Genomic DNA, 288,358 nt, shown 5'->3' on the forward strand with positions numbered 1-288,358 from the left:
TCTTAACATATACAGTGTGCAATTATATACATTCTGGGAATCTGCTACTGATAAAACACATACTCTGTCGTGCATAAGTTTGAATTAAAATGGGTAGTTAACTATGTTTTTTAATATAACACCATCAAACACATATAAATGTATGCCATCCAATGTATGAAAATGAGAATTCCCTACTGTACCTGCTGAATAATGTGGTATTCAAAAACAGTGTGAACGTAGCCAAATCAAGATCCTGTAAAATGGAAATATGCTTCAAAATAGTAGAAAACGAGAAGAAAATGTAAAGAAGCAAATCTAAACCCTCACCATATTAGTGCCAGAGAGACTTTTTGTGTGGTATCTTGTGTTCTTGAAGGTGACTTCTTTCTATAGTCTTGAGTTATTATGAGATTTACTGCAGATATTCCATATAATGAATTAGAGGTGAGAGATTTACTATGTGTTATAAAATGTTAAACCTAAAAAGGATTCTGTTGCAAACACTGAGTAATCAAGAAGATTTCACAGGGTGAAAAAGAGCCCACGAATGAGCATTTCCCATAGATGGAACAAATTGCATAATGGCTCGATTTAGCCAAGTATAAACATACAATATATTTAGCTTTGTGCGGTTATCTCAAATGCATAGACTTGGGTAATTGTGGGTGAAATGCTCCTTTAAGAGTAAGGACAATGGTAAAAGAATTCTTGGAAGCCAATATACATTCAGTTCATTTTTGGGTTGCCTTGCAGAGAGCATTCTGGCCACCTCTGGAATGGAAAATGGTTGTGTATCTGTTTGCCAGGCAGCTGATTCCCAGCTGTTGCATCCATATTTCTGCCAGGGCCTGTTGCTGTGTATTAATCTGGGTTTAGCACTAGCAGGACGTTACAAAACAGTTGCTTAGGGGGTGAGTGACATTAAAGCTAAACGTTTCCAAGCGTGGTCATTTTAAAGCTCATTAGCTTTACTACACAGAAACATAGCAGCCTAGCACATTAGGAGAGGGCTGCTTGGCATGGTAGGAAAATATTTTACCCTCTATGACAAAGGTGTCAAAATAGTTTATTTGCCTAAACTGACAGGGACTCATATTGCCCAAGGCCAGGAGCTGACTACTGGTAATATTATTGAGACTGTTCAAAGGCCGGCTAGCTATTTATTCCTACATACTGAGCTTTAGAAGTTGGATCACAGGCTTCAGAATAAAAATAGCAAATAGTGACATGTGAAATGCTAGGAGAACATCTGGAGCTGAATTATTGTCTGATGAAGTAGGTGTTCCTACATAAAGTCATGGCCAAAAGTGTTGGCACTCCTGAAATTTTTCCAGAAAATGAAGCATTTCTCCCAGAAAATTATTGCAATTACACATGTTTTGTTATACACATGTTTATTTCCTTTGTGTGTATTGGAACATGACAAAAAAAAAGAAAAAGAAAAAGCAAATTGGACATAATTTCACACTAAACCCCAAAAGTTGTCTGGACAAAATTTGTTTCAAGCATGTGATGCTCATTGAAACTCCCCTACGGCAAGTAACATGTGTGGGCAATTTGAATATCACACCTGAAACCAGCTCAAAAGGGGAGAAGTTGACTCAATCTTTTGTGTCTGTGTGTGCCACACTAAGCATGGAAAAGAGGAGTAGAGAACTGTCTGTGGACTTGAGAGCCAAAATTTTTGAATAATATCAACAAACTCTAAAGTTACAAGTCCATCACCAGGGATTTTGATGTTCCTTTGTATATGGTGCACAACATAATCAAGAACTTTACAACCCATGACAATGGAACTAATCACCATGGATATGGACAGCAAAGAAAAAATGATGAAAGATTGCAACGCAGGATAGTCCGGATGGTGGATAAGCAGCTCCAATCAAGTTCCAAAGAAATGCAAGCTGTCCTGCAAGCTCAGGGCTCATCAGTGTCAGCGCAAACTATCCGTCAACATTTGAATGAAATGAAACGCTAAGGGAGGAGACCCAGAAAGACCTCGCTACTGACAGAGACAAATGATTTTGGGTAGTCCCCAGTGTCAGAAAGCTGAATTTGCATCCTAGGTCATGGGTCTTCCAGCAGGACAATGTCATCAAACAAACTTCAAGAAGCACCCAGAAATAGATGGAAACAAAGTGCTGGAGAGTTCTGAAGTGGCTAACAAGGAGTAGGAATCTAATTCCCATTGAACGCGTGTGGAGAGATTTTAAAAATTGCTGTTGGGAGAAGGTGCCTTCAAATATGAGAGACCTGGAACAGTATGCAAAAGAAGAGTGGCCCAAAATTCCAGCAGGGAGATGTAAGAAGCTTGTTGATGATTATAGGAATTGTAATTATTTATTTCAAATGGTGTGCAACCAAATATTACGTTGAGGGTGTCAACAATTTTGTCCTGCCCATTTTTGGGGTTTAGTGCTAAATTATGTCCAATTTGCTTTTTTTCTAATTTTTTGTGATATTCCAATACTCACAAAAGAAATAAATACTAGTATAACAGAATGTGTAATTGCAATAATTTTCTGGGAGCAATATTTAATTTTCTAGAACAATTTCAAGCGTGCCAACATATTTTAAATAGTCACTGTATTCTCAGACTACTGGATCCCATTTGGTAGATAATGTACTAATTAGGGAATCGGTTTATTCAGAAATGATGTTCTAACCCACTGAAAACCCACACCAAAGTGACAGCCGCTGTGTTGCTAATGTGCTGCTCACTGTCTAATTCCTCTCTAGCAATAGAGGTACATTAATGGATTACAGAACGTGTGGGAGGGTCTTTGTCTTTTTGGTTCTGATCTCCTTACTGTCAAACTGCATACTGACAGGATACGAAGGCAGGCTTTCCATTTGGGAAAGACAAGCCCCTGTATAATTGCAGTAGCAATATCTGCTTGCAAGTGAGGAAAAGGAAGTTTCAGCTCCTATAGTGCTGGCAGAATGCTGATATAGTTAAAATGCCCATTGTAAAGGAATGGATGGAAAATTACAGAATGTTTCTAGCTATATCATTGATGTCCCATCAAAGGGACATATAACGGCTACATCAAATCTATAGCTTGACAATTTTTTTCATCCCTTCTACAGCATTTTCAGTTCACTTCCCAGACAAACCCTTTAACTAGTTTATGAGGGATGAGGCCAGAAAGACTATGATTTTCTACAGGTTTTGCATAAAAGGACTAGTATTCTGCAAGGTAAGATCTAAAGTGTAATATCTGTAACTACTATAAAAAAAAAAAATAATAGCCAAAATGTATATGCTGTATAAAAAACAAACAAAAACATACTATCTGGCAGATTTAATTTTACACATAGTCACTTGCGTGTAAATGTAAAATCAAATAAAATAAGCAATATTCAATATTCAATAAGATTCTATATATTTGGGAATTAACTTATAAAAAATACTCCCAGATGGCAATTGATTGACTCCATTTTCAGCTCCAGCTGGGGTTGTCTTTATTGATGGATCCTAGGGAAGCATGATTGTGTCAGAGCCTGGGATCTCCAGAAGACCCAAGAAGACCCCATTGACCGTGCACACATGATACCATACTATAAATATCTGACTATAGTAATCAGACATGGCATTTGCATTTATTGGATACCTGAACATTTTGAATGGAGGTGTGATTAAAGGAAATTGTTATTATGCGGTCTTAGAAATATGGTCATATTATAATAGTATTTAAACCACCTAGATTTATTTTTAGAATGTTGCTCACTTAAGAGAAAATGTAGATCCCGGATCCTTGTTGTCTTGTCCTATAGACTCCTGTTCCACAGATATTTTCCCATTAGATATATGTCTCTTTTGTGCTTCATACTTGTTTTTCTTCCTAGCTTCCTATATTTCCTTTGGCAGCATCTGCTTCCTCAAGGGCACCAATTTACTGTACATGTCCACCGTCATCACATCGGGTTAAAATGTATGTGACCTGGTGTTCAGGTGTCCGGAAACATTGTCTTCAGAGCTATTGTGAACTTCCATAACAATAAAACCATTAATGTACAAAGTACAAAGCATAAGATACTAGTGGAAAATCAAACATGCCTGAAATACTGTGACCTGGAAGGTCCCATTTCTTAATCACTTCCTTACGCTTTAAATGTTTGATGGAAAAAATTATTATTAAATGTAATGAGACAAATCTGCTATTAATAATTATTACCCGTTTCAGTCACTAATTTCAGTTCTACAGTTATTAATTTCTTCATTTTTTTTAAATATAGCATGTGTTGGAGGACATTTTTTCTTACATTTGTAATTTCTTTTTAAGGGGCTCTCTTTACCTATGATATAATTATTAACAAAGTTTACAACTGTTTCCTACTAATTCCTGTTCCTCATAAAAATTTTTTTTAGCAGGGTTATCTTGTCTTGTGTTGAAAGTCTGCAGTCACTCTATGTGACTGCAGACTTGTGAATCCTCACAGCACTCACAGTGCATGTTGTCTGATTTTCTCCGGTGTTGGCGTCGAAAGTGGGCAGTCATGAGATCGTGTGTGACTTGCATACTCTCTGCCACAGTTCAACTAGACATGACTGGTCTTCCTCAATTTACTTGTATTGAGCAATGCCTCGTACATCTGGTCGTCACGTGACCTCGTGTGTAAATCGCATAGTTGCAGTCATGCGCCTGCCCTCTCCCACAGAAAGCTGACAGGTCGCATTGTGCGCCCTGTGAGGATTCACAAATCTGCAGTCACATAGAATGTCTGCAGACTTTAACCCTAAGCCTGGACATACCCTTTAGTCAAGGCTATGAAAACTATGAAATCTTTACACAAAGATAAAGATGTGCAGACTAGTAATGAGCGAATCTGCTGAAATTCAAATTCAAATTTGAATTTGGCAAGAAAATTACATTTTTTTCAATATATTCAATATGAATAAATACCGGACATATATAATTGTTTATCTCCTTTTGGGACACTTTACAATTCAGTATAATGGCATTTGCTGAATTCACACAAAGTGAATTGCAAAAAAAATGGATTCAGGAAAACCCAAATTTTTGGTAAAATTCAAAGCAAACTTAATTAGTCTTAAACCGAATAAATCATCTCTAGTGTAGACAAACTTGGGGTTTACTGATGTGATTGTCAAAATGCCTATGTGGCATAACCTATAGTTTAGCCTATGACCCCGATTCATCAAGACTGGTGAGTGGAGTGCAAGGAAAATACCTCTTAATGAATCAGAGCATCTGACGAGTGGTGTGCGCCTTGCCACAAGTTGTACTTCAATACCTGCTCAAGTAACATTTTTGGCATAGTGAATGCAGCCCTCAGCTCCACGCACTTTGATGAAACTGGATGAAGATGGTGTAAGAATGCAAAAAGTTGGTAAATTTTAGCATGACTTCGAGTTGCGACAAAACTTTGTGACTTTTCAAATTTTTTTACCCCAGAATTCTGGCATAAAAACTTTGATGAATCGGGTCATTTATGTTCACTGAGTTTCCCACCTGAGCAAATTACAGCATAATAATAGAAGTCAAAGGTGGGCATATGCGGCGCGCCCCCACACCGCCGCAGGGCCGAGGGGTACCCGGAGCCGGGCCTCTAGTTCTCAGTCTCGGGGTTGTCACGGTGGCTAGGCCCGGTCCGTGGCCCTGTCCGTCAGTGGGGGACGTCCGGTGTAATAGGTGGTAGTAATGGTAGCGATGGAGCGGTGCGGTTGTGGGGTGTAAGTCGCGGTAAATAACGAGGACACCAGGTTGCAGTCTCTTTACCTCTTTACTGGAGATCTCTGAGTCCTCAGTCCAGAACACGGTTCACCAGGCTACGCAAGTCCGGCCGGTCCAATGGCACCTCCAGAGTTCTCCTCTCAGGTGGAAATCTGTGCCTTCCTTCTAGCGCTATGTGTTGTAGTCCTTCCCTGCTGTGCTCACGGAAAGTAACCCCACAACGGTTGTGTCTGTTTCTTAAGTTCCCTCACAACTCGATTTGATGTTCCTCTGTAATCCACCCCTTCCCTGTATTCAGGTTGGAATGGCACCCGTTTGTCAGGTAGGCCTGGAGTTCTTCCGGGACCCTAGAGTCGCCCCTCTCCCGCAATTGCCCCCCAAGACTTCATAGGTGATATGTGGTAGACAGCCCGCCTGAGACCGACTGTCCTGCCGCTGTTTGGAGTATGGCTTGAAGCTGTATTCTAATCCACTCCCTCGGCGTTCCGGCCACCGGTATTGCGCCTCAGCAGGGTGCTGCCTCTTTCAACAAAACCCCTGCTGGTATTCTCCTTCTGCTTGATCTCGTTTCTCACTCAGCACAATCTATCTCGCTTCTAGTCCTTTCTTGAGTCCCGCCGCTTCCAGGAGCCTGCGCGGACCCGTTACGTTCTTTCAATGCCAAGCCTCTGCCAGGATCCCACCCCTGGCAGAGACCCTACAGTCTCTCCCTTCACAACACCCCCTGCCACAGGGTGTTGCTCCGTTCAATCCCGTCAGCGTTCTCTCTAACTTCCTGCCTGACCCCCAGTTTACCCACTATGGTGGGGAGTGGCCTAATGAATAGCACCCTTAGCTCCCCCCGGAGGCCCTGCTGTGAAACATATTGGTGTCTGTGATACCTGATTGGAGGAACTCCTTCGGTGCCATCGAACGTACCATGGCTCCCCTTAGCGGCGAAGCCACAGCACTGCAACGACCAGGACTCTGGGGCGCTGCACTCCCCCCTGGTTAAACACAGTACTCCGGGACTGGGAAGAAAAACAACAATACAGATTAGCAAAAAGACATACAATTTTGTTGAGTGCAAAACGATAAGTATACTTGAACAGGCTTCCCTTTATGGGAGGTGAGGACACTTTTAACGTTACTAACATGGTCAACATTATAAATTACAGGCTATGCATAACTCCTGTTACCCAACCGGGTATTCTACTTAGTGCAAATTCTGGAACAATAAATTAACATTGCCTTTAAGAAACATACACTCTTAGTTTACCAAAGGCCTTCCTATAATCACATTACAGGGTAAGGTAACTTCACATTCTCCTACTTTGAACCTGCAGGACCGCCTGTCCCTATGGCACCAGACCTACTGCCTCTCCTTTCTTTTACAGGACCGCCCCGTTCAGCCAGGGCCTACTGCCTTTCGCTACTATACATAGTATAGACATAACATTCCTTTCGTTTAAAGAACTCTGAGCCCGCTCTACTCGGCTCCTTTAAGGACTCACTCTCTAACCCCTACGGGTTCGCCTTCTGTCCTTAGTAACAAAGTAACTTTCTATGGGGACGCAGGGTTGACCTTCTATCCTCACCTTCATCATTACTTCCTTACTTTCAGCTATGCAGATCTCTATCTCTACCCCTACGGGCTCTCTGCATCTTTTCTTTCTGCAAAACATTATTTAGATTTCACATTTCAACAAATTCAACACATATAACTTAGCATGTAAAACAGTTACATTTCTTTTTCAAGCTTCATTATCACATTACTGTTCTGCAACAGTATCTTTCTCAAGTTCAATTTCACACATCCCCTTTAAGAGGGGACCAAGTCTTTCTGAGGTAGCTCGTCTTCTCAGCCTACCAGCCCACGCAAAGGTTCCGGTATGGTATCTTCGCAAAGTGTCTTTAACTAGAACCGGTAGGAAAGGTATCTTCACAAAGTGTCTTTGGCTCAAACCAATAGGGCAAATATCTTCGCAAAGTGTCTTTGGCTAAAACCAGTAGGGAGCACCTTTAAGAAGGTGCAAACTATTTACAAAAGAAAGTTCGAATCATGCACAGTCCATGATTTCTGCAGTTTGTGTAACTTGGTGCAAAAACTTCAAGAAAAAGAAAAACAAACAAAGGGGATCCCGGGTCAACAAAGGGATCCATTAACCCTGGACAGGTTTAGCAGCAACTTAAAAGAACAAACAGTAACTATTTACATTTTCACAAAGCGAAATCTTACTCTTCTTTCAGAAGTTTCCATGAGGCGCCACCTGGCGGGCGGACCCCTGCAATTCAGGTTTCAGGTCCACTCCCGCTGCCAGATACACCCCATGGGTTCGGGTCTGTTGCACGACCAGGTCGTGCGCGGCGATCAAGGTCTGTGTCCCCACTTCTCTCTGTGCTGGTACATCCGGAACATCGGTCACTCGAAGGGGCACCTCCTTAGGCACGACGGTGGTGGCGGCGATCGGGTGGCAGATCGCAAGTTCTGTGGTCAGGCAGGTGGGGCCGACCAGGGTGGTTACAGATCGGTCACACGGCGGCACTTTGGCCACAGGGGCTGGTTTCTCTTTCTTGTAGACGTTCAGAGCGAACCACCCCTTTTCCCCAAGATGCCGGGTGTAGGTAACACTGTCTCCCGGATAGAGGTCTCGATCGGGGTGACCCTCTCTAAGGTGTGACTCGACATCCCATCGGTTAACAAAGACCTCCGCGTATAGCCCCGGTTCTTTAATGAAGCCCCAGCCTCCTTGGAGTTTAAAGACGGTGATGATGCCCTGCCTGCGCGGGGCCTGGTGAGTGGTGGGGTCCTTACGGGCCCGGTCCTTGACCGCCAAATCTTTTTGATGGTAGGCCTCCCGTTTAGCCTGATGTGTTTCCTCTTCCTCTCGCCACCGCTGTTCTAGCTGGATCTGGTATTCTTCCCAGCTTAGGGCCTGTACCATTTCTCCCTTCTGGGTCTCCACCCCGGGGAACCCCATGAGATTGGATCCAGGGTTCACCCAGCGGCACACCGTGCGCTCCGCGCTGACCTCACACGGCAAGGGAGTAGGGGTGATTGGGGCTCGCATACGGTGTTCCATGCCCGTGGCTTCCTCCCATGGTAACAGGCGCTGAAGTCTATGGGTCCCCGGGAGAGGTGGTGCTGCTACGGGACCCACTAACACACCCTCTGCTGGTGGGGCAGGATCGGCGGACTCACCCACTGGTACGATTCCACTTTCCGCAACAGGTCCCGCTGGTTCTCCCGATGTCCGGGAATCCACTGCCGGTCCCACCTGATGCGGGGCCTGGACTCTTACATGCAGTTGGAGGAGCTGGTTATATAAATCCTCCATCTCGGCTCTCAGGAATTTGGTGTTATCCACGGAGGACAGGCTGCTGGGCTCATCCGGGTAGTCAGGGGAGATTTCCACTTCAACCCCGCTGTCGGGTTCGGAGCTGCTGGCCATAGCGTCCTCCACGTGGGTCGCTTCCTGGTCTTTTTCCCGCTCTCTCCTGCGTGAGCAGTTTCGTTTTCTCTGCCTCCGCCCCCCATTAAGGATTAGGAGGCGGATCTCTGCTGCTGACGGACACGTCCTCACTGCACAGAAATATTTAGACTGGGCGGCCATTATTCTTCGCGCTCTCCAGCTCGTCTACGCCCACTCCACGCCCCTCTTCTCTTCCTGCGCTTTCCTCAGCGCTGCAATGGCGGCGGATTTTGGCGGCAACTGGCGCAGCACAGTCTTTGTAATAAAGTACAGTCCAAGCACAACAAATCACAGTCTCTAGGCACACATGACCTGATTCTTCAGGCTTAAGTAGATCCTGTTCGTGACGCCAAGATCTGCGGCGCGCCCCCACACCGCCGCAGGGCCGAGGGGTACCCGGAGCCGGGCCTCTAGTTCTCAGTCTCGGGGTTGTCACGGTGGCTAGGCCCGGTCCGTGGCCCTGTCCGTCAGTGGGGGACGTCCGGTGTAATAGGTGGTAGTAATGGTAGCGATGGAGCGGTGCGGTTGTGGGGTGTAAGTCGCGGTAAATAACGAGGACACCAGGTTGCAGTCTCTTTACCTCTTTACTGGAGATCTCTGAGTCCTCAGTCCAGAACACGGTTCACCAGGCTACGCAAGTCCGGCCGGTCCAATGGCACCTCCAGAGTTCTCCTCTCAGGTGGAAATCTGTGCCTTCCTTCTAGCGCTATGTGTTGTAGTCCTTCCCTGCTGTGCTCACGGAAAGTAACCCCACAACGGTTGTGTCTGTTTCTTAAGTTCCCTCACAACTCGATTTGATGTTCCTCTGTAATCCACCCCTTCCCTGTATTCAGGTTGGAATGGCACCCGTTTGTCAGGTAGGCCTGGAGTTCTTCCGGGACCCTAGAGTCGCCCCTCTCCCGCAATTGCCCCCCAAGACTTCATAGGTGATATGTGGTAGACAGCCCGCCTGAGACCGACTGTCCTGCCGCTGTTTGGAGTATGGCTTGAAGCTGTATTCTAATCCACTCCCTCGGCGTTCCGGCCACCGGTATTGCGCCTCAGCAGGGTGCTGCCTCTTTCAACAAAACCCCTGCTGGTATTCTCCTTCTGCTTGATCTCGTTTCTCACTCAGCACAATCTATCTCGCTTCTAGTCCTTTCTTGAGTCCCGCCGCTTCCAGGAGCCTGCGCGGACCCGTTACGTTCTTTCAATGCCAAGCCTCTGCCAGGATCCCACCCCTGGCAGAGACCCTACAGTCTCTCCCTTCACAACACCCCCTGCCACAGGGTGTTGCTCCGTTCAATCCCGTCAGCGTTCTCTCTAACTTCCTGCCTGACCCCCAGTTTACCCACTATGGTGGGGAGTGGCCTAATGAATAGCACCCTTAGCTCCCCCCGGAGGCCCTGCTGTGAAACATATTGGTGTCTGTGATACCTGATTGGAGGAACTCCTTCGGTGCCATCGAACGTACCATGGCTCCCCTTAGCGGCGAAGCCACAGCACTGCAACGACCAGGACTCTGGGGCGCTGCACATACACATTGGATCATAGTCATTTTAACACATTAATCTTTGCAGAATTTTTGCATTGTAATCTTTGTTGTTTTCAATGCACACATGGGCCATATAATCAGTATGGTTTAATAGTTTTTTTGTGGATGAATGAATGAAAAATAAACCTCAGCAGCAATTTATTCGCTCCATAGTGAGCTTCAATTGGTGTTATCTTAGACGAATATTTGGGAAGTATTATTGTCTCAGAGCCTGGGCCCACTGAGGGATTCATAATCTGAATATACTATGCAATACAGAGTGTTGGCTAATTGAATGTTTTGGATGGAGGCTCGATTAATGGAAATAATAAATTACCTATCTGTATCAGATGACCTTATGAATATGCTGTTGTGGCCAAGATTATTATGAAGAGTGAATAGATGAATTGCAAAAAATTGCAAAGTCATTCAATGTCATGAAAATGAAATTACCGAAACCACAAAAAATTATTTCCAGTGAATTTTAGTCTTGATGCAAAATGATCTGTTTGCATAATTTCAGAGATTTTCTTGTTAGCTCAGGAGGAAGTGGTAATGAGGACAAGGCAGCTGATATCACTCTGCCATGCTGACTGAATTATAAGAGCAGACTGCTTTGCTGTCAAAGGAGCCTGGTGCTTGAAATAGTTGTCTTCTTCGGTTAATTATGGCTACCTCTAAGGAAACATATGCAGTCACCATTGCTTTACATCAAAGGGCTTTTCAGGCAAGGACATTGCTGCTTGTAACACTGTCCCTAAATAAACCATTTAATTGGATCATCAGGAGCTTCAGGGTGCCCAAGAAAGTCCAGCAAGTGCTATGGCCATCTCTTAAAAAGTATTCAACTACGCGACTTAATACCAGTGCAAAAATTGCTAAGGAATGGCAGTAGGCAGGTGTCAGTGCATGTGAGCGCACAGTGAGGTGAAGGCTTGCTGAAGGTTTAGCCTAGTGTCATAAGGACTGCAAAGAAGCCACTTCTATCCCAGAAAGACATCAATGCCAGACTGACATTCTGCAGGAAGTACAGGGATTGGACTGGAGAGGGCTGGGGTTGCTTTTTATCCAAAGGAGCGGGCTCAAAATTTTGCCATGAATAAAGAATATTATCTAAACATCCTCCCAGAGCAAATTCTCCCAATAATCCAGAAGCAATTTGATGATGAACAATTCTTTATCCAGCATTATGAAGTACCAAGTCACAAGGCATAGTGATAACAAAGAGGATCAGTTAAGAAAACATTGACATTTTTTTGTCCATGTCCAGGAAACTCCCCAGATCTCAATCCCATTGAGAACCTATGGTCAATCCTAAAAAGCGAGTGAACAAAAACGCAGACATTGTGATAAACTCCAACCATTGATTAGGTAAAAATGAGTTGCTATCAGTGAGGATTTGCCTGAGAAGCTGAAATCCAGCATTTTAGGGCACATTGCAGTTAAAGGCACATTCCCTATAATTGTTAATAAATACAAATACAGAATAGTTGTTGGCAACAATATTTCTACATGGATCCCAATCTGGTTTAGTGTATTAAATATGGGAAATCGAGATTTATCAACCTTTATCAGCATGCACAAGAGACAAATCTAGCATGCCAAAAACGCATCGAAAGTGCAGCAAAAAATCAAGGGAAACAAGGGAAACCTGTTTTTTTTTCTGCCAGGAGACCAGGTTTTGCTGCAGAAAAATAACACTGAAAAAATGCCAAGTGTGAACTTATCCTAAATCTCCTGTTTTCTCGCCAACTTAATTCAGACTTTCACTTTTTGTAAGTTAGGGTATGTGCACACGTTCAGGATTTCTTGCAGAAATTTCCTGAAGAAAACCGGAAATTTTCTGCAAGAAATCCGCATTTTTTTTTTTGCGTTTTTTTTCCGTTTTTTTTGCGTTTTTTTAACATTCTGCAAGCGTAATTAGCTTGCAGAATGCTAAAGTTTTCCAAGCGATCTGTAGCATCGCTTGGAAAACTGACTGACAAGTTGGTCACACTTGTCAAACATAGCGTTTGACAAGTGTGACCAACTTGTTACTATAGATGCTGCTTTTGCAGCATCTATAGTAAAAGATAGAACGTTTAAAAATAATAAAAAAAATAAAAAAAATGCTTATACTCACCCGCAGACATCAGATCTCCTCACCGGCGTCCATTCCTATAGCTGATGTGTGCGCGCAGGGCCTTCCATGACGTCACGGTCACGTGAGCGGTCTCGACCAATCACAGGACAGTGACGTCATTCGGCAAGGTCCTTCTCCGCACACCAGCTACAGGAACCAGCCAGCGTGCAGCACAGAGGCGGGAACACTGCGCTGGACATCGAGGGTGAGTATAGGACTGTTTTTTATTTTATTTCTTATTTTTTGACCACTTATATGGTGCCCAGTGCGTGGAGGAGAGTTTCCTCTCCTCCACCCTGGGTACCAACCGCACATAATCTGCTTACTTCCCGCATCGTGGGCACAGCCCCGTGCGGGAAGTAAGCAGATCAATGGACCCCTAGGTGTGCGGAATCCCCGCAATTCCGCATTTTTAATGAACATGTTGCTTTTTTTTCCGCTATGCGATTTTTTCGCGGAAAAAATCGCAACATTTGCACAAAAAATGCGGAATACCTTGTAAATAATAGGAGGCATATGTTAGCGTTTTTTTCGCGTTTTTATCACGTTTTTATAGCGAAAAAACGCGAAAAAAACGCTAAAAATCCTGAACGTGTGCACATGGCCTAAGTGATTTATTTTATATCTAATCTTTAGGCTGTATTCACACACTACATTTGGAAATTGCAATTTAATCACTAAGTCATGAAACTCAAAATTGTGCCAAAATATTTTAAAATATATCTGTTTTCTATTAGAAATGTATTTATGGACCGTGATTAGCAAACTGAGCAATAGCATAGGTTATTAGAACTTTTTAAAGATGAAATAATATGGAACTTTCGCCATAATCATTCTTTCTCTTTTTCCTATATTATAGATCTTTCACTGTTCCAGATGTTTGATCAACGACTGGAATAATAAAACTATGCCAGTATCTCACACTATTTTATAATGCTCTGATTTCCACCACTCTCATTTTATGTATGTGCAGAATAATTGTTATGCCATTCTGCTCAATTTTGATACATTATTATACACTGAACTTATCAGTGCTTTCGTTGGCCATTTGCCATGCTTTCAAATATGATTTTTTTTACTCCTTTGAGGTAATAATTATGATTCAATCATGTCTTCTGCAGATAAGAGCATCTTGTCTACTTGGCAATCATTAAGATGAATAGACTGAGAAGTCATTTTTTTCATTTTTTCATTGCCTCTTCATAGTTTTAGTTAAGGCAGAATTATCTTTATCGCCTCTATAAGGATTCACTTGCTTTTAGGCCACTGTTAATCATTATATGAAAACAGGAAGCATAACAGTGTCCCGAGCCCTTGGACTTGGTTGCACCAAAACCCTTCAATTGCATACAAAATATATATTTTTTTCCTGTCAACTAAACCACTAATATCAATACTACAGGTATGATTTTCAAAGTGGATAAGCCCCCTATATACCTGAATAAATTATTTACTTAGCAATAGGGTGAATCAGTTCCAGTTTTGACATAATTTTTTAGAAAGGTCTCATTCTTTTTGTTTTTACTTATAAATCTAGCATCATTCCTCAGGATTCACACCCTTGATCCTGTGTTCTGTGTCTTTTTCTTCTGAGCCACAGCAGATTCACTTTTTCTTGGGGTGCTTTAGTTCTGTTATCCTTGCTTCTGTCGGTTTTGGGTAACACGTGTGTTTCATTTGCTCTGTTTGTCTGTCCAATCACCTTTCGGGTAAAACTTTAAATACCTTCCCCTACTGGTGTTTCCTGCTGGATATAGACTAAATTGGATTCATTCACTTAGCTGTAGTTTGTGTTGGTTGCAGTTGTTTTGTGTGTGATTTCTCTATTCCTTAGGTAATTGCTATTCTAGCGATCCTAGGAGCTGCTAAGGACATTCAGGGTAAGCCATCATCCAGTGGGGGCGCCATTGCGTTATCTTAGGGCACCAACCTCCGCGGCCAGGCAAGGGCAGACCAGGGTCAGAAAAGAGCTTTTTCCTAGACGAGACAAGGACCTGTCAGGTGGGGAAAATAAGTATTTGATACACTGTCGATTGTGCAAGTTTTCCCACCTACAAAGAACGGAGAGGTCTGTAATTTTTATCGCAGGTACACTTCAACTGTGAGGGTATGTGCACACGTCTGGATTTCTTGCAGAAATTTCCTGAAGAAAACTGGAAATTTTCTGCAAGAAATCCGCATTTTTTTTTTGCGTTTTTTTTCCATTTTTTTCGCGTTTTTTTAGCATTCTGCAAGCGTAATTAGCTTGCAGAATGCTAAAGTTTTCCAAGCGATCTGTAGCATCGCTTGGAAAACTGACTGACAGGTTGGTCACACTTGTCAAACATAGGGTTTGACAAGTGTGACCATCTTTTTACTATAGATGCTGCCTATGCAGCATCTATAGTAAAAGATAGAATGTTTAAAAATAATAAAAAAAATAAAAAAAATGGTTATACTCGCCCTCTGCAGACAGCCAATCTCCTCAGCGGCGTCCGTTCCTATAGATGTCGGTGTGGTTCAGGACCTTCCATGACGTCGCGGTCACGTGAGCGGTCACATGACCGGTCTCGACCAATCACAAGACCGTGACGTCATCGCAGGTCCTTCACCGCACACCAGCTATAGAAACCGAAGCGGCAGCATGCAGCGGAGAGGCGGGAAGACATCGAAGGTGAGTATAGGACTATTTTTTATTTTAATTCTTTTTTTTGGACCAATTATATGGTGCCCAGTCCGTGGAGGAGAGTCTCCTCTCCTCCACCCTGGGTACCAACCGCACATAATCTGCTTACTTCCCGCATGGTGTGCACAGCCCCGTGCGGGAAGTAAGCAGATCAATGCACTCCTAGGTGTGCGGAATCCCCTGCAATTCCGCATTTTAATGAACATGTTGCTTTTTTTTCCGCGATGCGATTTTTTCGCAGAAAAAAAGGCTACATTTGCACAAAAAATGCAGAATACACTAAAAATAATGGGAGGCATATGGTAGCGTTTTTTTCGCGTTTTTATCACGTTTTTATAGCGAAAAAATGCGAAAAAAACGCGAAAGAAACTGAACGTGTGCACATGGCCTAAGCGACAGAATCTAAAAATAAAAACCAGAAAATCACATTGTTTGATTTTTACATAGCTAACTTGCATTTTATTGCATGAAATAAGTATTTGATACAGAAAATAGTATAAAAGAATACACCAGCGCTACCTCCCCAGAGTCACTGAGCCGCAGGAACCGGGACAGAAAGGGGCTTTTGCTGTCAAATAGAAAATGCAATCAATATAAAAACAACTGGATCCGCGCTACAGTGCTAGTGAAACATATAGAAGTGTACACTAAGTGTATACCGAAATGACTTCACAATACTTTGCTCAAATAATGCACAATGTAACAGTCAAAATATATATACAGAGGGATAAATGCTGCGCTGCCCAGCACACCACAGAGCCACCGTATACCGATCACCACTGATCCAGACTTGGACCTAAAACCAGGGATATTAGTGTGCCTAGAAAACCAGTGCCAGTGAATAAATTGCGCACTCACCGTGATGTTGTTGTAGCCCGGTGTATAATGATGGATGTTGGTCCGGTTTAGATGGTGGTATCCGTCGGGTGGGTGTGCAGGCAGACAGGCGGGCGAGCAGAGAAGAACAACCGCAGAGCAGCGTGCAGTGCGGGAGCTGCGTAGAGCCAGGGACAGCTCCGGCCGGTAGCGTCCCTGGATACGAGCGGGAAACAACAGAGGAAGGAGCTCGCTGGCACAGGGCTCAGCGTGTGACGTCACTGAGCTTGTGGAAAGTACGGGGTATCACAGGGACCAAACCAACGCGTTTCGAAGGAGCGGCGTCCTTCTTCATCAGGGTTACCGGTCACTGAAGATGCCCCGATATTTAACCTCCCAAGTTGTCGCTCAAAGTACATGGCCCGCCCATTTAGCCCGCTGCTGGAATGGTAGCTTATGGAAGTGACAAGACGTCCTGGCAATATAGGATGTAGTCAGAGATTATGGAAAGTGTGGCCCACAAAACAACCATGTATTAAGTGAAATGATATATATCATAGAAGTACACAAAGCATGCAAACTATATAGGAAAAACCTAACTGTGTTTAACTTCTTGGTCAAGTTAGTGGGACAGAGCTGCCACAGTGAAATGAGTAAAATTGATAAAAACAAACCTTTAATATATAATTGATTAAAATTAGTAGTCAATGGTTACAATAGGTAAACACCGATTAAAAAACAAATAAAAAAGGGAAAGACAGAGGATATCCATGCCAATCCCCAATAAAAATTAAATAAAACCAATCGGGGACCAAGGTGGTGGACGGGGTGATAATGCACTACCCCAGTGCACCGTGGCCCCAAGGAAAAAAGGAAAAAGGGGAGGGGGGTGGGTATGGGGAAGGAAAGCAATAGCCTAAAAAGCAAATATTTCAAGCCCATGATTAAGGCCTTTGGGTGCAAGACTGTTCAGGGAGAAGATCCACTGAGATTCGGCATTTCAGTGAGAGACATGGCAAATCTACCAGGGGCATCGCATTTTGGGGAATTCAAAAAGTGAAACCAAATTTAAGAGGGGGCAACCTAATAAAAGCCATGTCCAGGGCCGAATGGGCGGGCCATGTACTTTGAGCGACAACTTGGGAGGTTAAATATCGGGGCATCTTCAGTGACCGGTAACCCTGATGAAGAAGGACGCCGCTCCTTCGAAACGCGTCGGTTTGGTCCCTGTGATACCCCGTACTTTCCACAAGCTCAGTGATGTCACACGCTGAGCCCTGTGCCAGCGAGCTCCTTCCTCTGTTGTTTCCCCGCTCGTATCCAGGGACGCTACCGGCCGGAGCTGTCCCTGGCTCTACGCAGCTCCCGCACTGCACGCTGCTCTGCGGTTGTTCTTCTCTGCTCACCCGCCTGTCTGCCTGCACACCCACCCGACGGATACCACCATCTAAACCGGACCAACATCCATCATTATACACCGGGCTACAACAACATCATGGTGAGTGCGCAATTTATTCACTGGCACTGGTTTTCTAGGCACACTAATATCCCTGGTTTTAGGTCCAAGTCTGGATCAGTGGTGATCGGTATACGGTGGTTCTGTGGTGTGCTGGGCAGCGCAGCATTTATCCCTCTGTATATATATTTTGAAGTATTTGATACAATAGAAAAACAGAAATTAATATTTGGTACAGAAACCTTTGTTTGCCATTACAGAGGTCAGACGTTTCCTGCAGTTCTTGACCAAGTTTACTCACACTGCAGCAGGCATTTTGGCCCACTCGTCCATACAGATCCTCTCCAGATCTTTCAGGTTACCGGGCTGTCTCTGGGCAACATTAAGTTTCTGCTCCCTCCAAAGATTTTCTATTGAGTTCAGGTCTGGAAACTGGCTAGACCACTCCAGGACTTTGAAATGCTTCTTACAGAGCCACTCTTTAGTTGTCCTGGCTGTGTGTTTTGGGTCATTGTCATGCTGGAAATCACAGCTACAACCCATCTTCAATGCTGTTATTGAGTGAAGTAGGTTGTTGGCCAAAATGTTGTAATACATAACCTCATCCATCCTCCCTTCAATACGGTGCAGTCGTCCTGTCCCCTTTGTCCAGCACCCTCAAATTATGATGTTTCTCCCGTTATGCTTCACAGTTGGGACAGTGATTTTGTGGTTGTACTCATCCTTCATCCTTCGAAAACGACGAGTGGAGTTGATACCAAATAGTTTTATTTTGATCTCATCTGTCCACATGACCTTCTGCCCTGCCTCCTCTGGATCATCCAGATGGTCACTGTTAAACTTCAGACGGGCCTGGACATGTGCTTGCTTGAGCAGGGGGATCTTGTTTGCCCTGAAGGATTTAGTGTGTTATTAACGATAATGTTTGAGACTGTGATCCCAGCTCTTCTCAGGTAATTGACCAGGTCCTCCCATGTAGTTCTGGGCTGATTCCTCACCTTTCTCAGAATCATCCTTATCCCACGAGGTAAGATATTGCATGGAGCCCCAGACCAAGGAAGATTGACAGTCATCTTGTGTTTCTTCTATTTTCTAATAATTGTGTCAATAGTTGTAACCTTCTCACCAAGCTGCTTTCCTGTTGTCCTGTAGCCCATCCCAGCCTTATGCAGGTCTACAATTTTGTCCTTGATGTCCTTAGACAGCTCTTTGGTCTTGGCCATGATGGAGAGGTTGGAATGTGATTGATTGAGTGTGTGGACAGGTGTCTTTTATACATGTAATGAGTTCAAAAAGGTGATAAGTGTAGAGTAGGAGGGCTTCTTAAAGAAAAACTAATAGGTCTGTGAGAACCAGAATTGTTGCTGGTTGGTAGGTGATCAAATGCTTATTTTATGCAATAAAGTACAATTTAATTATTTAAAAATCATACAATGTGATTTTCTGTTTTTTATTTTTAGAATTTGCCGCTCACAGTTGAAGTATACCTGTGATAAAAATTACAGATTTCTCCATTCTTTGTAAGTAGGAAAACTTGAAATATCGGTAGTGTATCAAATACTTATTTTCTCCACTGTATTTGTCATCCTGGTTTGTACATTATCTGTGTGAATCTGCTCTGGTAATCATAACATTTAGCCATATTTTAAAATAAAAAGTACCAGTAAGTTATTGCACAAAACTGTATTAATGTGCATGAACTCTTCTTTTCGAAAACTAAGATTATTTTCCCTCAATTTATCTTCACACATTTTGAGTAGAGTAATTATCCTCAGAGCTCATACACTATTCAAATTACAAATATAATAAACATATATATACATCTGAATAAAGTGTTTCTTGGTTTTTCTCTCTAAAGGAAACTACAGAAATTAGGCTAAAGTCATCCAAACCCGCCTATATCGGTTGGATTCAATGACAGTCTAAAGGTACCTTCACACTAAACGATATCGCTAGCGATCCGTGACGTTGCAGCGTCCTGGATAGCGATATCGTTGTGTTTGACACGCAGCAGCGATCAGGATCCCGCTGTGAGATCGCTGGTTGTTGCTGAAAGTCCAGAACTTTATTTCGTCGCTGGATCTCCCGCTGACATCGCTGGATCAGTGTGTGTGACACCGATCCAGCGATGTCTTCACTGGTAACCAGGGTAAACATCGGGTTACTAAGCGCAGGGCCGCGCTTAGTAACCCGATGTTTACCCTGGTTACCATTGTAAAAGTAAAAAAAAAACCACATACTCACATTCCGGTGCCCGGCGTCCGCTTCCCTGGACTCCTCCTGCATCCTGTGTAAGTGCCGGCCATAAAGCAGAGCGGTGACGTCACCACTCTGCTCTGTGGGAGATGCCGGAGATGTTCGGCGCTGACACAGGATGCAGGAGGAGTGCAGGGAAGCGGACGCCGGGCACCGGAATGTGAGTATGTGTTTTTTTTTTTTACATTTACAATGGTAACCAGGGTAAACATTGGGTTACTAAGCGCGGCCCTGCGCTTAGTAACCCGATGTTTACCCTGGTTACCAGGGGACTTCGGCATCGTTGGTCGCTGGTGAGCGGTCTGTGTGACAGCTCTCCAGCGACCACACAACGACTAAACAGCGACGCTGCAGCAATCGCCATCGTTGTCTGTATCGCTGCAGCGTCGCTTAGTGTGAAGGTACCTTAAGAGTCGATTTACGTGGACCAACTGGTTGATTGTGTGATCAATATTTACGCAGACTACACTTCAAGATGTGCAGTGAACAAACATTAATAGATTGTTCTTAGCACATATGCTGCCATTTATCTTGTCAGCACTAGTCCTGATAACACAGGACAATTCACTGTCAAAAATGATGATTTTTAAGTAAGCTCAAATCATTTCACCTAACGAACAAGCATTTTGCTCAGATTATTCAGAAATGGAGACCAGGATCAGCACTGTCTTCTGTTGCCACTATTGAATCAAGGACGGCGTCTTTTTGACAAAAATGGTGTCTGAAACGGCCCTCTAAACCGTAGCCCACTGGGTTTCATAACATTCTGCTCCTACCATATTATTATGAAACAAGTGCTAGTCCAGTTTACACAAGACAATGCACTGCCAAGAAACATGATTTTTAAGCAAGTTTAAAAAGTCTTTCACCCACCGAACAAGCATTTTGCTTGTTTAATGGGAGTTCAGTAGCCTGTTTACACTACAATATTATTGTAAAACGAGCATTCCTAGGACTATTCACAATACTCTTTCATTGTAAATGCACCTTAATGTGTAATTTTGGTTTCCCTTGGTGAATGGTGTTTTTTAGTAGTCTTCCTCAATGTTATTTGCTTTCTCAGTTTACCACAGCTGCACCTTAATTGCTGAAAGATGAGGCTCAAATATTTGCAGCTGGGTTCCTTTGGTCATTCTACTAAGGAAAAAGCAGAGGATTGTCTAGTTTCAGAACTAGAAAAATGTAGGTTTAGGAAGGATCACAATAAGGCTACTTTCACATCAGAGTCGTGTGACGCACGTCGCAATGCGTCGTTTTGGTGAAAAAATGCATCCTGCAAAGTTGCCCGCAAGATACATTTTTTCTCCATACACTTGCATTAGCGATGCATTGCGACGGATTGCCACACGTCGCATCCGTCATGCGACGAATGCGTCGTGTTTTGGCGGATCGTCGGCACAAAAAAGTTCCATGTAACTTTTTTTGTGTGTCGTGTCTGCCATTTTCGACTGCGCATGCGCGGCCAAAACTCCGCGCCCTCCTCCCGGAACTTACAATGGGGCAGCAGATGCGTTGTAAAACTGCATCCGCTGCCCCTGTTGTGTTACATTAACACACTGTCCGTCGGTACGTCGGGCCCACGGTTTGCGACGGCCCGTACCGACGGACTAGTGTGAAAGTAGCCTAAGATGGACTAGTGTGAAAGTAGCCTAAGATGATTCATAGGTTGAATTAAGTTGTGTATACTGGAATATCTAATAGATTTAATGACCATTCCAGTTGTGTACAACAAGAGGAAGTATGGTAGTGGTCAATGCTTTGAAAGACAGGTGCAGAACTTTGGGAGAGGGCACTCCAGTTCCCTCTCAACATCCTTTCTGAAAGGAAGAATAATGAACTTCAAAAATACTATTTCAGACATTTTCCCACTAATTACAATAGGAAGGAAAGAGGAAAAAATATATACATATTCCCTTTGCTTCCACTTGTATTAAAGTTTGAACTTCAGGAAGTCTAGGGCAGCCAACAACAATATGACAGAAAGTCAAAATGCTGGATATTCCATTATGAGTCTGGCCTGGACCCAAAGTCCCCCAATTTTGATCACATCACGTCTGACTCCTATTATAAACTTCATCACAAGGCGCCAAAGTCACTATGGCCTCTGTCATCCATGGTGTCTGACAGACATGTAGAGGAGCCCTTGCCCACACAGATTAGTATTGTTGGCAGAGAACTGTTTTGTATTAAAGACACAGTTTTATAACAGAGGTTCTGATAAAGCTGCTAGGTTTGTGACATCATTTATACCACCCGGTATTAAAAACTAATAAACATATCTGCAAAGCTTACACTTTATCCCTAGAAGTTCATTCTCTGCTGGATGCAACAATTTACAATAGGCTTCCTAAACAGCTGCTCCAGTTATATTGAGGAGGCTACAAACTCTACTTCATATTGTAGGTAGTTGTCAGTAACCAGTGTATATTGCAACACGTTAAATGTTCTTGACTTTCATTGAGTTTCCCATGCACAGCTTTCCAAGACACATCCATCTCTTGCCAAGTGACCCTGTCTGATCCAACCATTTAAAAACATCCAGAAAACTGTCTGAGTTTCAGTTTTATTAACTTCAGGGAATTATAAGTAGGGCATGGATTTTGTGCGCCTGCAAGTTCAGACATTGTGAGAACATGTACGCCCTAGTATATCTAAAGTTTGCAAAGGTAACTGTAATGTACTGAACTTCCATCGTATTTACACAAGTTTTGGATTTCCAAGGTCCATAAACTTTTCCCAGGTCATAAAGTTTTTCTTGTTTTTGTAACAAATGTAGTGAGAGAAAAACAAGCCCTGAATTCAGTTATATAGGGAACATGGATAATTTTCAAATCAAACTGTACAGTTTTGAAAAAGTAAAGAGACATGGATAAATCTAATCATTACAAAATTAAAGGTTGTATCAAAAGGGTTTATCTAGGATAGGAGACAACTTAATGATTGCTGAGGGTCCATCCTTTCAGGCCCCCAATATTAGAATAGGGCTTTGAAAGGCTCAATTCATTGTCTATTGGACTGCTGGAGATAGCAGAGCGCTGTACTCAACTATCGTCAGCAGTCCAGCAGTGGATAGGTGATACCTTGCTTAGATGAGAATAACCCTGTAGTCTTGATATATGAGATAGAACTATGAATTACATAATTCATTAATGGAAGCTATTAGTTTTTTGGTTTTACATGATTAAAAGTGTATTTAAAGATATTCTGACTGATGAGAATCGGGGCTCTGAAGAGTGGTGTTTGATCATGTTTACCTCTCCTCCATTCATTCTTTATGGATCCACTGGAGTTAGTTGATCGCAGTGTTTGACTTGTCTTCACCACTTCCATTAAGAATGTATGGAGGTGTGAATGACATCACTCCATTCACATGGGAGGAGCCCTGCTAATAAATTTATATAATTTATACAATGTGATTTTCTGGATTTTAGTTTTGATATTCTATCTCTCAATGTTAAAATTAACCTACCCTTAAAATTATAGACTGTTCATGTCTTTGTCAGTGGGCAAAATTACAAAATCAGCAAGGGATCAAATACTTATTATTTCCTTCACTGTATGTTGAGTAGACATACTGATATTCTGTATCAAGAGTGAAGCTCTACTCCCTATAATGATGCAAAAGCACTGACCTGTCATCTTAATAAAACTTTGATATAGAAGAAATAGAAATAAACAACGTCTGCTTTATCCTTCCATACAAGGTATTGCCAATCAATTATATCTTTGCCCATTCTGAATAAATGTTGTCATATTTAGTGCAGGGGCACAAAAACACTTAGCAGATGCTTTATTGACATGCCATACTCCTTTGAGCGCACTAACACTATGCAAATCTGTGCTGGATATTAAGTTATACATTTAGTAAAGTTGCATTTTTCAGGCTGGAATGTTGATTACAACGTTACTAATGCAAGTGAGTGCTGCACATGATGAAAAAGGTTCTGATTTCATCTTAATGGTGAAAGTGGCGGAGGTTAGCACAGAAAGAAGCCATGCAAATGAGGGAGAAAGATAAATATGCCATTTTCACGCTACTGACCCTTAAAAGAGGGGAGGGAAATTCACAGATCATAAGGAAACCATTCACTGCTGGAAAGATTATTTATGCTGCACATTTTCTTTCCACTTGGTCGAGAAGAGATCTTTTAGGGAGGTGCACAAGCCTGGCCTAGTAGCATATGCCTTTTCCCAGTTTTACATGAGCTACATATTGCTACATTTATTTCCAATTTCTGTCCATAAATTAACACTAATCGACAATATACAAGTCGATCTATGCTGGATTATTGGCTAGGTCACACAGGCCACATTCGGGCAAGCGATACCAAATCAAAGACTATAGCACCTGTGATACTTCTTTTGTGGTGTATTCCATTAAATGCCCCTGTGGCCTTTTATACATTGGCGAGACTTCTCAACCGATACGGGACCGTATCAGCAAACATAAGTCCACAATAAGATGCAAAAACACATTGTTGCCACTACCCCACCATTTCATTGACGCTGGACATTCCATACCTCAGCTCAAGTTCCAGGTAATAGAACATGTCCCAGTACCTCGACGGGGGGACAATCGTATCCAAACCCTCAAAAGAAGAGAGGCCTTTTGGATACATGAACTTGAAACAATAACACCAAGAGGCCTCAACAGGGATTATGATCTCCTGGCCTTCCTATAGACTCTGTTATTAGTTTTGTATGGTACATTTACTATGTATATGCTTGTACTCATCTTTTCAAAACATTGTATTAACATATAGCTTTGTCTTACAGAGTCACCAATATTGAAATTGACGGCACGCAAATGTTCACTTCCCGATCCTCCTTCCCCCTGGGTTCCCATCTTATCTTCATGGTCTCTATTTTGTATTCATCATTACTCAAGATCCCTCCTCTCCCTTCCTTCCAGGTCTTTTTCTACATTTCAGGTGATATGCACAGGATGTAATGCTAATACATTCATATCCACCTTCTCATTTGTTCAATAGCTCCTCCCACACTCGGTTTAGCCCCATTCGCCTGTCCCTGTACTATACAAATGGAGGTGGAACGCACCTCCATGTTTATTCTGCATCACTGACACGCACAGTGTCGCCGGCATACACGGTGCGTCACTTCCGGTGACGCACTTCCGGCCTCACGCTGCCCAGCAGTCCCGCCCTCTAGCCACATATTGGCGCCTTGCGAGCATGGCAGCACATCACAGAACAAGCGGCGGACACCGCGTTCCACACCTGTACCACTGCCTCTCCTGGTAAGACCCACCTTTAATGTCAGTGCTCCATATTAGAGGTGCCGCTTTCATCTAAGCCTAATCCGTCCACCTCCTCTTTCAGACAAGGGAGTTCTTGTTATGGTCCATCCATTGGGTCCTTGTTAGTTTCCATTATACAGGGTACGTACCTTATTACCATCTTGATATACTGCACGCACCCCGATATTAATTTCATGCACAATGTCATATCGTTTACAGTTTCTACCTCTGAAGAGGACATATAGCGTATAACTATTCCTATCAGGTGGTGCATCTGGGTCAGTATCACTATATCTTTGGGACTACTGGTCTGAATAAATGATTCTTTTAACATGTCCTTATATATCATTACTTTTTCCTAGATACACTCCATGTCCTAGACAAACAGGGATACGTCCCCAGGCATTGTCCTTTATAGCTGTATCCTCGGTCATAATAACATATGGGTTAGTCCCATTTTTTAATAATTGGTCACAAATTCGATAACCAGCACCTGTCTAAATGGACACATTTACATTTTAGGGACCACATATAGGACCTGATCTCAAGCCACACATAAATAGTGTTTCTAAGAGACAAGGTATGATTTTTCCCTCATTTCTTTCCTTCCATTCCATTCCCTTATTCCCCTTCCCATCCATCACTATATATGCACAGTATATATGTCTCCTCATGGTTTTTTGCATTTTGTTTTCCTATTTTTCATCTTTACATTTATTTTGTTTTATATTATTGTAAATACTTTATTGTTTTGCACATTATTGCAGTACACTGAAGAAGGTCAATGTGTGTGACCGAAACGTCTGTACAAGTGGCTGCTATTAAAAATTCCACATAATTACAAGTTGAGTGCCAAAGTTTATTTCATATACAGTCTCTGGTTTGGGAACCCTCTTTGTGCACCTTCACAGCTGTGCCACGTTACACTATATCATATGTACTCACCCTTCCGTGTGCACGCTGGTCATTATGTCCTCTCTGGTTTTTTCATATAATCAGGAGGAGACTAATTCTATTCTCTCTAAGTCCAACCTATCTAGTGACTTCCTCAAGGTCCCACCTAGGGAAACCAGGGGAAGGGACCTTGAACGGGAATCTCGACATCTGATTAATTTGGAACTACACTGTGCAACATTGTCCGAATACCTCAGAGTCAATCGCATCCCAAGGGGACTGAGAATACCTCTGCGACCAACATTGTTCAGCGACTCCTCCACCTTCTGCTTAAAGTTTGAACAAATACTCAACAAGTGCTCGTTCGATTTAATGACATTAACTGTTGAACATTTACAAAGTGCCATTGCCCAGTCCAGTGACACCATCAAAAACATCGAGTCCCAACTAGCCTCATCGAGTACCGCTGAAGAATTGGGTACCCTTAAAGCCAAAATACAAACTGTTATTGAACAACATAAGAGGGACACTGAGAATAGAAAGAGAATTAAGTTTCAGAGGGACTTAGAAGATTACGATAACAATCGCGTGTATCATTGGCGTAATAACCTTACTTCCCGCTCTGATCCTCCTAGGTTCAACCAGTATTCGTCAAACGAAGCATCAACATCTGGTTCAGACACAGACAGAAGAGACAATCGTATCAACACGACTCGCCATTTTTTAGATCAACGCAAGCGGTATCCAAGAAGAAAAGGCCCCGTCGGAGCCAACGGAGGAAGAAATCCAGATTTCTACAGAGTAACACGCTCCCAGGTACTAACTCCCTAGTCATCAATATTTCCTCCAGAACACTTAGTATTGCTGAACACAATCTCCTACAGAAAGGACTCTCATTTTGCCCATACTCTAAATTGAGTACGTTTGAACTCGATATGGAGTTACAACGATTCTACCGCCGTATCAGATTACTGACACATTTTTCTAATGCAAATGATACACGCACTGTTTCCCCTCCCACACGACAGGCCCATATCTCTATAGACCAACTTGGTCTCCGCAATAAAAGCACATATCGCCCACCAAGAGGGTCACATGCGGTGGAAACCTTCATTGAATTCATAGACGGAGCATTTAGCAAACTCCGGCGAGATGCCGAAGGGGGCAAGTTACACTATTCCTCCAATCTATCCAATCTGGACTTTCAGGCATCACAGGCCCTATGTAAAGATAAATCCATCATTATCAAACCCGCCGATAAAGGCGGGGCTATAGTGGTCATGAACAGGACAGATTATATTGAAGAGGCCCATCGCCAGCTAGATAATAGCAGAGTCTATATTAAATTGAGTAGAGATCCTACAGGGGAAACACGTGACAGTATATCCGCCATACTCCATACATACCTAGATATGGGAGTGATTGATTCTAAAACCAAAGATTTTCTTATCAAAACAAATCATGTGACGCCCGTACTTTACCTACTTCCCAAAGTACACAAAAGCCTTATCAACCCACCTGGCCGACCTATCATCGCAGCGACGGACTATATCCTGTCCCCTCTCTCCATTTTCTTGGAGAAAGTCCTCACTCCACTGACACAGAAATCCCAGTCATACCTACTTGACACCGGGGCCTTTCTCAGAACACTGCAGACATTGGGCACTGTCCCTATTAACTCCTTTCTGGTGTCCTTTGACGTGAAGGACCTCTACACGTCCATCCCCCATGACCGAGGTATTGACTGTGTCAGACAACTACTGATAACATCTGAACTACATCACAATACGATTGATTTGTGTCTTGAACTACTCACCACTGTTCTCACTAGGAACTATTTTCTATTTGAGGACACCTACTACCTCCAGGCACAGGGGACCGCCATGGGGTCCAACATGGCGCCCCCGTATGCAAACACATATATGGCCGCATTCGAAGAAGGGGTGGTTTACCCCAACATCCTATTTAAGACTCACTGTATCATTTGGAAGAGGTTCATAGACGATATTTTTTGTGTATGGACTGGACCACTTGACACCCTTAATGAATTCTTTGAAACATTAAATGCCTCTTGGCCAGGTCTCTCATTCACCATGACGAAAGACGAACATCAGGTCAGCTTCCTCGACACCCTAGTGTTGAAGGATAGGGATGGCAACATAAGCACAGATTTATACAGAAAGTCCACTGACCGTAATAGCTTGCTTCATTACAGTAGTCTGCACCCCATAACCACCAAAAATGCCATCCCCCGCTCACAATTTCAGAGGGTGGAGCGTATAGTTACCAATCCAACCAAAAAACAAGAAAGGTTGAATGAGATGTACAATAAATTCAGCGAACGGGGATATCCCCCAAAGGTATTACACGATGCCTTACATCCACCACCCTCCAACACCAAACAACCTGTTACAAACCGCTTACCATTTGTACATACCTATCATCCTTACGTTCATATACTCCACCACAGCATTAGGAAACATTGGAGATTACTACAAGAGGCATATCCGGATATACCGGAATTCCGCAATCACTTTCTTCCTTGTTACAAACGGGCACGCAATATCCGTGACACATTGGTCAAAGCCGACATTGGATCGGGCTCACGTTCTTCCACCCAGAGATTTCTCTCCCAACCCAGGACTGGCACACATCCATGCCTTCATTGCAATCAATGCGGAAATGTCTTAAAGGGAGATCACTTCTATCACCCACATTCGGGCAAGCGATACCAAATCAAAGACTATAGCACCTGTGATACTTCTTTTGTGGTGTATTCCATTAAATGCCCCTGTGGCCTTTTATACATTGGCGAGACTTCTCAACCGATACGGGACCGTATCAGCAAACATAAGTCCACAATAAGATGCAAAAACACATTGTTGCCACTACCCCACCATTTAATTGACGCTGGACATTCCATACCTCAGCTCAAGTTCCAGGTAATAGAACATGTCCCAGTACCTCGACGGGGGGGCAATCGTATCCAAACCCTCAAAAGAAGAGAGGCCTTTTGGATACATGAACTTGAAACAATAACACCAAGAGGCCTCAACAGGGATTATGATCTCCTGGCCTTCCTATAGACTCTGTTATTAGTTTTGTATGGTACATTTACTATGTATATGCTTGTACTCATCTGTTCAAAACATTGTATTAACATATAGCTTTGTTTTACAGAGTCACCAATATTGAAATTGACGGCACGCAAATGTTTACTTCCCGATCCTCCTTCCCCCTGGGTTCCCATCTTATCTTCATGGTCTCTATTTTGTATTCATCATTACTCAAGATCCCTCCTCTCCCTTCCTTCCAGGTCTTTTTCTACATTTCAGGTGATATGCACAGGATGTAATGCTAATACATTCATATCCACCTTCTCATTTGTTCAATAGCTCCTCCCACACTCGGTTTAGCCCCATTCGCCTGTCCCTGTACTATACAAATGGAGGTGGAACGCACCTCCATGTTTATTCTGCATCACTGACACGCACAGTGTCGCCGGCATACACGGTGCGTCACTTCCGGTGACGCACTTCCGGCCTCACGCTGCCCAGCAGTCCCGCCCTCTAGCCACATATTGGCGCCTTGCGAGCATGGCAGCACATCACAGAACAAGCGGCGGACACCGCGTTCCACACCTGTACCACTGCCTCTCCTGGTAAGACCCACCTTTAATGTCAGTGCTCCATATTAGAGGTGCCGCTTTCATCTAAGCCTAATCCGTCCACCTCCTCTTTCAGACAAGGGAGTTCTTGTTATGGTCCATCCATTGGGTCCTTGTTAGTTTCCATTATACAGGGTACGTACCTTATTACCATCTTGATATACTGCACGCACCCCGATATTAATTTCATGCACAATGTCATATCGTTTACAGTTTCTACCTCTGAAGAGGACATATAGCGTATAACTATTCCTATCAGGTGGTGCATCTGGGTCAGTATCACTATATCTTTGGGACTACTGGTCTGAATAAATGATTCTTTTAACATGTCCTTATATATCATTACTTTTTCCTAGATACACTCCATGTCCTAGACAAACAGGGATACGTCCCCAGGCATTGTCCTTTATAGCTGTATCCTCGGTCATAATAACATATGGGTTAGTCCCATTTTTTAATAATTGGTCACAAATTCGATAACCAGCACCTGTCTAAATGGACACATTTACATTTTAGGGACCACATATAGGACCTGATCTCAAGCCACACATAAATAGTGTTTCTAAGAGACAAGGTATGATTTTTCCCTCATTTCTTTCCTTCCATTCCATTCCCTTATTCCCCTTCCCATCCATCACTATATATGCACAGTATATATGTCTCCTCATGGTTTTTTGCATTTTGTTTTCCTATTTTTCATCTTTACATTTATTTTGTTTTATATTATTGTAAATACTTTATTGTTTTGCACATTATTGCAGTACACTGAAGAAGGTCAATGTGTGTGACCGAAACGTCTGTACAAGTGGCTGCTATTAAAAATTCCACATAATTACAAGTTGAGTGCCAAAGTTTATTTCATATACAGTCTCTGGTTTGGGAACCCTCTTTGTGCACCTTCACAGCTGTGCCACGTTACACTATATCACAGGTCACACAGGCCGACACAAACCACATGGGCAGAAAGATCATTAATATGACCATTTCTTTCCCATTCCATGTGCATTTTATCAACAGCATATCATATCACCCATTTACCTGGGTAAAGTGCTGTCGAGAACAGTGATTTTTATGGTGGCATAAACAATCCAAGCAGCTGATGAAGGAGCATATTCCTTAACTATCATATATACTCTTGTATAAGCCGATATTTTTAGCACTTTTTTTGTGCTGAAAATGCCCCCCTCAGCTTATACATAAGTCATTGTCCCAGTTTACGGCAGGGGAGGGGGAGGGGCGGAGCAGCGGGTCACAGGAAGCAGGAGCAGGCAGCTGCTGCTAATGCCTGTGCACGTTGCTAAACAGAAATGAATATTCACTGCATTGGCACATTCATTTCTCTGGCTTCCAGCAGCTGCCGAGTTCTCATGGGTGCCTGCTCATTAAAGTAATGAATATTCACCTCTCTCCACTCCCATATGCGTGGAGAGAGGTGAATATTCATTACCTTAATGAGCGGGGACACTTGATCGCCTGGCCACAGGAGCTGCTGGCACCAGAATGTGATGCTATGAGGGCGCGCAGGGAAGGTAAGTAGGATGTTTTTTTATATGCTTTTCTCATGGGGGCCATACATACAAGGATGGGGATGAGGAGCCATGCATACAAGGATGGGAATAAGAAGCCATGCTTACAAGGTTGGGAATAAGGAGCCATGCATACAAGGATGGGAATAAGGAGCCATGCATACAAGGATGGGAATAAGGAGCCATGCAGACAAGGATGGGAATAATTAGTCCATGTATACAAGGATGGGAATAAGGAGCCATGCATACAAGGATGGGGATAAGGAGTCATGCATACAAGTATGGGAAGAAGGATCCATGCATACAAGGATGGGGATAAGGAGCCATGCAGACAAGGATGGGAATAAGGAGCCACGCATACAAGGATGGGGATAAGGAGTCATGCATACAAGGATGGGAACAAGGAGCCATGCATACAAGGATGGGGATAAGGAGCCATGCATACAAGGATGGGGATAAGGAGCCATGGATACAAGGAAGGGAATAAGGAGCCATGCATACAAGGATGGGGATAAGGAGCCATGCATACAAGAATGGGGATTAGAGGACAATGCATACTTATGCTCGAGTCAATACGTTTTCTGTTGTGAATTAGACTTTTTTGGCTCCCTCTTGTGGTCACTAGTGATATGACTCTGGGATTGTCTTTCCTCAGTTTGGCACCCACCTGGGTCGTTAGTCCAGGGGTGTTGCTATATAAACTTCCTGGTTTCTCAGTCCTGTGCCTGGCATCGTTGTAATCAGTTCCTTTCTGTTTGCTCCTGTCTGCTGGTCTTGGATCTTGCAAAATTAAGCTAAGTCCTGCTTCCTTGTTTTTTGGTTATTTGCTTTGCTCTTATTTTTTGTCCAGCTTGTACTAAATGTGATTCCTGATTTTGCTGGAAGCTCTAGGGGGCTGGTGTTCTCCCCCCGGGCCGTTAGACGGTTCGGGGGTTCTTGAATATCCAGCGTGGAAATTTTGATAGGGTTTTTGCTGACCATATAAGTCTTCTTACTATATTCTGCTACTAGTCAGTGGGCCTCTCTTTGCTAAATATCTAGTTCATTCTTACGTTTGTCTTTTCTCCTTACCTCACCGTTATTATTTGTTGGGGGCTTGCATCCAACTTTTGGGGTCTTTTCTCTGGAGGCAAGAAAGGTCTATCTTTTCCCTTCTAGGGTTAGTTAGTTCTCCGGCTGGCGCGAGACGTCTAGAACCAACGTAGGCACGTTTCCCGGCTGCTGCTATTTGTGGTGCTAGGATTAGATATATGGTCAGCCCAGTTACCACTGCCCTATGAGCTGGTTTTTTGTGTTTGCAGACTTGGTATGTACTTTTGAGACCCTCTGCCATTGGGGTCATAACAGTATGCCAGGCCTAGGTTGAATGTTTAATGCATTGCAGAAGTGGGATTACAAGAAAGGAAAGTCTGAGTTTTTTTTTTTTTTTTTTTTCTTTCCTCTCTTTTTTCCTCCCCTTTACCTCTGAGTGGCTTGTGCTTGCTGCAGACATGAATGTCCAGACTTTGATTGCAAGTGTGGATCAGCTTGCTGCTCGTGTGCAGGGCATACAAGATTTTGTTACCAGTAGTCCAATGTCTGAACCTAAAATACCTATTCCTGAACTGTTCTCTGGAGACCGATTTAAGTTTAGGAATTTCAGGAATAATTGTAAATTGTTTCTATCTCTGAGACCCCGTTCATCTGGAGACTCAGCTCAGCAAGTAAAAATTGTTATCTCTTTCTTACGGGGCGACCCTCAGGATTGGGCCTTCTCGCTAGCACCAGGAGATCCGGCATTGGCAAATATTGATGCGTTTTTTCTGGCGCTCGGATTGCTTTACGAGGAACCCAATCTTGAAATTCAGGCAGAAAAAGCCTTGCTGGCTATTTCTCAGGGTCAGGATGAAGCTGAAGTGTATTGCCAAAAATTTCGGAAATGGTCCGTGCTTACTCAGTGGAATGAGTGTGCTCTGGCCGCAAATTTCAGAAATGGCCTTTCTGAAGCCATTAAGAATGTTATGGTGGGTTTCTCCATTCCTACAGGTCTGAATGATTCCATGGCGCTGGCTATTCAAATTGACCGGCGTTTGCGGGAGCGCAAAGCCGCGAATCCTCTGGTGGTGTTGTCTGAACAAACACCTGATTTAATGCAATGTGGTAGAATTCAGACTAGAAATGAACGGAAAAATCATAGACGTCAGAATGGGTTGTGTTTTTACTGTGGTGATTCTACACATGTTATATCAGCATGCTCTAAACGCCTAACTAGGGTTGTTAGTCCTGTCGCCATTGGTAATTTGCAACCTAAGTTTATTTTGTCTGTGACTTTAATTTGCTCATTGTCCTCCTACCCTGTTATGGCGTTTGTGGATTCAGGTGCTGCCCTGAGTCTTATGGATCTGTCGTTTGCCAAGCGCTGTGGTTTTGTTCTTGAGCCGTTGGTAAATCCTATCCCTCTTAGAGGTATTGATGCTACGCCATTGGCGGAAAATAAACCGCAGTTTTGGACACAGGTAACCATGTGCATGACTCCTGAACATCGGGAGGTGATTCGTTTTCTTGTTCTGCATAAAATGCATGATTTGGTCGTTTTGGGTCTGCCATGGTTACAGACCCATAATCCAGTCTTGGATTGGAAGGCAATGTCTGTGTCAAGTTGGGGCTGTCAGGGAATTCATGGTGATTCCCCGCCGGTGTCTATTGCTTCCTCTACTCCTTCGGAAGTTCCTAAGTATTTGTCTGATTACCAGGATGTATTCAGCGAGTCCAGGTCCAGTGCTCTTCCTCCTCATAGGGACTGTGACTGCGCTATAGATTTGATTCCAGGTAGTAAATTTCCTAAGGGAAGATTATTTAATCTGTCTGTACCTGAGCATACCGCAATGCGTTCGTATATCAAGGAATCTCTGGAGAAGGGGCATATCCGTCCATCCTTTTCCCCTCTTGGTGCGGGATTCTTTTTTGTGGCCAAGAAGGACGGATCTTTGAGACCTTGTATTGACTATCGGCTTCTGAATAAAATCACTGTTAAATTTCAGTATCCTTTGCCTCTGTTGTTGGACTTGTTTGCCCGGATTAAAGGTGCCAAGTGGTTCACCAAGATAGATCTTCGTGGTGCGTACAACCTTGTGCGCATTAAGCAAGGAGATGAATGGAAAACTGCATTTAATACGCCCGAAGGTCATTTTGAGTACTTGGTGATGCCTTTCGGGCTCTCTAATGCTCCTTCAGTGTTTCAGTCCTTTATGCATGATATTTTCCGGAAGTATCTGGATAAATTTATGATTGTTTATCTGGATGATATTCTGGTTTTTTCTGATGATTGGGACTCGCATGTAGAGCAGGTCAGGATGGTGTTTCAGGTTTTGCGTGAGAATGCTTTGTTTGTTAAGGGCTCAAAGTGTCTCTTTGGAGTACAGAAGGTTCCCTTTTTGGGTTTTATTTTTTCCCCTTCTGCGGTGGAGATGGACCCAGTCAAGGTCCGAGCTATTCATGATTGGACTCAACCCACGTCAGTTAAGAGTCTTCAGAAGTTCTTGGGTTTTGCTAACTTCTACCGTCGTTTTATCGCTAATTTTTCTAGCGTTGTTAAACCTTTGACGGATATGACCAAGAAAGGTTCTGATGTTGCTAACTGGGCTCCTGCGGCCGTGGAAGCCTTTCAAGAGTTGAAGCGCCGGTTTACTTCGGCGCCTGTTTTGTGCCAGCCTGATGTCTCACTTCCCTTTCAGGTTGAAGTGGATGCTTCTGAGATTGGGGCAGGGGCCGTTTTGTCGCAGAGAGGCCCTGGTTGCTCTGTAATGAGACCATGTGCTTTTTTCTCTAGGAAGTTTTCGCCTGCTGAGCAGAATTATGATGTTGGCAATCGGGAGTTGTTGGCCATGAAGTGGGCATTTGAGGAGTGGCGTCATTGGCTCGAGGGTGCTAAGCATCGTGTGGTGGTCTTGACTGATCACAAAAATCTGATTTATCTCGAGTCTGCTAAACGCCTGAATCCTAGACAGGCCCGCTGGTCATTGTTTTTCTCCCGTTTTGACTTTGTGGTCTCGTATTTACCAGGTTCAAAGAATGTGAAGGCTGATGCTCTTTCAAGGAGCTTTGTGCCTGACTCTCCTGGAGTCGCAGAACCAGTTGGTATTCTCAAAGAGGGAGTTATCCTGTCAGCCATTTCTCCGGATTTGCGACGTGTGTTGCAGAGATTTCAGGCTGGTAGACCTGACTCTTGTCCACCTGACAGACTGTTTGTTCCTGATAAGTGGACCAGCAGAGTCATTTCCGAGGTTCATTCCTCGGTGTTGGCAGGGCATCCGGGAATTTTTGGCACCAGATATCTGGTGGCTAAGTCCTTTTGGTGGCCTTCCTTGTCACGGGATGTGCGGTCATTTGTGCAGTCCTGTGGGACTTGTGCTCGAGCTAAGCCTTGCTGTTCTCGTGCCAGCGGGTTGCTCTTGCCCTTGCCTGTCCCGAAGAGGCCTTGGACACACATTTCCATGGATTTCATTTCAGATCTTCCGGTGTCTCAGGGCATGTCTGTCATCTGGGTGGTATGTGATCGCTTTTCCAAGATGGTCCATTTGGTATCTTTGCCTAAGCTGCCTTCCTCTTCCGATCTGGTTCCTTTGTTCTTTCAGAATGTGGTTCGTTTACATGGCATTCCTGAGAATATTGTGTCTGACAGAGGATCCCAGTTTGTTTCCAGGTTCTGGCGATCCTTTTGTGCTAAGATGGGCATTGATTTGTCGTTTTCGTCTGCCTTTTATCCTCAGACTAATGGACAAACGGAGCGAACTAATCAGACTCTGGAGGCTTATTTGAGGTGTTTTGTTTCTGCAGATCAGGATGATTGGGTGACCTTCTTGCCGTTGGCTGAGTTTGCCCTTAATAATCGGGCTAGTTCCGCTACTTTGGTTTCGCCATTTTTTTGCAACTCTGGTTTCCATCCTCGTTTTTCCTCGGGACATGTGGAGCCTTCTGACTGTCCTGGGGTAGATTCCGTGGTGGATAGGTTGCAGCGGATCTGGAATCATGTGGTGGACAACTTGAAGTTGTCACAGGAGAAGGCTCAGCGTTTTGCCAACCGCCGCCGCGGTGTGGGTCCCCGACTTCGTGTTGGGGATTTGGTATGGCTGTCTTCTCGATTTGTTCCTATGAAGGTCTCCTCTCCTAAATTTAAGCCTCGCTTCATCGGTCCTTACAAGATATTGGAAATCCTTAATCCTGTGTCCTTTCGCTTGGATCTTCCGGTGTCGTTTGCCATTCACAACGTGTTCCATAGGTCTTTGTTGCGGCGGTACGTTGTACCTGTGGTTCCTTCAGTTGAGCCTCCTGCTCCGGTGTTGGTTGAGGGCGAGTTGGAGTACGTGGTGGAGAAGATCTTGGATTCTCGTCTCTCCAGGCGGAGGCTTCAGTATCTGGTCAAGTGGAAGGGCTATGGTCAGGAGGATAATTCCTGGGTGGTTGCCTCTGATGTGCATGCGGCCGATTTAGTTCGTGCCTTTCACGCTGCTCATCCTGATCGCCCTGGTGGTCTTGGTGAGGGTTCGGTGACCCCTCCTTAAAGGGGGGGTACTGTTGTGAATTAGACTTTTTTGGCTCCCTCTTGTGGTCACTAGTGATATGACTCTGGGATTGTCTTTCCTCAGTTTGGCACCCACCTGGGTCGTTAGTCCAGGGGTGTTGCTATATAAACTTCCTGGTTTCTCAGTCCTGTGCCTGGCATCGTTGTAATCAGTTCCTTTCTGTTTGCTCCTGTCTGCTGGTCTTGGATCTTGCAAAATTAAGCTAAGTCCTGCTTCCTTGTTTTTTGGTTATTTGCTTTGCTCTTATTTTTTGTCCAGCTTGTACTAAATGTGATTCCTGATTTTGCTGGAAGCTCTAGGGGGCTGGTGTTCTCCCCCCGGGCCGTTAGACGGTTCGGGGGTTCTTGAATATCCAGCGTGGAAATTTTGATAGGGTTTTTGCTGACCATATAAGTCTTCTTACTATATTCTGCTATTAGTCAGTGGGCCTCTCTTTGCAAAATATCTAGTTCATTCTTACGTTTGTCTTTTCTCCTTACCTCACCGTTATTATTTGTTGGGGGCTTGTATCCAACTTTTGGGGTCTTTTCTCTGGAGGCAAGAAAGGTCTATCTTTTCCCTTCTAGGGTTAGTTAGTTCTCCGGCTGGCGCGAGACGTCTAGAACCAACGTAGGCACGTTCCCCGGCTGCTGCTATTTGTGGTGCTAGGATTAGATATATGGTCAGCCCAGTTACCACTGCCCTATGAGCTGGTTTTTTGTGTTTGCAGACTTGGTATGTACTTTTGAGACCCTCTGCCATTGGGGTCATAACAGTTTTCCTAGTTTTTCGAGTCAAAATTAGGTGCCTCGGCTTATACTCGGGTCGGCTTATACACAAGTATATACAGTAATTACCGTATATACTCGAGTATAAGCCGAGATTTTCAGCCCAAATTTTTGGGCTGAAAGTGCCCCTCTCGGCTTATACTCGAGTCACGGTTGGCGGCAGGGTCGGCGGGTGAGGGGGAGAGAGCGTGTCGCATACTCACCTAGTCCCGGCGCTCCTGGCGCTCCCCCTGCCCGTCCCACGGTCTTCGGTGCCGCAGCTCTTCCCCTGTTCAGCGGTCACATGGTACCGCTCATTAAAGTTATGAATATGGACTCCACTCCCATAGGGGTGGAGCCGCATATTCATTTCTCTAATGAGCGGTAACGGTGACCGCTGACAGAGGAAGAGGCTTGCAGCACCCGGAGACCAGCTGTCCGGGATAAGGAGCCAGGGACGCCAGGAGCAGGTAAGTATCTCATAGTCACCTGTCCACGTTCCACCCGCCGGGCACCGCTCCGTCTTCCCGTCCTCTTGCTCTGACTGTTCAGGTCAGAGGGCGCGATGACGTACTAATGTGCGCGCAGCCCTCCGCCTGAACAGTCAGTGCGGAGAGACGCCGAGACGGGACGCTGAGGAGCTGCAAGCAAGAGAGGTGAGTATGTCATTTTTTTTTTATTGCAGCAGCAGCATTATATATGGCACAGCTTTATATGGAGCATCTATGGGGCAATAATCAACGGTGCAGAGCATTCTATATGGCACAGCATTCTATGGAGCATCTATGGGGCCATAATGAACGGTGCAGAGCATTCTATATGGCACAGCTTTATAAGGAGCATCTATGGGGCCATAATGAACGGTGCAGAGCATTCTATATGGCACAGCTTTATAAGGAGCATCTATGGGGCCATAATGAACGGTGCAGAGCATTATATATGGCACAGCTTTATGTGGGGCATCTATGGGGCCATAATGAACGGTGCAGAGCATTATATGTGGCACAGCTTTATGTGGAGCATCTATGGGGCCATAATGAACGGTGCAGAGCATTCTATATGGCACAGCTTTATGTGGAGCATCAATGGGGCCATAATGAACGGTGCAAAGCATTATATGTGGCATAGCTTTATATGGAGCATCTATGGGGCCATAATGAATGGTATGGAGCATCTATTTTTAATTTTGAAATTCACCGGTAGCTGCTGCATTTTCCACCCTAGGCTTATACTCGAGTCAATACGTTTTCCCAGTTTTTTGTGGCAAAATTAGGGGGGTCGGCTTATACTCGGGTCGGCTTATACTCGAGTATATACGGTAACTTTCAACAAATTAGCTTAATGACACAACAATGCTAGGGAAACTATGGCAGAGAAAGGATCTTTGGCTCTAATATACGAGAGGAGCTCAATTTTTAAAAATTGAACTTACCATTTTTCAATGTAATAATGGTGTGGTGGTGTACTCCTATAATGGTTTCCTTAGTTATGAGTTATGAGATTACAAACTCTCAGGCAATCTTTCATTATGAATGATTAATGGGTTAATTGCAGAACAGTGTGTTTGGTACCATGTAAGGCCTCATTCAGACTTCTGTTTTTATGAATGTGTTCTATCTGTGTTTTTCACGGATAGAACAGGTTCACATTATGGTCTATAGGGCTGTTCACATGTCCACCGTTTTTGCAAGCCCTGCATTTGCAGAAAAGTCACGGAGTCATCTTTTGATGCACGTCATCGATCAAAATGACCCACACAAGTCTAAAAATCATGAACTGCACATGGATGGCATTAACATTGCAATAGGTAGGAGAACCTTTGTAATTTATATTTTTATATGGCAAAATCATTGATGGTAAAAACTGAGGCTGATCAAACACTGGTGAAAATCGGATCAAAAGCACTGATGAAAATCAGAATGTTTTTGCAAGTCTCAATTAGGTCTAATATACTTGATTTGTCAGATTATTGCAGCTATTTTCGAAAATAATTTTTCTGTTACAGTTTTCTGGTACATCACATACAAAAAAACAGAGTTGGCTGGTCTTTTTTTTCTTTACGAGGCAGGGAATGGTATTGTAACAAAACCCCATTTATTTGAATAGAGCTTAGCTACTATACCAGACAGCTCACTGACTTCTGTGATGTGTTTATTGTGAAAATGCCTTTTTATGCCTTATTTCTAGACAAATAGGTGGTTAAAAAATGGTCTTATCAAAGCACGGTATCTTACAGTTATTCCTTTTAAATCTGGCACTTAAGTCTCTAAGTTTGGGATTGTAAACTGTAATAAGGCAGTCTTTAAATAGTTCTCTGGATTTACCTAAACATTTCTAAAATAGCTTCAAGATTTGTTTGGTTGCAATAACATTTTTGATGCAAAAATTGTAAACTTCCCACTGAACAAAGACAATAGATTACATGAGGTAGAAATAGCTTTTATCAAAATATGCACACATCTTCCCTTTATTTAGGATGAACAACAGGTGTTTTATTTGGAAAGGGAAGAAGCAATGGATTTCTTATAACGCTTCCAAAAATTATCTATGGGATCAGGATTTAAGGTATCTGCCAGAGAAAGGACACAGGCTAGGTACAACAAAATCAAGTTGTTCAGGCAGTGAGTCACTGTTTGCTGTCAGCTTCACACAGCGGTTGATAAAACATCTAGTACTTCAAGTCATATGTACAGCAATTGCTGCTATTGTGTCATGGCTCGGTTTAGGGATTCAATCCGGTAATCTGTTGCTGCTTGGTTGGTTCCTCTGTCTGCTGAGCTATTGTCCTTTCTTTCCTGTCCAAATGCTGACGGTTACTATTGTCTTTGTTAACCCTTCTGTGTTTGCTCCTCTCCAGATGTTTCTTATGTTTCCGTTTTGGTTTTCCCTATCACATTCTGGATGGAGTTTTATATGTTCACAATTCACTGCACTTCCTTGCTGGCTATACGTCTGGATGTGTGTGTAGGAGACCCAGCCCTTCAGCTAAGGTGTTTACCTTGATTGGTAAACTCCAGATGTATTCCTGCAGAGAGTCAGTTTAATTTCCTTCCCAGCACCTTTTCCTTTTACCAGTGTTATGTATCTGGGAGGTTACTTGTACTTTTTAATTTGTTTCTCCTTAGTTTTTCCTTGCTGCCCAATATGAACCTGTTTTAGTTTATCACCCTGGGTTTTCATATATTTCTTTACTCCTTCCTCTTTGCTTGCTTGCTACCTTGCTTGCAGTGTATTGCAGCCTCCCCACTGGTTCCTCAGGAGGTATGAGAAACACCCCGACGGTCATTAAGGGACTTAGGTCCAAGTTACTGTTTTTAGTTGTGCGGCTAGGGCCTTTCTCATCTGTATAGGGACCAGATGGGTGTAGGTGTGGCATCTACCTGTGGTTAAAATTCCCTTTTTCTGTTACGCGCATGTAAGGTTATACATGTTCATAACATGTTGCTTCAACCACCTGTTGTAATGTTAGTGCTTGACAGGCAAGGGAGTACAGCTTATCCCAGTAATATGCCAGTTTTCACTCTTAGAAGCTAGACAAATTCCCCCATTTTGCTTTTATAGCAAGGGTTAGAAATCTGATTATCCAATAGTAATCCTTTTGCTTAATGCTAATGATGTGCCTGTCAGGCCATAAGTAATCGAATACACAGCTTGCCATGCCATTGTCATGAATTTTGCATTGACTACTACATTCGTCCCCTGCCTGTCTTTGGAATATAATCTTTCCTTCAAATCCACTTGCTGCTGCTCCTCATCTACATTCTGCCACATGTAAAATTGTCTCTGAGGGTCACAAACAGCTTGAGTGCAGTTTTATGTTGCTGTTCTTCTTCGATTCTTTTGCTTCAGCATTGTGACTGTTTTTTCTAATGAAAATATGTGGGAGATGACATTGTTTATTCCACAATTGTTCATAATGTCAATCTTAGAAGCCTCATCAAAGGGTCTGAGAGGGCAGCACAAACCACTCATCTGCTTCCAATGGCAGGTTTCAATGTAGCCTAAGCTCCAATTTTACCTGCTGCATGTTGTAATCAGCCATCAATTTACGCAACTTGAACACATGCTCCAACATATGCGTTGCTGAATTCCTTCACATCGTAATGTCGGAAATCAGCCAGTGCTCAGAAAGACAGTTCTGTTTTTCAAAGCCTGGAGGGTATGCATTTCCAAATAAAAACATTTGAACTGTCCAGACACTTTCCTTGTCATGGCCATCACCTTCAAGTGGGTATATATTTTTTTTTTTACAGTTTTTGCATGAACAAGTTTAGTTTATGCGCCATGCAGCAAAGTCTTACTTTGCCCAAACTTACGGATGGCAGTGAGTGGATGCAACATTCTGCCCTGTTACAGGTTTGTTATGGGTTGATTGATGTTACATTTAGGAGGATGTGGTGGGGGAGTAGGAGCAGGTGTTGGAATGAGATCTGGCATCAAACCGTGGAGGTTTCACCACAAGACCAAAGTTTTTTTATGCTCTTCTGCCAACACTGATAAAAGGAAAGTTAAATAGATTGTGTCTAGAGTTCCCTATACATATTAGAATAAACATCTGAACCCATGGAAATCGACAGGTTTTGCCAACCATCTAATGTGTATAGGCAGCAGCTCTCTATTAGAGAACATAAGAGTGCTCAGCAGAGAGAACGACCTGTGTATGACAGAGCCAGGAGAGATAGCTGTCGGCCGAACAATGGTTTGGCCAACAGATATTTAAATTGCATGGGGGGCTTAAGGTACCGTTACACTAAACGACTTACCAATGATCACGACCAGCGATACGACCTGGCCGTGATCGTTGGTAAGTCGTTGTGTGGTCGCTGGGGAGCTGTCACACAGACAGCTCTCTCCAGCGACCAACGATCAGGGGAACGACTTCGGCATCGTTGAAACTGTCTTCAACGATGCCGAAGTCCCCCTGCAGCACCCGGGTAACCAGGGTAAACATCGGGTTACTAAGTGCAGGGCCGCGCTTAGTAATCCGATATTTACCCTGGTTACCATTGTAAAAGTAAAAAAAAAAAAACACTACATACTCACATTCTAATGTCTGTCCCGTCCTCCGCCGGCGTCCACCGGCGTGCACTGAATGTGTCAGCGCCGGCAGTAACAGCGGTGACGTCACCGCTGTGCTCTGCTTTACGGCCGGCGCTGACACAGTCAGTGCAGGGAAGCTCTCGGCAGCAGCACGTGCATATTAGCAGCGCTCTTGCCGAAAGCAGTTTTAACCCTGTGGACGCCGGGGACGTGACAGACATCAGAATGTGAGTATGTACTGTTTTTTTTTTAACTTTTACAATGGTAACCAGGGTAAATATCGGGTTACTAAGCGTGGCCCTGTGCTTAGTAACCCGATATTTACCATGGTTACAAGTGAACACATCGCTGGATCGGAGTCACGCACGCCGATCCAGCGATGACAGCGGGTGATCAGCGACCAAAAAAAGGTCCTGATCATTCCCATCGACCAACGATCTCCCAGCAGGGGCCTGATCGTTGGTCGCTGTCACACATAACGGGATCGTTAGCGGGATCGTTGCTACGTCACCATCGTGACGTTGCAACGATATCGTTAACGATATCATTATGTGTGACTCAGCCTTTAGGCTACTTTCACACATCAGGTTTTTGCCGTCATGCTGGATCCATTGACTTTTGAAAAAAAACAGATCCGTTGTAAATTGTGAAAAACTGATGCATCGGATCCATTTTATTTGCCAGATCTGGAGAGAGAGAGACTCCAGAATGGAAAATGCAGCTACGGGGCATGCTCAGTGTAGAAAAAATGGAATTGGTAGCCGGATTCACTCATTTCACCTCACGTTTCATCCGTTTATGTCCGGAACTGTCGCTGTATGTTTTTTCGCAGGACAGAAAAAACGTTCCTCTTGACGTTTTCTCCGGCCGCCGGAAAAGTTTTTTTCGACGGATCCGGCAAAAAACAGATGAAACGTTAAGCCATCCATCGCAATTCGGCGCTAATTCAACTCTATGAGAAAAAAGGATCCGTTTTTTTCAAAAACCGCCGGATTGTGATTGACGGCAAAAACCTGATGTGTGAAAGTAGCCTTAAGGCTTCTATTCTATATCTGCTTGTTATTTCCATATTTCTGTTTACAAATGGAAAAATAAATACAAATATAATGGGGAATATTGGGACTAGAAACAAAGAGTGGCCAATGAAGCCTATTAACTATCAATGGGAATTTCGACCTTCTGCAGACCATCCATCATTTGGTGCATCATGCATGCTGTATTATTTTGTCCAGAATTTTTGGCCAAATCTGTTAGAGTGGCTCTGAATGGCACCCTCAATACATACTGTATGTGATTGAAGTATTTTCAATAATGTGTGACAAAATCAATCATATGCATTAAAATCAGACCATCCTTCTATTATGCCGTTCATGTGCTTTATTTTGCTGTGCGTCTGTCTGAACAGGCCAGTGTCTTCATACATATCTCTGAGTTAACAATTCACCACTCTCAGCAGGGGCCCGAGCAAGTGTTTGATAGCTTGGATTTTCTGATTTCAAGCACTGTCTCTTCTCTCTTGGTGTGTAATGAGAAATGTTGGCTTCACTGCGGGAAGCACATAGTGATGTCTGTATTAACACTTGTTATGAATGGAAACAGAAATAGATATTGATACGCACATAAAAGGCATCCTCTTGGTTCCTCAGGCCTCGCTCACAAAGCTGTACTGAAACTATGGTATATTTACCGCCACATTGTCCTTATACTCCTGTTTCTAAAGCTCTGTGCTAATTAAATGTCTTGCAAAGGCTCTTTAACCCCTTACTGACATATGACGTTGATGTACTGATACGTCATATGCCGGTTCCTCTTTGATGGGGGCTTACACACTGAGACCACACCTTTCTCGGAAGATGATGGCTATACTATTCAACCATCATCTGCTTCTAATAGCTGCGGATGAAGAGGTGATCCAGGCTGTTAACCTGTTAAGTGCTGCTGTCAATCTCGGACAGCTGCATTTAACATGCATAGGAGGGGGGCATGTCATTCCACGCGCCCATCGGTGCACCTGTGACATGATGGTGGGGTGCCGATGAGTTGCCATGACAGTCAGGGGTCTCCTGAAGACTTCTGTGCCTGTCATCACAATACTCTTCTAAAAAGTAGCTCGTGGCTGGCATTCATAAGAGACTGTGATTTTCACTATACAGTTGTATGAAAAAGTGTTTGCCCTCTTTCTGATTTCCTATTCTTTTGCATGTTTGTCACACTTAAATGTTTCAGATCAACAGACAAATTTAAATATTAGACAAAGATAACACAAGTAAACAAAATGCAGTTTTTAAATGAAGGTCCTTAATATTTAGGGAAAAAGAAATCCAAACCTACAGTGTGAAAAAGTGATTGCCCACACTCCCTTAAAATATGAATTAGCTGTGGTTTACCAAATCCTTGGGAAGCTGAGTTCAAATTCCCTAGCCTCACCTAGGCCTGATTACTACCACACCTGTTCTGAATCAACAAATCACTTAAACAGGACCTACCTGACAAAGTGAAGTAGTCCAAAAGATCCTGAAAGATAGATGCAGCGCCCCAGAGTCCTGGTCGTTGCAGTACTGTGGCTCCGCCACTATGGGGAGCTATGGTGCGTCTGATGGCACTGAAAGAGTTCATCCGATCAGGTATCACAGACACCAATACATTTCACAGCCGGGCCTCCGGGGGGAGCTAAGGGTTCTATTCACTAGGCCACTCCCCACCATAGTGGGTAAACTGGGGGTCAGGCAGGAAGTTAGATCAGAAAGCTGACTGGGTTGGAACCAGGCAACACCTTGTGGCAGAGGGTGTTGTGGGGGAAGATACAGTAGGGTCTCTGTCAGGGGTGGGATCCTGACAGAGGCTTGGCAACTTGAACGAACGTAACGGGACCGTGCCTGCTCAGGATGCCCAAGGAAGGACCAGAAGCGAGATAGATTGTGCTGAGTGAGAAACGAGATCAAGGCAATAAGGAGAATACCAGTAGGGGTCGTGCTGTAAGACCGAAGCAACACCCTACTGAGGCGCACTACCGGTGGCTGGAACGCCGAGGGAGTATTACAACATCCAGCTTCAAGCGATACTCCAAACAGCGGCAGGACAGTCAGTCTAAGGCGGGCTGTCTCACTTATATCACCTATGCAGTCTTGGGGGGCAACTTGTGGAGAGGGGCGACTCTAGGGTCCCGGAAGAGCTCCGAGCCTACCCGTCAAACGGGTGCCGTCCCAACCGTAACATCAGGGAGGGACGGAGGATTAGCAGAACATCATCTAATCGAGTTGTGAGGGAACTTAAGAAACAGACACAACAGTTGTGGGGACTTTCTGTAAGCACAGCAGGGAAGGACCGCAACACATAGCGCTAGAAGGAAGGCACAGATTTCCACCTGCTAAGAGAACTCTGGAGGTGCCATTGGACCGGCCGGACTTGCACAGCCTGGTTATCCAGATTCTGGACTGAGGACCCAGAGATCTTCAGTAAAGAGGTAAAGAGACTGCAACCTGGTGTCCTCGTTATTTACTGCACTGCACCACTAACCTCATCTACCCATCACATCTCTACACTGTGCGCCCCTCGGCAGGGTCACGGACCGGGCCTAGCCACCGTGACAACCCCAGAGCAGAGACTCAGAGGCCCGGTACCGGGTACCCCTCGGCCCTGCGGCAGTGGGGGCGCTGCAAATTTTGGCGTCACGAACAGGATCTACTTAAGCCTGAAGAATCAGGTCATGTATGCCTTGGAACTGTGATTTACTATACTTGGACTGTACTTTATTGCAAAGACTGTGTGATGCCATTACTACAAGGATTGCCGCCAAAACCGCCGCCATTGCAGCGCTGAGGAGAAGCGCAGGAGAAGAAGAGGGGCGTGGACTGGGCGTAGACAAGCTGGAGAGCGCGAACGACAATGGCCGCACAGTCTAAATATTTCTGCACCGTGAGGACGTGTCCGTCAGCAGCAGAAATCCGCCTCCTAATCCTCAATGGAGGGCGGAGACAGGGAAAACGAAACCGCCCACGAAGGAGAGAGCGGGAAAAGAACCAGGAAGAAGAAGTCAGTGACATGGAGGACGCCATGGCCAGCCACCAGGAGCCGGAGCATGGGGTAGGAGCCGAGGACTCCCCCAGCTACCCGGAGAGGCACCGCAGCCAGACCTCCACAGTTGACGCCGACCTCCTGCAGACCGGAGCGGACGAACTGATCCACCAACTCCTGCGGACGCGGCTGAGCACTGAGGCCGGGTGGAAGAAGACCATCATCGGGAGCCTCACCAGACGTCTGTCGGCAGCCTCGTCTGGTCCGGAGCAAGAAAGAAGTTCCAGCGCTCCAAAGCCAGAAAGCAAGGCTCTGCCGGAAAGCAAGATGCTGCAAACGGAGATGACGACGCCGCAGTGCAAGGCCCTGCAACTAGCGTTCCAGACACCAGCGGAGACGGAGCAGGCCGGCACCGGAGGGACCGCATCTGAAGCAGGTATGAAGGACGGCCCTGCCCTGACGACTGACACCACTCCAGTGACTGCTAGTGCCACAACTGCTGACTCCATTCCAGTGACTGACCTTGCAGCAGCCGCTACCTCTGCTGCAGCAAATGCCCATACTCAAGCTGCGCAGACCTCCATCGCTGCGCATGATTTCACCGTACATGAAAGACGGATTAACGGCGTTTGTCCAGCACTGGGTGTAACCCTGGACTTCACTTTTCCCAGGCCAAGAAGGGTTAAGTGCCAGGTGCAGCCCTGGAAGCCGTCCAACTAAACCTCGGAAACCTGAACATGTAAATAGTTCCTTAACTGTTTGTTTGATTCCTGATTTTGCTAGACCCGTCCAGGGTTAACTCTTAAAGGGATCCCTTTGTTGACCCGGGATCCCTATTGTTTTGTTTGTTTTTCTAAGTTTTTGCACAAGTTTCCAGAACTGCCGCAATCATGAACAGTGCATGATACAAACTTTTTGTAAATAGTTTGCACCTTATTAAAGGTGCTCCCTACTGGTTTTACTTCAAAAAGGACTCTTTGTGAAGATACCACACTGGAACCTTTGCTGAGTATGGACTGGTAGCTTGAGAAGATATGCTACCTCATAGAGACTTGGTCCCCTCTTAAAGGGGATGTTCATTTGTTGCACTTAAATGGTGATATTGCTTTAAGACAGGTGGCAATAATGTTTTGACGAAAGAAAGTGATGATAATGTTTACATGAGAAAGTCATATGTATCCAACTAGTTAATTGTAAAGAAAATGTTTGATAATGTTGATAGACAACGAGGATAGAAGGTGAACCCTGAGTCCTCCTAGGAGCCATATAGAAATGGCTCAGTGCTCTTAAACTGAAAGTAATGTTATGTTCTATACTGTGTATAGTGGTGGAAGGGCAGTAGGCCCGGGCTGAACAGGGCGGTCCTGCATAGAAAGGAGAGGCAGTAGGTCTGGTGCCGTTGGGACAGGCGGTCCTGCAGATTTAAAGAAGGGGAATGTAAAAGTTAAATTGCCTTATAATGTGATTATAAGAAGGTCTTTAGCGGATTCAGAGTGTACGTCCTTAAAGGCAATGTTAAACTATTGTTCAACAATTTTGCACTTAGTAGAATACCCGGTTGGGTAAAAGAGAGTTATTTATAGCATGTTGCTATGATATTTAACCATGTTTGTAACGTTTAAGCTTCCTCACCTCCCATAAAGGGAAGCTCTGTTTAAATATACTTATTGTTATTGCACTCAACAAAACTGTATGTCTTTTTGCTAACTTGTATTGTTGTTTTCTTCTCAGTCCCGGAGTACTGTGTTTAACCAGGGGGGAGTGCAGCGCCCCAGAGTCCTGGTCGTTGCAGTACTGTGGCTCCGCCACTATGGGGAGCTATGGTGCGTCTGATGGCACTGAAAGAGTTCATCCGATCAGGTATCACAGACACCAATACATTTCACAGTCGGGCCTCCGGGGGGAGCTAAGGGTTCTATTCACTAGGCCACTCCCCACCATAGTGGGTAAACTGGGGGTCAGGCAGGAAGTTAGATCAGAAAGCTGACTGGGTTGGAACCAGGCAACACCTTGTGGCAGAGGGTGTTGTGGGGGAAGATACAGTAGGGTCTCTGTCAGGGGTGGGATCCTGACAGAGGCTTGGCAACTTGAACGAACGTAACGGGACCGTGCCTGCTCAGGATAGCGGCGGTGCCCAAGGAAGGACCAGAAGCGAGATAGATTGTGCTGAGTGAGAAACGAGATCAAGGCAATAAGGAGAATACCAGTAGGGGTCGTGCTGTAAGACCGAAGCAACACCCTACTGAGGCACAAAACCGGTGGCCGGAACGCCGAGGGAGTATTACAACATCCAGCTTCAAGCGATACTCCAAACAGCGGCAGGACAGTCAGTCTAAGGCGGGCTGTCTCACTTATATCACCTATGCAGTCTTGGGGGGCAACTTGTGGAGAGGGGCGACTCTAGGGTCCCGGAAGAGCTCCGAGCCTACCCGTCAAACGGGTGCCGTCCCAACCGTAACATCAGGGAGGGACGGAGGATTAGCAGAACATCATCTAATCGAGTTGTGAGGGAACTTAAGAAACAGACACAACAGTTGTGGGGACTTTCTGTAAGCACAGCAGGGAAGGACCGCAACACATAGCGCTAGAAGGAAGGCACAGATTTCCACCTGCTAAGAGAACTCTGGAGGTGCCATTGGACCGGCCAGACTTGCGCAGCCTGGTTATCCAGATTCTGGACTGAGGACCCAGAGATCTTCAGTAAAGAGGTAAAGAGACTGCAACCTGGTGTCCTCGTTATTTACTGCACTGCACCACTAACCTCATCTACCCATCACATCTCTACACTGTGCGCCCCTCGGCAGGGTCACGGACCGGGCCTAGCCACCGTGACAACCCCAGAGCAGAGACTCAGAGGCCCGGTACCGGGTACCCCTCGGCCCTGCGGCAGTGGGGGCGCTGCATAGACATCTGTTATGGTTCTCAATGGCAAGAGAACATAGCCCAGCATACATAGGAACTAGCTCTTGGAAGGATGGAAACTTAAACTGACCATGAACTAAACCTGCCGCACAACTAACAGTAGCCGGGTAGCGTAGCCTGCGTTTTATCCCTAGACGCCCAGCGCCGGCCGGAGGACTAACTAATCCTGGCAGAGGAAAATATAGTCCTGGCTCACCTCTAGAGAAATTTCCCCGAAAGGCAGACAGAGGCCCCCACATATATTGGCGGTGATTTAAGATGAAAATGACAAACGTAGTATGAAAATAGGTTTAGCAAAATCGAGGTCCGCTTACTAGATAGCAGGAAGACAGAAAGGGTACTTTCATGGTCAGCTGAAAACCCTATCAATACACCATCCTGAAATTACTTTAAGACTCTAGTATTAACTCATAACATCAGAGTGGCAATTTCAGATCACAAGAGCTTTCCAGACACAGAAACGAAACTGCAGCTGTGAACTGGAACAAAATGCAAAAAACAAACAAGGACAAAAGTCCGACTTAGCTGGAAGTTGTCTGGTAGCAGGAACATGCACAGAAAGGCTTCTGATTACAATGTTGACCGGCATGGAAGTGACAGAGGAGCAAGGTTAAATAGCGACTCCCACATCCTGATGGGAACAGGTGAACAGAGGGGATGATGCACACAAGTTCAATTCCACCAGTGGCCACCGGGGGAGCCCAAAATCCAATTTCACAACAGTACCCCCCCCTCAAGGAGGGGGCACCGAACCCTCACCAGAACCACCAGGGCGATCAGGATGAGCCCTATGAAAGGCACGGACCAGATCGGAGGCATGAACATCAGAGGCAGTCACCCAAGAATTATCCTCCTGACCGTATCCCTTCCATTTGACCAGATACTGGAGTTTCCGTCTGGAAACACGGGAGTCCAAGATTTTTTCCACAACGTACTCCAACTCGCCCTCAACCAACACCGGAGCAGGAGGCTCAACGGAAGGCACAACCGGTACCTCATACCTGCGCAACAATGACCGATGAAAAACATTATGAATAGAAAAAGATGCAGGGAGGTCCAAGCGGAAGGACACAGGGTTAAGAATCTCCAATATCTTGTACGGGCCGATGAACCGAGGCTTAAACTTAGGAGAAGAAACCCTCATAGGGACAAAACGAGAAGACAACCACACCAAGTCCCCGACACAAAGCCGAGGACCAACCCGACGCCGGCGGTTGGCAAAAAGCTGAGTCTTCTCCTGGGACAACTTCAAATTGTCCACCACCTGCCCCCAAATCTGATGCAACCTCTCCACCACAGCATCCACTCCAGGACAATCCGAAGATTCCACCTGACCGGAGGAAAATCGAGGATGAAACCCCGAATTACAGAAAAAAGGAGACACCAAGGTGGCAGAGCTGGCCCGATTATTGAGGGCAAACTCCGCTAAAGGCAAAAAAGCAACCCAATCATCCTGATCTGCAGACACAAAACACCTCAAATATGTCTCCAAAGTCTGATTCGTCCGCTCGGTCTGGCCATTAGTCTGAGGATGGAAAGCAGACGAGAAAGACAAATCTATGCCCATCCTAGCACAGAATGCCCGCCAAAATCTAGACACGAATTGGGTTCCTCTGTCAGAAACGATATTCTCCGGAATACCATGCAAACGAACCACATTTTGAAAAAACAGAGGAACCAACTCGGAAGAAGAAGGCAACTTAGGCAGGGGAACCAAATGGACCATCTTAGAGAAACGGTCACACACCACCCAGATGACAGACATCTTCTGAGAAACAGGAAGATCCGAAATAAAATCCATCGAGATGTGCGTCCAAGGCCTCTTCGGGATAGGCAAGGGCAACAACAATCCACTAGCCCGAGAACAACAAGGCTTGGCCCGAGCACAAACGTCACAAGACTGCACAAAGCCTCGTACATCTCGTGACAGGGAAGGCCACCAGAAGGACCTTGCCACCAAATCCCTGGTACCAAAGATTCCAGGATGACCTGCCAACGCAGAAGAATGAACCTCAGAAATGACTTTACTGGTCCAATCATCAGGAACAAACAGTCTACCAGGTGGGCAACGATCAGGTCTATCCGCCTGAAAATCCTGCAAGGCCCGCCGCAGGTCTGGAGAAACGGCAGACAATATCACTCCATCCTTAAGGATACCTGTAGGTTCAGAATTACCAGGGGAGTCAGGCTCAAAACTCCTAGAAAGGGCATCCGCCTTAACATTCTTAGAACCCGGTAGGTATGACACCACAAAATTAAACCGAGAGAAAAACAACGACCAGCGCGCCTGTCTAGGATTCAGGCCTCTGGCGGACTCAAGATAAATTAAATTTTTGTGGTCGGTCAATACCACCACCTGATGTCTAGCCCCCTCAAGCCAATGACGCCACTCCTCAAAAGCCCACTTCATGGCCAAAAGCTCTCGATTCCCAATATCATAATTCCGCTCGGCGGGCGAAAATTTACGAGAAAAAAAAGCACAAGGTTTCATCACGGAGCAGTCGGAACTTCTTTGCGACAAAACCGCCCCAGCTCCGATTTCAGAAGCGTCGACCTCAACCTGAAAAGGAAGAGCAACATCAGGCTGACGCAACACAGGGGCGGAAGAAAAGCGGCGCTTAAGCTCCCGAAAGGCCTCCACAGCAGCAGGGGACCAATCAGCAACATCAGCACCCTTCTTAGTCAAATCAGTCAATGGTTTAACAACATCAGAAAAACCAGCAATAAATCGACGATAAAAGTTAGCAAAGCCCAAAAATTTCTGAAGACTCTTAAGAGAAGAGGGTTGCGTCCAATCACAAATAGCCCGAACCTTGACAGGATCCATCTCGATGGAAGAGGGGGAAAAAATGTATCCCAAGAAGGAAATCTTTTGAACCCCAAAAACGCACTTAGAACCCTTCACACACAAGGAATTAGACCGCAAAACCTGAAAAACCCTCCTGACCTGCTGGACATGAGAGTCCCAGTCATCCGAAAAAATCAGAATATCATCCAGATACACGATCATAAATTTATCCAAATAATCACGGAAAATGTCATGCATAAAGGACTGAAAGACTGAAGGGGCATTTGAAAGGCCAAAAGGCATCACCAAATACTCAAAGTGGCCCTCGGGCGTATTAAATGCGGTTTTCCACTCATCCCCCTGCTTAATTCGCACCAAATTATACGCCCCACGGAGATCTATCTTAGAGAACCACTTGGCCCCCTTTATGCGAGCAAACAAATCAGTCAGCAGTGGCAACGGATATTGATATTTAACCGTGATTTTATTCAAAAGCCGATAATCAATACACGGCCTCAAAGAGCCATCTTTCTTAGACACAAAGAAAAAACCGGCTCCTAAGGGAGATGGCGAAGGACGAATATGTCCCTTTTCCAAGGACTCCTTTATATATTCTCGCATAGCAGCATGTTCAGGCACAGACAGATTAAATAAACGACCCTTAGGGTATTTACTACCCGGAATCAAATCTATGGCACAATCGCACTCCCGGTGCGGAGGTAATGAACCAAGCTTAGGTTCTTCAAAAACGTCACGATAGTCAGACAAGAATTCAGGAATCTCAGAGGGAATAGATGACGAAATGGAAACCAAAGGTACGTCCCCATGCATCCCCTTACATCCCCAGCTTAACACAGACATAGCGTTCCAGTCGAGGACTGGGTTATGAGATTGCAGCCATGGCAATCCAAGCACCAACACATCATGTAGATTATACAGCACAAGAAAGCGAATAATCTCCTGATGATCCGGATTAATTCGCATAGTTACTTGTGTCCAGTATTGTGGTTTATTACTAGCCAATGGGGTGGAGTCAATCCCCTTCAGAGGTATAGGAGTTTCAAGAGGCTCTAAATCATACCCACAGCGTTTGGCAAAGGACCAATCCATAAGACTCAAAGCGGCGCCAGAGTCGACATAGGCATCCGCGGTAATAGATGATAAAGAACAAATCAGGGTCACAGATAGAATAAACTTAGACTGAAAAGTGCCAATTGAAACTGACTTATCAAGCTTCTTAGTACGCTTAGAGCATGCTGATATAACATGAGTTGAATCACCACAATAAAAGCACAACCCATTTTTTCGTCTAAAATTCTGCCGTTCGCTTCTGGACAGAATTCTATCACATTGCATATTCTCTGGCGTCTTCTCAGTAGACACCGCCAAATGGTGCACAGGTTTGCGCTCCCGCAGACGTCTATCGATCTGGATAGCCATTGTCATGGACTCATTCAGACCCGCAGGCACAGGGAACCCCACCATAACATCCTTAACGGCATCAGAGAGACCCTCTCTGAAATTCGCCGCCAGGGCGCACTCATTCCACTGAGTAAGCACAGACCATTTACGGAATTTTTGGCAGTATATTTCAACTTCATCTTGCCCCTGAGATAGGGACATCAAGGCTTTTTCCGCCTGAAGCTCTAAATGAGGTTCCTCATAAAGCAACCCCAAGGCCAGAAAAAACGCATCCACATTGAGCAACGCAGGATCCCCTGGAGCCAATGCAAAAGCCCAATCTTGAGGGTCGCCCCGGAGCAAGGAAATCACAATCCTGACCTGCTGAGCAGGATCTCCAGCAGAGCGAGATTTCAGGGACAAAAACAACTTGCAATTATTTTTGAAATTTTGAAAGCAAGATCTATTCCCCGAGAAAAATTCAGGCAAAGGAATTCTAGGTTCAGATATAGGAACATGAACAACAAAATCTTGTAAATTTTGAACTTTCGTGGTGAGATTATTCAAACCTGCAGCTAAACTCTGAATATCCATTTTAAACAGGTGAACACAGAGCCATTCCAGGATTAGAAGGAGAGAGAGAGAGGAAGGCTGCAATATAGGCAGACTTGCAAGTGATTCAATTGAAAGCACACTCAGAACTGAAGGAAAAAAAAAAAAAAAAAAAAAAATTTCAGCAGACTTCTTTTTTCTCTCCTTTCTCTGCCAATTAATTTAACCCTTTGTGGTCCGGTCAAACTGTTATGGTTCTCAATGGCAAGAGAACATAGCCCAGCATACATAGGAACTAGCTCTTGGAAGGATGGAAACTTAAACTGACCATGAACTAAACCTGCCGCACAACTAACAGTAGCCGGGTAGCGTAGCCTGCGTTTTATCCCTAGACGCCCAGCGCCGGCCGGAGAACTAACTAATCCTGGCAGAGGAAAATATAGTCCTGGCTCACCTCTAGAGAAATTTCCCCGAAAGGCAGACAGAGGCCCCCACATATATTGGCGGTGATTTAAGATGAAAATGACAAACGTAGTATGAAAATAGGTTTAGCAAAATCGAGGTCCGCTTACTAGATAGCAGGAAGACAGAAAGGGTACTTTCATGGTCAGCTGAAAACCCTATCAATACACCATCCTGAAATTACTTTAAGACTCTAGTATTAACTCATAACATCAGAGTGGCAATTTCAGATCACAAGAGCTTTCCAGACACAGAAACGAAACTGCAGCTGTGAACTGGAACAAAATGCAAAATACAAACAAGGACAAAAGTCCGACTTAGCTGGAAGTTGTCTGGTAGCAGGAACATGCACAGAAAGGCTTCTGATTACAATGTTGACCGGCATGGAAGTGACAGAGGAGCAAGGTTAAATAGCGACTCCCACATCCTGATGGGAACAGGTGAACAGAGGGGATGATGCACACAAGTTCAATTCCACCAGTGGCCACCGGGGGAGCCCAAAATCCAATTTCACAACAGACATCATGCAGCGATCCAAAGAAATTCTGGAACAAATGATAAGCAAAGTAATTAAGATCTAACAGTCTGTAAAAGGTTATAAAGCCATTTCTAAAGTTTTGGAACAATATGGAACAGTTTTGAACCTTCCCAGAAGAGGCCGGCCGATCAAAATGACCCCAAGAATGCAGCGATGACTCATCCAAGAGGCCACAAAAGCCCCCCAACAACATCCAAAGAACTGCAAGCCTCGGTTGCCTTAGTTAAGGTCAGTGTTCATGATTCCACCATAAGAAAGAGAGTAGGCAAAAATGGCCTGCATGGTAGAGTTCCAAGATGAAAACCACTGCTGAGCAATAAGGACATAAAGACTTGTCTCACTTTTGCCAGAAAACAAAATGATAATTCCCAAGACTTTTAGGAGAATACTCTGTGGACTGACAAGACAAAAGTTTAACTTTTTAGAAGGTCTATGTCCCATTTCATCTGTTGCAGAAATAACACAGCATTTCAGAAAAGGAACATCATACCAACAGTAAAATATGGTGTTGGTAGCATGATGGTCTGGGGCTGTTTTGCTGCTTTCAGGACCTGGAAGACTTGTTGAGGTAAATAGAACCATGAATTCTGCTGTCTACCAAGAGATCCTGATGGAGAATGTCTAGCCATCTATTCATGACCTCAAGCTGAAGAGCAATTAGGTTATGCAGCAGGACAACGATCCAAAACACATAAGCAAGTCCACCTCTGAATGGCTTAAGAAAAATAAAATTAAGACTTTGGAGTGGCCTAATCAAAGTTCTGACCTAAATCCAATTGAGATGCTGTGACATGACCTTAAAAAGGTGGTTCATGCTCGGAAACCCTGCAATGTGGATGAATTACAACAATTCTGCAAAGATGAGTGGGCTAAAATTCATCCAGAACTTTGTAAAAGACTAATTGACAGTTATTGCAAACGCTTGATTGCAGTTATCATTGCTAAGGGTGGCCAAACCAATTATTAGGCGTAGGAGGTACAGTAATTACTTTCTCACACAGTGCCCTGAAGATTTGGATTTCTTTTTCCCTTGATAATAAAGACGTTCATTTAAAAACTGCATTTTGTGCTTATTTGTGTTATCTTTGTCTAACATTTAAATTTGTTTGCTGATCTGAAACATTTAAGTGTGACAAAAATGCAAAAGAATAGGAAATCAGGAAGGGGCAAACACTTTTTCACACAACTGTACATAACAGTATTGATGTAATGCTGTGAATAGTAGAAGCATTCAGATGATCCCAGCTTCAAATACCCTAAGGGGAATATTAAATACAGTAAAAAGTAAAACAAAGTTGTAAAAAATATATAAAAAACAGTTAAAGTAACCCCACTTCCCCCATTACATAAAAAAATTGAAAATACACAATTTGGTATTGGTGTGTTCATAACAGTCTGATTTAGCAAAATTTAAAATAAATTAATCAAATCGGAATCTACCCCAAAGTGAGATCAATAAAAACATAGAATCGGTGCGCAGCAAACATGCCTTTTTTTTAATACAAATTTCTGAATATTTTTTCCAACTTAAATAAAGTAATACTTATCATACTGACCTGGAGAATCATATTGCAGGTCGTTTCAACTGTAAAATGAATGCTGTAAATAAAAAAACCCCAAAAGAATTCTGAAATTGCATTTTTTTCACTATTTCCCTGCACTTGAAATTTTCTTCCCACTTTCCGCTGCATTATATGATAAAATGAATGGTGTCATTCAAAAGTACAACCAGAAAAAAAACAATCCCTCACATGGTTATGTCGATGGAAAATTAAAAAAAAAGCTATGGTTCAGCTCCACTGGCAACTCCAGTATTAGATCAAATACACAGGGTGGACAGCAGTGTGAGCAGCCTCTTTTTACCTCAGCTCCCCTGATATCTCCATTATTAGATCAGAATACTGGATGAACAGCAGAGTGAGCAGCCACTTCTTACCTGTGTACTGCTGATATCTCCAGTATTTGATCCAAGAGATCACAGCCACAAGTCCTCCTAACATTCTTAAACAGATTTTTGCCAGTGAAGGAGGGCACGGGGCCGGTTTGTTGTGGGCTGGAACTGAGTTGTGGTTGCAATGAACCCATCTTCTAAACTGGAGGCAGTCATGAGTGTGTGATGCGGTGGAGTTGGTTCTTAACTCACTGTTACTTGAGGAGTACCTTCTACGCCCATGGGATCGGGTCCGGCTGTTGCTTCAGACAAGACAGGAGACCTTGGGTCTCGGTTAACAGATTCAGCTTTATTGTGCAATTCGGTTACACACAGCTGCGGCATACAGAATAAGACATAGTCCCATTTTAGTGATGTTTCCTTTGGTCCTGTCCTGTCAGTCTTCGTCTCCTTCCAGCCCAACTTGTCCCTAGCCTAACTTTCCTAGCCGGCCCTAGAGACTGTCCTCCTGGCATAATAGCTTCCCTGAGGACCACCATCCTTTCTCTGCTACACGGCTGACATCTTCCTCACAGGAGAAACAGGGGTATGACACTCAATACCCCTTCTGGACCTCAAGCCCAAGATTGTCCCCGGTCCAGACGAACCTCAGAGTGTGTCCTCATGCTGTGGGGAAACTTGATCTGAGAGCCCCCGTTCAGCTCTGCTACATCTGCCTCTTCTTGCTGCTGCTTTCACTGTCTTTTCCAGCTTTAATCTCCACTCCACTCCCTGACTAGACTCCTCTCTGAACTTGTGCTTGACTGAGTCCTAGACGCTAACTGACTCCCTAAGGCCGGTTTCACATGTCCGTTTATTTCCGGTATCGTAAAAAAACGGTACCGGAGATATCTGTGTCTGTGTGTCTGTGTGTCCGTGTGTGTACTATGTGCGGCACACGTGTGGCAACTGTGTGCCACCCATGTGCCACATCAGTACCACACGGACAGCCACCGGGGAAGAAGCACTACAGTAAGCACTGTTCCCCGGTGGATGGTACTGAAGCCGGCTCTCATCATTCTCCCCTGCTTTGCCGGCGAGCAGATGAGAATGATGAGCATTATATTAAAGTCTGAACGACAGCAGGTGGGGGATTTTGGGACTCTTATCCTATCATCCGACACCTGATGCCGCTAATAACAGTGATAGTAGGTGCGGATGATAGGGGTATTCCACAGCTGCCGCCTGCGATCTAAGGAAATAAATGAATGAAAAAGCCGACGTGGCTTCCCCCCTATTTTCTTGAACCAACCAGACAAAACTCACAGCTGGGGGCTGCAACCCTCGGCTGTCAGCTTCTGCAAGGTTGGTTATCAAGAAAAGAGGGGTCCCCACGCTGTTTATTAATTATTTAAATAAATTCTTTTAAAAGGACACGCCTCTGCATTACTAAGCCACGGGCTTGCTGTCACCTGAAAGGTGACATCAACCCCACAAATATTACCTCACTTGCCACCGCTACAGGGCAAGTGGGAAGAGGCGAGCAAAGCACCATGGACCCGTAGAAGTGCTGATTGCACAAAACGGCTGTCGTCCTCCTGCACTCCCTGCTCCCTCGCTATAACCTGGCTTCTGTCTAAAATGATCCGCTTTTTGGACTGAAGGCACATTAAAGACGTTCATTTCAGCAAACTGGTGAGTGCCGCTGTCTTTAATCTTTTGCGATATGGAAAATGGGAAAGCACCAGAAAAGGTACATGTAATAGATGCACCTTTTCTGGGCAGCTACGTGCTGCTGTTTTTAGGCTGGGGGGGCCTATATTAATGGCCCCTTACCATTCTGAAAATAGCAGCCCCCAACTGTGAGCTTTAGCAAGGTTGGTTATCAAAAATGGGGGGACCCCACACCGTTGTTTTAAATTATTTATTTGAATAATTAAAAAAACAGCATGTGGACCCCTCTATTCTTGATAGCCAACCTTGCAGGAGCTGACAGCTGAGTGTTGCAGCCCCCAGCTGTCAGTTTTGTCTGGTTTGTTAAGAAAATAGGGGGGAACCAACGTCGGGTATTTCATTAATTTATTTTCTTAGATTGCAGCCGGCGGCTGTGGAATACCCCGATCATCCGCACCTACTGTCACTGTCATTAGCAGCAGCAGGTGTCGGATGATGGGGTAAGAAGAGTCCCAAAATCCTCCACCTGCTGTCATTCGGACTTTAATATAATGCTTATCATTCTCTTCTGCTCGCCAGAAGAGCAGGGGAGAATGATGAGAGCCGTCTTCAGCACCAGCTGCCGGGGAACAGCGCTTACTGTAGCACTCCTTCCCCGGTGCCGATGCATGTCACACAGAGGATATCAATGTGTGTTCTCTGTGTGCCCGTGTGCGGGACATTTTGCCGTCCATGCTGACGGTAAAAAACGGACATGTCAGTGTGTTTTGCCCACGGACACACGATCCGTGGAAACACACTGACATGGGCACAGACCCATTCAGTTGAATGGGTCTACATGTGAGCGTGTCTCCGGTATGTGTGAAAACTGTCACCACAAGTACCGGAGACACAGACGTGTGAAAGAGGCCTAACCCAGCAAAACCTTTTTCTATAAAACCTAGTCTAACTTTCCAAACTGTGGGCTAATCCAAACTCTATTAACCATCTAATCTCTAGTGTAGTGCAAACTATATCCCTATACTTAGTTTGGTCCCCCTAGTGGACAGACCTCACGCATTTTGAGGAATGGCCTTAGGCATAGCCTATAGGAGAACCGAACACACATTGGCCTTAGGACTATAATAAAACCTTTTTTTTTATCACACACATAAATATTCACACATCAACATCAGCACATCAAACTACAAACAACATCATAACAACTCCTCTGTGGCCACGATGTCTTCATCACCCAGCCTTCCCCCGACATCAGTGAAACCAGAGAGCAGACACTTATCGAAGAGGGCTCCTGTGCAAAGAGAATATATAGGCCGATTGCAGTCCAATAATTCATTATAATGCATAATTTCACCAACTTTTTAAGGAAGAAGGCTCCCTTTATCTCTTGGGCCCCTGTTCACCCTAGTGTAATCGTATGGCAGCCATTTTAATGAAATATAGTGATTACCTCACTATGCAAAATAGTTTGACATTTCTTGCATTTGTTTATTTTTTTCTATTCTCAGAAGCCCTTCAGGATAGCTATTCTCCCAGGAAGGAGAAGCAAAAAGACATAAAATACTGATGTGATTAAAGATCTACATAAGAAACTGTGTCTAACTTGGGCAATATATAGATCAGAAATACTTATTTTTTATCATTTTGAGACAGTTAACATCAGCACTTAAATGAGTTAATAATCTGGCATGGACCTGAGCACCGCATTCTCCATGGAATGGTTTTGTGGCATCTCGTAGATTTCTCACGCAGATAACCTGTGATTCGTTTTTTCAATACAAAGACTGAAATGTGCGTTACACCCGTCACTTTAACTACTGCAACATAAAAACTCAGTCCCTCTGAACCTCAGCACTTCTGTTTAAATGATTACCAGGAATTAGACACATGTAATTACTGGCAGAAAGCCAAGGAGGCAAAAAATGAAACACCAGGTGGTCTATTTATGAGGGTCTCACGCTGTGATACTTAGTTTTAAAATTTTGTGAAAAACAACCATTTCAAAAGATTTTTGAATCCGAGTACTTTAAGCCTCATTTACCAAAACTGTACCTAGGTGCAAAATTTGCACTGAACCACTACAGCCAATCATTAATTAGCTTTTATTTTTCTAGCACGAGGCTGGCACATTATTAAAAGCAAGAGTCTGATTGGTTGCTGTGGTTCACTGAACATCTTGCACTTAAATACAGTGTTAGAGCAAATGAGCCTTTGTGTTTCAGTGGTCTTCTGACAACTACAGATAGCATGAAGATAATGCTGCTAGACGAACATTAGTTCATCCAGAAAGTATATCGGTTTTGTGAAAAAACACAAAAGACATTAAATAAACTGATGAAAAAAGTTGTAAAAGACAATAATTCAAGTGAACAAGAAAATGGTGCTACTTTCCTATTATCTAGCTGACTGGTGATTTCTAACAGTTGAAACTGTGTAGGAAGCATAATGACAGCGCCAGCACTGAAATTGCCCACTGATAATAAAGGGGTTGTCACGTGACAGTCCACTTGCATCAGGAATACAAGGAAATTGTGACAGTGTCATAGAATAATTGCAGACCTTTATCCCAAGCCTGGACAACTCCTTTAACCCCTTTGCGACATCGGGCGTATATTTACACAGATGTTGGATTCCCTCCCTTTGATGTGGGCTCCAGCGGTGAGCCCACATATTTCCCGGCACATGTCAGCTGTTTTGAACAGCTGACACATGCCTGGAATAGCTGCGGGTGGAATTGCTATCCACCCGCGACTATTAACCCGTTAAATGCCGCTGCATTTAACTCGCGCTTCCGGCCATTGGACAGGAAATCTCGCACACCGGTCACGTGATCGCGGGTAACCAGCTCATTGGCATGACAACCAGATGGCTCCTGGAGACCTCTATGGTTGTCACTGCCGGATTGCTGTGAGTGCCACCCAGTGTTCATAGCAAGCGTGTAATTCTACTACATAGAGGCGATCTGATCATCACCTCTATGTAGCAGAGCCAATTTGGTTGTGGCAGCTTCTAGTCCCCCACGGAGACTATTTAAGCATGCCAAAAGTAAAAAAAAATGTTTTTAAAAATATAAAAAAGTATAAAAGTTTAAAAAGTTTAAATCACCCCCCTTTCTCTCCAGGTAAAACAATAAAAAAGTCAAATATACACATATTTGGTATAGCTATTATTATTATTATTATTATTATTTATTGTTATAGCGCCATTTATTCCATGGCGCTTTACAAGTGAGGAGGGGTATACATAATAAAAACAAGTACAATAGTCTTGAACAATACAAGTCATAACTGGTACAGGAGGAGTGAGGACCCTGCCCGCGAGGGCTCACAATCTACAAGGGATGGGTGAGAATACAGTAGGTGAGGATAGAGCTGATCGTGCAGCGGTTGGTTGATCGGTGGTTACTGCAGGTTGTAGGCTTGTCGGAAGAGGTGGGTCTTCAGATTCTTTTTGAAGGTTTCGATGGTGGGCGAGAGTCTGATGTGTTGTGGTAGAGGGTTCCAGAGTAGGGGTGATACGCGAGAGAAATCTTGTATACGATTGTGGGAAGAGGAGATAAGAGGGGAGTAGAGAAGGAGATCTTGTGAGGATCGGAGGTTGCGTGTAGGAAAGTACCGGGAGATGAGGTCACAGATGTAAGGAGGAGACAGGTTGTGGATGGCTTTGTACGTCATGGTTAGGGTTTTGTACTGGAGTCTCTGGGCAATGGGGAGCCAGTGAAGGGATTGACAGAGGGGAGAGGCCGGAGAATAGCGGGGGGACAGGTGGATTAGTCGGGCAGCAGAGTTTAGAATAGATTGGAGGGGTGCGAGAGTGTTTGAGGGCAGGCCACAGAGCAGGAGGTTGCAGTAGTCAAGACGAGAGATGATGAGGGCATGGACTAGGGTTTTTGCAGATTCTTGGTTGAGGAATGAACGGATTCGTGCAATATTTTTGAGTTGAAGTCGGCAGGAAGTGGAAAGGGCTTGGATATGTGGTTTGAAGGAGAGATCAGCGTCCAGGATAACCCCGAGGCAGCGAGCTTGTGGGACTGGGGAGAGTGGGCAGCCATTTACTGTAATGGATAGGTTCGTTGGGGGGGTCACGTGAGATGGGGGAAAGATGATGAATTCTGTTTTGTCCATGTTAAGTTTCAGAAATTTAGCGGAGAAGAAGGATGAAATAGTGGACAGACATTGAGGGATTCTGGTTAGTAGGGAGGTGATATCTGGTCCAGAGATGTAGATCTGTGTGTCATCAGCATAGAGGTGATACTGAAAGCCATGAGATTCTATGAGCTGTCCCAGGCCAAAGGTGTAAATGGAGAAGAGCAGGGGCCCAAGGACTGAACCTTGTGGGACTCCGACAGAGAGGGGGCGAGGTGAGGAGGTGGTGTGTGAGTGGGAGACGCTGAATGTCCGGTCTGTTAGGTATGATGAGATCCAGGATAGGGCCAAGTCTGTGATGCCAAGGGATGAGAGGGTCTGTAATAATAGGGAATGGTCCACTGTGTCAAAGGCAGCCGACAGGTCGAGGAGGAGGAGAACAGAGTAGTGTCGCTTGCTCTTGGCGGTTAAAAGGTCAGTGGTGACCTTAGTTAGGGCAGTTTCAGTGGAATGGTGTGGCCGGAAGCCAGATTGTAAGCGGTCAAAGAGGGAGCAAGAAGAGAGATGGGAGGACAGTTCAAGGTAGACGTGTTGTTCCAGTAGTTTTGAGGCATAGGGGAGAAGTGATATAGGGCGATAGCTAGATACAGAGGATGGGTCAAGAGAGGGCTTTTTGAGGATAGGTGTGATGGAGGCATGTTTAAAGCTTGAGGGGAAAACACCATTTGTTAGTGATAGGTTGAAGAGATGGGTTAGGGTTGGGATGAAGATTGTGGTGAGGTTTGGGATGAGGTGGGTTGGGAGCGGGTCAAGTGCACAGGTGGTGAGATGCGATCTTGAGAGTAGAGTGGCGAGTTGATCTTCTGTAATGGTGGAGTAGTTGGTTTTGGAGGTGGAGGGTAGGGAAGTTGGGAGGAAGGGCTCTGGGGCTTGTTGACCAAAACTGTCTCTGATGTTATCAATCTTCTGCTTGAAGAATGAGGCAAAGTCTTCAGCAGAGATAAGTGAGGAGGGAGGAGGTGCTGGGGGACGGAGGAGAGAATTGAAGGTGTTGAATAACTGTTTAGGGTTGTGAGACAGGGAGGATATGAGAGATGAGAAGTAGGTTTGTTTAGCTGTGGCGAGTGCGGTCTTGAAAGTAGTGAGGGACTGTTTGAATGCGATTAAGTGGTCGTTGGAGTGGGATCTTTTCCATCTGCGCTCAGCAGCCCTGGAAGCTCGCCTCAGTTCTTTGGTCAGGCTGGTGTGCCAGGGCTGTCTGTTGATTTTGCGAGCTTTGGTATGTGTAAGTGGGGCAGCAGATTCCAAAGCTACAGCTATTGTGGTGTTATATAGAGCGGCAGCGTCATCCGCATTGTGTATGGAAATTATGTCTGTGAGAGGGAGGAGGGATTCAGAGAATGAATGTAGGTCAAGATGTTTAAGATTTCTGCGAGGGTGTGAAAGTTTGTGGGGTGGGGACTCTAGACATGGAGTAGCTGCATTCATAATTGCCTGATCAACCAATAAAAAAAGCATTAACCTGATTGTTAAACGGCGTAGTGAGAAAAAAAGTCAAAACAACAGAATTACATTTTTTGGTCACTGTGACATTGCATTAAAATGCAATAACGGGAGATTAAAAGATCGCATCTGCATCAACATGGTATCATTAAAAACATCAGCTCGGCACACAATAAATAAGACCTCACCTAACCCGAGATCACGAATAATTGAGACGTTACAGGTATCGGAAAATTGCGCATTTTTTTTTCTGTTAACAAAGTTTGGAATCTTTTTTCATCACTTAGATAAAAAATAACCTAGACATGTTTGGTGTCTATGAATTTGTAATGACCAGGAGAATCATAATGGCAGGTCAGTTTTAGCATTTAGTGAACGTAATAAAAAAGCCAAACAAAAAACAAGTGTGGGATTGCACTCTTTTTGCAATATCACCGCACTTGTAATTTTTTTCCTGTTTTCTAGTACACGACATGGTATAACCAATAGTGTTGTTCAAAAGTACAACTTGTCGAGCAAAAAACAAGCCCTCACACAGCCATGTTGACAGAAAAATAAAAAAAGTTATAGCTCTGAGAAGAAGGGGAGCAAAAAACGAAAACGCAAAACTGAAAATACCTCCATGGGTTAAGAGGTTAAATTGTCTGTCATGAACACCACCCACTTTTTACGTATGTGACTTGCATTTGACTGTAAAGGGGACTCTGCTTCTCGCACTCACTTGCCACTCGCCTATTGCAATAGGCTGACAATGAGCTAAGCGCACGCCACAGGCAATTCACATATCTACATCAAATGCTCCCACGACTGGCCATTTTTTAGGCCAGCGAGGAGACGCCTGCCCTGGGTGAAATACTAGTACACACAGACATCCAACTTTCCCAAGTACCTGAAAAGTAGTCTTCATTCTAGCATACACAAGGTAAATCAACCAGGCTACACTTTCCCTCTTCAAAGTTGTAGGTACGTTTGTAGCAGCAAGGAACAAACTTATAACATTTTAGAGTTAATATTCAAAAAAGGAACAGTGCTTAAAAAGTTACAAAGAGACGAAATAACAAAAAGACATATATAGAAAGCAAGAGAAAGCAAGTAAAAACTGTTTAAAGCAAAAAGGGATAAATAAAGAAGTCTCTTATGATTAAATTGGGCAGCGATTCTTTGCAGAGGAGATCATTGCAGGAAATTAATAATTCGGGTTTACCACATTCTGTAATTTCCCAAGCTGAAAATTCTCGCACTTGAAAAAACAGAACTGATTACATCCCCTAGACTGTGGAGACCTATGTGTCGTCAACAGTGCCTTCCCCCCTCCCTCCAATCCCGTAATGAAAACACACACAGGTCTAGGTGGGTTGAACAGGTCGGTCACACTTTATTAGTTACATAAGCAGAGAAAAGGCAATTACATTTCGTAATGGGTTGCTCGCGCCGAGCTCCTGCCCAAGATTGACAGGCGAGTTGGCCAACGAGTGGTTACGAACCTTTGCCCTGCTTCGCTTCTTCCACCATGGAGGATCCTGTGTATGACCTACACGGGCTCCGACCTTCAGGAGACAAAAGTGTCATGGTTCTCAATGGCAAGAGACCGTAGTAAAGCATATAAAAGGACTAGCTCTTGGAAGATGGGAACTCGAGCTGACTGTGAGCTAAACCTACCGCACAACTAACAGTGGCCGGGTAGCGTGCCTACGTTTTATCCCTAGACGCCCAGCGCCAGCCGGAGGACTGCCTGACCCTAGCAGAGGAAAATACAGACCTGGCTTACCTCTAGAGAAATTTTCCCCAAAAGGCAGACAGTAGCCCCCACATATATTGTCGGTGATTTTAGAGGAAATTGACATACGAAGTATGAAGATAGGTTTAGCAAATTGAGGTCCGCTTACTAGATAGTAGGAAGACAGAAAAGGGAACTTCACAGTCAGCTGAAAACCCTTTTCAAAACACCATCCTGAAATTACTTTAAGACTCTAATATCAACTCATGACACTAGAGTGGCAATTTCAGCTCACAAGAGCTTCCAGCCTCAGAAATATTCAAACACAGAGAACTGGAACAAAAATGCAAAACAAACTTAGGACTACAAGTCCAACTTAGCTGATAGTAGTCTAGGAGCAGGAACATGCAACAGAAAGGCTTCTGGTAACATTGTTGGCCGGCATAGAAATGACTGAGGAGCAAGGTTAAATAGAAAACTCCCACAACCTGATGGAAACAGGTGAACAGAGGAGATGAAGCACACAAGTTCAGTACCACCAGTGACCACCGGGGGAGCCCAGAAACCCAATTCACAACAGTACCCCCCCTCAAGGAGGGGGCACCGAACCCTCACCAGAACCACCAGGGCGATCAGGATGAGCCCTATGAAAGGCACGGACCAAATCGGAGGCATGAACATCAGAGGCTGTCACCCAAGAATTATCCTCCTGACCGTAGCCCTTCCACTTGACCAGATACTGAAGTCTCCGTCTGGAAACACGGGAGTCCAAGATCTTCTCGACAACGTACTCCAACTCACCCTCAACCAACACCGGAGCAGGAGGCTCAACGGAAGGCACAACCGGCACCTCATACCTGCGCAACAATGACCGATGGAAGACATTATGAATAGAAAAAGATGCAGGGAGGTCCAAACGAAAGGACACAGGGTTAAGAATCTCCAATATCTTGTACGGGCCGATGAACCGAGGCTTAAACTTAGGAGAAGAAACCTTCATAGGGACAAAACGAGAAGACAACCACACCAAGTCCCCAACACAAAGACGAGGACCAACACGACGACGGCGGTTGGCAAACTGCTGAGTCTTCTCCTGGGACAACTTCAAATTGTCCACCACATGCCCCCAAATCTGATGCAACCTCTCCACCACAGCATCCACTCCAGGACAATCCGAAGACTCCACCTGACCGGAAGAGAAACGAGGATGAAACCCCGAATTACAGAAGAAAGGAGAAACCAAGGTGGCAGAACTAGCCCGATTATTGAGGGCAAACTCCGCCAAGGGCAAAAAGGCAACCCAATCATCCTGATCCGCAGACACAAAACACCTCAAATAAGTCTCCAAGGTCTGATTAGTTCGCTCGGTCTGGCCATTAGTCTGAGGATGGAAAGCAGACGAAAAAGACAAATCAATGCCCATCCTAGCACAGAATGCTCGCCAAAATCTAGACACGAATTGAGTTCCCCTGTCAGAAACGATATTCTCCGGAATACCATGCAAGCGAACCACATTTTGAAAAAACAGAGGAACCAGCTCGGATGAGGAAGGCAATTTAGGCAAGGGGACCAAATGGACCATCTTAGAGAAACGGTCACACACCACCCAGATGACAGACATCTTCTGAGAAACAGGGAGATCAGAAATAAAATCCATGGAGATGTGAGTCCAAGGCCTCTTCGGAATAGGCAAAGATAACAACAATCCACTAGCCCGAGAACAACAAGGCTTGGCCCGAGCACAAACATCACAAGACTGCACAAAACCTCGCACATCTCGCGACAGGGAAGGCCACCAGAAGGACCTAGCCACCAAATCCCTGGTACCAAAGATTCCAGGATGACCAGCTAACGCAGAAGAATGGACCTCCGAGATGACTCTACTGGTCCAATCATCCGGAACAAACAGTCTACCAGGCGGGCAACGATCAGGTCTATCCGCCTGAAACTCCTGCAAGACCCGTCGCAAGTCTGGGGAAACAGCAGATAATATCACCCCATCCTTAAGGATACCTGTAGGTTCAGAATTACCAGGGGAATCAGGCTCAAAACTCCTAGAAAGGGCATCCGCCTTCACATTTTTAGAACCCGGTAGGTAAGAAACCACAAAATTAAACCGAGAGAAAAATAACGACCAGCGCGCCTGTCTAGGATTCAGGCGCCTGGCAGTCTCAAGATAAATCAAATTCTTGTGGTCGGTCAATACCACCACCTGATGTCTAGCCCAATCAAGCCAATGACGCCACTCCTCAAAAGCCCACTTCATAGCCAAGAGCTCCCGATTACCAATATCATAATTTCGCTCAGCGGGCGAAAATTTACGAGAAAAGAACGCGCAAGGTCTCATCACGGAGCAGTCGGAACTTTTCTGCGACAAAACCGCCCCAGCTCCGATTTCTGAAGCGTCGACCTCAACCTGAAAAGGAAGAGTAACATCAGGCTGACGCAATACAGGGGCGGAAGAAAAGCGGCGCTTAAGCTCCCGAAAGGCCTCCACAGCAGCAGGGGACCAATCAGCAACATCAGCACCCTTCTTAGTCAAATCAGTCAACGGCTTAGCAACATCAGAAAAACCAGTTATAAATCGACGATAAAAATTAGCAAAGCCCAAAAACTTCTGAAGGCTCTTAAGAGAAGAGGGTTGCGTCCAATCACAAATAGCCTGAACCTTGACAGGGTCCATCTCAATGGAAGAGGGGGAAAAAATGTACCCCAAAAACGAAATCTTTTGAACCCCAAAAACACACTTAGAACCCTTTACACACAAGGAATTAGAGCGCAAAACCTGAAAAACCCTCCTGACCTGTTGGACATGAGAGTCCCAGTCATCCAAAAAAATCAAAATATCATCCAGATACACAATCATAAATTTATCCAAATATTCACGGAAAATGTCATGCATAAAAGACTGAAAGACTGAAGGGGCATTTGAAAGACCAAAAGGCATTACTAAATACTCAAAATGGCCCTCAGGCGTATTAAATGCGGTTTTCCACTCATCCCCCTGCTTAATTCGCACTAATTTATACGCCCCACGAAGATCAATCTTAGAGAACCACTTGGCCCCCTTTATTCGAGCAAACAAATCAGTAAGCAGTGGCAAAGGATACTGATATTTAACCGTGATTTTATTCAAAAGCCGATAATCAATACACGGCCTCAAAGAGCCATCTTTTTTAGATACAAAGAAAAAACCGGCTCCTAAGGGAGATGACGAAGGACGAATATGTCCCTTTTCCAAGGACTCCTTAATATATTCCCGCATAGCAGCATGTTCAGGCACAGATAGATTAAATAAACGACCCTTTGGAAACTTACTGCCCGGAATCAGATCTATAGTACAATCGCAATCTCTGTGCGGAGGTAGTGAACCAAGTTTAGGCTCCTCAAAAACGTCACGATAATCAGATAAAAATTCCGGAATCTCAGAGGGAATAGATGACGAAATGGAAACCAAAGGTACGTCCCCATGAGTCCCCTGACATCCCCAGCTTAACACAGACATTGCTTTCCAGTCGAGGACTGGGTTATGAGATTGCAGCCATGGCAATCCAAGCACCAACACATCATGTAGATTATACAACACAAGGAAGCGAATAATCTCCTGGTGATCTGGATTAATACGCATAGTTACTTGTGTCCAGTATTGTGGTTTATTACTAGCCAATGGCGTGGAGTCAATACCCTTCAGAGGTATAGGAACTTCCAGAGTCTCTAAATTAAACCCACAGCGTTTGGCAAAGGACCAATCCATAAGACTCAAAGCGGCGCCAGAGTCGACATAGGCGTCCGCGGTAATAGACGATAAAGAGCAAATCAGGGTCACAGACAGAATAAACTTAGACTGTAAAGTGCCAATTGAAACAGACTTATCAACCTTCTTAGTACGTTTAGAGCATGCTGATATAACATGAGTTGAATCACCACAATAGAAGCATAACCCATTTTTTCGCCTAAAATTCTGTCATTCGCTTCTGGACAGAATTCTATCACATTGCATAATCTCTGGCGCCTTCTCAGTAGACACCGCCAAATGGTGCACAGGTTTGCGCTCCCGCAAACGCCGATCAATCTGAATGGCCATTGTCATGGACTCATTCAGACCTGTAGGCACAGGGAACCCCACCATAACATCTTTAATGGCATCAGAGAGACCCTCTCTGAAATTCCCCGCCAGGGCGCACTCATTCCACTGAGTAAGCACAGACCACTTACGAAATTTTTGGCAGTATATTTCAGCCTCATCTTGCCCCTGAGACAGGGCCATCAAGGCTTTTTCAGCCTGAATCTCTAAATGAGGTTCCTCATAAAGCAACCCCAATGCCAGGAAAAACGCATCCACATTGAGCAACGCAGGATCCCCTGGTGCCAAAGCAAATGCCCAATCCTGGGGGTCGCCCCGGAGCAAGGAAATTACAATCCTGACCTGCTGTGCAGGATCTCCAGCGGAGCGAGATCTCAGAGACAAAAATAATTTACAATTATGTTTGAAATTCTGGAAGCGAGATCTATCCCCGGAGAAAAATTCAGGTAAAGGAATTCTAGGTTCAGATATAGGAGCATGAATTACAAAATCCTGTAAACTTTGAACCTTCATAGCGAGATTATTCAAACCTGTAGCTAAACTCTGCTGATCCATTTTTATCAGGTGAAATCAGAACCATTCAAGGATTAGAAGGAGAGAGAGACGAAGGCTGCAGTAAGCAGAGATGCAAGAAATCAACTAATGAGCAAACTCAGGAAAAAAAAAAATAAAAAATTCTCTGCAGACTTCTTTTCTCTCCTTTCTTCTGCCAATTATTTTAACCCTTGGCCGGCCAAACTGTCATGGTTCTCAATGGCAAGAGACCGTAGTAAAGCATACAAAAGGACTAGCTCTTGGAAGATGGGAACTCGAGCTGACTGTGAGCTAAACCTACCGCACAACTAACAGTGGCCGGGTAGCGTGCCTACGTTTTATCCCTAGACGCCCAGCGCCAGCCGGAGGACTGCCTGACCCTAGCAGAGGAAAATACAGACCTGGCTTACCTCTAGAGAAATTTTCCCCAAAAGGCAGACAGTAGCCCCCACATATATTGTCGGTGATTTTAGAGGAAATTGACATACGAAGTATGAAGATAGGTTTAGCAAATTGAGGTCCGCTTACTAGATAGTAGGAAGACAGAAAAGGGAACTTCACAGTCAGCTGAAAACCCTTTTCAAAACACCATCCTGAAATTACTTTAAGACTCTAATATCAACTCATGACACTAGAGTGGCAATTTCAGCTCACAAGAGCTTCCAGCCTCAGAAATATTCAAACACAGAGAACTGGAACAAAAATGCAAAACAAACTTAGGACTACAAGTCCAACTTAGCTGATAGTAGTCTAGGAGCAGGAACATGCAACAGAAAGGCTTCTGGTAACATTGTTGGCCGGCATAGAAATGACTGAGGAGCAAGGTTAAATAGAAAACTCCCACAACCTGATGGAAACAGGTGAACAGAGGAGATGAAGCACACAAGTTCAGTACCACCAGTGACCACCGGGGGAGCCCAGAAACCCAATTCACAACACAAAAGCTTCCAGGTGTCCGCCAGGGGAAAGAGGAAGTTACTGGCCCGGACACCTGGATTTAACCCCTGTAGGTGTGGCCATAGGAACCTTCCCCTTTAAGAACTATTGGCCGGCTGGGCATCCCAATTAGTGCATCACCAAGGGGAGTGATGCGAGGGGGGAACTGGGCACTGACAGTATTTTATTGTTGTTTGTCATATGGGCTCCAAAGTCAGAGGCACGTTCTTTATGCAGCACCGTGCCTGCCAAACACAGATATTTCTATAGGCATGGCTTGGAAATACTGCATTTCCTTTGACATGTGATGTCCCTGGTATGGACTATGGCTAGTTAGCCGTGAATTGCCATGGCAAACATTAGGACCATATGATCATGATCTCAGAATGCCAATGGGGAAAAAGAGGAAGACCCTCACACTCTGTTAATCATTTATATGATGCAGTCACTATTAATAGCAGCTAAGGGGTTAAAAAGCAATGGTTGGTGCCTACACCAATCAAGGCTAATACAGCAAGTTGTCAGCTATAGTGTACAGCCGACTGCTGCTGGATTGTCACTTGTCGGGGGATGCTATTCTCTTATATCTCAGGTCAGTAAAAAGACGTATTGGCGGTCATTAAGGGGTTAATTATGACTCACGGAGGATGCTACCAGGATGCTACCAGGTGTCCAGTGATATTGGATTTTTATCTTTCTGAACCATATCTTCAATCCATAGCATTGCTCATACAAATAAGGGTCTTTTATAATCAAATCAGAGTGGAGACTCACAACAGAAATATATTTTGGGAGTATTTACCACTGTAAAGGTTGGTTTTCACTGCGCAATGTGCAACAATAGATAGTTCCTAGCCAGCAACATGTTTGCCAGTCAGCAAACATTTACTAGCCTCATTAGACAGGCTGACTCCACAGGACCATGCACTGTCGAGAACGATAATCTTTTGTGCAGTCCAAAGGATCATCAGCCAATTTAGACTTCATGATTATCATGAATAAAGGGTTCCTAGGAATGATAGTTCACTATAATCATGAAGGGTAACTGTATAGTGAAAAAATATATTTTCATCTACATTTCACCTTCATTACACTGTGTGCGCAATTAGTCAACTGACTTTTGTGACCATGTATAATTGTTATGCATATTTTCCAACTCCAAGCTGTAGAAACTTGAATGCTTATTGAAATCAAAAACTAAAAAATTTGAGGCAGCGCATATGCTGGTATAAGTGCAATGCATGGGTGTGTGTTCACACTGTGGTCGTTTACCAAGCAGAACCTAAGAAAAAAACAAAATGAGCAAATACCCTGTAGTAAGTAACTAAATAGTGCATGAAAATAACATAGGGTACTTAGTTAAAATTGTATAGATCAAAAAAACATAAAAGTCATCCCACCACGACGAGGTGTACCCCAATCGGGATGGTACTAAATCTTGTAGTTTACCTACTATGTGTCAGTAGACATAAAAATAGATAAGGGCAAAGTAGGACCTGAGTCCCTACTGTTCAGACACCTGCCCATGGAAGGCTATATAAACAAAATGAAAAACTCAAAGAAGGAGCGCAACGCCTTTTCTGCAAAGTACAAAAAACTTTTATTGATTTCAAGCATATCAGGTGATGTGCATTTGTGTAATAAGGGAAGGTTTGGAGTAAGGGTATCAACAACCTTTATCAAGGTGCGCTGAATTATTAGGCATCTTGTTTTTCTGAGATAATTAGGCCATAAAAGATCAACTCTAAAAAGTAAAAAAATGTTTCAAGTCCTTCAGAGGGATACAGCTCTTGAAAGTGCCAAGATGATTACCGAACCATCAAAGAATAACTACTCTGTAGTGACTTGCATCAGATCAGGAAAAACGCAGTCACAGGTGCACTTTGTGCAAGCCACCACTGCTAGGCAAGTCCTTAGGGCTGGCATATTCTTCACCCATTCCCAAAGTGGAGGGGGGCTTCACAGAGCCCCTATCCCAGCTATCGCGGGGTAGCTGGCATCTGGTGATGTCAAGTTCAAGAGTAAATCCAAAGCTAGTAACATAAAACCCAATGAAAACCAAAGAAAAACCTCGGGACAACAGCTAATAACGAATAATCAACAAGACCATTAGCAACTACTGAGGAGCAACCAGAACCCAACCAGGAAGCGGTCACTGTATCACTACGCAAACAAACTGAATAAACACCACTGAACTGTATTAGAATTAAGGTACCGTTACACTAAATGACTTACCAATGATCATTACCAGCGATACAACCTGGCCGTGATCGTTGGTAAGTCGTTGTGTGGTCGCTGGGGAGCTGTCACACAGACAGCTCTCTCCAGTGACCAACGATCAGAGGAACGACTTCGGCATCGTTGAAACTGTCTTCAACGATGCCGAAGTCCCCTTGCAGCACCCGGATAACCAGGGTAAACATCGGGTTACTAAGTGCAGGGCCGTGCTTAGTAACCCGATATTTACCCTGGTTACCATTGTAAAAGTAAAAAAAAAAACAGTACATACTCACATTCTGATGTCTGTCGTCCCCCGGCGTCTACAGGGTTACGCGCTGCTGCTCAGAGCTTCCTGCACTGAATGTGTCAGCGCCGGCAGTAAAGCAGAGCACAGCGGTGACGTCATCGCTGTGCTCTGCTTTACGGCCGGCGCTGACACAGTCAGTGCAGGAAGCTCTGAGCAGCAGCGCATAACCCTGTGGACTCCGGGGGACGTGACAGACATCAGAATGTGAGTATGTACTGTTTTTTTTTTTTAATTTTACAATGGTAACCAGGGTAAATATTGGGTTACTAAGCGCGGCCCTGCGCTTAGTAACCCGATATTTACCCTGGTTACAAGTGAACACATCGCTGGATCGGCATCACACACGCCGATCCAGCGATGACAGCGGGTGATCTAGTGACGAAATAAAGTTCTGGACTTCTAGCTCCGACCAGCGATATCACAGCGGGATCCAGATCGCTGCTGCGTGTCAAACACAACGAGATCGCTATCCAGGACGCTGCAACGTCACGGATCGTTCTCGCTGCAAAGTCGCTTAGTGTGAAGGTACCTTTAGGCCTTAAATTGCCAGCCCAAGTCTAAGGATATCAATCAGGTGATACATTCCTCCCAGTCATGTCCAAGGAGCCACTCCCTGCTCACCTGAACAGCAGGGTACCCAAATTCTCACCATTGGCTAACACCAGACAAGAAGACATATATTTTTTTAAAAATTCTTAAAAATAGGTAAAATGATAAAGAGACCCCACACATACAGGTCATCAATGAGCCAATATTCCAAAGGTCTAAATAATGACAAAGTACAAAAGGCAGGAGGATTGCACCTAGAAAGCAATCATATTACCATGTGGAATATCCTTGTAGATTGATAATATACTCCAGACAAATGCACAATGTTTGGAAGGGTTAACATCCATATGTTATATATACATCTTTTTACGTTGGTGATAAAGGTACTTATCGCTCAAAATAGTGAAATTACTCCTAGGGACCATACATGAAAATCTAGGAGACACCTAAATAGATACAGCCATGTGACCAAGTCAAGATGAGTGATGTTCGCATGTACCATTACACAGAGCTACTAAGGTAGAACACGTAAAAGGAGATTGTTCCTAGGAGAGGTTCAGATTATTGAGGATGTTATTCTTAGATTATTAGCAGAATGGAGGGCACGAGGTGAGTGATAGACAGAGATGAGGGCAGAGATGTAGGATGGTGCTGAACCATGGAGTGCTTTGTGGGTGAGTGATACTGTAACTTTATATTGGACCCTGTAGCGCAAGGGTGGGGAATCTTTTTTCTACCAAGGGCCATTTGGATATTTATACCATCCTTCGGGGGCTGTACAAACTCCACCCACAAAGTACATCCTGACTCTGGCAGTGGTGTCATGACGTAATCTTTCATTGCATGCCCTTCAGTGTTCAGTAGTGAACACTGTGTATGTGTGCTAACAGAGCAAGAAGAAATTAATGAGCTGGTGGCAATCAAAATACAGCTCCCTGCCCAAGAATGCGGTCCCTGAGAATCTGCCCAGGGGCCTGATAAAAGGGCATTGAGGACTGTAAATGGCCCGGGGACCTGAGCTTCCCCACCCCTGCTGTAGCGGATGGCAACAAGTGCAATGACTGGCACAGGGTAGAGGCATTGGTGTAGCGGTTGGAAAGGAATATGATCCTGGCTGCTGCATTAATGATGGATTGGAGAGGGGAGAGATTAGTAAGAGGGAGAGAGATTAGTAGAATGACTAAGAGCAATAGAATGAATGACTAAGAGCAATAGTAAGGCCATGTGCACACGTTCAGGATTGTTAGCGTTTTTTTCGCGTTTTTTCGCTATAAAAACGTGATAAAAACGCGAAAAAAAACGCTTACATAAGCCTCCTATTATTTACAGGGTATTCCGCATTTTTGGTGCAAATGTTGCGATTTTTTCCGCGAAAAAATCGCATAGCGGAAAAAAAAGCAACATGTTCATTAAAAATGCGGAATTGCAGGGATTCCGCACACCTAGGGGTCCATTGATCTGCTTACTTCCCGCACGGGGCTGTGCACACCATGCGGGAAGTAAGCAGATTATATGCGGTTGGTACCCAGGGTGGAGGAGAGGAGACTCTCCTCCACGCACTGGGCACCATATAAGTGGTCAAAAAATAAGAAATAAAATAATAAACAGTCCTATACTCACCCTCGATGTCTTGCCGCCTCCTCGCACGCTGCCGTTCGGTTTCTGTACCTGGTGTGCGCTGAAGGACCTCGCCGAATGACGTCACTGTCCTGTGATTGGTCGTGAGCGGTCATGTGACCGCTCACGTGACCGTGACGTCACGGGAGGTCCTGTGCGCACAGACCAGCTATACGGAACGGACGCCGGTGAGATGTCTGGGTGAGTATAAGCATTTTTTTATTTTTTTTATTATTTTTAAACATTCTATCTTTTACTATAGATGCTGCATAGGCAGCATCTATAGTAAAAAGTTGGTCACACTTGTCAAACGCTATGTTTGACAAGTGTGACCAACCTGTCAGTCAGTTTTCCAAGCGATGCTACAGATCGCAGGGAAAACTTTAGCATTCTGCAAGCTAATTACGCTTGCAGAATGCTAAAAAAACGCGAAAAAAACGGAAAAAAAACGCAAAAAAAAAAATGCGGATTTCTTGCAGAAAATTTCCGGTTTTCTTCAGGAATTTTCTGCAAGAAATCCGCAACGTGTGCACATACCCTTAGAGTTTGTGCAGAGCCAAAAGTAAGAAAAGGTTATATTCTAGAGGTGCTTGAGGTGTAGGTGACATGAGCAAGTGACTGAATGGATGTAGGGGGTAAATGAAAGATCTGAAGAATCAAATATGGCCCCAAGACAGCAGGCATGTTTCTGGGGAGTAATGTTAGAACCACACATGGAAATATTGGGCATAGGTAGGTTAGTAGATAGAGGAAACACAAGGAGTTCAGTTTTTGACAGATTCCATTTTAGAAAAGGGAGGACATAATGTTAGAAACAGCGGAAAGACCATCACTGGTATTTTGTAGTAATACAGAGGTGATGTCAGGAGATGATGTTTATAAATGGGTGTCATCAGCAAACAGATGGCACTGAAACCAAATTTACTGATGGTTTGTCCAATAAGGGCAATATATAAAGAGAAGAGAATGGGGCCTAGAACTAAGTCCTGAGGAACCCCGACAATAAGGGAAAGAGGAGCCAGCAAAAGATACAGTGAAGGAGTGGTCAGAGAGTTAGGAGGATAACCAAGAGAGAGCAACATCCTTGAGGCTGATAGAGTGGAGCACAATGAGGAGGAGTTGGTGATCCACAAAGTCAAATGCTGCAGAGAGATCTGGGATAACCAGGTAGGAGTAGTGACCATTATACATAGCTGTTAGTAGATCGTTAGAGACTTTAGTAAGGGCAGTTTTAGTACAGTGTAAGGAGCTTAAACCAAATTGAAAAGGGTGAATAAGAGCATTAACTGAGAGATAGCTGATTAGACGGGAGTGGACGAAACGTTACAGGAGTTTAGAGATGAAGGGAATAATAGAGACAGGTCTGTAATTAGCTTTAACCCATAAAATTAGTTGATGGTATACACTGGGCATGTGCCAGAGGGTTGACTATGAATAGTGCGCATGTGCCAAAGTGAGTATTAATCACAGAGCTTATCTCGCGCATGCGCTTTGTAAGCTCACAATGGATGGAAGCCGCTACAGCAAACTGACGGAAATTAGTGCGCATGCGCTAAAGTAAATAACAATTACAGAGCTTGTTGCGCATATTAACCACGAGCTTGCACAGCGCATGCGCGCAACAATCTCTGTAATTGTTATTTACTTTAGCTCATTCGCACTAATTTCTGTCAATTCGCTCTAGGGCAAGCACATTGTACGCCATCAACTAATGCGTATTTGATGTACTGCGCATTGATAATATAGCGGCTGCCATCTATTGTGAGCTTACACAGTGCATGCACACGATAAGCTCTGTGACTAATACTCACTTTGGTGCATGCACACTGTGTGTTGTCAACCGTCTAGCGCATTCTCACTGTACACCATCAATTAAGTTTACTGAGTGGCCACCATGTCGCTCCCACCAGCTAATAATTATGTAATGAATTGTTTATGATTTTAATTGTCTTGCACTTCAATCATGTATATATACCCACTACATGCAGTTTGAAGCAGACACTTCCCTTGAAGAAGCCACAGATGTTGGTGGCAATATGTGTGGGGTCTGCTCCTCCATAAGTTTCTTGTTCTCTCAAATGGCCTCAGCTGTAAACCTTTTACTCTAATAGCAGTAGGTTTCAATTCCGACCATTTCCTACAGATGCAATTTACTATAAGAAACGTCTCCCTGCTATTAACATGCTTTATTGTGCATCTGATATCTTTTTATAGGGTTATTTGACTCGGTAATGCCATGTAGCTTATACCAGCTGCACTCATGCACTTTGTTTGTCCCAAATCGCATTTTTTCACTCATCATGGTGTCAGGCTATTGCATGGTGCTGTGAATAGGGGCTTTTATTTCTACAGGTTGGCTGTAAAGTCCTTAAGATATATTTTTTTCTATTCATTGTGCATTAATGGGTTCATTGATACATTGATTTAACAGGGTTGCATTTACATGTTTCTAAACAGTATTTTGTTCAATTTTGTGATGCTTTAACCATTTTATGAGAGCCATGTATTACCAATTTGCCAACTGAAACTAGTGGAGGATTGTTATTGCCACATTATGGGCATAACTTGTTATCTAACCATGTTTTGTTTTTTAAAAGTTTTTATTAGTCTGTCTATTTGCATGTGTTGTTGTTAATAAAATGTATATATTTTTTGCTACATTTTGGGTGTTCCCTATCTTTAAGCATCAGGGGCGGACACTGACTACAGTTTCGGCCCCTGTGCAAGAAATGTGTCTGGGCCCCCTCCTTTCATGGCGATAAAGAGATATATATATACAGTACAGACCAAAAGTGTGGACACACCTTCTCATTCAAAGATTTTTCTGTATTTTCATGACTATGAAAATTGTACATTCACACTGAAGGCATCAAAACTATGAATTAACACATGTGGAATTAAACACTTAACAAAAAAGTATGAAACTACTGAAATTATGTCTTATATTCTAGATTCTTCAAAATAGCCACCTTTTGCTTTGATGACTGCTTTTCACACTCTTGGCGAGCTTCAAGAGGTAGTCACCGGGAATGGTTTTCACTTCACAGGTGTGCCCTGTCAGGTTTAATAAGTGGGATTTCTTGCCTTATAAATGGGGTTGGGACCATCAGTTGTGTTGTGCAGAAGTCTGGTGGATACACAGCTAATAGTCCTACTGAATAGACTGTTAGAATTTGTATTATGGCAAGAAAAAAGCAGCTAAGTAAAGAAAAACGAGTGCCCATCATTACTTTAAGAAATGAAGGTCAGTCAGTCCGAAAAATTGGGCAAACTTTGAAAGTGTCCCCAAGTGCAGTGGCAAAAACCATTAAGCACTACAAAGAAACTGTCTCACATGAGGACCGCCCCAGGAAAGAAAGACCAAGAGTCACCTCTGCTTCTGAGGATAAGTTTATCTGAGTCACCAGCCTCATAAATTGCAGGTTATCAGCAGCTCAGTTTAGAGACCAGGTCAATGCCACACAGAGTTCTAGCAGCAGACACATCTCTACAACAACTGTTAAGAGGAGACTTTGTGCAGCAGGCCTTCATGGTAAAATAGCTGCTAGGAAACCACTGCTAAGGACAGGCAACAAGCAGAAGAGACTTGTTTGGGATAAAGAACACAAGGAAAGGACATTAGACCAGTGGAAATATGTGCTTTGGTTTGATGAGTCCAAATTTGAGATATTTGGTTCCAACCACTGTGTCTTTGTGCAACGCAGAAAAGGAGAACGGATGGACTCTACATGACTGGTTCCCACTGAGAAGCATGGAGGAGGAGGTGTGATGGTGTGGGGGTGCTTTGCTGGTGACACTGTTGGGGATTAATTCAAAATTGAAGGCATACTGAACCAGCATGGCTACCACAGCATCTTGCAGCGGCATGCTATTCCATCCGGTTTGCGTTTAGTTGGACCATCATTTATTTTTCAACAGGACAATGACCCCAAACACACCTCCAGGCTGTGTAAGGGCTATTTGACCAAACCGGAGAGTGATGGGGTGCAGATGACCTGGCCTCCACAGTCACCAGACCTGAACCCAATCGAGATGTTTTGGGGTGAGCTGGACCGCAGAGTGAAGGCAAAAGGGCCAACAAGTGCTAAGCATCTCTGGGAACTCCTTCAAGATTGTTGGAAGACCATTCCTGGTGACTACCTCTTGAAGCTCATCAAGAGAATGCCAAGAGTGTGCAAAGCAGTCATCAAAGCAAAAGGTGGCTACTTTGAAGAACCTAGAATATAAGACATAATTTCAGTTGTTTCACACTTTTTTGTTAAGTATATAATTCCACATGTGGTAATTCATAGTTTTGATGCCTTCAGTGTGAATGAACAATTTTCATAGTCATGAAAATACAGAAAAATCTTTAAATGAGGTGTGTCCAAACTTTTGGTCTGTACTGTATATATATACAGTTCTGGCAAAAATTAAGAAACCACCACATCAAAACCCTGTCATGGGCAGCCCAATCTCCAGACCTGAACCCCATTGAAAACCTCTGGAATGTAATCAAGAGGATGATGGATAGTCACAAGCCATCAAACAAAGAAGAACTGCTTAAAATTTGTGCCAGAAGCAGTGTGAAAGACTGGTGGAAAGCATGCCAAGATGCATGAAAGCTGTGATTACAAATCATGGTTATTCCACAAAATAATGATTTCTGAACTCTTCCTGAGTTAAAACATTAGTATTGTTGTTTCTAAATGATTATGAACTTGCTTTCTTTGCATTAGTTGAGGTCTGAAAGCACTATGTTTTTTTTTTATTTTGACCATTTCTCCTTTTCAGAAAAAAAATACAAAATGTATTGCTTGGAAATTCGGAGACGTGTTGTCAGAAGTTTAAAGAATAAAAGGACAATTTACATTTTGCTCACAAATATACCTATAAAGAGAAAAATCAGACAAACTGAACATTTTGCAGTGGTCTCTTAATTTTTGCCAGAGCTGTATATATATTATTATATTACTCTATAACTTCTGACAACATGTCTCCGAATTTCCAAGCAATAATTTTAGTATTTTTTTTCTGACAAAGAAAAATGGTCAAAATTGAAAAAAAAACCCCAGTGCTTTCAGACCTCAAATAATGCAAAGAAAACAAGTTCCTAATCATTTAGAAACAACAATACTAATGTTTTAACTCAGGAAGAGTTCAGAAATCACTATTTTGTGGAATAACCATGGTTTTTAAACACAACTTTCATGCGTCTTGGCATGCTTTCCACCAGTCTTTCACACTGCTTCTGGCTCAAAAATTTAAGCAGTTCCTCTTTGTTTGATGGCTTGTGACTATCCATCATCCTCCTGATTACATTCCAGATGTTTTCAATGGGGTTCAGGTCTGGAGATTGGGCTGCCCTTTACAGGGTTTTGATGTGGTGGTCTCTTAATTTTTGTCAGAGCTGTATATAGTATGATGGTTCACTTACAGCCCTTTATATATAGTATAATGTGTTGTGAACTCTGTTCTCGAGCTCCCTCCTGTGGTCAGGAATGGTATTTCTGTGAGTTCTGTCCGTGGGTTCCCTCTGGTGGCTGAAAGTGGAGCTGCTGGTCTGGAGGTGGCTTCCTCAGCTGCATCGTTTAAGACTGGGCTGGTTCCTCTATTTAACTCTGCTCAGATCGTTACCTGATGCCAGTTGTCAATGTATCTGTACTGGTTCAGATCTCACTTGGATCTCCTGATGACCTGTCTACTTCAGCAGAAGCTAAGTCCCTGTTAAGCTCATTTGTTGTTCATTTGTGTGCTGAATATATTTCTGAGTACCTGCTAAGTTTTGTCCAGCTGGCTATCATGATATTGTCTCGCTAGCTGGAAGCTCTGGGTTGCAGAGTGGCACCTACCGCGCCGTGAGTCGGCGCGGGGGGTTTCTTGCTCACTCTGCGTGGCTTTTTGTAGTTTTTTGTGCTGACCGCAAAGATCCCTTTATCTATCTTCTGTCTATTTAGTAAGTCGGGCCTCCTTTGCTGAAACCTGTCTCATTCCTGTGTTTGTGCCTTCCTCTTAACTCACAGTCAATATATGTGGGGGGCTGCTCGTTTCCTTTGGGGAATTTCTCTGAGGCAAGGTGAGGCTATATTTCTCTTTAGGTGTAGTTACCTCTCAGGCTGTGTCGAGTCGTCTAGGCAGAGTCAGGTACGATCCATGGCTAATTCTAGTGTGTGTGATAATAGATTAGGGCTGCGGTCAGCAGAGCTCCCACTTCCCAGAGCTTGCTCTATTTTGCAGTTTTGACTATCAGGTCATTCCCGGTGCTCCTAACCACCAGGTCCAGCCATAACAGTACAACTGGCCAAAAGTGTTAATGCATCTCAATAGAGGGATAAGAGAAGTTCTGAGACCATTTTTTTTTCTCTGCAGTGTGTTTAGTCTTTTTTTTCCCCTAAACCTCTGGGTGGTTCAGGACTCAGGTGTAGATATGGACATTCAAGGTCTGTCCTCTTGTGTGGATAATCTCACTGCAAGGGTACAAGGCATTCAGGATTATATAGTTCAGAATCCTATGTTAGAGCCTAGAATCCCAATTCCTGATTTGTTTTCTGGGGATAGATCAAAGTTTCTGAATTTCAAGAATAATTGTAAACTATTTCTTGCCCTGAAACCTCGCTCCTCTGGTGACCCTAGTCAGCAAGTAAAAATCATTATTTCCTTGTTGCGTGGTGACCCTCAAGACTGGGCATTCTCCCTTGCGCCAGGAGATCCTGCATTGCTTAACGTAGATGCGTTTTTTCTGGCGCTTGGATTGCTCTATGACGAACCAAATTCTGTGGATCAGGCAGAGAAAATCTTGCTGGCTCTATGTCAGGGTCAGGATGATGCTGAAATGTATTGTCAGAAGTTTAGAAAGTGGTCTGTGCTTACTCAATGGAATGAGTGTGCTCTGGCAGCGATTTTCAGAAAGGGTCTTTCTGAGGGCCTTAAGGATGTTATGGTGGGGTTCCCCACGCCTGCTGGTCTGAATGAATCAATGTCCTTGGCTATTCAGATCGATCGGCGTTTGCGGGAGCGGAAAGTTGTGCACCATATGACGGTTTCCTCTGAGCAGTGACCTGAGCCTATGCAATGTGATAGGACTTTGACCAGAACTGAACGGCAAGAGCACAGACGTCTGAATGGGCTGTGTTTTTACTGTGGTGACTCCACTCATGCTATCTCTGATTGTCCTAAGCGCACTAAGCGGTCCGCTCGGTCTGTCACCATTGGTACTATACAGCCTAAATTTCTTTTGTCCGTTACTTTGATTTGCTCTTTGTCATCCTACTCTGTTATGGCGTTTGTGGATTCAGGCGCAGCCCTGAATTTGATGGACTTAGAGTATGCCAGGCGCTGTGGTTTTTTCTTGGAGCCCTTGCAGCATCCTATTCCATTAAGGGGAATTGATGCTACGCCTTTGGCCAAGAATAAGCCTCAGTACTGGACCCAGTTGACCATGTGCATGGCTCCTGCACATCGGGAAGATATTCGCTTTTTGGTGTTGCATAATTTGCATGATGTGGTCGTGTTGGGTTTGCCATGGCTACAGGTCCATAATCCAGTATTGGACTGGAAATCTATGTCTGTGTCCAGTTGGGGTTGTCAAGGGGCCCATAGTGATGTTCCAGCATTGTCAATTTCTTCTTCCACTCCTTCTGAAGTACCTGAGTTTTTGTCGGATTACCAGGATGTATTTGATGAGCCCAAGCCCAGTGCCCTGCCTCCTCATAGGGATTGTGATTGTGCTATTAATTTGATTCCTGGTAGTAAGTTTCCTAAAGGCCGACTTTTCAATTTATCTGTGCCAGAACACGCCGCTATGCGGAGCTATATAAAGGAGTCCTTGGAGAAAGGGCATATTCGCCCGTCGTCGTCACCGTTGGGAGCAGGGTTCTTTTTTGTGGCCAAGAAGGATGGTTCTCTGAGACCTTGTATAGATTACCGCCTTCTTAATAAAATCACGGTCAAATTTCAGTACCCTTTGCCTCTATTGTCTGATTTGTTTGCTCGGATTAAGGGGGCTAGTTGGTTTACCAAGATAGATCTTCGAGGAGCATATAATCTTGTGCGTATTAAGCGGGGTGATGAATGGAAAACTGCATTTAATACGCCTGAGGGCCATTTTGAGTATCTGGTGATGCCATTCGGGCTTTCTAATGCGCCATCTGTATTCCAGTCCTTTATGCATGACATCTTCCGAAAGTATCTGGATAGATTCATGATAGTATATTTGGATGATATTTTGGTCTTTTCGGATAATTGGGAGTCTCATGTGAAGCAGGTCAGAATGGTGTTCCAAGTCCTTCGTGCTAATTCCTTGTTTGTGAAGGGGTCTAAGTGTCTCTTCGGAGTTCAGAAGGTTTCCTTTTTGGGCTTCATTTTTTCCCCTTCTACTATCGAGATGGATCCAGATAAAGTCCAGGCCATTTATGATTGGACTCAGCCTACATCTGTAAAGAGCCTTCAGAAATTCCTGGGCTTTGCAAATTTTTACCGTCGCTTTATCGCTAATTTTTCTAGTGTTGTCAAACCACTGACTGATTTGACCAAGAAAGGTGCGGATGTGGTGAATTGGTCCTCTGCGGCCGTTGAGGCATTTCAGAAGCTGAAACGTCGTTTTTCTTCGGCTCCTGTGTTGTGTCAGCCAGATGTTTCGCTCCCTTTTCAGGTCGAGGTTGATGCTTCTGAGATTGGAGCAGGGGCTGTTTTGTCTCAGAGAAGTTCTGATGGCTCTGTGATGAAGCCATGTGCTTTCTTTTCTAGAAAGTTTTCGCCTGCTGAGCGTAATTATGATGTTGGCAATCGGGAGTTGTTGGCCATGAAGTGGGCATTCGAGGAGTGGCGACATTGGCTTGAGGGCGCCAAGCATCGCGTGGTGGTCTTGACGGATCACAAGAATTTGACTTATCTCGAGTCTGCCAAGCGGTTGAACCCTAGACAGGCTCGATGGTCACTGCTTTTCTCCCGTTTCGATTTCGTGGTTTCATACCTTCCGGGTTCTAAGAATGTGAAGGCTGATGCCCTTTCAAGGAGTTTTGTGCCTGATTCTCCAGGAGTTTCTGAGCCGGCTGGTATTCTCAAAGAGGGGGTGATTTTGTCTGCCATCTCCCCTGATTTGCGGCGGGTTCTGCAGGAGTTTCAGGCGGATAGACCTGACCGCTGTCCTGCAGAGAGACTGTTTGTCCCTGATAGATGGACTAGTAGGGTTATCTCAGAGGTTCATTGTTCGGTGTTGGCTGGTCATCCTGGAATTTTTGGTACCAGAGATTTGGTGGCTAGGTCCTTTTGGTGGCCTTCCTTGTCCCGGGATGTGCGTGCTTTTGTGCAGTCCTGTGGGACTTGTGCTCGGGCGAAGCCCTGCTGTTCTCGTGCCAGTGGGTTACTTTTACCCTTGCCGGTCCCGAAGAGGCCCTGGACGCATGTTTCCATGGATTTTATTTCAGATCTCCCTGTCTCTCAAAGGATGTTGGTCATCTGGGTGGTTTGTGATCGCTTCTCTAAGATGGTCCATTTGGTACCCTTGCCTAAGTTGCCTTCATCCTCTGATTTGGTTCCGTTGTTTTTCCAGCATGTGGTTCGTTTGCATGGCATTCCGGAGAACATTGTGTCGGACAGAGGTTCCCAGTTTGTTTCGAGGTTTTGGCGGTCCTTTTGTGCTAAGATGGGCATTGATTTGTCTTTTTCTTCTGCTTTCCTGTTGTGATCCGCTTTTTGGGCTCCCCTAGTGGTGGCTGGTGGTACTGGAGACTTGTGTGTTCTTTTCTGCCTCAGCTCACCTGCTTCCATCAGTTTTGGGAGTTCCCTATTTAGCCTTGCTCTCCTGTCATGATCTCCATGGCCAGAGAACTAGCATAAGCCTCTATAGGAACAAGCTCTTGGAAGATGTAACTATACTGACCATGAACTAAACCTACCGCATCATCTAGAAGTAGCCAGGTAGCATGTCCTACTTTTTATCCCTATATGCCCAGCGCCGGCCGGAGAACTAAATAATGCTAGCAGAGGGAAATATAAGACCTGACTCACCTCTAGAGAAATGCCCAAAAAAAAGGAGACAGAGGCCCCCCACATATATTGGCGGTGATATGAGATGAAACAACAAACGCAGCAGGAAAATAGTTTTAGCAAATTTGAGGTCCGCTTTCTAGATAGCAGAAGACAGAAAGCATACTTTCATGGTCAGTAGAAAACCCTAACAAAACACATCCAGAAATTACTTTAGGACTCTGGCATTAACTCATAATACCAGAGTGGCAATTCCTGATCAACAAGAGCTTTCCAGACACAGTAACGAAACTGCAGCTGTGAACTGGAACCAAAATACAAAAACAAAACATGGACGAATGTCCAACTTATCTAGTAGATGTCTGGGAGCAGGAACAAGCACAGAGAGGCTTCTGATAACATTGTTGACCGGCAAGCATCTAACAGAGAAGCCAGGTTATATAGCGACACCCAGATCTAATCAGAACAGGTGAACAGGGAAGATGATGTCACAAGTTCAATTCCACCAGTAGCCACCGGGGGAGCCCAGAATCCAAATTCACAACAGTACCCCCCCCTCAAGGAGGGGGCACCGAACCCTCACCAGAACCACCAGGGCGATCAGGATGGGCCCTATGAAAGGCACGAACCAGATCAGAGGCATGAACATCAGATGCAGTGACCCAAGAATTATCCTCCTGGCCATATCCCTTCCACTTGACCAGATACTGGAGTCTCCGTCTGGAAACACGGGAGTCTAGGATTTTTTCCACAACGTACTCCAACTCACCCTCAACCAACACCGGAGCAGGAGGCTCAACGGAAGGCACAACCGGTGCCTCATACCTGCGCAATAACGACCGATGAAAAACGTTATGAATAGAAAAGGATGCAGGGAGGTCCAAACGGAAGGAAACAGGGTTAAGAATCTCCAATATTTTATACGGACCGATGAACCGAGGCTTAAACTTAGGAGATGAGACCCTCATAGGGACAAAACGAGAAGACAACCACACCAAATCTCCAACACAAAGCCGAGGACCAACACGACGGTGACGGTTGGCAAAAAGCTGAGTCTTCTCCTGGGACAACTTTAAATTGTCCATCACCTGCCCCCAGATATGATGCAATCTCTCCACCACCGCATCCACTCCAGGACAATCCGAGGATTCCATCTGACCGGAGGAAAATCGAGGATGGAACCCCGAATTACAGAAAAACGGGGAAACCAAGGTGGCAGAGCTGGCCCGATTATTGAGGGCGAACTCCGCCAATGGCAAAAAAGCAACCCAATCATCCTGGTCAGCAGACACAAAACACCTCAGATATGTCTCCAGGGTCTGATTAGTCCGCTCGGTCTGGCCATTAGTCTGAGGGTGAAAAGCAGACGAAAAAGACAAATCTATGCCCATCCTAGCACAAAATGCCCGCCAAAATCTAGACACAAATTGGGTTCCTCTGTCAGAAACGATATTCTCAGGAATACCATGCAAACGAACAACATTTTGAAAAAACAGGGGCACCAACTCGGAAGAAGAAGGCAATTTGGGCAGGGGAACCAAATGAACCATCTTAGAAAAACGGTCACACACCACCCAGATGACAGACATCTTCTGAGAAACAGGCAGATCTGAAATAAAATCCATCGAGATGTGTGTCCAAGGCCTCTTAGGAATAGGCAAGGGCAACAATAATCCACTAGCCCGAGAACAACAAGGCTTGGCCCGAGCACAAACGTCACAAGACTGCACAAAGCCTCGCACATCTCGTGACAGGGAAGGCCACCAGAAGGATCTTGCCACCAAATCCCTGGTACCAAAAATTCCAGGATGACCTGCCAACGCAGAAGAATGCACCTCAGAGATGACTTTACTGGTCCAATCATCAGGAACAAACAGCCTATCAGGCGGACAACGATCCGGTCTATCCGCCTGAAACTCCTGCAAGGCCCGCCGCAGGTCTGGAGAAACGGCTGACAAGATAACTCCCTCCTTAAGAATACCTGTGGGGTCAGAGTTGCCAGGTGAATCAGGCTCAAAACTCCTAGAAAGGGCATCCGCCTTAACATTCTTAGAACCTGGTAGGTACGATACCACAAAATTAAACCGAGAAAAAAATAATGACCAGCGCGCCTGTCTAGGATTCAGGCGCCTGGCGGTCTCAAGATAAATCAAATTTTTGTGGTCAGTCAATACCACCACCTGATGTCTGGCCCCCTCGAGCCAATGGCGCCACTCCTCAAACGCCCACTTCATGGCCAAAAGCTCCCGATTCCCAACATCATAATTCCGCTCAGCGGGCGAAAATTTACGGGAAAAGAAGGCACAAGGCCTCATCACGGCGCAGTCAGAACTTTTCTGCGACAACACTGCCCCAGCTCCGATCTCAGAAGCGTCGACCTCAACCTGAAAAGGAAGAGTCACATCAGGCTGACGCAACACAGGGGCAGAAGAAAAACAGCGCTTAAGCTCCTGAAAGGCCTCCACAGCATCAGGGGACCAATTAGCAACATCAGCACCCTGTCTAGTCAAATCGGTCAATGGCTTAACGACATCCGAAAAACCAGAAATAAATCGACGATAAAAGTTGGCAAAGCCCAAAAATTTCTGAAGACTTTTAAGAGAAGAGGGCTGCGTCCAATCACAAATAGCTTGAACCTTGACAGGATCCATCTCAATGGAAGAGGGAGAAAAAATATATCCCAAAAAGGAAATTCTCTGAACCCCAAAAACGCACTTAGAACCCTTGACACACAGAGAATTAGACCGCAAAACCTGAAAAACCCTCTTAACTTGCCGGACATGAGAGTCCCAGTCATCCGAAAAAATCAGAATATCATCCAGATACACTATCATAAATTTATCCAAAAAATCGCGGAAAATATCATGCATAAAGGACTGGAAGACTGAAGGGGCATTAGAAAGACCAAAAGGCATCACCAAATACTCAAAGTGGCCCTCGGGCGTATTAAATGCGGTTTTCCACTCATCCCCCTGCCTGATCCGCACCAAATTATACGCCCCACGGAGATCAATCTTAGAGAACCACTTGGCCCCCTTTATGCGAGCAAACAAATCAGTCAGCAACGGCAATGGGTATTGATATTTAACCGTGATTTTATTCAAAAGCCGATAATCAATACATGGTCTCAAAGAGCCGTCTTTTTTTGACACAAAGAAAAAACCGGCTCCTAAGGGAGATGACGATGGACGAATATGTCCCTTTTCCAAGGACTCCTTTATATATTCTCGCATAGCAGTATGTTCAGGCACAGACAGATTAAATAAACGACCCTTTGGGTATTTACTACCCGGAATTAAATCTATAGCACAATCGCACTCACGGTGCGGAGGTAGTGAACCCAGCTTGGGTTCTTCAAAGACGTCACGATAATCAGACAGGAACTCAGGGATTTCAGAGGGAATAGATGATGAAATGGACACCAAAGGTACATCCCCATGAGTCCCCTTACATCCCCAGCTCAACACAGACATAGCTCTCCAGTCAAGGACTGGGTTGTGAGACTGCAGCCATGGCAATCCCAGCACCAAATCATCATGAAGATTATACAGCACCAGAAAACGAATAGTCTCCTGGTGATCCGGATTAATACACATAGTCACTTGTGTCCAGTATTGTGGTTTATTATTAGCCAATGGGGTGGAGTCAATCCCCTTCAGAGGAATAAGAGTTTCCAAAGGCTCTAAATCATACCCACAACGATTGGCAAAGGACCAATCCATAAGACTCAAAGCGGCGCCAGAGTCGATATAGGCGTCAGTAGTAATAGATGACAAAGAGCAAATCAGGGTCACAGACAAAATAAATTTAGACTGTAAAGTGCCAATGGAAACGGATTTATCAAGCTTTTTAGTACGCTTAGAGCATGCTGATATAACATGAGTAGAATCCCCACAATAGAAACACAACCCATTTTTCCGTCTAAAATTCTGCCGCTCGCTTCTGGACAGAATTCTATCACACTGCATGCTTTCTGGCGTCTTCTCAGTGGACACCGCCAGATGGTGCACTGGTTTGCGCTCCCGCAGACGCCTATCGATCTGAATGGCCATTGTCATGGACTCATTCAGACCCGCAGGCACAGGGAACCCCACCATAACATCCTTAATGGCATCAGAGAGACCCTCTCTGAAAGTAGCCGCCAAGGCACACTCATTCCACTGAGTAAGCACAGACCATTTACGGAATCTTTGGCAGTAAATTTCAGCTTCATCTTGCCCCTGCGATAGGGACATCAAAGTTTTTTCTGCCTGAAGTTCCAAATGAGGTTCCTCATACAGCAAGCCCAAGGCCAAAAAAAAACGCATCCACATTGCGCAACGCAGGATCCCCTGGTGCCAATGCAAAAGCCCAGTCTTGAGGGTCGCCGCGGAGCAAGGAAATCACAATCCCAACCTGCTGTGCAGGGTCTCCAGCAGAACGAGATTTCAGGGACAAAAATAGCTTACAATTATTTCTAAAATTCTGAAAGCTAGATCTATTCCCTGAGAAGAATTCCGGCAAAGGAATTCTCGGCTCAGATACCGGAGCATGAATAATAAAATCTTGCAAATTTTGTACTTTCGTGGTGAGATTATTCAAACCTGCAGTTACACTCTGAAGATCCATTATTAACAGGTGAACACAAAGCCATTCAAAGATTATAAGGAGAGAGAAAAAAAAGAAAGACTGCAGCATAGACAGACTGGCAAGTGATCCAATTAAGAGCACAGAGAAAAAAAAAAAAAAAAAAAAAACTCTCAGCAGACTTCTTATTTCTCTCCTTTCTCAGCCAAGGATTTTAACCCTTTAGTGGGCCGGTCAAACTGTCATGATCTCCATGGCCAGAGAACTAGCATAAGCCTCTATAGGAACAAGCTCTTGGAAGATGTAACTATACTGACCATGAACTAAACCTACCGCATCATCTAGAAGTAGCCAGGTAGCATGTCCTACTTTTTATCCCTATATGCCCAGCGCCGGCCGGAGAACTAAATAATGCTAGCAGAGGGAAATATAAGACCTGACTCACCTCTAGAGAAATGCCCAAAAAAAAGGAGACAGAGGCCCCCCACATATATTGGCGGTGATATGAGATGAAACAACAAACGCAGCAGGAAAATAGTTTTAGCAAATTTGAGGTCCGCTTTCTAGATAGCAGAAGACAGAAAGCATACTTTCATGGTCAGTAGAAAACCCTAACAAAACACATCCAGAAATTACTTTAGGACTCTGGCATTAACTCATAATACCAGAGTGGCAATTCCTGATCAACAAGAGCTTTCCAGACACAGTAACGAAACTGCAGCTGTGAACTGGAACCAAAATACAAAAACAAAACATGGACGAATGTCCAACTTATCTAGTAGATGTCTGGGAGCAGGAACAAGCACAGAGAGGCTTCTGATAACATTGTTGACCGGCAAGCATCTAACAGAGAAGCCAGGTTATATAGCGACACCCAGATCTAATCAGAACAGGTGAACAGGGAAGATGATGTCACAAGTTCAATTCCACCAGTAGCCACCGGGGGAGCCCAGAATCCAAATTCACAACACTCTCCAGTCACTTCCTTGCCGGTCATCATTGTAACCTGAGTCTTTCAGTTGCATGTTCCTGCTACCAGTCTGCTGATCAGCTAAGTGGACTCTTGTCCTTTTTGTTTTGTATTTTTTGTCCAGTTTACAGTTTGTCATTTCCTGTTACTGGAAGCTCTTGTGGACTGAAATTGCCACTCCTGTGTCATGAGTTGACACAGGAGTCTTAAAGTAATTTCAGGATGGGTTTTTGAAAGGGTTTTTCAGCTGACCGTGAAGTCCTCTTTTGTATCCTTCCTCTATCCAGTAAGTGGACCTCACTTTGCTAAATCTACCTTCATACTGTGTATGTCTTTTCCTCTGAACTCACCGTTAATATATGTGGGGGCTACTATCATCTTTGGGGAATTTCACTAGAGGTAAGCCAGGTCTGTTCCTTCCTCTTCCAGGCGTAGTTAGTTCTCCGGCTGGCGCATGGCATCTAGGCAGCCGTAGGAATGCTTCCTGGCTACTGTTAGTTGTGTGGTAGATTTAGGTCATGGTCAGCTTGAGTTTCCATCACCCGAGGGCTAGTCTGTTATTTTGTGTTTCTGATGTTCCCATGCCATTGGGGAATCATGACACTTTCCATCCTCAGACAAATGGCCAAACTGAGCGAACCAATCAGACTTTGGAGACCTATCTGAGATGCTTTGTTTCTGCTGATCAGGATGATTGGGTGACCTTCTTGCCATTGGCTGAGTTCGCCCTTAATAATCGGGCCAGTTCAGCTACTTTGGTTTCACCTTTTTATTGTAATTCTTGTTTCCATCCTCGTTTCTCTTCAGGGCAGGTTGAGCCTTCGGACTGTCCTGGTGTGGATTCTGTGGTGGACAGGTTGCAGCAAATTTGGACTCATGTAGTGGACAATTTGACATTGTCACAGGAGAAGGCTCAACGTTTCGCTAACCGCCGTCGCCGTGTTGGTCGTCGACTTCGTGTTGGGGATCTGGTTTGGCTGTCATCTCGTTATGTTCCTATGAAGGTTTCTTCTCCTAAGTTTAAGCCTCGTTTTATTGGGCCTTATAAGATTTCTGAAATCCTCAATCCTGTGTCATTTCATTTGGACCTTCCAGCTTCTTTTGCCATCCATAATGTGTTCCATAGGTCGTTGTTGCAGAGATATGTGGCGCCTATGGTTCCTTCCGTTGACCCTCCTGCTCCGGTGTTGGTCGAGGGAGAATTGGAGTATGTGGTGGAGAAGATTTTAGATTCTCGTATCTCGAGACGGAAACTTCAGTATCTGGTCAAATGAAAGGGCTATAGTCAGTGTAGCGCCCCCACTGCCGCAGGGCCGAGGGGTACCCGGTACCGGGCCTGTGAGTCTCTGCTCTGGGGTTGTCACGGTGGCTAGGCCCGGTCCGTGACCCTGCTGAAGGGCGTACAGTGATAGATGTGGGTAGATGATGGTGGTGAGGCTGTAGTGGTGCGGTGCAGTAAATAACGAGGACACCAGGTTGCAGTCTCTTTACCTCTTTACTGAAGATCTCTGGGTCCTCAGTCCGGAATCCGGATAACCAGGCTGCGCAAGTCCGGCCGGCCCAATGGCACCTCCAGAGTTCTCTTAGCAGGTGGAAATCGGTGCCTTCCTTCTAGCGCTATGTGTTGTGGTCCTTCCCTGCTGTGCTTACAGAAAGTCCCCACAACTGTTGTGTCTGTTTCTTAAGTTCCCTCACAACTCGATTAGATGATGTTCTGCTAATCCTCCGTCCCTCCCTGGTGTTCTGGTTGGGACGGCACCCGTTTGACGGGTAGGCTCGGAGCTCTTCCGGGACCCTAGAGTCGCCCCTCTCCACAAGTTGCCCCCCAAGACTGCATAGGTGATTAAAGTTAGACAGCCCGCCTTAGACTGACTGTCCTGCCGCTGTTTGGAGTATTGCTTGAAGCTGAATGTTATGATACTCCCTCGGCGTTCCGGCCACCGGTAGGGCGCCTCAGTAGGATGTTGCTTCGGTCTTACAGCACGACTCCTACTGGTATTTCTCCTTTTGCGTGATCTCGTTTCTCACTCAGCACAATCTATCTCGCTTCTCATCCTTCCTTGGGCACCGCCGCTATCCTGAGCAGGCACGGTCCCGTTACGTTCGTTCAAGTTGCCAAGCCTCTGTCAGGATCCCACCCCTGACAGAGACCCTACTGTATCTTCCCCCACAACACCCTCTGCCACAAGGTGTTGCCTGGTTCCAACCCAGTCAGCTTTCTGATCTAACTTCCTGCCTGACCCCCAGTTTACCCACTATGGTGGGGAGTGGCCTAGTGAATAGAACCCTTAGCTCCCCCCGGAGGCCCGACTGTGAAATGTATTGGTGTCTGTGATACCTGATCCGATGAACTCCTTCAGTGCCATCAGACGCACCATAGCTCCCCATAGTGGCGGAGCCACAGTACTGCAACGACCAGGACTCTGGGGCGCTGCACTCCCCCCTGGTTAAACACAGTACTCCGGGACTGAGAAGAAAACAACAATACAAGTTAGCAAAAAGACATACAGTTTTGTTGAGTGCAATAACAATAAGCATATTTAAACAGAGCTTCCCTTTATGGGAGGTGAGGACACTTGAACGTTACAAACATGGTTAAATATCATAGCAACATGCTATAATTAACTTTCCTTTTACCCAACCGGGTATTCTACTAAGTGCAAAATTGTTGAACAATAATTTAACATTGCCTTTAAGGACATACACTCTGCATCCACTAAAGACCTTCTTATATTCACATTATAAGGCAATTTAACTTTTCCATTCTCCTTCTTAAAATCTGCAGGACCGCCTGTCCTAACGGCACCAGACCTACTGCCTCTCCCTTCTATGCAGGACCGCCCCGTTCAGCCCGGGCCTACTGCCTTTTCAACTACTATACACAGTATAGAACATAACATTACTTTCAGTTTAAGAGCACTGAGCCATTTTTACCTGACTCCTCTGAGGACTCAGGGTTCACCTTCTATCCCCACTATCTATCAACATTATCACAAACAGTTTCTTTTATTGAACATTAATTCTTCTCATTTTCTTCCTCACTAACATGCATGCTGGACACCACGTCTACCCCTACGGGCCCACTGCATCCTTCTTCTAGCTTTCACTTTCTGTCGGAGAACATCATCAGCATTTCTTTACAATTAACTAGTTGGATACATATAACTTTCTCATAAAAACATTATCATCACCATTTATGTGCATCAAATGAACATCCCCTTTAAGAGGGGACCAAGTCTCTATGAGGTAGCATATCTTCTCAAGCTACCAGTCCATACTCAACAAAGGTTCCAGTGTGGTATCTTCACAAAGAGTCCTTTTTTGAAGTAAAACCAGTAGGGAGCACCTTTAATAAGGTGCAAACTATGTACAAAAAGTTTGCATCATGCACTGTTCATGATTGCGGCAGTTCTGGAAACTTTGTGCAAAACTTTAGAAAAATCAAACAAAACAATAGGGATCCCGGGTCAACAAGGAATCCCTTTAAAAGTTAACCCTGGACGGGTTCAGCAGCAAAATCAGGAAACAAACAAGCAGTTAAGAACTATGTACATATTCATAAGAGTAGTATTATCTTACTCATTTGGCGCAGAAGGTGGTTTCCTCCCGGGCCTCACCAGACCAACGGGTCGCGCTGCTGATCCAGGAAGTGGTTCTGGTCCCAGCAACGACAGGATCCCTCGCCGCGATGCTCTTTTCACCGAGGATCCTGCACGCCCCCAAGGCACATGGTGGGTCCGGGTTCTCCGCTGCTCCGCCGGGTCAGGTTCCATTGCCTTTTCGGCGGGAGGCTCATCTTCGGAAGTTGCAGCGGCGGCCTGGAGCGCAACGCACCGCTGGACGCCCCGCGCCATCCATCCAGCGTCGCCTGTTGCCCTCCTCCATCTGGTGTAAGTTACGGCATCACCGGGCTCCAGGTCGCGAGCAAACCTTCCTCCGCAGGGCTCGACCTCCTCCCGATCCACGTGGACTTGTAGCGGCTCCCCGATCTCCTGTATAACCCCTCTTCCATGTCGGGGGTTGAAGGAGACCACTACACCCCAGTGGGACGATGAGACCTCCGCGACGGTGGTCAGATTAACCTGGGTTGCCGGTTGTGGTCGGTTTCACCATGCAGCCACCAAGCGCCGCAGGTGTTCGGCTTCTGGCACAATCTTCAGGCCTGGTGTCTGCAGCGCACCTTCAGCCGCGGCCGGGTTGGAAGGAGCAGGGGACACCGGAGTCAAACGGACCTCCGTGGGCTGGCCCAGCCGAGCGAGCACGCGGGCATCAGCCTCCAAGCGGCGTGCTGTCATGATTCTCAATGGCGAGAGAACATAGCCCAGCATATATGAGAACTAGCTCTTGGAAGATGGAAACTATACTGACCATGAACTAAACCTGCCGCACAACTAGAAGTGGCCGGGTAGCATGCCTACGTTTTTTTATCCCTAGATGCCCAGCGCCAGCCGGAGAACTACCTAATCCTAGCAGAGGAAAAGACAGTCCTGGCTCACCTCTAGAGAAATTTTCCCAAAAGGCAGACAGAGGCCCCCACATATATTGGCGGTGATTTTAGATGAAATGACAAACGTAGTATGAAAATAGGTTTAGCAAAAATCGAGGTCCGCTTACTAGATAGCAAGAAGACAGAAAGGGCACTTTCATGGTCAGCAGAAAACCCTATCAAAACACCATCCAGAAATTACTTTAAGACTCTAGCATTAACTCATAACACCAGAGTGGCAATTTCCGCTCACAAGAGCTTTCCAGACACAGTAACGAAACAGCAGCTGTGAACAGGAACAAAATGCAAAAACACACAAGGACAAAAGTCCAACTTAGCTGGGAGTTGTCTAGTAGCAGGAACATGCACAGAAAGGCTTCTGATTACATTGTTGACCGGCATGAAACTGACAGAGGAGCAAGGTTATATAGCGACTCCCACATCCTGATAGGAGCAGGTGAACAGAGGGGATGATGCACACAAGTACAATTCCACAAGTGGCCACCGGGGGAGCCCAGAATCCAATTTCACAACAGTACCCCCCCCTCAAGGAGGGGGCACCGAACCCTCACCAGAACCACCAGGGCGATCAGGATGAGCCCTATGAAAGGCACGGACAAGATCGGAGGCATGAAGATCAGAGGCAGTGACCCAAGAATTATCCTCCTGACCGTATCCCTTCCATTTGACCAGATACTGGAGTTTCCGTCTGGAAACACGAGAGTCCAAGATCTTTTCCACAACGTACTCCAACTCACCCTCAACCAACACCGGAGCAGGAGGCTCAACGGAAGGCACAGCCGGTACCTCATACCTGCGCAACAATGACCGATGAAAAACATTATGAATCGAAAAGGATGCAGGGAGGTCCAAACGGAAGGACACAGGGTTAAGAATCTCCAATATCTTGTACGGGCCGATGAACCGAGGCTTAAACTTAGGAGAAGAAACCCTCATAGGGACAAAACGAGAAGACAACCACACCAAGTCCCCAACACAAAGCCGAGGACCAACACGACGACGGCGGTTGGCAAAAAGCTGAGTCTTCTCCTGGGACAACTTCAAATTGTCCACCACCTGCCCCCAAATCTGATGCAACCTCTCCACCACAGCATCCACTCCAGGACAATCTGAAGATTCCACTTGACCGGAGGAAAATCGAGGATGAAACCCCGAATTACAGAAAAACGGGGACACCAAGGTGGCAGAGCTGGCCCGATTATTGAGGGCGAACTCCGCCAAAGGCAAAAAAGCAACCCAATCATCCTGATCCGCAGACACAAAACACCTCAAATATGTCTCCAAGGTCTGATTAGTCCGCTCGGTCTGGCCATTAGTCTGAGGATGGAAAGCAGACGAAAAAGACAAATCTATGCCCATCCTAGCACAGAATGCCCGCCAAAATCTAGACACGAATTGGGTCCCTCTGTCAGAAACGATATTCTCCGGAATACCATGCAAACGAACAACATTTTGAAAAAACAGAGGAACCAACTCGGAAGAAGAAGGCAACTTAGGCAAGGGAACCAGATGGACCATCTTAGAGAAACGGTCACACACCACCCAGATGACAGACATCTTATGAGAAACAGGCAGATCCGAAATAAAATCCATCGAGATGTGCGTCCAAGGCCTCTTCGGGATAGGCAAGGGTAACAACAATCCACTAGCCCGAGAACAACAAGGCTTGGCCCGAGCACAAACGTCACAAGACTGCACAAAGCCTCGCACATCTCGTGACAGGGAAGGCCACCAGAAGGACCTTGCCACCAAATCCCTGGTACCAAAGATTCCAGGATGACCTGCCAACGCAGAAGAATGAACCTCAGAGATGACTCTACTGGTCCAATCATCAGGAACAAACAGTCTACCAGGTGGGCAACGATCAGGTCTATCCGCCTGAAACTCCTGCAAGGCCCGCCGCAGGTCTGGAGAAACGGCAGACAATATCACTCCATCTTTAAGGATACCTGTGGGCTCAGAATTACCAGGGGAGTCAGGCTCAAAACTCCTAGAAAGGGCATCCGCCTTAACATTCTTAGAACCCGGTAGGTAAGACACCACAAAATTAAACCGAGAGAAAAACAACGACCAGCGCGCCTGTCTAGGATTCAGGCGCCTGGCAGACTCAAGGTAAATTAAATTTTTGTGGTCAGTCAATACCACCACCTGATGTCTGGCCCCCTCAAGCCAGTGACGCCACTCCTCAAAAGCCCACTTCATGGCCAAAAGCTCCCGATTCCCAATATCATAATTCCGCTCGGCGGGCGAAAATTTACGGGAAAAAAAAGCACAAGGTCTCATCACGGAGCAGTCGGAACTTCTCTGCGACAACACCGCCCCAGCTCCGATTTCAGAAGCGTCGACCTCAACCTGAAAAGGAAGAGCAACATCAGGCTGACGCAACACTGGGGCGGAAGAAAAGCGGCGCTTGAGCTCCCGAAAGGCCTCCACAGCATCAGGGGACCAATCAGCAACATCAGCACCCTTCTTAGTCAAATCAGTCAATGGTTTTACAACATCAGAAAAACCAGCAATAAATCGACGATAAAAGTTAGCAAAGCCCAAAAATTTCTGAAGACTCTTAAGAGAAGAGGGTTGCGTCCAATCACCAATAGCCTGAACCTTGACAGGATCCATCTCGATGGAAGAGGGGGAAAAAATGTATCCCAAGAAGGAAATCTTTTGAACCCCAAAAACACACTTAGAACCCTTCACACACAAGGAATTAGACCGCAAAACCTGAAAAACCCTCCTGACCTGCTGGACATGAGAGTCCCAGTCATCCGAAAAAATCAGAATATCATCCAGATACACAATCATAAATTTATCCAAATAATCGCGGAAAATGTCATGCATAAAGGACTGGAAGACTGAAGGGGCATTTGAAAGACCAAAAGGCATCACCAAATACTCAAAATGGCCCTCGGGCGTATTAAATGCGGTTTTCCACTCATCCCCCTGCTTGATTCGCACCAAATTATACGCCCCACGGAGATCAATCTTAGAGAACCACTTGGCCCCCTTTATACGAGCAAACAAATCAGTAAGCAGTGGTAACGGATATTGATATTTAACCGTGATTTTATTCAAAAGTCGATAATCAATACACGGCCTCAAAGAGCCGTCTTTCTTAGACACAAAGAAAAAACCGGCTCCTAAGGGAGATGACGAAGGACGAATATGTCCCTTTTCCAAGGACTCCTTTATATATTCTCGCATAGCCGCGTGTTCAGGCACAGACAGATTAAATAAACGACCCTTAGGGTATTTACTACCCGGGATCAAGTCTATGGCACAATCGCACTCCCGGTGCGGAGGTAGTGAACCAACCTTGGGTTCTTCAAAAACGTCACGAAAGTCAGACAAGAATTCAGGAATCTCAGAGGGAATAGATGATGAAATGGAAACCAAAGGTACGTCCCCATGAGTTCCTTTACATCCCCAGCTTAACACAGACATAGCTCTCCAGTCGAGGACTGGGTTATGAGATTGCAGCCATGGCAATCCCAGCACCAAAACATCATGTAGATTATACTGCACCAGAAAGCGAATAACCTCCTGGTGATCCGGATTAACACGCATAGTCACTTGTGTCCAGTATTGTGGTTTATTACTAGCCAATGGGGTGGAGTCAATCCCTTTCAGAGGTATCGGAGCCTCCAATGGCTCCAAATCATACCCACAGCGTTTGGCAAAGGACCAATCCATAAGACTCAAAGCAGCGCCAGAGTCGACATAGGCGTCCGCGGTAATAGATGACAAAGAACAAATCAGGGTCACAGATAGAATAAACTTAGACTGTAAAGTGCTAATTGAAACAGACTTGTCAGGCTTCTTAGTACGCTTAAAGCATGCTGATATAACATGAGTTGAATCACCACAATAGAAGCACAACCCATTTTTTCGTCTAAAATTCTGCCGCTCGCTTCTGGACAGAATTCTATCACATTGCATATTTTCTGGCGTTTTCTCAGTAGACACCGCCAAATGGTGCACAGGTTTGCGCTCCCGCAGACGCCTATCGATCTGAATAGCCATCGTCATGGACTCATTCAGACTCGCAGGCACAGGGAACCCCACCATAACATCCTTAATGGCATCAGAGAGACCTTCTCTGAAAATCGCCGCCAGGGCGCACTCATTCCACTGAGTAAGCACAGACCATTTGCGGAATTTTTGGCAGTATATTTCAGCTTCATCTTGCCCCTGAGACAAGGACATCAAGGCCTTTTCCGCCTGAAGCTCTAAATGAGGTTCCTCATAAAGCAACCCCAAGGCCAGAAAAAACGCATCCACATTGAGCAACGCAGGATCCCCTGGTGCCAATGCAAAAGCCCAGTCTTGAGGGTCGCCCCGGAGCAAGGAAATTACAATCCTGACCTGCTGTGCAGGGTCTCCGGCAGAGCGAGACTTCAGGGACAAAAACAATTTGCAATTATTTTTAAAATTTTGAAAGTGAGATCTATTCCCCGAGAAGAATTCAGGCAAAGGAATTCTAGGCTCAGACATAGGTGCATGAACAACAAAATCTTGCAAATTTTGTACCTTTGTGGCGAGATTATTCAAACCTGTAGCTACACTCTGAAGATCCATTTGAAACAGGTGAACACAGAGCCATTCAAGGATTAGAAGGAGAGAAAGAGAGGAAGGCTGCAGTATAGGCAGACTAGCAAGTGATTCAATTAAGAGCACACTCAGAACTAGAGGAAAAAAAAAAAAAAAAAAAAAAAATTGTAGCAGACTTCTTTTTCCTCTCCTTTCTCAGCCAGTAATTTAACCCTTTTTTTTTTTTTGGCCGGTCAAACTGTCATGATTCTCAATGGCGAGAGAACATAGCCCAGCATATATGAGAACTAGCTCTTGGAAGATGGAAACTATACTGACCATGAACTAAACCTGCCGCACAACTAGAAGTGGCCGGGTAGCATGCCTACGTTTTTTTTATCCCTAGATGCCCAGCGCCAGCCGGAGAACTACCTAATCCTAGCAGAGGAAAAGACAGTCCTGGCTCACCTCTAGAGAAATTTTCCCAAAAGGCAGACAGAGGCCCCCACATATATTGGCGGTGATTTTAGATGAAATGACAAACGTAGTATGAAAATAGGTTTAGCAAAAATCGAGGTCCGCTTACTAGATAGCAAGAAGACAGAAAGGGCACTTTCATGGTCAGCAGAAAACCCTATCAAAACACCATCCAGAAATTACTTTAAGACTCTAGCATTAACTCATAACACCAGAGTGGCAATTTCCGCTCACAAGAGCTTTCCAGACACAGTAACGAAACAGCAGCTGTGAACAGGAACAAAATGCAAAAACACACAAGGACAAAAGTCCAACTTAGCTGGGAGTTGTCTAGTAGCAGGAACATGCACAGAAAGGCTTCTGATTACATTGTTGACCGGCATGAAACTGACAGAGGAGCAAGGTTATATAGCGACTCCCACATCCTGATAGGAGCAGGTGAACAGAGGGGATGATGCACACAAGTACAATTCCACAAGTGGCCACCGGGGGAGCCCAGAATCCAATTTCACAACAGCGTGCTATCTGGCGGGCCTCGGCTGCAGCTACACACTCCTCAGACAGTGGCAAGGGGGATCGGCCCATCGGCAGCTCCGTGAGGGTCAGTCCCCGCAACGTTGGTGCATCTGGGGCTGTGTCGGGCGGTGCAGCCTCAGGCTGGATTGGGTCAGTCCCACGCGGTGTTCTCGGTGTCGCCATCTTTTCTCCTTCTCCAGTGTCCTCTTCCCGCGGTCTCTTTCGTGGGCGGCCCCGTCTCCATGGTCTCCACCCTCCAAACAGGATCAGGAGGCGGACCTCGGCTGTTGACGGACACGTCCTCAGGACACAGAAATATTTAGACTGGGCGGCCATGATTTTTCCGCGCTCTTCGGCTGGTCTACGCCTACTCCACGCCCCTCTTCTCTTCCTGCGCTCTCCTCAGCGCTGTAATGGCGGTGGATTTTGGCGGTAAATGGCGCAGCACAGTCCTTGCAATAAAGTACAGTCCAAGCCCAACAAATCACAGTTCCAAGGCACACATGACCTGATTCTTCAGGCTTAAGTAGATCCTGTTCGTGACGCCAAGTTGTAGCGCCCCCACTGCCGCAGGGCCGAGGGGTACCCGGTACCGGGCCTGTGAGTCTCTGCTCTGGGGTTGTCACGGTGGCTAGGCCCGGTCCGTGACCCTGCTGAAGGGCGTACAGTGATAGATGTGGGTAGATGATGGTGGTGAGGCTGTAGTGGTGCGGTGCAGTAAATAACGAGGACACCAGGTTGCAGTCTCTTTACCTCTTTACTGAAGATCTCTGGGTCCTCAGTCCAGAATCCGGATAACCAGGCTGCGCAAGTCCGGCCGGCCCAATGGCACCTCCAGAGTTCTCTTAGCAGGTGGAAATCGGTGCCTTCCTTCTAGCGCTATGTGTTGTGGTCCTTCCCTGCTGTGCTTACAGAAAGTCCCCACAACTGTTGTGTCTGTTTCTTAAGTTCCCTCACAACTCGATTAGATGATGTTCTGCTAATCCTCTGTCCCTCCCTGGTGTTCTGGTTGGGACGGCACCCGTTTGACGGGTAGGCTCGGAGCTCTTCCGGGACCCTAGAGTCGCCCCTCTCCACAAGTTGCCCCCCAAGACTGCATAGGTGATTAAAGTTAGACAGCCCGCCTTAGACTGACTGTCCTGCCGCTGTTTGGAGTATTGCTTGAAGCTGAATGTTATGATACTCCCTCGGCGTTCCGGCCACCGGTAGTGCGCCTCAGTAGGATGTTGCTTCGGTCTTACAGCACGACTCCTACTGGTATTTCTCCTTTTGCGTGATCTCGTTTCTCACTCAGCACAATCTATCTCGCTTCTCGTCCTTCCTTGGGCACCGCCGCTATCCTGAGCAGGCACAGTCCCGTTACGTTCGTTCAAGTTGCCAAGCCTCTGTCAGGATCCCACCCCCGACAGAGACCCTACTGTATCTTCCCCCACAACACCCTCTGCCACAAGGTGTTGCCTGGTTCCAACCCAGTCAGCTTTCTGATCTAACTTCCTGCCTGACCCCCAGTTTACCCACTATGGTGGGGAGTGGCCTAGTGAATAGAACCCTTAGCTCCCCCCGGAGGCCCGACTGTGAAATGTATTGGTGTCTGTGATACCTGATCCGATGAACTCCTTCAGTGCCATCAGACGCACCATAGCTCCCCATAGTGGCGGAGCCACAGTACTGCAACGACCAGGACTCTGGGGCGCTGCAGTCAGGAGGATAATTCCTGGGTTCTTGCCTCCGATGTCCATGCTGCCGATTTGGTTCGTGCCTTTCATTTGGCTCATCCTAATCGGCCGGGGGGTTCTGGTGAGGGTTCGGTGACCCCTCCTCAAGGGGGGGGTACTGTTGTGAACTCTGTTCTCGAGCTCCCTCCTGTGGTCAGGAATGGTATTTCTGTGAGTTCTGTCCGTGGGTTCCCTCTGGTGGCTGAAAGTGGAGCTGCTGGTCTGGAGGTGGCTTCCTCAGCTACATCGTTTAAGACTGGGCTGGTTCCTCTATTTAACTCTGCTCAGATCGTTACCTGATGCCAGTTGTCAATGTATCTGTATTGGTTCAGATCTCACTTGGATCTCCTGATGACCTGTCTACTTCAGCAGAAGCTAAGTCCCTGTTACGCTCATTTGTTGTTCATTTGTGTGCTGAATATATTTCTGAGTACCTGCTAAGTTTTGTCCAGCTGGCTATCATGATATTGTCTCGCTAGCTGGAAGTTCTGGGTTGCAGAGTGGCACCTACCGCGCCGTGAGTCGGCGCGGGGGGTTTCTTGCTCACTCTGCGTGGCTTTTTGTAGTTTTTTGTGCTGACCGCAAAGATCCCTTTATCTATCTTCTGTCTATTTAGTAAGTCGGGCCTCCTTTGCTGAAACCTGTCTCATTCCTGTGTTTGTGCCTTCCTCTTAACTCACAGTCAATATATGTGGGGGCTGCTCGTTTCCTTTGGGGAATTTCTCTGAGGCAAGGTGAGGCTATATTTCTCTTTAGGTGTAGTTACCTCTGAGGCTGTGTCGAGTCGTCTAGGCAGAGTCAGGTACGATCCACGGCTAATTCTAGTGTGTGTGATAATAGATTAGGGCTGCGGTCAGCAGAGCTCCCACTTCCCAGAGCTCGCTCTATTTTGCAGTTTTGACTATCAGGTCATTCCCGGTGCTCCTAACCACCAGGTCCAGCCATAACAATAATGGTCCCCCCAACAGCCCCTTAAATGGAATGATGGTCCACCCCACAGCCCCCTATATAGTATGATGGTACTCTCAACAGCCCCCTATATAGTATGATTGTTCAGAACAACACCGATATAGTATGATGGTCCCCCAACAGCTTTCTATATAGTATGATGATCTACCCCACAGCTTCCTATATAGTATAATGGTCCACCCCACAGCACCCTATATAGTATTATGATCCCCCCAAACCCCAAAAATAGCATGATGATATACCCCACAGACCCCTATAAAGTATGATGGTCTACCCAACAGGCCCCCCAAAATAAGAAAACCTTATACTCACTTAATCCAGATACCTCATCCTCCAAATCCTCCGTCTACTTTCTATCCAGTCTTGCAGTGAACGCTATGCTGCGATGCAGTGACAACATCGCATCACTGATATCCCTTGTGTGACACTGGAGTCCAGCAGGTCGAGGTCTAAAAGGAAGCCTGCTGGGATAAGTGACGGAGTCAGTGGCTCTGTGCTCCATCACAACTGTTAACAGTATCAGCATCCAGAGGATGCCAATTCTGTCAGCAATGTAGCATAGAATGCAGCCCAAGGTTGGACAGGCCCTTCTGGCTTTTGACAGAATTACCAGATAGCCAGTCCAGCCCTGATGACAGCCTAAGCTTTTCCATTGAAATTATACCAAGGCAGTATGCCAAGCTCCAGGGTTTCCTATCTTACCTCCATTCAGATCTGCTCTTCTGTGCAGGGATGCACACAAAAATCACCATCCAGAGATTTGCTCTTAATACCTGTTTGCTATACCAGGTATAAATGCACCGAGTTGGCAGACAGCCGCTAGCCACACATTATGGGCTCATGAACCACATGTAACTCTCCAGCTACAGGTTGGGGACCCCTGGTGTATATAATAGTGAGCGGCTTCCAAACGGAAGCTACCTGAAGAACAGTCAGGGCATTTCTTTTAAGTACTTCACACCTTTTGAATCTTTAAGCTGTTAAAGGGGTATCTCCAAGATCCTATCCCAATTAGTGACATGTGTAATACTACTACTAGTGTTGAGCATTCCGATGCTGCAAGTATCAGGTATCGGCCGATACTTGCTGTATCGGAATTCCGATACCGGGATTCCGATACTCTTGTGGTATCGGATATCGGGTATCGCAACAACATTAATGTTAAAATGTGTAAAAGAGAGAATTAAAATAAAAAATATCGCTATACTCACCTGTCCGACGCAGCCGGGACTTCAGCGAGGGAACCGGCAGCGTTGTTTGTTTAAAATTCGCGCTATTACTTGGTTACGTGAATTCCCGGCTTGTGATTGGTCAGGTCGGCCATGTTGCCGGGACGCGGACCAATCACAGCAAGCCGTGACGAAATTACGTCACGGCTTGCTGTGATTGGTCCGCGTCCCGGCAATATGGCCGCCCTGACCAATCACAAGCCGTGACGTCACGGGAGGCTGGACACGCGCCCATTTTAAAATGAGCGCGTCCAGCCTCCCGGCTTGTGATTGGTTGACCGCGGCGCAACCAATCACAAGCCGTGACGTCACGGGAGGCTGGACACGCGCCCATTTTAAAATGAGCGCGTGTCCAGCCTCCCGTGACGTCACGGCTTGTGATTGGTCAGGGCGGCCATATTGCCGGGACGCGGACCAATCACAGCAAGCCGTGACGTAATTTCGTCACGGCTTGCTGTGATTGGTCCGCGTCCCGGCAACATGGCCGACCTGACCAATCACAAGCCGGGAATTCACGTAACCAAGTAATAGCGCGAATTTTAAACAAACAACGCTGCCGGTTCCCTCGCTGAGGTCCCGGCTGCGTCGGACAGGTGAGTATAGCGATATTTTTTATTTTAATTCTTTCTTTTACACATTTATATGGTTCCCAGGGCCTGAAGGAGAGTTTCCTCTCCTTCAGACCCTGGGAACCATCAGGAATACCGTCCGATACTTGAGTCCCATTGACTTGTATTGGTATCGGGTATCGGTATCGGATTGGATCCGATACTTTGCCGGTATCGGCCGATACTTTCCGATACCGATACTTTCAAGTATCGGACGGTATCGCTCAACACTAACTACTACCAATAATAATATTAGCAAATACCTCCAAATAGAAATGTAGGGTAATTTCTCTGATTTGCTATGTTTCTTTCTCTATGTGCAGGCATTGCAGGACCTTAGGTATCCATTAACAGTATAGTGGTCCCCCACATAATATGATGGACCCCACAGCCTTATTCAGTATGATGGGCCCCCAATACTGTATAGTGTGCCTGCACACTCCTAATACAGTATAATGAGCCCCCTATATATTATGGTCCACTCACAGCCCCAATACAGTGTGATGATCCCCCCACAGCTCCAATATAGTATGATGGTCACCCTCAGCCCCAAAACAACGTATTTAAAAATAAGTACCATAAATAAATGTCAGACTTTACCTAATGGCAGAATGCAGTACCAATCTTGGTTATTGACAATTACTGTTTATAGCTATCAAACCCAATTTTCTAAAAAATAAGCTATTTTGGATTTACCATTTATTTATTTTACTCACTTATATAGCGCCATTAATTCCACGGCGCTTTACAGACATTATCGGCATTGTCCCCATAAGAGCTCATAATCTAAGTTCCCTATCAGTTTGTCTTTGGAATGTGGGAGGTGTGAAGGATAGCACCAGAGAGATCACACAGAATACCACTGCTGCCACCATTTGTGTAGGATGACACCGGAGAGATCAAGCAGAATCCCACCACTGCCACCAAATGTGAAGAACCCACACCTCACTGTTATGGTTTCCAATGGCAAGAAAACATCAGAAGCATAGAATAAACGGACAAGCTCTCGGGTGATGGAAACTAGAGCTTCCAGCTGCAGAGATTAACATAAGTGCAAACTGGACAAAACATACAAAAATAGACTTAAGGACTAAAGTGTCCAACTTAGCTGAGCAGAAAACTGGGAGCAGGAACATGCAACAGAATCACTCTGGATACATTGATGGCCAGCATTAGAATGACTGAGGAGCAAGGTTAAATAGGCTACTCCCACATCCTGATAGGAACAGGTGAACTGAGAAGGCAAAGCTTGCAGGACACCAGTACCACAAGAGACCACCGGGGGAGCCCACGAACCGAATCACAACACCTCACCTCACGTCACTATTACGTTCCGCACCCTCTGGGGACATGTCAGATCAGCTTGGTAGAGTTTTACACAGACGCCCCCTGTACATATGGGTCCAGGGAGGCACGGGGAGTGAGAGGATGTGGCCCATGCAGTCACTGATATGGGACCACACTTGTTCACAACCCTGACAGGCAGAGAGGCCCCTTTCAATAGCACCAGTGACACAATGTGCTGCAAGCCCACTGGAACTGCCACCAGTTCCTAGTTAGATATAAACCCGGTCCATTAACGTGGGCCAGAAAGCAGCCTCGGTAGCATGTAAAGTTAAACTAAGAATCAGCATGCGGATTCGTGGATCGAGATAAAAAAGCAGCTCAAGGTTAAATTATATATTTTATCGCCTTAAGGGCACACTACTACTACTTGCACAGGCTTTCCAATACATACTGCAGCGGTTGTGCTGCCTAGCAAATAAATACACACAGTATCGCCTGTTGCGCAAGCGCAGTAGTGAGCCCCATGCCCCTGACATCACTGCAGCATCCATGTCTCCCAGCAACCAGGCCCACACAAAATCGCTGGCCGCGCATGCGCAGAAGCTTTCCCATACCGCCGACATCATTTTCGGCACCGCAGGCCGCACTTCCGGTGCGCGTATTTAAGCCACAACGCCGCCGGTCACGCTACACTCTGGCAGCAGGGCGCGGGAGCGCCGCTCATTAATCTGACAACTAAGGTAACCCCTCCTCTTTATCCGCACACCGGGCCTTCTCCACCATTGCACAATAGTGCAAGTATGCTGGTTTTATGTCCCTTACTTACCCATACTTATATTCATCTACAGACCTCACAGCAGGGTTACCTCTGCAACCCTATACCCACAGCATCTAGGCATTAAGGTACACTACTTACAGATCTGCTATGACCACTATATCCTCAATGTACCTTTTCTTACTCATATACTTTTACTGTTCCCTTTCACAGTGTATGCCTTCATCCTCAAGGATCTCATATCCTCTCCCCTTTTGCTTAACCAAGGTAAATGATGCCTTATCTGGTTTTCTCAATCTGCTTAGTCATATGTTCTGGCTTCCTTAGCCTTCTACCCTTGGTTATGCAATATTACTAACGCCCCCTTCTGGGCGTTTATACGTGGTGTTCTGTATATAACATGTACCATGATTTTATGAAGTTACTATGTCCGTTTTTCTTTATTATTTGTTTATGTTTTCATTTCCTCCATCCAGGTCGGGATCCTTATATTTATTTTTATGTTTGTTTTCATTTTCCAATTTTGATTATTATGTACTGTACATACTTACGTATTTTGTTTCTGTTTTTTCCTAGCGACTATATGATTAAGGCTCTGGTAGGGCCGAAACGTCATAACTACCTCTGGTCGCTTTCATATCACATAGTCATTTTGTAAATAAACCTTCACCTTTGCAATATATATACAGAGTGTGCGGTGTACTATATTTTCTATGTACGTGGGGCTTACATAGCCCACTACACCTGCACCTCGCTCCCTAATTTACCCTGAGTGCGCGCCAATTTTCTTTACTTATCTAGCCATTTTCTTGGCCGCTGCACCGGGTTGCCCTAATGTCCACTACCACCTTTGCCTATGATACAGCCACTAGTGCTAATATTATTTCAGCAGTAACTGGCTCTACTGAGTTTCTTAAAACACCCGTAGTCGACCTCAGAACCAGGGACTACGAAAAGACTAAGCGTAAGCTGGTCTCATATGACCTACATTGTACTACACTGGCCGAATATTATCGCCAGAGCAAAATCCCTAGAGGATTGAGATGTAATTTGCGACCTACACTGTTCGCAGACAATCCTGAATTTTGTGAAAAATACAAACAAATCCTCAATAAATGCTCATTAGACATCATTGTCCTCACAATTGAACACCTCCAGAGGGAGATTATTGACGTTAAAAAAAACATTGTGGCCATTGAGACCCAGTTAACTACCACTCTCTCATCCACCGATTGGACTGCTCTCAAGAACAAGACGGACAAAGCCATCACGGAATTCGAAAAAAACCTGCAGGAACGCAAAAGACTCAAGTTCCAGAGGGACAGCGAGGACTACTCCAACGACCAGGTGTATAGATGGAGCGATTACACCAATACTTCAAACTGGCGTCGTCGCAACAACTACAGAAGACCAGGGTCATACAGCTCCGGCAGCGACTCCTCTACCGGTTCCAGGCAACATTTTTTAGCCACAGGCCGCAGAGGGGGACGACACCAAACAGACCAACCCGAAGAGCGCGGCGAAAGGATGGTGACCCGAAGTCAGGTAAGCCAGCCAATCAGGTTATTAACATCTCCAGCTATTCCTTGTCACCAGCAGAACTGACAGTTCTTCAGAAAGGATTATCCTTCTGTCCAACACCCCACTGGGATCCACTTCAATTGGAGAAAGACTTGCATCATTTTTACAGGACTATAAGACTTAAGACTCATTTCGGCACTATGCCTGTATTGGACCCAGTTGTGGGATCTTCCAGATCCATGAACATTATGTCAGAATTGTCCATTTCTTCTCTGGGACTCCGCAATGTCAGCACTTTCTCACCTCCTCACTCTCACCATGCTATTGAGACCTTCATCTCTCTCGTGGATCGCGACATTAAATCTTTGTCGCACCAACAGAGATTGGGCTTTTTTCCAACACACACGAACATGACACTTGAGGAGAAACAGGCACTTTCTTCCCTACGGTCCAATAATACCATCACTATAAAACCTGCTGACAAAGGGGGCGCGACTGTTGTCATGGATCGGTCACAATACCGAGGCGAGATCCTTAGACAACTTTCTGACACGAATACCTATAGGTCCATACCTAGGGACCCCACTGCATCTATTACCACCAAAATTAAGGATCTTATTGGAACATACCTTGACAAGAAAACTATTGATAGCAAGACAGCTACTTTTTTACAGAACCCCCATCCCATTATCCCAGTTTTTTACGTCCTTCCCAAAATACACAAATCCCTCCATAATCCACCAGGTAGGCCAATTGTGGCCTCCACGGATTCAGTGCTTTCACCGCTCTCCATATTTCTGGAAAAGATTTTGACCCCCTTAACGAAAAACACCAGATCCTATATATTAGATACAAGCCAGTTTCTTGAAAAAATAAAACAGATGCACCAAGTACCTTCCCACAGCCTCCTTGTCACTATGGACGTCAATAGTTTATACACATCTATAACCCATGAGAAGGGCTTGCTTGCTACCAGAGACCTCCTAGAACAGACTAATATGTCCCAGAATGCTATTTCCTTCTGTCTTGACCTCCTGAAAACAGTCCTTTTTGAAAACTATTTCTTATACGAGGACACCTACTATGTCCAAGTATGCGGGACCGCTATGGGCTCAAATGTAGCTCCGGCCTACGCTAACGCATACATGCATCACTTTGAGTCACATCACGTCTACAATAATGAGCTTTTTTCACAATATGTCTTGAATTACTGTAGGTACATAGATGATATCTTCCTGGTCTGGACTGGGACATCTGACACCCTGGATTTTTTCTTCTCTACCCTCAACGCCATTTCTCAGGAACTCCAATTCACCATTCATTCTCACGAAACACAAATAGCCTTTCTGGACACCCTGGTACTGAAGGATGCCAATGGATTTCTTAAAACGGACCTATATACAAAACCTACGGACTGTAACAACCTACTACTTTATTCAAGCTGCCATCCAATCACCACCAAAAACAGTCTACCTCGTTCCCAATTTAAAAGAGTTTCCCGCATCGTCACGGACCCTGAAACACGACAAATCAGACTGGCATCCATGGCGCAAAAGTTCAGCGATAGGGATTACCCCTCTACTCTCTTGACACAGGAACTCGCTTGGTCCTCGGGTCCACCCATGAGTCCAGCACCACGTCAATCCCAAGATAGGATTCCGTTCGTGCACACTCACCATCCATTTATGACAAAAGTTTATTCTGTCATCAAGAAGCACTGGCCCCTTCTTGGTAGAGCCCACCCTGAGATCGCATCCTTTAGGGTGCCCGCTCTCATGAGCACCAGGAGACCCCCCAACATCCGTGACCAAATAGTCAGGGCTGATATGGGTAGTATACTCCGAGTTCCAACTCAACAGTTCTTGGGAACACGCCGCAATGGCACTTTCCCTTGCTTGAACTGTGCCACCTGCTCGAACGTGATCAAGGCCGACAATGTGACCCACCCAAGAACCGGGAAATCTTACCCTATTCGCGGATTTTATACGTGTGACTCAAATTTTGTGGTTTACGTCATCAAATGCCCTTGCGGCCTGCTCTATGTGGGTGAAACCACCCAGCACGTACGTGATAGGATCGCAAGCCACAAGTCCACAATTAGGTGTAACAAAACTTGGCTTCCCCTTCCTGACCACTTTACCAGGGCCCGACATTCAGTAGCCCAACTGAAATACCAAGTCCTGGAACAGGTACCCCGTCCTAGACGGGGTGGCAACCATGTTAAACTGCTGAGGTCCAGGGAAACGTACTGGATATATACACTAGACACCCTTGCACCTAGGGGCCTCAATAGGGAAATCGACTGGCTACTTTAAAATTGTCCTTCCAGCTTACTAACTCTTTCCTCTTCCCTTACAGATTCGTTGAACACTATGGTGAGTTCCTTCCGCCATTAAATAACGTCAAAATCCCAGCCATTACTTTTATAGTCCCTAAGCTAGACCACTGTATATGAGCATTCTATGCCTAGTATCGTAGGTGGTTCCATTGAACATTGCGCTTGACGGCGTCACACATTAAGCTCCATTACCCAGTTGCTAGAATTGCACTCAGGCTGGGCACTCACTACTTGCACAGGCTTTCCAATACATACTGCAGCGGTTGTGCTGCCTAGCAAATAAATACACACAGTATCGCCTGTTGCGCAAGCGCAGTAGTGAGCCCCATGCCCCTGACATCACTGCAGCATCCATGTCTCCCAGCAACCAGGCCCACACAAAATCGCTGGCCGCGCATGCGCAGAAGCTTTCCCATACCGCCGACATCATTTTCGGCACCGCAGGCCGCACTTCCGGTGCGCGTATTTAAGCCACAACGCCGCCGGTCACGCTACACTCTGGCAGCAGGGCGCGGGAGCGCCGCTCATTAATCTGACAACTAAGGTAACCCCTCCTCTTTATCCGCACACCGGGCCTTCTCCACCATTGCACAATAGTGCAAGTATGCTGGTTTTATGTCCCTTACTTACCCATACTTATATTCATCTACAGACCTCACAGCAGGGTTACCTCTGCAACCCTATACCCACAGCATCTAGGCATTAAGGTACACTACTTACAGATCTGCTATGACCACTATATCCTCAATGTACCTTTTCTTACTCATATACTTTTACTGTTCCCTTTCACAGTGTATGCCTTCATCCTCAAGGATCTCATATCCTCTCCCCTTTTGCTTAACCAAGGTAAATGATGCCTTATCTGGTTTTCTCAATCTGCTTAGTCATATGTTCTGGCTTCCTTAGCCTTCTACCCTTGGTTATGCAATATTACTAACGCCCCCTTCTGGGCGTTTATACGTGGTGTTCTGTATATAACATGTACCATGATTTTATGAAGTTACTATGTCCGTTTTTCTTTATTATTTGTTTATGTTTTCATTTCCTCCATCCAGGTCGGGATCCTTATATTTATTTTTATGTTTGTTTTCATTTTCCAATTTTGATTATTATGTACTGTACATACTTACGTATTTTGTTTCTGTTTTTTCCTAGCGACTATATGATTAAGGCTCTGGTAGGGCCGAAACGTCATAACTACCTCTGGTCGCTTTCATATCACATAGTCATTTTGTAAATAAACCTTCACCTTTGCAATATATATACAGAGTGTGCGGTGTACTATATTTTCTATTTAAGGGCACACTAGACAGTACATTACATACATGATGGTTACACATATACAGTGGTTATATATGCAAATACAGATACTGGTAGGGCAAAAGATCTAAGCAGAATACATGTCAATTACCGGGTTGATGTTCGACCGTGTGTGCGCTGGGCCGCAGGGGGCATAGGCTGCCAGCTGTCTCCTTGGTCCCTTCTTAGCATGTTACTCTACGTGGCCCCCACTTTCAAAGTGACCAGCAAGCATACCAGAGAGTGAGACCACATGGTCCTACACTAGCTTTTATTCCCCTTTGGGTCACTACCCTCCTGCCCTCTTGGCTGAACCTAAATGCTGTCCCCTTGCCTCTGCAGCTAAAAACTCCAAAACCTAAGATGAGTCATTGTTCCATAATAGATGGCCCTAGGGAGATGGTTTTGATGCCATCGGTTCTAGCAAGGTCCCTGCCATGTGTTAAGACCAAACACAGCTTTTTCTATCTGATTTCTACTAGCTGTTCTATGTATCCTCATACTCCTGGGTGCTAGAACGGGTCGAGACCCAGGCGGGCATTCACCATGTTCTGGGGATCTCAGAAATATATACAGTGTACGGCTAGGAGGTATGGAATTATGTTTCTGGAATGTTCTACAAGGTGTCTGCAGCTTCAGCAGGACTCTATGTTGCAAGCAAGCATTTGTTCTGCAATGAGCTGGTCAATGTGTGAGATCTGTCACTTACAACCTTTGAGGCTTGGTGTTGTGAAATTGGATTCTGGGCTCCCCCGGTGGCCACTTGTGGAATTGTACTTGTGTGCATCATCCCCTCTGTTCACCTGCTCCTATCAGGATGTGGGAGTCGCTATATAACCTTGCTCCTCTGTCAGTTTCATGCCGGTCAACAATGTAATCAGAAGCCTTTCTGTGCATGTTCCTGCTACTAGACAACTCCCAGCTAAGTTGGACTTTTGTCCTTGTGTGTTTTTGCATTTTGTTCCTGTTCACAGCTGCTGTTTCGTTACTGTGTCTGGAAAGCTCTTGTGAGCGGAAATTGCCACTCTGGTGTTATGAGTTAATGCTAGAGTCTTAAAGTAATTTCTGGATGGTGTTTTGACCATGAAAGTGCCCTTTCTGTCTTCTTTCTATCTAGTAAGCGGACCTCGATTTTTGCTAAACCTATTTTCATACTACGTTTGTCATTTCATCTAAAATCACCGCCAATATATGTGGGGGCCTCTGTCTGCCTTTTGGGAAAATTTCTCTAGAGGTGAGCCAGGACTGTCTTTTCCTCTGCTAGGATTAGGTAGTTCTCCGGCTGGCGCTGGGCATCTAGGGATAAAAAAACGTAGGCATGCTACCCGGCCACTTCTAGTTGTGCGGCAGGTTTAGTTCATGGTCAGTATAGTTTCCATCTTCCAAGAGCTAGTTCTCATATATGCTGGGCTATGTTCTCTCGCCATTGAGAATCATGACAGTTTGACCGGCCCAAAAAAAAGGGTTAAATTACTGGCTGAGAAAGGAGAGAAAAAAGAAGTCTGCTACAATTTTTTTTTTTTTCCTCTAGTTCTGAGTGTGCTCTTAATTGAATCACTTGCTAGTCTGCCTATACTGCAGCCTTCCTCTCTTTCTCTCCTTCTTATCCTTGAATGGCTCTGTGTTCACCTGTTTCAAATGGATCTTCAGAGTGTAGCTACAGGTTTGAATAATCTCGCCACAAAGGTACAAAATTTGCAAGATTTCGTTGTTCATGCACCTATGTCTGAGCCTAGAATTCCTTTGCCTGAATTCTTCTCGGGGAATAGATCTCACTTTCAAAATTTTAAAAATAATTGCAAATTGTTTTTGTCCCTGAAGTCTCGCTCTGCCGGAGACCCTGCACAGCAGGTCAGGATTGTAATTTCCTTGCTCCGGGGCGACCCTCAAGACTGGGCTTTTGCATTGGCACCAGGGGATCCTGCGTTGCTCAATGTGGATGCGTTTTTTCTGGCCTTGGGGTTGCTTTATGAGGAACCTCATTTAGAGCTTCAGGCGGAAAAGGCCTTGATGTCCTTGTCTCAGGGGCAAGATGAAGCTGAAATATACTGCCAAAAATTCCGCAAATGGTCTGTGCTTACTCAGTGGAATGAGTGCGCCCTGGCGGCGATTTTCAGAGAAGGTCTCTCTGATGCCATTAAGGATGTTATGGTGGGGTTCCCTGTGCCTGCGAGTCTGAATGAGTCCATGACGATGGCTATTCAGATCGATAGGCGTCTGCGGGAGCGCAAACCTGTGCACCATTTGGCGGTGTCTACTGAGAAAACGCCAGAAAATATGCAATGTGATAGAATTCTGTCCAGAAGCGAGCGGCAGAATTTTAGACGAAAAAATGGGTTGTGCTTCTATTGTGGTGATTCAACTCATGTTATATCAGCATGCTTTAAGCGTACTAAGAAGCCTGACAAGTCTGTTTCAATTAGCACTTTACAGTCTAAGTTTATTCTATCTGTGACCCTGATTTGTTCTTTGTCATCTATTACCGCGGACGCCTATGTCGACTCTGGCGCTGCTTTGAGTCTTATGGATTGGTCCTTTGCCAAACGCTGTGGGTATGATTTGGAGCCATTGGAGGCTCCGATACCTCTGAAAGGGATTGACTCCACCCCATTGGCTAGTAATAAACCACAATACTGGACACAAGTGACTATGCGTGTTAATCCGGATCACCAGGAGGTTATTCGCTTTCTGGTGCTGTATAATCTACATGATGTTTTGGTGCTGGGATTGCCATGGCTGCAATCTCATAACCCAGTCCTCGACTGGAGAGCTATGTCTGTGTTAAGCTGGGGATGTAAAGGAACTCATGGGGACGTACCTTTGGTTTCCATTTCATCATCTATTCCCTCTGAGATTCCTGAATTCTTGTCTGACTTTCGTGACGTTTTTGAAGAACCCAAGGTTGGTTCACTACCTCCGCACCGGGAGTGCGATTGTGCCATAGACTTGATCCCGGGTAGTAAATACCCTAAGGGTCGTTTATTTAATCTGTCTGTGCCTGAACACGCGGCTATGCGAGAATATATAAAGGAGTCCTTGGAAAAGGGACATATTCGTCCTTCGTCATCTCCCTTAGGAGCCGGTTTTTTCTTTGTGTCTAAGAAAGACGGCTCTTTGAGGCCGTGTATTGATTATCGACTTTTGAATAAAATCACGGTTAAATATCAATATCCGTTACCACTGCTTACTGATTTGTTTGCTCGTATAAAGGGGGCCAAGTGGTTCTCTAAGATTGATCTCCGTGGGGCGTATAATTTGGTGCGAATCAAGCAGGGGGATGAGTGGAAAACCGCATTTAATACGCCCGAGGGCCATTTTGAGTATTTGGTGATGCCTTTTGGTCTTTCAAATGCCCCTTCAGTCTTCCAGTCCTTTATGCATGACATTTTCCGCGATTATTTGGACAAATTTATGATTGTGTATCTGGATGATATTCTGATTTTTTCGGATGACTGGGACTCTCATGTCCAGCAGGTCAGGAGGGTTTTTCAGGTTTTGCGGTCTAATTCCTTGTGTGTGAAGGGTTCTAAGTGTGTTTTTGGGGTTCAAAAGATTTCCTTCTTGGGATACATTTTTTCCCCCTCTTCCATCGAGATGGATCCTGTCAAGGTTCAGGCTATTGGTGATTGGACGCAACCCTCTTCTCTTAAGAGTCTTCAGAAATTTTTGGGCTTTGCTAACTTTTATCGTCGATTTATTGCTGGTTTTTCTGATGTTGTAAAACCATTGACTGATTTGACTAAGAAGGGTGCTGATGTTGCTGATTGGTCCCCTGATGCTGTGGAGGCCTTTCGGGAGCTCAAGCGCCGCTTTTCTTCCGCCCCAGTGTTGCGTCAGCCTGATGTTGCTCTTCCTTTTCAGGTTGAGGTCGACGCTTCTGAAATCGGAGCTGGGGCGGTGTTGTCGCAGAGAAGTTCCGACTGCTCCGTGATGAGACCTTGTGCTTTTTTTTCCCGTAAATTTTCGCCCGCCGAGCGGAATTATGATATTGGGAATCGGGAGCTTTTGGCCATGAAGTGGGCTTTTGAGGAGTGGCGTCACTGGCTTGAGGGGGCCAGACATCAGGTGGTGGTATTGACTGACCACAAAAATTTAATTTACCTTGAGTCTGCCAGGCGCCTGAATCCTAGACAGGCGCGCTGGTCGTTGTTTTTCTCTCGGTTTAATTTTGTGGTGTCTTACCTACCGGGTTCTAAGAATGTTAAGGCGGATGCCCTTTCTAGGAGTTTTGAGCCTGACTCCCCTGGTAATTCTGAGCCCACAGGTATCCTTAAAGATGGAGTGATATTGTCTGCCGTTTCTCCAGACCTGCGGCGGGCCTTGCAGGAGTTTCAGGCGGATAGACCTGATCGTTGCCCACCTGGTAGACTGTTTGTTCCTGATGATTGGACCAGTAGAGTCATCTCTGAGGTTCATTCTTCTGCGTTGGCAGGTCATCCTGGAATCTTTGGTACCAGGGATTTGGTGGCAAGGTCCTTCTGGTGGCCTTCCCTGTCACGAGATGTGCGAGGCTTTGTGCAGTCTTGTGACGTTTGTGCTCGGGCCAAGCCTTGTTGTTCTCGGGCTAGTGGATTGTTGTTACCCTTGCCTATCCCGAAGAGGCCTTGGACGCACATCTCGATGGATTTTATTTCGGATCTGCCTGTTTCTCATAAGATGTCTGTCATCTGGGTGGTGTGTGACCGTTTCTCTAAGATGGTCCATCTGGTTCCCTTGCCTAAGTTGCCTTCTTCTTCCGAGTTGGTTCCTCTGTTTTTTCAAAATGTTGTTCGTTTGCATGGTATTCCGGAGAATATCGTTTCTGACAGAGGGACCCAATTCGTGTCTAGATTTTGGCGGGCATTCTGTGCTAGGATGGGCATAGATTTGTCTTTTTCGTCTGCTTTCCATCCTCAGACTAATGGCCAGACCGAGCGGACTAATCAGACCTTGGAGACATATTTGAGGTGTTTTGTGTCTGCGGATCAGGATGATTGGGTTGCTTTTTTGCCTTTGGCGGAGTTCGCCCTCAATAATCGGGCCAGCTCTGCCACCTTGGTGTCCCCGTTTTTCTGTAATTCGGGGTTTCATCCTCGATTTTCCTCCGGTCAAGTGGAATCTTCGGATTGTCCTGGAGTGGATGCTGTGGTGGAGAGGTTGCATCAGATTTGGGGGCAGGTGGTGGACAATTTGAAGTTGTCCCAGGAGAAGACTCAGCTTTTTGCCAACCGCCGTCGTCGTGTTGGTCCTCGGCTTTGTGTTGGGGACTTGGTGTGGTTGTCTTCTCGTTTTGTCCCTATGAGGGTTTCTTCTCCTAAGTTTAAGCCTCGGTTCATCGGCCCGTACAAGATATTGGAGATTCTTAACCCTGTGTCCTTCCGTTTGGACCTCCCTGCATCCTTTTCGATTCATAATGTTTTTCATCGGTCATTGTTGCGCAGGTATGAGGTACCGGCTGTGCCTTCCGTTGAGCCTCCTGCTCCGGTGTTGGTTGAGGGTGAGTTGGAGTACGTTGTGGAAAAGATCTTGGACTCTCATGTTTCCAGACGGAAACTCCAGTATCTGGTCAAATGGAAGGGATACGGTCAGGAGGATAATTCTTGGGTCACTGCCTCTGATGTTCATGCTTCCGATCTTGTCCGTGCCTTTCATAGGGCTCATCCTGATCGCCCTGGTGGTTCTGGTGAGGGTTCGGTGCCCCCTCCTTGAGGGGGGGGTACTGTTGTGAAATTGGATTCTGGGCTCCCCCGGTGGCCACTTGTGGAATTGTACTTGTGTGCATCATCCCCTCTGTTCACCTGCTCCTATCAGGATGTGGGAGTCGCTATATAACCTTGCTCCTCTGTCAGTTTCATGCCGGTCAACAATGTAATCAGAAGCCTTTCTGTGCATGTTCCTGCTACTAGACAACTCCCAGCTAAGTTGGACTTTTGTCCTTGTGTGTTTTTGCATTTTGTTCCTGTTCACAGCTGCTGTTTCGTTACTGTGTCTGGAAAGCTCTTGTGAGCGGAAATTGCCACTCTGGTGTTATGAGTTAATGCTAGAGTCTTAAAGTAATTTCTGGATGGTGTTTTGATAGGGTTTTCTGCTGACCATGAAAGTGCCCTTTCTGTCTTCTTTCAATCTAGTAAGCGGACCTCGATTTTTGCTAAACCTATTTTCATACTACGTTTGTCATTTCATCTAAAATCACCGCCAATATATGTGGGGGCCTCTGTCTGCCTTTTGGGAAAATTTCTCTAGAGGTGAGCCAGGACTGTCTTTTCCTCTGCTAGGATTAGGTAGTTCTCCGGCTGGCGCTGGGCATCTAGGGATAAAAAAACGTAGGCATGCTACCCGGCCACTTCTAGTTGTGCGGCAGGTTTAGTTCATGGTCAGTATAGTTTCCATCTTCCAAGAGCTAGTTCTCATATATGCTGGGCTATGTTCTCTCGCCATTGAGAATCATGACACTTGGTCTCCCTGCTGAGATACTGTAGCTGCACACTGAAAGGAGTTTTATTATCCCATGCCACATACAAATAACTGACATGAAATTATATCTCCAATTATTCACTGGAGGAAGCTGGAGACCCCGGAGGGGACCCACTCAAACATGGGGAGAACATTCAAACTCCTTGCAGATATTGTCCTTGGTAGGATTTGAACCCTGGACCCCAGTGCTTCAAGACCGCAGTGCTAACCACTAAACCATATATGTTTTCTTTTAGTTGGGAAAGGAGATAAGCAATTACCAGACTTTATGGAGATCACTTATATCAATAAAGACATTAGCAGCTATCAAGCCTTGTCTATAGACATACACAGATTGTTGGCTGTAAGATATGTTTATAGTAAATTATTTAAATGATTAGAGTATAATAATTAATGCTGCTTCTTCATTCAGAGCACAGTAAAAGTTAAGAATCCCACTAAGCCTGATCATAACCCACCTCTTTACATACACCACACACAGACATACGCCAGGCAGCACACATACATGTCCAGTCACATCCAACCCAAACATCTGTATCAGATGTCTAATTCTCTGTTCTCTCTTCAATCTGGGAGTACAAGGTTGCTCCTCCTTTGAAGATGGTAAAAGGAGGCTGGAGGTGATATGCTTACTACTTGGGTGGCAGGTTTGCAATTCTGCACATATACTCAATTGCCATGACAGTGCATATATGACCTCAGCACATTCCCGTTGACACCACCACAAGGTAGAAGGGAGTGGCACAACCTTTCAATCAGTCCATTTTATTCTGTACTGTCATCACAAACTGTGTTATTCACTGAATGACGCAAGATTTCGGGAATGTTTTATTATTCAGATCATTAAGACTCTTTTACGGAAAGACAGAATATCTTCCTAGCTCACCAAATTGAAATGTATTATTAAATTAATTTCTATTCTAATTGCTTACATCAGGTAAAATATTCCAATTTTTCTCTCCTCTTCAGTTGCAGCAGAAGGAATCTTATTGAAATGCTGCCAAGTCCTCTTTCGTGTGCTTTGTAGACACAGCGGGTATCTATGTTTAACCATATCTGGGACCATTACAAGTCTAAGGTAAGCCTGGTATACCCAGCATTACACAGATCTTCATCCTCCTTAATCCAGACATGACCTGCAGCTTTTAAAGGATTTAGTTCTGCTCTAGTTTAATTCTTGCAAAACCAACAGGTTACAAGTCACAAAGTTCAACTAAACAATTCCTGTTTTGTGAAATTTATTAATTTTATGAGATTCATGCCTTATGAGGGTTCAGGAGGCTGGAAGTTCTCCCAGCTGCTATAGTTAAGCGTAAAGGTTAAGCTTGCTACAAATTCCAAGCGGGTAATGTCTACAATATATTCTCTAAATACAAAGGAAAGGCGTTGTACCACAGAGTGCTCTCTTAGTGCTTGTCTTGCTAAATCATAGAACTAGTTTAAGGTCAACTGAGACTAGTGTTTGATATATGATGATGACACTACCTCTAAATACCTAAGTGTCACTCATAGTGAATGACACTTTGGCTGCTATTTTAATGACAGCTATTGTACGTCTCATCTTTATGGCTTTTCTAAACTTCTTAGCCATCAGCCATGGCTTTACACAGCATTGTCAGCAATCATTCTGCAGTAGTGGTAGGGCTCGGAGAGGATAATAGTCTCATTACAATGCTTCTGCATAACAATCTTAGAACATAACTAGTAGCCTAATCCAATCCTCATACATGTTTACCTTAGGGACATAGCTGAAGGGTGTGACTACAGTACAGGTAGGAATACAACTGGCATCCTTTTATTTAGCTACTGGGTGCATTTTACCCTATAGCTAATAGCTTTTGGCTGTCCTTGATGTTTAGGATTTATAAGTTTCTTTACAATTATTTCAACAGACATTCAGATTTGTAGTATCTACTTCGATGTAGAAAATGAGCATGGATGTAAAATGCACTCTTTCTTTAAGTCAATGAACTCTATGCTTATGTATACTTATAGGGTATATGAAACTATTCAACACTGGCGGACACAGACAGAAGAGGTTCGGTTTTACAGTTACATTAGGCTGTGGCATACAGTATAGGGCAGAGCGCCCTCCGGTTGATTTTCCCATAAAACAGTACGCTTCCAGGTCTGCCCGAACTGTCCCTACCTCAACAGCTCATGTTGGAACTAGGGACTCCCCGTCCTGCAACCCAGTTTTCCTGAGGCCCGCCACCATTTCCTCTTGCTCTTCCCCTACTGGCCTCTTCCTCTTAGGAGAGAATAAGACACAGACTCTTCCAGGCCATAGGCCAAAATGTAGGAATCTACATTAAACTTTTGGTGCACTGTCTTGCTGTTTGTAAGCTTGCACTACTAGGGCCCATAGCAGCTTGTACTTGACACTGACACTAATTCTATCTGAGACTCTCTTCATCAGGAAGTGCTTCTGCTTTTTGTATCTTCTAACGCCTTCCCAGTATGTGGGCTATTCCCAAACATTTATCTGTTTCTTAACTCCATACGTACTAAACACAATTGGGGAAATAAGTATTTGATCCCTTGCTGAGTTTGTAAGTTTACCCACTGAAAAAGACATGAACAGTCTAGGTTAATTTTAACATTGAGAGATAGAATATCAAAAATAAAATCCAGAAAATCACATTGTATAAAAGATTATTTGCCTTTTGCAGTGAGAAATAAGTATTTGATCCCTCTGGCAAACAAGACTTTTTTTTGTAGTTGATGATGAGGTTTGCACACATGTCAGGAGGAATTGTGATCCACTCATCTTTGCAGATCATCTCTAAATCATGAAGATTTTGAGGCTGTCATTTGGCAACTCGGAGCTTCAACTCCCTCCATAAGTTTTCTATGGGATTATAGTGGCTATGCCACTCCATGACCTTAATGTGCTTCTTATTGAGCCACTCCTTTATTACCTTGGCTGTGTTTTGGGTCATTGTCTTGCTGGAACACCCAGCCACGACCCATTTTTAATGTCCTGGAAGAGGGAAGGAGGTTGTCACTCAGGATTTTACGGTACATGGCTCCATCCATTCTCCCATTGATGCAGTGAAGTAGTCCTGTGCCCTTAGCAGAGAAACACCCGCAAAACATAATTTTTCCACCTCCATGCTTGACAGTGGGGATGGTGTTTTTTGGGTCATAGGCAGCATTTCTCTTCCTCCCTACATGGGGAGTTGAGTTAATGCCAAAGAGCTCAATTTTTGGCTCATCTGACCACAGCACCTTCTTCCACTCACTCACAGAATCATCCAGGTGTTCATGTGCCTTCTTGAGCAGGGGGACCTTGCGGGCACTGCAGGATTTTAAACCTTTACGGCACAATGTTTTACCAATGGCTTTCTTATTGACTGTGGTCCCAGCTGCCTTGAGATCATTAACAAGTTTCCCCTATGTAGTTTTAGGCTGATCTCTCACCTTCCTCATGATCAAAGATACCCCACGAGGTGAAATTTTGCATGGTGCCCCAGATCGATGTCGATTGACATCTCTGAATGTTAAAATTAACCTACCCTTAAAATTATAAACTGTTCATGTCCTTGTCATTGAACAAACTTACAAAATCAGCAATGGAATAAGTACTTATTTTCCCCCACTGTAAATCCCTACAGCCTTCCACTGTTTACCCTATTGACATTCCTCCCCAATCCCCGCGGTCAGCCTTGAGGTTAAACTTCCGGGAAACCGAATACAAACCGGCCATAAGGATAAAATGCACATTTTTATATATAAAACATGTAACTATAATATACTTATATACAATATAACTCTCTCGTGCCACAGCATCTTCTTGAGCACTGCTCACCCTCTTACAGTCCGTTTAACCCTTAATGCAAATTGATGTATGTATACATCTTCACTCCCTCCACGGGCGGTACGGTATATGCCGGTTTTGTTACACAGAAGGCATCTTTCTCTAATAGTAGGAAGTGGAGCTAAACACTGAAGGCTGCTGTTAACCATTTAGATTTAGTTATCAATATCTCTATGAACCATTTTCTATCAGCCCCCTGTGATTGCGGGGCCCTGGTGTGTTACCATGGCAGCTGAAGGCCCCCATCGCTGCCATCATGGTGCTGCAGTGAAACTTAGTCATAACCATGATTTTCACTACTTACTGCAATAGAAAAAGAAGTAATTTTTTTTAAGTATTTTCAATTTTTTATTTAAATTGATATCAATAAACCTATAAACTTGCCTTGCAGATTACAAGCCCTCACACTTCTCCATATGCCACTTAAATAAAGAAAAAAAATAACGATGCAAGTTTGGTATCGCTGTAATTGTACTTACCTGAAGAATCATGTTTCCAAGTAATTTTTACTATTCATTGAATATCTTGAAAATAAAACCAAAATAGCAATGCCAGAATTGCATTTTTTTAACATTTCATCCCGCTTAGAATTTTTATTTTCCATTTTCAGCACATCGTATTGCAAAATGAATGGTGTCATTCAAAATTACAACGAGTGATGCAAAAATCAAGCCCTCATACAGCTTTGTCAACTGAAAAATTATAAAAGTTATTGCTCTTGGAACAAAGGGAGGGAAAAATGCAAACGTAAAAATGAAAATTGGTGGCGGAGGCAAAGGGTTAAAGAAGATATCATAACATCTATTCAGTTGTCAGTAAAGTTGTTAGAACAGCCTTTATGCATGAGGGCTTCACAGCTATGTTTATATCTAAGCACAATACTACTGTCCCAATGCCACTTTCACCTCCCCACCCCCCACCAATGATATTTGACATATTTGCTTGTGTCACCTGATGGAGAAATATGTTCATGGGCTAGCACACCTGCTGGTTTTGAGCTGTTTAACAAAAATACAATTGAGCTGAAAGAAGACAACAGCTATGCTACTTATGCAACCAGATAAAACACCGGCTAACCAGCCAGCATGGCGGTGTCATTTTGCATATCCTACCTGTATCAAAGAAAGCCTATCATGCCCCAAAACGCTATTCACCTGCAGATATAGGGTTAATCTGTATATTAATAGTGTCCTATAGCTGTGCGGATGCTGCACTTAAAGTCCGGCTGCCAGGAGGAAAAAGCCTTGGGCTTTCAGTCATAGAGGCGGAGCCAGTGCTGCTTCAGCCACCGCTCAGTATATAGTGAGCTACAGCTGTAAATATGCCCTGGCACTGACTGACAGGCGGCTCAGCAGTTTATCAGTACGAAGTCAGCTGTCAGCCAGTGCCAGGGGCTATGTACTGAAGCAGTTCCAGCCGCGCATCCATGACTGAAAGCCTGAGGCTGCCGGGAGGGATAAAGTTAATTTCCTCCTGAGTGCCAGCGCAGCATGACATCAGAACTCTAGTAGCCTGCAGATTAACCCTATATCTGCAGGTGAATAGCATATTTTTGTATGACAGGTTCCCTTTAAGGACATTTATTTGCAGGTCACAGTCATGTAGAGTTAGAAATACACACTTCATTGCATCCAGTAGGCCAAGAACTCCCACTGACACTCTGTGCAATCCTTCAAGCCTCTGGTTTCCGAAATACAGAGCTCAGTTTGATACATTCACTCCCAGGAGATCAAGAAAGGAAAGCTGCACAAGAATGAGTTGTGAAGCTCCACATTCTGTCTTGGAGGATTTATTTCTGAGTAGGTCGCAGGCGCAGAGTGTAAAAACAATCAGAGGAGTAGAAGGAGGACAGGCCGATTTCCCCCACCTGATTTATTTACTGTTGTGTTTTCATAGGAGCACCATGTCTGCTGAAGGCCCACTCAAGCACAGAGTGTGTCATGCTATTCTGGCAAAATAAATGGCTTTATAAATTGTCTGCAGTAATAACTATGTTTTCATGAATGCATGCAGAGAGGAATGCTCAGAAAACAGAATACTGTGCTTTCTTTAGTTAAAGGATCCTACTCCTCCAAGGAGTAAATGATGCGGCCCAGGCTCCAGGCCTGTCTGTCTACCACCTGGGATGTCTGCTTAGGTGGAGGTAGTTTAGCCCACCCAAATATTGTGCTGTCTGTGGCTGCAAGGACAATTTATGTGAGAAATACATGCAAATCTGAGGCATGGCCTGACACAAATATAGGTTGGGTGAGAAATAAAAACAAACTATGGTATATTGGTGATGGTGGCTATATATCCCAAATCTGTTGTGCCACTTAGCAATCTACAGTAAGATCACTTAACCATGAAACATTTGTTTTGTTAAAACATGGACAATATTGTGGCCTTTTAAAAATGAAAGCAGAATAGAAAAAAGCAACAACTCACAATATAATGTATCAGCATACGGTATGACTGGACAAGATCAGCAATGAGCTCACAATGTTAATAACTAGGCTCATTTTGCGTGCAGGTCTTTACAGTTCAATGCATTCCAATGTATACAGGAAATAGGAGCAGATATTGCACTTGATGCCACCATATAATGGTTCTTCATACCCAAGGTCACAATGTCATTTTATAGGTCTAGTAGATAGGAGATATCTAGTATTTTTCCATAGGGAAAAGGGAAAATAAAAGTACCCATCTAGAAGTGATCAGATGCTACACTGTTCTATCTGAAGCTTCATTGGACTCTGGTTTTAGAATGTAAACTGCTTTTTTATTGTAATACTGGGTTCAGGAGATGATTGATAAAAATACTGAGAAACATGGGCATGGGCAGCTTAAATCAGACTGTGGTTGCTTTATTGTACCCGTGTATGTTTTAATCTGAAATGCTGCAGAATATGTTTTGAAGAGCCATCCAAGGACTATGCATCCTGGATTTTTCTAGTCTAAGATAGGTTCGAAGAGGCATCTTACTGCATTGATCTATTTGAATAGATCACAATAGACATATTTAGTATATGTCACTCTAGGGAATGGGGAGGTCAAGTTGGGGTGGGAGGACAAGCTGCCAGGGAGCTGCCTCACATTATCCCTGGCGGCCGACTTCTGCTTCAGTATAAAACATACTTGGCTGCATTATTGCCAGTGTCTGAATTACGCTGCTCAGTGTCAGGCTCCCTTTAATTTTGGCATGTGTAATGACCAATAGTGATGCCAAAATATCAACACGTTCTGGCTGATAAGTTTCTTGTAGAAATGATTGAAACTGTGCTAAATCATAAGCTGCATTCTAAGGCTGGAATCACACATTTAGTTTTTGTGACACTTTTTTTTGAGCCAAAGCCAAAGTCTACCCACAATCCCACCCCAAAGGCCCGCCCTGATTCATGAACAGCTTATTGCATCAAAACTTTTATTAGTGATTTAAGAATAACAGGCTGTGGATTTCTACAGTGAAGGTATGTATTAAATCAGCAGAACAGTACCTTTATGCCCATATCTTTAGCTTATCATGACTGATCCTGACGACAGGTTCTCTTTAAGTGGATTTATAAAATTATCTAAAAGAAAAACTATCTTTGTTGGCCTTAACAACCAATCGCAACACAATTTATGTTTTTCCAGAGCTGTTTAAAGGGACTCTGTCATTTGACTCATGTTGCACAAATCATGGCCAGCATAAATCACAGCCTGGCTGCATGCAGGGTGAGCATTAGGGACAGGTAAACTAGGCATTTTTTAGGGCCCCCAGTCAGTGGTGTGCTGCTCTATGATGCTACATTATACTATATGAGGCTGCATTATACTCTATGGGGCTACATTATACTGTATGGTGCTGCATTATATTGTATGGAGCTACATTATACTCTATGGAGGCTGTATTATACTCTTTGGGGCTACATTATACTGTATGGGGCTGCATTATACTCTCTAGGGGATGTGTTACATTCTATAGGGGCTGCATTATACTGTATGGGGCTGCATTATACTACATGAGGCTGCATTATGCTCTATAGGGCTGAATTTAATACTGAGGATGCATTATACTGTATGGTGCTACATTATACTATATGGGGGCTGTGTTATACTCTATGGGGCTGCATTATACTCTATAGGGCTGCATTAGACTGAGGCTGCATTATACTGTATGGTGCTGCATTGTACTCTATGAGGCTGCATTGTACTTTATGGGGTTGCATTATACTGAGGCTGCATGATGCTGTATGATGCTGCATTATAGTATATTATACTGCATTGTACTCTATGGAAGCTGCATTATACTCTTTGGGGTTTCATTATACTGTATGTGGCTGCATTATACTCTATGTGGAGTGCATTATACTATGTGGGGCTTCTGTTATGATCCTAGTGGCAAGGATCGCAAGTAGGACTAGCTAAGTAACGAAACCGACTACAAACTCTGGGGAAGTGGTAACTGAATTGACCGCAACCTGATCCTATCCGCAAACAACTATAGGCAGCCGTGGAACCTTACCTGAAAATCCTAGACGTCTCTTCACGGCCTGAGAAACTGACTATTCCTAGAGGGAACGAAAGTCCTCACTTGCCTCAGTGAAATGACCCCAAAGATATAGAATAGCCCCCCACAAATATTAACGGTGAGTTAAGGGGAAAGCACAAACGCAGAGATGAAATTAGATTTAGCAAATGAGGCCCGCTAACACTAGAAAGCAGAAAATAGAAAGGGAACTATGAGGTCAATTAAAAACCCTATTCAAAATATCCACGCAGAGATCGCTCAAGCCCCCGCACCAACTAACGGTGCGGGGGAAGCAACTCTGTACCCCAGAGCAAACCAGCAGAAGAAATCACATATTAGCCAGCTGGACTAAACTCATCATACACAGAAATCATATTGCAGACTGATGAGCAAAAAATAATTAAACAGAACTTAGCTTCTCCTGAAGAGACTGAAACCGAAGATAATCAGGAGTAATCAGAATAGCACTGAGTACATTGACAGCCGGCAACAAGTGGAAGTGAAACAGAGCTAAATAGGAAACTCCCAAGTGAATAACGAGGAAGCTGATCAGCCACAGACCCGCAGGATAACAAACAAAGCCACCAGGGGGAGCCCAAAACAAAAGTCACACAATACCACCTGTGACCACAAGAGGGAGCCTGAAAACAGAGTTCACAACAGTACCCCCCCCCCCTTGAGGAGGGGTCACCGAACCCTCATCAAAACCCCCAGGGCGATCAGGGTGAGCCACATGGGAGGCACGAACCAAATCGGCCGCATGAACATCAGAGGCGACAACCCAGGAATTATCCTCCTGACCATAGCCCTTCCATTTAACCAAATACTGAAGCCTCCGTCTAGAAATACGAGAATCCAAGATCTTCTCCACCACGTATTCCAATTCTCCCTCAACCAGCACAGGGGCAGGAGGCTCAACCGGAGGACCCACAGGCACCACATACCTCCGCAACAACGACCGATGAAACACATTATGAATAGCAAACGATGCCGGGAGGTCCAAACGAAATGACACAGGGTTACGGACTTCCAAAATCTTATAAGGACCGATAAACCGAGGCTTGAACTTAGGAGAGGAGACCTTCATAGGAACAAAGCGAGAAGACAACCACACCAAGTCCCCAACGCGAAGTCGGGGACCCACACAGCGACGGCGGTTGGCAAAGCGCTGAGCCTTCTCTTGTGACAGCTTAAAATTGTCCACAACATGATTCCAAATCTGATGCAACCTATCCACCACAACATCCACTCCAGGACAGTCAGAAGGCTCCACCTGAACCGAGGAAAAACGAGGATGAAACCCCGAATTACAAAAAAAAGGAGAAACCAAAGTAGCAGAACTAGCCCGATTATTAAGGGCAAACTCGGCCAACGGCAAAAAAGTCACCCAGTCGTCCTGATCAGCAGAAACAAAACATCTCAAATAGGTTTCCAAGGTCTGATTAGTTTGTTCGATTTGGCCATTCGTCTGAGGATGGAAGGCCGACGAAAAAGACAAATCAATGCCCATCTTAGCGCAAAAGGTCCGCCAAAATCTAGACACAAACTGGGATCCTCTGTCGGAAACAATATTTTCAGGGATCTCATGCAAACGAACCACATTTTGAAAAAACAGCGGAACCAACTCGGAGGAGGAAGGCAACTTAGGCAAGGGCACCAAATGGACCATCTTAGAAAAACGATCAAACACCACCCAGATGACAGACATTCTCTGAGAGACAGGGAGATCTGAAATAAAATCCATGGAAATGTGCGTCCAAGGCCTCTTCGGGACAGGCAAAGGTAACAGCAAACCACTGGCATGAGAACAGCAAGGCTTAGCCCGAGCACAAATTCCACAAGACTGCACAAAGGAACGCACATCCCGCGACAAGGAAGGCCACCAAAAGGACCTGGCCACCAAATCTCTGGTACCAAATATTCCAGGATGGCCCGCCAACACTGAAGAATGAACCTCGGAAATAACTCTGCTGGTCCATCTATCCGGGACAAACAGTCTCTCCGGTGGACAACGGTCAGGTCTATCCGCCTGAAACTCCTGCAGCACTCGTCGCAAATCTGGGGAGATGGCAGACAAAATCACCCCTTCTCTGAGAATACCAGCCGGCTCTGAATCTCCAGGAGAGTCAGGCACAAAACTCCTAGAAAGAGCGTCAGCCTTTACATTCTTCGAACCAGGCAGGTACGAGACCACGAAATCAAAACGAGAGAAAAACAATGACCAACGAGCCTGTCTAGGATTCAGCCGCTTGGCTGACTCGAGATAAATCAGATTCTTGTGATCAGTCAAGACCACCACATGATGCTTAGCTCCCTCGAGCCAATGTCGCCACTCCTCAAATGCCCACTTCATAGCCAACAACTCCCGATTACCGACATCATAATTCCGCTCGGCAGGCGAAAACTTTCTTGAAAAGAAAGCACATGGCTTCTCACAGAGCCATCGGCGCTTCTCTGCGACAAAACAGCCCCCGCTCCAATCTCGGAAGCATCAACCTCGACCTGGAAAGGAAGAGAGACATCTGGCTGACATAAGACCGGAGCCGAAGAAAACCGTCGCTTCAGCTCCCGAAAGGCCTCCACAGCCGCAGGAGACCAGTTAGTAACATCAGAACCTTTCTTGGTCAAATCTGTCAAAGGCTTAACAACACCAGAGAAATTTGCGATGAAGCGACGGTAAAAATTAGCAAAACCCAAGAACTTCTGAAGACTCTTAACAGATGTAGGCTGCGTCCAGTCATGAATAGCCTGAACCTTGACTGGGTCCATCTCAATAGTAGAAGGAGAAAAAATGAAACCCAAAAAAGAAACCTTCTGGACTCCAAAAAGACATTTTGAGCCCTTCACAAATAAAGCATTGGCACGCAGGACCTGAAACACCATCCTGACCTGCTTAACATGGGACTCCCAATCATCAGAAAAAAACAGAATATCATCCAGATACACAATCATAAATTTATCCAGATATTCACGGAAGATGTCGTGCATAAAAGACTGAAAGACAGAAGGAGCGTTAGAAAGTCCAAAAGGCATCACCAAGTACTCAAAATGGCCTTCGGGCGTATTAAATGCAGTTTTCCATTCATCACCCTGCTTAATACGCACAAGGTTATACGCACCACGAAGATCTATCTTGGTGAACCAACTAGACCCCTTAATGCGAGCAAACAGATCAGATAACAATGGCAAAGGATACTGAAATTTGACCGTGATTTTATTTAGAAGGCGATAATCAATACAAGGTCTCAGAGAACCATCCTTCTTAGCCACAAAAAAGAACCCCGCACCAAGAGGGGAGGAGGAGGGGCGAATAAGTCCTTTCTCCAAAGACTCCTTTATATAACTCCGCATGGCAGCATGCTCCGGCACTGACAAATTGAAAAGTCGTCCCTTAGGAAACTTACTACCAGGAATCAAATTTATAGCACAATCACAATCCCTATGAGGAGGTAGAGAACTGAGTTTGGGCTCATCAAATACATCCTGGTAGTCTGACAAAAACGCAGGGACTTCAGAAGGAGTGGATGAAGCAATTGACACCACAGGAGTGTCGCCATGAATTCCCTGACAACCCCAACTTGACACAGACATTGCTTTCCAATCCGGGACTGGATTATGAGTCTGCAACCATGGCAGACCCAACACGACAACATCATGCAAATTATGCAGCACAAGAAAGCGAATCACCTTCTGATGAACAGGAGTCATGCACATGGTCACTTGTGTCCAGTACTGAGGTTTATTCGTAGCCAATGGCGTAGCATCAATTCCCCTTAGTGGAATAGGGAATTTTAAAGGCTCCAAAACAAAACCACAGCGCCTGGCAAATGACAAGTCCATCAGACTCAGGGCAGCACCTGAATCCACAAAAGCCATGACCGGGTAAGATGACAAGGAACAAATCAGGGTAACAGACAAAATGAACTTAGGCTGTAAAGTACCAATGGTGACAGATTTATCAACCTTTTTTTTTCGCTTAGAGCATGCTGAGATAACATGAGCTGAGTCACTACAGTAAAAGCACAACCCATTTTGCCGTCTATAATTTTGCCGTTCACTTCTGGTCAGAATTCTATCACATTGCATAGACTCAGGTGTCTGTTCAGAAGACACCGCCAAATAGTGCGCAGGTTTGCGCTCCCGAAAACGCCGATCAATCTGAATGGCCAGAGTCATTGACTCATTAAGACCTGCAGGCGTAGGGAACCCCACCATGACATTCTTAATGACCTCAGAAAGACCTTTTCTGAAATTTGCAGCCAGGGCATACTCATTCCACTGAGTAAGCACTGACCATTTCCAAAATTTCTGGCAGTACACCTCTGCTTCATCTTGCCCCTGAGAGAGGGCCAACAATGCTTTTTCAGCCTGGTTCTCAAGATTAGGTTCCTCATAGAGCAATCCAAGGGCCAGAAAAAACGCATCAACACTGAGCAATGCCGGATCCTCTGGCGCCAATGCGAAGGCCCAATCTTGAGGGTCACCACGCAAGAAATAAATTATAATTTTAACTTGCTGAACAGAATCACCAGAGGGACGAGGTTTCAAAGAAAGAAACAATTTACAATTGTTCTTAAAATTCAGGAACCTAGATCTATCTCCAGAAAACAACTCCGGAATAGGTATTCTAGGCTCTGACATAGGACTGTGAACAACAAAATCCTGAATACTTTGTACCCTTGCAGCAAGATGATCTACACTGGAGGCCAAACTCTGAATATCCATATCAGCAGCTGAGTTCAGAGCCACACCAAGATTAAGAGGAGGAGAGAAGCTAGACACACAGCAGCTAAACACACGGCAAAAAAAAAAAAAAAAATTCTCAAGGCTTCTTTTCTCCTGCTTCTGCCATGCAATTAACACTTTATTGGCCGGCTGTACTGTTATGATCCTAGTGGCAAGGATCGCAAGTAGGACTAGCTAAGTAACGAAACCGACTACAAACTCTGGGGAAGTGGTAACTGAATTGACCGCAACCTGATCCTATCCGCAAACAACTATAGGCAGCCGTGGAACGTTACCTGAAAATCCTAGACGTCTCTTCACGGCCTGAGAAACTGACTATTCCTAGAGGGAACGAAAGTCCTCACTTGCCTCAGTGAAATGACCCCAAAGATATAGAATAGCCCCCCACAAATATTAACGGTGAGTTAAGGGGAAAGCACAAACGCAGAGATGAAATTAGATTTAGCAAATGAGGCCCGCTAACACTAGAAAGCAGAAAATAGAAAGGGAACTGTGCGGTCAATTAAAAACCCTATTCAAAATATCCACGCAGAGATCGCTCGAGCCCCCGCACCAACTAACGGTGCGGGGGAAGCAACTCTGTACCCCAGAGCAAACCAGCAGAAGAAATCACATATTAGCCAGCTGGACTAAACTCATCATACACAGAAATCATATTGCAGACTGATGAGCAAAAAATAATTAAACAGAACTTAGCTTCTCCTGAAGAGACTGAAACCGAAGATAATCAGGAGTAATCAGAATAGCACTGAGTACATTGACAGCCGGCAACAAGTGGAAGTGAAACAGAGCTAAATAGGAAACTCCCAAGTGAATAACGAGGCAGCTGATCAGCCACAGACCTGCAGGATAACAAACAAAGCCACCAGGGGGAGCCCAAAACAAAAGTCACACAATACCACCTGTGACCACAAGAGGGAGCCTGAAAACAGAGTTCACAACAGGCTTCATTATAATCTTTGGGGTTGCATATACTATATGGGGGATGTGTTACAATCTATATGGGCTGCATTATACTATATGGGGCTGCATTATACTACATGAGGCTGCATTACACTCTATAGGGCTGAATTTAATACTGAGGCTGCATTATACTGTATGGTGCTGTATTATACTTAATGGGGCTGCATTATATGGAGCTGCAATATAGTGAGGCTGCATTATACTCTATGGGGCTGCATTATACTCTATAGGGCTGCATTATACTGAGACTGCATGACACTGTATGGGGCGTAATTATACTCTATGGGGATGCATTATACTATATAAGGCTACGTTATACTATATGAGGCTGCATTATACTGTATGGGGCTGCAATATGCTCAATGGGGCTGCATTATACTCTATGAAGGCTGCATTATACTTTATGTACGCTGCATAATACTCTATGGCGGCTGCATTATACTCTATCAAGGACTATGAGGAGTGCATTATACTATGTGTACCATATGAAGGCTGCATTATACTCTATCAAAGACTATTGGGGGTGCATTATAACATATGGGGCTGGCTGTATTATACTGTATGGAGGACTATGGAGAATGCATTATACTGTATAGAGGACTATGTGTAATGCATTATACTGTATGGAGGACTATGGGAAATATATTATACTCTATGAAGGACTATGGGTTGTATTATACTATGTGTAGTGCAATATGCTATATGGAGGACTATGGGGTTCATTATTTTATATGGAGGACTATGAGATGCATTGCACTCTATTAAAGTCTATGGGGAGTGTATTATACTGTATGGAGGACTATGAGGTGTGCATTATACTATATGGAGGACTATGGGGAGTGTATTATATAATGTGGAGGTCGAAGGTGAGTGTATTATACTATATAGAGGACTATGGGAACATTATACTATGTGGAGGACAATGGGGCACATTATACTATATTGAGGATCATGAGGCGTGCATTATACTATGTGGAGGACTATGGGGTGCATTATACTATGTGGAGGACAATAGGCTGCATTATATTAAATAAGAAAAATGATGCATATTCATTGAGTGAGTGTTTATGCCGGAACAGAAATCATTGTTCTCGCTAGTGTGGCACCCCAGGAATCCGATTACCACAGTGGCATTGCCTCCCTCACAGGGGGTGATGTCATGCCTGGAAGCAAGGAGGGATCCTGTTGTGAACTATACTTCTTGGCTCCCTCTTGTGGTCACTAGTGGTTTGGCACTTGGATTGTCTTTTCCCAGGTTGGTTCTCACCTGGTTCGTTAGGCCTGGGGTGTTGCTATTTAAACTTCCTGGATTCTCAGTCCAGTGCCTGGCATCGTTGTAATCAGTTCATTTCTGTTTGCTCCTGTCTTCAGGTCCTGGTTCTTTGCAAGATAAGCTAAGTCCTGCTTTCTTATTTTTGTTTATTTGCATTGTTCTATTTTTGTCCAGCTTGTACAAAATGTGATTCCTGATTTCGCTGGAAGCTCTAGGGGGCTGATATTCTCCCCCCTCACCGTTAGTCGGTTCGGGGGTTCTCGGATATTCAGCGTGGATATTTTGTAGGGTTTTTTGCTGACCGTATAAGTCATCTTACTATCTTCTGCTATTAGTCAGTGGGCCTCTCTTTGCTAAAATCTAGTTCATTCTTACGTTTGTCTTTTCTTCTTACCTCACCATTATTATTTGTTGGGGGCTTGAACTATAACTTTGGGGTCTTTCTTCTTGAGGCAAGAGAGGTCTTATTTTCCCTGATAGGGTTAGTTAGTTCTCCGGCTGGCGCGAGACATCTAGGATCAACGTAGGTACGTTCCCCGGCTACTGTTAGTTGGTTGTGCTAGGATCAGATATACGGTCAGCCTAGTTACCACTTCCCTATGAGCTGGTATCTATGTTTGCTGACTTTGCTGAAATCTCTGAGATCCTCTGCCATTGGGATCATAACAGTATGCCAGGCCAAGTGAATAGTTAATGCATTGCAGAAGCGGGATTAAAAGAAAAGAAGTTCTGAGTTTTTTTTTTTTTTTTCTTTTTTCCTTCCCCTTTTTCTCTGAGTGGCTTGAAGCTTTGCTGCAGACATGAATGTTCAGACCTTGATTACTAGTGTGGATCAGCTTGCTGCACGAGTGCAGGGCATTCAGGATTTTGTTGTTAGCAGTCCTATGTCAGAGCCTAAGATACCTATTCCTGAGCTGTTCTCTGGAGATCGATTTAAATTTAGGAATTTTAGGAATAATTGTAAATTGTTTCTATCTTTGAAACCTCGTTCGTCTGGAGATTCAGCTCAGCAAGTTAAAATTGTTATCTCCTTCTTGCGTGGCGACCCTCAGGATTGGGCTTTCTCGTTGGCGCCAGGAGATCCGGCATTGGCGGATGTTGATGCGTTTTTTCTGGCGCTCAGATTGCTTTATGAGGAGCCTAATCTTGAAATTCAGGCAGAAAAAGCCCCACTGGCTATCTCTCAGGGCCAGGATGAAGCTGAAGTGTATTGCCAAAAATTTCGGAAATGGTCCGTGCTTACTCAATGGAATGAATGTGCTCTGGCCGCAAATTTCAGAAATGGCCTTTCTGAAGCCATTAAGAATGTGATGGTGGGTTTCACAATTCCTACAAGTCTGAATGATTCTATGGCGCTGGCTATTCAGATTGATCGGCGGTTGCGGGAGCGCAAATCCGCTAATCCTCTGGCGGTGTTGTCTGAACGGACACCTGTCTCAATGCAATGTGATAGAATCCTGACTAGAACCGAACGACAAAATCATAGACGTCAGAATGGGCTGTGTTTTTACTGTGGTGATTCTACACATGTTATATCAGCATGCTCTAAACGCCTAACCAAGGTTGTCAGTCCTGTCACCATTGGTAATTTGCAGCCTAAATTTATTTTGTCTGTGACTTTAATTTGCTCATTGTCTTCCTACCCTGTTATGGCGTTTGTGGATTCAGGTGCTGCCCTGAGTCTTATGGACTTGTCGTTTGCCAAGCGCTGTGGTTTTGTCCTGGAGCCTTTAAAAGTTCCTATTCCTCTCAGAGGAATTGATGCTACGCCACTGGCGGAAAATAAACCGCAGTATTGGACACAAGTGACCATGTGCATGACTCCTGAACATCGGGAGGTGATTCGTTTTCTTGTTCTGCATAAAATCAATGATTTGGTCGTTTTGGGTCTGCCATGGTTACAGACCCATAATCCAGTTTTGGATTGGAAGGCTATGTCTGTGTCGAGTTGGGGTTGTCAGGGAATTCATTGCGATTCTCCGCCGGTGTCTATTGCTTCTTCTACTCCTTCAGAAGTTCCTGAGTATTTGTGTGATTATCAGGATGTATTCAGTGAGTCCAGGTCCAGTGCTCTTCCTCCTCATAGGGACTGTGACTGCGCTATAGATTTGATTCCTGGCAGTAAATTTCCTAAGGGACGATTATTTAATTTGTCTGTACCCGAGCATGCCGCAATGCGTTCTTATGTCAAGGAGTCTTTGGAGAAGGGGCATATTCGTCCATCCTCTTCCCCTCTTGGTGAGGGATTCTTTTTTGTGGCCAAGAAAGACGGGTCTTTGAGACCTTGTATAGACTATCGGCTTCTGAATAAAATCACTGTTAAGTTTTAGTATCCTTTGCCACTATTGTCAGACTTGTTTGCTCGGATTAAGGGTGCCAAGTGGTTCACCAAGATAGATCTTCGTGGTGCGTACAACCTTGTGCGCATTAAGCAGGGAGATGAATGGAAAACTGCATTTAATACGCCCGAAGGTCATTTTGAGTACTTGGTGATGCCCTTTGGGCTCTCTAATGCTCCTTCAGTGTTTCAGTCCTTTATGCATGATATCTTCCGGAAGTATCTAGATAAATTTATGATTGTTTATCTGGATTATCTGGATGATATTCTGGTTTTTTCTGATGATTGGGATTCTCATGTAAAGCAGGTCAGGATAGTGTTTCAGGTTTTGCGTGATAATGCTTTGTTTGTGAAGGGCTCAAAGTGTCTCTTTGGAGTGCAGAAGGTTTCCTTTTTGGGTTTTATTTTCTCCCCTTCTGCTGTGGAGATGGACCCAGTCAAGGTCCGAGCTATTCATGATTGGACTCAACCCACGTCTGTTAAGAGTCTTCAGAAGTTCTTGGGGTTTGCTAATTTCTACCGTCGTTTTATCGCTAACTTTTCTAGCGTTGTTAAACCTTTGACGGATATGACCAAGAAAGGTTCTGATGTGGCTAATTGGGCTCCTGCAGCCGTGGAGGCCTTCCAGGAGCTGAAGCGCCGGTTTACTTCGGCGCCTGTTTTGTGCCAGCCTGATGTCTCACTTCCCTTCCAGGTTGAAGTGGATGCTTCTGAGATTGGGGCAGGGGCCGTTTTGTCGCAGAGAGGCCCTGGTTGCTCTGTAATGAGACCATGTGCTTTTTTCTCGAGGAAGTTTTCGCCTGCTGAGCGGAACTATGATGTTGGTAATCGGGAGTTGTTGGCCATGAAGTGGGCATTTGAGGAGTGGCGTCATTGGCTCGAGGGTGCTAAGCATCGTGTGGTGGTCTTGACTGATCACAAAAATCTGATGTATCTCGAGTCTGCTAAGCGCCTGAATCCTAGACAGGCTCGTTGGTCATTGTTTTTCTCTCGTTTTGACTTTGTGGTCTCGTACCTGCCTGGTTCGAAGAATGTTAAGGCTGATGCTGTTTCTAGGAGCTTTGTGCCTGACTCTCCTGGAGTCTCGGAGCCAGCTGGTATTCTTAAAGAGGGAGTAATCGTGTCGGCCATATCTCCTGATTTGCGACGTGTGTTGCAGAGATTTCAGGCTGGTAGACCTGACTCTTGTCCACCTGACAGACTGTTTGTTCCTGATAAGTGGACCAGCAGAGTTATTTCTGAGGTTCATTCCTCGGTGTTGGCAGGGCATCCGGGAATTTTTGGTACCCGAGATTTGGTGGCTAGGTCCTTTTGGTGGCCTTCCTTGTCACGGGATGTGCGATCATTTGTACAGTCCTGTGGGACTTGTGCTCGGGCTAAGCCGTGTTGTTCTCGTGCTAGCGGGTTGCTTTTGCCCTTGCCCGTCCCGAAGAGGCCTTGGACACACATTTCTATGGATTTCATTTCTGATCTTCCGGTGTCTCAAGGAATGTCTGTCATCTGGGTGGTGTGTGATCGTTTTTCCAAGATGGTCCATTTGGTGCCCTTGCCTAAGTTGCCTTCCTCTTCCGATCTGGTTCCTTTGTTTTTTCAGAATGTGGTTCGTTTACACGGCATTCCTGAGAATATCGTGTCCGACAGAGGATCCCAGTTTGTGTCCAGATTCTGGCGATCTTTTTGTGCTAAAATGGGCATTGATTTGTCGTTTTCATCTGCCTTTCATCCTCAGACTAATGGCCAAACGGAGCGAACTAATCAGACACTGGAGGCTTATTTGAGATGTTTTGTTTCTGCGGACCAGGATGATTGGGTGACCTTCTTGCCATTGGCTGAGTTTGCCCTTAATAATCGGGCTAGTTCCGCTACTTTGGTTTCACCATTCTTCTGCAACTCTGGTTTTCATCCTCGTTTTTCCTCGGGTCATGTTGAGTCTTCTGACTGTCCTGGGGTGGATTCCGTGGTGGATAGGTTGCAGCGGATTTGGAATCATGTGGTGGACAACTTGAAGTTGTCACAAGAGAAGGCTCAGCGTTTTGTCAACCGCCGCCGCGGTGTGGGTCCCCGACTTCGTGTTGGGGAATTGGTTTGGTTGTCTTCTCGGTATGTCCCTCTGAAAGTTTCCTCTCCTAAGTTTAAGCCTCGCTTTATTGGTCCTTATAAAATTTTGGAAGTTCTTAACCCGGTTTCTTTTCGTTTGGATCTTCCGGTGTCGTTTGCCATTCACAACGTGTTCCATAGGTCTTTGTTGCGGCGATACGTTGTGCCTGTGGTTCCTGCTGTTGAGCCTCCTGCTCCGGTGTTGGTTGAGGGCGAGTTGGAGTACGTGGTGGAGAAGATCTTGGATTCTCGTCTCTCTAGACGGAGGCTTCAGTATTTGGTCAAATGGAAGGGCTATGGTCAGGAGGATAATTCCTGGGTGGTCGTCTCTGATGTTCATGCGGCCGATTTGGTTCATGCCTTCCACGCTGTTCATCCTGATCACCCTGGTGGTCTTGGTGAGGGTTCGGTGACCCCTCCTTAAAGGGGGGGTACTGTTGTGAACTATACTTCTTGGCTCCCTCTTGTGGTCACTAGTGGTTTGGCACTTGGATTGTCTTTTCCCAGGTTGGTTCTCACCTGGTTCGTTAGGCCTGGGGTGTTGCTATTTAAACTTCCTGGATTCTCAGTCCAGTGCCTGGCATCGTTGTAATCAGTTCATTTCTGTTTGCTCCTGTCTTCAGGTCCTGGTTCCTTGCAAGATAAGCTAAGTCCTGCTTTCTTATTTTTGTTTATTTGCATTGTTCTATTTTTGTCCAGCTTGTACAAAATGTGATTCCTGATTTCGCTGGAAGCTCTATGGGGCTGATATTCTCCCCCCTCACCGTTAGTCGGTTCGGGGGTTCTCGGATATTCAGCGTGGATATTTTGTAGGGTTTTTTGCTGACCGTATAAGTCATCTTACTATCTTCTGCTATTAGTCAGTGGGCCTCTCTTTGCTAAAATCTAGTTCATTCTTACGTTTGTCTTTTCTTCTTACCTCACCGTTATTATTTATTGGGGGCTTGAACTATAACTTTGGGGTCTTTCTTCTTGAGGCAAGAGAGGTCTTATTTTCCCTGATAGGGTTAGTTAGTTCTCCGGCTGGCGCGAGACGTCTAGGATCAACGTAGGTACATTCCCCGGCTACTGTTAGTTGGTTGTGCTAGGATCAGATATACGGTCAGCCTAGTTACCACTTCCCTATGAGCTGGTATCTATGTTTGCAGACTTTGCTGAAATCTCTGAGATCCTCTGCCATTGGGATCATAACAGGATCCCCTTTCCAGGTACATCAGCATGCAACACCTTTCCAGACTCCAGACCTGAAGGGGGAGCTCTAACACCTGTTTTAGGGGAGATTCCCTATAAGCTCTGGCTGGAGGCGGGTGTCAAGGCTCCCAGGTGAAACTACTGCCGGGAGGCTATTCGCCACAGTAAGAGAGCCCAGAGCAGAACGGTGGTGAACTCACCAGGTAGCAAGCAGGACCTGAACCATGTGACAGAGGTGGAGTGGCCAGGGGTGGAGCCAGATGCCGGGGTGCAAAGGAGGTGAACGATGCCGGAGAGTAGTTAAACGTGCCGAGGTCAATAACAGGGGACAAGCGAGGTACTGGAGGGTGAGATGGAAGGATAGTCATGTGGAAGCTGGAAGTCAGAAAGCCAAGTAAGCGAATGAATAGAAACACAAAGTAGAGAAGCCAAGAGGATCAAACAGATCAGATCAAGCACGGAGAGCAAACAAACAACACAGTATGCACACCACACCAGGGGGTCAGGCACAAAGACAAAACGAAAGTATAGCTGACAGAGAATTCTAGACCAGCCTGGGTACTGGGTATAAATATCCCTCCCAGATCCAAAAGGAGGCCACAACAATTAACCCTGAGAGGGCAGGGCATTAACCCTGTCCAAACCATGACAGTGGGGTTAGTTAGTTGGTCTTAGTGTGTGAGTTTGAGAGGAAGGAAGAGGAGGCAAGTGAGGAGAAGCTGAGGGATTGGAGCTGTGAGTGAGCTCACCCCAGGACTGAGCGCCAAAGACAAGACACCGGAGTCCGTAGTTGTGTGGGAACTGCAGGCTTAGCAACTAAAACCGGAGGGCAGGAGATTGCAAGTCTCCTGGCCCCAGCTAACACCCAGAGGCATAGCACAAGGGAGTGACACCTGGAACAGGCTCAAGGTGCCTGCCATGCGGGGAATGTTCTATTTCATGGACATACAGCAATAGGGACTTGTGGAGAGCTTAAGACATCAAGGACCTAGGGAGCAGCGCAGGGGGAAGGACTCCAAATCCACCTGGCTAGGTGGATCCTGAAATGTTTCCAGGCTGCCCAGACCTTCATGATCACCTGTCACCAGTGCCCCGAATTGCACCTGCAATTAAAGGTAAAGAAACTTCAGTCCTTGCGTGTTGTGAATTAGACTTTTTGGCTCCCTCTTGTGGTCACTAGTGATATGACTCTGGGATTGTCTTTCTTCAGTTTGGCACTCACCTGGGTCGTTAGTCCAGGGGTGTCGCTATATAAACTTCCTGGATCCTTAGTCCAGTGCCTGGCATCGTTGTAATCAGATCCTTCTGTTGCTCCTGTCTGCTGGTCCTGGTTCTTTCAAAATTAAGCTAAGTATTGCTTCTTTGTTTTTTGGGTTATTTGCTTTGCTTCTATTTTTGTCCAGCTTGTACTAAATGTGAGTTCTGACCTTGCTGGAAGCTCTAGGGGGCTGGTGTTCTCCCCCCGGCCGTTAGTCGGTTCGGGGGTTCTTGAATATCCAGCGTGGATATTTTAATAGGGTTTTTGCTGACCATATAAGTCATCTTACTATATTCTGCTATTAGCTAGTGGGCCTCTCTTTGCTAAATACCTAGCTCATTCTTATGTTTGTCTTTTCCTCTTACCTCACCGTTATTATTTGTTGGGGGCTTGTATCCAACTTTTGGGGTCTTTTCTCTGGAGGCAAGAAAGGTCTTTCTTTTCCCTTCTAGGGTTAGTTAGTTCTCCGGCTGGCGCGAGACGTCTAGAACCAACGTAGGCACGTTCCCCGGCTACTGCTATTTGTGGTGCTAGGATTAGATATATGGTCAGCCCAGTTACCACTGCCCTATGAGCTGTTTTTTTGTGTTTGCAGACTTGGTATTTATTCCTGAGACCCTCTGCCATTGGGGTCATAACAGTATGCCAGGCCAACATTGAATGTTTAATGCATTGCTGAAGTGGGATTATAAGAAAGGAAATTCTGAGTTTTTTTTTTTTTTTTTCCTCTCTTCCTCCCCTTTACCTCTGAGTGGCTTGTGCTTGCTGCAGACATGAATGTCCAGACCTTGATTACAAGTGTAGACCAGCTTGCTGCTCGTGTGCAGGGCATACAAGATTTTGTTACCAGTAGTCCAATGTCTGAACCTAAAATACCTATTCCTGAACTGTTTTCTGGAGACCGATTTAAGTTTAGGAATTTCAGGAATAATTGTAAATTGTTTCTATCTCTGAGACCCCGTTCATCTGGAGATTCAGCTCAGCAAGTTAAAATTGTTATCTCTTTTTTACGGGGCGACCCTCAGGATTGGGCTTTCTCGCTAGCGCCAGGAGATCCGGCATTGGCAAATATTGATGCATTTTTTCTGGCACTCGGATTGCTTTACGAGGAACCCAATCTTGAAGTTCAGGCAGAAAAAGCCTTGCTGGCTATTTCTCAGGGCCAGGATGAAGCTGAAGTGTATTGCCAAAAATTTCGGAAATGGTCCGTGCTTACTCAGTGGAATGAGTGTGCTCTGGCCGCAAATTTCAGAAATGGCCTTTCTGAAGCCATTAAGAATGTGATGGTGGGTTTCCCCATTCCTACAAGTCTGAATGATTCCATGGCGCTGGCTATTCAAATTGACCGGCGTTTGCGGGAGCGCAAAACCGCTAATCCTCTGGTGGTGTTGTCTGAACAAACACCTGATTTAATGCAATGTGATAGAATTCAGACTAGAAATGAGCGGAAAAATCATAGACGTCAGAATGGGTTGTGTTTTTACTGTGGTGATTCTACACATGTTATATCAGCATGCTCTAAACGCCTTACAAGGGTTGTTAGTCCTGTCGCCATTGGTAATTTGCAACCTAAATTTATTTTGTCTGTGACTTTAATTTGCTCATTGTCTTCTTACCCTGTTATGGCGTTTGTGGATTCAGGTGCTGCCCTGAGTCTTATGGATCTGTCATTTGCCAAGCGCTGTGGTTTTGTTCTTGAACCGTTGGTAAATCCTATTCCTCTTAGAGGTATTGATGCTACGCCATTGGCGGAAAATAAACCGCAGTTTTGGACGCAGGTAACCATGTGCATGACTCCTGAACATCGGGAGGTGATTCGTTTTCTTGTTCTGCATAAAATGCATGATTTGGTCGTTTTGGGTCTGCCATGGTTACAGACCCACAATCAAGTCTTGGATTGGAAGGCAATGTCTGTGTCAAGTTGGGGCTGTCAGGGAATTCATGCTGATTCCCCGCTGGTGTCTATTGCTTCCTCTACTCCTTCAGAAGTTCCTGAGTATTTGTCTGATTATCAGGATGTGTTCAGCGAGTCCAGGTCCAGTGCTCTGCCTCCTCATAGGGACTGTGACTGTGCCATAGATTTGATTCCAGGTAGCAAATTTCCTAAGGGAAGACTGTTGTGAAATTGGATTCTGGGCTCCCCCGGTGGCCACTTGTGGAATTGAACTTGTGTGCATCATCCCCTCTGTTCACCTGCTCCTATCAGGATGTGGGAGTCGCTATATAACCTTGCTCCTCTGTCAGTTTCTTGCCGGTCAACAATGTAATCAGAAGCCTTCTGTGCTTGTTCCTGCTACTAGACAACTCCCAGCTAAGTTGGACTTTTGTCCTTGTGTGTTTTTGCATTTTGTTCCTGTTCACAGCTGCTGTTTCGTTACTGTGTCTGGAAAGCTCTTGTGATCGGAAATTGCCACTCTGGTGTTATGAGTTAATGCTAGAGTCTTAAAGGAATTTCTGGATGGTGTTTTGATAGGGTTTTCTGCTGACCATGAAAGTGTCCTTTCTGTCTTCCTGCTATCTAGAAAGCGGACCTCGATTTTGCTAAACCTATTTTCATACTACGTTTGTCATTTCATCTAAAATCACCGCCAATATATGTGGGGGCCTCTGTCTGCCTTTTGGGAAAATTTCTCTAGAGGTGAGCCAGGACTGTCTTTTCCTCTGCTAGGATTAGGTAGTTCTCCGGCTGGCGCTGGGCATCTAGGGTTAAAAAACGTAGGCATGCTACCCGGCCACTTCTAGTTGTGCGGCAGGTTTAGTTCATGGTCAGTATAGTTTCCATCTTCCAAGAGCTAGTTCTCATATATGCTGGGCTATGTTCTCTCGCCATTGAGAATCATGACAGTTTGACCGGCCCAAAAAAGGGTTAAATTACTGGCTGAGAAAGGAGAGAAAAAAGAAGTCTGCTACAATTTTTTTTTTTTTTTCCTCTAGTTCTGAGTGTGCTCTTAATTGAATCACTTGTTAGTCTGCCTATACTGCAGCCTTCCTCTCTTTCTCTCCTTCTAATCCTTGAATGGCTCTGTGTTCACCTGTTTCAAATGGATCTTCAGAGTGTAGCTACAGGTTTGAATAATCTCGCCACAAAGGTACAAAATTTGCAAGATTTTGTTGTTCATGCACCTATGTCTGAGCCTAGAATTCCTTTGCCTGAGTTCTTCTCGGGGAATAGATCTCACTTTCAAAATTTTAAAAATAATTGCAAATTGTTTTTGTCCCTGAAGTCTCGCTCTGCCGGAGACCCTGCACAGCAGGTCAGGATTGTAATTTCCTTGCTCCGGGGCGACCCTCAAGACTGGGCTTTTGCATTGGCACCAGGGGATCCTGCGTTGCTCAATGTGGATGCGTTTTTTCTGGCCTTGGGGTTGCTTTATGAGGAACCTCATTTAGAGCTTCAGGCGGAAAAGGCCTTGATGTCCTTGTCTCAGGGGCAAGATGAAGCTGAAATATACTGCCAAAAATTCCGCAAATGGTCTGTGCTTACTCAGTGGAATGAGTGCGCCCTGGCGGCGATTTTCAGAGAAGGTCTCTCTGATGCCATTAAGGATGTTATGGTGGGGTTCCCTGTGCCTGCGAGTCTGAATGAGTCCATGACGATGGCTATTCAGATCGATAGGCGTCTGCGGGAGCGCAAACCTGTGCACCATTTGGCGGTGTCTACTGAGAAAACGCCAGAAAATATGCAATGTGATAGAATTCTGTCCAGAAGCGAGCGGCAGAATTTTAGACGAAAAAATGGGTTGTGCTTCTATTGTGGTGATTCAACTCATGTTATATCAGCATGCTTTAAGCGTACTAAGAAGCCTGACAAGTCTGTTTCAATTAGCACTTTACAGTCTAAGTTTATTCTATCTGTGACCCTGATTTGTTCTTTGTCATCTATTACCGCGGACGCCTATGTCGACTCTGGCGCTGCTTTGAGTCTTATGGATTGGTCCTTTGCCAAACGCTGTGGGTATGATTTGGAGCCACTGGAGGCTCCGATACCTCTGAAAGGGATTGACTCCACCCCATTGGCTAGTAATAAACCACAATACTGGACACAAGTGACTATGCGTGTTAATCCGGATCACCAGGAGGTTATTCGCTTTCTGGTGCTGTATAATCTACATGATGTTTTGGTGCTGGGATTGCCATGGCTGCAATCTCATAACCCAGTCCTCGACTGGAGAGCTATGTCTGTGTTAAGCTGGGGATGTAAAGGAACTCATGGGGACGTACCTTTGGTTTCCATTTCATCATCTATTCCCTCTGAGATTCCTGAATTCTTGTCTGACTTTCGTGACGTTTTTGAAGAACCCAAGGTTGGTTCACTACCTCCGCACCGGGAGTGCGATTGTGCCATAGACTTGATTCCGGGTAGTAAATACCCTAAGGGTCGTTTATTTAATCTGTCTGTGCCTGAACACGCTGCTATGCGAGAATATATAAAGGAGTCCTTGGAAAAGGGACATATTCGTCCTTCGTCATCTCCCTTAGGAGCCGGTTTTTTCTTTGTGTCTAAGAAAGACGGCTCTTTGAGGCCGTGTATTGATTATCGACTTTTGAATAAAATCACGGTTAAATATCAATATCCGTTACCACTGCTTACTGATTTGTTTGCTCGTATAAAGGGGGCCAAGTGGTTCTCTAAGATTGATCTCCGTGGGGCGTATAATTTGGTGCGAATCAAGCAGGGGGATGAGTGGAAAACCGCATTTAATACGCCCGAGGGCCATTTTGAGTATTTGGTGATGCCTTTTGGTCTTTCAAATGCCCCTTCAGTCTTCCAGTCCTTTATGCATGACATTTTCCGCGATTATTTGGATAAATTTATGATTGTGTATCTGGATGATATTCTGATTTTTTCGGATGACTGGGACTCTCATGTCCAGCAGGTCAGGAGGGTTTTTCAGGTTTTGCGGTCTAATTCCTTGTGTGTGAAGGGTTCTAAGTGTGTTTTTGGGGTTCAAAAGATTTCTTTCTTGGGATACATTTTTTCCCCCTCTTCCATGGAGATGGATCCTGTCAAGGTTCAGGCTATTGGTGATTGGACGCAACCCTCTTCTCTTAAGAGTCTTCAGAAATTTTTGGGCTTTGCTAACTTTTATCGTCGATTTATTGCTGGTTTTTCTGATGTTGTAAAACCATTGACTGATTTGACTAAGAAGGGTGCTGATGTTGCTGATTGGTCCCCTGATGCTGTGGAGGCCTTTCGGGAGCTCAAGCGCCGCTTTTCTTCCGCCCCAGTGTTGCGTCAGCCTGATGTTGCTCTTCCTTTTCAGGTTGAGGTCGACGCTTCTGAAATCGGAGCTGGGGCGGTGTTGTCGCAGAGAAGTTCCGACTGCTCCGTGATGAGACCTTGTGCTTTTTTTTCCCGTAAATTTTCGCCCGCCGAGCGGAATTATGATATTGGGAATCGGGAGCTTTTGGCCATGAAGTGGGCTTTTGAGGAGTGGCGTCACTGGCTTGAGGGGGCCAGACATCAGGTGGTGGTATTGACTGACCACAAAAATTTAATTTACCTTGAGTCTGCCAGGCGCCTGAATCCTAGACAGGCGCGCTGGTCGTTGTTTTTCTCTCGGTTTAATTTTGTGGTGTCGTACCTACCGGGTTCTAAGAATGTTAAGGCGGATGCCCTTTCTAGGAGTTTTGAGCCTGACTCCCCTGGTAATTCTGAGCCCACAGGTATCCTTAAAGATGGAGTGATATTGTCTGCCGTTTCTCCAGACCTGCGGCGGGCCTTGCAGGAGTTTCAGGCGGATAGACCTGATCGTTGCCCACCTGGTAGACTGTTTGTTCCTGATGATTGGACCAGTAGAGTCATCTCTGAGGTTCATTCTTCTGCGTTGGCAGGTCATCCTGGAATCTTTGGTACCAGGGATTTGGTGGCAAGGTCCTTCTGGTGGCCTTCCCTGTCACGAGATGTGCGAGGCTTTGTGCAGTCTTGTGACGTTTGTGCTCGGGCCAAGCCTTGTTGTTCTCGGGCTAGTGGATTGTTGTTGCCCTTGCCTATCCCGAAGAGGCCTTGGACGCACATCTCGATGGATTTTATTTCGGATCTGCCTGTTTCTCAGAAGATGTCTGTCATCTGGGTGGTGTGTGACCGTTTCTCTAAGATGGTCCATCTGGTTCCCTTGCCTAAGTTGCCTTCTTCTTCCGAGTTGGTTCCTCTGTTTTTTCAAAATGTTGTTCGTTTGCATGGTATTCCTGAGAATATCGTTTCTGACAGAGGGACCCAATTCGTGTCTAGATTTTGGCGGGCATTCTGTGCTAGGATGGGCATAGATTTGTCTTTTTCGTCTGCTTTCCATCCTCAGACTAATGGCCAGACCGAGCGGACTAATCAGACCTTGGAGACATATTTGAGGTGTTTTGTGTCTGCGGATCAGGATGATTGGGTTGCTTTTTTGCCTTTGGCGGAGTTCGCCCTCAATAATCGGGCCAGCTCTGCCACCTTGGTGTCCCCGTTTTTCTGTAATTTGGGGTTTCATCCTCGATTTTCCTCCGGTCAAGTGGAATCTTCGGATTGTCCTGGAGTGGATGCTGTGGTGGAGAGGTTGCATCAGATTTGGGGGCAGGTGGTGGACAATGTCCGACTTGTTTCCAGCAATGCTCGTTCCCCAGCTAACAGGTTCATTTTTAATTTCTGGCCAAAGAGCATACCCAGAGATGAGACTACTCTGTCACTGACACCAGCTTTTCCCAGTGTTGCTACCGATGATTAACAAGTCTATCTCTCTACCAATGCTCCTAGCTTCTTCTAACTATATTTTCTATGACACACAGGAGCATATCAGGGAAAAATATAAATATTACGAATTGTGCAGCCAGGCTCTAATTCATGCTGCTCGTGGTTTGTGTAACATGAGTCAAGTGACAGGTTCACCCTTAAAAAATGAAATCTGAGAACTGGTTGGTTACCACACAACCTGTACAGCTTTAATACTGAACTGTGGTAACCTTATTGACATCACAGCTCGCAGAGTGAGAAATTTTTTATGCTGCGAGCCATGATGTCAGTAAGTTACTGCGGTTCATCAGCTATGAACTGCAATAACCTTACTAATGATAGCGCTTGCTGCAGCAGCCGGAGTCACAACCTACTGTAATTGTGCTCCGGCTGCCGTGCTGCACCGCCACATTACTGATTTCACCGCTCAGCACTGCATCCAGATGTAGCAGAGTCAGGGATCGTTGTGAGGTGTGGGATGGATCTAGGGCTGACCCCTTTGGATTATTTTATTTTTTAAAGGTAATAAATTGTAAAAGAGGGTAATGATCAGGAAGTGCTTTTTAAAATTAAAAGACTTTTTCATGTGTGTGTTTATTGCTTTTGACTACGGGTTACTAACTTGCTTGATGTCAGTGCACATTACACAGCTGACATCAACCCCAAAAGCATTCCCCAGCTTGCCAACGTACCACATTAAGTGGGAAGAGCCGAGGCTAAGCGCCAGAATTGGACCATTTCTGGGGCGACTGAGAGCTGGTGTTATTAGTCTGAGTGGGGGTCAATATCCACAGCCCCTTCTTAGCCTATTAATATCAGCCTGGATCTGTCTGCTTAGCTTTTGCTGGTTACTAAAAAAGGGGGGAACCCCACATCCTTTTTTTTTGGTTCCCCCTTTTTAATAGCCAATAAAGGCTATGCAGACAGCTGTGAGCTGATATTAAGAGGCTGGGAAGCTTCATGGATATTGTCCATTTTCCAGAATAATAACACCAATAAAAAATAAGGTGGACCCCACATCCTTCTTTTCTTTTCTTTCTTTCTTTCTTTCTTTCTTTCTTTCTTTCTTTCTTTCTTTCTTTCTTTCTTTCTTTTTTTTCAAATCTTTTGTTTATTAGCTAAATACATGTACAATAAGTTACACGCACTGCACTAATTATATATCTCACTGACACATTTCTTCCATGCATAGGTGCCGGCTGTGAATACTTTCATCAGTGTAGCCTGTTCTGGAGCTGCTATCAGCGAGAGGATGCGATATGGATGACAGCAGTAGTCATCAGCTGACTCCTACCTAGTGGTAACCTTTTCACCACCGGTCACAGCCGCAGGCTCACACGCTGTCCTCTGTGTGACTATGTGGGAACTCGCAGAGGTCTACGATACTCAGTGGCAGTGACCGTCTGTGACTTCAGTAAGGTTGCTGCCGGGCACACAAAGGACAGAGTGGGAACCGCCAGATGTTCGGGCCCCCATTCACTTGAATGGGCTACAGGTTCGGGATCAAGTTCTGGTACTGTTCTGGTACTCGAACCAATCTTTTCCGACAGACCCAAAAATACACGGGTAAAACTTATCACTACTGGTTATCCTCTGACGATTCCAGAAACTTCATAAAATTGTAGAGTACTTTCAACTGTGACAACTATTTCCATAGTTGTCAATAGTCCAGATATTGCCTTGACAATCACTCAACTTGGCTGAAAAAGGGGTGGAGTTTATGTAAAACCCTCCCCAAAGTGGGTGTTTCTAGCATTTGGGTGCATCTCAGAGGCAGTCTAAGAAGAGTTTAAATGTTCCAGTTTTTGTCTTCAAAACATTGATAAGTACGATATAAGATTTGCTGGCAACAAAAAGAGAACTTGATGAAAGAAAGAAGCTGAAATATGAAATACATTTTTACTGTGCAATAATAATTTTTATACATATAGAATCATAAAATCCTTTTAACATAGCATGGAATGGTTTGGAGTCTGAGAAGGCCTAAATGCTTTGTGCATAGGGTACATAGGGAAGCTGCCAGGTTGAAGGTCACCTTTTTTTTCTTTCTGAGAACCATCTAGTACAACATCATTCCAGCTCAGCTCATAGTATACATGTAGAAATGACACATCACTTCCCGCACCTCAGTCTCGAACACAGTGTCACGCTCCATTGAAATTTTGCCTATTTAGCCTCAGCTAAAGACTGGTATTTCTAGATTCTTACACACAGTAACTGCCCTCTCTTCGGGTTCCTTGTCAATATTCCTTTGCCAGACCATACTTCTTAACCTCTGCACAGTATGGAAGGAATATGAGACCATGAATTATTTACCTAAAGTTTTTTTTTACTAAATATGTTTATATGTGGAATCCAATATATCAGACTAGAATATAGTTTTAACTAACCTCTGTAAACTGCATAGAAAACTACATGGAGATGCAATGCAAAATGAGTTTAATTTAAAGTCAGTCCATCAATCCTAAAATGCATTTTAAAAGGGCTATACAGTGTTGTAGGGAACTTAACCCCTTTAAAAATCATACTAGCACTTTATGTGTTACTGGTACAGTGAATGATAAAATAACGTTTAATTCATATGCAAATGAGGGGTCTAAGGTGCATACAAATGACATGGGACATATGGGGACAATCATTGTCAGTACATATGTTCAAACACGCAGGCAACCTTCTGAGAATGCTTGCTCTGGGAAGTGAGCACTATCAATCAGAAGTGGGGGAAGGGCTTCAATATGCAAATGAAGAGGTGTAGCAGTGCATCAATTTCTTGGCCATGCCAAGGGTGCATCACAGCCCTCTCATTTGCATACAAATTAAAAATTATTTTCTCATGCACAGTACAAGTAACCGGTACAGTGCTAGCTTGTTTTCTTTCTATAGGAGTGAAGTCCCATACAACAGTGTATATCCCATTTAAAATACATTTTGGGCGTGACAGACTCCCTTTAACTTGGTACAAAGCTGAAAGATGCTATAATCTGGGGGGGGGGGGGCAGATAACTCAAAAAGAATACTATATTTGATCCATCTTGATACTATAAGCTTTTTTGTCAAGCTGTTTTCTCATTGAGGCATATGTTGTTTAGGAAAGACAAACAGTACTTATACAATATACAGTACTGGTGCAGAGATTTCTCATGGATCCATAACTGTTTAACTGATTGAATAAGTAAGCATCAATTATAACATTTATTTGTTTCTTAATATTTTTATTTTATCAAAAAGTGTACGTGTTATTAAAATTTCATAACTTTGGAACAATTTTTCATTCTAAAACCTAGAGCGCAGTTGGTAGTTAGCCAAACTGCTGTTGTCCCCTAAAAGGACTGTTCACACAGCCATAAATTTAAACCCTGAGATATGTTTTCCCACCATAAAGAACAGGTAGATAATAGAACACACTGTCCGCTGTGAATTTATACTTACTAAGCATAGGTTATGTTTATATACAACTACAAACAACTATCATGGAGAAGTAACATTAGTTTGAAAATGGCCACTATACGAGTAAATATTCTTTTAGGGTGGCTTGAATTTATCAAAGTCACACATGGATTCTGAAGTGGCATTAACATAAATGAATGTGCCCTTATATGCGCTTATTAATATGATCCTTTGACATTATTAAAATTGGCAGTATTGTAACAACATCGAATTTTCACTAGCGTCGGGGCCATGTATCTCTACTGTGATATTATGCACCACATAGGCATATCAAAGGATTATTTGTTAAGCTTAGTTCACATCTGTATGTATATCTGCAGACGTATGGTTTATACATTGGACATATACATCCAAAACATATGCAATTATGCACCATGTGTCAAACTACATTTCTCTGACAGTCACTAAACATTGAATGATTGTAATATATCCATTAATAACTGTATAAGTTATTAAAATATATACACTCACTGGCCACTTTATTAGGTACACCATGCTAGTAACGGGTTGGACCCCTTTTGCCTTCAGAACTGCCTCAATTCTTCGTGGCATAGATTCAACAAGGTGCTGGAAGCATTCCTCAGAGATTTTGGTCCATATTGACATGATGGCATCACACAGTTGCCGCAGATTTGTCGGCTGCACATCCCTGATGCGAATCTCCCGTTCCACCACATCCCAAAGATTTCATGTTGTTTACGCCAAATTCTAACCCTACCATCCGAATGTCGCAGCAGAAATCGAGACTCATCAGACCAAGCAACGTTTTTCCAATCTTCTACTGTCCAATTTCGATGAGCTTGTGCAAATTGTAGCCTCAGTTTCCTGTTCTTAGCTGAAAGGAGTGGTACCCGGTGTGGTCTTCTGCTGCTGTAGCCCATCTGCCTCAAAGTTCGACGCACTGTGCGTTCAGAGATGCTCTTAAGCCTACCTTGGTTGTAACGGGTGGCGATTTGAGTCACTGTTGCCTTTCTATCAGCTCGAACCAGTCTGCCCATTCTCCTCTGACCTCTGGCATCAACAAGGCATTTCCGCCCACAGAACTGCCGCTCACTGGATTTTTTTTCTTTTTCGGACCATTCTCTGTAAACCCTAGAGATGGTTGTGCGTGAAAATCCCAGTAGATCAGCAGTTTCTGAAATACTCAGACCAGCCCTTCTGGCACCAACAACCATGCCACGTTCAAAGGCACTCAAATCACCTTTCTTCCCCATACTGATGCTCGGTTTGAACTGCAGGAGATTGTCTTGACCATGTCTACATGCCTAAATGCACTGAGTTGCCGCCATGTGATTGGCTGATTAGAAATTAAGTGTTAACAAGAAGTTGGACAGGTGTACCTAATAAAGTGGCCAGTGAGTGTATATACAGTATATATATATTTTTTTATTTTCTCAACTACTTTTTACTGGTCTAGTCAGGAAACACATGAATTTTTCCTTTGTTCACCAGAGATAGTGTGCAGTAATATTCTTCTGAATGAAGTACGCAGAGACATCCAGTGTCAAGAGATACGGAGTTGATTTTGTGTCAGCTCAGAACGACACTTACTTCTTTAATGTAAGTCATCATTGTCATTATACATAGATTAACAAATGAATAGAAATTGTCGAATTTTCTACTGATTGTTGTAGTGTATTTTTTACCTTTTTTAAGGTCCTTGGCAACTGGCGAGAGATTCTCATCTCACCACCTTAGATTTGTGAAAAATGCCTCATCCATAAACACAACAGTTTCTAGATATTGTTGGCAGGCTCAATCATGAGGCAAGTTTTCCAAATTGTGTGGAGGCAATGGTTTGTAAACATATAAGGATGCAGAACCCAACACAGTGGAACCTGTTTATTTTTAACTGAAAGAGAATTTTCAATTGTCTTAATGGCCAAGTCTGATTCAGGATATAGTTTTGTGGCAGTAGACATTGTCTCTTATGGATTGAGCAATGACTTGATTGTCTTTTACGGAGTTCAAATATGAGCAAAAGACTCTACTCTGGTCAGCTCTGCTTGCTCCCTATGAGGAAGGCTCCTTCCAGGAAGCCATTGACCATCTAAACCATTTGTTGTTGTTGTTGGAGATAAGGAACGCATCTCAAAGATCATCAAGTCTGATGAAGCCCTTCGACAGTCAGCTTAAAGAGTTAATGGAAGATAATGGGCCTCCTGCACTGCTGGTATGGATTCGATCAAGGGTTAAAACAAGAATAAATAATAGCAATGCAATTCATTTTCTATGCGTTTCAAAGTAATCTATCCTCTTCTTCAGGAGAAAAACATATTTGTGGCTTTTACTAGAGAAGCTGGATTACTTAGGAACATGTAGAAAATAAACCGTATTGCTAATATTTATTAGTATTTTATTCCAATATCAGTAGCTGTGGAGACCCGTTATCTTCCATTAACCTATTAATTTGCTAGATTCTCCATACCATGGTGCTGTAGCAGCCGGGAAGCCAGGATTTTAACTATCTATATCCTTTTATTGTTGTGTTTCACACAACTGAACCCGGTGAGTGAAACCACTTTTTATGATCAATATTGTTATCTGGATAACACTCTATTGCGCTTATCTTGTTCCTGAGCTACTTCTCTGAGCTGGTTTAAAGAAGAATAGTTTGAATGTGCTTTTGGTATTTTAACTGTAAAATAGCGAGTATTTATCACAGTTCAACTAAAATTGGAAAATGTTGATGAAGTTGTGAAGAAGTGTGCTTCACAACTTCACTTCAAGATATAATCCTTTCCTTGCAAACCCAATAGACTGCTAATCAAACCTTCGAAGCCTTGAACCACCTACACCAAGTTCCCCAAATGCAAGACTTCACATTAAGGATGATTTTGTATAGTATGTTGACAGCCCTGGTGGTGCTCTCACTTGGCAGAACAATTTGTATTTATGTGTTTCATTCACACTATGAATGTTTGTTTGAATTCTCAAAAATGTCAAGAGACTGTTATCATAAATTAAGATGTTTACCTGCAGTCATAGTAGTAATCTTCAGCTAAAGAAACATATATGTGTAAGTCACTGGAAGGAGTAATTATAATTTTACTGCTGCTGTTTACTTCCGGTCTACAGGATGACCAAGGGGACACACCATGATCCTTGAGTGAAATCCTGCTGTGCAGGGTGTGTGCTGAGCATAATGTCAGTCATGGATCATTGGGCCTGATTATGTAAGCTTATTGACATTGGTCATGAGCTTTAATTTACTGTATTTTTGTTTTCCCCCTAGATTTGGATCTTAAATCACAGAGAGAAGAATGCATAGTATTGAATAGATAGTTGTGAACACAATGGACAATTGGCTTTGCCAACTCTTTTCCCTATGGTTTTAACACTTTTTAAAAAATCTCCCCTATTTATTGCTTCATATTCTTTTGTTGTAACCATTGTTATTGTTACCATTTTTATTTCAAGTGTTATGTTCAAACTAGTTCTTGATAAATTAAAACTTGAAAAACTATATTGCTGATTATTTGAGAACTAAGAGAAAATCTATACACAATGTTCATTTTGCATTAATAGGCTTTTCTAAAATCATGAGAAACACATTTCTAAGCAAGAAAATGATCTTGTAAATTGTTGTAAACAATACAAATTTTCATTCGCAAAAGCAATTTTTCTGTACAAAAATTTTAAGGAGTTGTCGGTACTAAAAATGCACAGAAACAATATTTTTTACAGTAGATATTACATGCACACAGAATTATATAATTTTATTTTATTTTAGAAAAGTATTTTAGGCAATTTTATAAGCTGTGGTCAAAAATTACAATACGAAAGTTTGGTGGCTACAAGCCAAATAAGTTTTAGGAAAAAGGCATATTGATAAATGTAAAGATAAACATCCTCCACTTTTACGGACATTAACAACTTTTTATAATGTAAGAACATAGTTCCTAGTTTCACGCCAGATTATCATATTTTATAAAAATAATTTAAACAGACCAATGCTGTGGAATTCAAGAACCACAGTGCCAGTTGATTATCTGATAAAATTGGTGGCAATTTTGCCTATGTATGTTTTTTCCATTATTTTAATCTCTATAACTATGAAGATGACCTTGATATTGGGTCTATCTTGTAGTGTGATGGATATAACGTGAATGAGGATGCATTGTTATGTGTGGCACCATGCGTGGGTTTATGTTTGTCAGGTGAGCTTTGGACAACCCTAATTGTGCTTGAAGGAGGTGATATCAGAAGGTTAAGGTATTGACTTACTAAGGCGTTCACTCCATCCCTAAAGTTTAGCTGATTTGTAATTAACATTTGAGGCATCATGTTTATTAACGGAATTCAAAATTGGTGGCAATTGCTATGCTGTTCTTTCTCAATCCTCCCATCTAGTCATTGACTTTACAGTTGAAGTTCAAGTTTAAAGAGAACCTGTCAGCACAATTTTGCAATGTAAAGACATGGCTGTAATGGGGCTAGGACTCTAGTTACGCCCGTATATCTGATGGATTATGCCCATGGGCTTTTTTTTATACAAAAAATCATTGTGTGAAAATATACCCTTTAAGGTTTACATTAAGTATGTATCATATATTATTATCACAAGGAACTGGTACAGACCCATAATACAGTTTTGGACATGAGGCCTCATACTGTGGTTGTTAGTCTAACACTACACAAGGGGCCAATGAGCTATATCATCTGCAAGGATGTAAAATCTGGATAGCTTCTTCAGCAATCTCGTCTTCTGACAATTTGTAAGTTCCCAAAAAACTTTGGTTTTGCAATGCATGATATATCTTTGTTATTAAGGCAGCCTAAGTGGCGGCCTGCTGACTGGGTTCACCGTGGTGTCCTGTTGCTTTCTCAAGCCTCCAGAGGTGGCATTGTATTGTAAATTAAAATGAATAAATAATAGAGTATAAAAACAATTTTACCTAACCACGGGTAATCCTTAAATCTGTTAATTGAAGGTGCATTTAGACACTAAAGCAATTTTGTCTGAATAAGTCAGGGGGTCTTTCTACTCTTTCCGATATTATATTATCTGGTGGTAATGCTGAATTTCAGTTCCGAATCTATTGCCTCTTGGGATGATAACCATTGGAGGTGTGTAGCAGCTCTATCTGCTAAAAACACAGGCAAGCACTGCTGAACTGAGGGTGCATGTGTATGAGGGAGTCTTAAGGTACCTTCACACTAAACGATATCGCTAGCGATCCGTGACGTTGCAGTGTCCTGGATAGCGATATCGTTGAGTTTGACAGGCAGCAGCGATCAGGATCCCGCTGCGACATCGTTGGTTGGAGAAGAAAGGCCAGAACTTTATTTCGTCGCTGGATCTCCCGTAGACATTGCTGGATCGGTGTGTGTGACACCGATCCAGCGATGTCTTCACTGGTAACCAGGGTAAACATAGGGTTACTAAGCGCAGGGCCGCGCTTAGTAACCCGATGTTTACCCTGGTTACCAGCGTAAACGTAAAAAAAAAACCCACATACTCACATTCTGTTGCCCGGCGTCCGCTTCCCTGCACTCCTCCTGCATCCTGTGTAAGTGCCGGCCGTAAAGCAGAGCGGCGACGTCACCGCTGTGCTCTGTGGGAGATGCCGGAGATGTTCGGCGCTGACACAGGATGCAGGAGGAGTGCAGTGAAGCGGACGCCGGGCACAGGAATGTGAGTATGTGTTTTTTTTTTTTACATTTACGCTGGTAACCAGGGTAAACATCGGGTTACTAAGCGCGGCCCTGCGCTTAGTAACCCGATGTTTACCCTGGTTACCAGGGGACTTCGGCATCGTTGGTCGCTGGAGAGCCGTCTGTGTGACAGCTCTCCAGCGACCACACAGCGACTAAACAGCGACGCTGCAGCGATCGGCATCGTTGTCTGTATCGCTGCAGCGTCGCTTAGTGTGAAGGTATATTTAAGGAATAGTGTGAAGAGAAGGAGAGTTGACCTGAAAGCTGTTAAAGTTGTATGATCACCTTGATTAGAATAGATAAAACCACAAAAATGGCCAAACGATTAACAAACAAATTTCACTACAATCATCAATGGAAACTAACACAGTGAGAAAGTAAGAAGACCATTTTTTTTCATTTGTATTATTCTCTATAAGGATAAACATAGATAGCCACTTGTAACTAGGGTGGATATAAGTAAGGGTCGAGGACCCATATGATCTGCAGGTGCACACCCTGACCAGCTGTGCACACATGCATTCCAAGCACTGCGCATTAATCAAGACAGCTGCACAGTGCCTTGTAAAGCAAGAGGGATTATGGTGGATTTTCACTGCATTATTATATTGATTTTGCAATATACACCTCTAGGAAAATCTATCCCTCCCTTTCCATATAGGGTTTGTGGTATATTAAATAGCAACTTGTTGACCCCCAGAAATATTTGTAATACCTCTAATTATTATTTATAGTGAAACATGTAGACAATGAAGCCCTTTGTTTACGTCATTAAAATTTACACACACCCAAAGTATGGTCTTAAATTGGTAAAGCAATAGGCAAAGCTTGCCCCTTATTCCTGACTGTGTCATGAAGTGCGAACACACCCGACGCACAATACGCAGAGCTGATGTCAGCAGAAGACCTTTGTTGAAGGAGCAATAGAATGTGTAAGAAGATTATTGTGATGCTGGGAGAGGCTGCATCTTCATCTAACTAATTTATTTATATGGTCATAAAGTTTACAGCTAGTCAGAATTCTCAGATGAGTGCAATGAGACAAGTCAAACATGATCTATCTATCTATCTATCTATCTATCTATCTATCATCTATTTATCTGAAAGATAATGGAACAGAACAGCATAAATGGAGCCTTAATATGCCAAAAAAAGTGGATTTCATTTAGCGCATGTGACAACGTTTCGCTGCATAGGTGGTTCAGAACTGTTGAGAGCTTTGTGTGAGAAAGTGATAGGTATATAGTGGACTCAGTAGTGGATTGGCAACCAGTGCAATGACTGGCACAGGGCAGAGGCATCGGTGTAGCATTTGGAGAGGAATATGATCCTGGCTGCTGCATTCAGTATGGATTGGAGATTAGTAGAGAGTTGCTGTAGTCAAGATGGGAATGAATAAGAGCAACAGTAAGCATTTATTCAGAGTAAATGGTAAGAAATGGTCAAATTCTGGAGATGTTTCTGAGGTGTAGGTGACATGAGTGAGCGAGTGATCGGATGTGGCGAGTGCAGGAAAGATCTAAGTCAAATATAACCCCAAGACAGTGAGCAGTGTTAATCCATCATATTCGATTTGTGGTACTGGAGAAGGATGTTATCAATGCCATGGATGGCAAGAAGAATTAACAAATCAAGCCAGACATATCACTCTAAGCAATTATGACCAAGCTACAACTTGCCTACTTTGGACACATTCACTAGATAAAGACATAATGGTCAGAAGAATAGAAGGAACTAGGCGAAGAGAAAGACCAGCAACCTGATGGCTTGATACTCTCAAGATAACTGCGGAGAAGACCCTGGTGTACCTATTTAGGCTTGCACAAGATTGATCTTCCTACAGATCATTCATCAATCAAATTGCCATGGTTCGAGATCGAGCCGAAGGCCGATAAACAAAAGCATCATATATAGTGTTGAGCATTCCGATACTGCAAGTATCGGGTATCGGCCGATACTTGCTGTATCGGAATTCCGATACCGAGATCCGATACTTTTGTGGTATCGGGTATCGGGTATCGAAACAACATTAATGTAATAATGTGTAAAAGAGAGAATTAAAATAAAAAATATTGCTATACTCACCTCTCCGACGCAGCCCGGACCTCAGCGAGGGAACCGGCAGCGTTGTTTGTTTAAAATTTGCGCGTTTACTTGGTTACGTGAAGTCCCGGCTTGTGATTGGTCGCGGCGGCCATGTTGCCGGGACGCGGACCAATCACAGCAAGCCGTGACGTAATTTCAGGTCCTTGCAGGATTTTAAAATTACGTTCTGGCGTTGTGATTGGGCGCGTCGTGGTCACATGGGCGACGTAACCAATCACAAGCCGGGACGTCACGGGAGGCTGGACACGCGCACATTTTAAAATGCGCGCGTGTCCAGCCTCCCGTGACGTCCCGGCTTGTGATTGGTCGCGGCGGCCATGTTGCCGGGACGCGGACCAATCACAACGCCGGAACGTAATTTTAAAATCCTGCAGGACCTGAAATTACGTCACGGCTTGCTGTGATTAGTCCGCGTCCCGGCAACATGGCCTGTCATGATTCTCAATGGCGAGAGAACATAGCCCAGCATATATAAGAACTAGCTCTTGGAAGATGGAATCTAAACTGACCATGAACTAAACCTGCCGCACAATTAACAGTGGCCGGGTAGCGTGCCTATGTTTTATCCCTAGACGCCCAGCGCCAGCCGGAGGACTAACTAATCCTAGCAGAGGAAAATACAGTCCTGGCTCACCTCTAGAGAAATTTCCCCAAAAGGCAGACAGAGGCCCCCACATATATTGGCGGTGATTTTAGATGAAATGACAAACGTAGTATGAAAATAGGTTTAGCAAAATCGAGGTCCGCTTACTAGATAGCAGGAAGACAGAAAGGGCACTTTCATGGTCAGCTGAAAACCCTATCAAAACACCATCCAGAAATTACTTTAAGACTCTAGTATTAACTCATAACACCAGAGTGGCAATTTCAGATCACAAGAGCTTTCCAGACACAGTAACGAAACAGCAGCTGTGAACTGGAACAAAATGCAAAAACAAACAAGGACGAAAGTCCAACTTAGCTGGGAGTTGTCTAGTAGCAGGAACATGCAAAGAAAGGCTTCTGATTACATTGTTGACCGGCATGAAACTGACAGAGGAGCAAGGTTATATAGAGACTCCCACATCCTGATGGGAACAGGTGAACAGAGAGGATGATGCACACAAGTTCAATTCCACCAGTGGCCACCGGGGGAGCCCAGAATCCAATTTCACAACAGTACCCCCCCCTCAAGGAGGGGGCACCGAACCCTCACCAGAACCACCAGGGCGATCAGGATGAGCCCTATGAAAGGCACGGACAAGATCGGAGGCATGAACATCAGAGGCAGTCACCCAAGAATTATCCTCCTGACCGTATCCCTTCCATTTGACCAGATACTGGAGTTTCCGTCTGGAAACACGGGAGTCTAAGATCTTTTCCACAACGTACTCCAACTCACCCTCAACCAACACCGGAGCAGGAGGCTCAACGGAAGGCACAACCGGTACCTCATACCTGCGCAATAATGACCGATGAAAAACATTATGAATAGAAAAAGATGCAGGGAGGTCCAAACGGAAGGACACAGGGTTAAGAATCTCCAATATCTTGTATGGGCCGATGAACCGAGGCTTAAACTTAGGAGAAGAAACCCTCATAGGGACAAAACGAGAAGACAACCACACCAAGTCCCCAACACAAAGCCGAGGACCAACACGACGACGGCGGTTGGCAAAAAGCTGAGTCTTCTCCTGGGACAACTTCAAATTGTCCACTACCTGCCCCCAAATCTGATGCAACCTCTCCACCACAGCATCCACTCCAGGACAATCCGAAGATTCCACCTGACCGGAGGAAAATCGAGGATGAAACCCCGAATTACAGAAAAACGGGGACACCAAGGTGGCAGAGCTGGCCCGATTATTGAGGGCGAACTCCGCCAATGGCAAAAAAGCAACCCAATCATCCTGATCCGCAGACACAAAACACCTCAAATATGTCTCCAAGGTCTGATTAGTCCGCTCGGTCTGGCCATTAGTCTGAGGATGGAAAGCAGACGAAAAAGACAAATCTATGCCCATCCTAGCACAGAATGCCCGCCAAAATCTAGACACGAATTGGGTCCCTCTGTCAGAAACGATATTCTCCGGAATACCATGCAAACGAACAACATTTTGAAAAAACAGAGGAACCAACTCGGAAGAAGAAGGCAACTTAGGCAAGGGAACCAAATGGACCATCTTAGAGAAACGGTCACACACCACCCAGATGACAGACATCTTCTGAGAAACAGGCAGATCAGAAATAAAATCCATCGAGATGTGCGTCCAAGGCCTCTTCGGAATAGGCAAGGGCAACAACAATCCACTAGCCCGAGAACAACAAGGCTTGGCCCGAGCACAAACGTCACAAGACTGCACAAAGCCTCGCACATCTCGTGACAGGGAAGGCCACCAGAAGGACCTTGCCACCAAATCCCTGGTACCAAAGATTCCAGGATGACCTGCCAACGCAGAAGAATGAACCTCAGAGATGACTCTACTGGTCCAATCATCAGGAACAAACAGTCTACCAGGTGGGCAACGATCCGGTCTATCCGCCTGAAACTCCTGCAAGGCCCGCCGCAGGTCTGGAGAAACGGCAGACAATATCACTCCATCCTTAAGGATACCTGTGGGCTCAGAATTACCAGGGGAGTCAGGCTCAAAACTCCTAGAAAGGGCATCCGCCTTAACATTCTTAGAACCCGGTAGGTATGACACCACAAAATTAAACCGAGAGAAAAACAACGACCAGCGCGCCTGTCTAGGATTCAGGCGCCTGGCAGACTCAAGGTAAATTAAATTTTTGTGGTCAGTCAACACCACCACCTGATGTCTGGCCCCCTCAAGCCAGTGACGCCACTCCTCAAAAGCCCACTTCATGGCCAAAAGCTCCCGATTCCCAATATCATAATTCCGCTCGGCGGGCGAAAATTTACGGGAAAAAAAAGCACAAGGTCTCATCACGGGGCAGTCGGAACTTCTCTGCGACAACACCGCCCCAGCTCCGATTTCAGAAGCGTCGACCTCAACCTGAAAAGGAAGAGCAACATCAGGCTGACGCAACACAGGGGCGGAAGAAAAGCGGCGCTTAAGCTCCCGAAAGGCCTCCACAGCATCAGGGGACCAATCAGCAACATCAGCACCCTTCTTAGTCAAATCACTCAATGGTTTAACAACATCAGAAAAACCAGCAATAAATCGACGATAAAAGTTAGCAAAGCCCAAAAATTTCTGAAGACTCTTAAGAGAAGAGGGTTGCGTCCAATCACAAATAGCCTGAACCTTGACAGGATCCATCTCGATGGAAGAGGGGGAAAAAATGTATCCCAAGAAGGAAATCTTTTGAACCCCAAAAACGCACTTAGAACCCTTCACACACAAGGAATTAGACCGCAAAACCTGAAAAACCCTCCTGACCTGCTGGACATGAGAGTCCCAGTCATCCGAAAAAATCAGAATATCATCCAGATACACAATCATAAATTTATCCAAATAATCGCGGAAAATGTCATGCATAAAGGACTGGAAGACTGAAGGGGCATTTGAAAGACCAAAAGGCATCACCAAATACTCAAAGTGGCCCTCGGGCGTATTAAATGCGGTTTTCCACTCATCCCCCTGCTTGATTCGCACCAAATTATACGCCCCACGGAGATCAATCTTAGAGAACCACTTGGCCCCCTTTATACGAGCAAACAAATCAGTCAGCAGTGGTAACGGATATTGACATTTAACCGTGATTTTATTCAAAAGCCGATAATCAATACACGGCCTCAAAGAGCCATCTTTCTTAGACACAAAGAAAAAACCGGCTCCTAAGGGAGATGGCGAAGGACGAATATGTCCCTTTTCCAAGGACTCCTTTATATATTCTCGCATAGCAGCGTGTTCAGGCACAGACAGATTAAATAAACGACCCTTAGGGTATTTACTACCCGGGATCAAATCTATGGCACAATCGCACTCCCGGTGCGGAGGTAGTGAACCAAGCTTGGGTTCTTCAAAAACGTCACGATAGTCAGACAAGAATTCAGGAATCTCAGAGGGAATAGATGATGAAATGGAAACCAAAGGTACGTCCCCATGAGTCCCTTTACATCCCCAGCTTAACACAGACATAGCTTTCCAGTCGAGGACTGGGTTATGAGATTGCAGCCATGGCAATCCTAGCACCAAAACATCATGTAGATTATACAGCACCAGAAAGCGAATAATCTCCTGGTGATCCGGATTAATACGCATAGTTACTTGTGTCCAGTATTGTGGTTTATTACTAGCCAATGGGGTGGAGTCAATCCCCTTCAGAGGTATAGGAGCTTCCAAAGGCTCCAAATCATACCCACAGCGTTTGGCAAAGGACCAATCCATAAGACTCAAAGCGGCGCCAGAGTCGACATAGGCGTCCGCGGTAATAGATGATAAAGAACAAATCAGGGTCACAGATAGAATAAACTTAGACTGTAAAGTGCTAATTGAAACAGACTTGTCAAGCTTCTTAGTACGCTTAGAGCATGCTGATATAACATGAGTTGAATCACCACAATAGAAGCACAACCCATTTTTTCGTCTAAAATTCTGCCGCTCGCTTCTGGACAGAATTCTATCACATTGCATATTTTCTGGCGTCTTCTCAGTAGACACCGCCAAATGGTGCACAGGTTTGCGCTCCCGCAGACGCCTATCGATCTGAATAGCCATTGTCATGGACTCATTCAGACCCGCAGGCACAGGGAACCCCACCATAACATCCTTAATGGCATCAGAGAGACCTTCTCTGAAAATCGCCGCCAGGGCGCACTCATTCCACTGAGTAAACACAGACCATTTACGGAATTTTTGGCAGTATATTTCAGCTTCATCTTGCCCCTGAGATAGGGACATCAAAGCTTTTTCCGCCTGAAGCTCTAAATGAGGTTCCTCATAAAGCAACCCCAAGGCCAGAAAAAACGCATCCACATTGAGCAACGCAGGATCCCCTGGTGTCAATGCAAAAGCCCAATCTTGAGGGTCGCCCCGGAGCAAGGAAATTACAATCCTGACCTGCTGTGCAGGATCTCCGGCAGAGCGAGACTTCAGGGACAAAAACAATTTGCAATTATTTTTAAAATTTTGAAAGCAAGATCTATTCCCTGAAAAAAATTCAGGCAAAGGAATTCTAGGTTCAGACATAGGTGCATGAACAACAAAATCTTGCAAATTTTGTACCTTCGTGGCGAGATTATTCAAACCTGTAGCTACACTCTGAAGATCCATTTCAAACAGGTGAACACAGAGCCATTCAAGGATTAGAAGGAGAGAAAGAGAGGAAGGCTGCAGTATAGGCAGACTAGCAAGTGATTCAATTATGAGCACACTCAGAACTAGAGAAAAAAAAAAAAAAAAAAATTTTCAGCAGACTTCTTTTTTCTCTCCTTTCTCAGCCAATAATTTAACCCTTTTGGGCCGGTCAAACTGTCATGATTCTCAATGGCGAGAGAACATAGCCCAGCATATATAAGAACTAGCTCTTGGAAGATGGAATCTAAACTGACCATGAACTAAACCTGCCGCACAATTAACAGTGGCCGGGTAGCGTGCCTATGTTTTATCCCTAGACGCCCAGCGCCAGCCGGAGGACTAACTAATCCTAGCAGAGGAAAATACAGTCCTGGCTCACCTCTAGAGAAATTTCCCCAAAAGGCAGACAGAGGCCCCCACATATATTGGCGGTGATTTTAGATGAAATGACAAACGTAGTATGAAAATAGGTTTAGCAAAATCGAGGTCCGCTTACTAGATAGCAGGAAGACAGAAAGGGCACTTTCATGGTCAGCTGAAAACCCTATCAAAACACCATCCAGAAATTACTTTAAGACTCTAGTATTAACTCATAACACCAGAGTGGCAATTTCAGATCACAAGAGCTTTCCAGACACAGTAACGAAACAGCAGCTGTGAACTGGAACAAAATGCAAAAACAAACAAGGACGAAAGTCCAACTTAGCTGGGAGTTGTCTAGTAGCAGGAACATGCAAAGAAAGGCTTCTGATTACATTGTTGACCGGCATGAAACTGACAGAGGAGCAAGGTTATATAGAGACTCCCACATCCTGATGGGAACAGGTGAACAGAGAGGATGATGCACACAAGTTCAATTCCACCAGTGGCCACCGGGGGAGCCCAGAATCCAATTTCACAACAATGGCCGCCGCGACCAATCACAAGCCGTGACGTCACGGGAGGCTGGACACGCGCACATTTTAAAATGCGCGCGTCCAGCCTCCCGGCTTGTGATTGGTTGACCGCGATGCAACCAATCACAAGCCAGGACGTCACGGGAGGCTGGACACGCGCGCATTTTAAAATGGGCGCGTGTCCAGCCTCCCGTGACGTCCCGGCTTGTGATTGGTTGACCGCGATGCAACCAATCACAAGCCGGGAGGCTGGACACGCGCGCATTTTAAAATGGGCGCGTGTCCAGCCTCCCGTGACGTCCCGGCTTGTGATTGGTTGCGGCGTGGTCAACCAATGACAAGCTGGGAGGCTGGACACGCGCGCATTTTAAAATGGGCGCGTGTCCAGCCTCCCGTGACGTCCCGGCTTGTGATTGGTTGCGGCGCGGTCAACCAATCACAAGTGTGTACCAAGCTCACAATCAAGACCTGAGCCTCGCAATACATCAAAAAGTGCCAAGCTAAGCCAAACTACAGGGTTGAAAACATCATACTTCTGTATACATATAAATAAGTGTACAATTTGGACACGCGCGCATTTTAAAACGCATTTTAAAATGCGCGCGTGTCCAGCCTCCCGGCTTGTGATTGGTTGACCGCGCCGCAACCAATCACAAGCCGGGACGTCACGGGAGGCTGGACACGCGCCCATTTTAAAATGCGCGCGTGTCCAGCCTCCCATGACGTCACGGCTTGTGATTGGTTAATGGCGGCCATGTTGCCGGGACGCGGACCAATCACAGCAAGCCGTGACGTAATTTCGTCACGGCTTGCTGTGATTGGTCCGCGTCCCGGCAACATGGCCGCCCTGACCAATCACAAGCCGGGACTTCACGTAACCAAGTAAAAGCGCAAATTTTAAACAAACAACGCTGCCGGTTCCCTCGCTGAGGTCCAGGCTGCGTCGGACAGGTGAGTATAGCAATACTTTTTATTTTAATTCTTTATTTTACACATTTATATGGATCCCAGGGTCTGAAGGAGAGTTTCCTCTCCTTCAGACCCTGGGAACCATCAGGAATACCGTCCGATACTTGAGTCCCATTGACTTGTATTGGTATCGGGTATCGGTATCGGATTGGATCCGATACTTTGCCGGTATCGGCCGATACTTTCCGATACCGATACTTTCAAGTATCGGACGGTATCGCTCAACACTAATCATATAATTATATTCTCCTTAATACTTTTAAATCAAGCTTGATCTGAAGTCTTCATTTTGGAATATACAGTACATGCAGTATTAATGCAATCATTATTAGAAAATATTTCCGTATTGGATGAGGTACACTTTTAATTACAGTTTCTATTTCCAAATTTTGGTTTATACAACTACTTCTGTTATTTTAGTACTCCTGATTGTACAAGTACTAACCTTTCCAACTTGGAATACCATAACTGAAAAAATGTCATTCTAGATTCTTCTGTGGAAAATAAGTACACTATTTTCTTCAAAAGCAAACCATGGATTTTTTTTTTTTATCAAGTTGGGTGAGGAACACTTCAAGTCTTCAACCTACTCTCAGCTTGAGAAAAGTTATTTTCATTGGTATAGCAAGCTTGAAAGTTGAGTTACTTCAAATGTTGTTTGGGCAGATCACATGGGTAAAGATAGGCTACTTTGTGGATAAATACTATATGACAACATGTTCTTCATAGCTGATGTCCTCTTGTTGTCATGGTAAGAATAAATTACATTGGTACCTAAGGAAATGACACCATGTAGCCTGTTTCCTGTTTATCACCGTGAAACTTTCAGGAAATGGGGCCGAGGTCTTCTGCCATCTCCCTTTCATCACGCACCACTAACATTTATGACACAGATTCAATTTCTTTATTGGATCTTCTGAGTTTGCTGAATCCTGATGCCTTTAGTTGGTATTTCAGTTTTATCATATGTTAGATGACTCCCTAGACTCTAGAGTGTCCTGCTGGAGGAAGCAAGATGAGGATGCAGTTTAGAGATGTGTGTCCACTAAATCACAGCACCTTCTGTATATTCTGACCCCGAGATCACAGTCCAATAATGCATGTAAACCAGGTGTTAGGAAGTGGAAAATCATAGGGAAGGATATTTGCTGTGGTAATTTAACCTGTATATAAATAAGTATATACTAAATCAATTTGAATACCCTCCTCAAATATATTTTATACCTTGTCAATTCTCTGCAGCAAACCTATAAAAATGGATTTGCTTACTTTGGTGAGAAATGCTGAAACTCCTATTCTCATAGAAATCAGGGTAAATTACAACTATAGTTATTTCCCTATTCTATTATTGTCTCCAAATAGGTCTAATCCTTGCTGAAATAACATTGGATTAGAATATATTTATAGCAAATGAAGATATTTCCGAGACCATGCCAATCATTGAAATAGCATATTATTCTTTGAGGATTTCATTTACACAGTAACTTCTAGGATAAGACTTGTTCCAATCAATGTTCAGAATTTGAGCTTTTGTCACTAGGAACTCTGATGTGATGAGTATTTAAAACTACTGTCTGGTGTTTGCTCCCTTATATTTTATGGCTATAGTTGGAAATAGATTTGAGAGTAACAGTATGTCCCGATTGTTATGGTTGGATCTGCCCACTAATATTGAATTTATATGACAGCACTAGTTATCTATGGTGACTTATTTGATTCAGAGTTCTACAAAATTATGACAGGTAGCATCTAATATATGTTAAATAAAATTAATCTAAACCTACCAATTTTGGTGTGATTGGCTTACCATCTAATTTATTTATGGGTTCTCTGACTGTCTTTTGACAGATTATATCAAGTGACATAAAGCTCGTTTGGTTGTTATTCAATCTTAATCATTCGAAAGGGTGATGAGTAGTGTTGAGCATTCCGATACTGCAAGTATCGGGTATCGGCCGATACTTGCTGTATCGGAATTCCGATACCGAGATCTGATATTTTTGTGGTATCGGGTATCGGTATCGAAACAACATTAATGTAAAAATGTGTAAAAGAGAGAATTAAAATAAAAAATATTGCTATACTCACCTCTCCGACGCAGCCTGCACCTTACCGAGGGAACCGGCAGCGTTGTTTGTTTAAAATTCGCGCGTTTACTTGGTTACGTGAAGTCCCGGCTTGTGATTGGTCGCGGCGGCCATGTTGCCGGGACGCGGACCAATCACAGCAAGCCGTGACGTAATTTCAGGTCCTTGCAGGATTTTAAAATTACGTTCCGGCGTTGTGATTGGCGCGTCGTGGTCACATGGGCGCCGTGACCAATCACAAGCCGTGACGTCACGGGAGGCTGGACACGCGCGCATTTTAAAATAAGCGCGTGTCCAGCCTCCCGTGACGTCCCGGCTTGTGATTGGTCACGGCGGCCATGTTGCCGGGACGCAGACCAATCACAGCAAGCCGTGACGTAATTTCAGGTCCTGCAGGATTTTAAAATTACGTTCCGGCGTTGTGATTGGTCCGCGTCCCGGCAACATGGCCGCCGTGACCAATCACAAGCCGGGACGTCACGGGAGGCTGGACACGCGCTTATTTTCAAATGCGCGCGTGTCCAGCCTCCCGTGACGTCACGGCTTGTGATTGGTTGCGCCGCGGTCAACCAATCACAAGCCGGGAGGCTGGACACGCGCGCATTTTCAAATGCGGATTTTCAGTTTTGTGAAAAAAATCTTACATCTTTCTTTGTCAATCTCATTTTTTTTAAGACGCATTTCTAATTTACTAGATCAATCACCAGGTCCTGCTCAGTATGCAGCGCCAACGCTCCATCAGTGGCACAGCACTCTGAAGGTTGCACTGGCATGGATATAGTACAGCGGCTTCTTGGAATACTGAAGAGGCTTTTCATAGCCCAGAAATCAATGTGATGGATATGGACGTTCTAGCTTTCAAATCTTAAAAAGAAGAATAAATACATAAATAGAATAAATACCGCAGTCAACCAATCACAAGCCGGGAGGCTGGACACGCGCGCATTTTAAAAAGCGCGCGTGTCCAGCCTCCAGTGACGTCCCTGCTTATGATTGGTCACGGCGCCATGTTGCCGGGACGCGGACCAATCACAGCAAGCCGTGACGTAATTTCGTCACGGCTTGCTGTGATTGGTCCGCGTCCCGGCAACATGGCCGCCATTAACCAATCACAAGCCGTGACGTCACGGGAGGCTGGACATGTGCGCATTTTAAAAAACGCGCGTGTCCAGCCTCCAGTGACGTCCCGGCTTATGATTGGTCACGGCGCCATGTTGCCGGGACGCGGACCAATCACAGCAAGCCGTGACGTAATTTCGTCACGGCTTGCTGTGATTGGTCCGCGTCCCGGCAACATGGCCGCCCTGACCAATCACAAGCCGGGACTTCACGTAACCAAGTAAAAGCGCGAATTTTAAACAAACAACGCTGCCGGTTCCCTCGCTGAGGTCCAGGCTGCGTCGGAGAGGTGAGTATAGCGATATTTTTTATTTTAATTCTTTCTTTTACACATTTATATGGATCCCAGGGTCTGAAGGAGAGTTTCCTCTCCTTCAGACCCTGGGAACCATCAGGAATACCGTCCGATACTTGAGTCCCATTGACTTGTATTGGTATCGGGTATCGGTATCGGATTGGATCCGATACTTTGCCGGTATCGGCCGATACTTTCCGATACCGATACTTTCAAGTATCGGACGGTATCGCTCAACACTAGTGATGAGTAGTGTTGAGCGATACCTTCCGATATCGGAAAGTATCGGTATCGGAAAGTATCGACCGATACCGTCAAAGTATCGGATCTAATCCGATACCGATACCCGATCCCAATGCAAGTCAATGGGACGAAAATATCGGAATTAAAATAAACCCTTTCTTTCCTTGTAGGTTAATTCTACATGAAGGAAAACAACTAAGAATAATGTAGGATGTATTGGGGGAGGTGGCGGAGACATTAAAGGCACAGAGGTTTAGCCCAAACAAATAGAATAGCAGGATTTTTTTTTTTTTTTTATGACGTTCGGCGTTAGAAAGATTTTGACTGTTATTTTTTTTTTTTTTTTTGTCAGATATTGATGTTTCACTACTTCCACGCCCTTCACTTTCTTTTTTACTTCTCCCACACTTTCTTCTTCATTATCCTCATCATCAGCTTCTTTGACATCAACTATCTTCACCTTATTCATCTTCTTCTTCATCTTCTACCTATAATTTTTTTTTTTACATTGTTCATATTCTTTTTATTTAACTATTATCTTCTTCATATTCAACTTCTTCATCATATTCTTATTTGTGACAGGCATTCCCGTAGTTGTTATCTATAAAAGTTTGAAGATTACACCTTCCATTCTGCCAGTCACAAAAGAGTTACATTTGTCCGCGTTCAGTTTGGCCTGCAGCATCAGGCTTTATCCAGGGGCACCACGAGGAGGAACGGACTCACCCCCATACACTGCTTAGTCTTCTTCTGCTTATAATTTAGATAATATCTTTTGCTCTGATATTTAGTGTTATGCTTAATGTTCTTCTGCTCTTTGTTCTGCAGCCTCTTGTTCTTCTGCTTCTCGGTCTCCCATGTCGTCGTCATCTCCAGGGTCGTCGTCTCCAGGGTCGTCGTCTCCGGGGTCGTCGTCATCTGGGTGGTCTTCAGGGTCATCGTCTCCAGGGTCGTCGTCATCTCAGTGGTCGTCGTCTCTGGTGTCGTCGTCATCTTAGGGGTGGTCTTCCGGGTCGTCGTCTTTAGGGTCTTGAACTTGGAAATGTAGCAGAAGGTACAAGAAGGCTGAGAAAATGCCGAGAAACAGCTGATGGAACTGGAACTCGGATGGCTACCCAAAGATCCAAGAGCCAATGGAACTACCGAGGACCAGCTGACGTTACTGGAACCCGGTTACTAAGCAGGAGGTACCCGTGCCTGAAAGCACTACCAAGGACCACCTGACGTTGGTGGAACTCAGATACCCAGAAGGAGGCACCTAAGCCAAAGGCTCTGCCCGGAACCAGCTGACGGTACTGGAACCAGGATGGGGAGCAGAAGGTACAAGAGCAAAAGACACTGCCGAGAACCAGCTGACGGTACTGGAACCCGGATGGGTAGCCGAAGGTCCAAGAGCCAATGGAACTACCAAGGACCAGCTGACGTTACTGGAACCCAGTTACTAAGCAGGAGGTACCCATGCCTGAAAGCACTACCAAGGACCACCTGACGTTGGTGGAACTCGGATACCCAGAAGGAGGCACCTAAGCCAAAGGCTCTGCCCGGAACCAGCTGACGGTGCTGGAACCAGGATGGGGACCTATTCAAGCTTATCTTCCTAGAGCCCCAACTAGCGGTGTTGGAGCAAAGTGTCAGCAGGGGGAGCAGAGTGTAGGCCGAAGCCTGCACTGGCGGCAGCTTTGTGTCTGCGTGGCTGTTGCAGGACACGTTGCCGGCTACACAGCAGGGGAACAGCTGGCGGTGCTGAACCCCACTGACACATTGGCGAGGTGTTTTTCTCTGTGCAGCCAGCACTTCGGGGCACCAACTGGCGGTGTTGGAGCCCAGGCTCTGCAGGGGGAGCAGAGTGTAGGCCGAAGCCTAATTGAACCAATTTTAAAGGTAACCTTTAACCCCCCCTCAGGTGTTACAAACTAGAAGAGCCATGCCTTATGCAGCAGTAGTGCTGCACAAGTCAAAGGTTGCTCTTTTAATTTTGTTCCTTGCACAAGCTGAATGAAACACGTACAACATTTTGGCCCTTATACAGTCAATCTGTCTTGGAGGCGGGAGTTCCCTTCGTAATGAGACGCAGCACAGCTGGCAAAAATACCACCTTGGTGCTGGGCGCGGCCTCCTGAGCATCGCATTTTGCTGTACAGGAGTCTGCGTTGTTGCGTTATCCCTTGGCCATGCGCTGCCCGTCTTCTGACATCATTTCATGTCGGCTGGTGCGGTTCGCGATGCCCATGAATCCCAGCCCCGCAGTGTCTTTACAGTGTTTCACACTGCGGGGCTGGGATTCATGGCCTGGTGCAGTACATATGTTCGCCTCTCGCTCGTGTCCTTACACCTGCTACAGACTGTGCGGCGTCAGCTGATCCCTTATCGCATGCCACGGCCATGAAGCCGCACAGTCTGAAGAAGGCGGAAGGAGCTGAGTGACAGCCTGGCGAAGATATGCACTGCTCATGCCCGTCAATCACACCCTCGCAGTCAAAATAAATAAGACACCGAGGGGCGTTGTGTGGGTCAGGGCGGCCGCAGAGGCGCAGCCAGCCAAACAATGATGTCAGAAGTAGGGCTGTGCTACCAAGGGGGTCGTTGCGTGTCATTACAAAGGAAAGTCACACCTCAGGGACGTTTTAATGGTCTCAGGGGACACATTGTAGACGTGTTCTGTTCCACGTGTGCAAGGAGAATAAGTTTATGAGCCACCTTGCACACATGCAGCATTACTGCTGTACAAGGTGGCAGTAAAACATACAAACACCTGGGGGTGGGGCGACAGGATCCCTTCAATTTCAGTTCTTGTGTCTGCGTGGCTTTTGCACGACACGATGCCGGCTACACAGCAGGGGAACAGCTGGCGGTGCTGAACCCCACTGACACATTGGCTGGTGTTTTTCTCTGTGCAGCTAGCAGTACCGGGCACCAACTGGCGGTGTTAGAGCCCAGGGTCAGCAGGAAGAGAGGGAGCAGAGTGTAGGCCGAAGCCTGCACTGGCGGCAGCTTTGTGTCTGCGTGGCTGTTGCAGGACACGTTGCCGGCTACACAGCAGGGGAACAGCTGGCGGTGCTGAACCCCACTGACACATTGGCTGGTGTTTTTCTCTGTGCAGCTAGCAGTACCGGGCACCAACTGGCGGTGTTAGAGCCCAGGGTCAGCAGGAAGAGAGGGAGCAGAGTGTAGGCCGAAGCCTGCACTGGCGGCAGCTTTGTGTCTGCATGGCTGTTGCAGGACACGTTGCCGGCTACACAGCAGGGGAACAGCTGGCGGTGCTGAACCCCACTGACACATTGGCGAGGTGTTTTTCTCTGTGCAGCTAGCAGTACCGGGCACCAACTGGCGGTGTTAGAGCCCAGGGTCAGCAGGAGGAGAGGGAGCAGAGTGTAGGCCGAAGCCTGCACTGGCGGCAGCTTTGTGTCTGCGTGGCTGTTGCAGGACACGTTGCCGGCTACACAGCAGGGGAACAGCTGGCGGTGCTGAACCCCACTGACACATTGGCAAGGTGTTTTTCTCTGTGCAGCCAGCACTTCGGGGCACCAACTGGCGGTGTTGGAGCCCAGGCTCTGCAGGTGGAGCAGAGTGTAGGCCGAAGCCTAATTGAACCAATTTTAAAGGTAACCTTTAACCCCCCCTCAGGTGTTACAAACTAGAAGAGCCACGCCTTATGCAGCAGTAGTGCTGCACAAGTCAAAGGTTGCTCTTTTAATTTTGTTCCTTGCACAAGCTGAATGAAACACGTACAACATTTTGGCCCTTATACAGTCAATCTGTCTTGGAGGCGGGAGTTCCCTTCGTAATGAGACGCAGCACAGCTGGCAAAAATACTACCTTGGTGCTGGGCGCGGCCTCCTGAGCATCGCATTTTGCTGTACAGGAGTCTGCGTTGTTGCGTTATCCCTTGGCCATGCGCTGCCCGTCTTCTGACATCATTTCATGTCGGCTGGTGCGGTTCGCGATGCCCATGAATCCCAGCCCCGCAGTGTCTTTACAGTGTTTCACACTGCGGGGCTGGGATTCATGGCCTGGTGCAGTACATATGTTCGCCTCTCGCTCGTGTCCTTACACCTGCTACAGACTGTGCGGCGTCAGCTGATCCCTTATCGCATGCCACGGCCATGAAGCCGCACAGTCTGAAGAAGGCGGAAGGAGATGAGGGACAGGCGAACTTATGCACTGCTCATGCCCATCAATCACACCCTCGCAGTCCAAATAAATAAGACACCGAGGGGCGTTGTGTGGGTCAGGGCGGCCGCAGAGGCGCAGGCAGCCAAACAATGATGCCAGAAGACGGGCAGCGCTACCAAGGGGGTTGCAGCGTGTCATTACAAAGGAAAGTCACACCTCTGGGAAGGTTAAATGGTCACACAGAGGACACATTTTAGACGTGTTTTCAGTTCCACATGTGCGAGGAGAATAAGTTTATGAGCCACCTTGCACACATGCAGCATTACTGCTGTACAAGGTGGCTGGAAAACATACAAACGCCTGGGGGAGGGGGGACAGGTTCCCTTCAATTTCAGTTCTTGTGTCTGCGTGGCTGTTGCAGGACACGTTGCCGGCTGCACAGCAGGGGAACAGCTGGCGGTGCTGAACCCCACTGACACATTGGCTGGTGTTTTTCTCTGTGCAGCTAGCACATCTGGGCCCCAACTGGCAGTGTTAGAGCCCAGGGTCAGCAGGAGGAGGAGAGGGAGCAGAGTGTAGGCCGAAGCCTGCACTGGCGGCAGCTTTGGGTCTGTTGTGCCTGTGTGGCTGTTGCAGGACACGTTGCCGGCTGCACAGCAGGGGAACAGCTGGCGGTGCTGAACCCCACTGACACTTTGGCTGGTGTTTTTCTCTGTGCAGCTAGCACATCTGGGCCCCAACTGGCGGTGTTAGAGCCCAGGGTCAGCAGGAGGAGGAGAGGGAGCGGAGTGTAGGCCGAAGCCTAATTGAACCAATTTCAAAGGTAACCTTAAACCCCCCCTCAGGTGTTCCAAACTAGAAGAGCCACAGCTTATGCAGCAGTAGTGCTGCACAAGTCAAAGGTTGCTCTTTTAATTTTTCTCCTTGCACACGCTGAAAGGAACACGTATAACATTTAGGCCCTTACACAGTCAAACTGATTTTGAGGCGTGAGTTCCCTTCGTAAAGAGACGCAGTACAGCTGGCAAAAATGCCACCTTGGTGCTTGGCGCGGCCTCCTGAGCATCGTTATTTGTTGCACAGGAGTCTGCGCTGTCGTGTTATCCCTTGGCCTTGCGCTGTTAGCGCTGCCCATCCTCTGACATCATGTAATGTCGGCCGTTGCGGTTTGCGATGACCATGAATCCCAGCCCCGCAGTGTCTTAACATTGTTAAAACACTGCGGGGCTGGGATTCATGGCCTGGCGCAGTACATATGTTCGCCTCTCGCTTGGGTTCTTTGTTATGACCCCAATGGCAGAGGGTCTCAGGAATAATTGCTAAGTCTGCAAACACAGAAAACCAGCTCATAGGGCAGTGGTAACTGGGCTGACCATATATCTAATCCTAGCACCACAAATACCAGCAGCCGGGGAACGTGCCTACGTTGATTCTAGACGTCTCGCGCCAGCCGGAGAACTAACTAACCCTAGAAGGGAAAAGAAAGACCTTTCTTGCCTCCAGAGAAAAGACCCCAAAAGTTGGATACAAGCCCCCAACAAATAATAACGGTGAGGTAAGAGGAAAAGACAAACATAAGAATGAGCTAGGTATTTAGCAAAGAGAGGCCCACTAGCTAATAGCAGAATATAGAAAGATAACTTATATGGTCAGCAAAAACCATATCAAAAATATCCACACTGGAAATTCAAGAACCCCCGAACCGTCTAACGGCCCGGGGGGAGAACACCAGCCCCCTAGAGCTTCCAGCAAGGTCAGGAATCACATTTAGTACAAGCTGGACAAAAATGAGAGCAAGCAAATAACCCAAAAAACAAAGAAGCAGGACTTAGCTTAATTTTGCACGAACCAGGACCAGCAGATAGGAGCAAACAGAATGTGTCTGATTACAACGATGCCAGGCACTGGACTAAGGATCCAGGAGGTATATATAGCAACACCCCTGAACTAACGACCCAGCTGGGTGCAAACTGAGGGAAGAAAATCCCAGAGTCATATCACTAGTAACCACAAGAGGGAGCCAAAAAGTCTAATTCACAACAGTACCCCCCCCCTTAAGGAGGGGTCACCGAACCCTCACCAAGACCACCAGGGCGATCAGGATGAGCAGCGTGAAAGGCACGAACTAAATCGGCCGCATGCACATCAGAGGCAACCACCCAGGAATTATCCTCCTGACCATAGCCCTTCCACTTGACCAAATACTGAAGCCTCCGTCTGGAGAGACGAGAATCCAAGATCTTCTCAACCACGTACTCCAACTCGCCCTCAACCAACACCGGAGCAGGAGGCTCAGCAGAAGGAACCACAGGCACAACGTAGCGTCACAATAAAGACCTATGGAACACGTTGTGAATGGCAAACGAAACCGGAAGATCCAAGCGAAAGGACACTGGATTAAGGATTTCCAATATCTTGTAAGGACCGATGAAGCGAGGCTTAAATTTAGGAGAGGAGACCTTCATAGGAACAAATCGAGAAGACAGCCACACCAAATCCCCAACACGAAGTCGGGGACCCACACCGCGGCGGCGGTTGTCAAAACGCTGAGCCTTCTCCTGTGACAATTTTAAGTTGTCCACCACATGATTCCAGATCTGCTGCAACCTATCCACCACAGAATCTACCCCAGGACAGTCAGAAGGCTCCACATGTCCCGAGGAAAAACGAGGATGGAAACCAGAGTTGCAGAAAAATGGCGAAACCAAAGTAGCGGAACTAGCCCGATTATTAAGGGCAAACTCAGCCAACGGCAAGAAGGTCACGCAATCATCCTGATCTGCTGAAACAAAACACCTCAAATAAGCCTCCAGAGTCTGATTAGTTCGCTCCGTTTGTCCATTAGTCTGAGGATGAAAGGCAGACGAGAACGACAAATCAATGCCCATCCTAGCACAAAAGGATCGCCAGAACCTGGAAACAAACTGGGATCCTCTGTCAGACACAATATTCTCAGGAATGCCGTGTAAACGAACCACATTCTGAAGGAACACAGGAACCAGATCGGAAGAGGAAGGCAGCTTAGGCAAAGGCACCAAATGGACCATTTTCGAGAAGCGATCACATACCACCCAGATGACAGCCATACCCCGAGACACCGGGAGATCAGAAATGAAATCCATGGAAATGTGTGTCCAAGGCCTCTTCGGGACAGGCAAGGGCAAGAGCAACCCACTGGCACGAGAACAGCAAGGCTTAGCTCGAGCACAAGTCCCACAGGACTGCACAAATGACCGCACATCCCGTGACAAGGAAGGCCACCAAAAGGACCTAGCCACCAGATCTCTGGTGCCAAAAATTCCCGGATGACCTGCCAACACCGAGGAATGAACCTCGGAAATGACTCTGCTGGTCCACTTATCAGGAACAAACAGTCTGTCAGGTGGACAAGAGTCAGGTCTACCAGCCTGAAATCTCTGCAACACGCGTCGCAAATCAGGAGAAATGGCCGACAAGATAACTCCCTCTTTAAGAATACCAACAGGTTCTGCGACTCCAGGAGAGTCAGGCACAAAGCTCCTTGAAAGAGCATCAGCCTTCACATTCTTTGAACCTGGTAAATACGAGACCACAAAGTCAAAACGGGAGAAAAACAATGACCAGCGGGCCTGTCTAGGATTCAGGCATTTAGCAGACTCGAGATACATCAAATTCTTGTGATCAGTCAAGACCACCACACGATGCTTAGCACCCTCGAGCCAATGACGCCACTCCTCAAATGCCCACTTCATGGCCAGTAACTCCCGATTGCCAACATCATAATTCCGCTCAGCAGGCGAAAACTTCCTAGAGAAGAAAGCACATGGTCTCATTACCGAGCAACCAGGGCCTCTCTGTGACAAAACGGCCCCTGCCCCAATCTCAGAAGCATCCACTTCGACCTGAAAGGGAAGTGAGACATCAGGCTGGCACAAAACAGGCGCCGAAGTAAACCGGCGCTTCAACTCTTGGAACGCCTCCACGGCTGCAGGAGCCCAGTTAGCAACATCAGAACCTTTCTTGGTCATATCCGTCAAAGGTTTAACAACGCCAGAAAAATTAGCGATAAAACGACGGTAGAAGTTAGCAAAACCCAAGAACTTCTGAAGACTCTTAACAGACGTGGGTTGAGTCCACTCATGAATAGCTCGGACCTTGACTGGGTCCATCTCCACAGCAGAAGGGGAAAAAATAAACCCCAAAAAGGGAACCTTCTGTACTCCAAAGAGACACTTTGAGCCTTTAACAAACAAAGCATTCTCACGCAAAACCTGAAACACCATCCTGACCTGCTCCACATGTGAGTCCCAATCTTCAGAGAAAACCAGAATATCATCCAGATAAACAATCATAAATTTATCCAGAAACTTCCGGAAAATATCATGCATAAAGGACTGAAACACTGAGGGAGCATTAGAGAGCCCAAAAGGCATCACCAAGTACTCAAAATGACCTTCGGGCGTATTAAATGCAGTCTTCCATTCATCTCCTTGCTTAATGCGCACAAGGTTGTACGCACCACGAAGATCTATCTTGGTGAACCACTTGGCACCTTTAATCCGGGCAAACAAGCCCGACAACAGAGGCAAAGGATACTGAAATTTAACAGTGATTTTATTCAGAAGCCGATAGTCAATACAAGGTCTCAAAGATCCGTCCTTCTTGGCCACAAAAAAGAATCCCGCACCAAGAGGGGAAGAGGAAGGACGGATATGCCCCTTCTCCAGAGACTCCTTGATATACGAACGCATTGCGGCATGCTCAGGTACAGACAGATTAAATAATCTTCCCTTGGGAAATTTACTACCTGGAATCAAATCTATGGCGCAGTCACAGTCCCTATGAGGAGGCAGAGCACTGGATCTGGACTCGCTGAATACATCCTGATAATCAGACAAATACTCAGGAACTTCCGAAGGAGTAGAGGAAGCAATAGACACCGGCGGGGAATCAGCATGAATTCCCTGACAGCCCCAACTTGACACAGACATTGCCTTCCAATCCAAGACTGGATTGTGGGTCTGTAACCATGGCAGACCCAAAACGACCAAATCATGCATTTTATGCAGAACAAGAAAACGAATCACCTCCCGATGTTCAGGAGTCATGCACATGGTTACCTGCGTCCAAAACTGCGGTTTATTTTCCGCCAATGGCGTAGCATCAATACCTCTAAGAGGAATAGGATTTACCAACGGTTCAAGAACAAAACCACAGCGCTTGGCAAATGACAGATCCATAAGACTCAGGGCAGCACCTGAATCCACAGACGCCATAAAAGGGTAAGAAGACAAAGAGCAAATTAAAGTCACAGACAAAATAAATTTAGGTTGCAAATTACCAATGGCGACAGGACTAACAACCCTTGTTAGACGTCTAGAGCATGCTGATATAACATGTGTAGAATCACCACAGTAAAAACATAACCCATTCTGACGTCTATGATTTTTCCGCTCATTTCTAGTCTGAATTCTATCACATTGCATTAAATCAGGTGTTTGTTCAGACAACACCACCAGAGGATTAGCGGTTTTGCGCTCCCGCAAACGCCGGTCAATTTGAATAGCCAGCGCCATAGAATCATTCAGATTTGTAGGAATGGGGAAACCCACCATCACATTCTTAATGGCTTCAGAAAGGCCATTTCTGAAATTTGCGGCCAGAGCACACTCATTCCACTGAGTAAGCACGGACCATTTCCGAAATTTTTGGCAATACACTTCAGCTTCATCCTGGCCCTGAGAAATAGCCAGCAAGGCTTTTTCTGCCTGAATTTCAAGATTGGGTTCCTCGTAAAGCAATCCGAGCGCCAGAGAAAACGCATCAATATTTGCCAATGCCGGATCTCCTGGCGCTAGGGAGAAAGCCCAATCCTGAGGGTCGCCCCGTAAAAAAGAAATAACAATTTTAACTTGCTGAGCTGAATCTCCAGATGAACGGGGTCTCAGAGAAAGAAACAATTTACAATTATTCATGAAATTCCTAAACCTAAATCGGTCTCCAGAAAATAATTCCGGAATAGGTATTTTAGGTTCAGACATAGGACTACTGGTAACAAAATCTTGTATGCCCTGCACACGAGCTGCCAGCTGGTTTACACTTGTAATCAAGGTCTGGACATTAATGTCTGCAGCAAGCACAAGCCACTCAAAGGTAAAGGGGAGGAAGAGAGGAAAGAAAAAAAAAAAAAAAACTCAGAATTTCCTTTCTTATTATCCCACTTCTGCAATGCATTAAACATTCAATGTTGGCCTGGCATACTGTTATGACTCCAATGGCAGAGGGTCTCAGGAATAATTGCTAAGTCTGCAAACACAGAAAACCAGCTCATAGGGCAGTGGTAACTGGGCTGACCATATATCTAATCCTAGCACCACAAATACCAGCAACCGGGGAACGTGCCTACGTTGATTCTAGACGTCTCGCGCCAGCCGGAGAACTAACTAACCCTAGAAGGGAAAAGAAAGACCTTTCTTGCCTCCAGAGAAAAGACCCCAAAAGTTGGATACAAGCCCCCAACAAATAATAACGGTGAGGTAAGAGGAAAAGACAAACATAAGAATGAGCTAGGTATTTAGCAAAGAGAGGCCCACTAGCTAATAGCAGAATATAGAAAGATAACTTATATGGTCAGCAAAAACCCTATCAAAAATATCCACACTGGAAATTCAAGAACCCCCGAACCGTCTAACGGCCCGGGGGGAGAACACCAGCCCCCTAGAGCTTCCAGCAAGGTCAGGAATCACATTTAGTACAAGCTGGACAAAAATGAGAGCAAGCAAATAACCCAAAAAACAAAGAAGCAGGACTTAGCTTAATTTTGCACGAACCAGGACCAGCAGATAGGAGCAAACAGAATGTGTCTGATTACAACGATGCCAGGCACTGGACTAAGGATCCAGGAGGTATATATAGCAACACCCCTGAACTAACGACCCAGCTGGGTGCAAACTGAGGGAAGAAAATCCCAGAGTCATATCACTAGTAACCACAAGAGGGAGCCAAAAAGTCTAATTCATAACAGTTCTTACACCCGCTTCAGACTATGCGGCGTCAGCTGATCCCTTATCGCATGCCACGGCCATGAAGACGCACAGTCCGAAGAAGGCGGAAGGAGATGAGGGACAGGCGAAGAAATGCACCGTTCATGCCCATCAATCACACCCTCGCAGTCCAAATAAATAAGACACCGAGGAGCGTTGTGTGGGGCAAGGCGGCCGCAGAGGCGCAGGCAGCCAAACAATGATGCCAGAAGACAGGCAGCGCTACCAAGGAGCTTGTTGCGTGTCAATACAAAGGAAAATCACACCTGAGGGACGTTTTAATGGTCGCAGAGGACTCATTTTAGACGTGTTTTCAGTTCAACATGGGCAAGGAGAATAAGTTTCTGAGCCACCTTGCACACATGCAGCATTACTGTCGTACAAGGTGGCTGTAAAACGTAGAAACACCTGGGGGAGGGGGGACAGGTTTCCTTCAATTTCAGTTCTTGTGTCTGCGTGGCTGTTGCAGGACACGTTGCCGGCTGCACAGCAGGGGAACAGCTGGCGGTGCTGAACCCCACTGACACATTGGCTGGTGTTTTTCTCTGTGCAGCTAGCACATCTGGGCCCCAACTGGCGGTGTTAGAGCCCAGGGTCAGCAGGAGGAGGAGAGGGAGCAGAGTGTAGGCCGAAGCCTGCACTGGAGCAAGTTGAAAGGGAACCTTTAACCCCCCCCCCCAGGCGTTTGTAGCTGAAAGAGCCATCGTGTACAGCACTAATGCTGGAAAAGGTAAACTTAGCTCTTTTAATTATGGTCCTTGCACATGCTGAACCTAACACTTATGAAAAGTGTCCCCTCCTACCGTGATACCGTCCGGTTGGTGGAACTTTCCTTTGTGATGTGACGCAGCACAGCCGTCATTCTTACCCCCTTGGCGCCGTGCGCCGCCTCCTCAGCGTTGTTTGAATCAGTCCCGGAGCCTGCGCTGTTAGGTTAGCCCTTGGCCATGCACACATTTTGCGCTGCCCGTCTTCTGACATCATTTGGTGTCAGACTGGCTGCGCCTGTGCGGCTGCGCTGGCCGAGATCCCTCCTCGCAGTGTCGTCTAATGTAATCCCACCGCGGGCCTGGGATCCGTGGCCATGCGCAGTGCATATCCTCACCTCTCACTCCCCTCCCTACGGCTTCTTCAGACTGTGCGGTGTCACGGCCGTGGCATGCTATTAGGGATCAGCTGACACCGCACAGTCTGAAGAAGCCGTAGGGAGATGAGTGAGAGGTGGAGGTTCAGATATGCACTGCGCATGTCCATGGATCTCAGGCCCCCAGTGGGATTAAATCAGAAGACATTACGAGGCGGGATCTCGTCCAGCGCGGCCGCACAGGCTCAGCCAGCCTGACACCAAATGATGTCAGAAGACGGGCAGCGCAAAATGTGTGCATGGCCAAGGGCTAACCTAACAGCGCAGGCTCCGGGACTGATTCAAACAACACTGAGGAGGCGGCGCACGGCGCCAAGGGGGTAAGAATGACGGCTGTGCTGCGTCACATCACAAAGGAAAGTTCCACCTACCGGACGGTATCACGGTAGGAGGGGACACTTTTCATAAGTGTTAGGTTCAGCATGTGCAAGGAGCACCACGAAAAGAGGCACTTTTTCCCTTTGCATCATTACTGCTGCACAAGGTGGCTCCTTCAGTAACAAATGCCTGGGGGGGGGAACAGGTTCCCTTAAATTTAACTTGTTGTGCCTGCGTGGTGGTCGCAGTACACGTTGCCGTATACACAACAGGGGAACAGCTGGCGGTGCTGAACCCCACTAACACATTGGCGAGGTGTTTGGCTCTGTGCGGACAGCACTTCTGGACAGCAACTAGCGGTGTTGGAGCCCAGGGACAGGAGGAGGAGGAGGAGGTGGAGGAGATAGGAGGGATTGCCACACACACAGCTGGGGAACAGCTGACGTTACTGAACCCCAATAACAGAGGAGGGACTGTTGGGTCTGTGCGTACAGCACTACCAGGCAACAACTAGCGGTGTTGGAGCCCAGGGACAGGAGGAGGAGGAGGAGGTGGTGGAGGAGATAGGAGGGATTGCCACACACACAGCTGGGGAACAGCTGACATTACTGAACCCCAATAACAGAGGAGTGACTGTTGACTGTGCGTACAGCACTTCTGGACAGCAACTAGCGGTGTTGGAGCCCAGGGACAGGAGGAGGAGGAGGTGGTGGAGGAGATAGGAGGGATTGCCACACACACAGCTGGGGAACAGCTGATGTTACTGAACCCCAATAACAGAGGAGTGACTGTTGACTGTGCGTACAGCACTTCTGGACAGCAACTAGCGGTGTTGGAGCCCAGGGACAGGAGGAGGAGGAGGAGGTGGAGGAGATAGGAGGGATTGCCACACACACAGCTGGGGAACAGCTGATGTTACTGAACCCCAATAACAGAGGAGGGACTGTTGGGACTGTGCGTACAGCACTACCAGGCAACAACTAGCGGTGTTGGAGCCCAGGGACAGGAGGAGGAGGAGGAGGTGGTGGAGGAGATAGGAGGGATTGCCACACACACAGCTGGGGAACAGCTGACATTACTGAACCCCAATAACAGAGGAGTGACTGTTGACTGTGCGTACAGCACTTCTGGACAGCAACTAGCGGTGTTGGAGCCCAGGGACAGGAGGAGGAGGAGGTGGTGGAGGAGATAGGAGGGATTGCCACACACACAGCTGGAGAACAGCTGACGTTACTGAACCCCAATAACAGAGGAGTGACTGTTGACTGTGCGTACAGCACTTCTGGACAGCAACTAGCGGTGTTGGAGCCCAGGGACAGGAGGAGGAGGAGGTGGTGGAGGAGATAGGAGGGATTGCCACACACACAGCTGGGGAACAGCTGACGTTACTGAACCCCAATAACAGAGGAGTGACTGTTGACTGTGCGTACAGCACTTCTGGACAGCAACTAGCGGTGTTGGAGCCCAGGGACAGGAGGAGGAGGAGGAGTTGGAGGAGATAGGAGGGATTGCCACACACACAGCTGGGGAACAGCTGACGTTACTGAACCCCAATAACAGAGGAGTGACTGTTGGGACTGTGCGTACAGCACTACCAGGCAACAACTAGCGGTGTTGGAGCCCAGGGACAGGAGGAGGAGGAGGAGGTGGTGGAGGAGATAGGAGGGATTGCCACACACACAGCTGGGGAACAGCTGACATTACTGAACCCCAATAACAGAGGAGTGACTGTTGACTGTGCGTACAGCACTTCTGGACAGCAACTAGCGGTGTTGGAGCCCAGGGACAGGAGGAGGAGGAGGTGGTGGAGGAGATAGGAGGGATTGCCACACACACAGCTGGGGAACAGCTGACGTTACTGAACCCCAATAACAGAGGAGTGACTGTTGACTGTGCGTACAGCACTTCTGGACAGCAACTAGCGGTGTTGGAGCCCAGGGACAGGAGGAGGAGGAGGTGGTGGAGGAGATAGGAGGGATTGCCACACACACAGCTGGGGAACAGCTGACGTTACTGAACCCCAATAACAGAGGAGTGACTGTTGACTGTGCGTACAGCACTTCTGGACAGCAACTAGCGGTGTTGGAGCCCAGGGACAGGAGGAGGAGGAGGAGTTGGAGGAGATAGGAGGGATTGCCACACACACAGCTGGGGAACAGCTGACGTTACTGAACCCCAATAACAGAGGAGTGACTGTTGACTGTGTGTACAGCACTTCTGGACAGCAACTAGCGGTGTTGGAGCCCAGGGACAGGAGGAGGAGGAGGAGGTGGAGGAGATAGGAGGGATTGCCACACACACAGCTGGGGAACAGCTGACGTTACTGAACCCCAATAACAGAGGAGTGACTGTTGACTGTGCGTACAGCACTTCTGGACAGCAACTAGCGGTGTTGGAGCCCAGGGACAGGAGGAGGAGGAGGTGGTGGAGGAGATAGGAGGGATTGCCACACACACAGCTGGGGAACAGCTGACGTTACTGAACCCCAATAACAGAGGAGTGACTGTTGACTGTGCGTACAGCACTTCTGGACAGCAACTAGCGGTGTTGGAGCCCAGGGACAGGAGGAGGAGGAGGAGGTGGAGGAGATAGGAGGGATTGCCACACACACAGCTTGGGAACAGCTGACGTTACTGAACCCCAATAACAGAGGAGTGACTGTTGACTGTGCGTACAGCACTTCTGGACAGCAACTAGCGGTGTTGGAGCCTAGGGACAGGAGGAGGAGGAGGAGGTGGAGGAGATAGGAGGGATTGCCACACACACAGCAGGGGAACAGCTGACGTTACTGAACCCCAATAACAGAGGAGGGACTGTTGGGACTGTGCGTACAGCACTACCAGGCAACAACTAGCGGTGTTGGAGCCCAGGGACTTCAGGAGAAGCAGAGGAACACAATGTAGGCCGAAGCCTGATTGGAGAAAGTCGAAAGGGAACCTTTAACCCCCCCCCCCAAGGCGTTTGTAGCTGAAAGAGCCAGCTTGTGCAGCACAAAAGATGCAAAAGGAAAAGGTGGCTCTTTTCATTATGCTCCTTGCAAACACAGAACTAAACACTTATAAAATGTGTCCCCTGAAACCGTGAGACCGTCCCGGAGGTGGGACTTTCCTTCGTAATATGACGCAGCACAGCTGTCATTTCTACACCCTTGGCGCCGTGCCCCGGCTCCTCAGCGTTGTTTGAATCTGTACCGGAGCCTGCGCTGTTATGTTATCACTTGGCCAGGCACACTTAGCGCTGCCCATCTTCTGACATCATTTGGTGTCAGGCTGGCTGCGCCTGTGCGGCCGCGCTGGACGAGATCCCGCCTCGCAGTGTCGTCTAATGTAATCCCACCGCGGGCCTGGGATCCGTGGCCATGCGCAGTGCATATCCTCGCCTCTCACTCCCCTCCCTACGGCTTCTTTAGACTGTGCGGCGTCACGGCCATGGCATGCTATTAGGGATCAGCTGACGGCGCACAGTCTGAAGAAGGCATAGGGAGATGAGTGAGAGGCGGAGGTTCAGATATGCACTGCGCATGTCCATGGATCTCAGGCCCCCAGTGGGATGAAATCAGAAGACAATGCGAGGCGGGCTCTCGGCCAGCGCGGCCGCACAGGCGCAGCCAGCCTGACACCAATTGATGTCAGAAGATGGGCAGCGCTAAGTGTGCCTGGCCAAGGGATAACATAACAGCGCAGGCTCCGGGACAGATTCAAACAACACTGAGGAGCCGGGGCACGGCGCCAAGGGGGTAGGAATGACAGCTGTGCTGCGTCATATTACGAAGGAAAGTCCCACCTCCGGGACGGTTTTACGGTATCAGTGGACACATTTTATAAGTGTTAAGTTCTGCGTGTGCAAGGAGCTAAACAAAGATAGCTACCTTTTCCTTGTGCAGCACTACTGCTGCACAAGGTGGCTCTTTCAGTAACAAACGCCTGGGGGGGGGGGACAGGTTCCCTTACATTTCAGTTGTTGTGTCAGCGTGGCGGTCGCAGGACACATTGCCGGCTACACAGCTGGGGATCAGCTGACGTTACTGAAACCCAATAACACTGGGTCGTATGTTTTGACTGTGCAGACGGCACTTCTGAGCCTCAACTGGCGGTGTTGGAGCCCAGGAATTTAAGTTCAGGTGGTAGAAAGATGAACACAACAGGAGACCTGGATAACGTAGACAGTCACCTAATTATTTAATCAGGAAGAGGAGTGGCAAATTCCTGCGAGATCCAGGCCTTGTTCATTTTCAGGAAAGTAAGCCGGTCAACGTTATCGGAGGATAGTCGCATGCGACGGTCAGTTAGTACACCACCTGCAGCACTAAAGACGCGTTCCGATAATACACTAGCCGCAGGGCAAGCCAGCACCTCCAATGCATACTGGCTTAGCTCTGGCCATGTATCCAGCTTTGAGACCCAAAACTTGAAAGGTGAAGAGCCGTCTGGGAGTACAGCAAGAGGGCAAGACATGTAGTCTGTCACCATCTGACGGAACCGTTGCCTCCTGCTGACTGGAGCCGTCTGTGATGGTGTTGACTTTTGTGGCGGGCACAGAAAACTGTGCCACAGTTGGGCCATACTGCTCTTGCCTTGGGCAGAGGCACTGCTTCTGCTCCCTCTTTGTGCAGAGCCTCCACCACTGCCTGGACGCACTGAGCTGCTTTGTAATGCACTAGCAGCACTTCTCTCACTTGGAATGGAGAAGATGATGGAATTCACCAGTGTGTCTTGGTACTCCCGCATTTTTCGCTCCCGGTTCAACGGTGTGATGAGGCTTTCTACGTTGTCCCAGTAGCGAGGATCGAGGAGGGTGAACACCCAATATTCAGACATGTTGAGAATGTGGGCGATGCGGCGGTCGTTTCTCAGGCACTGCAGCATGTAATCCACCATGTGCTGCAGACTGCCAACTGCCCAAGAAATGCTGTCCCCTGCTGGAGGCGTGATCTCTGCCCGCTCGTCATCACCCCACCCTCGCTGTACACACTGAGTACTGGACAATTGTGTAACTCCCTTCTCTGGACGGATGTCTTCCTCCTCCATTGACTCCTCCTCATCCTCCTCACAAACTGTCCCCTGCCTACGCGTTTGTGAGGAACCACGTGGCGCTGACTGTCCAGAAGATGATGGAAATGGTGAATCCTCATCCTCCACCTCTTCCACAACATCATCCCTTAGCGCTTGCAGTGATTTTTCAAGCAGGCAGATAAGGGGGACAGTCATGCTGACTAGTGCATCATCTGCACTCGCCATCCGCGTGGAATAATCGAAGGGACGCAAAACCTGGCAGACGTCATTCATAGTGGCCCACTCCGTGGTTGTGAAGTCTGAACGGCGCGGAGTGCGACTTCTTTGCGCCTGATGCAGCTGGTACTCCATTACAGCTTGCTGCTGCTCACACAACCGCTCCAACATATGTAACGTGGAATTCCACCTGGTAGGTAGGTCACATATGATGCGATGTTCCGGCAGGTGGTGTCGGCGCTGCAGAGCCGCAATGAGCGCTTTTGCCGTGCTGGAACGCCGCAAGTGAGCACACTCTAGGCGGACCTTGTGCAGCAGTGCATCAAGATCCGGATAGTCCCTCAAAAAACTCTGCACGACCAAATTGAGCACATGTGCCAGACATGGGATGTGAGTGAGGTTGCCGAGGCCCAGAGCTGCCACCAGATTTCGGCCATTATCACACACTACCATGCCTGGCTGGAGATTCGCTGGCACAAACCAGACATCGCTCTCCTGCTTGATGGCATTCCAGAGCTCCTGCGCTGTGTGGCTTCGATTCCCCAAAGAAATTAATTTCAAGACGGCCTGTTGACGTTTGGCCACGGCTGTGCTCATGTCGGTCGTAACAGGTAAACGTTCATCACGGGTCCATGTGGAGGTGGACTGTGACGGCTCCTGCAGCGATGATTCTGAGGAACTGGTGTAAGAGGAGGAGTTAATGCGTACAGAATGGATTCCTGCAATCCTTGGAGTGGGCAGGACACGTCCTGCGCCACTCGCACGATCTGTACCCGGCTCAACGACATTAACCCAATGGGCAGTGAGGGAAAGGTATCGCCCCTGTCCATGTTGACTGGTCCACGCATCGGTGGTGAGGTGGACCTTGCTACTGACGGCATTCAGTAGCGCGTGTTTTATGTGTCCCTCCACATGCTTGTGCAGGGCAGGGACGGCTTCCTGCTGAAGTAAAAGCGGCTGGGCACATTGTACTGTGGGACTGCCAATGACATCAAGTCACGGAAGCTGTCAGTCTCCACCAGCCTGAATGACAGCATTTCCAGTGACAGAAGTTTGGCAATGCCTGCAGTCAGAGCCTGTGCTCGTGGGTGGTTTGACGAGAAAGGCCGCCTTTTCTCCCATGCCTCTACTACCGATGGCTGTACACTGGGCTGGGAGTGTGTGGATGACTGGGAAAGTGGTGCTGCGGGTGGAATTACAGCGGGTCTCTGGACAACAGGGCCAGAGGTTCTTCCACGGCGATCCTGGGAGGAAGCCGAACCAGCTGCGTGTGAGCTGGAGGAAGAGGCAACACGAGCTGAAGAGGTGGTAGCTGCCGCTGTTGTTTGGCCTAGCTCTTCAGTGTGTTTTTCTAACTCCGCCGCGTGCCTGTTGCGCACATGTTTCCACATGTTGGAGGTATTGAGGTTGCTGACATTTTGACCTCTTTTTACTTTGTGATGACACACCTTGCATTTGACATAGCAAATGTCATCTGCAACTGTGTCAAAAAAGGACCAGGCACTGCAAGTCTTGGGAGCGCCCTTTTTGGCTTTTGGAAGAGACATGCTCCTAACGGGTGCCAAAGCGGAGGCTGCAGGATCCGCAGTCTTCCCCCTCCCTCTCCCTCTTTGGGCCGTACGGGGAATCTCTTCCTCAGAGCTGCTCCCACCACCTTCCTGTCCCTCACGCCAAGATGGGTCAAGGACCTCATCATCTACACTACCCTCTGCCCCCAACTGCTCCTCCTGGGTAGTCTCAGCAGCAGAGCACGCACCAGAAAGTGGCACCTGAGTGTCATCATCAGCGGATGCGGCCTGCGATGTGGTGACCGGAAGCACTGGCCCACCCGCCTCTTCAGAGGAAGAGAGAAAAAGCTGTTGGGCATCACTGCACCCTGCCTCTTCTTCCATTTCTCCAATGCTGCTTGGCTGGCCCCCTGTTTCCAAGCCAAGAGATTCAGAGAACAGAAGTAGAGACGGCTCCTGTCCTGGGCTCTCTGTCTGCCTGGGCAATTTGGCAGGTGGTGAAGAGACAGATGGCTGCTCTCCAGTGCTCTGTGTCTGAGAGGATGTGGCACTAATTGAAGTTGATGCATTAGCTGCCATCCATCCGACAACGGCTTCAATTTGTTCTTCACGCAGCAGCGGTGTACGGCGCTCTGCGACAAAGCTGCGCATGAAGGACTGTTCCCTGGTGAAAGTGGGTGCTGATGAGTCACCGGTGCCCGCAGCAGGCACAGAATCCCCACGTCCTCTCCCTGCTCCGCGCCCACGCCCACGTGCCTTACTCACTGCCTTCTTCATCTTGGTTGACTGATAAAGATAAGCAGAAAAGTACTAACGGCTTTGTGTGCTGATTCCTGAACAACTCCTAACAGGTATAAGAAACACTAATTTTCTAAAGTGTGGACTAGACTTTAATATGAGCTAATGTGGCCTACACAAATGTTAAGTGCTGTCACTGGTGTGTTTGGTGAACTTTATTATTTATTTATTTTTTGGGGACTGAACTGACAACAGAGAGAGCTGCAGTCACACGGAGACCGTGCAGACAGCCGTAAACGGCGCTGCAAGGCCCAAAAACCCTCCTCTACGTTATCCTATGTAGTGTTTTTCCACAAGTTAGCTGGAGACGGGTGGAAAGACACTAATAGGAATTTTTTGAAAAAATGTGCAGCAGCCTGCACTACTTAAAACAAAAGGAAAATTGATTTTACGGTATGACGCAGTGAAGAACCCTGAGCTGGAGACAACCAGGCTATGGCTGCTCACAGACTACAGGGCGAGCTGCAGTCACACGGAGACCGTGCAGACAGCCGTAAACGGCGCTGCAAGGCCCAAAAACCCTCCTCTACGTTATCCTATGTAGTGTTTTTCCACAAGTTAGCTGGAGACGGGTGGAAAGACACTAATAGGATTTTTTTGAAAAAATGTGCAGCAGCCTGCACTACTTAAAACAAAAGGAAAATTGATTTTACGGTATGACGCAGTGAAGAACCCTGAGCTGGAGACAACCAGGCTATGGCTGCTCACAGACTACAGGGCGAGCTGCAGTCACACGGAGACCGTGCAGACAGCCGTAAACGGCGCTGCAAGGCCCAAAAACCCTCCTCTACGTTATCCTATGTAGTGTTTTTCCACAAGTTAGCTGGAGACGGGTGGAAAGACACTAATAGGAATTTTTTGAAAAAATGTACAGCAGCCTGCACTACTTAAAACAAAAGGAAAATTGATTTTACGGTATGACGCAGTGAAGAACCCTGAGCTGGAGACAACCAGGCTATGGCTGCTCACAGACTACAGGGCGAGCTGCAGTTACACGGAGACCGTGCAGACAGCCGTAAACGGCGCTGCAAGGCCCAAAAACCCTCCTCTACGTTATCCTATGTAGTGTTTTTCCACAAGTTAGCTGGAGACGGGTGGAAAGACACTAATAGGATTTTTTTGAAAAAATTAGCAGCAGACTACACTACTTGGAAAAAAAAAAAAAAAAAAAAGAACAGTATGAGGCAATGAACCACCCTCCCTGAACTGAATACAACCAGCTATGGATGGCCTATGTGGCTGCACTCAGACTAGAGAGTGGGCTGCACTCACACACACACACACAGACCTTGCAGATCGCTGTGAAAACAGCGCTACAAGGCAAAAGCAAGGTGATTAGTAGGTGAACACAGCGGTTGCTAAATTAGCCTTGGAAAAGCACAAAGAAGCAAATCGCTATCTCTAAACTGGCCCTCAGTCAGCAAACAGCGTCCTGTCACTAACTGAATTCACAGCAGAGTGAGCGCAAAATGGCGCCAGCGACTTTTAAACTGCATCATGACATCATTTCAGCAGCCAATCACAGCCTTGCCAGTAGTTTCAGGCCCTCCATGCTGAACAGGATGTGCCCACACTTGGAATCAGTCTCATTGGCTGATTTCGTACAAAGTTGTGCAGTTTGAATCCTGGGAACTTCCGATTCCGGTATCCGATACGCAGCAAGTATCGGATCTCGGTATCGGAATTCCGATACCGCTAAGTATCGGCCGATACCCGATACTTGCGGTATCGGAATGCTCAACACTAGTGATGAGATTATATTAACCTCAGTTCTCTCATAAAGAACAGAGGAGCATTCTGCTGAGCCAAGTGTTCCTGTGTAATGGAAAGTCAGGATTCTAAGGGGGAACGTTTCTCCATGAGGAAAATACCAATCCAGCGTAAGTAGACTTGTAGGCCATGCAATCCTCCTTGATGAAATTAAGCATGCAAATATCCCTTTCAGAGAGGAAGAGGACTTGAACTCTAGTGCCACCTACTGGAGGTAGCAACTCTAAAAGTCAATATTGACCTTTTAACAAGCCTTGCCAGATGACTTTGGCCTCTTTCACACTGCATTCCGTCTCATGTTCAGAGGTCCATTGGTCTACACTATGTCTGAGTGTCCACCTCCAGTAAGCATGCCCGAAAATGATGCATGACAGGGCGCACATTGACTCTGTTGGCACCATTATAGTCAGTAGCACCATTGACACATACATCTGAATCTCATTTTATGGGCAGTTTGGACGTAAGCCCAGATGGTACCACTGAACGTGGGACAAAGCGCAGTAAGAAATTGGCCTTAGGATAAGATACCAAACAAGAAACTCCATTTACAGGCAACCAACACAAACATATGTCTGCAAATGGAGTTTCTGGCTTGGATTCTTATCCTAAAGGCCCCGTCTCACTAAGCGATTTACCAACGATCACGACCAGCGATACGACCTGGCCGTGATCGTTGGTAAGTCGCTGTGTGGTCGCTGGGGAGCTGTCACACAGACAGCTCTCTCCAGCGACCAACGATCAGGGGAACGACTTCGGCATCGTTGAAACTGTCTTCAACGATGCCGAAGTCCCCCTGCAGCACCCGGGTAACCAGGGTAAACATCGGGTTACTAAGCGCAGGGCCGCGCTTAGTAACCCGATGTTTACCCTGGTTACCAAAAAAAACAAACAGTACATACTCGCCTTTCGGTGTCCAGGTCCCTTGCCGTCTGCTTCCTGCTCTGACTGAGCCGCCGTACAGTGAGAGCAGAGCGCAGCGGTGACGTCACTGCTGTGCTCTCACTTCTCACTGTACGGCCGGCAGTCAGTGAGAGCAGGAAGCAGACGGCAAGGGACCTGACGGACATCAGAAGGCGAGTATGTAGTGTTTGTTTTTTTTTACATTTACGCTGGTAACCAGGGTAAACATCGGGTTACTAAGCGCGGCCCTGCGCTTAGTAACCCGATGTTTACCCTGGTTACCAGTGAAGACATCGCTGGATCGGTGTCACACACACCGATTCAGCGATGTCAGCGGGACCTCAACGACCGAAAAAAGGTCCAGGCCATTCCGACACGACCAGCGATCTCACAGCAGGGGCCTGATCGCTGGTACGTGTCACACATAGCGAGATCGCTATGGAGGTCGCTGTTGCGTCACAAAACTTGTGACTCAGCAGCGATCTCGCTAGCGATCTCGCTATGTGAGACGGGGCCTTAAGTCACATGGAAAAGCCCTTTAAAGGGTTGATATTGACTTTTAGGATTCCTACATCCGATAGGAGGAGAGTTGGGAGAGATAACTGTCAGCTAAATCATTCAGCTAGCAGCTATCTATTGTATATGATTAGCTTTAAGGCCCCGTCACACATAGCGAGATCGCTAGCGAGATCGCTGCTGAGTCACAAGTTTTGTGACGCAACAGCGACCTCAGTAGCGATCTCGCTATGTGTGACACGTACCAGCGATCAGGCCCCTGCTGTGAGATCGCTGGTCGTGTCGGAATGGCCAGGGCCGCGCTTAGTAACCCGATGTTTACCCTGGTTACCAGCGTAAAAGTAAAAAAAAACAAACACTACATACTTACATTCCGGTGTCTGTCCCCCGGCGCTGTGCTTCTCTGCAGTGTGAGCGCCGGCCAGCCGGAAAACACAGCACAGCGGTGACGTCACCGCTCTGCTTTCCGGCCGCTGTGCTTACACAGTGCAGAGAAGCAGAACGCCGGGGGACAGACACCGGAATGTAAGTATGTAGTGTTTGTTTTTTTTTACTTTTACGCTGGTAACCAGGGTAAACATCGGGTTACTAAGCGCGGCCCTGCGCTTAGTAACCCGATGTTTACCCTGGTTACCTGGGACTTCGGCATCGTTGGTCGCTGGAGAGCTGACTGTGTGACAGCTCTCCAGCGACCACACAGCGACAAAACAGCGACGCTGCAGTGATCAGCATCGTTGTCTGTATCGCTGCAGCGTCGCTGTGTGTGACGGGGCCTTTAGGCCTGTGAGAAGATTCAGTGGCCACCAGAAATTTTTATACAATTGGCAGATACATGCATAACAACACCACTTGGAGCAGAATGCGGCATCAAAGGTAAATGACTGCAAGATTGTTATATCATGTCATACATGTTATATCTACTATATACGTTACATGTTTTGTCATTTGATCAAGATAGAAATATGACAATCCAAGAATTCAATTAAAAAGATTGGTCAAGTTTCTAAAATAGTAATGGGTTAGTGGAAAGTACAAGTATTTATAGTTAGAATGACACATACAGAGAGAATATGCAGAAAACTTGTAATGATATGCAATTAAACTCAACAATTACAATAAAAATATTAGACAGAAATTAGTCAAATCAATTCTCATACTTTGCACTGATGAGGGGCAATATCCCGAAACACCGTGTCTGCAAATTAAGATTCTGATTTTGCTTTTATCCTAAGTCATATTGTAAGACTCGTTAAAGGGTTGATAGTGACTAATAGGATTGCTGCCTCCAACATGTGATGCTACAGAGTTCTAGTCTTCTTCCTCTCTGAAGAGGCAATTTGCACATTTAATTTCCCAGATGAGCATTGCGTGGCGAATAAGCCTCCTTACACTGGCATGCCAGGGTTGGTATTTCACTCTCCACAAGGAGAAACGTCATCCCTTAGACCTCAGTCCAAAGTCTCTCATGTAGCCAATCAGTTCTCATACTTTGCAATGTTGAGGCGCAATACCTCAAAACACCATGCCTGCAAATTCAAATTCTGATTTGGCTTTTATCCCAAGTTATATTGCAAGACCTGTTAAAGGGTTGATCGTGACTTATTAGATTGTTACTTCCGACAGGTGGCGCCATAGAGTTCTAGTCCTTTTCCTCACTGAAGATGCAATTTGCATAGAAGGAAATTAGAAATTCTATCCCACATATATATTAGAGGTATAGAACATTATCCATATGCAGTAGATGTAATTTTTTCCTTGCATACTTCCGAGTACAGACTGGGAAATAGCTGAGGAATATTTATAATAATTAAAAATATTACATGTAAATTTCATAATTATCAGAACTACTCCAGAAGAAAAAACTAAAGGACAGAAGTGAACATTTGTCATTTTTATCTCCACTGGCTTCATTCACAAAGAGGTATGTAAAGTATACCATAGTGTCGCTTGGTATTTTTAAAGAAAACTAACATCAAGTGGATTGTCCAGGCAGTGAATGCTCCCAGCTGGAACAGTGAACCCTAACAATCAGCACAAAGCTGTTTGCAATGTAACCAGAATATGGTGATTTGGTGCCTAATTATGTGACAAAAATTGTCAGGGCTGATGAAAGCCGTAGAAATGACTCATGGGAGGTACCGATGAATGACAGGTCAGGGTTAAAGTCTGGCTATTCTGAACCTCCACAGTATCACCAAGAAGAAACCTGAGTCCAAACTCACAGTGTGGTTTTTCAACAGCCCTCCAAATAAACATAGTTTTGCCATTTTAGACGGACGGAGAGGGTTGGAGATCCATGTAAAATTAATAGTAACCAGAATCCCTCAGTCATCTTTCATTTGGGTTTCAAATCGATAACGATTTTTTTTTCCTCTTTAAAGAAATGTGCATTATGAGCAGACCACACAGGAGGGTGAAACGCTACCCTCCCAGAGAGGGACTGGACTGCCCATCTGTTCAATCACGTCCAAATGGAAAATAGCACTTTCTGAAAAATAGTAAGGTGAAAATAAAAACATTGGTTACCTACTAGTGTTGTGAATTATTGCACTACTTTGCTATCTGATCACGGCCATGCAATAAGACTTGCAAATAGAAGTTGTGCTTTTCCTTAGAACATATTGATATACATTAAAGGTGAAGTTGTGGTTGTTGTTTTTTTTAATAATTAAATAAATAAACTGTCATTTATTCCATTGTGCTGAACCCTTCTTGACTAACATCTTGTAAATAAGAGCAGCTTTCAAGAAAGAAATAGTCTCAAACAATATCAACAGTCTAATAGAACATATAACCAATGGCAGCAGTCTGTACACCGAAGTAAATCATAAAGTTTGTCTGCTCTAGAGACGTTGTCACAATCTCTGGCAACAGTCTTGGATAATGACAGGAACAACCCAGTCAATGACCTTATTCTTAATCCGGTCATCACTACATCAGGTGTCTTGCTGCTCTCCATTCTTTCAACCTAGTTTGCTTTACTTCTGGTCCAGAGAGAAACGCAGAAAGTTTTTGCCACCTCATGGGTGCTGCTTGAAATAAACAAATTTTGCTAATTTTAGGTACAACTGCAGAAACCAGGAGGGCAAATTGACAAATCTATTCTTCCACTGGTCCAGCTTGCATTCGGTGACCTCCTGACAACTGCCTGCTGGTTCTTTCTCTCTCCTTCTGGCAACGCTCTATTTTATTTCAATTCCTGTGCCATATCTATACTACTGCTTTGTTCCTGTGTCTGGAGATATTGGGCACCTGTAATATGCATTAGGATGGTGGAAGCATGGGTTTCAGAGTATTTTCTTGAAATGTTGTAAAACTGCAATAAAAAATGAGTTTAAAGGGAACCTGCATCAGTTCATTTAAAAAAAATCAGAACCAGCACAACAAGTCTGATTCGGTGTGTCAGAGTGGTCTCACAATCCCATATAAAATGAAATACCGTACTCAACAAATGTATTCTTCAAATAGAAATATTTTTATCCAATAAAGTGCAAAAATACAGTCCAGCAAGGGTAGATACAAAAAAGCAGCTCATTTTTGGTGCATACCGCTACCTTAAGTGGACATTTCTGTAAATCTACAGGTAATCTGAAGAAGGGAGGGGTTACCACCAAAACGTTGCACAGGTTTGCAGTCGTCCATTACAGCATGTAGGGGTTCTCCTGTGAGTCTATAACAATGTCCGTTTTAAGGTATGCACCAAAAGTGGACTGCTTTTTTGTATATATCCTTCTTTCAACCTAGTTTGCTTTACATCTGGACCTGGGAGGAAGTCAGAAAGTTTTTGCCCCCTCAAGGGTGCTGCAGTAAATAGACTAATTTTGCTAATTTTCGGTACAACCGTTGAAAACAAAAGGACAAATCAACAAATCTATTCTTCCACTGGTCCAGCTTGCATTGGGTGACCTTCTGACAACTGCCTGCTGGTTCTTTCTCTCTCCTACTGGCAACACTCTGTTCTTCATTGCAGTGTCTCAGCATGTAGGGGTTTCTCCTGTGAATCTATAGCAATGTCCGTTTTAGGGTATGCACCAAAAATGAACTGCTTTTTTTGTATATATTCTTGCTGGACTGTATTTTCGCACTCTATTGGATAAAAATATTTCTATTTGAAAAATACATTTGTTGGGTATTTCAATTTATATTTAAAGAGAACCTAATAGCCAGAGCAAGATGCAGCAGCACATTCAGTCAGTCACCCTCATTGCATAAAACCATGTTTTACTGTGGGACATTTTTTAATGTCTGTGGGAGAAGAGCCACAGTACAGGGAGATAAGTTTATTGCATAGATTCCTTTGGGTTCTTCCTGCCTGGCTCAGGCTGTATACGTAAATAGGAAGAATCCTATCACTCAAGCCAAGAGGAGAATTGCCAAAGAAAGCCTCCTCATCCTGTTCTGAGCTAATTTATTCAGGGTGCCCTATAATAGATTAAGTATTGTACTCAAGAGTTTAATTTTAACGCCAATTACAAAAAAATTGGAACCCTGCATAAAAGGGTTTGCTACACTCTGAGATGTACAACCCCAATTCCAAAGGCTTCAGAACCCTGCATAAATTATAAAGAAAACAAGCATTTAATGATCTGTAAATCTCTTATAATTATATTTTATTCACAACATAACATAAAACACATATCAGAAGTTGAAGATTAGACAGTTTTCCATTTCATTTGAAAAAATTAACTGATTTAGAAATTGATGGCAGCAACACATCTCAAAAAAGTTGGGACAGGGCCATGTTTACCATTGTGAAGCATCCCTTCTTTTTATAACAGTCCTTAAACATCTGGGAAATAAGTTCAATTGCTGGTGTTTTTGGAGATGAATATTGTACTATTCTTGCCTGATGTAGGATTCTAACTGCTCAACAGTCCTGGGTGTTCGTTGCTGAATTGTTTGTTTCATAATGAGCCCAAGTTTTTCAATTGATGAACAGTTTGGACCACAAGCTGCCAGTTCATGAACCAAACTCTTATTCTGTGAAGTTGTTGTGATGTACGCAATATGTGATTTAACATTGTCTTGCTGAAATATGCAAGACTTCCTCTGATATAGATGAAGCGGGGAAGGGGTACGTGTCTGTTTTGGGCTGGAACTGAGTTCTGATTGCCCAGCAACCTCCCTTCTAAACAGGAGTGACAGTGGAGTGTGCTGTGTGATGGAGTTGGTTCTATACTCACTTTTACTTCAAGAATCCTACCTCTTTGTTCTTGGGACCGGATCTGGCTACAAACAAGACAGTAGACCTTGGGTCCGGGTTATCAGGATCGATTTTACTGTGCGTTTTGGTAACACTTGGAGGCAGCATACAGAATAAAACATAGTCTCTTGTTAGTGATGTTCCCTTGCTTCTGTGCCTTTTCAGTGTTTTCCACTGACCTGTTTTGAGGCCCACCATCTTCTCCTTTCTTGGCGACCAAGCTGACATCTTCCACATCAGGGAGACGGAGGTCTGACTGTCAGTACCTCTTCTGAACCTTGAGTCTAAGACTGTCCCGTTGTACAGATGAAACTTTAGATGTGTCCTCATTCTATTAAGAAAATAATACTGATCAAACACTTTCAGCTCTGCTGCATCTGCTTCTTAGAACCTGTCAGCTCAACCTTCCTTTTCTCCATGCCACACTCTTTCCCTGAACTTGAACCTGTGCTGTGTGAGTAATGCACTCTGACTAGACTGTCTGACTGAGGATCTCTGACTAATTGTAACCTGGAACCCCTCCCAACTGGTGAGCTAATCCCAATGTTAACTGTCTAGTACCCTATGCAATGTAATGCAAACTGTATCCCTATCTGCTGTATGGTTCCCCTAGTGGACAGACCTCTCGCATTCCCAGGGATGGTGTTATAGGCAAAGCCTGCAGGAGAACCGAAGTACAACACTGGCCATTGGGATAAGACACAAGACACTTTTATTACACAAACTAATAATATATCACAAAACACGTAATAAAACACAATTAACCCTCTTGTTGACATGGCATCTTCTTCAGCCCGCCACCCTCCTTTATGCCTCCATGGCAAAATATGGTTGTCCCCGATCATTTTGATCACATGAGAAGAATCATAAAACAACTTTTAAAACAAAGCAAAGTCTTGACCCACTGTTGTTCTCTAGTGCACAACGTCCTCATCCAAGTAGAATGGCTGGCCTCTACGGAGCACCGCCTGAGAGGAATGTCCAAGTCTCTGTAACGGTAAGGTAATGCATCAAATGGCTACACAAGATCAAACAGCCCCTTCTGGAACTGTTCATTCCTTTTGAGCACACAACCCAATGGAGTTGGCTCTGCATATGGCCTATAACACGGCCACTGGGAATGGCTGCGCATGAGGCCCACAAAAAAATTCTTCACTTCTTATTTAGCATCTTTAGATGTTCTTTGTACACTGAGTGGCAACATGCAGTGGGAGAAGGAGGACAGACCCACCTCCAGGGGCACTTGGGGTATTTCTCCCATCCTCTATTAACCCCTCCACCCCGAAGCCTGTTTTCACCTAAGTGACAGGGCCAATTTTTAGAATTCTGACCACTGTCAATTTATGAGGTCATAACTCTAAAACGCTTCAACGGATCCTGGAGATTCTGACATTGTTTTCTCATGACATATTGTACTTCATGATAGTGGTAAAACTTCTTCGATATGACTTGCATTTATTTGTGAAAAAAAAAAAAATTTGTCGAAAATTATGAAAATTTAGCAATTTTCAAACTTTTAGTTTTTATGCCCTTAAATTAGAGAGTTATATCTCATAATATAGTTAATAAACAACATTTCCCACATGTCTGCTTTACATCAGCACAATTTTGGAAACATAATTTTTTTTTGTTAGGGAGTTATAAGGGTTAAAAGTTGACCAGCGATTTCTCATTTTTGCAACAAAATTTGCAAAACCATTTTTTTTACGGACCACCTCACACTTGAAGTGACTTTGAGGGGTCTATATGACAGAAAATGCCCAAAAGTGACACCATTCTAAAAACTGCACCCCTCAAGGTACTCAAAACCACATTCAAAAAGTTTATTAACCCTTCAGGTGCTTCACAGGAATTTTTGGAATGTTTAAAAAAAATTGAACATTTAACTTTTTTTTCACAAAATTTTTAATTCAGATCCAATTTGTTTTATTTTACCAAGGGTAACAGGAGAAATTGGACCAAAAAAGTCGTTGTACAATTTGTCCTGAGTACACCGATACCCCACATGTTGGGGTAAACCATTGATTGGGCACATGGCAGAGCTCGGAAGGGAAGGAGCGCCATTTGACTTTTCAATGCAAGATTTGCTGGAATTGAGATCGGAACCCATGTCACGATTGGAGAGTCCCTGACGTGCCTAAACAGTGGAAACCCCCACAAGTGACACCATTTTGGAAAGTTGACCCTCTAAGAAACTAATCTAGATGTGTGGTGAGCACTTTGAACCTCCAAGTGCTTCACAGAAGTTTATAATGTAAACCAAAAAGCAAGGAGTGTAAAAATCCAGACCATCATATTAAAAGCCAAAAACAAACTTTTATTAGATAAATTGCACAATAACAAATTCTAAAATAGTAATGTATACATATCATAACCAAATATGAATTATACAGAGGTGCCAAAAAGGGGAGACCTAACGGTAGCCAGGTTAGATGCACACTACAAAATACATCCCAGACATGGGTAATATCGCCAGAGATGAAAGGATGGCATCAGCTAGGACATTATAACAGGCAATGCATAATGCACAATAAACCGTGCCCATATAGAGCACAAGGTCCACAGCCCACCATCACAACATAGTGATTGCACGCTTACCCATAGTCAGTTCCAAGGGGAGTAGTCTGCACTTCACCCGGCGGCCCCGGACGCGCGTTTCGCGGTGTAACTGTTGATAAAGCTACACCGCGAAACGCGCGTCCGGGGCCGCCGGGTGAAGTGCAGACTACTCCCCTTGGAACTGACTATGGGTAAGCGTGCAATCACTATGTTGTGATGGTGGGCTGTGGACCTTGTGCTCTATATGGGCACGGTTTATTGTGCATTATGCATTGCCTGTTATAATGTCCTAGCTGATGCCATCCTTTCATCTCTGGCGATATTACCCATGTCTGGGATGTATTTTGTAGTGTGCATCTAACCTGGCTACCGTTAGGTCTCCCCTTTTTGGCACCTCTGTATAATTCATATTTGGTTATGATATGTATACATTACTATTTTAGAATTTGCTATTGTGCAATTTATCTAATAAAAGTTTGTTTTTGGCTTTTAATATGATGGTCTGGATTTTTACACTCCTTGCTTTTTGGTTTACATCTATTTGGAGTTGTCCTTTGCATTGGACCCGTTTAGGGTGTCCAGGGAGGGTTATATACCCTCAGCAACAGGTTTATTTGGTGGCTCATGGTTACATATATACAGAAGTTTATAATGTAGAGCCGTAAAAAAAAATTCATATTAATTTTCACAAAAAATGATCTTTTCACCCCAAATTTTTTATTTTCCCAAGGGTAACAGGATAAATTGGACCCCAAAAGTTGTTGTTCAATTTGTCCTGAGTACGCTGATACTTCATATATGGGGATAAACCACTGTTTGAGCGCATGGCAGAGCTCGGAAGGGAAGGAGCGCCATTTGACTTTTCAATGCAAAATTGGCTGGAATTGAGATCAGAACCCATGTTGTGTTTGGAGAGCCCCCGACGTGCCTAAACAGTGGAAACCCCCACAAGTGACACCATTTTGGAAAGAAGACCCCCTAAGGAACTTATCTAGATGTGTGGTGAGCACTTTTAACCCCCAATTGTTTCACTAAAGTTTAGAACGTAGCGCTGTGAAAATTAAAAAATCATTTTTTCTTTCCACAAAATGATGTTTTAGCCCGCAATTTTTTTTTCCCAAGGGTAACAGGAGAAATTGGACCACAAAAGTTATTGTCCAATTTGTCCTGAGTACGCTGATACCCCATACATTGGGGGGAACCACTGTTTTGGCGCACGGCAGAGCTCGGAAGGGAAGGAGCGCCGTTTGAAATGCAGACTTAGATGGATTGGTCTGCAGGTGTCATGTTGCATTTGCAGAGCCCCTGATTTACCTAAACAGTAGAAACCCCCCACAAGTGACCCCATATCGGAAACTAGACCCCCCACAGAACTTATCTAGATGTGTTGTGAGAACTTTGAACCAACAAGTGTTTCACTACAGTTTATAACGCAGAGCCGCGAAAATAAAAAATATATTTTTTTCCACGAAAATGATATTTTAGCCCCCACGTTTTTATTTTCCCAAGGGTAACAGTAGAAATTGGACCACAAAAGTTATTGTCCAATTTGTCCTGAGTACGCTGATACCCCATATAGGGGGGGGGGAACCACTGTTTGGGCGCACGGCAGAGCTCGGAAGGGAAGGAGCGCCGTTTGAATTGCAGACTTAGATGGATTGGTCTGCAGGTGTCATGTTGCATTTGCAGAGCCCCTGATGTACCTAAACAGTAGAAACCCCCACAAGTGACCCCATATTGGAAACTAGACCCCCCAGGGAACTTATCTAGATGTGTTGTGAGAACTTTGAACCAAAAAGTGTTTCACTACAGTTTATCACGCAGAGCCGTGAAAATAAAAAATATTTTTTTTTCCACGAAACTGATATTTTAGCCCCCACGTTTTTATTTTCCCAAGAGTAACAGGACAAATTGGACCCCAAAAGTTGTTGTCCAACTTATCCTGAGAACGCTGATACCCCATATGTTGGGGGGAGCAACTGTTTGGGCACACAGGAGAACTCGGAAGGGAAGGAGCACTGTTTTAGTTTTTCAAAGCAGAATTGGCTGGAATTGAGATCGGATGCCATGTCGCTTTTGGAGAGCCCCTGATGTGCCTAAACAGTGAAAACTCCCCAATTCTAACTGAAACCCTAACTCCAACCCTAACCCCAGCCCTAACCCTAGCCCTAACCCCAGCCCTAACCCTAGCCCTAACCCCAACCCTAACCCTAGCCCTAACCCTAGTCCTAACCCTAGCGCTACTTTCACACTAGCGTTTTTTTGCATACGTCGCAATGCATAGTTTTGGTGAAAAAACGCATCCTGCAAAGTCATCTGCAGGATGCGTTTTTTCCCCATAGACTAACATTAGCGACGCATTGCGACGTATTGACACACGTCGCAACCGTCGTGCGACGGTTGCGTCGTGTTGTGGCAGACCGCCGGCAGCAAAAAACGTTACATGTAACTTTTTTTGTGCCGACGGTCCACCATTTCCGACCGCGCATGCGCGGCTGGAACTCCGCTCCCACCTCCCCGCACCTCACAATGGGGCAGCGGATGCATGGAAAAACAGCATCCGCTGCCCCCGTTGTGCGGTGCTTGCACAGTATACGTCGGTACGTCGGGCCGACGCAGCGCGACGGCCCCGTACCGACGCTAGTGTGAAAGTAGCCTAACGGGAAAATGGAAATAAATATATTTTTTAAAATTTTATTATTTTTCCCTAACTAAGGGGGTGATGAAGGGGGATTTGATTTACTTTTATAGCGTTTTTTTTGGCGGATTTTTATTCACACACTAAAAGACGCTTTTTATTGCAAAAAATAGTTTTTGCATCACCACAGTACGATTACAGCAATACCTCATTTATGTAATTTTTTTATGTTTTGGCGCTTTTACACAATAATAACTATTTTAAATAAAAAAATTATTGTTTTTGCATCGCTTTATTCTGAGAGCTATAACTTTTTTATTTTTCTGCTGGTGATGCTGTATGGCGGCTTTTTTTTTGCGGGACAAGATGACGTTTTCAGCGGTACCATGGTTATTTATATCTGTTTTTTTGATTGCGTGTTATTCCACTTTTTGTTTGGCGGTATGAGAATAAAGCGTTGTTTTTTGCCTCGGTTTTTTTTTTTTTACGGTGTTCACTGAAGGGGTTAACAGTGCACAGCACTCTGTCAGATCACCGATGTGACAGGCAAGGGCAGAGGCTTGCCGGCGCCTGCTATTAGGAACTCTCAGCAGGCGCCGGCAAGCTAGGTCATCTCATGACCCGGAAGGAGTCCCGCGGCCATCTTGGATCCGGGGACTCCTTCCAGGTCACCGGAGCAGTGCGATCTCATCGCATTGCTCCGGTGGGAGAGCGCAGGGAGCCCCCGTCCCTGCGCGATCCCCCTCTATGTCGCTGTCACTATTGACAGCGGCATCAGAGGGGTTAAATGCCCGCGATCGGCGATAGCGCCGATCGTGGGCATTGCTGCGGGGTGTCGGCTGTCATATACAGCTGACACCCACACCCGATCACCGCGGCGCTCAGCGCGAGACCGCGGTGATCGATGCGCCGTACTAGTACTGCTGCTGGCACAAATGCAGTGCCGGCAGCGCAGTACTAGTACGGCGCATGTCGCGAAGGGGTTAATGTCCTGAACATCATGCCCAGACATGACAACACTTGCCGAATTGTTTATGTACAAGCCTGGCACAGCTGAAAGAGGAAGAACCAGTATGGGGATACCTTTCTAACAACAGCTCCGGAACAGCCGGGGCTGTCACCCATGTTGCAGGGGGGAAGACTTTCATTCCAGGATGAACCCTTGCATGTGACTGTAGTAGGCGGGGCAGAGATAAATAGCGCTGCGCGCGAGAGAGGAGCCCAGGCAGGAAAGCTGAGCAGTGAGTAGGGTGCTGTGTCCGCTGTCAGGGCAGAGCAATCCGTTTGTGCAGCCCGACTCGACAGTGTCCCTTCATACAGGTCCACCACTGGTGAACGGCTAGCGGCAATCCCCCCTATTCTCCGAGCCTGGAGGTGACTCAGACTTGATGCCAGAGACTGCACCGGGTGTGCGACATCGTGAGAGACAGGCATCTAGGCCTCTGCTCTGTTACCCAGGATTCGTGTACACCGCGGAGCGGAGTCTTGTTCCAGCAGTTTCATACATTGGACTCAGTACCGTGCCAGACACACGTGGGAACTGGAAAGTTACTCTATCCTCAAGACGTCACGCGCCGCTGTTGTTGGTGCCACCGTTGGATCCCCGTCTGTCACAGACTTCATCGAGACATCACGTGCCGCTGCTGTCGGTGCCATCGCGTTGGTACCCTGAGACGCCACACACAGGAAGACTACAGTCTGATAAGATTCGCCTCTCTAATTACTGAACTGTCGCTTGTCCCCGTCCTTACCTGCCACTCTCCCGGTTCTGTCCTATTCCCTATCACTACCCAGCAATCTATTACGCCCTGCTTGGAGTGTTCTATTGTTAAATAAAACTATTAACTCTTGATCTGCCTCCTGTCCGTGACGACATCCCACATTCCTGTGATTTCTACACAACCACATGGGATTTTTCAACTGGAAAGGTTCTAGCCTCTTCAGCCTTACTAGGAACAAAAGTGCCAGGGTCTGGGGGGGCAGGTTTGCGTACCCCCCTGACCTTCTGTGGTGGTTTCAGTGGTTCAAAAGTCCGAAATATGGGCTGAGTGGTTGGGGTTGGGTGTTGTCGCTGGTGAAAATGAGCCTGCTCAAATTCAGATTTCTCCTTCCAGTGGGCAGTCTCTTCAGCGGTGGATGATCGAGTGACGCCTACCACATACCACCCACTCCTGCACCAAACCATGCAGAAAGAGATCTTCTCCCCCACATAAAGACTGTGGAGCTGATAGGGAAGCCTGTCACTCTTTACCATTGCCCAATTAAACATCTTCTATTAAACTGCTCTTACCCCTCCCAACTGGTGACCTAATCCCAATGTTAACTATCTACTGTATCCCAATTTGCTGTATGTTCCCCTAGTGGGCAGACCTCCCCACATTCCCAGGGACCTCTTTACAGGCAAAGCCTGCAGGAGAACCGAAGTACAAAAGTGGCTATTGGAATAAGACACAACACACTTTTATCACACAAACTAATAACATCACAAAACACAATTAACCCTCTTCTTGACTCGGCATCTTCTTCAGCCCGCCACCCTCCTTCATAGATGTTGCCTGGATGGGAGCATATCTTGCCCTAAAACTTTTATTCAGTGCTCAGCATTGATAGTGTATTTCATGTTGTTTAAGTTGCCCATGCCATAGGCACTAATGTAACCAATGCCATAAGAGATGTAGGTTTTTGAACTATGCGCCGATAACAATCAAGATGGTCCCTCTCCTTTTGAGTCAAAACACCCCTGGTTTCCATAAAGAATTTGATTAAATTTTAAATTTGATTAAAGTGACCACAGAACAGTTTTCCATTTTGCCTCAGTCCATTTTAAATGAGCTTTGGCCCAGAGAGCAGCAGGGTTTCTGTATTGATTGTGCTGATATATGGCTTCTCCTTTGCATTACTGGGTGGTTCGGAGAACTATGCTCACAAAGAATGATTTCTGGGCATATTCCTCAGCCTATGCAGTGATTTGCATGACTGAATCATGCCACTTTATAATATAGTTTTCCTTGAGGGCCCATAGATCACGAGCTTCCAATATTGGTCGCCTTGTACCTTGTGTACATGGATTTCTCCAGAATCTCTGAAACATTTGATGATATTATGTACTGCAGATGGTTGGATATTCATAGTCTTTGCAATTTTACATTTTTTTCTGAAATTATACCACAATTTTTAGATGCATTTTACAGACGGTGAACCTCTGACTAGCTTTGCTTCTGAGAGACTCTGCCTCTAACATACTCTTTTTAAGAACATCTCTATTTAGTACAACTGACTTTTCCAGCTTTTCTTTTTTTACTTTTGTTAATCCCGTCCCAACTTTTGGCTATGTGTTGCCATCAATTTCTAAATGAGCTTTTTTTAAAATAAAATGGAATAATGTTTAATTTTAAACTTCTGATAAGTATTCTAGGTTCTGCTGTGAATAAAATGTGACTGTAAGAGATTTCCAAATCATTTCATTCTTGTTTTCTTTCCATCTTCAGTGTTTCAATTCTTTATATATATATATTTGGGTTTGCAGAGCAAATCCTTTTATGCATCCTTTTGTTTTTAATATGTTTAGAAAAAAAAATTTCTAATTTTGACATCAGTTTAAATTTAAATTCATTCTATTACAATATTACATTGTTAGACCTTAAACTGTATGTTTAATCCAAATAAGAGTGCGTTAAAAAGTACATACCGTATATACTCAAGTATAGGCCGACCCGAGTATAAGCCGAGACCCCTAATTTTGCCACAAAAAACTGGGAAAACTTATTGAATCGAGTATAAGCCTAGGGTGGGAAATGCAGCAGCTACTGGTAAACTTAAAATATAAAAATAGATACCAATAAAAGTTAAACTAATTGAGACATCAGTAGGTTAAGTGTTTTTGAATATCCATATTGAATCAAGAGCCCCATATAATGCTCCATACAGTTCATAATGGGCCCCATAAGATGCTTCATATTAAAATATGCCCCATATAATGCTGCATAAAATGTTAATGATGGCCCCATAATCTGCTCCATAGAATATTGTGCCCCATATAATGCTGCACAAAGGTTGATGGCCCCATAAGATGCTCAATAGAATAATATGCCCCATATGCTGCTCCATAAAGGTTGATGGCCCCATAAGATGCTCCATAGAATATTATACCCCATATAATGCTGCACATAGGTTTATGGCCCCATAAGATGCTCCATAGAATAATATGCCCCGTATGCTGCTGCTGCTGCGATAAAAAAAGTGGCATACTCACCTCTCATCGTTGGGCGCCGAGTGTCGGGGACCGAAGCAGGTGGGGACACCAGCGTGCTATGGGGGTCAGTGCACAGAAGAAGTCAAAGAAGCCCAGCGCCTGTGCACTGTAGTACTTTGCTCTGCCCTCAACAGGGCAGATAAAGTACACCTGCGCAGGAGCCATGACAGAAGCAAGAGGACGTCATCGCATGAAGATGGGAGGTACCGGACCCGGACCGCGACACCTATCGGACTGGACCGCACTGGACCGCCCCCCCCAGGTGAGTATAATATAACTTGTTTTTCTTATCTTTCAGGTTACATCGGGGCTTATCTACAGCATTATGGAATGCTGTAGATAAGCCCCTGGTGGTGGTGGCCGAAGCTTATAAATGAAAAAGTAGGTGACAGATTCCCTTTAATTGTCTTTAATTCTTCAAATAACTAATTGTAAAAGACCTGAGTCAATAGAAATATGAAATTAATATTGTATGATATTCATTGTCCTCCGCTATAATCCAAAACTACAAGTTATATAAGGAAACTAAATATAATAAATATAAAAACGAAGTCTTGGTTTTGTAGAAGATTGAGGACTTACTAAAGTATTTACCAAACATTGACAAAAAGTGTAAAAATAAACATATAACAGCTAACATATTAAGATACATGATAGTTGTAGTAATAGAATGGGCTAGATAGCAATGTTTTTATATGGACAGATGTTTGCTAGGAAAATTATATGAAGACTTGTACATTTGGTTACACACCCATTGTCATTCACACCCACCAGTCAGCTAATCACCTACTCAATATTTTTAGAAGCCATTTCTTTACAAGCGGGTGGAACTTTGGCACACCATACTGTTCCAAAACCGTATAATTTATTGCACATTTCCATAATAAGGAAACATCTATCAAGTCATAATTTAAGTCAAGACAAAGATCTTTTGTTTTATTATATGGTGGCTGGATATCACCCCAAAAATGATATGACATATTAAATAGAAGGTATTAATTATCTTAACAGAATGCTAAAAGTCATGGGCAAATTAAATCATAGAATCCAAAGTATGCATTTGGGTGTGAAGTATCTTCCCTGTTTACTGAGAGCTGAATTCTACACATATGAGCAGCAGTACCATAAAAATAGATTATTGCAAATCAGTTTAAGAAAAACATTTGTTACAATAAACTAATAAAATGTAAATGGTGCTAACATGTATTTTAAACATTGATTTTAATTTTTTAAATTTGTATAAAGGATAACAAACAAAAAAATGTAGTCACTTTGTCATGATATTGCATTATGTAAATTGCATACTGAATTAAGATAAATGATGGTGATTATTAGAGATGATTGAACCCGAACTGTAAAGTTTGGGATTCGTGCCCGACTCCTAGTGTCCGGTGCTGAACTCCGAACACAGACTTCTCCTGAAGTCAGGAGTTTAGGAGTTAAGGAGGAGAGTGAGAAATATTTTCCAGCTCCAAAGTTCGGATCCCCATTGATTTTTATGGGGTTCGGGTTTAGGTTCAAGTTCGGTTACAGTTCATAGAATCATAGAATGTTAGAGTTGGAAGGGACCTCAAGGGTCATCGTGTCCAACCCCCTGCTCAAGGCAGCACAGGATTAACTAGTACTGGTACTTAAACTGAACATTGGACTAAAGTTCGATCGAACCCGATGAACGCGAACTTCCACAGGTCCACTCATCCTTAGTCATTGTAGTCAACATCTCTATTCTCAATTCCGCTGGTTATAGAGCAGTATCATTAGGGATGCTATGATAAATTGATTACCCGTTTTGTCACAAATGCGTTAAAACCAAAGCAAATTTGCCTAAAATTTTGGTGTCTTATTCCTGAGATCGTTGCAAAACAAAACAAAAAAGGGGCCAGTACACCTTTAGTATAAGATAGGTGCATAAATACGCTGTGGTTAGTATATATATATATATATATATATATATATATATATATATATATATATACACTCACCGGCCACTTTATTAGGTACACCATGCTAGTAACGGGTTGGACCCCCTTTTGCCTTCAGAACTGCCTCAATTCTTCGTGGCATAGATTCAACAAGGTGCTGGAAGCATTCCTCAGAGATTTTGGTCCATATTGACATGATGGCATCACACAGTTGCCGCAGATTTGTCGGCTGCACATCCCAAAGATGCTCCATACAAGGCAGGATGGATCCATGCTTTCATGTTGTTTACGCCAAATTCTGACCCTACCATCCGAATGTCGCAGCAGAAATCGAGACTCATCAGACCAAGCAACGTTTTTCCAATCTTCTACTGTCCAATTTCGATGAGCTTGTACAAATTGTAGCCTCAGTTTCCTGTTCTTAGCTGAAAGGAGTGGTACCCGGTGTGGTCTTCTGCTGCTGTAGCCCATCTGCCTCAAAGTTCGACGCACTGTGCGTTCAGAGATGCTCTTAGGCCTACCTTGGTTGTAACGGGTGGCGATTTGAGTCACTGTTGCCTTTCTATCAGCTCGAACCAGTCTGCCCATTCTCCTCTGACCTCTGGCATCAACAAGGCATTTCCGCCCACAGAACTGCCGCTCACTGGATTTTTTTTCTTTTTCGGACCATTCTCTGTAAACCCTAGAGATGGTTGTGCGTGAAAATCCCAGTAGATCAGCAGTTTCTGAAATACTCAGACCAGCCCTTCTGGCACCAACAACCATGCCACGTTCAAAGGCACTCAAATCACCTTTCTTCCCCATACTGATGCTCGGTTTGAACTGCAGGAGATTGTCTTGACCATGTCTACATGCCTAAATGCACTGAGTTGCCGCCATGTGATTGGCTGATTAGAAATTAAGTGTTAACAAGAAGTTGGACAGGTGTACCTAATAAAGTGGCCGGTGAGTGTATATATATAGATATCCACTGTATTATTCTTAGTGTGCTGAACCAAAGTATATGCATATATGTTTATATATTAACGCCAGGGTATTTGTGCACTTGCATATTAATTTAATACTAAAGGTGTACGGGACCCTTTGTTTGTCGCTTGCATTTGGGAGGGTGTGGCCTTCTCCCATGTGCCCAGACAGGCCTCAAATGAAATGTGGAAGAGATAAGAACCAGACTTAGCTCGTAGTGAAATCTTTTTGGTAACAATGGGTGGATACACACCCTGCAATGTAAACTTCAAAAAAAGAAAAACATAACCTGCACACATTTGGTATTAAATTAATATGCATTAGGTATTAGTAGTGACTAAATGTAAATTATGGAGAAGCAATGGAGTGATACATGGCAGCAGAATCAGACTTTTTTTGCAGTCTACAGCCATGGAGAAATAGCTGTATGTACCCAGTGCCCGACTGGGGTGCTAAAGGCCCACCAGTAACTTCAGCTCCAGGGCCCAACGTTTCAGCTACATGCAAATATGACTTTATCCTCATTCACAAATTTCTACAGCAATAAACTTGCTTGATTGTAAATTAATAAGATGCTACCTTTGTCTGTATATGGTGAATCAAGGACATTGTGCTCATGAGTTCTGCTCATATAACAGGGTAGTGGTCCACTACTGCACAGGGTTCCACAGGAGGATTTTTCAGTTCTCGTGTGGGCCATTCCAAGCCTGCATGTACCTGGCACACACAGAATTGCAAGCAAACAGGAAACATAAAATGGCAGGTTATAGTGACTTTCAAAAGTATTCACCCCCTTAACTTTTTACCTATTTTGTTACATTGCAACCTTTGCTTAAATAATTTTTTAATCCGATTTGTGTGTGGTGCATCAGCACTAAATAATCTAACTCGATGAAGTGAAGTGATAAAATAGAGGCATACATTAAATTTATTCGATCAAATAACTACAAATTGGCATGTACTTATGTATTCACCCCTTTTTCTATGAATCCCCTAAAAATGTCTAGCACAAGCAATTACCTTCATAAGTCACATGTTTATTGAAAGGATGTCCACTTGTGTGCAATCTAAGTGTCACATGATCAGTCATTATATACATAGCTTTTATGAAAGGCCACAGAGGCTGCAACACCATTAAGCAAGAGGCACCACTAACCAAACACCATCATGAAGACCAAGGAGATCTCCAAACAAGTCAGGGACAAAATTGTGGAGAAGTAGAAATCAGGGTTAGACTATAAATAAATATCGATCTTTAATGATCCCCTGTAGCACCATATAAGATCATGATACATCGAAATTACCCTGCAGGGTTCAACCATAAGTCCCAAGCAGCATGCCTGCTGTCTTGGGGTCATATTCGACACCGAACTTTCCTTTACTCCCTATATCCAATCACTCACTCGCTCCTGTCACCTGCATCTTAAAAACATCTCCAGAATCCGACATTTTCTCACCTTTGAAACTGCTAAGACTCTTACTGTGGCTCTTTATTCATTCTCGTCTGGACTACTGCAACTCTCTTCTGATCGGTCTCCCTCTTACCAAACTTTCTCCTCTCCAATCCACCTTGAATGCGGCAGCCAGGGTCATATTCTGGTCCAGCCGCTTCACTGATGCCTCCATTTTGTGCCATTCATTACACTGGCTACCCATTCACTACAGGGTCCAGTATAAACTCATCTCTCTCACCCACAAAGCTCTCCACAGTTCTGCACCGCCTTATATCTCCTCTCTCATCTCTGTCTATCGCCCTACACGTGCCCTCCGTTCTACAAATTACCTAAGACTAACATCCCCCATAATCCGAACCTCACACCTCCATCTCCAAGACTTCTCTTGTGCTGCGCCAGCTCTCTGGAATGCACTTCCCTAGACGATCAGACTGGTACCTAGCCCCGACCTATTCAAGTGCGCTTTAAAAACCCATCTCTTCAAACAAGCCTACCACATCAACTACTCAGTAAACTAACTTTGCCCTGTTCCCTCCCTCCAAATATTATTCTGAATCTGCACCCTACTATTCATCTGTCTCCACACCCTCCATGCACATGATAACTGCACTTGATACTTGACTATTGCACTTAAACACACGGGCTGATGACCGGATCATGCAGCTTTGTATGAAAATCCCTATGTATTATAATTGCCAGACCTGAAATTACAAGCACTTTTCACCTATTGTGTCCCCCCCACTTCCTTGTAGATTGTAAGCTTGCGAGCAGGGACCTCACTCCTAATGTCACTGTTTAAATTGTCTTAACTTGTACTGAATTTATTGTCTGTACATGTCCCCGCTTAATTGTAAAGTGCAGCGAAATATGTTGGCGCTATATAAATAAAAATTATTATTATTATTACGATACCACAACAAACCTGCCAAGAGAGGGTCGCCCACCAAAACTTTCAGCCAAGGCAAGCAGGGCATTAATCAGAGAGGCAGCACAGAGACAAAAAGGTAACCCTGAAGGAGCTGAAGAGTTCCCAATCAGAGACTGGAGTATCTATCCATTCTGACTACAATAAGCCGTACACTCCATAGAAGTGGCCTTTGTGGAAGAGTGGACAGATAAAAGCCTTTATTTCCATAAAAAAATTGTGAGGCTCATTTTGAGTTTGCCAAAATATATGTGTGAGACTCCCGAAATGTATGGCGGAAGGTGCTGAGATCAAATGAAACAAACATTTTACTTTTTGGCTACCAAGCTAAACGCTATGTGTGGCACCAAACCAACACAGCTCATCACCTCAAAAATACCATCACCACAGTGAAACATGGTGGTGGCCGCATCATGCTGTGGAGATGTTTTTCAGCAGCAGGGACAGGGAAAATTGTCCAAGTTGAGGGGAAGATGGATGGTGAGAAATACAGGGATATTAGTCTGTCAGTGATTTGAGACTTGGATGGAGGTTCATCTTCCAACAAGACAATGACTCATAGCATACTGCTAAAGCATTTCTCGAGTCGTTTAAGGGGAAACCTGTAAATGTTTTGGCGTGGCCTAGTCAAAGTCCAGACCTTAATCCAATTGAGAATCTGTGGACAGACTTGAAGATTGTTATTCTAACTTGATGGAGCTGGAGCAATTTTGCCTTGAGGTATAGGCAAAAATGAAGATCATAGAGACTTATCCAAAGTGATTTTCAGCTGTAATTGTCACAAAAGGAGGCTCTACAAAGTACTAACTTAAGGGGCTGAATAGCTATGTATACTGAAGTTTTCAGTTATTGTGTCCAGTTTGTTGCTTGCTTCACAAAAAGAAAGAAAACCATGGAACTGCGGGGGGCTCTGGCCTTTCACAAAATGTCAGCAGAGCACTGAAGACACCCGCAGCAGCACCGGACACCCCCGCAGCACCACTGGGCACCCGCAGCAGCGCCGGACACGAAGCACCACCATTTTAATTAAAAAAAAATCCTATTTTCTCCTTAAAATTTGGGGTGCTTCTTATAATCCGGAGTGTCTTATAATCCGAAATATACGGTATTTATTTTTTATTACGCTTTCTTAGATAGCGCCATCATATCCACAGCGCGTTACAGACATTATCATGGCTGTCCTCATTGAGGTTTATGTCTAAATTTCCTTTCAGTATCTTGCTCTTTCAAGCACAAGCATCTGTCACACTAAACTTCAAGCACTACTCATTTTATTCATTTATATTACCACTTATACATCGACATTAATTCCTCAGCGCATTACATACATTATCATCACTGTCCCCAATGGGGCTCACAATCTAGAATCCCTGTCAGTATGTGTTTGGAGTGTGGGAGGAAATCAGAGAACCTGGAGGAAACCCACGCAAACACGGGGAGAACTTACAAACTCCTTGCAGATAGTGTCCTTGGTGGGATTTGAACCCAGAACCCCAGCGCCACCGTGCTGCCCCATGATGTATAATAAATATATATACTTATTTAGTAATTATATATTTCTATATTCACACATGATACTTACAAAATGCACCAAAAAAGTAATTAACTATGTATACTTGTACCCACATGTTGAAGCTGCCCATGCAACCTCCAGGTCATTTTTTCAGAGAAGAGAATGAGGTTGTCACATAAAAATAAACTGTAGGCAGCAATTATTGTGATCTGGTGGATCCTGTGAATGTCTGATCTAAACGTAAAATGGTCATAAGTGAAACTACATTATGTATTGTGGGTGGATTTAGTGTTAACAGTTCTCAGTTTTCACCCTAAAAAAATCCTCTGCATTTTAAGAAGAGAAATCTCTGCAGTGAGAATAACTGGGAATGTTGTGGATGAAACAAACATGATATTAAAGGTTTTCGAGAATGGTGGGATCTTGCTGCTGGAGCTCTCAAGGCTTCTTCCATCCCCATACACTGGAGTCGGGTTGCAGAATGTTTTGTCTACCAGAGAACTCTGCTGCTCCTAACAAGCCGCTCGACTTTGAAGAGGAAGGAAGTGAAAAAAAAGCTAAAATGGTTTCAAGGAAAATGGCTGCTTAACTATTTCACTAATCAGGGCTGCAAAGTGCGCCTGTGAAAGTTCTACGAGTCCCTTATATGGGAGGGTCAATCTTTGAAGTTTGGAAGATAGTTCCTAGCTCACGGCAGAATGGTGAGATGTATAATAGTGTTATATGTCTAAGGGTTATGGATAAATAATCTGACATTGTGCATTTTATCATTTGCCGATATTATTTTAATCATGTATTTTGTATAATTCTATGTGAACTATCAAAATCTGTTTGTTTTTTAATTTTAAGTCCTCTTGAAGGATAATATAAAGTACTAATTATTTGTGTGTTTCTTATGTTTCTTTTACTATTTAGTCTGTTCCTCTATGTTCACTCTTCTGTCATTTAATTTTTTAGATTATTATTGTTCTCTGATAAACCTAATAGTGAAGCATGCAGCATTATTGTATCCAGTAATGGAAACCTGCTGGATCCATTGTCAGGTCTGTCTAAATTCATCCTACTATTGAAAAAGTAGACATATATCCAATGCAGATAGAAGCAGAGTATGGCTCTCCTGAACATTTACTTACTAATTGAAGTTCTTACAACTGGAAAATTTCTTGAAGGGAGCACTCTAAAGGACTGTATAATTTAGAAAATCTATTTTTCTATGCCATATTAGGGAACCCTGGGATAATAAAGGTGGGTCTCCAGTTAAGGATCCTCTTCTATGGGTCAGAGTGGAGGAAAACTGTAAAGAGCATCTCTCCCTCTGGAGGAGATGTCCTGACCTGTGGTATTTGCGTCCAGGTTTATCATCAGTTTACAGCTGATTTCTGAACTGCCCAATAGGTGGACAATTTCTGATTTTCAATATACCCTTCTAACAAATTAGGATTGTCCAAAGAGTACAATCTCACTAATACAGATATGTTATCACTGTCCCTTCTAACAAATTAGGATTGTCCAAAGAGTACAATCTCACTAATACAGTTATGTATCACTGTCCTATGTAGAAATATTAAACTGTTCATGTTTGAGTATTTAGATGCAGTCTGAGGAGCACTTGAATCCTTTATTGAATGCTCCCTGACTTTGTTTGGAAAGGGTTAAAGCTTGTGTCCCAATGTTCCCTGGTTCTTCCTTATCACCTCCCTTATTGTTTGTCATAATGGCAACTCCCCTTTTCCTCTTCCGTTTGTGCCCCCTCTTATAAAGGATGTCCCAGCCTCTTCCTGCCTCTCTCCTCACAGTAATGGGACCTGGAGGCTGCATTTTCCCATCCTCCCTCCTTTACCTCTTTTATATTCACTGTGTTTTTATTGATTTGTGGTTTTGTATTTAAGTCACAGCTGCGGTCAATTGTTATACCATAAAAGTTTTGGTATGTATGATGTCCGATTGGGCATATCAATTCGTACCTGTACAACTGGCCAATTGTGCCTTACCGGTTGTTTTGATACTCACGTGCTGTGCACGCCCCTTTGACTGTGACCGACCTTCACCCATTAAAATATAAAAAGTGTTTGGTTTTGTCTTGTCTTTATTACATTTGACACTTCGGGTAAAAATATGGTATTGTCGGTCTCACCAGTCATGCCTCTCATACATGACGCTGACGCGTAGAACTGTTACACTCATGTAATCTTTTCATTACTTAGGTAAAAGGACAAATAGTATTTACAGTATATACCTAGTTACTTAGTTTTAACACTGTAGAGCTGTCCTTTTAGTTATTGTATATATTTAAAAATGGCAACTAAATAGCACAAAGACACAATAGAGTGTGGGGCTAACATGGTAACCATATGACTCATCAAACTCTTAGATCTTTGTACACATTGGGTACATTATTTGATGCCCTAGTAGTCCTTGGCATTTCATACCAGCAACTGGTGTTAAGAGTATTTTCCCCTCTTAACTGATCCCTATTTGGCTTTAGACCTCTGACCTCAGTCTAGAGGTCACCAAGTTAATGCTGCTGAGAAGCTCCACCTGTTGATGTCCACAGCTGAGGAGGATCCCTGGAGGAAAGTCCAGGTGCTGCATGTAACCCTAGCTTATAATCACTTGGGTTTGCCTTCTCCTAAAGAGCTCAAGAACTATGCACTGCTCATATTTTATCAACCTTAATAGTTATAATTGGTCAACAATATATATATATATATATATATATATATACTGTATATGATCATAATATAATATACATTATGGCTTTTATAATTAAGGGTAACTACTGTTACTCAGGAAATGTCCACCTGATGTTCACCTGCCAAGTATACTATTTGTACAAACATTGTATCATTTTACAAACCTTTTATAAATAAGTAGAGAAGCAAAACTTTTTGAGAAGCGAGAAAACCAATTGCCGGTAGTCAAGGCGCATGGGAAAATAAAATAGGGTCACCTTGAACTGAGTTTCTTTCATCAAGTTCCCCCACAGTTTTACAGAATTGACTATATTTTCTGTTTATCCTAGAGGTCTCAGTCTGCAACTAACAGGAATACTAGTAACTAATACAAACACAATACTGATATCTAATATATCATGATATAAGGATATATTATTTTACAGATTTATATCTTATACTTCTATTTCAGGTTCAGTAGACATGGAATCCATGGTCCATGTGTATCAGTTTAAGTTGTGTAGATTTCAATAAGTTGACAGCAAACACTGCCATGGGTAGCAAAAAAAATAGCCAAAAAATTGAATTTGCCAAATCGTCTGGACTTTACAGAGAAATTCAATTTGCAGTGAAGATATTCTCTGAGAACTGAAAGTCCATTTTTATCCTTCCGGGTCTCTCGTGACCACAGAGCACAATAAACATAGGATGGAAAAAAATAATGATACTCACCTCAACGTTCACTTGTCATGCTTTTCCTGCAGCCCACTGTCCAGTCCTCTGCATCTCTTCTTTTCCCTTTCTCTTGTCAGCAGCATTCTCTTTGGTCCCTTCACTCCAGACCAGATCTTCCAGCTCGACAATGCCTTGGACATCACATGAGTGATTTAAGTGGTGACATTGACACGTCACTATGTGTGCCACAACGAATCAGTATGCATTCACGTCCAAAGACTAGTCAGGCTGTGAAACCTGGCCTGGTTTGACGAGGCCAAGGAGAATGTATAGTGCCCGTGTCTCTGCCTGCAGTCCCTGTCTCCGTGCAGAGACACCAGCGTAATCACCACCGTGGCCCCCATCCTTCTCCTTCCGGGTATGTTGCTGCCCGTGGGTCCCCGGGCACTGTGCTTAGGGCGCTTCTTCTTTCTTAAAGGGGCCATGCACATTCCTCTAAAGTGTCCCCAGCCAATAGCTGGAGGACACTTACTATTTAAAACACCTCCTCCAACATGGAGGTGCCTGTTCAATGTTTTGAGTTTGTTTTCCTAACACTCTTGTGTGTTCTAAGGTCCCTCAGCCTGTTGCACCCATCAGTGTTCACCTCAATGGCAGCCGGTCCAGTCACACTTGCCAGGGCTCATCTCAACGGCAGCTGGTCCAGTTGCACCTTCCAGTTTTCATCTCAACGGCAGCTGGTCCTGTTGCATCTGCCATTGCTCACCTCAACGGCAGCTGGTCCTGTTGCACCTTCCAGCGCTCACCTCAATGGCAGCCATTCCAGTCACACCCACTAGTGCTCACCTCAGTGGCAGCAGGTCTAGTTGCACCTGCCAGTGCTCACCTGAATGGCAGCTAGCCCTGTTGCACCTGCCAGTGGTCATCTCAATAGCAGCTTGTCCAGTTGCACCTGCCAGTGCTCACCTCAATGACAGCTGGTCTTTCTGTGCCCACCAGTGCTCATCTCAATGGCAGCCGGTTCAGTTTCACCTGCCAATGCTCATCTTTCCGTCAGCCGGTCCTGTCAGCATCTGTAGTTCCTGTCATCTTACTCTGTCTGCCTCCATGTGTTGGACATTCCCTCGAGCTCGTTCCTAGGGGTTAGCTGCCATCTACCCAAGGTCAGTCCTGGAGTAACACCTGGACCATCTGCCTTGCCTCTCCTCGGATCTCAGTGTCGCTAGCTGCTGCGTACCATGGTCAGATTGGGTGAGCGTCCTAATCACGCTCCTCCAGGTCTTCCTTGAGCTTCAGCACAGTGGTTCCAACACCCATCCCATTACAGAATGTGGGCGATGGACTACAGAATTTGTAAAATTATATTTACAGAATCATGTAGAAACTGTGATAAAATAGAAAGCTTGTTCCATACAGATTGTGATAAATAACAACCTGGGTTTAATTTGCACCAATTTCTCTATTAAAATGTTGAAGCTGAATTCTCTTTTAAACACCATCAAATACATTATTTTTGGGATGAATCATTGCTTATTGTTATTTTATAATGTATTCTTGTTATTGTATCTTCATTACTTATAATGATTATATCATGAGAGAACTAAAATTTTACTGCTAACATGTTTTATATGGTAATGCTGTATAAGCAGAGGTAAAACAAAAGAACCCAGATCTTTTGAGCCAAATGACTAATGGATAAAGGTTAGACATAGTTTTGTAAATCAGCAATACTTTTTAAAAGAACTTCACAGAAAAATTCTGACCGCAATCATTTATCATATAACACAGGTACCAGTTCCATATAATAAATGTACCCATATGTTGGCGACTCATAGCAATTGAACTCACTTTTGCAGTCTCAAGCAATGTGTTCAAACACAGACTGTGATTAATATATTCAATTTACTTGTACCCTGCCTGTTTGCCAGCAAAAAAGATTTGTTGCCCTTTTAGGATGACATAGTGCTATTTGGCAATCGGATAGTAATTTAATAGTACATTCTTTTTAATATTTACCACAGCCCTTCAGATATAACAATTGGACACAAATCACTATTTGTCTTGCCTTGCCATTGGCCCCTTTTTTACCCTGGGTCTTGATCATAGAGACATATATGTATCCATTGTATTTATTTATGTGTTTCACATTTATTGTAACATTTATGATAATAAAATTTTGCATTGTATTTTTAATGGCATGAATTGACTCTTTCTCCTTGCTAAGGCAATCATTTATCATTACGATAGCAGGTGAAATAAGTATTGAACACGTCACCAATTTTCAAATTAAATATACTGCAAAAGATGCTATTGACATGAAATTCAACAACCCATCCAATCCACATAGGCAAAGAAATCAAACCATAGATGTCCATAAATTAAGTTGTGTGTAATAATGAGAAATGACACATGTAAAAAGTATTGAACACGCTTACTCAAATTTATTGAATAGTTTGCTGTACAAAAGCCTTTGCTGGTGTTGACAGCTTTAAAGGGAACCTGTCACTCCCAAAATCGAAGGTGAGCTAAGCCCACCGGCATCAGGGGCTTATCTACAGCATTCTGTAATGCTGTAGATAAGCCCCTGATGTATCCTGAAAGATGAGAAAAAGAGGTTAGATTATACTCACCTGGGAGGCCGTCCAATCCGATGGGCGTCGCGGTCCGGTCCGGTCCGGGGCCTCCCATCTTCTTACGATGACGTCCTCTTCTTGTCCTCACGCTGTGGCTCCGGCGCAGGCATACTTTGTCTGCCCTGTTGAGGACAGAGCAAAGTACTGAAGTTCGCAGGCGCTGGGCCTCTCTGACTTTTCCCGTTGCATGCGCACTCTGCCCTCAACAGGGCAGAGAAAGTACGCCTGTGCTGGAGCCGCAGCGTGAAGACAAGAAAAAGACGTCATCGTAAGAAGATGGGAAGCCCCGGACCGGACCGCGACGCCCATCGGACCGGACCGCAGCAGGACCGCCCCTGGGTGAGTATAATCTAACCTCTTTTTCTCATCTTTCAGGATACATCAGGGGCTTATCCACAGCATAACAGAATGCTGTAGATAAGCCCCTGATGCTGGTGGGCTTAGCTCACCTTCGATTTTGGGGGTGACAGGTTCCCTTTAAGACATTTCCTGTATAGAGAAACTAGTTACATACATTGCTCAGGTGTGATTTGAGCCCATTCTTCCACACAAACACTCTTCAATGCTTATATTAAAGCTTATTACAAAAGTGGTTAGGATGCAAAGATAGATATTTAGAAAGGTCATTTTAGGCACTGAATCACCTCTTAAAGAAGTAGTAGTAGGACTAGTTGTATTGATTTCTTCTGTTCAATGCTCCTAGAGATCACATGACTGCATTAGAAACATTAGAAAATTGTAAGAGTATTTTTCTATTTTTCTTTAGTAGTCACATGATTAGTCTTTAACTTGGTCGGAATGTCATCAAGTATACTTTCAAACAAGAATTTCATGGGAATTCTCCTTTAGGCCACTGTAATACCAGTAGTAAGCATAACAAATCAGTATATTACTGTGTATCAGTCTATTTGCTGGCAGATATAATCATTAAAATGACTATCTCTAAGAAGTCTTATTTCAGAGGAGGTCCCATTTCAGGTCTACTATGTAATCACTTCTGGGTGCAATCATATTCCATGCTGTGCCTGACTAATGAGGGCTTCAATCACTGATCAGTCCTGCAACAAAAAAGAAAAAGGTTATGGCTTTGTACAAGGAGGCCCAGGTTTTTCAGCATTGTAGAAATATTGTGACAGTTAAGTGAACGCGTTTCTCCAGGATGTGTGTCAGCCGTTAAGACACAGCGAGAACAGAAATATGAAAACAGTCTGAACAAAACAAAGAATTGCTCATGAAAGCAAATATTTAGAGACACAAAAACTCATAAGTGGACTTAGAAATTGCCTTTCAACACCCTGGAGATTTGTGTATACAAACCTTCACCTAAATACTACATGGTTCCTTTATATCGTATTCTAATGAACGTGTACAGCAGGACGAAATTAATCTGTAATCTCCGGTTAAGAATGCTTTTATCAATGCACATGGCCAGAATTCACATGACTTCCTTTTTACATTGCCTAATGTACAGCACCGGGTGAGAAAACTGTGGTTGTCCAATAGAGGTGGGAAGTCACGTCCCAACAGGCCCGGTATCACTCAGTGTTTGTCTTATGACTAGCAAATAAGTATAGATTGCCTACCAGCATTGTACATGGTGTTTAATAATTCCACTTCATTAATAGAGTAGCCATGCCTGCTATACTTTGCTTTATACAAATAGCTGCCGTTATAATACTCAGTGTGGTTGCACCCAACTTCCCAGTTGTTGAAATGAAATTCTAACCATGAATATAAAATTGTGCTGTATGCCACAGCATCACTGCCTAGAGTACAAATCACAGTCTCCTTTGAAGCCCGGCCACAGAGAGGTTTTCAAGAGAGCTCGGTAATGACAAGCATGGGGGTCTTCAGCAGAATCCCGGCTGTCATAACAACCCATCGGTGTCTCGTGATCATTTCAATAGATTGGCGCACCATGTGTCGCAGTGTTTTAAATGCCACTGTCAGAGATTCACAGATTAACAGGTTAACAATTGCTCCTCTTCACCCGGGATTGTTAGAGGCAGGTCCTGGCTGTAACATGCATCCTTAATCTGCCAGGTATACCCTGTGAGCTCAGTCCATACACCCGCTTCTGACTTGCGCTGTGCATGTACGGCAGATGTCATGAAGGGGTTAATAATTCTGGAGCATCTTTCATAAAAAAATTACGTTTTGAAATTCTTCTGTTATTCCTACTAGAAAATTATGGTTAAATTATGGGTGTTACTAGTTGGACGTGTGTGTCTACACAGTCTGACACTGTCCAATCAATGGAGACACCACATGCAGACTGTGTAGGGACCTTCCGTTGTGACAAGGGTGATAGGTATCACTGAGCTGCCAAATTATAAATATTCGGGAGGAATAACAGAGGGATGTAGAACTTAAATTTCTAATAAAAGATGCTCCAGAATTCTTATTTGAAAGCAAGATTTTATTAAAACAGACATGTCAGGAATGGTAAAATGTCCTCATTAACTGGGTTCTTTGAGAATATGATAAAATGGTGCCCCTGATGTAAATCAATCTGAAGAACGTTCTAGTCGCGTGTCGGTATACGCTGCAGACTGATGACACACAGTTCCCAAAGACTTGTATGTTAGCTGACAAGAGCTGTATAACACATACCTTAGTCAGTGGTCAGGAGAATAGCTGTAATATGAAGAAATATATTTATTCCTCACTAAGCATAACGGAGGTTATCTCCAGCTTCATCCTGATTTCCAGTTTGGCATAGTCAGTCTCTGTGCACTGCTATAAAGCTGTCAGACTGATGGAGGAGGAAGAGGATGAGGATGAGTTGGAGGACGATGAAGCTAGAGATTTCCTCAACGAGCACAATGTTGGTTAAAACATATTTCTTCACATATCTAAGCCATGCTCCTGGCTGCCAACAGAGGTATGTGTGATACAGCTCTTGTCAGTTGAGACACAAGTCTCTGTGTCTTCAGTCTGTAGCATGCATTGACACATGACTAGGACGAGCTGCAGTTTGAATTATATCAGTGACTCCATTTTATTTAATCAATGTAGATGACTAAATGATTGACTAGTTTAGAAAAAATATTTTGAAATATCTATTCCCAACCACAACTCTCAGGAATGGTGAAATGCCCTATTCTCCATCCAGAAAGTGCCAGGAATGGTGGCATGCCATCCTTAAGGTTTACCTGGTTTAGAAAACAAGTTTACGAATAACCATTCCATATCAGGAACTCTCATTTATTAATCAGGCTGGAGAGCAGCAATGAAGACACTTTTGATTTAGAAGACCTGGCAAGTTAATGCATTGTACACCAACATCCCACTGACTATGGAATAATGTTTAATTTTCTCATTGGTGAAGCAGCAGGGAAGTGAAATCATTTCTGCTAGATTATTTCACAGATTAGAATGTTCCAGCTGTAATGGGATCAAGCCTTTAACCCCAGGAGATATTTTCAGTTTTGCATTTTTTTTTTTTGCTCCCCTTCTTCCCAGAGCCATAACTTTTTTATTTTTCTTTCAATATGGCCATGTGAGGGCTTGTTTTTTGAACGAGTTATACTTTTGACCGACCCCATTGGTTTTAACATATCTTGTACTGGAAAATGGGAACAAAATTCCAAGTGGGGTGAAATCGCAAAAAGAGTGCATCCCACAGTTGTTTTTTTTTTTTAACCATGTTCAATAAATGCCAAAACTGACCTGCCACTATGATTCTCCAAGTCATAACAGTGAAAAAATTTTCCAAATTGTCCATACGTCTCCATTTTTCGTGATGTCAGGTTGGGTGAGGGCTTATTTTTTGCATGCCGAGCTGGCGTTTTTAATGATTTCATTTTGGTGCAGATACCCCTTTTGTTTGCCTGTTATTGCATTTTAAATCAGTGTTGCGGCGACCAAAAAAACCGAAATTCTGGCATTTTTACTTTTATTTTCGTTACGCCGTTTAGCGATTGGGTCAATTATTTTTTGATTGATAGATCGGGCGATTCTGAATGCGGTGACACCAAAACCAAACGTGTATGTTTGTTTTATTTTTCTTATTGTTTTATTTTGAATGGGGCGAAAGGGGGAGTGATTTGAACTTTTATATTTTTTTATCTTTTTATTATTTTTTTATTTTTTCAATATTTTTAAAAACTTTTTTTCTTTTACTTTTGGCGTGCTTCAAAGTCACCATGATCATATTGCCTGTATGTAGTGGAATTGCTCACTGACCATTGACGACCTGCTGTCATGTGACACATGCACCAATAGGCAGGATTTCTTGCACGCTTGCTGAAAGTGTGTGTTAAAATGCTGCTGTTAGAGTTTGACAGCGGCATTTAACTAGTTAACAGCCGTGGGAGAATCATAATTCCACCCGTGGCTGTTAGAGGCACATGTCAGCTGTTCAAAACAGCTGACATGTGCCAGAAAACATGTGGGCTCACCGCCGGAGCACACATCACAGGGAGGGAATTCAACTATTACTCCCGATGTCGAAAAGGGGTTAAAGGAAGAAATACTCTTTAAAGGATTATTCCATTTTTGGCATATCTACAGGATGTGTTTAAAATATAGAGGCTAGAGGTCCCACCAATGGGATATGCATCAATCTCGTTAAAGGGGGCCCGAATACACACAGCTTTTTAACTATCAGCACAATGGGGTCCTGTTCTTGAGATAGCAGCAAATCCAATCAGTGAGACCTGCATCTACTACATATTTATGGCATATCTTGTGGATACATCCTATATAAACAGTAAGGGAATACCTGTTTAATTCAAGTGCTTCCAGTAGTTTTTAATGTGTTACAACTCATTACTCTTTAGCCCCTTTAAGAAAAACTATTTGTATTCTCCAGAAATACTGATGAAAAAATCCTTTCCAGAGCAAAGTGGGTAATTTGTCCTGATGTGGCGCTTTCCACAGATAGATGGAAGAACAAGCGCCCACTGCTTCATAAATTGTCTTTCTGGCAGAGGTCCAAGTCCTGTACAGACACACAAAAATGATGTTTACCCCCAGGCAGGTTTTTGACAAAGAATATAAAAGCAATCATTGAGATAAATTACTGCGCTGCTAAAATATTACTGTTTCCTGCCAAATCTTGTAAACCATGAGAGAAGTATTTTGGGAATCATGCTGGTAAATCTGCTGTTAACACAGCAAAGCAAAATAATCATTTAGTCAGCATAGAAAGCAATAATATGGCAGCATAGTTGTCATGGGCCAGTGTACAGTCACCATAGCAGCTGGCAAGTGTTTGGACAATCGAAAAAGTTGATTGTGAACATATTTTATTTTACTAGAGAGTGAGTTAATGGAGCCTCATACACAATATACAATGTGACTATTGTGTTTGGATTGGAGATACGAGTATCAAAATGAAAGCTATGCACCATTAACCTTTTTCACCTCTAAAACAGGAAGCAATGTGCCTCATTAACTCCGTGGCTCAGTGCAGACGCAGGCGTAAATATGCGGTGTTATCGGATCACTATTACGTTATGTTATTATTCTGCTTCTAGAAAGCATCCATCACCAAAAGAAATTGGGTAGAACTGTATGGGGACAAAATGATTATAAATGCTGTTTTGTCCCCAATTATGGTATTCATTAAAACTAATGTTTTGTTTCCTTGATTGATAAATAAAATCGCATTTTAAGCCTCAAGTATAACAGAAAACATATCAAATATAATATTTGGTATTAGCCAACATTAATATTGCATGGTAATATACAATCAGTAATATATAGAATAATATGTTAGTGCAGCGCCCCAGAGTCCTGGTCGTTGCAGTACTGATGCTCCGCCGCTAGGGGAGTGTTGGTACGTCTGATGGCACTGAAGGAGTTCACCTGACCAGGTATCACAGACACCAATACACTTCACAGTCTGGCCTCCAGGGGGAGCTAAGGGTGCTATGTATTAGGCCAATCCTCACAATCTGGTAAAACTGGGGGTTAGATAGGAAGTTAGACAGAAGCTGACTGGGTTGGAACCAGGCAACATCCTGTGGCAGAGGGTGTTGCAGGGGAAGATTCAGGGGGGTCCCTGTCAGGGGTGGGATCCTGACAGAGGCCTAGCGAACAGAAAGAACGTTACGGGACCGCGCCTGCACTTCATTGCGGCGGTACCCCAAGAAAGGACAAGAAGCGAGGTTTATTGTGAAGAGTGAGAAACGAGATCAACGCAACAAGGAGATAACACCAGTGAGTCGTGCTGTAAGCCGAGGCAACATCCTACTGAGGCGCGTAGCCGGTGGCCGGAAACGCAGAGGAAGTATTGAGCTCCAGGCCTTACTTCAAACCTACGGCAGGACAGTCAGTTATAGGCGGGCTGTCTCACCCAAAATCACCTAAGCAGACACAGGGGGCAACAGTTGGAGAGGGGCGACTCTAGGGTCCCGGAAGACCTCCAGGCCTACCCGTCATACAGGTGCGTCCTAGCCATATCATCTGGGGGACGAAGAAGAACATCAGAATTAGTTGTGAGGGAACTTCAGAAACAGACACAACAGTTGTGAGGACTATCCCGTGGTGCTAAGCAGGGAAGGACTACAACACACAAGCGCTAGAAGGTAGGCACAGATTTCCACCTGCAAAGGGAACTCTGGAGGTGCCATCGGACCAGCCGGTCTCAGACAGCCCGGTTAACCGTATTCCGGATTGAGGATCCTGAAGCCTTCAGTAAAGAGGTAAAGAGACTGCAACCTGGTGTCCTCGTTATTCATCGCGACCTGCACCACACCACAACATCGTCACTCTCCACTTTCACTGGACGCCCCTCAGCAGGGTCACGGACCGGGTCCAGCCACCGAGACAACCCCAGAACCGAGACAGAGAGGCCCGGTACCGGGTACCCCTCGGCCCTGCGACAGTGGGGGCGCTCCATTAGCATATGGTTTTGCCAGCACATACCCCGCTTACATGGGCGACATGATGCCGACAACAATAAATTAATAACTCACAACAATTTGCTCATTCATTGGCTGATGAATTACAAGTTTTTAGGAAAGCTCGTTTGTCAATTATTGACCCATGTACAATTGAAACCAGAAGTTTACATACACTATATAAAAAGACACATATGCATGTTTCTCTCAATATCTGACATGAAATCAGAATAAACCTTTCCCGTTTTAGGTCAACTAGGATCACCATAATTATTTGCCAAATCCCAGAATAATAAGAGAGAATGTTTTAAGGCATTTTTATTACTTACTGCAAAGTCAAAGTTTCCATCCATTTCATTAGTATTTGGTACCATTGCCCTTAAACTGAATGACTTGGGTCAAACATTTAGGATATCCTTTCACAAGCTTCTCACAATAGTTGATCGGAATTTTGGCCCATTCCTCCTGATAAAACTGGTGTAACTGATCCTGGTTTGTAGGTCACCTTGCTCACACTTGGCTTTCCAGCTTTGCCCATAAACTTTCAATAGAATTGGGATCAGGGCTGTGTGATGGCCACTCCAAAACATTGACTTTGTTATGCTTAAGCCAATTTGTTACCATTTTGGCAGTCATTAGGGTCATTCGGGTCATTGTCCATTTGGAAGACCCATATCCACCCAAGCTTTAGCTTCCTGTCTGATGTCTTAAGATGTTGCTTCAGTATTGCCACATAATCTTCTTTTCTCATGATGCCATCTATTTTGTGAAATGCACTAGTCCCTCCTGCAGCTAAACAACATCACCACATGATGCTGCCAAAGATGGGATGGTTTTCTTTGGCTTCCAAGCTTCTCCCTTTTTTGTCCAAATGTAATGATGGTCATTATGCCCAAAAAGTCCAATTTTAGTATCATCAGACCACAGGACATGTCTCAAAAAATTAAGGTCTTTGTTCCTGTGTGCATTTGCAAACATTAATCTGGCTTTTTAATGTTTCTTTTGGAGTAATGGCTTCTTCCTGACAGAGAGGCCTTTTAGCCCATGTTGATACAGTACTTGTTTCACTGTGGATATGGACACAATCTTACCAGCTTCCGCCATCATCTTCACAGGGTCTTTTGCTTTTGTCCTTGGGTTGATATGAACATTTTGGACTAAAACACGTTCATCTCTGGGACACAGAACCAGTCTCTTTCCAGAGCGGCATTCCTATCTTGTTTGTACTGAAGTATAATTGTTTGTACAGATGAACGAGGCACCTTCAGGTATCTTGAAATTGTACTCAAGAATGATCCCGACTTGTGCAAGTCCACAATTCTCTTCCTGATATCTTGGCTGATTTCTTGAGACTGTCCCATGATGCTACACAAAGAAGCAGTGTGTTTCAGGTGTGCATTAAAATACATCCACAGGGTTTTTAAGAAGATTTCAAACACATGACATCATATGGGCAGTCTAGAATTGTTTAACACCTTAACAACCGCTGATACGCTTTTTAACGGCGGCAGTTAAGGGTACTTAAACCACAGTGCAGCTTTTTAATGGTGCTGAGGTTTAAGGGTATAGCCCCCCCAGACTCGAAATTCCTCTGGAGTCTTGGTTACTGGGGTAGCTGAGTCCTCAGAGAACATGATTTGGGTCTGTTTTTACTGACCCCGATGTTGCGATCGTCATTATTAATGGTATAACGGTGACCGCAAAAAAAATGGCCGATTTTCCATTTAATTTCTCTCTCCTCTGAGAGAGAAATAGGGTGCCCCTGTTCATCCCTGATACCTCCATTGCCCCTGGATCCTTCAGCATCCTCCATGATGTCCCCCAGGTCACCGGCATCTTCTTCCGGGAGAAAATGGCGGGCACATATACAGTGTGCCCGCCGAGATCTGCTGGTCCGCACTCGGCAACAATAGGAAATTTTTTTATTGGTTCATTTTGATCACTGTGATAGACCCTATCACAGTGATCAAAATTTAAAAAAAATAGTAAATCAAAACCCTTTTACCACCCTCTTAGTTAGGGTAAAAAAAAATATTTATTTTCATTTTTCCTTTAGGGTTAGAGTTGGGCTAAAGTGAGTTGATGTAAAGTTAGGGTTAGGTGTTATGGTTACCCCAATGACCATGGGAAAAAAAAAATACAAAACGGACTAGCTCTAGGGTGATGGAAACTAAGGTCGACCGTGACCTGAACCTGACCCAACACTTACAGTAGCCGGGGGATGTACCTACGATGCCCTAGACACCACGCGCCAGCCGGAGATCTAACTACCCCTATAAGAGGAATATACAGGCCTGCCTTACCTCCAGTGAGGAACCCCAAAAGATGATAGTAGGCCCCCACAGATATTGACGGTGAGTTCAGAGGAAATGACATACGTAGGATGAACAGCAGATTTAGCACAGTGAGGTCCGCTTACTAGATAGCAGAAGGACAGGAAAGAGTTACTTCACGGTCGACCTAAAAATCACTATTCAAAAACACCATCCAGAAATTACTTTAAACTCCAGTGACAACTCATGCCACTGGAGTAGTAATTTTCTGTCCACAAGAGCTTCCAGCACTGAAGAGTCACATTGCAGATAGCTGGACAAAAATAGCAAAACAAGAAACAAAATACAACTTAGCTGAACTGGAACTTGAGGCAGGTGAATGCAACAGAATGCTACTAGCACATTGCTGGCCGGCATGTGACTAACAGCCAAGCAGCCTTAAATAGGAAACTCCCCTAGAGGGTGGCGACAGGTAATCAGAGATGGAGGAAGGCACATAAGAGACACTACCATAACAGACCACCGGGGGAGCCCACAAACCGAATTCACAACAGTACCCCCCCTTAAGGAGGGGGCACCGAACCCTCACCAGAACCACCAGGGCGACCTGGATGAGCACTATGAAATGCACGAACCAAATCGGGAGCATGAACATCGGATGCTGTCACCCAAGAATTATCCTCCTGGCCATAACCTTTCCACTTAACCAGATACTGAAGTTTCCGTCTGGAAACACGGGAGTCCAAGATCTTTTCCACCACATACTCCAATTCACCCTCAACCAACACAGGAGCAGGTGGATCAGCAGAAGGAACAACCGGTACCTCATACCTCCGCAATAATGACCGATGGAAAACATTATGGATATTAAAAGATGCTGGGAGGTCCAAACGAAAGGACACAGGATTAAGAACCTCCAGAATCCTATAAGGGCCGATAAACCGAGGCTTAAACTTAGGAGACGAGACCTTCATAGGAACAAATCGAGAAGACAGCCACACCAGGTCCCCAACACAAAGACGAGGACCAATACGCCGATGACGATTAGTGAACTGTTGAGTCTTCTCCTGGGACAACTTCAGATTGTCCACAACCTGTCCCCAAATCTGATGCATCCTATCAACCACAGCATCCACTCCAGGACAATCCGAAGACTCCAATTGACCGGACGAAAACCGAGGGTGAAACCCTGAATTACAAAAAAATGGAGAAACCAAAGTGGCAGAACTAGCCCGATTGTTAAGGGCAAACTCTGCCAATGGCAAAAAGTCAAGCCAATCATCCTGATCAGCGGACACAAAACACCTCAAGTAAGTCTCCAAGGTCTGATTAGTACGCTCAGTCTGGCCATTAGTCTGAGGATGGAATGCAGACGAAAAAGACAAATCGATACCCATCCTGGCACAGAACGTCCGCCAAAATCTAGACACAAACTGAGTACCCCTGTCAGACACTATATTCTCAGGAATACCATGCAAACGCACCACATTCTGAAAAAATAGAGGAACCAACTCAGAGGAGGAGGGCAATTTGGGTAAAGGTACCAAATGAACCATCTTGGAAAAACGATCACAAATCACCCAGATGACAGACATCCTACGAGAAACCGGAAGGTCAGAAATAAAGTCCATAGAGATGTGCGTCCAAGGCCTCTTAGGAATAGGCAAGGGCAACAACAACCCACTGGCCCTAGAACAGCAGGGCTTGGCCCGAGCACAAACATCACAAGACTGCACAAACATGCGCACATCTCGAGACAAAGAAGGCCACCAGAAGGACCTAGACACCAAATCCCTGGTGCCAAAAATTCCAGGATGACCTGTCAACGCGGAAGAATGAACCTCCGAGATAACTCTACTGGTCCAATCATCAGGGACAAACAGTCTACCAGGCGGACAGCGATCAGGCCTATCCACCTGAAACTCCTGCAAAGAACGCCGCAGGTCTGGGGAGACAGCTGACAATATCACCCCATCCTTCAGGATGCCGGTAGGTTCGGAATCACCAGGCGAGTCAGGCTCAAAACTCCTAGAGAGGGCATCCGCCTTCACATTCTTGGACCCAGGCAGATATGACACCACAAAGTTAAATCGGGAGAAAAACAACGACCAGCGCGCCTGTCTAGGATTCAGACGCCTGGCCGACTCAAGATAAATTAGATTCTTGTGGTCAGTGAGGACCACCACCTGGTGTCTAGCACCCTCAAGCCAATGACGCCACTCCTCAAACGCCCACTTCATGGCCAGAAGTTCCCGATTTCCCACATCATAATTTCGCTCAGCGGGCGAAAACTTTCGGGAGAAAAACGCACATGGTCTCATTACTGAGCAGTCAGGATCTTTCTGCGACAAAACTGCACCTGCTCCGATCTCCGAAGCATCCACCTCAACCTGGAACGGAAGTAACACATCAGGTTGGCGCAACACAGGAGCGGAAGAAAAGCGGCGCTTAAGCTCTTGAAAGGCCTCCACAGCCGCAGAGGACCAATTAGCAACATCAGCACCCTTTTTGGTCAAATCAGTCAAAGGTTTAGCAATGGCAGAAAAACCCGCTATAAATCGGCGATAGAAATTAGCAAAACCCAAGAACTTTTGCAGACTCTTCAAAGAAGTAGGTTGCATCCAATCACAAATAGCCTGGACCTTGACAGGGTCCATCTCCATAGATGAAGGGGAAAAAATATATCCCAAAAAGGAAATTCTCTGAACTCCAAAACTACACTTTGAGCCCTTTACAAAAAGAGAATTAGCTCGCAAAACCTGAAAAACTCTCCTGACCTGTTGAACGTGAGATTCCCAGTCCTCCGAAAAAACAAGAATATCATCCAAATACACAATCACAAACTCATCCAGATATTCACGGAAAATATCGTGCATAAAGGACTGAAAAACGGAAGGGGCATTTGCGAGACCGAAAGGCATTACCAAATACTCAAAATGGCCTTCAGGCGTATTAAATGCGGTCTTCCACTCATCCCCCTGCTTAATCCGCACCAAATTATACGCACCACGTAGATCGATCTTAGTGAACCACTTAGCCCCCTTTATACGAGCAAACAGATCAGTCAGTAAAGGTAACGGGTACTGGTATTTAACTGTAATCTTATTCAAAAGTCGATAGTCGATACAAGGTCTCAATGAACCATCCTTTTTACCTACAAAGAAAAATCCTGCCCCTAGTGGAGACAACGAGGGGCGAATATGACCCTTTTCCAAGGATTCTCTGATATACTCCCGCATAGCAGTATGTTCAGGTACAGACAAATTAAACAAGCGACCCTTAGGAAACTTACTACCGGGGATCAATTCAATAGCGCAGTCACACTCTCTGTGGGGAGGAAGAGAATCAACTTTAGGCTCTTGAAAGACATCATAAAAATCTGACAGAAATGCTGGGATCTCAGAGGGAGTAGATGAAGAAATAGGAACCAAAGGTGCTTCCCCATGAATACCCCGACATCCCCAGCTCAACACAGACATAGATTTCCAGTCCAAGACGGGATTATGAATCTGTAACCATGGTAATCCAAGCACTAAGACATCATGTAGGTTATATAATACAAGGAAACGAATAATCTCCTGATGGTCTGGGGTAAGACGCATAGTCACTTGTGTCCAATATTGTGGTTTATTGCTAGCCAAAGGTGTAGAATCAATACCCTTCAGGGGAATAGAAACTTCCAACGGCTCCAAATCAAACCCACAACGCTTGGCAAAGGACCAATCCATGAGACTCAGAGCGGCGCCAGAATCCACATAAGCATCCACAGTCACAGATGATAAGGTACAAATCAATGTCACGGACAAAAGAAATTTTGACTGCAAGGTACCTGTAGAAAAAGATTTATCAACCTTTTTATCAACCTTATTTATACGTTTAGAGCATGCTGATATAACATGAGCTGGATCTCCACAGTAGAAGCACAATCCATTTTTGCGCCTGTAATTTTGACGTTCGCCTCTAGACAAAACACGATCGCATTGCATATGCTCTAATGCCTTTTCAGAGGTCACCGCCAAATGGTGCACAGGTCTTTGCTCAGAAGACACCGCCATATGGTGCACAGATTTTTCCTCAGAAGACCCCGCCATATGGTGCACAGATTTGCGCTCCCGCAAACGCCGATCAATCTGGATAGCCAATTTCATGGCATCATTCAGACCTGTAGGCACAGGGAACCCCACCATGACATCCTTCACGGCATCAGAGAGACCTTCTCTGAAATTAGCTGCTAAAGCGCACTCATTCCATTTAGTAAGCACCGACCATTTACGGAATTTCTGGCAGTATATCTCAGCTTCACCTTGCCCTTGGGAAAGAGCTATCAAGGCTCTCTCAGCCAAAATCTCCAAATTAGGTTCTTCATAAAGCAACCCCAAAGCCTGAAAAAACGCATCTACATTTAACAACGCAGGATCCCCTGGCGATAATGCAAATGCCCAACTTTGTGGGTCGCCGCGCAGTAGAGAGATAACAATTTTAACTTGTTGAGTCTGATCACCAGCAGAGTGAGATCTCAGAGACAAAAACAATTTGCAATTTTCTCTGAAACTCAAAAACCGGGATCTGTCTCCGGTAAAGTATTCAGGCAGAGGAATCTTAGGTTCAGACATTGGAGCACGTATAACAAAATCTTGTAGGTTCTGTACTTTAGTCGCAAGGTTATTCAAACCTGCAACTAAACTCTGTGGATCCATGTTTCAAATGGGTGTAACCCAAGCATTCAAAGGTTAAGAGGAGAGGAGAAAAAAAAAGGCTGAAGACTGCAGTTTAAGCAAGGAATACAAATGATCAAACTAAGGTGCACTTTCAAACACAGAAAAAAAAAAAAAAAAAAACCTTTTCTTCTCCTTCCTACTTTAGTGCATATTTTAACACATAGATTTTTTACAGGCCGGCCAAACTGTTATGGTTACCCCAATGACCATGGGAAAAAAAAAATACAAAACGGACTAGCTCTAGGGTGATGGAAACTAAGGTCGACCGTGACCTGAACCTGACCCAACACTTACAGTAGCCGGGGGATGTACCTACGATGCCCTAGACACCACGCGCCAGCCGGAGATCTAACTACCCCTATAAGAGGAATATACAGGCCTGCCTTACCTCCAGTGAGGAACCCCAAAAGATGATAGTAGGCCCCCACAGATATTGACGGTGAGTTCAGAGGAAATGACATACGTAGGATGAACAGCAGATTTAGCACAGTGAGGTCCGCTTACTAGATAGCAGAAGGACAGGAAAGAGTTACTTCACGGTCGACCTAAAAATCACTATTCAAAAACACCATCCAGAAATTACTTTAAACTCCAGTGACAACTCATGCCACTGGAGTATTAATTTTCTGTCCACAAGAGCTTCCAGCACTGAAGAGTCACATTGCAGATAGCTGGACAAAAATAGCAAAACAAGAAACAAAATACAACTTAGCTGAACTGGAACTTGAGGCAGGTGAATGCAACAGAATGCTACTAGCACATTGCTGGCCGGCATGTGACTAACAGCCAAGCAGCCTTAAATAGGAAACTCCCCTAGAGGGTGGCGACAGGTAATCAGAGATGGAGGAAGGCACATAAGAGACACTACCATAACAGACCACCGGGGGAGCCCACAAACCGAATTCACAACAGTTAGGGTTGGGCTAAAGTGAGTTGGGCTAAAGTTAGGGTTAGGGCTTGGGTTAGGGTTAGGGCTAGGGTTAGGGTTAGGGCTAGGGTTAGGGTTAGGGTTAGGGCTAAGGATAGGGCTAGGGTTAGGGTTGGGATTATGGTTAGGGTTGGGATTAGGGTTAGGGGTGTGTTGAAGTTAGGTTTGTTGTTCTGGTTAGGGTTTGGATTAGGGGTGTGTTGGGGTTAGGGTTGTGGTTAGGATTATGGTTAAGGTTGGGATTAGGGTTAGGGGGGTGTTGGGGTTAGGGTTGGAGTTAGAATTGGGGGGTTCCACTGTTTAGGTACATCAGGGGGTCACCAAATGCGACATGGCGTCACCATTGATTCCAGCCAATTTTGCGTTCAAAAAGTCAAATGGTGCTCCTTCACTTTTGAGCCCTGCCATGCTCCCAAACAGTGGCACAACAAATTTTGTGGCACATTTTCTTCTGATACCCTTGTGAAGATAAAAAATTGGTTCCAAAGTAAATTTTCTGTGAAAAAAATAAAATGTTCATTTTTTCCTTCCACATTGCTTTAGTTCTTGTGAAGCACCTGAAGGGTTAATAAACTTCTTGAATGTGGTTTTGAGCACCTTTTGGTTTTGTGTGACATCACTCTCTGATTTAAGGGCATTCAAAGTTTGAAAATTACTAAATTTTCTACATTTTCACCATATTTCCATTTTTTCATAAATAAACGCAAGTCATATCAAAGAAATTTTACCACTATCATGAAGAACAATATGTCATGAAAAATCATTCTCAGTATCAGTGGGATCCATTGAAGCGTTCCAGAGTTATAACCACATAAAGTGACAATGGTCAGAATTGTAAAAGTTGGTTTGGTCATTAAGCAGAAAATTGGCTCTCACTAAGGGGTTAAAGGAAAAGTAATCTTAGTGTATGTAAACTTTTAACTTTGCAGTACAAATGCCTTAAAACATTCTCTCTCTCATTATTCTTGCATTTGACTTAATAATTACCGTATTTTCTGGTGTATAAGACGACTGGGCGTATAAGACGACCCCCAACTTTTCCATATAAAATATGGAATTTGGGATATGCCCGCTGTATAAGACGGGGGTCATCTTATACGCCCAGTCATCTTATACGGCGTGTGGTTCCCAGGGTCTGAAGGAGAGGAGACTCTCCTTCAGGCCCTGGGATCCATATTCATGTTAAAAATAAAGAATAAAAATAAAAAATATGTATATACTCACCCCTCCGAGAAGCCTGGCTGTCACTGCTGCAAGCGTCTGCCTCCGTTCCTAAGAATTGCAGAGCATGAAGGACCCTCGATGACGTCGCAGTCCTGTGATTGGTCCGTGACCGCTCATGTGACCGGTCACCTGACCGTGACGTCATCGAAGGTCCTTCATGCTCTGCAATTCCTAGGAACGGAGGCAGACGCTTGCAGCGGTGACGGCCAGGCTTCCCGGAGGGGTGAGTATATACATATTTTTTTATTTTTATTCTTTATTTTTTACATGAATATGGATCCCAGGGCCTGAAGGAGAGTTTCCTCTCCTTCAGACCCTGGGAACATCCAGGATCGCTCCCTGCACATGCCGTACCTGGCGTATAAGACGACCCCCGACTTTTGGGACAATTTTTAGGGGTTAAAAAGTCGTCTTATATGCCGGAAAATACGGTATGTTAATCCTAAATGACCTAAAACGGGAAAGGTTTATTCGGATTTCATGTCAGATATTGAGAAAAACAAGCACGTGTCTTGTTGTATAGAGTATGTAAACTTCTGGTTTCAACTGTATATAGGCTATTTGCCTATTTCTGCTAATTTGTTTCTTTTTTATGGGAATTATTTATCATGACAAATTTAAATAGCCAGACAGATAATAGAAATGTAATGTTGCTATCATGCCACTAAATTAAGTCATTTTTCTTTTTTATTTAACTATTTTTATTATTTTGTGAATTAGTATTAGGGAAGCACGGTGGCTCAGTGGTTAGCACTGGAGCCTTGCAGCGCTGGAGTCCTGGGTTCAAATCCCACCAAGGACAACATCTGCAAGAATGTTCTCCCTGTGTTTGCGTGGGTTTCCTACCACATTCCAAAAGACATACTGATAGGGAATTTAGATTGTGAGCCCCATTGGGGACAGAGATGATAATGTCTGTAAAGCGCTGCGGAGTATGTTAGCGCTATATAAAGATTATTATTAGTATTTAATACTAATAAAATACGCAAGTAGTGCAATGAAAATCAAGTAATGTCCAAATTCCCCAGAGTTTCAGCTTACTTTATTGGTATAATATTCATTAAATCTATAGTTTTAACCCCTTCACGACCTGTGACACAGCGTATGCGTCATGAAAGTCGGTGCCAATCCGACCTGTGATGCATATGCTGTGTCACAGAATGATCGCATTCCTGCAGGTCGGGTGAAAGGGTTAACTGTAATTTCACCCGACCTGCAGGGACAGGGGGAGTGGTACTTCCAGGGGGATGGCTACGATCGCTCTGATTGGCTGTTGAAAGTGACTGTTTCACTTTTCACTTTCAATCAGAGCAATCGTAATATTTCACCAATGAAAATTGGTGAAATATTACAATCCAGCCATGGCCGATGCTGCAATATCATCGGCCATGGCTGGAGACCACGATCTGCCCCCGCCACCGATCTCCTCCCCTCCGTCCTGTCCTTTGCTCCCTTCTGTCCTCCTGTTTGCTCCCCCCGTGCTCCGATCTCACCCCCCATACTTACCGAGCTCCGGTGTCCCTCCCGGTGTCCGTCCGTCTTCTCTATGGACGCCGCCATCTTCCAAAATGGCGGGCGCATGCGCAGTGCGCCAGACCAATCTGCCGGCTGGCAGATTAATTCCAGGTACATTTTGATCACTGTGATAGGTTCTATCACAGTGATCAAAATAAAAAAAAGTAAATAACCCCCCCCCCCTTTATCACCCCCATAGGTAGGGACAATAAGAAAATAAAGAAAATATATTTACGGTACTTTTTTTTCCACTGTCAACTAGGGTTAGGGTTAGAACTAGGGTAAGGGTTGCAATTAGGGTTAGAGTTGCAATTAGGATTAGGGTTGCAATTAAGGTTAGGGTTAGGGTTGCAAGTCCCATGGATTCCAGTACCACCTCTATGCTGATGACACTCAGATCTACCAGAATCCCAGAATCCCAGAGTGCCTATCAGCCATATCCTCCTTCTTCTCTCGCTTCCTCAAACTCAATGTGGACATATTTGAACACATCATCTTTCCTCCATCCCACAGATCTTCCTTACCTGACCTATCTATCGCAATCAATGACATAATGCTTTTCCCCATACCGGAAGTCCGCTGCCTCAGAGTAACCTTCGACTCTGCCCTGTCCTTCCAACTGCATATCCAAGCTCTTTCCACCTCCTGTCGCCTCCAGCTCAAAAATATCTCCAGAATCCGTCCTTTCCTCAACCTTCAATCTACTAAAATGCTTGTGCATGCCCTCATCATCTCCCGCTTTGACTACTGCAACATCCTTTTCTGCAGCCTCCCTGCTAACACCCTTGCACCTCTCCAGTCCATCCTTAACTCTGCTGCCAGACTAATCCATCTCTCTCCTCGCTACTCCTCTGCTTCCCCCTCTGCAAATCTCTTCACTGGCTCCCATTCCCTCAGCGTATCCAGTTCAAATTACTAATACTGACCTACAAAGCCATCCATAACCTGTCTCCTCCATATATCTCTGAACTAATCTCCCGATATCTTCCCTCACGTAATCTCCGGTCCTCCCAAGACCTCCTTCCCTCCTCCACACTTACTCGCTCCTCATCCAATCGCCTCCAAGACTTCTCCCGAATATCACCCATCCTCTGGAACTCTCTGCCCCAACACGTCCGACTATCAACCACATTCGGATCCTTCAGACGGAACCTGAAAACTCATCTCTTCAGGAAAGCCTACAGCCTGCACTGACCCTGCTGCCTCCTCATCACTACCGAAGCTACCGCCTCACCAACACCGGAGCTCCTGCAACACCCAACCTACTGTCTCCTTCCCCATAATCCTGCAGAATGTAAGCCCGCAAGGGCAAGGTCCTCGCCCCTCTGTACCAGTCTGTCATTGTTAGTTTGTTTACTGTAAGTGATATCTGTAACTTGTATGTAACCCCTTCTCATGGACAGCACCATGGAATCAATGGTGCTATATAAATAAATAATAATAATAATTCTTTGTGTGGATTCCGCAGCGTTTTACACCTGTTCCTCAATAGGAATCCGCAGGTGAAATCCGCACAAAAAACACTGGAAATCCGCAATAAATCCACAGGTAAAATGCAGTGCCTTTTGCCTGCGGATTTTTCAAAAACGGTGCGGAAAAATCCTCACATGAATCCGCAACATGGGCACATAGCCTTAGGGTTAGGGTTGGAATAAGAGTTAGGGTTGGAATTAGGGTTAGCATTGGAAATAGGGTTAAGACTAGGGTTAGGGGTGTGTTGGGGTTAGGGTTAGGCTTGTGGTTAGGGTTATGGCTAGGGTTGGGATTAGGGTTAGGGGTGTGTTGGGGTTAGGGTTGTGCTAGGGTTAGGGTTGGGATTAGGGTTAGAAGTGTGTTGGGGTTAGTGTTGCGGTTAGGGGTGTGTTGGGGTTAGGGTTGTGATTAGGGTTATGGCTAAAGTAGGGATTAAGGTTAGGGATGTGTTGGGGTTAGTGTTAGAGTTAGAATTGAGGGGTTTCCACTGTTTAGGCACATCAGGGGTCTCCAAACACGACATGGCACCACCATTGATTCCAGCCAATCTTGCGTTCAAAAAGTCAAATGGTGCTCCCTCCCTTCCGAGCACCGACGTGCGCCAAAACAGTGGTTTACCCAAACATATGGGGCATAAGCGTACTCAGGAAAAATTGCACAACCACTTTGGGGGTCTAATTTCTTCTGTTAGCCTTGAGAAACTAAAAAAATGGGGGCTAAAAAATTATTTTTTGTGGGAAAAAAATTATTTTTTAATTTCACAGCTCTGCGTTATAAAATTCTGTGACGCACTTGGGGGTTCAAAGTGCTCACCACACATCTAGATAAGTTCCTTGGGGGGTCTAGTTTCCAAAATGGGGTCAATTGTGTTTTTTTTACTGTTTAGTCACATCAGGGGCTCTGCAAACGCAACGTGACGCCCTCAGACCATTCCATCAAAGTCTGCATTTCAAAACGTCACTACTTCCCTTCCAAGCCCCGAAGTGCGCCCAAACAGTGGTTTACTCCCACATATCAGGTATCAGCGTACTCAAGACAAACTGGGCAACAACTGTTGGGGTCCAATTTCTACTGTTACCCTTGTGAAAATAAAAAATAGCTTGTTAAATATAATTTTTGAGGAAAGAAAAATGATTTTTTATTTTCACGGCTTTGGGTTATAAACTTCTGTGAAGCACTTGGGGGTCCAAAGTGCTCACCACACATCTAGATAAGTTCCTTGGGGGGGTCTAGTTTTCAAAATGGGGTCACTTGTGGGGGGTTTCTACTGTTTAGGTACATCAGGGGCTCTGCAAACGCAACGTGATGCCCGCAGACCATTCCATCAAAGTCTGCATTCCAAAACGTCACTACTTCCCTTCCGAGCCCTGACGTGTGCCCAAACAGTGGTTCCCCCCAACATATGGGGTATCAGCGTACTCAGGACAAACTGGACAACAACTTTTGTTTTCCAATTTCTCCTGTTACCCTTCTAAAAATAAAAAATTGCGGGCTAAAATATAATTTTTGAGGAATGAAAAATTATTTTTTATTTCCATGGCTCTGCGTTATAGACTTCTACGAAGCACTTGGGGGTTCAAAGTGGTCACCGCACATCTAGATAAGTTCCTTGGGAGGTCTAGTTTCCAAAATGGGGTCACTTGTGCGGGAGCTCCAATGTTTAGGCACACAGGGGCTCTCCAAATACGACATGGTGTCTGCTAACGATTGGAGCTAATTTTTAATTAAAAAGTCAAATGGTGCTCTTTCCCTTCTGTGCCCTGCCGTGTGCCCAAACAGTGGTTTACCCCCACATGTGAGGTATCGGTGTACTCAGGAGAAATTGCCCAACAAATTTTAGGATCCATTTTATCCTGTTGCCCATGTGAAAATGAAAAAATTGAGGCTAAGAGAAATTTTTTTGTGGAAAAAAAAAGTACTTTTTCTTTTTTACAGATCAATTTGTGAAGCACCTGGGGGTTCAAAGTGCTCACTATGCATCTAGATAAGTTCCTTGGGGGGGTCTAGTTTCCAAAATGGGGTCATTTGTGTGGGACCTCCAATCTTTAGGCACACAGGGGCTCTCCAAACGCGACATGGTGTCCGCTAAAGATTGGAGCCAATTTTTAATTTAAAAAGTCAAATGGCGTTCCTTCCCTTCCAAGCCCTGTCGTGCACCCAAACAGTGGTTCCCCCCCAACATATGGGGTACCGGCGTACTCAGGACAAATTGTACAATAACTTTCGGTTCCCAGTTTCTCCTTTCACCCTTGGGAAAATATAAAAATTGTTGCTTAATTTCATTTTTGTGACTAAAAAGTTAAATGTTCATTTTTTCCTTCCATGTTGCTTCTGCTGCTGTGAAGCACCTGAAGGGTTAATAAACTTCTTGAATTTGCTTTTGAGCACCTTGAGGGGTACAGTTTTTAGAATGGTGTCACTTTTGGGTATTTTCAGCCATATAGACCCCTCAAACTGACTTCAAATGTGAGGTGGTCCCTAAAAAATATGGTTTTGTAAATTTTGTTGTAAAAATGAGAAACCGCTGGTCAAATTTTAACCCTTATAACTTCCAAGCAAGAAAAATTTTGTTTCCAAAATTGTGCTGATGTAAAGTAGACAGGTGGGTAATGTTATTTATTAACTATTTTGTGTCACATAACTCTCTGGTTTAACAGAATAAAAATTAAAAATTAGAAAATTGCAAAATTTTCGCCAAATTTCCATTTTTTTCACTAACAAACGCAAAAATTATCGACCTAAATTTTCCACTGACATGAAGCCCAATATGTCACGAAAAAACAGTCTCAGAACCACTAGGATCCGTTGAAGCGTTCCTGAGTTATTACCTCATAAAGGGACACTGGTCAGAATTACAAAAAATGGCCAGGTCATTAAGGTCAAAATAGGCTGGGTCATGAAGGGGTTAATTACTATTAATTTATGTTATGTTAAACACTTAATTTATATTTTAATGGGAGGGGGCAATAACTTTTTCATACAGGGCCCTGTAGGTTTGGATTCCTTTTTTCCTTAATAATAAAGATCTTAATTTAAAAACTGCATTTTGTGTTTACTTGTATTATCTTTGTCTAATATTTAAATTTGTTTGGTGATATGAAATATTTAAGTGTGACAAACATGCAAAAGAATAGGAAATCAGGAAGGGGCAAACAGTTTTTCACACAACTGAATATAAGAAATAATAATGCATGTTAGTAGTGAATTGCATTAAAATATAATTTTAATACCCTTTATGCCTTACACATTTATTAAAGAAATAGTCATGGATGTCTTTAGTGAAATGCATGTCAGTGATAGCCACCCACGTGTAGAAATAATAAGGTGCTAAAAGAAACAAGTAGCAAAGGCTGCACATACCGATACTGGGAACATTGGTCTGTTTCAATGGCAGGAAGCGTGCAAGTAAATGAGATTATAAAAGCCATTATTAACACTTCAGAAAATTATATTGTTGGTTCCGTTTTATCTGTTTATTTTTCTAACTGATAAAGTATGAACATTTTTCCTCCTTTCCGATATTAGCCTCTGTTTGTCTATCCAAGTAACTCTTAGTTGGGTATTAATCCTTCATTGGACCTGGAAACGTTAGTTTTGGCATATTTCTTTGGGCAGCTGAGCATTGTATCACGCATTCTGAAAGAAGGCTATTTCCAGCTGTCTTACTTATATCCGTAGGCAGAAAATATTTCTAAATTCAGTATGAGAGCCTCCAATCATTTTAACATTTTTTTCGTGACTTAGAGGAAGCCTTTATTAGGTTAAACGTTCCTTTATAATTACAGCAATATGCTAATGTCAATATTGCCCTGCACCAGTGCTCCTTAATTCCAGTCCTAGATGCTGACCATGTTTTCAGGATTTCCATAGTATTGGACAAATGATGGTTTTATCACCTGTGCAATGCTAAGGAAATCCTGAAAACATGGTCTGTCTGCTGGTCTTGAGGACTGGAGTTGGCGAACACTGGTCTACACAATGAAACCTTGCTTTCAGTCTCATTATAATGATATCCAGATATTAGTCATTTCATCAATGCAAGGCAATATTCTTCTTTTATATTTTACTGAAAGATTTTATTTGTATACAAGCAAGGATAAAGTGATAGCTCTCAGAATGAAATTGGCTGTGTGAAACGGGTATGTCAGAAGCTGCAGACAGTCGCACTGCATGTAGCTGCAGAAGGTCTCTGCGTTTGGCTTTGCAGACACCTTGAAAACCCTTCTGACTCTTTGACTCAGTGGCAACCTTTCTGGGTGTTATAGACTCCCAGCCTTCTGCTGGGAGTTGCCTGTGATATTTCTATTTCCCCTGTTGAGGCTTGGAGCTATAGCAGTCGGCTATCTTCCTCTTTGGTGTTGCTGGAGGAGATCTATGTTACATCTCTGAGTCTACTCAAGATAAGTGTTCCCCTTGTTTGTCTATCCCAGTTGTCTCTAGCAGTAGTGGGGATTGACTAGTACTCACCCCTTATTGTCAGGGTCAGGCAGGGATTAGGTTCCTGATCTGCGATAGGTGCAGAACCTATATAGGGACGTTTAGGGCAGAGAGGGTAACTTTAGATCCGCCTAGGGGTCTCCACTCCCCCCTTCCCTAGTTTTGGGCTCCCTTCTCATCCCATTGTGTTGCACTTAGTCTTTCCTACGTTGTGCATGACACTGTGGGGATAAATAAAGCGCAATAGGGTTTCCTCCAAATAATAACGTATAAGGTAAAGTGGTACTGCTCACTTGATGGGAAGTGTGAGATACAACACAAGTAGGGTTTCAAAATAAAGGATTCCAGTTGTTACAGTTACACAGGTTAGCAGATCCAACGTAGTGTTAAAGTAGTAGGAGATGTGGGAAACCTGGGCCGCTAGTTGTGCGTCCACAAAAAAATCCAATGACAGAATAGAATATAATAGTGCGGCTTATTCTTTATGCGTTTAAAGTACTCAGACTATTTCTCCAGCAGAACCAACAAAGATCTCAAGATGAGGCATAGTTTAACCAACACATAAGGATGATTGTAGTGCTCTGGACGGTGGGTCCTTACAATCCTTCTCACCCAGTCCACGCTCCCGCGACACTCCCTCTGACTGCAGCGTCTGTCCGAACTGTCTCCTCTGCTCCCTCACTTCCTGGTTACAGTGGAGCGAGCATAGGACACGCGCATGCCGCTGTCAAATCATTTAAAGGGCCAGCGCAACCTTTTTCCTGAATGTTCTCTCAGCCAATCGCTGAGAGATCTGGGTGTATTTAAGGTCCTCATCTCCTTTGGGAGGTGCCTGGGCAACTTTGTGTTTTCTGCTTAGTTGCCATCCTCAGGTCACAGATCAGCGCTTGCTTATTCTGTTTTTTACCTACTGCCATTGTCCCAAATACCTACCATTTACCTTCGGACTCAGACGTTATCCTTGGGCCCTGCTAGTTCTCTTGCTCTGTTCCCTGACCTCTCGCTCCTCCTCAGCCAGTACCACTGTCCCATTTGGGTCTGACCCTCTGGTCTCTGGAGCTGTTGCACGTGAGCTTCCTTGGCTGTACCGGGTCTATCCCTGTATAGAGGTTCACTCGCTGGAGCTCCCTCGGGAGTATTCTGTGTTTCAGCCCAGGGGGTTCTCCCTTGTGGGTTCACCTGCTTTATAACCTGAATAAAGCTTTGCTGATTCATTTGACATCCTTGTCCTGTTGGTTCCTAGGGTTCAGCTTCCTCTGCCCTCTGTGGTCTAGTGGGTTCATTAACCTTGCTCTGCCTGCCTTGGCATGACAATGATAACATCATTTAATGTCACACTAATAGGAGGGGAAAATAATTCTCTACGCTAAAAGCTTATTATTGTGGTCCACTATTTGACTATCAAAAGTGTTAACCCCTGCTTATACTAGGTCCTTTCTTTATAATGTACTGTACAGACCAGAAGTACATAACATGCAGCTTGACTCAATAGGCTGGATTGACTTCCCAGTTAGTAGCTGTTTGTATAATGAAGACTTCATGGAATTAGAATATGAAGCTGTCTTCTCCATTTCCAAATATCCCCCAATATCATTGTAATACTGCATCACATAAATCACCCAAAATCAGTTTTGTCTTCCATGTAGATAACCTAGTTACTATCAAAACAATAAAAGCAGAAAGTGTTGCTACATGGTTTAGTAGTTGGTTCACAGCCAAGAGTTTTAATATACCAATAAACATATCAGATCAGGCAATTGCTAGAAGACAGAATTATGAATCTATAAAAAATCTCAAGCAACACTACAACTTTTCTGATGCCTGTGCTAATTTCATATCGTACCAGTAATGTACGAAGTGTAAAAAATGCTACAAAGTAAAAATGCATTCAAATGTAGAGATGAGTGGTGTTCGAGTCGAACTGTTCGCCAATTTCAAATTCGAGCTGTTTTGGGCGGTGTTCGAATCGTTCGACGAACCAGAACAATTTGCTTAAAATTCGGCTGTTCGAGTTTCTGTTTGATAACTGTTCGTTCACCAAAAGCCTAGCTTGATTTGCACATTGAAACTGTTTATCATTGTTAATGGACTGTTTCAGTGTATAGTGGGCAGGAGCGGGGGATAGATCTGTGCTGAAATAACGCCGATCTCCATTTTTTTTTTCTTTCCCGCATTTACAGAGGGGCGGTGCAGTCTCTCAGCCTATCAGCAGTGCGCACACACAGAGCAATGTGCATGTAATGCAGACAAGTAAGGGCATGTGTCATTGGCTGTGTATGTGTTGCTCCTTGCCCAATGAGAACCAGCTATTTGCCCCGTCATCACCATTTCCTCACTGCTGCAGCTTAGTGTTAGACGGCACCGCTGCTGCTGTGGGCGCTATACAGTCAAAGAGTCTTTTTTTGCCAGCGAATTTTCTGAGAGATAGGTTTAGGGAGTCGGGAGTTGGGACTAGTTGTAATATCAGCCCTTTTCAGGGTGGGTTACAGCAGTTCATAGCACTGTTTGCCAGGCAGGTCTGAGCCAGTGCTGTGCAAGTGTTAGTCACAGCATTTGGTTTAATCTAGCTCAGCCAATCCTTTTGGGCTAGTAGCCTTGTCTGATAGTCATCTGAGTAGCCCGCCTGTGAAGCTAGCTACACCGCCTGTGTATCTCAATTTTTACGGCATCTAACCCAGTAAATCGTTTTGGGGTTTTGGGCTTAATAGTAGTGTTGAGCATTCCGATACTGCAAATATCGGGTATCGGCCGATATTCGCTGTATCGGAATTCCAGGGGGTCTGTGCGGCCTCTCCGGGGTCTGTATGGCCTGCCGGGGGGTCTGTGCGGCCTCTCCGGGGTCTGTACGGCCTGCCGGGGGGTCTGTGCTTCCTCTCCTGGGTCTGTATGACCTGCCGGGGGGTCTGTGCGGCCTCTCTGGGGTCTGTATGACCTGCCGGGGGGTCTGTGCAGCCTCTCCGGGGTCTGTACGGCCTGACGGGGGGTCTGTGTGGCCTCTCCAGGGTCTGTATGACCTGCCGGGGGGTCTGTGCGGCCTCTCCGGGGTCTATACGGCCTGCCGGGGAAGTCGGTGCGGACTGCCGGGGGTCTTTGTGTCTGTGCAGGCATCATCCGATGGGACTACAAGTCCCATCGGATGATGCCTGCTACACTGACAGTGATTGACACATTAGCCAATGATGGGACAGTAGTAGTCCCATCATCCGGCTAATGTGTTGAATGTAAAAAAAATAAAAAAATACTCCATACATGCTACATACATACATACATGCTACATACATACATGCTACATACATGCTACATACATACATGCTACATACATGCTACATACATACATGTTACATACATACATTCTACATACATACATACATGCTACATACATGCTACATACATACTACATACGTGCTACATAAATACTATATACATACATACATGCTACATACATGCTACATACATACATTCTACATACTACAAACATGCTACATACATGATACATACATACTACATACGTGCTACATACATACTATATACATACATACATGCTACATACATGCTACATACATACATGCTACATGCTACATACTACATACATACATGCTACATACATACATACCACATATGTTATGGTTCTCAATGGCAAGAGAACATAGCCCAGCAAACATAAATACTAGCTCTTGGAAGGATGGAAACTAAACTGACCATGAACTAAACCTGCCGCACAACTAACAGTAGCCGGGTAGCGTTGCCTACGTTTTTTATCCCTAGACGCCCAGCGCCGGCCGGAGGACTAACTAATCCTGGCAGAGGAAAATATAGTCCTGGCTCACCTCTAGAGAAATTTCCCCGATAGGCAGACAGAGGCCCCCACATATATTGGCGGTGATTTTAGATGAAATGACAAACGTAGTATGAAAATAGGTTTAGCAAAATTGAGGTCCGCTTACTAGATAGCAGGAAGACAGAAAGGGCACTTTCATGGTCAGCTGAAAACCCTATCAAAATACCATCCTGAAATTACTTTAAGACTCTAGTATTAACTCATAACATCAGAGTGGCAATTTCAGATCACAAGAGCTTTCCAGACACAGAAACGAAACTACAGCTGTGAACTGGAACAAAATGCAAAAACAAACGAGGACTAAAGTCCAACTTAGCTGGGAGTTGTCTAGCAGCAGGAACATGCACAGAAAGGCTTCTGATTACAATGTTGACCGGCATGGAAGTGACAGAGGAGCAAGGTTAAATAGCGACTCCCACATCCTGATGGAAACAGGTGAACAGAGGGGATGATGCACACCAGTTCAATTCCACCAGTGGCCACCGGGGGAGCCCAAAATCCAATTTCACAACAGTACCCCCCCCTCAAGGAGGGGGCACCGAACCCTCACCAGAACCACCAGGGCGATCAGGATGAGCCCTATGAAAGGCACGGACCAGATCGGAGGCATGAACATCAGAGGCAGTCACCCAAGAATTATCCTCCTGACCGTATCCCTTCCATTTGACCAGATACTGGAGTTTCCGTCTCGAAACACGGGAGTCCAAGATTTTTTCCACAACGTACTCCAACTCGCCCTCAACCAACACCGGAGCAGGAGGCTCAACGGAAGGCACAACCGGTACCTCATACCTGCGCAACAATGACCGATGAAAAACATTATGAATAGAAAAAGATGCAGGGAGGTCCAAACGGAAGGACACAGGGTTAAGAATCTCCAATATCTTGTACGGGCCGATGAACCGAGGCTTAAACTTAGGAGAAGAAACCCTCATAGGGACAAAACGAGAAGACAACCACACCAAGTCCCCAACACAAAGCCGAGGACCAACCCGACGCCGGCGGTTGGCAAAAAGCTGAGTCTTCTCCTGGGACAACTTCAAATTGTCCACTACCTGCCCCCAAATCTGATGCAACCTCTCCACCACAGCATCCACTCCAGGACAACCCGAAGATTCCACCTGACCAGAAGAAAATCGAGGATGAAACCCCGAATTACAGAAAAAAGGAGACACCAAGGTGGCAGAGCTGGCCCGATTATTGAGGGCAAACTCCGCTAAAGGCAAAAAAGCAACCCAATCATCCTGATCTGCAGACACAAAACACCTCAAATATGTCTCCAAGGTCTGATTCGTCCGCTCGGTCTGGCCATTAGTCTGAGGATGGAAAGCAGACGAGAAAGACAAATCTATGCCCATCCTAGCACAGAATGCGCGCCAAAATCTAGACACGAATTGGGTTCCTCTGTCAGAAACGATATTCTCCGGAATACCATGCAAACGGACCACATTTTGAAAAAACAGAGGAACCAACTCGGAAGAAGAAGGCAACTTAGGCAGGGGAACCAAATGGACCATCTTAGAGAAACGGTCACACACCACCCAGATGACAGACATCTTCTGAGAAACAGGAAGATCCGAAATAAAATCCATAGAGATGTGCGTCCAGGGCCTCTTCGGGATAGGCAAGGGCAACAACAATCCACTAGCCCGAGAACAACAAGGCTTGGCCTGAGCACAAACGTCACAAGACTGCACAAAGCCTCGCATATCTCGAGACAGGGAAGGCCACCAGAAGGACCTTGCCACCAAATCCCTGGTACCAAAGATTCCAGGATGACCTGTCAACGCAGAAGAATGAACCTCAGAAATGACTTTACTGGTCCAATCATCAGGAACAAACAGTCTACCAGGTGGGCAACGATCAGGTCTATCCGCCTGAAACTCCTGCAAGGCCCGCCGCAGGTCTGGAGAAATGGCAGACAATATCACTCCATCCTTAAGGATACCTGTAGGTTCAGAGTTACCAGGGGAGTCAGGCTCAAAACTCCTAGAAAGGGCATCCGCCTTAACATTCTTAGAACCCGGCAGGTAGGACACCACAAAATTAAACCGAGAGAAAAACAACGACCAGCGCGCCTGTCTAGGATTCAGGCGTCTGGCGGACTCAAGATAAATTAGATTTTTGTGGTCAGTCAATACCACCACCTGATGTCTAGCCCCCTCAAGCCAATGACGCCACTCCTCAAAAGCCCACTTCATGGCCAAAAGCTCCCGATTCCCAACATCATAATTCCGCTCGGCGGGCGAAAATTTACGCGAGAAAAAGGCACAAGGTCTCATCACGGAACAATCGGAACTTCTCTGCGACAAAACTGCCCCAGCTCCGATTTCAGAAGCGTCGACCTCAACCTGAAAAGGAAGAGCAACATCAGGCTGACGCAACACAGGGGCGGAAGAAAAGCGGCGCTTAAGCTCCCGAAAGGCCTCCACAGCAGCAGGGGACCAATCAGCAACATCAGCACCCTTCTTAGTCAAATCAGTCAATGGTTTAACAACATCAGAAAAACCAGCAATAAATCGACGATAAAAGTTAGCAAAGCCCAAAAATTTCTGAAGACTCTTAAGAGAAGAGGGTTGCGTCCAATCACAAATAGCCTGAACCTTGACAGGATCCATCTCGATGGAAGAGGGGGAAAAAATATATCCCAAAAAGGAAATCTTTTGTACCCCAAAAACGCACTTAGAACCCTTCACACACAAGGAATTAGACCGCAAAACCTGAAAAACCCTCCTGACCTGCTGGACATGAGAGTCCCAGTCATCCGAAAAAATCAAAATATCATCCAGATACACAATCATAAATTTATCCAAATAATCACGGAAAATGTCATGCATAAAGGACTGAAAGACTGAAGGGGCATTTGAAAGACCAAAAGGCATCACCAAATACTCAAAGTGGCCCTCGGGCGTATTAAATGCGGTCTTCCACTCATCCCCCTGCTTAATTCGCACCAAATTATACGCCCCACGGAGATCTATCTTAGAGAACCACTTGGCCCCCTTTATGCGAGCAAACAAATCAGTCAGCAGTGGCAACGGATATTGATATTTAACCGTGATTTTATTCAAAAGCCGATAATCAATACACGGTCTTAAAGAGCCATCTTTCTTAGCCACAAAGAAAAAACCGGCTCCTAAGGGAGATGACGAAGGACGAATATGTCCCTTTTCCAAGGACTCCTTTATATATTCTCGCATAGCAGCATGTTCAGGCACAGACAGATTAAATAAACGACCCTTAGGGTATTTACTACCCGGAATCAAATCTATGGCACAATCGCACTCCCGGTGCGGAGGTAATGAACCAAGCTTAGGTTCTTCAAAAACGTCACGATATTCAGTCAAGAATTCAGGAATCTCAGAGGGAATAGATGATGAAATGGAAACCACAGGTACGTCCCCATGCGTCCCCTTACATCCCCAGCTTAACACAGACATAGCTTTCCAGTCAAGGACTGGGTTATGAGATTGCAGCCATGGCAATCCAAGCACCAACACATCATGTAGGTTATACAGCACAAGAAAGCGAATAATCTCCTGATGATCCGGATTAATCCGCATAGTTACTTGTGTCCAGTATTGTGGTTTATTACTAGCCAATGGGGTGGAGTCAATCCCCTTCAGGGGTATAGGAGTTTCAAGAGGCTCCAAATCATACCCACAGCGTTTGGCAAAGGACCAATCCATAAGACTCAAAGCGGCGCCAGAGTCGACATAGGCATCCGCGGTAATAGATGATAAAGAACAAATCAGGGTCACAGATAGAATAAACTTAGACTGTAAAGTGCCAATTGAAACAGACTTATCAAGCTTCTTAGTACGCTTAGAGCATGCTGATATAACATGAGTTGAATCACCGCAATAGAAGCACAACCCATTTTTTCGTCTTAAATTCTGCCGTTCACTTCTGGACAGAATTCTATCACATTGCATATTCTCTGGCGTCTTCTCAGTAGACACCGCCAAATGGTGCACAGGTTTGCGCTCCCGCAGACGCCTATCGATCTGGATAGCCATTGTCATGGACTCATTCAGACCCGCAGGCACAGGGAACCCCACCATAACATCCTTAATGGCATCAGAGAGACCCTCTCTGAAATTCGCCGCCAGGGCGCACTCATTCCACTGAGTAAGCACAGCCCATTTACGGAATTTCTGGCAGTATATTTCAGCTTCGTCTTGCCCCTGAGATAGGGACATCAAGGCCTTTTCCGCCTGAAGCTCTAACTGAGGTTCCTCATAAAGCAACCCCAAGGCCAGAAAAAACGCATCCACATTGAGCAACGCAGGATCCCCTGGAGCCAATGCAAAAGCCCAATCCTGAGGGTCGCCCCGGAGCAAGGAAATCACAATCCTAACCTGCTGAGCAGGATCTCCAGCAGAGCGAGATTTCAGGGACAAAAACAACTTGCAATTATTTTTGAAATTTTGAAAGCAAGATCTATTCCCCGAGAAAAATTCAGGCAAAGGAATTCTAGGTTCAGATATAGGAACATGAACAACAAAATCTTGTAAATTTTGAACTTTCGTGGTGAGATTATTCAAACCTGCAGCTAAACTCTGAATATCCATTTTAAACAGGTGAACACAGAGCCATTCCAGGATTAGAAGGAGAGAGAGAGAGAGAAAGGCTGCAATATAGGCAGACTTGCAAGAGATTCAATTACAAGCACACTCAGAACTGAAGGGAAGGGAAAAAAAAAAAATCTTCAGCAGACTTCTCTTTTCTCTCCTTTCTCTGTCAATTAATTTAACCCTTTTTGGCCGGTCAAACTGTTATGGTTCTCAATGGCAAGAGAACATAGCCCAGCAAACATAAATACTAGCTCTTGGAAGGATGGAAACTAAACTGACCATGAACTAAACCTGCCGCACAACTAACAGTAGCCGGGTAGCGTAGCCTACGTTTTTTATCCCTAGACGCCCAGCGCCAGCCGGAGGACTAACTAATCCTGGCAGAGGAAAATATAGTCCTGGCTCACCTCTAGAGAAATTTCCCCGATAGGCAGACAGAGGCCCCCCCATATATTGGCGGTGATTTTAGATGAAATGACAAACGTAGTATGAAAATAGGTTTAGCAAAATTGAGGTCCGCTTACTAGATAGCAGGAAGACAGAAAGGGCACTTTCATGGTCAGCTGAAAACCCTATCAAAATACCATCCTGAAATTACTTTAAGACTCTAGTATTAACTCATAACATCAGAGTGGCAATTTCAGATCACAAGAGCTTTCCAGACACAGAAACGAAACTACAGCTGTGAACTGGAACAAAATTCAAAAACAAACGAGGACTAAAGTCCAACTTAGCTGGGAGTTGTCTAGCAGCAGGAACATGCACAGAAAGGCTTCTGATTACAATGTTGACCGGCATGGAAGTGACAGAGGAGCAAGGTTAAATAGCGACTCCCACATCCTGATGGAAACAGGTGAACAGAGGGGATGATGCACACCAGTTCAATTCCACCAGTGGCCACCGGGGGAGCCCAAAATCCAATTTCACAACACACATACATACCACATACATACTACATACATACATGCTACATACATACATACTACATACATGCTACATTCTACATACATGCATGCTACATACATACTACATGCTACATACATACATGCTACATACATACATGCTACATACATACTACATGCTACATACATGCTACATACTACATACATGCTACATGCATGCTACATACATACTACATGCATATATATATAATGAATACATACATACATACAATACATACATATAGACATACAGTACATAAAACATAGATTACATACTCACCATTACTTGTCACTTTGTTCCCCGAAGCCAGTGTCATCTGTAAAAAATGTGAAAAAAACAAACAACCAATATACTCCCTGTCCGCAGAAATCCACGAGTGTCCCACGACGATCTCCCGTGGAGAGCAGCAGCAACAGCTGTTGCAACCGCTCTCCAGGGGCCCCAGGAACACAATGACGGGAGGAAGGTATCCTTCCGCCACTGTATTCCTCCACTGCTGTAAAAAAAAAAGTCCCTAGTCTCACTTTATGGCATTGCTGGCTGACAAATTTTCCCAGGCAGCAATTGCCATAAAGTGACACTTTGAACTATAGTAACCTCAGTGATGCACTACAGGAGCCATTGTCTCCTGTCAGTGTGTCACTGAGGGTCCTATAGAGCAGTGACATCACCTGATGTCACTGTTCTATAGGGGAGATCATCGTGGGACACTCGTTATTAATTGGACTACGGCGGACAGGTAGTATACGATTTATTATTTTACGTTTTTTGCAGGCGCTGAAGTATGGTAAGTATGGTGAAATGAAGAATATTATTATATTATGGCCTTTATGAGCGTTGAATTTAAAAAAAAAAAAAAAACGGCGTGGGCTCCTGCGCAATTTTCTGCGCCAGAGGGGGAAAGCCGATGGCCGGGGGCCAATATTTGTAGCCTGCTATGAATATCAGCCCGCAGCTGTCTGCGTAGCCTTTACTGGCTATTAAAATAGGCGTGGGGTCCCCAAAAATGACGTGGGGTCCCCCTATATTTTATAGCCAGAAAGGCTACGCAGACAGCTGCGGGCTGATATTCATAGCCTAGAGAGGGGCCATGGATATTGGCCACCCCCGGCTACAAATACCAGTCCGCAACCACCCCGGAAATGGCGCATCTGTAAGATGCGCCAATTCTGGCACTTAGCCCCTCTCTTCCCACTCCCGTGTAGCGGTGGGATATGGGGTAATAAGGAGTTAATGTCACCTTGCTATCGTAAGGTGACATTAAGCTGGGTTAATAACGGAGAGGCGTCAATAAGACGCCTATCCGTTATTAATCCAATAGTAAGAAAAGGGTTAATAAAACATGCACACATTAGGAAAAAGTATTTTAATATTCTTCATTTCACCATACTTACCATACTTCAGCGCCTGCAAAAAACGTAAAATAATAAATCGTATACTACCTGTCCGCCGTAGTCCAATTAATAACGAGTGTCCCACAACGATCTCCCCTATAGAACAGTGACATCGGGTGATGTCACTGCTCTATAGGACCCTCAGTGACACACTGACAGGAGACAATGGCTCCTGCAGTGCATCACTGAGGTTACTATAGTTCAAAGTGTCACTTTATGGCAATTGCTGCATGGGAAAATGTCTCATACAGCAATGCCATAAAGTGAGACTAGGGACTTTTTTTTACAGCGGCGGAGGAATACAGTGGCGGAAGGATACCTTCCTCCCGTCATTGTGTTCCTGGGGCCCCTGGAGAGCGGTTGCAACAGCTGTTGCTGCTGCTCTCCACGGGAGAACGCCGTGGGACACTCGTGGATTTCTGCGGACAGGGAGTATATTGGTTGTTTGTTTTTTTCACATTTTTTACAGATGACACTGGCTTCGGGGATCAAAATGACAAGTAATGTAGCATGTATGTATGTAGCAGGTAGCATGTATGTAGCATGTATGTATGTATGTAGCATGTATGTATGTAGCATGTATGTATGTAGCATGTATGTAGTATGTATGTAGCATGTATGTAGTATGTAGCATGTATGTATGTAGCATGTATGTATGTATGTAGCATGTATGTATGTAGCATGTATGTATGTAGCATGTATGTATGTAGTATGTATGTAGCATGTATGTAGTATGTAGCATGTATGTATGTATGTATGTAGCATGTATGTATGTGGCAGGTAGCATGTATGTAGCATGTATGTATGTAGCATGTATGTATGTATGTAGCATGTATGTATGTATGTAGCATGTATGTATGTAGTATATAGCATGTATGTATGTATGTAGAATTTATGTATGTAGCATGTATGTATGTATGTAGCATGTATGTATGTATGTAGCATGTATGTATGTAGTATATAGCATGTATGTAGTATGTAGCATGTATGTATGTAGCATGTATGCATGTATGTAGCATGTATGTATGTAGTATGTAGCATGTATGTATGTAGCATGTATGTATGTATGTATGTAGTATGTAGCATGTATGTATGTATGTATGTAGCATGTATGTATGTATGTAGAATGTATGTATGTAGCATGTATGTGGCATGTATGTATGTAGCATGCATGTAGCATGTATGTATGTATGTAGCATGTATGTATGTATGTATGTAGAATGTATGTATGTAGCATGTATGTATGTATGTAACATGTATGTATGTAGCATGTATGTATGTATGTATGTAGCATGTATGTATGTATGTAGAATGTATGTATGTAGCATGTATGGAGTATTTATTTATTTTTTCATTCAACACATTAGCCGGATGATGGGACTACTACTGTCCCATCATTGGCTACTGTGTCAATCACTGTCAGTGTAGCAGGCATAGCCCGATGGGACTTGTAGTCCCATCGGACAATGCCCGCACTGAGACCCCCGCACGCCGCACTGAGACCCCCCCATGCCGCAGAGACCCCCCCACACCGCAGAGACACCCCCCACGCCGCAGAGACCCCCCACGCCACAGAGACCCCCCCACGCCGCAGAGAACCCTCCACACCGCAAAGACCCCCCAGCACGCCGCAGAGACACCCCCCACGCCGCAGAGACACCCCCCCTCGCCGCACAGAGACCCCCCATGCCGCAGAGACCCCCCCATGCCGCATCGAGCCCCGGCACGCTGCATAGAGCCTGGGCAGCCCGGATACAGCGCCGGCCGCATAGAACTAGATCCCTGGCAGGCCCGCACAGACCCCGCCCGCACACATATACACTCATAGTGTCCGCCCACGCACCGCCCACACTCTTCCCCCCTCCAGAATAGCATATAGAAGGACAGAAAGGGCTGATTTACGTTCCGATATTTGTGTCCCATTCACTTGTATTGGTATCGGGTATCGGTATCGGCGATATCCGATATTTTTTGGATATCGGCCGATCCAATCCGATACCGATACTTTTGAATATCGGAAGGTATCGCTCAACACTACTTAGTAGCAGTGTCTGCACGTCAGCAGAGTAGCCCGCCTGTGAAACAAACTATACCGCGTGTGTATCTCTATTTTCACTGCATCTAATCCAGTTGATAGTTTTGGGCCTAGTAGCATTGTCTGCACGTCAGCAGAGTAGCCCGCCTGTGAAGCTAGCTACACCGCCTCGGTATCTCAATTTTTACGGCATCTAACCCAGTAAATCGCTTTGGGTTTAGTAGCATTGTCTGCACGTCAGCAGAGTAGCCCGCCTGTGAAGCTAGCTACACCGCCTGTGTATCTCTATTTTCACTGCATCTAATCCAGTTGATAGTTTTGGGCCTAGTAGCATTGTCTGCACGTCAGCAGAGTAGCCCGCCTGTGAAACAAACTATACCGCCTGTGTATCTCTATTTTCACTGCATCTAATCCAGTTGATAGTTTTGTGCCTAGTAGCATTGTCTGCACGTCAGCAGAGTAGCCCGCCTGTGAAACAAACTATACCCCCTGTGTATCTCTATTTTCACTGCATCTAATCCAGTTGATAGTTTTGGGCCTAGTAGCATTGTCTGCACGTCAGCAGAGTAGCCCGCCTGTGAAGCTAGCTACACCGCCTGTGTATCTCAATTTTTACGGCATCTAACCCAGTAAATCGTTTTGGGGTTTTGGGCTTAGTAGCAGTGTCTGCAGGTCAGAAGAGTAGCCCGCCTGTGAAACTAACTATACCGCCTGTGTATCTCTATTTTCACTGCATCTAATCCAGTTTATAGTTTAGGGCCTAGTAGCAGTGTCTGCACGTCAGCAGAGTAGCCAGCCTGTGAAACAAACTATACCGCCTGTGTATGTCTATTTTCACTGCATCTAATCCAGTTAATAGTTTAGGGCCTAGGAGCAGTGTCTGCACGTCAGCAGAGTAGCCCGCCTGTGAAACTAACTACACCGCCTGTGTATCTCAATTTTTACTGCATCTAATCCAGTTAATAGTTTTGGGCCTAGGAGCAGTGTCTGCACGTCATCAGAGTAGCCCGCCTGTGAAACTAACTATAACGCCTGTGTATCTCAATTTTTACTGCATCTTATCCAGTTAATAGTTTTGGGCCTAGGAGCAGTGTCTGCACGTCAGCAGAGTAGCCCGCCTGTGAAACTAACTATACCGCCTATGTATCTCAATTTTTACTGCATCTAATCCAGTTAATAGTTTTGGGCCTAGGAGCAGTGTCTGCACGTCAGCAGAGTAGCCCTCCTGTGAAACAAACTATACCACCTGTGTATCTCAATTTTTACTGCATCTAATCCAGTTAATAGTTTTGGGCCTAGGAGCAGTGTCTGCACGTCAGCAGAGTAGCCCACCTGTGAAACAAACCATACCGCCTGTGTATCTCAATTTTTACTGCTAATCCAGTTAATAGTTTTGGGCCTAGGAGCAGTGTCTGCACATCAGCAGAGTAGCCAGCCTGTGAAACAAACTAAACCGCCTGTGTATCTCTATTTTCACTGCATCTAATCCAGTTAATAGTTTAGGGCCTAGGAGCAGTGTCTGCACGTCAGCAGAGTAGCCCGCCTGTGAAACAAACTACACTCACCGGCCACTTTATTAGGTACACCGTGCTAGTAACGGGTTGGACCCCCTTTTGCCTTCAGAACTGCCTCAATTCTTCGTGGCATAGATTCAACAAGGTGCTGGAAGCATTCCTCAGAGATTTTGGTCCATATTGACATGATGGCATCACACAGTTGCCGCAGATTTGTCGGCTGCACATCCCAAAGATGCTCCATACAAGGCAGGATGGATCCATGCTTTCATGTTGTTTACGCCAAATTCTGACCCTACCATCCGAATGTCGCAGCAGAAATCGAGACTCATCAGACCAAGCAACGTTTTTCCAATCTTCTACTGTCCAATTTCGATGAGCTTGTACAAATTGTAGCCTCAGTTTCCTGTTCTTAGCTGAAAGGAGTGGTACCCGGTGTGGTCTTCTGCTGCTGTAGCCCATCTGCCTCAAAGTTCGATGCACTGTGCGTTCAGAGATGCTCTTAGGCCTACCTTGGTTGTAACGGGTGGCGATTTGAGTCACTGTTGCCTTTCTATCAGCTCGAACCAGTCTGCCCATTCTCCTCTGACCTCTGGCATCAACAAGGCATTTCCGCTCACAGAACTGCCGCTCACTGGATTTTTTTTCTTTTTCGGACCATTCTCTGTAAACCCTAGAGATGGTTGTGCGTGAAAATCCCAGTAGATCAGCAGTTTCTGAAATACTCAGACCAGCCCTTCTGGCACCAACAACCATGCCACGTTCAAAGGCACTCAAATCACCTTTCTTCCCCATACTGATGCTCGGTTTGAACTGCAGGAGATTGTCTTGACCATGTCTACATGCCTAAATGCACTGAGTTGCCGCCATGTGATTGGCTGATTAGAAATTAAGTGTTAACAAGAAGTTGGACAGGTGTACCTAATAAAGTGGCCGGTGAGTGTATACTGCCTGTGTATCTCAGTTATTACTGCATCTAATCCAGTTAATAGTTTTGGGCCTAGGAGCAGTGTCTGCACTGTCCGACGAGCCCTGGTGCAATACGTTATGACATATAGCCTGGGCCAACGAGCTCAAGAGGTGGGGAAAATCACACTGCAGGAGTGGTCTCAGATCAGGGACCTATGCACCCTTCTGCACAGTTTTGAAATAGCAATGAAGATGTTTAGTGCTGATGATGCCATTATCAGCATGACCATTCCGGTGATTTACATGCTGGAGCGCACCTTACACAGTGTTCGGAGTCAGGTGGTGGAACAAAAGGAGGAGGAGGAACAGGAGGAGTCGTATGCGGAAGGGATCATATCTCCAAGGTCAAGAAGGTTGGCAGCACCAAGGCGGCTGGCATTGGAGGCTGGGGGAGAGGGATTACCGACGGCTCATGGTAGCAGCCAAACTGTTGAGGAAGGTGCAGGAGGCGAGGAAAAAGTGGAGGACGAACTGGCGCTGGGCATGGAAGACTCCTCAGATGAGGGAGAACTTGATCAAATTTCTGTTGTGTGAGGTTTGGGGGAGAGGGCAGACGAAGGAAGCATGATTCTCACCTCGCCACCACCAAGACAACAAGGACTTGGTCCTCCTGGATGCGCAAGACACATGAGTGCCTTCTTGCTGCACTAACTGCAACATGACCCTCGGATTGTCAGAATCCGAAGTAATGCCGACTGTTGTGAATTTGGTTTCTGGGCTCCCCCGGTGGTTACTGGTGGTACTGAACTTGTGTGCTTCATCTCCTCTGTTCACCTGTTTCCATCAGGATGTGGGAGTTTCTATTTAGCCTTGCTCCTCAGTCATTTCTATGCCGGCCAACAATGTTACCAGAAGCCTTTCTGTTGCATGTTCCTGCTCCTAGACTACTATCAGCTAAGTTGGACTTGTAGTCCTAAGATTGTTTTGCATTTTTGTTCCAGTTCTCTGTTTTTGAATATTTCTGAGGCTGGAAGCTCTTGTGAGCTGAAATTGCCACTCTGGTGTCATGAGTTGATATTAGAGTCTTAAAGTAATTTCTGGATGGTGTTTTGAAAGGGTTTTCAGCTGACTGTGAAGTTCCCTTTTCTGTCTTCCTACTATCTAGTAAGCGGACCTCAATTTGCTAAACCTATCTTCATACTTCGTATGTCATTTTCCTCTAAAATCACCGACAATATATGTGGGGGCTACTGTCTGCCTTTTGGGGAAAATTTCTCTAGAGGTAAGCCAGGTCTGTATTTTCCTCTGCTAGGGTCAGTCAGTCCTCCGGCTGGCGCTGGGCGTCTAGGGATAAAACGTAGGCACGCTACCCGGCCACTGTTAGTTGTGCGGTAGGTTTAGCTCACAGTCAGCTCGAGTTCCCATCTTCCAAGAGCTAGTCCTTTTGTATGCTTTACTACGGTCTCTTGCCATTGAGAACCATGACAGTTTGGCCGGCCAAGAGTTAAAATAATTGGCAGAAGAACGGAGAGAAAAGAAGTCTGCAGAGAATTTTTTTTTTTTTTTTTTTTCTGAGTTTGCTCATTAGTTGATTCACTTGCATCTCTGCTTACTGCAGCCTTCGTCTCTCTCTCCTTCTAATCCTTGAATGGTTCTGATTTCACCTGATTAAAATGGATCCTCAGAGTTTAGCTATTGGTTTGGATAATCTCGCTATGAAGGTTCAAAGTTTACAGGATTTTGTAATTCATGCTCCTATATCTGAACCTAGAATTCCTTTACCTGAATTTTTCTCCGGGGATAGATCTCGCTTCCAGAATTTCAAACATAATTGTAAATTATTTTTGTCTCTGAGATCTCGCTCTGCTGGAGATCCTGCACAGCAAGTCAGGATTGTAATTTCCTTGCTCCGGGGCGACCCTCAGGATTGGGCATTTGCTTTGGCACCAGGGGATCCTGCGTTGCTCAATGTGGATGCGTTTTTCCTGGCTTTGGGGTTGCTTTATGAGGAACCTCATTTAGAGATTCAGGCTGAAAAAGCCTTGATGGCCCTGTCTCAAGGGCAAGATGAGGTTGAAATATACTGCCAAAAATTTCGTAAGTGGTCTGTGCTTACTCAGTGGAATGAGTGCGCCCTGGCGGCGAATTTCAGAGAGGGTCTCTCTGATGCCATTAAAGATGTTATGGTGGGGTTCCCTGTGCCTACAGGTCTGAATCAGTCCATGACAATGGCTATTCAGATTGATCGGCGTTTGCGGGAGCGCAAACCTGTGCACCATTTGGCGGTGTCTACTGAGAAGGCGCCAGAGATTATGCAATGTGATAGAATTCTGTCCAGAAGCGAACGACAGAATTTTAGGCGAAAAAATGGGTTATGCTTCTATTGTGGTGATTCAACTCATGTTATATCAGCATGCTCTAAACGTACTAAGAAGGTTGATAAGTCTGTTTCAATTGGCACTTTACAGTCTAAGTTTATTCTATCTGTGACCCTGATTTGCTCTTTATCGTCTATTACCGCGGACGCCTATGTCGACTCTGGCGCCGCTTTGAGTCTTATGGATTGGTCCTTTGCCAAACGCTCTGGGTTTAATTTAGAGCCTCTGGAAGTTCCTATACCTCTGAAGGGTATTGACTCCACGCCATTGGCTAGTAATAAACCACAATACTGGACACAAGTAACTATGCGTATTAATCCGGATCACCAGGAGATTATTCGCTTCCTTGTGTTGTATAATCTACATGATGTGTTGGTGCTTGGATTGCCATGGCTGCAATCTCATAACCCAGTCCTCGACTGGAAAGCAATGTCTGTGTTAAGCTGGGGATGTCAGGGGACTCATGGGGACGTACCTTTGGTTTCCATTTCGTCATCTATTCCCTCTGAGATTCCGGAATTTTTATCTGATTATCGTGACGTTTTTGAGGAGCCTAAACTTGGTTCACTACCTCCGCACAGAGATTGCGATTGTACTATAGATCTGATTCCGGGCAGTAAGTTTCCAAAGGGTCGTTTATTTAATCTATCTGTGCCTGAACATGCTGCTATGCGGGAATATATTAAGGAGTCCTTGGAAAAGGGACATATTCGTCCTTCGTCATCTCCCTTAGGAGCCGGTTTTTTCTTTGTATCTAAAAAAGATGGCTCTTTGAGGCCGTGTATTGATTATCGGCTTTTGAATAAAATCACGGTTAAATATCAGTATCCTTTGCCACTGCTTACTGATTTGTTTGCTCGAATAAAGGGGGCCAAGTGGTTCTCTAAGATTGATCTTCGTGGGGCGTATAATTTAGTGCGAATTAAGCAGGGGGATGAGTGGAAAACCGCATTTAATACGCCTGAGGGCCATTTTGAGTATTTAGTAATGCCTTTTGGTCTTTCAAATGCCCCTTCAGTCTTTCAGTCTTTTATGCATGACATTTTCCGTGAATATTTGGATAAATTTATGATTGTGTATCTGGGTGATATTTTGATTTTTTCGGATGACTGGGACTCTCATGTCCAACAGGTCAGGAGGGTTTTTCAGGTTTTGCGCTCTAATTCCTTGTGTGTAAAGGGTTCTAAGTGTGTTTTTGGGGTTCAAAAGATTTCGTTTTTGGGTTACATTTTTTCCCCCTCTTCCATTGAGATGGACCCTGTCAAGGTTCAGGCTATTTGTGATTGGACGCAACCCTCTTCTCTTAAGAGCCTTCAGAAGTTTTTGGGCTTTGCTAATTTTTATCGTCGATTTATAACTGGTTTTTCTGATGTTGCTAAGCCGTTGACTGATTTGACTAAGAAGGGTGCTGATGTTGCTGATTGGTCCCCTGCTGCTGTGGAGGCCTTTCGGGAGCTTAAGCGCCGCTTTTCTTCCGCCCCTGTATTGCGTCAGCCTGATGTTACTCTTCCTTTTCAGGTTGAGGTCGACGCTTCAGAAATCGGAGCTGGGGCGGTTTTGTCGCAGAAAAGTTCCGACTGCTCCGTGATGAGACCTTGCGCGTTCTTTTCTCGTAAATTTTCGCCCGCTGAGCGAAATTATGATATTGGTAATCGGGAGCTCTTGGCTATGAAGTGGGCTTTTGAGGAGTGGCGTCATTGGCTTGAGGGGGCTAGACATCAGGTGGTGGTATTGACCGACCACAAGAATTTGATTTATCTTGAGTCTGCCAGGCGCCTGAATCCTAGACAGGCGCGCTGGTCGTTATTTTTCTCTCGGTTTAATTTTGTGGTTTCTTACCTACCGGGTTCTAAAAATGTGAAGGCGGATGCCCTTTCTAGGAGTTTTGAGCCTGATTCCCCTGGTAATTCTGAACCTACAGGTATCCTTAAGGATGGAGTGATATTATCTGCTGTTTCCCCAGACTTGCGACGGGTCTTGCAGGAGTTTCAGGCGGATAGACCTGATCGTTGCCCGCCTGGTAGACTGTTTGTTCCGGATGATTGGACCAGTAGAGTCATCTCGGAGGTCCATTCTTCTGCGTTAGCTGGTCATCCTGGAATCTTTGGTACCAGGGATTTGGTGGCTAGGTCCTTCTGGTGGCCTTCCCTGTCGCGAGATGTGCGAGGTTTTGTGCAGTCTTGTGATGTTTGTGCTCGGGCCAAGCCTTGTTGTTCTCGGGCTAGTGGATTGTTGTTATCTTTGCCTATTCCGAAGAGGCCTTGGACTCACATCTCCATGGATTTTATTTCTGATCTCCCTGTTTCTCAGAAGATGTCTGTCATCTGGGTGGTGTGTGACCGTTTCTCTAAGATGGTCCATTTGGTCCCCTTGCCTAAATTGCCTTCCTCATCCGAGCTGGTTCCTCTGTTTTTTCAAAATGTGGTTCGCTTGCATGGTATTCCTGAGAATATCGTTTCTGACAGGGGAACCCAATTCGTGTCTAGATTTTGGCGAGCGTTCTGTGCTAGGATGGGCATTGATTTGTCTTTTTCGTCTGCTTTCCATCCTCAGACTAATGGCCAGACCGAGCGAACTAATCAGACCTTGGAGACTTATTTGAGGTGTTTTGTGTCTGCGGATCAGGATGATTGGGTTGCCTTTTTGCCCTTGGCGGAGTTTGCCCTCAATAACCGGGCTAGTTCTGCCACCTTGGTTTCTCCTTTCTTCTGTAATTCGGGGTTTCATCCTCGTTTCTCTTCCGGTCAGGTGGAGTCTTCGGATTGTCCTGGAGTGGATGCTGTGGTGGAGAGGTTGCATCAGATTTGGGGGCATGTGGTGGACAATTTGAAGTTGTCCCAGGAGAAGACTCAGCAGTTTGCCAACCGCCGTCGTCGTGCTGGTCCTCGTCTTTGTGTTGGGGACTTGGTGTGGTTGTCTTCTCGTTTTGTCCCTATGAAGGTTTCTTCTCCTAAGTTTAAGCCTCGGTTCATCGGCCCGTACAAGATATTGGAGATTCTTAACCCTGTGTCCTTTCGTTTGGACCTCCCTGCATCTTTTTCTATTCATAATGTCTTCCATCGGTCATTGTTGCGCAGGTATGAGGTACCGGTTGTGCCTTCCGTTGAGCCTCCTGCTCCGGTGTTGGTTGAGGGTGAGTTGGAGTACGTTGTCGAGAAGATCTTGGACTCCCGTGTTTCCAGACGGAGACTTCAGTATTTGGTCAAGTGGAAGGGCTACGGTCAGGAGGATAATTCTTGGGTGACAGCCTCTGATGTTCATGCCTTTCATAGGGCTCATCCTGATCGCCCTGGTGGTTCTGGTGAGGGTTCGGTGCCCCCTCCTTGAGGGGGGGGTACTGTTGTGAATTTGGTTTCTGGGCTCCCCCGGTGGTTACTGGTGGTACTGAACTTGTGTGCTTCATCTCCTCTGTTCACCTGTTTCCATCAGGATGTGGGAGTTTCTATTTAGCCTTGCTCCTCAGTCATTTCTATGCCGGCCAACAATGTTACCAGAAGCCTTTCTGTTGCATGTTCCTGCTCCTAGACTACTATCAGCTAAGTTGGACTTGTAGTCCTAAGATTGTTTTGCATTTTTGTTCCAGTTCTCTGTTTTTGAATATTTCTGAGGCTGGAAGCTCTTGTGAGCTGAAATTGCCACTCTGGTGTCATGAGTTGATATTAGAGTCTTAAAGTAATTTCTGGATGGTGTTTTGAAAGGGTTTTCAGCTGACTGTGAAGTTCCCTTTTCTGTCTTCCTACTATCTAGTAAGCGGACCTCAATTTGCTAAACCTATCTTCATACTTCGTATGTCATTTTCCTCTAAAATCACCGACAATATATGTGGGGGCTACTGTCTGCCTTTTGGGGAAAATTTCTCTAGAGGTAAGCCAGGTCTGTATTTTCCTCTGCTAGGGTCAGTCAGTCCTCCGGCTGGCGCTGGGCGTCTAGGGATAAAACGTAGGCACGCTACCCGGCCACTGTTAGTTGTGCGGTAGGTTTAGCTCACAGTCAGCTCGAGTTCCCATCTTCCAAGAGCTAGTCCTTTTGTATGCTTTACTACGGTCTCTTGCCATTGAGAACCATGACAGCCGACTACTGGGTTTCCACACTCTTAGATCCCCGGTACAAAAGCAAATTTGGCGAAATAATTCCTGCCATAGAAAGGGATTCACGCATGCAGGAGTATCAGCAGAGACTGTTACAGAAACTAACATCTGCTTTTCCACAAAACACCAGTGGTGCATGTAGTAAATCTCTGAGTTCTAACTTGCCAACCATGGGACTATCGAGTCATCACTCTAACCATAACAGTAACATCGTATCTGGTGGTAACAGCAATTTTTTCCAATCGTTTCAAGATTTTTTTAGACCATCCTTTGCAAGGCCACAGGAGACAAGAAGTCTGATGCACAGCCAAACGCCTAGAGAGGATGGTACAAGAGTATCTCCAAGTTAACATCGATGCCATGACTGTGGAACTGGACCCTTGCTCATTTTGGGCTTCCAATCTTGAAAAATGGCCTGAGCTAGCCACTCACGCCTTGGAGATCTTGTCGTGCCCTGCAGCGAGCGTTCTCTCTGAACGTGTGTTCAGCGCTGCTGGTGGTGTGCTGACAGATAAGCGCACGCGGCTGTCCAGTGACAATGTAGACAGACTAACGTTCATCAAGATGAACAAATCCTGGATCCGCAAGGACTTTTCTACCCCTGTGTCATCTTGGGGAGACTAAAAGCTTGCTGATTTTTGAAAATCACCTCACCAACCGTTTTAAAAAACTCTGGCGAAATTGATGCTACTGAAGTGGTGTCTGTGGCCGAATTTTTTGAAAAAATGGAGACTCTTTTATTTAGTCCCCTTGCTGAGTTTTACATGACGTTGCCATCGTCAATTCCAGGTGGGTGGGGTCATCTGCAGAGTTGTTTACTCATACTATGGCCTGGGATTCAGAGGTCTGCTCCAAAGCTTCAGTGTCTGCTAGTCAGCAGAGTAGCCCAGCCACCCACCGCCTGTTTACCTAAGTACTATTTTTAACGGCATCTGGCCCAGGAAATCGTTTTGTACCTAATAGCATTTTGTGCTACTTAGCACAGTACCCCACCCATGAAGCAAGCTACACCGCCTGTTTACCTAAGTACCATTTTTTAATGGCATCTAGCCCAGGAAATCCTTTTGGGCCTAGTAGAATTTAGTGCTACTCAGCAGCGTACTCCACCCATGAAGCAAGCTACACCGCCTGTTTACCTAACTACTATTTTGTAACGGCATCTGGCCCAGGAAATCCTTTTGGGCCTAGTAGCAATTTCTGCTACTCAGCAGAGTACCCCACCCATGAAGCAAGCTACATCATCCTACATCGCCTTATTTCTTTCTCAATCTAACCCCTCGGCTCTGGGGTGTCCACTCTCCCTCCAGCTCTCTCCTTCTCACAGGTGGACTACTGCGAGTTTTCACACTGTGGCAAATCATTTGGGCCCAGGCATAAGAAGTCGTTGAGGTAATGGATAATATGTGCCACCTTACAAACGTCCATGATGACACATTCGAGGAAGCAACTAAACGCCTCAAATAGTAAGCAGGATATGGAGCACCCCATGGGCAAACTGCGATCTATGTAGTATGCTCCTTCACAGAAGCAGCCCAATGGGAGGACACTATTCAGAGGCACAGGTAGTAACCGGAACGCCCCCTCAATGTCTGTTTTGGCCATTAGGGTGCCCCTTACCAACTTCTTGACCCGCCTGATTGCCTCGTCAAAGGAGGTACAGTACATAGTACTGTACTTGGTTCCGCGTCGATGTTGTCGTTTACTGACCTGCCCCTTGGATATGACAAATGGTGGATTAGTCTGAATGTATTGGGTTAATTTTTTGGCACAACTCCCAACAGGGGTAACCACTACGTCTTCTAAGGAAAGTGTTCTGAATGGACCCGCCGCCATTCTACCTAAAGATATTTCTTTTTTTATTTTTTTTGTCAAGACGTCTGGGTGTTGGTAGAGTGAGTTTAGATTTTTACTCCAGCCTTTCTTGATTTTAGAAGGGCATGACATGCCTATATCTGTGTCTCCTCCTCCTTTTACTCCTCCACCTCTTTTCTTTTCGCATGACTATGTGTAGTTGTGACTTTTCCATGTGTTTGTTGTGTCTTCTGAGCAGTTTGTCAGCTTTTGGACACCTTTTAAGGTGTTTTCTATGTGTTTGTATGTGTTTGTGTTTGCCTGCCATTGGTTTCAATGGGGTTCGACGGTGTTCGTCGAACAGTTCGACGAACATCTCCCTGTTCGACGATTCTCTATTCAAATGTAAATGTGTCAATAGTTTATTATTATCAATTAACAAAATGCAAAGTAAGTGAACAAAATATAAATCCAAATCGAATCAATATTTGGAGTGACCACTTGCCTTCAAAAAAGCATTAATTCTTTTAGACAAACTTGCACATAGTTTTTGAAAAACTTGGCAGGGAGGTTGTTGCAAACATCTTGGAGATCTAACAGCAGATCTCCTGGAAATTTAGGATTGTGCAAATAATCTCATCTCTTCTTAGAATCCCAGACCGACTTAATGATGTGGAGATCAAGGCTCTGTGGGGGTCATATCATCACTTTGAGGACTTTTTGTTTGCTTTTTAACCAAAGTTATTTTTTTTAATGACATTGACTATATTTTTTGCTGCAAAATGTTGCCTCATTGATGGTATTGCATGATGGATAGGTATCTGCCTGTATTTCTCAGCATTAAGGAAACCAAGAAATGGATAACGTTGGGGACAGTAGATGCAGGAAACCAGCAAAACGTTGTGCAGCAGATAAAAAACAACTCACATCTGATTGTATTCAGGTCAGGTGATTAGTCAATCACCTGACCTGAATCCATTAGAGAATTTATGGAAGGAAGTAAAGCTCAGAGTTCATAGAAGGAGCTCAAGGAACCTTTAGGATTTAAAGCAATGCATGCGACTAGTTTCTCCATACAGAAGGTGTCTTGAAGCCATCATCACTAACAAAGGCTTTTGTACGAAGTATTAAACTAAAATTTCAGTAAGCGCTGTGGTAGATCGGCTCACTCAGTTGCACACAGAAGTAACACTGCGCCTTTAAGGATACACTTGGTTTACTAGTACCGCATAAACCAAGATGTGGAAAATAAAATACAGCCCTCTGGGCAAAACAGCAAAGCAAAATAAAATGCTTGCACTTTATTCAGTCCTTACACTAGTGGGGGTCAGTCCACTCAGGGTTAACAATGTCATTGCACAAGCACTATGTGCACAACCACTCTCCTGGAGTCTTCCTCTCCCGGCCCTCAACAGCCCTGACTAACCCTGGAGTTCTGCTATTTAAAGGCATGACTCTCCATCATGTGACTGATCACATAATATTGACATCACACAGGTCCTGTCAGGACTCTGCATGTGGAGATACGGTGGACCCCTCCCTCCCACTCTATGGAGGTCCACTAAAACCAGCCCATAATATAACTTTCAATAAATTGACCCAACACATAGTGTGCTGGAGGAAACGATTCTGGTTTTGCATTACTGATACCATCATGTGCAGTGACACATATCTCCCCTCCATCACTTCACCAGTGACTCTGTCACAGCGTGATCAATACTTTTCTCCCGTGTCATTTCTCATTATTACACATAACAATTTATGGACATCTATGGTTTCATTTCTTTTCCTGTGTGGATTGGATGGGTGAGAATGGTGAGAATTTCATGTCAATAGCACCTTTAGGAATATATTTACTTAGAAAATTGGTGATGTGTTCAATACTCATTTCAAGATATACTTTCCCTTACTAAATGAAACAAGCTTAGAGAAGGATTTAATTGTTTGGATAAAGATGTTGGTACGTTATCTTTATTTAAACCAATATGTTGGGGACATGATTTTGTGACAAATTTGTAAGTATTACAGGTTCTCCTCCTCTGCTTACCACAAAATTGAAATCCATAGAGATACGGTACCAAACGTATCCATTATCCTCATCCAATTGAAAAGCACTGCAGATAGTAAAGTTGTTTTTCAATTTAAGGAGACTTATGGATAGGTCTAGTAATAGCCAAAAAATTAAGTCTCCAAAACAATGCACTGTATATTTTGAGTTATAACCCCAGCAATTTTCTTCTGATCAGTCCAAAGTGGCCTACATTTTCTTTATTGTCTGCAGATGCCCTGCCATGGTCTGCTCCTTCCTGACTACCTTTTTTAACCCCTTAGTGACAGAGCCAATTTGGTACTTAATGACCGAGCCAATTTTTACAATCCTGACCACTGTCACTTTATGAGGTTATAACTCTGGAACGCTTTAACGGATCCTGCTGATTCTGAGAATGTTTTTTCGTGACATATTGTACTTCATGGTAGTCATAACATTTCTTCGATATTACTTGCGATTATTTATGAAAAATATGGAAATATGGCAAAAATTTAAAAAATTTTGCAATTTTCAAAGTTTGTATTTTTATGCCCTTAAATCAGAGAGATATGTCACACAAAATAGTTAATAAATAACATTTCCCACATGTCTACTTTACATCAGCACAATTTTGGAAGCAAATTTTTTTTTTGTTAGGGAGTTATAAGGGTTAAAAGTTGACCAGCAATTTCTCATTTTCACAACACCATTTTTTTTTAGGGACCACATCACATTTGAAGTCATTTTGAGGGGTCTATATGATAGAAAATAACCAAGTGTGACACCATTCTAAAAACTGCACCCCTCAAGGTGCTCAAAACCACATTCAAGAAGTTTATTAACCCTTTATGTGCTTCACAGGAACTGAAACAATGTGGAAGGAAAAAATGAACATTTAACTTTTTTTTGCAAACATTTTAATTCAGAACCATTTTTTTTTATTTTCACAAGTGTAAAAACAGAAATTTAACCATAAATTTTGTTATGCAATTTCTCCTGAATACGCCGATACCCCATATGTGGGGGTAAACCACTGTTTGGGCGCACCGCAGAGCTTGGAAGAGAAGGAGCGCTGTTTGACTTTTTCAATGCAGAATTGGCTGGAATTGAGATCAGACACCATGTCATGTTTAGAGAGCCCCTGATGTACCTAAACAGTGGAAACGCTCCACAAGTGACACCATTTTGGAAACTAGACCCCTTAAGGAACTTATCTAGATGTGTGGTGAGCACTTTGAGCCCCCAACTGCTTCACAGAAGTTTATAAAGTAGAGCCGTGAAAATAAAAAATCGCATTTGTTTACACAAAAATGATTTTTTCGCCCACAAATTCTTATTTTCACAAGGGTAACAGGAGAAATTAGACCACAAAAGTTGTTGTGCAATTTCTCCTGAGTACGTCAATGCCCCATTTGTCAGGGTAAACCACTGTTTGGGCGCACTGCAGAGCTTGGAAAAGAAGGAGTGCCGTTTTACTTTTTCAATGTAGAATTGGCTAGAATTGAGATTGGATGCCATGTCTCGTTTGGAGAGCCCCTGATGTGCCTAAACAGTAGAAACCCCCCACAAGTGACCACATTTTGGAAACTAGACCCCCTAAGGAACTTATCTAGATTTGTGGTGAGCACTTTAAACCCCCAAGTGCTTCACAGAAATTTATAACGTAGAGCCGTGAAAATACAAAATCCTTTTTTTTACCTCAAAAAAGATTTTTTAGCCTGCAATTTTTTATTTTCTCAAGGGTAACAGGAGACATTGGACCCCAAAATCTGTTGACCAGTTTGTCCTGAGTACGCTGATACTCCATATGTGGGGGGGGGGCACTGTTTGGGCACCCATCAGGGCTCGGAAGGGAAGGAGCGCTGGAATGCAGACATTGATGGGATGGTCTGCGGGCGTCATGTTGCATTTGCAGAGCTCCTGATGTACCTAAACAGTAGAAACCCCCCACAAGTGACCCCATTTTGGAATCTAGACACCCCAAAGAGCTTATCTAGATGTGTGGTGAGCACTATGAACCCCCAACTGCTTCACAGAAGTTTATAATGTAGAGCCATGAAAATAAAAAAAAATCATATTTTTTCCACAAAAATGATTTTTCACCCCCAAATTTTTACTTTTACAAGGGTAACAGGAGAAATTGAACCCCAAAATTAATTGTGCAATTTATGCTGAGTAGGATGATACCCCATATGTGGGGGTAAACCACTGTTTGGGCGCATGGCAGAGCTCGGAAGGGAAGGAGCGCCGTTTTGGAATGCAGACTTTGATAGAATGGTCTGCGGGTGTTATGTTGCGTTTGCAGAGCCCCCGATGTACCTAAACAGTAGAACCCCCCACAAGTGACCCCATTTTGGAAACTAGAGCCCCAAGGAACTTATCTAGATGTGATGTGAGAACTTTGAGTAGCCAAGTGCTTTACAGAAGTTTATAATGCAGAGTAGTGAAAATAAAAAATTTTTTTTTTCCACAAAAAAGATTTTTTTAGCCCCCAAATTTTTATTTTTACAAGGGTAACAAGACAAATTGGACCACAAAAGTTGTTGTGCAATTTGTCCTGAGTACACTGATACCCCATGTGTGTGGGGGACCACTGTTTGGGCGCATGGCTAAGCTCGTAAGGGAAGGAGTGCCGTTTTGGAATGCAGACTTTGATAGAATGGTCTGCAGGCGTTATGTTGCGTTTGCAGAGCCCCTGATGTACCTAAACAGTAGAAACCCCCCACAAGAGACCCCATTTTGGAAACTAGACTCCCCCAAGGAACTTATCTAGATGTGTGGTGAGAACTTTGAATGCCCAAGTGCTTCACAGAAGTTTATAATGCAGAGTCGTGAAAATAAAAAATATTTTTTTTTCCACAAAAAAGATTTTTAGCCCCCAAGTTTTTATTTTCACAAGGGTAACAGGAGAAATTGGACCCCAAAGGTTGTTGTCCAATTTATCCCGAGTACGCTGATGCCCCATATGTGGGGGTAAACCACTGTTTGGGCGCACGGCAGAGCTCAGAAGGGAGGGAGCACCATTTGACTTTTTGAGCGCAAAATTGGCTGTGGCGTTTAGAGACCCCCTGATGTACCTAAACAGTGGAAACCCCCCAATTCTAACTCCAACCCTAAGCCCAACACACCCCTAACCCTAATCCCAACCCGATCCATAATCCTAATCACAACCCTAACCCCCAAAACACCCCTAACCCTAATCCCAAAGCTAACCATAGCCCTAATCAAAACCCTAAACCCAACACACCCCTAATCCTAATCTCAACCCTAACCTTAACCCTAATCCCAAACCAAACCCTAATCCCAAATATAACCCTAATGCCAACCCTAATCCCAACTCTTACCCTAACTTTAGTCCCAACCCTAGCCCTAACCCTAACTTTAGCCTAAACCCTATCTTTAGCCCTAAACCTAGCCCCAACCCTAACCCTAACTTTAGCCCCAACCCTAACCCTAACCCTAGCTCTAACCCTAACCCTAACCCTAAGGCTATGTGCACACGTTGCGGATTTTGCTGCGGATCCGCAGGGTTTCCGCAGCTGCGGGTCCACAGCAGTTTCCCATGAGTTTACAGTACAATGTAAACCTATTGGAAACATAAAACGCTGTGCCTGTGCTGCGGAAAAAACCATGCGGAAATGCAGCGGTTTACATTCCGCAGCATGTCAATTCTTTCTGCGGATTCCGTTTTACAACTGCTCCATAATAGAAAACCGCAGGTGTAAAACCACAGGGGAATCCGCACAAAAACCGCGGTACATCCGAGATAAATCCGCAGGAAAAACGCAGCGCTTTGGCCCTGCGGATTTATCAAATCCACTGCAGAAAAATCTGCAGAGAACCATTCTACCTGTGCACATATTCTAACCCTACCCCTAACCCTACCCCTAACCCTACCCCTACCCCTAACCCTACCCCTACCCCTACCCCTACCCCTAACCCTAACCCTACCCCTAACCCTACCCCTAACCCTACCCCTAACCCTACCCCTACCCCTAGCCCTACCCCTAACCCTACCCCTAACCCTAATTGGAAAATAAAAATACATACATTTTTTTATTTTATTATTTTTTCCTTACTAAGGGGGTGATAAAGGGGGGGGGTTATTTACAATTTTTTTTTATTTTGATCACTGTGATAGGATCTCACAGTGACCAAAATAAAAGAAGAGGAAGAATCTTCCTCTGCCGGCCGGCAGATCATGGCGGGCGCACTGCGCATGCGCTCGCCATTTTCTTACCGGAGCAAGAAGCCAGCGGCCAGGAGAGGACACAGGAGGACCCAGGGACACCGGTAAGTATAACAGGGTCCCTGAATCCCCCTATTTCTCTGTCCTCTGATGTGCGATCACATCAGAGGACAGAGAATTACACATCGCTTCTCTTTTTTTTTTTTTTTTTGCGGTCGCCGGTAAACAGTTAATTACCGGCGATCGCAAAACAGGGGTCGGTAAAAACCGACCCCGATCATGTTCTTTGGGGTCTCAGCAGCCGAGACCCCAAAGATCTTCCGGGTGCCGGGCGGCGGGCGCACTGCGCATGCGCCCGCCATTTTTTTCCCGGAAAAAGATGGCGGCGCCCATCGAGAGTCACGAGGAGCACCGGGGGAGATAGGTAAGTATCGGGGGGCTATCGGGGACCCCATTTCTCTGTCCTCCGATGTGCGATCACATCGGAGGACAGAGAAATTAAATGGCATATCGCGTTTTTTTTTTGTTGCGACCGCCGGTAAACGGTTGATTACCGGCGATCGCAACTCGGGGATCGGTAAAAAAACCCCGAATCATGTTCTCTGGGGTCTCGGCTACCCCCAGCAACCGAGACCCCAGAGAAAATCCGACTCTGGGGGGCGCTATTCACTTTTTCCACAGCGCCGTTAATTAACGGCGCTGTGGTTTAAGTACCCTTAACTGCCGCCGTTAAAAGGCGTATCGGCGGTCGTTAAGGGGTTAAAGCGTTTAACAAACTGAGTCGTGTGCCATCTACTGCTGATTCCATACTGCGGCTCAGGCAAGGGGCTAACTCTGTGGCACATTATGCCATCCAGTTCTACACATTATCTACATGCCATGTTTTTCGGAATATAAGACAAACTTTTTTCCTCCTAAATTTTGGAGGAAAGTGGGGGTGCGTCTTATAGTCTGGATGTACCTGCTGTGGCTGTGGATAGGGGGATGGTGGAGAATGGCAGCGGATGAGGAGCGAGTCACAGGAGGCAGGAGCTGGCTGCTGCAGCTAACACGTGTGCCCACTGTTAATAGAAAATTAATATTCACTTCCCTCCACACTCATAGTCCCTCCCACCTGAAGTCAGCGCCAAGAAGTAGAAGCGACTATGGGAGTCGAGAGCAGTGAATATTAATCCTCTATAAAAGTGGGCACAATGTTATCACCAACCACCAGCTTCCTGCAGCACCTGGGTGATCACGTGTGCCCTCTATTAAAGAGAATGAATATTCACTGCTTCCCAAACCCATGGGAGTGGACAGCAGTGAAAATTCAATCTCTTTAATAGCAGGCACACGAGTTTCCCCAGCCACTGCAGGAAGCAAGAGGCTGCAACTAACAGTGTGCCCGCTATTAAAGAAAATGAACATTCACTGCTCTCCATAGTCCAGGGCGTGGGTAGCAGTGAATATTCCTGCAACTGACCTTGGTGTGTGGGGGCACATGGCAGTCATGGGCTGCCTAAATGGTGAAATCAGCTGCAGGCATCACTACAGGAAGTCACGCTGCAAGGAACTGGAGGGAGAGTAAGTAGAATTGTTTATTTTTTCATGTGTGCACAGTGATGGGTTCCATATATGCCATGATGAGGGACCATGTATACCAGGATGGGTATGGGGGCCATGTACACCAGGATTGGGATGAGGGGGCCATGTATACCAGGATGGGTATGGGGGCCAGGTATACCAGGATGAGTGCCCATGTATACCAGTATGGGGGCCATGTATACCAGGACTGGGTGCCATATATACCAGGATGGTGGGCCATGTATACCAGGATTGGGCGGGTCATGTATACCTCGATGGGGGTCCATTAATCCATGATTATCCAGTATATCTTCTTGACATTAAAAACGTTTTCTTTATTCAAATGCTCTTAAAAACATAGTTAGAGATCAAGACGGAAAGGGATAGCTAATTCCACATGAGAATAAAACTTTACGCCTTTCGACCCATGTGTGGGTCTTAATCATGATGAAAGAACAGAGGATGATACAGAGGCCAAAATTAGATATAAAAATAAACAGTCTTTATTGGAAAAATTATCATTCTCTTTTTCTTTAAAACAACAAGTGAAACAGTGGATGAAACCACAGTGCATATATACAACAAGAAAGAAACACGGGATGGGTAAACCACGGCTATTCCATAATAAATACTTTATATCACATATAGTGTTGAGCGATACCGTCCGATACTTGAAAGTATCGGTATCGGAAAGTATCGGCCGATACCGGCAAAGTATCGGATCTAATCCGATACCGATACCCGATACCAATACAAGTCAATGGGACTCAAGTATCGGACGGTATTCCTGATGGTTCCCAGGGTCTGAAGGAGAGGAAACTCTCCTTCAGGCCCTGGGATCCATATTAATGTGTAAAATAAAGAATTAAAATAAAAAATATTGCTATACTCACCTCTCCGACGCAGCCTGGACCTCACCGAGGGAACCGGCAGTGTTGTTTGCTTAAAATGCGCGCTTTTACTTCCTTCCGTGACGTCACGGCTTGTGATTGGTCGCGTGCCGCCCATGTGGCCGCGACGCGACCAATCACAGCAAGCCGTGACGTAATTTTCAGGTCCTCAATGCCTAATTCTAGGCATTCATGATTTTAAAATTACGTTCCGGCTTGTGATTGGTCGCGTCGCGGTCACATGGGCGACGCGACCAATCACAAGCCGTGACGTCACGGGAGGCAGGAGACGCGCGCATTTTTAAAATTACGTCACGGCTTGTGATTGGTTGCGTGCCGCCCATGTGACCGCGACGCGACCAATCACAGCAAGCCGTGACGTAATTTCAGGTCCTGAATGCAGAAATAGGCATCAGGACCTGAAATTACGTCCCTTGTGACTACGGCAATTGCACTTACATCTGGGTATGTTGTATTATTTTCTATCAATCTGCTTGAATCACCATCACAGTCCTAGCCATTGGCAGGTATATATTTTTACATCTTTATTGCTGGGGTCAACAGTATGATTTATACTTTGAGAATACATACATTTGCAGTATTGCACATATACTATGTGATATAAAGTATTTATTATGGAATAGCCGTGGTTTACCCATCCCGTGTTTCTTTCTTGTTGTATACATGTGCAGCGCCCCAGAGTCCTGGTCGTTGCAGTACTGTGGCCCCGCCACTATGGGGAGCTATGGTACGTCTGATTGCACTAAGGAGTTTCTCTGACCAGGTACACTCACACCACACTTCACACTCCGGCCACCAGGGGGGGTGGTCCTATCTAGTAGGCCACTCCTCACAACTCTGGTAAAACTGGGGGTTGGACAGGAAGACAGGGAGAAGTAGCTGGAAGAGCTAGTGAGAGGACCTGTCAGGGATGGGATCCTGGCAGACTCCTCAGAGCAGAACAAACCAGTGAACAACGGGAATACAGCAAAGAGGAACTAGATGGGTATTTCCTGAAGGAACTACAGATAGTGCTTTGGAATGGTGCCCGGGCTGCCCCTGCAAGACTTTCACACTTGGGTGCCCCTCAGGCGGTCCGATTTGGTGGGTTGGGTCAATCTGGGTCTGATTTTGTGGGCGGGGTAAATCTAGGTCCGATTCGGTGGGCGGGGTCACTTTTGGTCCGATTCTGTGGGCGCGGCCACTCTGGGTCCGATTCGGTGGGCGGAGCCACTCTGGGTCCGATTTGGTGGGCGGGGCACCTTAGGGACCAATTTGGTGGGTGGGGTCACTCGGTCCGATTTGGTGGGCTGGGCACCTCAGGGTCTGATTTGGTGGGCTGGGCACCTCAGGGTCCGATTTGGTGGGTGGGGTCACTCTGGGTCCGATTTGGTGGGCGGGGTCACTCTGGGTCCGATTTGGTGGACGGGGTCACTCTGGGTCTGATTTGGTGGAAGGGGTCACTCTGGGTCTGATTTGGTGGAAGGGGTCACTCTGGGTCCGATTTGGTGGGCGGAGCCACTCTGGGTCCGATTTGGTGGGCGGGGTCACTCTGGGTCCGATTTGGTGGGCGGGGTCACTCTGGGTCCGATTTGGTGGGCCGGGCCCCTCGGGGTCCGATTTGGTGGGCCGGGCCCCTCGGGTTCCGAATTGGTGAGCGGGGTAATCTACTATATAATTGTCTAAGGGCACTTCCGTCTTTCTGTCTCACAACACCGCTACGTCATCATCTCGTGAGACCGCAATGCACTCTTGGGACCGGAGCGCGCAACAAGCATCGGGTACCGGCCACTCCAGGTGCAACAAGCATCGTGTACCGGCCGCTCTAGGAGGTGCAACAACCATCAGATACCGGCCGCTCCAGGAGGTGAGTATGTAACTTTTTTATTTTAATTCTTTTTTTTTTTAACAGGGATATGCAGTATACTATGTGACTGGACAATATACTACGTGACTGGGCAGTATAACTACGTGGCTCTGCGCTGTATACTGCGTGGCTCTGTGCTGTATACTGCGTGGCTCTGCGCTGTATACTACGCGGCTCTGCGCTGTATACTACGCGGCTCTGCGCTGTATACTGCGTGGCTCTGCGCTGTGTACTGCGCGGCTCTGCGCTGTGTACTGCACGGCTCTGCACTGTGTACTGCGCGGCTCTGCACTGTGTACTGCGCGTTCTGCGCTGTATACTGCGCGGCTCTGCGCTGTATACTGCGCAGCTCTGCGCTTTGTACTGCGCGGCTCTGCGCTATATACTGCGTGGCTCTTCGCTGTATACTACGCGGCTCTGCGCTGTGTACTGCGCGGCTCTGCGCAGTGTACTGCGCGTGTCCGTGCTGTGTACTGCGCGTGTCTGCGCTGTATACTGCGGGGCTCTGCACTGTATACTGCGGGGCTCTGCGCTGTATACTACGCGGCTCAGCGCTGTATACTGCGCGGCTCTGCGCTGCATACTGCGTGGCTCTACGCTGCGTACTGCGCGGCTCTGCGCTGTATACTGGGTGGCTCTGCGCTGTGTACTGCGCGGCTCTGTGCTGTGTACTGTGCGGCTCTGCACTGTGTACTGCGCGGCTCTGCGCTGTGTACTGCACGGCTCTGCGCTGTCTACTGCGCGGCTCTGCGCTGTGTACTGCTCGGCTCTGCGCTGTCTACTGCGCGGCTCTGCGCTGTGTACTGCTCGGCTCTGCGCTGTGTACTGCGCGGCTCTCCGCTTTATACTGCGCGGCTCTGCGCTTTATACTGCGCGGCTTTGCGCTGTGTACTGCATGGCTCTGCGCTGTGTACTGCGCGGCTCTGCGCTGTGTACTGCACGGCTCTGCGCTGTGTACTGCACGGCTCTGCGCTGTGTACTGCGCGGCTCTGCGCTGTGTACTGCACGGCTCTGCGCTTTATACTGCGCGGCTCTGCGCTGTGTACTGCACGGCTCTGCGCTGTGTACTGCGCGGCTCTGCGCTGTGTACTGCGCGGCTCTGCGCTTTATACTGCGCGGCTCTGCGCTTTATACTGCGCGGCTCTGCGCTGTGTACTGCGCGGCTCTGCGCTGTGTACTGCGCGGCTCTGCGCTGTGTACTGCACGGCTCTGCGCTTTATACTGCGCGGCTCTGCGCTGTGTACTGCACGGCTCTGCGCTGTGTACTGCGCGGCTCTGCGCTGTGTACTGCACGGCTCTGCGCTTTAAACTGCGCGGCTCTGCGCTGTGTACTGCACGGCTCTGCGCTGTGTACTGCGCGGCTCTGCGCTGTGTACTGCGCGGCTCTGCGCTTTATACTGCGCGGCTCTGCGCTGTGTACTGCGCGGCTCTGCGCTGTGTACTGCGCGGCTCTGCGCTGTGTACTGCACGGCTCTGCGCTTTATACTGCGCGGCTCTGCGCTGTGTACTGCACGGCTCTGCGCTGTGTACTGCGCGGCTCTGCGCTGTGTACTGCACGGCTCTGCGCTTTATACTGCGCGGCTCTGCGCTGTGTACTGCACGGCTCTGCGCTGTGTACTGCGCGGCTCTGCGCTGTGTACTGCGCGGCTCTGCGCTTTATACTGCGCGGCTCTGCGCTGTGTACTGCGCGGCTCTGCGCTGTGTACTGCGCGGCTCTGCGCTGTGTACTGCACGGCTCTGCGCTTTATACTGCGCGGCTCTGCGCTGTGTACTGCACGGCTCTGCGCTGTGTACTGCGCGGCTCTGCGCTGTGTACTGCACGGCTCTGCGCTTTATACTGCGCGGCTCTGCGCTGTGTACTGCACGGCTCTGCGCTGTGTACTGCGCGGCTCTGCGCTGTGTACTGCGCGGCTCTGCGCTTTATACTGCGCGGCTCTGCGCTGTGTACTGCGCGGCTCTGCGCTGTGTACTGCGCGGCTCTGCGCTGTGTACTGCACGGCTCTGCACTGTATACTGCGTGGCTGTGCAATATACTACGTGGACATGCATATTCTAGAATACCCGGAGAATCGGGCCACAGTCTAATAATCATAAGACTACGGATAGTGGTTTGGAATTGTGCTGTACTGTCACTTTAAGAGCTGATATTATCTGACAAAACTTGTGACCTGGTGAGCTGATGTAGATTTCATAGGAGTTGGCATAGTAACTGTGTCTGACTGCGCATATCAATGAGCTAATCAGCCAGGTGGCAGTTATTTTTAGAAATTGCCTCAGAAACCAGCCCATTATAAACGTATAGGAAAATTTCTCCATTGAAACGCATTGAAAGACTTTTTTCAAACACAAATTGCGCAAAAACTACAAATCCGATCGACACGAAAAATACTTAGCACACCTCTCAGGAACGCTGGCTTCGAAATGACACCTCACTGGAGTCTGTGAGTTTAGCGGTTCGGGCCGCATTACGTGCGGACTGAATAATAAGAATAAGAAGAAGTTTACCACGGTGGAATAACAGTATAGTGCTTTGTTCCAAAGCACTATAATTAGAACCAGAAGGAGTCGTGCTGTTAGACCGAGGCAACATCCTTCTGAGGCGCAAACAGTCGGTGGCCGGAACGCCGAGCAAGTAAGAGACTTTAAGTACACTGCAAACCACGGCCGGACAGCCAATTATAGGTTGGCTGTCTCACTTAACACCTAAGCAGACAACGGAGGCAGCTGCGGGAGAGGGGCGACTCTAGGGTCCCGGAAGAACTCCAGGCCTACCCCGTCATACGGGTGCGTCCTACCATATCATCTGGAGGACGGAGAAAACGAACATCAGAGACAGAAACAGTTGTGAGGACTATCCCGGGAGCTCAGCAGGGAAGAACTACAACACCCAGCGCTAGAAGGTAGACACTGATTCCCACCTGTAAAGAGAACTCCTGATGTGCCTTTGGACCGGCCGGTCTCTGACAACCCAGTTAACAGCGCTCTGGACTGAGGTCTCCAAAACCTTCAGTAAAGAGGTAAAGAGACTGCAACCTGGTGTCCTCATTATTTACCGCGACCTGCACCCCACAACTGCACCATTATCATCATTTATTGCACTGGACGTTCCCCCACTGACAGACAGGGCCACGGACCGGGTCTAGCCACCGTGACAACCCCAGAACTGAGACTCAGAGGCCCGGCTCCGGGTACCCCTCGGCCCTGCGGCGGTGTGGGGGCGCTCCAACTTGGCGTCACGAACAGGATCTACTTAAGCCTGAAGAATCAGGTCATGTGTGCCTTGGAACTGTGATTTATTGTGCTTGGACTGTACTTTATTGAAAAGACTGTGTGCTGTGCCATTTACCGCCAAAATTCGCCATTGCCGCGCACGGAGGGAGGAGCCCTAGCTACGCGGGCGGAACCAGCCAAAAGAAGCGCGGAACGGAAAGCGCGGTAAGGCGCCAATCCCGGAAGAGGAACCCGACCTCCAGCAGGTTAGTGGGAGGAAGGGACAGCCATGTCTGAGTCGGGAGGAGAGGAGGTGGCGGTCGCAGCCGCGGACGTAGGGGCAGCTCCGGTCCACGCAGCGGGCGAAGCCGCGGCCCTAATACCACCACCGGTTGCCGCAGAACCCGCTGTTCCCCTCAGCCAGCCGGACACTGCCGCTAACACAAAAGCCATAATGCCCTTTTCTATGCCGTACCTGCCCGGAGCGGCCTGGCTCCCACGATACTCTGGGGAGTCGCATACATTCACTGACTTTAAGGAAGGGCTCTGCAGCCTGCTCGAGTTCTATCCCCTGACAGAGCCCCAGAAGGTTCATATGATAACCGGCCAACTCTTTGGGGCGGCTCTGAGAGAATTGAAATCCTGGCCCGCTGAGGATAAAGGAACTGCACAACAGATTTTTGCCAAGCTTAAAGCCACCTTTGATACTCGCACTGCTACGGAAATTAAACTGACTTTTTATGGATGCAAACAGAGGCCACAGGATAGCTTACGGGACTATGCCCTTAATCTCCAGGAGGCGATGCGGGCCATTAAGCAGAGTGACCCCGGCAGCATGCAGGATGAGGATAAACTTCTGAAGGAGCGGTTCATTGAGGGGCTCCTGTGCAGTCACCAGCGGGGCCAATTGCACTTCCTGGCCATGCAAAATCCAGACTTGACTTTTGCGCAGTTCAAAGATAAAGCTATCCAGGCATTGCAGGAGCGACAGCCCAGCCGCGTAATACCACCCAGGCGCCCCGCTCTCACATACCACCAGGAGGTGGCATCGGATACCCCAGTTGCCGCGGAGGCCGACGCCCAGAGCTTCGAGGACGACTCCCCTGCAGGACTCCGTCTTCAGATGCAGGAGCTGACCAAGAACGTTGCTGCCCTAGCCCGGATGGTGCAGTCCCTACAGGAGGCCCCCAAGAAAAAGATCCAGCTAGCCTCCGGACCAGAGGATGTTCCCTGGACGCGACAGAAGAGGACCCCACCGACCAGAGGCCGGGACAGCGATCGTTTCCATCAGGACGGACGACCCATCTGTCGCCGATGTCACCAGGTGGGCCATCTTGCAAGGTACTGTCCTTTAAACGAGCAACCCCTGGGGCAAAGGGCCAACCCCCAGGAGTAGGACGGTCAGGCCCGCAGCATTGGAGAGCCAAGTATATTGGAGGACGACCAGTTCTCCCTGTAGTGATTGATGGAATCCCCTTGAATGCTTTGCTGGACACCGGTTCTCAGGTGACGACTATACCTTACGTGCTCTACAAACGGTATTGGGAGGACGCTGATATTACTCGTGGCCCTGACGATGATTTCACCATAATCGCCAGTAATGGTCAGCCGTTGCCACAAGTGGGGTATAAGGAGGTCACCATCAAAGTGGGGCGGGTGGAATTGAAAGCCCAAGGGATTGTGATTGTTGATATTGATCGTCGAGAATGTAATCCCATGATGACTCTTGGTACTAATGTTATAGAAAATTGTCTTGCAGAAGTGATTGTTTTGTTGCAACAGGTGGCAGAAACCGCTGGCCACAGTGAGCAACGTGCCCTGCAGAAGGAAATCAGAGCTCTGATGCAGAGACAGCAGGTAGAGCTGACTGGTGGTGAGATTGGTCGTGTCACTGTGAGTGATTCAAACCCCATCGCGATACCCCCCAAGAGTGAAATGTTAATATGGTGTCGAGCAGCCATAGGCCTCAGGGGTAAGGACTACCAGGCCTTGGTAGAACCCGTATATTCAGACAATAGGCCTACTGTTCTGACAGCCCGGGGGGTGGTCGACGTCCGTCAGGGGAGAGTGCCCGTACGTGTCCTCAATTGTGGGGAGGAAGAGGTTCACCTCACCAAGTATACCATGCTCGCCAAATTGTTCACTGTCAATAATAATGTGATACAGACACCTGAACCCTTGGTCCCGTCAAACTTGGCGGAGAACAAAGGTTCTGCAGAGCCCTCGAAGGACTGGTGTCGGGAATTGCATGTGGGCACTGACTCTACCCCATCCCATCAAAAACAGGGGGCCTACAGGGTGGTACACGAGTACGAGCAGATATTCAGCAAACACCCCTCAGATTTTGGGCAGGTGAAAGGGATCCAACATCACATCCCCACGGGAGATCACCGACCCATAAAAGAGAGATATCGCCCTGTACCCCCAGCTCATTACCAGTGTGCCAAGGACATGTTGCGGGAAATGAAGGAGGCGGGGGTGGTGAGAGACAGCTGTAGCCCCTGGGCAGCTCCGTTAGTCCTTGTTAAAAAGAAAGATGGTACAATGAAGATGTGTGTTGATTACAGGCAGTTGAATCGCATTACACATAAGGACGCATACCCACTGCCTAGGATAGAGGAGTCTCTGGATGCCTTAAAATCTGCTAACTATTTCTCTACCTTAGATCTCACCAGTGGGTACCGGCAGGTTCCTGTAGCGGAGGCGGACAAAGAGAAGACGGCCTTCACGACGCCAATGGGTCTCTGTGAGTTCAACTACATGCCCTTCGGATTGTGCAATGCTCCCGGAACGTTCCAGAGGATGATGGAGTGCTGCCTGGGACACCTGAACTTTGAAACCGTGCTACTATATTTGGATGATGTCATTGTCTTCTCTAAGACCTATGAAGACCACCTGAAGCACCTGGCCGAGGTGTTTGAAGCCCTATCCAACTTCGGCTTAAAGGTGAAACCGTCCAAGTGTCATCTGCTGAAACCTAAAGTGCAGTACCTGGGCCATGTGGTGAGCGCTGAAGGAGTGGCCCCAGACCCCGACAAGGTCACAGTGATTAAGGACTGGCCAAAGCCCAGTGACCTCCACGAAATCCGGCAGTGCCTCGGGCTGGTAGGCTATTACCGGAGGTTCATTAAGGACTTCACCAAGAAGGCCGCACCCTTGCAAAACCTGTTGGTGGGCCAACCAAAGAAGACCAAGGGGAGGAACACCCCCTTTGATTGGAACGAAGAGCTGGAGGAATCCTTCACCTGTTTGAAGTCGGCACTGACGGGAGAAGAGGTACTGGCTTACCCCGAATACGACCAACCGTTTGTGCTGTACACAGATGCCAGTAATGTGGGACTAGGAGCCGTGCTGTCTCAAGTCCAGAAAGGCAAGGAAAGAGTGATCGCTTACGCCAGCAGGAAACTCCGTCCCACGGAAAGGAACCCTGACAACTACAGTTCCTTCGAACTGGAATTCCTTGCCCTTGTCTGGGCAGTGACAGAGAGGTTTAAGCACTACCTGGCCTCCGCGAAATTCACCGTCTTCACGGACAACAATCCGTTAACGCATCTGGGTACTGCCAAACTCGGGGCTTTGGAACAGCGGTGGATGGCCCGGCTGTCCAACTATGATTTCACCATCAAATACCGGGCAGGACACCAGAATGCCAATGCCGATGCTCTGTCCCGAATGCCCAATTTACCAGAAGTGGGAGAAGACCCGGAGGCACTTGAAGAGGTGGAGCTGCCTGCCTTCCATCGCCCCAAAGCCACTCAGAACTCTCACCATGTGAAGAACAGGCACAAGAACCAACCGGATGCCACGCTGAATCCCCTGCCCCACCACGGATGGGCAGAAACCCAGGATAGTGACCCCGCGGTCCGTCAGGTGAAGGAGCTCTTGACGCAGGCTGGGTTGCACCCTGGCCCAGATGATCCACAAGAAACCCAACAGCTGTGGAAGGGGAGAAGCAAGCTGTTTATCCATGATGGCAAGCTGTGCAGGAGGAGCATCGACCCACGTACTCATGAATTGGTGTGGCAGATAGTGGTGCCAAGGCGAGATGCGCCCATGGTTCTGGGAGCCTACCATGATGGAGCCGGACACTTCGGATGGAGGAAGCTGGAGAAGCTACTCCGAGGGAGGTTCTATTGGATTGGCATGAAGAGAACCATTGAGAAGTGGTGTCGGGAGTGTGGTCCATGTAGTCTGCGCAGAAAGGACCGTGACAGTCAACGGGCTCCCCTGCGGCCTATCATCACCAAACGGCCGCTTGAACTGGTCGCGCTGGATCATGTGAAGCTGACACCTAGCCGGTCGGGCTATATCTACGCCCTTACCATCGTGGACCACTACTCCAGGTTTTTGGTGGTTGTGCCTGTTAAAGATCTAACGGCCAGGACTGCCGCCAGGGCCTTTCAGCAGCACTTTTGTAGGCCCCATGGCTACCCAGAGAAGGTACTGACTGACCAGGGACCTGCCTTTGAAGCAGAAGTGTTCCAAGAATTCTGCCAGCTGTACGGGTGTAAGAAGATCAGAACCACCCCGTACCACCCTCAAACCAACGGGATGTGCGAGAAGATGAACCAGGTAGTAATCGATTTATTGAAGACCTTGCCTGTGGAGGAACGGAACCTGTGGCCGACAAAGTTGCCTGACCTGGTGGATATGTACAACCACATCCCAGTAAGTTCCACCAACTGTACTCCAGCGTACCTGATGCGAGGAAGGTCTAGTCGGTTACCCGTTGATCTGGACATGGGGGTCCTAGTACCCGAAGATACCTCGCCGGAGGCAGATTGGGATACAGAAAGGCAGCGAAGATACCGCGAAGTACAGGAGTGTGTAGAGAGAAGTCTCGCCCAGGCTAGGCAGAAACAAGAAAGGGACTACAATCAACACGCTCCTGCGATTCCCCTGTCACCTGGCGAGCAAGTGCTTAAACGAAAGAGGAGGTTACACAAGCTCGATGACCAATGGGAAGCGGAACCGTATACCATCTTGCCATCCGACTTCGACAACACTAAGGTCTGTCTCATCAACAAGGACAGAGGGGAGACCTCGACAGCGGTATCCAGGGATCACCTTAAGGTCTGCCCCGATAAGTTGAAAGAGAGGGGCACGGCCCCAGAAATCTCCCCGCCGGTGGAAAAGGAGAAGATGTTCCATACCGTCCTTGGTGACTTTCCCCAATCCTGGACTCAGATAAACCAAGCCATCGCGGTGCCTGTTCTAATGTTTCAACAGCCGGACCCACCAGAACCAATGGTGGTACCAGATCATCTGGCCCCGCTACCTCAACAAGCCTTACCTGATGAAACCATGCCAACCGTTGAACCGGCAAATCCTCCCTCTGCTATCAGTGAATCTGCTGTACCCACTGTTGATAGCAGCAGCTCTGAGAGCCCTAACCTGCCAGTGCTACCCCGACTCACTAGAAGTGTAGCTAGAAGACAGTGCACTACACCAGTTGTAGCAAGCATAGCGGGCCCTGTTAGGCCAATAGCAACCCCTGTGCTGCGAAGGTCCACACGCAGCACTCAAAACCAAACTCCCCTCCGCTACAAACCTTGGAGGTATTAATAAGGGCTGCTCTTTAGTTAAGAATGTTTTTGTGTGTATTTTTGTTACAGGTTTTAAATGGACAATAGGGTAATGGACGGTGAATTGCTCAAAAACTTTCATAAGGGGGGACCCCTTTGTTTACCCGAGGTCCCCGCTGTTTCAACCACTGAACTGAGAGTCATAAACTGTGCATGACCTAACTTTCGCAACGTTCAAGAGTCCTCACTGTTATGACCCCAATGGCGAGGGTCTCAGAGAAACAAGTAAGTCTGCGACGTACAAAAATCCAGCTCATAGGGCAGTGGTAACTGGGTTGACCATATATCTACTCCTAACGCCAACACT

At 45.3% G+C, this 288,358-nt stretch overlaps 1 long non-coding RNA gene across 1 annotated transcript; it reads left to right on the forward strand.

Annotated features, from left to right (window-relative positions):
- The first annotated feature begins 2,896 nt into the window (after window positions 1-2,896).
- LOC143793905 (uncharacterized) lies at window positions 2,897-153,981 on the forward strand. Its single transcript, XR_013220327.1, has 4 exons — window positions 2,897-3,182; window positions 19,166-19,225; window positions 121,118-121,226; window positions 153,907-153,981. It is a non-coding gene; the product is annotated as an uncharacterized LOC143793905 (long non-coding RNA).
- The last annotated feature ends 134,377 nt before the right edge of the window (window positions 153,982-288,358 follow it).

The sequence above is a fragment of the Ranitomeya variabilis genome, chromosome 1, assembly GCF_051348905.1.
Source record: "Ranitomeya variabilis isolate aRanVar5 chromosome 1, aRanVar5.hap1, whole genome shotgun sequence".
In the NCBI taxonomy this organism is placed as follows: Eukaryota; Metazoa; Chordata; class Amphibia; order Anura; family Dendrobatidae; genus Ranitomeya; species Ranitomeya variabilis.